At 39.4% G+C, this 245,866-nt stretch overlaps 6 protein-coding genes and 6 non-coding genes across 19 annotated transcripts; 5 read left to right on the top strand and 7 right to left on the bottom strand.

Annotated features, from left to right (window-relative positions):
- The first annotated feature begins 4,065 nt into the window (after nucleotides 1–4,065).
- On the top strand, nucleotides 4,066–65,185 carry rfx2 (regulatory factor X, 2 (influences HLA class II expression)). 5 transcript variants are annotated; one of them, XM_088349070.1, is made up of 18 exons: nucleotides 4,066–4,317; nucleotides 30,872–30,980; nucleotides 31,217–31,306; nucleotides 34,215–34,297; nucleotides 36,032–36,302; nucleotides 37,659–37,733; nucleotides 39,552–39,733; nucleotides 40,617–40,736; nucleotides 43,626–43,744; nucleotides 43,934–44,052; nucleotides 52,312–52,424; nucleotides 54,927–55,078; nucleotides 55,167–55,264; nucleotides 56,363–56,512; nucleotides 56,591–56,799; nucleotides 61,430–61,583; nucleotides 63,625–63,667; nucleotides 63,733–65,185. In XM_088349070.1, exons 2-18 carry the CDS (start codon nucleotides 30,873–30,875, stop codon nucleotides 63,846–63,848), a joined length of 2,202 nt encoding a protein of 733 aa, XP_088205196.1. In that variant the 5' UTR covers nucleotides 4,066–4,317; nucleotide 30,872; the 3' UTR covers nucleotides 63,849–65,185. The 5 variants fall into 5 exon arrangements, with proteins under 5 accessions (XP_088205196.1, XP_088205197.1, XP_088205200.1 ...); XM_088349071.1 differs by having other exon boundaries at nucleotides 30,869–30,980; XM_088349074.1 differs by lacking the exon at nucleotides 31,217–31,306.
- Nucleotides 65,186–67,460: 2,275 nt separating this feature from the next.
- On the bottom strand, nucleotides 67,461–113,055 carry fcho1 (FCH and mu domain containing endocytic adaptor 1). The gene is made up of 27 exons (XM_088349068.1): nucleotides 112,825–113,055; nucleotides 103,842–103,892; nucleotides 99,296–99,387; nucleotides 95,653–95,727; nucleotides 94,975–95,116; nucleotides 94,694–94,846; nucleotides 93,436–93,540; nucleotides 92,272–92,370; nucleotides 92,023–92,119; nucleotides 91,686–91,803; nucleotides 91,553–91,577; nucleotides 90,842–90,902; nucleotides 87,428–87,609; nucleotides 87,184–87,208; nucleotides 84,795–84,845; nucleotides 84,341–84,392; nucleotides 82,607–82,731; nucleotides 81,463–82,530; nucleotides 80,462–80,568; nucleotides 79,092–79,293; nucleotides 76,945–77,059; nucleotides 76,686–76,841; nucleotides 75,815–75,947; nucleotides 74,769–74,965; nucleotides 72,327–72,391; nucleotides 70,862–71,029; nucleotides 67,461–67,883 (listed from the first exon to the last, which is right to left on the bottom strand). Exons 2-27 carry the CDS (start codon nucleotides 103,866–103,868, stop codon nucleotides 67,855–67,857), a joined length of 3,669 nt encoding a protein of 1,222 aa, XP_088205194.1. The 5' UTR covers nucleotides 103,869–103,892; nucleotides 112,825–113,055; the 3' UTR covers nucleotides 67,461–67,854.
- Nucleotides 113,056–121,748: 8,693 nt separating this feature from the next.
- On the top strand, nucleotides 121,749–147,672 carry LOC148355296 (uncharacterized). Of its 4 annotated transcripts, XM_088350545.1 has the most exons (16): nucleotides 121,792–121,821; nucleotides 121,957–121,992; nucleotides 127,583–127,756; nucleotides 127,816–127,894; nucleotides 128,926–129,042; nucleotides 133,195–133,317; nucleotides 133,539–133,595; nucleotides 134,466–134,525; nucleotides 134,634–134,819; nucleotides 134,997–136,250; nucleotides 138,240–138,326; nucleotides 140,671–140,807; nucleotides 140,882–141,038; nucleotides 143,174–143,281; nucleotides 144,783–144,911; nucleotides 147,272–147,672. In XM_088350545.1, the coding sequence occupies exons 4-16, from the start codon at nucleotides 127,828–127,830 to the stop codon at nucleotides 147,376–147,378; spliced, it is 2,589 nt and encodes an 862-aa protein (XP_088206671.1). In that variant the 5' UTR covers nucleotides 121,792–121,821; nucleotides 121,957–121,992; nucleotides 127,583–127,756; nucleotides 127,816–127,827; the 3' UTR covers nucleotides 147,379–147,672. The 4 variants fall into 4 exon arrangements, with proteins under 4 accessions (XP_088206670.1, XP_088206673.1, XP_088206671.1 ...); XM_088350544.1 differs by lacking the exon at nucleotides 121,957–121,992 and having other exon boundaries at nucleotides 121,749–121,821; XM_088350547.1 differs by lacking the exons at nucleotides 121,957–121,992; nucleotides 133,195–133,317 and having other exon boundaries at nucleotides 121,749–121,821.
- tprb (translocated promoter region b, nuclear basket protein) lies at nucleotides 147,444–193,084 on the bottom strand. The gene is made up of 51 exons (XM_088350542.1): nucleotides 192,920–193,084; nucleotides 192,585–192,689; nucleotides 192,429–192,502; nucleotides 192,224–192,320; nucleotides 191,943–192,046; nucleotides 189,880–190,044; nucleotides 189,698–189,790; nucleotides 189,111–189,191; nucleotides 188,938–189,025; nucleotides 188,678–188,818; nucleotides 188,407–188,510; nucleotides 188,069–188,266; nucleotides 184,045–184,152; nucleotides 183,736–183,962; nucleotides 183,229–183,392; nucleotides 182,949–183,091; nucleotides 179,453–179,601; nucleotides 179,201–179,363; nucleotides 179,004–179,138; nucleotides 178,789–178,929; nucleotides 178,463–178,631; nucleotides 177,425–177,591; nucleotides 177,179–177,331; nucleotides 175,878–175,994; nucleotides 175,513–175,716; nucleotides 175,209–175,396; nucleotides 173,218–173,365; nucleotides 172,459–172,596; nucleotides 171,369–171,500; nucleotides 170,165–170,295; nucleotides 169,863–170,073; nucleotides 169,622–169,765; nucleotides 169,356–169,533; nucleotides 168,486–168,700; nucleotides 168,319–168,392; nucleotides 168,024–168,220; nucleotides 166,133–166,423; nucleotides 164,417–164,577; nucleotides 164,254–164,334; nucleotides 163,951–164,136; nucleotides 163,186–163,317; nucleotides 160,176–160,269; nucleotides 159,048–159,157; nucleotides 158,536–158,610; nucleotides 158,359–158,447; nucleotides 156,558–156,652; nucleotides 156,374–156,472; nucleotides 156,141–156,291; nucleotides 153,469–153,596; nucleotides 149,346–149,432; nucleotides 147,444–147,564 (listed from the first exon to the last, which is right to left on the bottom strand). The coding sequence occupies exons 1-51, from the start codon at nucleotides 193,068–193,070 to the stop codon at nucleotides 147,515–147,517; spliced, it is 7,026 nt and encodes a 2,341-aa protein (XP_088206668.1). The 5' UTR covers nucleotides 193,071–193,084; the 3' UTR covers nucleotides 147,444–147,514.
- Nucleotides 193,085–195,035: 1,951 nt separating this feature from the next.
- On the bottom strand, nucleotides 195,036–204,759 carry pdcb (phosducin b). The gene is made up of 4 exons (XM_088350037.1): nucleotides 204,612–204,759; nucleotides 202,990–203,036; nucleotides 201,207–201,355; nucleotides 195,036–196,610 (listed from the first exon to the last, which is right to left on the bottom strand). The coding sequence occupies exons 2-4, from the start codon at nucleotides 203,030–203,032 to the stop codon at nucleotides 196,095–196,097; spliced, it is 708 nt and encodes a 235-aa protein (XP_088206163.1). The 5' UTR covers nucleotides 203,033–203,036; nucleotides 204,612–204,759; the 3' UTR covers nucleotides 195,036–196,094.
- Nucleotides 204,760–213,677: 8,918 nt separating this feature from the next.
- LOC148355293 (U6 spliceosomal RNA) lies at nucleotides 213,678–213,783 on the bottom strand. Its single transcript, XR_015852370.1, has one exon. It is a non-coding gene; the product is annotated as a U6 spliceosomal RNA (small nuclear RNA).
- Nucleotides 213,784–216,821: 3,038 nt separating this feature from the next.
- Nucleotides 216,822–216,927, top strand: LOC148355292 (U6 spliceosomal RNA). Its single transcript, XR_015852323.1, has one exon. It is a non-coding gene; the product is annotated as a U6 spliceosomal RNA (small nuclear RNA).
- A 1,786-nt stretch (nucleotides 216,928–218,713) lies between these two features.
- LOC148355291 (U6 spliceosomal RNA) lies at nucleotides 218,714–218,819 on the bottom strand. The gene has a single exon (XR_015852374.1). It is a non-coding gene; the product is annotated as a U6 spliceosomal RNA (small nuclear RNA).
- Nucleotides 218,820–224,346: 5,527 nt separating this feature from the next.
- Nucleotides 224,347–224,452, bottom strand: LOC148355290 (U6 spliceosomal RNA). Its single transcript, XR_015852373.1, has one exon. It is a non-coding gene; the product is annotated as a U6 spliceosomal RNA (small nuclear RNA).
- Nucleotides 224,453–225,133: 681 nt separating this feature from the next.
- LOC148355289 (U2 spliceosomal RNA) lies at nucleotides 225,134–225,327 on the top strand. Its single transcript, XR_015852334.1, has one exon. It is a non-coding gene; the product is annotated as a U2 spliceosomal RNA (small nuclear RNA).
- Nucleotides 225,328–226,797: 1,470 nt separating this feature from the next.
- On the bottom strand, nucleotides 226,798–226,903 carry LOC148355288 (U6 spliceosomal RNA). The gene has a single exon (XR_015852372.1). It is a non-coding gene; the product is annotated as a U6 spliceosomal RNA (small nuclear RNA).
- Nucleotides 226,904–228,657: 1,754 nt separating this feature from the next.
- LOC148355287 (uncharacterized) lies at nucleotides 228,658–243,471 on the top strand. The gene is made up of 10 exons (XM_088349084.1): nucleotides 228,658–228,701; nucleotides 231,056–232,049; nucleotides 232,916–233,311; nucleotides 233,382–233,477; nucleotides 234,324–234,742; nucleotides 234,822–234,963; nucleotides 235,959–236,069; nucleotides 236,137–236,264; nucleotides 238,019–238,088; nucleotides 241,478–243,471. The coding sequence occupies exons 2-10, from the start codon at nucleotides 231,063–231,065 to the stop codon at nucleotides 241,751–241,753; spliced, it is 2,625 nt and encodes an 874-aa protein (XP_088205210.1). The 5' UTR covers nucleotides 228,658–228,701; nucleotides 231,056–231,062; the 3' UTR covers nucleotides 241,754–243,471.
- The last annotated feature ends 2,395 nt before the right edge of the window (nucleotides 243,472–245,866 follow it).

The raw sequence follows: 245,866 nt of genomic DNA, 5'->3' as shown, positions 1-245,866 counted from the left end.
TAAAGACAAGGACGCTCGTAACAGACGTTGCTGTCTTGCTGTCATCTAAATTGATGTTGAATTCTATCTATCTATCTATCTATCTATCTATCTATCTATCTATCTATCTATCTATCTATCTATCTATCTATCTATCTATCTATCTATCTATCTATCTATCTATCTATCTATCTATCTATCTATCTATCTGTCTATCTCTCTCTCTCTCTCTCTCTCTCTCTCTCTCTCTCTCTATCTATCTATCTATCTATCTACATCACTCCATCCATCCATCCATCCTGGTCATATCCCTCGAGAGGGGTGGCCGACAGCAAGACAAACACATACAAAAACAAATAAAATTAAAAAAGCGGAAAAGTAGCAAAAAGCACACACAAAAATTTTTGGACCATGGCCAACCCAAATGCCCAAACACCCAAACAAGTAAAGCACATCGGCACCAGAGTTGGGTAGGGTTACTTTAACTTGATTACTTTCAATTACTTTTGGATTACTCCCATACCAAATATGCTAATAAAAGACAAAATAAACTAAATATGAATAAAATTATGACTCACAACACGTGGTAAGCTTTCTCTCCTTGCTTTGATCTCCGGCAAAACTAACATAAAATTCGACAGATACAAAATGAAAATAAATCCAAACAGCTTGCCAACATCATTTTTGCCGTTCCATGTATTCCATTACTCCCCAAGCCTGCACAAAATTTAGTCATTGTATTCATATTTAGTTTCTTTTGTCTTTTATTAGCATATTTGGTATGGGAGTAATCCAAAAGTAATTGAAAGTACCGTAATCAAGTTAAAGTAACCCTACCCAACCCTGATCGGCACTCAGGTTGGTCATGCTTTCGTCCCAGAATAGAATAGAATAGAATAGAATAGAATAGAATTGAATTGAATTGAATTGAATTGAATTGAATTGAATATACCTTTATTATCATTGTTACAAAATGAGTTGAACATTGTGACAACAAAATTCAACGTGGCATTCCAGTTATACATTTAGACTGTATAAGATAAAAGATTAAAAGATAGAAAGATAAAAAATAATTTGGATATATATGAACACAAAATATTTACACAAAAAATGTGGACACGTAAAAGCAGAAGATATCTATAGTGGGTGGTCAGGGTGGGAAATGTCAGTCATGTTTATTTGTGTAGCCCTTTAAGCTTTTTATATTAAAAAGGGCTGCACAGACCACCATTAAAACATTCCCTAATCTGAAACCAACATGAGGGAAAGGAAAAACTCAAAACCTCAGAACGTTTTACAATAAATACTGTAATACTTACAGTATTAATTTAAGTAACTTAATACTTCAAGTTTAAAAAAAGATTTGTATTTAACATTGTTTTTATGTTATTCTAGATATTTATATTTCTTGACTACAGTCATTAATGTTGATTAGTAGCTCAGGAGGTAGAGCGCTCGTCTTGGGATCAAGGGATCCCAGTTCGAATCCCGACTCGTTCGTGTTACATGTCGAAGTGTCCTTGGGTAAGACACTGAACCCCTCATACCCCCAATAAGCAGGTTAGCGTCTCACATGGCTGCAATACAAGGCCGCTATTGGGAAATGTGGAGCACATTGTAAAGCGCTTTGGGAAGTAATTGACTTGAAAAGCGCTATATAAATGCAGATAATTTCATTTCATTTCATTTCATTAGGGCTGCCTTAATCAACATTAATGTCACAATTGACTTTTCTGTTTGGCTTTTATTCCTTTTACTCTTGTGAGTGATGGATGAAAGTGAAATAAACTAGCAGTTCCCACCTTCAGTGTTACTGCCCGAGTGTGTATGAATGTCACGATATGTATTTCTAAATGAGGTATTTTCTATATTGAATGAAATGAACAAAATATTCTAAATTATAGCACAATTTGCCTATGTATCCTTTCCCCTTTTAAGTCTTTGTACATGTTTATCCATGAAGGCCTTGTTTAACCTTTAAATGGAACCATCATTTCTTCTACTGCATGTTCAACAACAAAAAAGTAAACTACATTGTGACAAAATTTTATAACCCATTATCGAAGTTGTTATTTTGTTAGAAGTGTCTTCTTTTCACACAAATTGATGCCATCAAAATGCAATTTTGTATGTTGACGAGTATGATACAATAACAACAATAATGTTTTTTATGGGCTGTAGAAAACCAATATTTCGTGCCTTGGATGCAGGGGCAGTTTTAGGTTCAGAGCTTTTGAGATGCGGAGCATCCAATGTATGGCTGGTTACTTTTTTCATTTCACTTATTATCATTACTTATCCATATCAAAATACATTTTATTTTTTATTTTTTGAACATGATGCTTTTTTAAAGATAACACTGTGAATGTCCATGCTGGGGAGTCCAGTTTATTACCTGTTTACCTTTCTAGCTAACTATCAAACTACCTTTTTATCTATTTAGCAAGCTATCGGGCTAAGTTGCTATTTTAGAAATTCCTATCAAACTCTGTGCCCTTTGCACCATTAATAACAAAAAGCAGCTCTAAGCTTGAAAAAGGTTGGAGACTCGGCTGATCATTGTTGCATTCAATTCAATACAACTGAAATGAGAACTAATATCTGTTGATTCGAACAAAATAATGGTATTGGGTGGTAAAAATAGTTGTTCAACATAACCACTGTACAACATACTCTCGCCATAATACATCGGAGCCTCCACAGACTCCGCCGCTATGCCGCAAGTGACGCCGAGAGCAGTGCTAGGAATCAGATGGACGGAACAATTTCAAAGCAGTGGAGGATTACTGACATCCATCCTTCCATCCATTATCTGTACCGCTTATCCTCAGTAGGGTCGCGGGGGTGCTGGAGCCCATCCCAGCCATCCACGGGCAGTGGGCAGGGGACACTCTGAACTGGTTGCCAGCCAGTTGCAGGGCACACATGGACAGACAACTCACTCGCTCATTCACACCTAGGGACAATTTGAACCGGCCATGCATGATTTTGGAATATGGGAGGAAACCAGAGTGCCCGGAGGAAACCCACGCAAGCACGGGAAACTCCACACAGGAGGTTTGATCTCATGACCTCAAAACTGTGCCGCGCACGCGCTAACCACTGCGCCGCCGCTCCTAACATGTTGTTCACATTTTTTACTTCAAAATAAAAAATATTTAGCATTTTGAATCATATTTAAGCCTATCTTGACTTTTTTAAGGAAAATAGTTTTTAAAATGACATAAATTTTGGGGGTGCTTGGGTTGAATTTAATAACGGGCTAGGAACGTCCATGCTTGGATGTATGGTAGTTTCACTTATGAATTAAGATAGATAGATAGATAGATAGATAGATAGATAGATAGATAGATAGATAGATAGATAGATAGATAGATAGATAGATCGAATTCAACATTAATTTAGGTGACAGCAAGACAGTAACGTATTTTGGTTATTTGGTTATTTTGGAGAGATTGATCGATAGATATCCTTGTGTTGAAAATAAAACAATAATAAAGTAAAAGGAATTTAATGACACAAATACCCAATGTAACGTGACGTTAATTCCAATTTAAAAAAAACATGAACTTATAATGTGGACTATTGATGTTATATTTATAGTAATAGACAGGGTTGGGTAGGGTTACTTTAACTTGATTACTTTCAATTACTTTTGGATTACTCCAATACCAAATATGCTAATAAAAGACAAAATAAACTAAATATGAATCAAATTATGACTCACAACACGTGGTAAGCTTTCTCTCCTGGCTTTGTTCTCTTTGATCTCCGGCAAAACTAACATAAAATGCGACAGAAACAAAATGAAAATAAATCCAAACAGCTTGCCAACATCATTTTTGCCGTTCCATGTATTCCGTTACTCCCCAAGCCTGCACAAAATTTAGTCATTTTATTCATATTTAGTTTATTTTGTCTTTTATTAGCATATTTGGTATTGGAGTAATCCAAAAGTAATTGAAAGTAATCAAGTTAAAGTAACCCTACCCAACCCTGTAAAAACATGGGCGTTGATCGGTTTTGAGCGTGGGCGAATGGCGCGCAGCCGTTGTCGCCTCTTAGTGGCAGGGGTTAACACGACAGTTTAATGGTCCGTGGGTGGGATTTTCCGCGTTGGCCCGTCCCCCCGCGAAGAGTGGACTGTGACGTGTAAACTCAAGGCTAGCAACAGTTGCCTCGAGACCCCGTCGCGCCATAGTGACTGTAGCCGTGGAGACAGTTTCTTGCCAACGGGCGCAACACTCAGCAACAGCAGCCGCAGCAGCCGGAGCAGCATCTGGAGGTCTCCGAGAGAGTGACAAGAAAGACACGGGCACAACTTTTCCTCAGACTAAGGTGATTCTTTTTCAAAAGTGACTTTTGTTCCTCCCCCCCAAACTGCACGATTTTATGGCAGGCGCGCTTGATTATCAATCACACCACATCGGGCGAAGTTGAGTGGCTGGTTTCCGCGATGCCGTTTAACGAGTTGAGAAAGCCCTCGATGGAGGTCGACTCTCAAAATGTCGATTTATCCATTTACGTTCGCGTGTTTGTGAGTGGCGTCAGCGCTATCCCAACTTGGGAAGCTTTCGACATCACTTTCCCCCACTTGTTGCTATGTTGTGCGTAGACGCGAAAGCACTCTCGCTAGCTTTGTGAGAGGCTCCACGAAGGCTCCGGCTAACGTAGACCAACTCCCTTTTCGTTAGCTTACTTGGGCTATCGTAATTAGCTTATTTTTAGGGTTTTGAGGAGACTTCGTTTTGTTAAAAGGCATCTGTTGGTTTTCTTCACTTTTGATTTGGAGTGCAGTTACCCGAACTAGCGCTCTGGCAGGTGGCAGCGGAACCGGGTTAGCTTAGCAACGGCAGTACTACCCAACAGAGATTTTGGCTCAAGTAGTTACAAACTTTGTTTTTGCTGCCCCATCGGCAGTGTTGGCCAAGTCACTTTAAAAAAATAATAATTATAGTTACTCACAAGTACTTCCAAAAAAAACAGTAGTTGAGTTTGATAAAAGATTACTCTATAGTAAGATTAACTAGTTACCAAGGAAATAAACGATTTCCGTTACTTTACTCCAGGGCTCCTACTCTTACAAAATGTTGTATTTTCCCTTACAAAATATAAAATAATCTTACACCATTTTTTTTTCAACGTGTTTATTTATATATATTAACATGTTATATTGTACATGTGTTTCGTTATATCATATATATTGTTAATTAAATATTTTGTTGTGAGATCCTGAGTTGCTCGACATGAATGAGGTTTATTAAAAGAAAAGTTCAAAAATGAAGTAGCTTGGACGCTCACGGGAGAAGGAAAAAATACATGCAAATATGATTAAGTAGAATAATACATTTTCTTATTCAAATTATGAATTCATCTTCTGCATTAATTTATTGTTGGTAATATACTGATTAAAGGGATAACTACAAACCTGTCTTTTTTTCATTTTCTCCTATTATACCTCCTTTTTTTCTTAACTTCTTTATACAACATAATAATTCGTTATATAATGCATCAAAGCAAGTGAGCCGTTTGAGAACCGTCTCTCTTTAATGAGTTGAGCGGAAAAATCCGGTTATCTAAAAAGAGACAGACTTCTTTTCACTACACAACCACCACATGAAATCCGAGGCGACAGATGCATGTGCACAGTAGCATCAAACCGCTCGCTTAGTTTGTATAGGAAAAAAAGATACCGAGATAGAGGCTACCGCGGCGAACTCGTTTGACTTGATTGATTTGCCGTTTCGTCGTAGTCTGTGTATACCGAATGGTACCCATAATTGACAAATTTGCGTTTTTCCATACAGATTTTCTTGTACGTCATACACGTCTTAAAATAAATAATAAACGTACTTTGTATGGCAAAAATGTACAGGTTTAAATGTATGTTTACTACTGAGCAATATTTGGGTCAATTTAATCAAGTCAAGTAAAGTCACATTTAATTGTGACACCCTTAATGACAAGAGGTCTCAAAGGACTGCACAGGTTACAAATACACCATCCTCTGATCTTAAACCAACATGCTGGCAAGGAAAAACGCAAAACTTTAGCGTGAGGAAAAAAGGAATCTTGAGAAAGGGGCCTCACAAGTGGTATGCCCCCTCCCAGCATGACCAGGGTGCAATAGATTTAGCATTGTGTAACAGTACACACTCATAGTGAACATCAGGTAACATGTTGAAAAAGATAAGATCAGACAGGTAGTTGTAATATTTATTGCACCTTACCAGCAACAGATTTATCCTACACTTGAAGTAGCAACACATTTAATCACTAAATAATATAATAAAATAACAAAACAGCAGTAAACAATATAAAGTCTGTTTAATATATTAAATGCAAAAAACAAGAAGAAGAAAAGAAGAAAAATTCAAGAACACAATGAAAAAAGTGAGATAAAAGAAAACTATAAATTGTTATAAAAACACTTTAACACTGGAATAGCACCGGTTATCAAATGAAAATATTCATAAATCTACAAAAAAAGATAAAAGAAAAACAATGCCTTTTTTATGCTCAACAAATTCAAAGAACAACACAAAATTGTCCCCAAAATGCATATTGACCAATTATACAAGAAAAAAGGCGTTTCGGAGGTTACAATCTGTTGATTGCTGGGGGAGCCCGTTTCCCTGAGTTCACTTTCAAGAGCCGGCTCATAGAGACGTTTCGTTCCTGAACGACACGAGTTGGTTGCCGCGGCAACGACGACAGCGCATTTGCCTTTCTTTCGGTGCACTAGTAAATACTGTATTCGTAATCTCTATCCAACTATGTGGTTGTCGCTATTTTGAATGGTGACATGTTCCGAAAAGACATGATGTAAACAACTCGGAGGAGAGCCGAAAACCGCGCCGCTGAAAACAGGGTCAAGTTTGCGGGGGCACCGCTTTTGACCGTCTGTGACGGTAACGTCAGAGAAAGTAATTAGTTAGATGACCCCGTTACTGAAAAAATAACGCTGATACATAATGGCGTTATTTGTAAATGCGTTATTCCCAACACTGCCGATCAGTGCTCTCAACCTTGTTTTGTGATGTACTCCTTTCGGCATATCTTTTTAATTAGACAATTCTACTAGAATACATTCTATTTATGACTAAATAAAATGAGACATCAGGAAAGGGGTAATTCCCGACATCCTGAAAAATAAAGAAAACAACACACGTAGAGTACTACAAATTAGATGAAATAAATACAACCTACTCACTCCACCACTTCTTGGATCAATTTGAACTACATATCAGAGTCGTTTTGCACTAAGTTATATAGGGCCCTCCTACTTGGGGCCCACCAGGGTTCCCCCCAAAACAGCTGAGTTGATGAACATTTGTAACCCATTTTGGGGCATAGTGGTTTTAAGCGAACACATTTTTGGGGATTTAAACCAAAATTACACAATTTTACTGGTTGTTTAGAGACCTCATCTCATCTCATTAGCTGCACCGCTTATTCTCAGTAGGGTCGCGGGGGTGCTGGAGCCCATCCCAGCAATCATTGGGCAGTGGGCAGGGGACACCTTGAACTGGTTGCCAGCCAATCGCAGGGCACACAGGGACAGACAACTCGCTCGCTCATTCACGCCTAAGGACAATTTGGACCGGCCAATCCACCTGAAATGCATGTCTTTGGAATGTGGGAGGAAACCGGAGTGCCCGGAGGAAACCCACGCAAGCACGGGGAGAACATACAAACTCCGCACAGGAAGTCCGTTAGCTGGATTTGAACCCACACAGGAGGTTCCCAAGGCCTTGTAACTGTGCCGCACACGCGCTAACCACTGCTGCCCAGTTGTTGACATTTTATTTCATTTAGCATCTTTTAGTGCTGACAATTACTAATTAAAGGAATAATGTATATTATTTAGCGCCTCCTAGTGGTAAAAGAAAACCTTTCATTAAATACAATATTACAATGTTGGTTTAAATAATGGGAAAAACTACATTATCTATCATATAAACATGCATTTCTTTAAATACTCAAAGGTCAAGAAATCGTTATTTATTTTACATACCCAGAGGCTTAAACAGAGGGGACTGACATTATTTTTGGCCATCTTGCTGCTACGGGTACCCCAAAAACCTTGTGTAAGACTGGGCAAAAAATAAGTAGAAAAACTGTACTTTGCTTAGTAGCACTGTTTTTTGGTTGCACGACACAATACGGTAAAATCTAATGGACAAATAATACAAATTGTCCCTGAGAAAACAATATTGATTTTAATATTAAGCATTACATTAACTATCTTATAAACCTGCATTTTTTTGAAGTACTTGTAGGTTGAGAAAAAAAATACTATTTACTTTATATGAGCCTCACCTGAAGAAAATTTACATAATAATCCGCCATCTTGCAGCTACGGGTACCCAAAACATTCAAAAAGGCTGGGAAAAAAGATGTAAAGTAGTGCTGAAACAATTAATTGACAATCGATTAAAATCGATGAATAAAAACGTTGGCAACTAATTAGATAATCGATCCGTTGTATCACGTGATTTTTGAGCCATCAAGAATTTTAAATCAATGCAAAGTAGAATGCACACCATTTTGTTGGGACGCTGGGAATTGTAGTACCGCTTTAATCTGGCATAGGGTGCCAAGACAGTTTTATTTAAAAAAAAAACTCTTTTACATTTTGTATATACTGTATTACATTTTGAACATAGCATAATTTACAAACAAAATTGCCATGAAAGTTTCAACTTTGTATCGTTTGACTGTTTCATCATGAAACACAGTTAACCTTCAAGAGAACAGACATAACAGAAAATAAGTATGAAATAAATAAAGTATAAAGAAAAATAATAATAATGACATGTTGTACTCTACCCAAGGGGTCAAATTCTTGAGCATATATATGGCAATGTTTATCATGTTCCAAAATTTAACCTCCCAAAATGTGTTGACCACATTTTGAAAAGTAGGTTTGTTTAAATTTTTTTATTTTTTGTGGATACAAAAAATCTTCACAAATAGAAATGTATTGTTCTTTTCTTTTTTTGTATGATAAGTCCAAATTGAATATGATCTGTGGATACGGTGGTCGGAAAAGAGTATCTTACATATTTGCAAGTGTACAGCATACATTTCTATGCATTTTTTAAAATTATCAATTTAATTGACACTTATAATCGTCTAACTGTCCAAAACTTCAATATTTGAAGAAATAAGAGGGAAATTATAAATGTTATTCATCGATTAATCGGAAAAATAATCGACCGATTAATCGAGAACTAAATTAATCGTTAGTTGCAGCCCTGATGTGAAGTAAACTCGTGTGTATTGTTTACTGTGAGTCTCGGTAGTATTCTTCCTTGTGCTATGTAGCACACGTATTTGGTTGCACTACACCAGGGGTCTCCAACCTATTTCAAGCTTAGAGCTACGTTTTATTACTTATTAGCGCAAAGGGCATCCAGTGTGCAATGCATTTCTAAAATAACAACTTATGATGTTATTACTCTGTTAAGAAAAAGTTGATTTTTGGATGTATGGTTAAATAGACTCTGTCAACGACAAAAAAAAATATTTTCACTAGAAAATCACAATGACCCAGGACTAGTGATCTATTTTTAAAGCAGGCCTGTAGGCTCCTATATATAGATTTGTTTTTGAGGGGGGAGCCATAACACATATTGTAAGACAAATTTAATTTTGTTGCTCTGTGTGACGTTACATGATTTGATTAAAAAAAAAAAATGAAATAAGAATAATGCCAGGGCCTGTGTCACATATCAACAGGGTTGGGTAGGGTTACTTTAACTTGATTACTGTCAATTACTTTTGGATTACTCCAATACCAAATATGCTAATAAAAGACAAAAGAAACTAAATATGAATCAAATTATGACTCACAACACGTGGTAAGCTTTCTCTCCTGGCTTTGATCTCTATGATCTCCGGCAAAACTAACATAAAATGCGACAGAAACAAAATGAAAATAAATCCAAACAGCTTGCCAACATCATTTTTGCCGTTCCATGTATTCCGTTACTCCCCAAGCCTGCACAGAATTTAGTAATTTTATTCATATTTAGTTTCTTTTGTCTTTTATTAGCATATTTGGTATTGGAGTAATCCAAAAGTAATTGAAAGTAATCAAGTTAAAGTAACCCTACCCAACCCTGCATATCAACAAATAACCACTTTAAACTACTTAAGATAGTTTAACCTTATTTTTTTCATAATGGTTTTAAAACAAGGTTCGAGCAGAGTTCTTTTGTAAAAATGTTCTAAAATACTGCAAACAAGGATACTGACGTAATCACTTTCTGTGCAGCCGGCACTGGGTACCAGGAAGTGTGCCGTGTGCACAGCTCCGCCGACCCCTACCACTCTCCCAATTGAATTGCTCTGTGTGCTTGGCTGTCGTTTCTGGCTTCTTACAGTTTTTTGTGGGGTTTCATCATAATTTGTCTCAACAGTGAAGCTAAATTGTTTAATGAGCTTCCATATGAAGGGTTCCTTCGCGACGTACAGCCAAAATGAGTTGTGTTAATCTCACACCTTGACTGTAAACTGTAGTGGGGAGTATGCTCTTAACATACTGCACTGAACCATAAGCGTAATTAACGCTACGCCAGCTAAGTGAGCACTAGACTTCGACTCCACACTTATCTAAATTGGAACACTATAGATGAGATTTGCATGAGTTTAATTTTATCTCCAAGCCGTATGTACCCATAAAAAGAGCCATGGAACCCACCCCTGCTGTACAGTAGTAAGCTTTTATCAAAGACGCCAAATGCACAGCAGTTTGTGGCTATTTAGTTCATTTCAATTGTACAAACCAATGTTTGGGTATCACGGGATGGTGTCATGGTGGTAGAGCCTTTGAGACTCCTTATGATTAAGAGCTATACCAGTAAACTTGACCTGACTTGACTTAAATGCACACGTCAAATATGTACCTCGATGTGATTCACACAATGCGATAAGACACAATAATTTAACTACCAGCTTTCTTTACTGCATCCAAGTTTTTACCAAACACACCCAATACTACACAAAATATCTCTTCAATTAATTGGATACAAGAGAGATTGAAATAATATCTGAACAATAGCTTGTGTAATGATACATTTTAGATGACGAGAGTTGGAAAAAAACATTGATATATTGAATACCGTCAGTGAATGTTAACTGTGAATCTCTTTGTTGACACATGGGAACAAACTTTAAGAATCAAGTGCTCACAAACTCCCTCAGAATCAGACATTTCTTTTAATAAGTTGTGTATTGGAGCTATATTTTGTGTACCCACATTCTCCCGGGAGTCTGTTCTGTTTGTCTCCATAGGGACAGTGATTCTAATGACGGATCTTTTCAGAGACAGCTGTCAGGTGCTCGGTCATTTGTAATGCTGCTTACCGCTGAAGCATCAAGAAGAATCTTTGCAGCATGAGAGTGTATCTAATTAGGCCCCTCTCTTCAAAATCACTTGAGTCAAACTTTCACTAGAGTAGTTTATAGTGATGTACTAAAAGCCATACACTTTTTAAAGATTCTGTTTTAACAAGCTCAACACTAATCGACCACGGACAAATAATTTTATACCTCTAGTACAGGGGTTGAGATCCTTTTTGAACCAAAGAGCAATAAAAGCAATGTGTAAATATATATACGGGCCATGCTAGAACTTTTATATGCTTCTTACAGAGCCACTCCTTGGCTTTCCTGGCTGTGTGCCTTAGGCCATTGTCGTGTTGGAAGATCAGTGTCGACCCATCTTCAATGCCCTGACTGAGGGAAGGAGGTTTTTCCCCAGGGATGGTGTTCTTCGGATTGCACTATTCATTCTTTCTTCTCCAAACACACTTTGTGGAATTTTGACCCAAAAACTCTATTTTGGTCTCATCTGACCACAAAACTTTCTCCCATGACTCCTCTCTATTATCCAAATGGTCAGATGCAAACTTAAGACGGGCCTTGACATGTGCTGGTTTAAGCAGGGGAACCTTTCGTGCCACGCATGATTTGAAATCATGACGTCTTAGAGTATTATCTACAGTGACCATGGAAACTGTGGTCCCATCTCTTTTCAGGTCATTGACCAACTACTGTCGTGTAGTTCCGGGCTGATTCCTCACCTTTTTAAGGAATCATTGAGACCCCACAAGGTGATATCTTGCATGGGGCTTTCACTCCGATTGAGATTGACCGTCATGTTTAGCTTCTTTCATTTACTAATGATTGCTCCAACAGTGGACCTTTTTTCACCAAGCTGCTTGACAATCACTCCGTAGCCCTTTCCAGCCTTGTGGAGGTGTACAATTTTGTCTCTGGTGTCCTTTGACAGCTCTTTGGTCTTCGCCATGTTACAAGTTAAAGTCTTACTGATTGTATGGGGTGGACAGGTGTTTTTATGCAGCTTAGGCCCTCAAACAGGTGCATCTGATTCAGGATGATACATGGAGTGCAAGTGGACTTCTAATGGGCGGACTAACAGGTCTTTCAGGGTCAGAATTTTAGATAGTACACAGGTGTTCACAGGTGGATTCACTTTAGTTTATCTCTCTCGCAGTAGACATGCTCCTACGGTGAAAGTTTCAGACCCCCCCATGATTTCTAAATGGGAGAAATAGCAAAATAGCTGGGTGTTCAAATACTTATTTTCTTCACTGTATATATATATATATATATATATATATATATATATTCTCCAATGAGTGTAATTGATGTCTAATTAATTTCATACTTTGGGTATTGACATTGCATTTCTCTATTAACTGTCACTACTGCCACTTTCGGCATGGTTTGTGACATTCTTTTTCCTTGAAAAATATTGTGAAATTAAAAAATGATGGGGCCTTTTATGTACGCCAAATAACTCCCCCTTAAGGCGGGCTGCAAAGGAAGTCAGTTCCTCCTACCCCCAGTGTGTGAGTGACAATATTATGTTTACATGGCAACTTGACACACAAATACACCCAAGTCATGGAAAGAGAGAAGAACGCAAAATGTTATTCTTTTCAATGGTAGTGGTTTAATCACGTTATTTTCATCTTGCTGTGTGGTTAAAGTGCATACTTCTTGCTTGCAGAGACAGGCCATGAAGAAAAGGCGCCTGAATGGGGTAATTGAATTATGTGTAGATGTATTTCTTTTGACAATGGTCGGCAACCTTTTCTGTACCACGGACAGGTTTAATGTCTGACGATATATTCTCGCGGCCTAGCCAGTTAATAACATTAATAATAAAAACCAACAATAATAATAATGATAATAAGAATAATATTACTATTAATAAGCTCAAATCCATTGCGTAAATAGAACCCTAGGGATCAAGATGGCATAGGAAAAAGCATTCGATTTTATCACAACACCACACTAATTTTACTCACAGTACGACATTGTAAAGCATTGTTTTGTCTGAACTCTTTCCCATAATGCTCCATTACAACATTGTACAACGTGGCACCGTATAATTAGTGTTATGATGAAATTAAACCTCAGGCGGGTATACAACAATAAATATGTTAAAAATGTAAAAGCCTTTTTTTCCCTTCCGTTCGGTCTGGTACCAAGCGACCTACGGTGGTTGCAGACCACTGTCATAAACAGGGATCAGAATTTTCTGCGGATCCGCGGATTTCCGCTGTTTTTGAACCCCAAAGGCATTCCGACTTTTTCACTTTTTCTCTTGCGTAGCAAACAAATTCAAAATCCGACTGTCTCACTCTTTCCTTTATTGCTCTGGCGCACCCTGGCGGCCGTTAGAAAAATTGGCCGCATTGTTGGCCAAACTGCAGGGACTGAACTGCATTTGAACTTATCTTGCAGTATTTACAAAAAAATCAGTTATGTGGGCAAATTATTTTAATCTTCTAAAAATGTTACTTAAATGATAAATATAAGCATGGTTTTGGACAAGTAAATTGCCTACAACCCAGGAGCTTGGGGGGCGGGGGGCGGGGGGTGGTTGGGGGTTGGCTCCGCCCTGCTTTATTCCTGGACCCTGGCTATTTCAGCTGAAAATGAAAATCTCCACTCTGATCCCTGCATAAAATGTACATAATGCGCAGGGTTGTTATTTTCACAAAGAAACAATTTCTTTCTGACTAATTCACTTTAGAGTGGCATCAAGTGCAGGATTTGTGGCAGTATCATTGGCGCAGTGGTTAGCGCGTGTGCAGCACAGTTCTTGGGAACCTCCTGTGTGGGTTCAAATCCAGCTACCGGACTTCCTGTGCGGAGTTTGTATGTTCTCCCCGTGCTTGCTTTGGTTTCCTCCGGGCACTCTGGTTTCCTCCCACATTCCAAAGACATTTCAGGTGGATTGGCCGGTCCAAATTGTCCCTAAGTGTGAACGAGCGAGCGAGTTGTCTGTCCCTGTGTGCCCTGCGATTGGCTGGCAACCAGTTCAGGGTGTCCCCTGCCCACTGCCCGATGATTGCTGGGATGGGCTCCAGCACCCCCGCGACCCTACTGAGGATAAGCGGTGCAGTTAATGAGATGAGATTAAAATGTGCTTAACAGGGTTCCCGCAAATACTTGCTTGAAATCCCTGAAAATGCTTGAATTTTTATGTTGTGTTTTCAAGGTTTGACAAGTGCTTGAATTTTGGGTGAAGTGCTTTTGAATGGTTGAAAATGTAACCATTTCATGGCAGTCAGACTCGATAGACCACGCATTAAAGGAAGGGGGAAATACTGCTAAAAAGGACAATGTCACGCCTGCTCTGGTGCCTTAGATTTACCATTGCGTATCTTCTACCGTCGTGATTAACAGCAGCTGGCATAAGTTTGTATGAAATTGTCATGGGAAGTGTCATCGCCCCGTACAGGTGCATGATGTGTATCAAACCAACAGGTTGTGGTTTTAATAAAAATCGCATACTGTGTGTGAATCGCGGCTAAAGAGCCATTTCCGTGTTTGTAAACAAGTGTGACGTAGTCAACTTGCACGCACATTGTTGAAGCAGAACGGCAGAATTAATTTATACCACCCAATTGACAGAAAAAGATCGCATATAATAACTTTTCAAATAAACACAAAGTATGTGCATGCAGCAAGATAGTGATTTTATTTTAGCGATCATAGTCAAAAAAACAAAACAAAAAACTGTTCTTTTGATCAGTGCTACACAAAGATTGTGCGAGCCACTTTGTGAAGTTCTTGTGTGTGACTTTTTCGTTTCATATTCAACACTGGTCCCGATTGTGTAAGTGTCAAGTAAAACATCTTTTTATGCCAGCAAGTTACCGGTAAATGGAAGGAAATAGTGGCTCAGTTAACCAATTCTTCTTTACGGTTGCTTAGTTGACACACAAGTTAAACTTCAGAACAATTTACTTTCAATAGTGTTTGTTGGTGGGATCAATAATAATAATGATAATTATTATAACAAACAATATAATAATGGATTATTTCTTTTTGGAATGATACTGGAGAAATTTGAATATTGGCTTGGAAAATCCTTAAAATGAGCTTGAAATTGGATCCTTGAATAGTCTCAAAAGGCATTAAATTCATTATTTTAAAAAAAAGGCCTAAAATGGCATTGAAATGTTTTTTTTCAAAGATTATCAGATTCAAAGATTCAAATTTGTTTGAACTAAAACGATTTAGTAACATTTGATTTTTTGAAAATAATTCACCGATTTACTTTGGTGGTACCATCACATGACCGCAATAACGGAACCATCAAAACAGTCATGCGATCTCAGTCGGAGCCTTCCAGAGAAGACGTATGTCTTAGGTCTACCCACAATACACCTGGCAACTTCAGACAGAGACTTTTACTTTGGACCATTGGAAAGTGTCCATTTAATCAGAACGACAAACAAATATCGCCATGGCTAAAAGCTGTTCCAGTGTACCAGGCTCAATGTATTGTGTGCAATATTCTTAATTGTTTTTTTTTGTTTGTTTTGCTTGTCTCAATTGTGGGTTTTTTGTCGACTTGGTCTTTTGATTTCAAAAGGCAATAAACAGTCTTGAATTGAACTTGCCTTAAGCTGTTGGAACCCTGTTTGAACTTTTTCATTAAAAAAGTGTACGAACCCTGGTTATACATTTCGTGTTGGAAAAATATGTTGCACCTTCCTAGAGCCAGCATACTAATGCTATTTGGGCCCATGTGCATTGTATAGTGTAGCTCCCGAGGGGACAGCTGCAATGGTCTTTTGGACAGCGGGTGACCTGTCACTGCTTTTGATCACATGATCTGCCTTGTGTTTGCTCATGCTGTATTTAGCTGATCTTGATGAGGACCGCCGCAGCCTGTAAGGAGAATCACCGGCTCTTCTCCACTTAACCTACAGATATAGAGTCCGTGTCATTAGTGTCATTGCTGTGCAGTGTTGGGAGTAACGTGTCACGGAGAAATGGGATCCTGGAATGCAATTTATTTTCTTGGTAACGAGTACGGTTCCACATTATTTGTCACAGACCAGAAACAGACTCAGGACCCAATAGCGTTAGTTTGCTCAGTTTTTATTATTAAAGAGGGAGAGTCGTGCTTGCTTCCACGATCCGATAGTACGGACCTGGGTACCAGGTGGCAGGAGACGCGGAAGTGGCACTTCCGTGTCGAGCGAGGATGGTCGAAGATTGGCAAGAAATACAAGTCGTAGCCGGGACGGGAGAGCAAGGGCAGTGTCAAGTTCGGAAACAAGGTCGGCAACAGGTGTCAGGCAGGTAGCGGGGCGAAACAGGTCGGATATCGGGAAGGCAGAACAGGGCAGATTCAGGTCCGGAATCAGGTTGGCAACGGCTATCAGGCAGAGAAAAACAGGGCAGGAACAGAGTCTAAACGTGAGAGCTTGCCGAGCTGGGAGCAACGGTTAGCACACCGATCTGACAGGGATCTCTTGAAAGCCGGCGGTTTAAAAAGAGTCCATTAGCCAATCAGCTCTCAGGGCTGTTGGCACCATTTGAGCAGTCACAGGTTCTCTGAATCGGCAATCATAACAGTTGTTAATACAATTTTGTAACTCATCCGACGTTAAAGCACGTTGCTTTACTCCGCTATTTTTTAAAAACAGATCATGAATTACAACTTCATCCGACATTTGACAGAATTCTCCTGTGCTCACAGAGTAATATACAAAAAAACGATCTACAGGCAACACAACGCTAGCTAGCATGTTTATATCTACCTACAAAAAAACAAAATACAACCTATTACGCTCACTGTGTTGCTGTCTCAAGCCTGACGTACAAGGATGCGTCATTTCTCCCTATTAATAGTCTTATATTCTTTTTACCGTAATTACTCACATCTAAGTTGTTTTTACAACTATAAAATAAAATACTGTAATCAGGGGGTCAGTTTATATGTGCATATCTGGTTGTGTGTCACCGGAAACGATTAGCAGCATGTGGGGAAGGGGGGTGGCTTGTACAGAAAAAAACCAAAATCAATTGGGAAAACTTGAGTCTAGAATTTATGGTAATTTCGGGCTTTTCATTTGCAAAATTATTTTTGCAATACACCTTGCTTGGAGAAAAAAAGAAAAATATCTTGGACATTACCTAGAAATTAAGAAGGAAATGACAATGTGGATATGGGGTGGCTCATCTGTTTTGGTTTGCAAGATCGCAAGATTCCACAAACCAATAAATATCACGGGTTCACTGCTTCCACAATCTCGTTGTACATGTTTTCTTTTATTTCTGTTATAGGAAGTTCTAAGGGGTCGGTTTCAACTCAAGTATAGATGGTGATTTGTAACTAAATAGTTACTTTCAGAGATGCGTGCTACTTTGAGACTCTTCGTGATTTAGGGCTATACAAATAAAAATGACTTGACTTGACTTTTGGGTTTCAGTAGTCTGTGGGGTTACGCAATTACCTTTTAAATGAAGTATCTAGTAACTGTAACTAATTATAGTAAAACGCCCAATCTTGTTGCTGTGTGCGCTACTTGGGCATCTGAAATGTTTTTACACTGTTTGTTGTATTGTAGGAATTCTGTGTTGTGAATTTTCCCTTTAAGTGAAAAGCATATCCTGAAATCATACAGCAGAGAATGCCTCGTGGGGCTTATTACGTGGAAATCAAAATTACTGCTTGGACGTGTTAATGTGGCAGTTTCACCATAGGAAAGAGTTTTAATTAACGTGGCAGTATGTTTGAGTGCAACTAGTTGAGTCTGCAGGATTGGAGTCATTTTGCAAATCACTGTGGCTTTACGTTGCTAGGATACAAAATAACACATCTTGTCATTTGGGAATGAAACGTCGACACTGACTGGTACATAGACCGTGGCAACAAGTTGTAACTGGTTGTGAAATTAAATGTTTTTAAGTCTGTCTATGTGTGTTTCATCACGAGCATTCTTTACATTCCACCTGTTTGCACCGTGGCTACACAACTGCTAATTAAATTTCCTGCCACAAACAGCAGACAAGGCAGTGACATTTGCATCACAATAACCATTCCCTCCCTCTCCTTCTGGCAGGGATAACGGGAAATCCCCCCTCCCAACCCACCCCCTGTTCACTTTTCCTTTCTTCAATGGACTTAACTGCTTTGTTGAAAGATGTTTGTGCCGCTTCAAAACTTGCAACAAAATCATCCAAAGCTTGAGTGCTCTTGCCAAGACAAAGACTGTATTTTCAAATCAGGATCTTACAATTAGCTTTAAGGAAAACTCTTCCTCTGGAACTCTTATCGGGGTAATAACTTTACAACAATATAAGACCATTTCTTGAACGTCAACATCAGTTAATAGCAGGGATCTCCAAGCTTTTTTCAAGCTCATAGCTTGTTTTTGATCATGATTAGGAGTAAGGGCACTCAGTTTGATATGAATTTCTAAAATAGCAACTTACCTAGATGGACTTGCTAAATGGCTAAAAAGGTAGCTTGATAATTATCTAGAAAGGTAAACAGGTTAAAAAAAACGGGTGCTAGATAGCTAGCTAAAAGAGTAAAAAAGTCACAACAGGCAGATTGAAAGCTAAAGAGGAAGCTAGCTAGAATGGAGGCCAATATTTAGCTTGATAACTAAAAAAGCTAGCAAGATGGCTTACTAAATATCTAAAAAGGTTGGAAGATAATTATCTACAAAGCTAAAAAAGTACCCAGAGAGCTAGCGAAAAAAAATGGACATTTTGCATACAAATTGGAATTTATTTTGTTGTCCTGCGAAATAAATCAATAAAAAAGATGACTAAACAAATTTGTAAAATACATAAATACATTCTCATTCTACTCTTTTATTTAATTGCTTAAAAACATCAATACTTAAATCAATTTTATTTTATTCATGAAGCCCATGAACTGGAATTTATTGATTTGAATTTCCAAAACAACTTATTCTATTACTAGGTTGTTACTATGTTATTACCAGGTTAATTATCAAAAATAGGCTTGACTAGACTCAGTGAACAAGTAAAAAAATACTAGGAAATATCAATGACCTATTACTGGTGAGCTGCTTTTAAAACAAGTCTGTGAGCACCTTAACTGTCCTTAGGGGCACCATGTTGGAGACCCCTGGTTAATGATTGAATAGTGCTTGAATTCTGAAGAAAGTGCTTCTATGTGCTTGAAATTGTTGCCCTGTTTCTCAACATGTCTGTTTAAATATGACACAGACACTGGCTTAGCTTTACCTTTGCATTTCTTCTTTCCTCATAATTAACAGCAGCTGGCATTAGGTTGTATGGCTTTGGATTATAAAGCCCCATCACCCCTTTCAGGTTGCACCCAAGAGGGCAGGTGCATGCTACATCTAAACAGGGCACTGTGAAATGTGTATTAGTGCTGGGATTATGTATCTATTGTGGACATTTATTGAGGGCCTTCAAAAAATTAAGGTAGCGTAAATTGTAATGGGAACAACTTCCTGCAATTGAAAATGTAACCAGCATATTACCGTCAATTTTAACCATGGACAGATATTTATCTAAAAAATTACCCACGTATTGTTTAGATCTCCAAATATATTTGTGATTTACTCAAATTCTATAAAGCTTATGTCTTGATAAATGCACGCGCAAGATTGAAAATTGCAAATATATTTGTGAAACTGCAAAATATTTAGTCCACACTGGATTTCCTCTTTTAATGGTACTTGAGAAATTAGAAAATGCCGTTGAAAGTCCTTAAAAAGTGCTTGAATTTGGCCAGGAAATTATAAATCCTGAGTCAAACACTCTTTACAATGATATAATAATATAATAATAATTTCCTTGTATTGTCATTCTGTGTAACAATGTACACAGAACGAAATGTCGATTGCACCTGACCCGTTGTAGCGAGCCGATGCAGCCGCAGCCAACAGAGGGCGCCGCCGACCACTTTTTAAGTCTTAGGAATGACTCGGCCGAGGCGCGAACCCGAACCTCCCAGTCTCAAAGCGGGCGCCTTACCATCTAGGCTACTGAGCTGGTCATTCTGATTAAAATTGTATTATTGGAATATAAATAGTGCAGGACTATCAACCTGTTTTAAATTATATTCTTGATTGAATTAAATTTCCATTGCTAAGTGACCTTGTTAAATTTGTTTTGCTTATCTGATGTTTGCTGTATGGAAAATCAATGACTACACTTGAATGCAGTCAATGGGTATTTTTTCATAACAGGGTATCAATCAAGTACAGAATTCGTATGTTGGACCTATTCTGATAAATTGTTAACGTGACGAGTGACACATAAGCAACCTCATACTGTATACATAGCCCTATACAATCAGAATTGAGGGGGCGAAGCACGAGCACTGTCATTAAATAAATAGATGCCGTTTCCATTATTAACTTTTGACATTCTAAATAAGATTACAGTGTTTCATTTATGTCACTGACCTCAATCGTTGAAGTATCGAGCTTGTTTCCTCTTCGTTCCAAAAGTGTGCTCCTTTGCTACTACCCATGGCTTGCCCCCCCCTCAAAAAAAGAGAACTACACTATATAATGTATGGATACATCTTTGGTATTAACACTGTGGGGGCAGAAAATGAAATGGAAATCAAATAATCCACATGAGGCTTGTTTAGCTAGTTAGCCAGAGTTAGTGTGTACCATTCGTCTTTGTCATGACAGTTCTTTGCGGCACCAACGAAAAAAAAGGAAATATCACGGATGGAGAAACTTAGCGTTAGCAGTAATACCCACAAGGAGTTGGATCAGTCGTACGGGTATGCATGCACGAGTAATGAAAGGAGTAATTTGATTTTCTGTGTGCATTTACATGGTTTTAAATAAACGGTATATCGACGGTACTCTTATTAATCGTCTTAAGGACCTATGTAAATGTACCCACAGTTTGGTTTAAAATGAGAATTAACCCTTCGCATGACTTCTGACAAAATATAACCCTGTTTACATAGTTTATAGAAATAACCCAATTGGGAAGTGCAAAACACAAGCAACATCACTACACAAAGAGACGTTGTTTCTGCAATTTACATTTAGCACAATAACTCGATTACATAATTTTATACAATTTCCATGTCACTCACCACACAGTATTTAATACTGATAGATATATCCGGGGTTATGGGTTCAAATTCAGCTACCAGCCTTCCTGTGCGGAGTTAACATATTCTTGTTTGGGTTTCCCCCGGGCATTCCAGTTTCCTCCCACATCCCAAAAACATGCATGTCAGGTTAATTGGCCGGTCCAAATCGTCCCTAGGTGTGAATGAGCGAGTGAGTTGTCTGTCTATGAGTGAAAATTGTCCCAACTACTTTCTTAATAGCCCTGCCATAAATCATATAACTAAGCATTAAATATAACTTGTTCTGTTCCAAATCCATATGATTATTGAGGCCCAGTGTATAATCTGAGTATTAGAATAAATTAATAAATTATGTATTATTGAAATATTTTTTGATTCTTATGGCTTGGTCCTCTTTAGTCTTCTGGACCAAGCAGCATCATTTGTTTATAATTTTTTGTGAATTTAATATTAAATTCAATTTATTTGCTATTGATTACGATTAAATGACCATTTCATAGTAAGTTGAAAAGGATGTCATCAAACATTTGTGGGAGTAAATTTTAACAGACCTGGTTTAAAACAAGTTATTACACAATTTTTATTCAAGTTACGTGTGTGCCACTCTATTGTTTATCACAAAATGCATAGTAGTGAGATAGGTGGCTCGGGTGTCGTGGCTTTATAGGTGATACTTTTATTCTGTTTCTAGTATTGGACACCTACAAAGGAGATTCCATAGGATAGTAGTTTACTATTTTGACCATCATTGCATACAGTTGTTTGTTGTTTTCACTATTACATAAAGTTGCTGTTCTTTGATTTTCACGCCCTTGTGGCAGATCTGCTTTTGTAACCTGGATTCACATTTACAGATCCCCTAACTATCTTGACCATTCTGGCACAACTCCCTGGAAAGCCTGGTGGCGCCCATCCTTCTCCAGGCCGGTCTTTGGGTAGGGGTTCGCTCCTCCACATCGAATAGAAGTGGGTTCCATGGATACCAGTAGCAGGAGTAGCCTCCTGATCTGACTCAGATACAGCACATTCATCATTTGGTCGCCATTGCTGTTGGTGTGACCTCCGATTCTCCAAAGATCCTTAATCACTGCGGAAAAACTTTTTAGTAGGCCTGTTTTGTTCCCATTCACAGTGTACATCACACAATCACTAAGATATGTAATAGAAAAAGAGGAATTTGCGGCTGGAGGGGTGCTTAGTATGGGATGTAATTCCTTATCTGAAGGCTTCCCTCCCTGTCCTCCTTGCAAGTTCAAAATCCATTGTTGTCTTCTCTCTTTAATTTGAGTGTGTATGAAAGGTTAACACTGATGTTGCGTTAGGGTCTCCAGTGACCTGTTTTCAGGTTAGAAAATGTAATAACTGATGTGTCTCAGGGGACATGAAATCAAATTACAATTGGTATATATAGTTCTGGATATATAGAATTTTTGTTAGGATTTTGCATTGACTATATTGAGTGATACTTCTTCCTTTTTTGTGGTCAGGTTAGACCCCGGGTCAAAATTGACCCACTAACAATGATTAGCGGTCCCAAATATTAACAACATGAGGGTTAAACTTATCAATTGGGTAGTTCTACAAATTTAAAAAGGGTTGGGTGTGTTACAGCGTTGGGGGAGGAAGTTGCCTGCGTAGAGGTTGAGCAAACGTATTGTCGCCATAGCAACAATTTGATCTGGCTGTGACAGTCAGGCCTGTAATGTGCACGGCAATGAAGTGGACATGTTGCTTTGCTGATGACCTGAGGTAGAGAGTTGAGAGGAGAATATTTAGCATGGTGGTGGGGTGCTTAGACTCTCCTGCCATCTGCAACCGTGCAAGCCACTGCGATTGGATTAGCCATGAATTAATGAGTCGGCTTGAAGACCAGCCTCTGTTGTGGAAATCTCCATCATCTTAATGCAGGCCTTTGTGTAATGGCGGGCATGTGTCATTTCACGAAATCAAAGTGCTCACTCACAGGCCGTAGCTGTAATCTGCCGGGCAATGGAAGTTATTGATTGAACATGGAATTAAATCACTTTACCAGCAACCTGTTGCCTGTGTCCATTGCTATCTTACAAAACAGGACTACTGTCTTCATGCTCTCCCCCACCCCCTTGCCCCCTGAAGTCTGTTTTCAATTCAGAGATACGATCCTAAAGGTATTCCCAAACAAATTTTTTTTTCAGTCAGGCACAGAATGTATAGTGTTCCTCCCCACAATCATGCATATTTGTTGCAAAATATTACACTTCGTCTCAAAGTTCACCCAACTGTCTTGTTTGCAGTGGAGTTTTCATGTCATTGAATGAACGCAACACTTTTAAAATTGGGAATCTCATTACCACAATATATGAGGCCACTTCCAAAACAGATTGTAGTGATCAGCGATTGCATACCGCTCATTTCTGCTAGGAGAAATTGGAACTATGATTACCCTGTAGCTGAGGCCCTTGTAGGTGTTTGGTCTGAGTTGTGTGCTTCGACATCCAAAAGCTACGTGGGGTAAGTTTACCTGCCGTCGTTACAGCATGCGTTCCTTGTTTGCGTTTGCCTCCTATTGTGTAGGTGATTGTGGCTTTTTGTTTTTCGCCGCATGTGTTGCTGTTAGTATCATATTGTCCGGCTAGCCCCTCATTAGCGTCGGGGCTGCTAAGGGCTTTCCTGTTTTGTTTACTCCCAGTTGGCGCTCGTTGGCTGCCTGTCGTGTGTTGTTTGCTCGGTTCGCCTGGCGAAAGCGCCAATTTTGCCATGTACTTTGGTTTGTTTAGTCCCAACCGGCTTCACGTGTATTGCCATAGCCGTTGCTGCTTTTTGATCTTGGCTCCCTGTTAGCTTCTCACCGCGAGTTTTTTGATCGGCTAGCCTTGCCTTGGCGCCGGTTTTGCCATGTACTTTAGTTTGTTTATTCCTGGCCAGCTTCCCAGCCTGGCTGCTTGCTCACTGCCCGTTTTTTTGGTCAGTCGGGCCTGATATTGTCAATCATTACTTTCGGGTTGGGCAGGGCTTATTCCCCTGGAACTGTTTGTCTTTGTCTCTCTGCTCCTCTCTGTCTTAAAGTGTGCTAGATACTTTAGGACATGCTGTTGCTCTGGTTTATAGCCTAATTTTCAACCCACCTTAACATTTTCCTCTCTTTAAAAACCTGTAAATGATGTAAATTGTTGGTTAATATAACCTCTGCAGAGACAGAAATATAAAAGATGTAAATGTTTATACAGTTTTGTTCAACATAGATTTCATTAAAAAAAACAAGCTTTCATTTGTCATCATAAATCACCTCTCCTTCTGCCGAGTCCTCACAAATAAAATATAAAATTTCGGTTTTGCTTTGGGCTCGGCCATGCATATCAGGTTAATTGGTCGGGCTCGGGGTGTTTCTTGCTTGAATACCTGCAGGCCTGGGTCTGGTTAAGCTGGATTCTTTTAGCCAACCCTTATTTCAAATTCAACAAGTGTCCCTCCTTATTCAAACAAAAACAACTCCACGAACTGCTTGACTGTTCTCTGTTAGTACAAGTAACTTTGGAGAGATCAGACTTGGCTTTGGATAATTTTCAGTTGGCGTGAATGTAAAGCAGCTTTGAAGAATAGGCCGTTTTTCACTTGATGACTTCAACATTCCTCCTTCCTTCCTCTGACCAGCACAAAGTGTATAACAGCATAAAGTCTTCAAATTCTTCAATAATAGCGACACATAAATAGCTTTGTGTCTCTCAGGTTCTAAAATGAATAGCTTACATAGTGTTTATTGTTGTAAGTTTCTACTTAGTATGAGATAGACGGGTCAGGTGGGGGGATGGCATTGTTTGGTTTGGGAAGTATTCTGTCGGTCGCGTAGCAACAAGCTCCTGGAAACGGGAGTGGACCTTGTTGCCACTGGCAACGGTTGTTGCTCTGCAAACAATGTGAGTCTGTGCAAACACGAGCCAAGACTGTGAGCTCCTTCATTTAATTGAACATCTGTATGTATTTTTCCTCTGATTGAGTCGTGTTAAAAGTTTGAACTGTCAGAGGCACATGTTTAAATCTTCTCAACATCAGAGGCTGCAGAACTGCTGACTTTTTGTAAGCTTTTAAGAAGTCTTAGCGTTTTTTTGTTGTAGATTGTAAAAGACGTAAAATCCCGAAAGTCATTAAGGATCGGCATGAACAAGTTTCACAGATCTACCCAAAAAAACGTGTTTTGGCCGGAGGCACTGTGGCCTCGCCCCAAACAGCGGGCCAACCGCAAAAGAGTTTTGCAGTCATGTTCTCCATCTCCTGCAGTGTTGCACTTTCGACTGCGTAAAAGGTACTTGGGGGAAGTTTGTTTGACTTTTTACGTTTTTTTTTACCCCCTCCCCATTTGTTTAAGTTTCCCTTTTAAATGCAGCAGTTTTGGAGTCTGTAGATAAGAGCTACAAAAAAAATCGCACCTTTTGGGAGGGTAAAATTTAGGGCTGCAACAACTAATCAATTAAATCGATTACAATCGATTACTAAAGTTGGCGGCGACTAATAAGATCATTGATTTGTCGTATCACGTGATTTATGCACCACTAAATATGGTAAATCAATGCAAATAAGAGCGCACATAATTCCATTGTGACACTGACGGTACAGTACCTCTTTGGTCCAGCAGACCGAAAAAGTTCTTCATTTTTTCAATTTTGCAAAATGGCATGAAAATTTCAACTTTGTAGTGTTTGACTGTTTCATCATGGAGCAAAGTTAACAAGTTTGAAGGGAAGGGAAAGTGCTGCAGAAGTACAAAGAAAAATTTAGAGAATAAATAAATTAAATAAAACTAAAATAATAATAATAATAATGACATTACTCTACTCAAGGGCCAGATTATTAAGCATACTATATATAATTTTCAAATTGGGAGTGTTAATCATATTAAAGGATTCAACCCAAAAAAAAACAATTTTGTTGACAACATTTTGAAAAGTGGGTTACATTTTTGATATATATTTATTGTTGATAATAAGTGCTATTAACAAAATGAAATGTGTTGCATTTTTTATGATAAGTCCAAATATAAAATGATGATATCTTTGAAAATGGCAGTAGGAAAAGAGTATCTTAAATAATTGCAGTTGTCTGGCATAAATTTGTATGTATTTTTGTTTATTATCAAGTTAATTGAAAAACGTTTGGATTTGTTTTATTTTAATTGTTTTATAGAATATTCTAAAACGGGGGGCGGCAGTGGCTCAGGAGGTAGAGCGCTCGTCTTGGGATCAAGAGATCGCAGTTCAAATCCCGGCTCCTCCGTGTTACATGTCGAAGTGTCCTTGGGTAAGACACTGAACCCCTAATACCCCCAATAAGCAGGTTAGCCTCACATGGTTGCACGGCCGCTATTGTGAAGTGTGAAGCACAATGTAAAGCGCTTTGGGAAGTCATTGACTTGAAAAGCGCTATATAAATGAAGATCATTTAATTTCATTTCATTTTTTGCACTATTTTTCCTGTCTGTCCAAAACTTCAAAATTTAAATAAAAAGGAGGAAATTCAAAATGTTTTTAAGAAATCCGATTCATCAATAATCGACCGGTTCATCAATTATGTTAGTTGCAGTCCTAGTACTAAAATTGCTACTTTCTAAGCGTGTTTTTGTCTCAATAATAACACACATGCACACAGTCACACACGATCGCATTGGGACTTCAAAATACTCTCCCAGTCTGTTAGTCATGGCTTGTTCTTGCGGAAAAGCCAGTGGTGGCACACCCACACCATGTATTGTTTTCTGTCTTGAAGAAGACATACTTCCCCTCCACCCTCTGCTGATTCCTGACAGTTTCCAAGTGGTTTAAACAATTGTTTAAATTAAAAATCTTCTTAACTGTCCTAAGTAATTTAGATTTTTTTTTCTTTCATTTTGTTATTTTTTAAAATGAAATACAGACACTGCCCTACTTATGAGTGAGAGGTTCCGGACGATTGTTCATAAGTTGAATTTGTAAGTTGTTTCAGTGCTATATTTTCTATGGAATGTATGTTTAGGGTTTATTCAAGTATGATTAAATTAAGTTTAACTCAATTCTGGAAGATGAGCTTCAAGAGTTAGGCGACTTCCTCCTCCGTGGTAGAAAAAGCAATCCAACCATTTATTCAACCGCGTCAAGCTTTCTTATTTCTTTTTAATTGCACAAGAAACGGCTCACCTCTTCTTTACACTTCACACCAACCATATTGAATGGATGCACGAGATATTAAACAATAGAAAATGTCAACGTTCTTAGCACGCTAAAGATTACACGAACTAGGAAGAGTAAGCTGGATTTCTTCTTCGGGGGGGATGCTCGGTGACTTCTCACAGCGCCACACGGCAGTAGCTGCGGAAGGAAGCACTACAGTACGGTCCTGTACTCGGAAAAAGGCGCACGATACAAAACCTAACTTATTGCAAATTCCGGATATTTTTCGACATGCCGAAAAAATTGTTTTTATCTACCATTTTTCGTAAGTTGAATGTTCGTAAGTAGGGGAGCGTCTGTACTTCTCAGAGTATCTCTTTTAAATAAGTACATTGGGCATGTCACATTAAAGGCTTTAGTTAAATTTTAAATCTAATGTCAGGTATTAAAAAGTGACCAAACATTACACATTGCACACATACAATTTTTATATAGTTTCTGCCTCTCTTAAACAACAGGACAATGATCCTTGAGATACATCCAATTCTACCACTTGGTTGCAAATATTCTGGAGTGGCCATCACAATCACCAGTCTTAAATCCTGGGACATGAAAAAGGCAGTTAGTTGCAGCATGCAAGTCCCAAAAAAATGAGACATTTGCTCATGAGCAATTGGCATAGATAGCTGTGGATTGCTGCAAGCAACGAGTGTCAAGCTTTGCTTCACGTATAAAGGAAGGTATTTTTTGCAAAAGTACAAAAGTTATACATACGCACAGAAAAAACATTAATTGGTGTTTTATAATACATATTTGTTTTCTGGAATTACAGTTGTATTTGTATATTGGATATGTCAATAGTGAATATGGTTATAAGAAAGGTGTAAAATGAATGTTAAACTTGCCATAACACTTTGCAACCCCCCTACTTTCAACTTGAATCATTTTGAACATATTCGAATGGTTAATTTGTCTAATTGATTTTACGTTTACTGCTAGCACCAGCGCTATTTTTAAAATTAGTGTATTTTTTGACTAGTGAAGAACCACCAGGTAACCTCGGCTGAACTGAATTGAAATGAAATGCCTACCCTGACAATTATTTTTTTGTAACGATGTCTAAGCCAAAAAATAACGCTTTTGGTAATAAAAAATCAATTGAATTTTGTTTGTTTGGTCTGGCTATTATTTATTGGGCCTTGTGTGGTTATTGTTATTGTTCTTGGTTTAGGATGTTTACTCATTTTCAGAATTATACTGAAAACTGAATGTATTAGACATGTGTTTTAATTAATTAAAAAATATGTTTTGATCTGGTTAATAAGAAGCGTTTATGTTGCCCATCCCTAACTGACATGACACATATATTGTACCACTGTTTTTTTTTTCATGTTTAATAAAGCTCATTAAAAAAGTCGAGCCCTCCTGCCCTATGTATCTTCGTCGCTTTTCTCCCCCACTCAGCTCTTTGCAGTCACACTCCAAAGTTCTTGTGCAAGAAAGACGGAGGTTGGTTGGTGGGGGTAGGAGTTGAACAGGGAGGGAGGTGAGGTTTGAGTTAGGGGTGGTTGCCATGGTTTCTTCGCCATGGCAACCAAAATACGTTTGCAAAGCATTCAGGAATTTCCTCACATCAGCTGGTTTATTTGGGCCCTTAGAGAGTATACCTGGTTCTAAACAATCACTAGATATTAGTACCTTGAACAGTCCTGCGGATCTTTTGTCATTTTTATCCCTTTCATTACTATTTTTCAGCGGAGAAGTTTTTATTCCCTCGTGTCTTATGGATCATCTCATAGCCCCCAGTGCACATTATTAGCCAGAGGACAGTAGAGTGTGTCCTCTTGGTCTTGTCATTAGTTAGCAGCACTGACTTTTTTCCTTCTTTGAAGGAACTTTTATTGTATACAACCTGCTTAAGTGTCTAGTGTCGGCATTTTAAAAAAAAAGTCTATAATACAGGGTAGTTGGGCTACTAAAGCTTAGCCTCATTATATCAACTGAAAGTGGTAAACCACAAACTCCCCCCTTTTTTTTTTAGTAATGAATTACAATATGGGTTGATGAGGGGATTTTAATTTCTTTCAATAGGTTTTATCAACACGGTGAGACCAGATCAGTAGCCTAGATGGTAGGGCACCCGCTCCGAGACTGGGAGGTCGCTGGTTCAAGCCTCGGCCTAGTCATACCTAAGACTTACAACATTGGTACTCATTGCCTCCCTTCTTGGCGCTCGGCATTAAGGGTTTGGTCACCTAATGACTCCCAACACAGCAGTTGGGTCTAAAAACCCGGCGCCGATCGAAGGCGACGCGTCACGTCGAAAGTTTGGGTGTCAAATGATTTCCTGTAAATATCATGTTTATGGTTTATACTGGCTGAATAAGATAATAAATACAAATGCAATACAAGGGTGATAAGAGTGATATCATCACAGAATTTTGGTGATATGTCTATTTTGTATTATTTACTTCTTCCTAGCGGTAAAAACAAACTTAATTCATTACTTCATTCAGTGCTAAGAAGTATAAAAAACTTTATTTTTAAAAACGATTATAAAGCTTTTGGTGCAGTGGTATTTGTTGGCCTGGAGAGGGATGGGCGCCACCAGGCTGTACTTGCCCAAGACATACCACAGGAATTGTGACTCTAATGGTGAGGGGATCCTTTGGTTGCAATAACAGAAATCAAATGTTTATAAAAATTGGTTATGAGTCTTTCACAATGCTTTGGAGGACTTTTGGCCCAATCATATTTTTTTTATATGTCGTTTTGGAGGGTTTTAGGTGACCCCACAGCATCTCAATCAAATTTGAATCCTCACTTTGACTTGGCCAATTCAGAACCTTCATAGAGCCATTCGGAGGTGGACTTTGGATCGTTGTCCTGCTGCATAAGAGTGACTGAGTTTGAGGGCCTGAACCGTACGATCAGTCCAACCACTGGGTTGTGGCTTAGTTTTTTATTTTTAAGCTTTATAAATTAGGAAGTGGAAGTAAATGGTCATCATTGTGCTGTTTTAAGGCATCAAAACTATTTGTGGTGTAAAGGGAAGGCCACACATCATGTAAAAAGCATTGGATCCTTGTCTTGTTTTACAAGTACGTATTGTGAAATTAAACTTTTTGTGCATCATAACCCAGAAATCTGGTCAAATTCAGATAGCTAGCGAATAAGCCCTTTTGATCCACTTTAATTTTCATTCAAATGTTTAGGGATTGGCCCAACCCCGAAAGAATACAAACAGCAATGGACAGAATGAATGGTCATTTAAACTTCACTCTCAGATGTTTTTATTTCACATTATTTGTTAACTCCTTCTTTCTTTTTGCTTAATTCCAACCTCTATGCAAAGCAGCATGCAGAGCTCTGAGGGAGGCTCCGACACTTCGCCCAGCGTGGCGACGCTGCGGACGTCCTCATCAGCGCAGGCCCCCGTGGTACAGCCTGTCCCAGCTTCCCAACAGGTAGCTTGCTAACTCCGCTGCTGCAGATTACTTTGGATGCCAGACAAGTCCTTTCATCGTAGTAGATGATTTTAACAAGGGATTGGGAACCTTTTTGATTTAAAGAGCCATGAAAGCAAAATATTTTTATTTTATTTTATCTATTTTTTCTTGAGAACCATGGAATCTGTTAGATACAGTGTGTCATAATACAACATGCATATCTTTGTGATGGCGATTTGTCTTATTCTACACAGAGAGCGCTGGTACAACCAACAGGCTCAGTTCAGAAAGGAGGACAAGCACAGCAGCTTTCAGTATCCAGGGCTCAACATGTGCCTTCACAGGTACACAGTACTGTACCTACTAGGGGTGTCCCGTTTTAATATTGATATTGGTCCAATATCAGGCCCCAAACCAGATTCCGTAACCTAGATTTCATGGATTTCCTCTAAAATGTTCGATATTATTTCCAATCTTGGCATTTTCATACAGACAGTACATTCCAGATTCCCCGCATTGTTTTTTATTCAGCAGCGTCTTGATGTTGCATGCAGATCCTAGGTGATCAAAATAAGTTTGCCTGAATCAGTTAGCATTATGTGTAATAATGAGAATAATGCATTATATTATCCTGTATATTGGACATTGCTTGAAAACATCTATTAGGTAGTTTAGAAAAGTTGAATATCATCCCTTTTTTTTAAGAAAATGTAATAAAAGTAATATTCTGGTTTGATATGTGCTGTTGAAAAAACCCTTTTGTTTAATTTAGTGAAATTCATAAACAATAAAAAGTTAATACTATTTTGAAAAAAAGGTGCAAATAATTTTTTTTAGCCACTTGGCCAACTAAAATACTCCGGGCTACAAATTGTTGTATCGGGACATCCCTAGTACATATGTAAACAGTGCTGTGAACGTAGTCATACCTCCTTGATGTTTAAGCTTCTGAGTCTGAGCTTTACTTTCTGGAAAAGCAAGGTCGCAAGATATTTACGTGGGTGATTCTCTGTTTGGAGAAACATTTCATGTCCACATCCTTCTTTATTTTCACTTGCTACTTTGTTCAAATTATACAGTACCAGTGGTAGTTTTTCACCCTGTTAGAATATACTCAACTACAATTTCATCAAAGCCATTTGCAGGAAGTGACATAATTAGATTTTGGTAGGAGTTCAAGTCAGAAAAAAGAGGTAAACTTTAACTTTTACTCTCCTTACTTCTACTTTTTTTATTTTAAATGAGTTATACTTGTATGAGGCACTCCTAAAAGCCTACTCTGTTATGGCAAATTATGGAAAACATGTATTGAGTACATTTTTTTAAAACACATATTAGATTTAGTTATTAATGTTTTGTTAATCTGTTGAAAGTTAGCTGGCTAAAAGTCGACAAGCTAAAGAGCTACAGTTCGATTAGGTAAAATAAATTCCACCCCGTTAGATCCCACCCCACCCTATTAGGTCTGTGAACATAATTTGTTGGAGAAAGGACCTAAGAAAGGGTGGAATTAGGTCAGGGAGCAATTTTATAATAATAATAATAATAATCATAATATTTATAGTATTAATAGTATAACAATAATATTAACTTCATATAGTATTGCTCTATGTGTCTTTGTTGGTAAAATGTTTCTGAGGAAATAGCAGAGTGGAAAACTTTCAGAGACATTGTTTAAGAAAGCAAGCTATTATTAGAATTGTATCCATCCCATAGTTTGACCACTATGTATTTCTTAGTGTTAAACATATTAGTGTTGTATTAAAATTATAAAAACAGGAATTGTAGGATGGCAGTTTTTTTTTTCATTTAAAACATCATGACATCACATTGTTACTGCAAAAAAAGAATCACCCATATAGTATTTGTTTTTGGAGTCAGAATTTGCTCTCAGGTTATATAATACCTGACTTTTCTGCTAATGGCCTTGCTGTCCATCATTAACTGAAAGCTGCTGATTGAAAGTTGAATGCTTTGCTCACAATTGCCTTTCTCTGGTTGAGCCTGGCCCCACTGCCTGTGTTTTGCACTGCTCTTCCCTCGAAGTCCTCTCAAAGGTTCTCGGAAAATCAGTTGGGATATTTGTGTTATGACGAGGATCTTGGCATGCTGGCTGCACAATTTTATGGCTGTCAACTTTTTGGGGCCATACTATGTAACCTTCTGTGTACATTCGGCCTGGCCATTCATTTTCACACCTATTTGTGTAAAATTACCACTCCGAGTTTTTTTTTTTACTTTTGTTATTTGCTTTTCACACAACTGTGCCTCAATGTTTCCCAGCAGAACTACTTGCCTTGCCTTCTTAGCTTCATTGTCACTTCTTTTATGAGAAGACTTGTGTCTAAATCTAATTCAGGATTTACAGCCAGCTTCCATGTTTATTTGTTTTATTCATTTATTCATTGTATCCTTTTTTGTTTTTGCATTGCTGTTTGTAAATATCTTATTTTCTTATTATTTTAAAGTGTGAACTTAAAAAGTGGGGTATTTTGATTTGCAATTGCTTTTTAAATAATTCCCTTTTTTATGTGATGTTAGAATGTATGTTAAATCCTAAAAACATAGCATTTTTTTCTATAATTGACCAGTGCACATGCATCTCAATTTATTTTCATTTTTCAGGTTTGAAAACGTATTAACTATATATCTGTTGTTTTTTTATTTTTTTTCATTTGTTTTTGCTTTACCGATTCAAACTATAAAAGCACAAAATAACCCAAAAAACAAAAGAGCATGAAAAATAAATCAAAGTATACTAAATAAATACAAGCCACCCCCAGAGTTATAAGCTTTTTAAAACTTGATTGCGGACCCATTTGGGTCTTTCTAAATCTGTAATATATGTTTTAAAATTACTTAATATCATAACCAGCATGATTTTTGTTTGTAGTTGTTTCTCCAATGTGTATTAACTGATACACGAGCAAACCATTATGTTTTATCACTCACAAATGCTTTATAATGCAAGTGGGAATACATCTAAACATGTTTTTCCAGTCCAACCTCTTACTTCACATTTTCAGGTCTGTGCTACCTTCCTTTAATTTATGCAAGCAAACAAAAGTTCTTTTTTTATAACACAGAACAGATAGAAAAAAAATAAAATTAAAAATCACTTAAACAGTGCACTGAGCTGTCATTGGGTATTTGACACTTGCTTGAGTTTCTTGTTTATGGTTTTAGTTGGGGGGGAAAATAATTTACAAATGTAAAATAAGTGTTCTTTCAATGTATGTTCTCTCATTTTAGGTGCAGCAATCACAGCATGTATACCCATCCCAAGTGCACTATGTAGGGGAAAGTGGTGATGGTGTTTACACTAACGGGACAATGTAAGCTTGAATTCACATTTACAGCAATTGAATGGGTGGTTCAAACATGATGGCAAGCACTATCATAAGTCATTAGGTTCTCAGCATTTAAACTAAAGTTAATATGTTTACTTACATGTTACAGATTTTCCTAACTGAAAAAAATGCATTGTTTCAGTGCCCTCCAAGTACTTTTTTTATATATTGTCACATTTCACTCTTCAAACTTCAAACTTAAAAAAACTGAAATGTTTTTCTAAGAATCGACAACATGTGTGACACAATCAACTACATTTTTTCACTATTTTGTATTATATTAAATACAACAACATTAAAAAGTAGATGTCGCAAAAATATTGGCCCCCTGTTCTCTTAGCTCTGCCAACTAAATCCAGAAGTTCCCTGTTGACTTTTGAATAATCTGATGTTGACCTAAATGACTAAGAATGACACAGATTGTATCTGTGTGTCATTAAGTCTCAGTTAATATCAAAATAGAAAGAGCATAAAACCACTGCAAACATACCAAGACCTGGCCGTCCCTCTAAACTTTCCGCCCAAACAAGGAGAAACCAAAAGACCCAAGATCACATTGGATGACCTGCAGACTTACACAGCTGAGGTATGACAATCTGTGCATAAGACAACTTATAGTTGTACTCTGCATAAATCCACCCTTTATGTTAAAGTGGCAAGAAGAAAGCCTCTGGGAAGAGGTACTGCAGTGTGCGGTGCAGGACCACCAGGTTCCACAATAGTCTTGTCCCCCTGGCCATTAGACTGTTAAATGGTCAATCAAACACATAGTAAATCTACACTGCTGCTAATCTGTACATGTGTTGGTTTTGTTTGACTTTTTTGCACTACTGGCAGTTCTTTATAGCTAGCCACTCCTTGCACATCTGTTCTCCTCTGCACTATTGTACTACAGTGTTATTGTTACTGTTTACCTGACTTGTTTACCTGACTGCCCATTTTGCACATCTGGTTAGCTGCTCCTCTTGCACTCTTTGCACTACTGTAAAATACTATACATAGCCATAATTGTTTAGTATATTATTAGTACTCAATAGTCCAACTCAATACAACATTTTATTTATATTTATGTCTGTACGTTCAAGAAAACTGTGCGGGTCAGATGTATCGACATTTCGTTCTGTATACACGTGTACTAGAATGACAATAAAGTAGATCTGAATCTGAATTTCTGAAAGAATACCATAAAAAGGCCTGTTTGGTGTTTGCAAGAAGCCACATTGGAGACTCAAATAATATGTGGAATAAGATGCTCTGGTCAGATTAGAAAAATTGAACATTTTTGTCTGAATAAGAAACATTAACTTAGGTCTAAGAGTAACACCGCACATCACCTTCAAAACACCAACCCCAATGTAAAACATGGTGGTGGCGACATCATGCTTTGGGGTTTCTTTTCTTCAGTAGGGACTTTGAAAATTGTTAGAGTTACTGGGAAGTTGGATGGAGGCCAAATACAGGGCTCCATCTGTTGGCAAGAGACCTGAGAATGGGGCGCGGGGTATCTTTCAAACAGGACAACGACCCTAAACATAAAGCAAATTCTACAATTCTAACTAAAGTTTAGGCCCTCAAACCTAGAAAGCATTTGTGGAAAGATCTGAAGAATGCTGTGAACAAATTATCACATCAAACCATAAGGAACTTTTGCACAGCACTGTAGATTTATATTGTGAGTTGAAGTCTTGGGTGCATGCTAACTACAGTGATTCCTCCCAGTCGTACAGCAGCCTACTACAATCCTGAGGGTCAGTTGTACGGCCAGAGCAGCAGCGGCCCATACTTTGACTCGCAGGCTGGCGGAGGGCACGTAGCCACTGTGGTCTCTTCTACTAGCGGCGGGCTACCACCCCACAGCATGGTAGGAATCGCCATGGACGTAAGCAGCAGCCATATCATCTCCAGTGGCAGCACCTATTTGATCCACGGGGGGAACATGGAAGGAAGCCGCAACCATATCTCCCACTCGTCCCGCTCCTCTTCAGCCATGGTGAGCATCAGGGAACCACATTTCTGGTTGCATTTTTTTTTTTAGTTTGAGCAATATCTTGGGATGATCAAATACGTTATACCGGGGGTCAGGAACCAGCGGCTTTGAAGTCATATGTGGCTCTTTGGCGCTTCTTAGTGGCTTCCTGGCACTTTTCCAAAAAGTTTGATAATGGAAAGAGATTTGGTTTCTCCAGGAGGACAAATATGACACAAACATTCTTAATTTTTTGCAATAAATATAAATATATGTAGTAGAAGCAAAAAGCCCGGCCTTACTAGGCGGATTTGGCTGCTTGGAGTGGTCGGTGGTTGTTGGTCGGGAGCTGCATTACCCAATTTGGCCTCCAGAGGGCAGTAGAGACCCACAAAACACAACAACCGAAAGAAGATGTTTATCAATTTTGTTGGTGTGTATTAGATGTGCCTTGACACGAAACGCAGCTAAAGACACGAGTAGAGGCCTAAAATACAACTTCGTACATTTTCACGAAAAACGGTTCTGCCGTTGCGGAGCCTATAAGTCACATTGATATAGTCATTGCATAGATATTTTCTTTTAAATGTCTTTTAAGCAATACTCCATTAGGGTGGTAGACTTAAGCGCTGATTTTGGCTGTCCCGTACAGCCTGTAAATTTGGGGCACCGTCTTGAATAATTCAGTCGTGCCTTGTTTCAGAGGTTTTCACAGGCACTTGAGCGCCCTGCGAAACAAATCAACCCCTAGGGCTCATTACCATTTGGCCAGGAGCCCTCGGGGGCATTCTTAGGGCTTGGAACGATGCCTCTTCTTTTTATGTTTTCCCTCTTCTTCCCTGTCCCCAGTTGGCTGAAGGTGCACGTCCTTTTCTTTGGGACTTGATTTCTCCCTCCTTTTCAAATGATTGTCCCTATCACTTAACTAATCAAAGACAAAATCAGTTAATGCACTCTGTAAATAGCCCAATACAGTATGCGAGTGTAATTTTAACTCCTGCTTTTCCAGAGTTTTCCAAAGGTATTGTTTGGTAAGTTGTGGTACTTGGGGGTGGCACTGCTGACCCATTGTCTCTGAGCTTGAGTTGACCTGTGCCCCTACTTGTGGGTCTTATTTGCATACATTGGAGTTTCTGACTGCCAGCCAGACCAAACTAAACTTAAGATCCCTTGATTTGCATGCTTTTGTGTGTCAATAATGGTTTTGGCGGCAATTGACTGATTTGAATGGAAATGCAGAGATCTGGCTGCATGCTAACAGTCTTATTTCCTTATACCTTTTTTTGTGTTTAATGTACTTCTGCCCATTTTTCTTTCTCTTCTCTTTTGCCTCCCCCCCTCTTTTGTCCAACGCTGTTTGCATGCTCATCCTCTCTTTAGCTTGAAATGGCGATTGAAAACCTCCAAAAGTCTGAAGGAATTGCAAGTCACAAAAGCAGCCTGCTCAACAGCCATGTAAGTCAATCTGGAAGTTTCTTTGAAAAGGACCCGAGAACTTGTGAGAGGGGGTGAAATCTGTGGCTGATCCTGTGGGATGTGTGTTTTAACCCCTGTTTGTGAAACGTACCACACAACCTACTGCTTTTGCTTGACTGACACAGCACTTTTAAGGTCTGCGTTTTGCATTGAAAACTCTATTCTGCAACACTACACTCTATACTGTGTGTACTTATCCATTTAATATGTGTGCATTGTGTGGAAAAATGATAGATTCAATCTAAAAGCAAACAACTTTTTCTAATTACTTGAACACTTAAGCAAATCATTACCACTCTCCCTTACAGGTTTCCTTGAAAAAGTTACTTTTCTGATTACCCTCTTTTAGAAGTGACTAAGTATCATTATTGATTACAGGTACTGTGTTTTAACAGTTACATTACAAGTTACTTTTTCTATTACATTCTGCAGCTGTTGAGAACATCACCGTAACGCAAAATTCACAAAAAGTATTGCAAAGAAATAAAAGTTTAATGAAAAATATTGTATGATTCCTGTCATCTAATTAATTCTATATGAACATTTTTTAAAGGTAGGGTGCGTAGTTTGAGGTGTCCTTAAAAGGTTGAAAGTAGAACATTTTCTCCATTAAGTTTGTGTTAACAATGCCCGAATGAGTTCGAAGAGCCTTCATATTTCCTACAGTGTCTATCTGCGTTTATCTTACTTTTACCTTTGCTTTTCTCACGACACATTAGGTAGGAGGAAAAGGGGAGAGGTTGGAGGGTGACCTTATGCTTCTCATCAGTTAGTGTAGTAAGAAAATGGTAAAAGTAAGAAAAAGCCTGTTTCAAATACTGTCCAAGCACCATCCCAAACCCCCCAAAATATGAAAAAAGACGAGTTTATTCGAGAACATATAAGATATGCACAAACTCAGGAATGATCTGAGGCTACAATCAAAAAGTCACAAATTTTAAATTCCGGACAGTGCCTTTAAACATATAGAATACAAAATGAAAAAAAAATGAATATGTAAAGTTTATTTAAGTTAAATAGTCTTCAAAACTAGCTCTTTACAGATTCTAGGCTCTTTCTAGGATGTTTGAACGTACATAAATCAGAGGCAGTGTTTTTAAGACAACGTATAATTTTAACATTAAAGTAAACATAACGAAAGTCATTAAACCTGTGTGAAACATTTCACTATCTTCGAACTCTGAATGTTTTTTGGGGCGTTTTTGTGTGTGTTAGATTTTGTTTTTTTTTTGTATAATTTGATGGACTCAATATAATTATAATACTTCTAAATCAAGAATGCAAATCCTCATCATTCTTCCATTGTGGCGCAACAGAACATAGTGCAATTATGACATCACTTTCCTAAAGCGATGTGGGATTTAAATATGTTACTTTCGCGATTTCCCAAAAATGAGGTCCTAGCCGCTTGGGTTTGGAGTTGCAAGAGTCCAATTTTGTCTTCTGATTCCGTTTCACTATTGATAGCTCTGCGAGACAGTTTATAAAACACGTTGGTAAACTTGGATCTGTGTATTCATGACAGCGATGACCTCATCCCATATAATTATGTGGCTGATGGATAATGAAAATACAGTAATCCTTTAGTTATCGTGGTAATATTCCAATTGTATCCACTGTATTTTCCGTTATATAAGGCGCACATTGAAATTTCTGGCCAATATGGGGTTTTGGGATGCGCCTTATAGTCCCAAAACATACAGTAAATATTAGTTGTACATTTGTGTCTCGTCTACTCCGCTATGGCTCTTTACTTTCTCCAGCATTTGATTTCCATTTGTTTTTTTGTGTGTTTAGCTCCAGTGGCTACTGGACAACTACGAGACAGCAGAAGGCGTTAGCCTGCCCCGATGCTCCCTCTACAACCATTACTTGCGCCATTGCCAGGAGCAGAAACTGGATCCGGTCAACGCTGCCTCTTTTGGCAAACTGATTCGCTCCGTCTTCATGGGACTCAGGACCCGGCGCCTCGGAACCAGGTAGGACTTCATTTTAAGTTTGTACCTCACGCTGTGATGCAAGATCTTTTGATTCTGTTTGTGTTCCTCTAGAACCCAAGGTTCAGTTTTAGGGACAGTATTTTTAAATCTGTATAAGCTGTCCCTTGGGGATGTCATCAGAAGACACTGTGTCAGTTTCCATAGTTACGCAGACGACACCCAGCTGTACATTGCCGTGTCCTCTGGTAAAATGCATTTTAGATATTAAGTCGTGGATTGCAGAGAACTTCCTACAGCTCAACAAGGACAAAATAGAGGTCCTGAGATGTCAGATAAAGAAACTTTTACAAAAACTACAAGATTTTAGACCTTCAGATTGTGTTAAAATGTCGTAGTTCTTTTTTACTCTGAGCTTAATTTTATTCCACCTATCAAACATATAATTAAAATTGTATTTTATTATCTGAAGAATATAGCCAGAGTCAGCCCATATCTCCCTCAGGCACACACAGGTGTGCTGATGCCTCCTTTTATATCCTGCCGTTTTAGATTATTAAAATGCCCTGCTCTCCGGTCTTCTCCAAAACCTATCCATAATCATATTTTATTGTTATTATTATTTATTTTGTTGTAATTTAATTTGAAACATCGTGTGTCCGTTTATTAGGTGTTGTGTATTCGGGTTGTTGGGTGGGGATAAAAGTGGGGATTTAATTGTCTTATTGTACCCTGAATATTTTTATAAAGCACTTTGAGTTGCAATTTATTTCCTGAAAAGTGCTTTACAAATATATTTGATTTGATCACAGTAATAAGAAAGGGATTAGCCACGAAACTTGGATGATGGTGCTTATTGAGATTTGTGTCATTGTAATAACTGTGATTACTCTGATGACATCTTTTGCGTTTTGGAATCTTCCAGAGGCAACTCAAAATATCATTACTACGGCATCCGGGTAAAGCCAGACTCGCCGCTTAACCGTCTGCAAGAGGACACGCAGTACATGGCCATGAGGCAGCAGCCCGTCCACCAGAAACAAAGGTCTTTATATTTAACCTATCGGATACTTCTTCTGGTGAAATATGTCTTGAAAACGGTGACGTTAGGATGGCCCACCAAATCAGGGGCTTTTTCTGGAAACTAAGTACATTGTCGATGTGTAACCAATGATGGTTCTCTCTGTTCTTGAAGCAAATTGAAACGTAATTCTCCAAAATGTTCAATCTTACATCTGTAGCGTTCACCCAAACTACTTTAATGTTACCGTATTTTCCCCACTATAAGGCGCACCCAAAAGTCTTAATTTTTTTCAAAAGCTGACCATGCGCCTTATAATACAGTGCGCCTTATATATGGCTCAATATTAAGTCGCAAGGTCTCGCAACTTACGCAACAGCCGCCGACTCGATTTTCCCCCGAACGTGGAGTAGTCCGCGGTGTATGCTGGGATTTATATACCGGCGTTTCATTGGCTAACCAATGTGTCAATCATCATTTGAATCGATCGCTATTGGCTGAAGTTATTCGGAGCCTCGGATACGCTAGAGGGCCAAAACAAACCCTGCAATTGGCCAAAAAAGGTGTGTCAATCCTCAGTTAAATCGATCGCTATTGGCTGAAGTTATTCGGAGCCTCGGATAGGCTAGAGGGCCAAAACAAACCCTGCAATTGGCCGAAAAAGATGACTCTGAATAGCAAGCTTGCTAAAGTACGCCATAAAGAAACATGTTTCATTAGTCTGTATTTGTAAATATTTTACTCTCGTGGATTTACTTCACTCACCATGGTTGCATATCATTATTGAACGTGAGAACTTGAGCTATGCGGCTTTATATTTTCCCAGTATCTTGTTTTAGAACGATCTTGATCTTGATGTTGCTGTGATGAGTTGAGTGAATTAAACTCAATTCCAAGTGTTTATTGTCATATGCGCAGTAAAGTTGCGAGCGAAAAGGAAAATAGAAACTAAGGAATGGTTGGCATTTCTTGAATCCCAAGACTTTAACCTTCCGAATAATATTTGAAATTGTGCATTTGAGTGACATCGTACGGACACCGCATCCGCACGTGTCTACGACACATATTTGCTTCTTTGCAAGCTTTGGGAATGTTAAGGGGGTAATAAGTTTGACTGAATCATCTGACTGTTTTGTCGACGTTCCCATTGTAGCGCCTTATAATCCGGTGCGCCTTATCTATGGAAGATATAGGACCAAAACTAATTTTTGGGGGTACGCCCTATAACCCGGTACGGAAAATACGGTACTTTTTGTATCTACAAACCATACACATGGACATCCAATAAAACAAACAGATAATGTGTAAATAATAAAGACATTTCACAATATATTTGTTGCTAAAAATGTTTTATAATATTTTATCATGTTTAGTGGTTTATTTTAATCTCTTGTTTGAAGTTTCACTTCATAAAATTGATAAGTTTAAAGTTTAATAGACGCTCAAAATAAGGAGAGAAGACATCAATGGATTTGAACTTGCAAGGAGAACAGGAGAGAGCTTGGACTTCAGATAAGAAATTCCAAACTCTTCCAAAGCCCCCCCCCCCCTTTTTTTTCCCCTTAATTAAATCACCTAGGTTACAAAATTAACAACATAGTAGTCGAAACAACCAACTGGCATCCTATGCAATCTTTTTTGTAAGTCTGCAATATTTAAAACATAATAAAAATATATAATAACATGGCAGCCTGTTTCCCATATAAAAAAATAGCCCGGAAAGAGTTTATGTCCCTACAGCAGTCAAGTAAAATCTTAGTTTTGTGTAAATCATCAAATTGGTTTCAAGATGGGATAAGTATTTTTGTAAAAAGTACTCAAATATTTCATCCCCAAATATTAAAATATCAGAAAAGTTTACTAGTTGGGTGTAAGCCGTAATCAGCAATATCAATATAATTGGTAAATGGTGTGCATTTATATAGCGCTTTTCAAGTCAACAAAGACCTCTCAAAGCACTTTACAATGTGCTTCACACTTACCCATTCACACACACACATCAATAGGGAGTCAGCCATGCAAGGCGCCAACCTGCTTATTGGAGGCATTAGGGATTCAGTGTCTTGCCCAAGGACACTTCGACATATAACACAATATGATAAAATGTTTTAGGTAATTTGTAATAAAACGGTAATGTATGATTTTTTTTTTTTTGAGTGCACAGATCTAAAACATTTTTTTGTAAAATTAAAAACAAATTTAGCTTTTAACACGCTGAACATATTTAAAGTTGAACAACAGCACAAATCGCTGAAAACGCAAAACAATGAAATATTAATTAAAAATATTAACTCTAGACAGTTATAAATAAATGTTAAAATGCAAAATAAACTATTTACACTTCTATTTCAACCAATTTGGACGCAGATCCTCTGAAAAACACGCATATTTTAATATAAATCAAAATGAGTGAAACAAAAATCAAAAAATCAGCAGTCTCAATGTCATTAAAATTAGTCCAAATTTGGCTCATTTTTCTTTTTCTATACATACAGTACTTTTTCTTTTTTGTCTTCCATATTGAACTCAAATATTACCGCCTACAGAGCCCTTTCTGTGTTTGTAAACAAGTGTGATGTAGCCAAGTTGTGCATTGTTGAAGCAGAATGGCAGAATTTATGTCTGTTTATAGCAACCCATTGGCACAAAAGGATCATAGATCATAGATAGGTACAGCTCAAAATACCACAAATGATGTGCTAGCAACAAGATAGAGACTTTACTTTTGATAAATAAATAAAAAGCATTCTTTTTTAATCGGCGCTGGATTTCTTCCTTTGAAGGTACTGGAAAATTTAGGGGTAGATTGTTCTTGAAAAGTGCTTGCATTTGACCATGGAAAAGGTGTTCGAACCCTGCAGTATTTTTATGTAGGAGTTTCATTCGTATGAACTAGTCTCCTGCCTTGTTTAGATTCAAACCTCTGCAGAAGGTGGACGGAATGCCTGACAACCTGTGCGTGAACTCACATTGCAACAATACTCCGGAACAGTCTGTTGCAGCTCAGAGCCAACACCATCAACAGTACATAGGTCAGTGCTTGTCCCAATGCAACTTTTTCACTTCTAATAATGCTTTTGCAGCACAGAGCGTGATCCGATCCTGATATAAATCCGATGATATATACATTTACAAGATTCTATTGACACTCTCTCTGTAATGTGGACTTCTTCTGTCTCTTTGTAAACACACCTGTAACATACTGTACGTGCTTCACACAGACACAGCCCACAGCTTACCTGAGTTTCCTGCCCCCGATGTGGGAACTCAGCCTCTGCCAGACCGCATCACTGTAAATGACATCAAGAAGCTGCAGACCCTGTACAGAGACCACTGTGAGGTAGGTGGCGGTCTTGATCATTGGAGCAATTTGATCTAACAATTTATGACTTAAAATTGAATATATTTTGGGAAACTTTTAAACTCAACTAGCCATAAAAACAAAAACCCAAAAAATTTGGGGGGAGAGACAAATAAAATATTTAAGATAAAATTCAACAAAATCGCCAAACACGCTCTTGAGACAAAACCTAATCCTTCGGCACATTTCATTTTACTGTGTGACGTTTAATGATTTGATAAAATCTATGAAATGAAGATAATGCCTGGGCCTGTGTCCCATATCAACAAACATACTACTTTAAATTTGTCTTTTTCCCTTTGTTATTTAAGATAATTTTGTCTCATTTTGTCAGTTTTGTCGTGAATAATGGTTTTAAAACAAGGTGCGAGCAGAGTTCATTCATAAAAATGTGACAAAATACTGCAAACAAGAAGGATATAAATGTATTGTATGTATGGTAGTGCGTTATGTCTGCAGAGATAATCCCACCATTAACTGCTTTCCCAATCAAATTGCTCTGAGTGCTTGGCTGGCGTTTTCAGGCATTTACAGTTTGTTACGTGGGTTTTCATCATAAAGAGTCTCAACAGTGAACATACATTGCTTGTTGAGCGTCCATATTAGATACTCACAGCCAAAACAGGGTCGGTTGGTGTTACACCGTTATTGTTAACTGTAGTTGAAAAATTGTCCAATACATTTTGGACCAAATTTGTTCCTTTTCAGCTTTTGTTTCACATAGAGAGAAATTTCAAAGTTTCAGAGAATATTATTATGGCTTATTTTACCTCGGGCAGATAAACTCATGAAAAAAGCCATATGTTCCTGACCTCTGTATTATAAGATACTTCCACAGCTGCGTTAGGTCTGTGAACAATCCATCGGAAATAGATATATATAGTCACACACCAAGGACCATTTTTCTTTAAATTGTATAAACGGTGTCCTGCCTGATATCCACTAATACTTTATGTTTTGTAAAGCATTAAATATAAAAATATATGTATTGCTTACAGAACAGTCTCATGAATGAATCAAGGATTGTATGGGTGATTAAAATCCTTAAAATGCTTTAATTTTAATGTTGTGTTTTCAAGGATTAAAAGAGCTAGAATTTTGGGTGAGGTGCTTGTAAATGCTTGAAATGGTTGCCATGTTTCTGAATTTGCTGGTGGCTATGCTACTGCATTTCTTCTTCCCTCGTGATTTACTGCAGCTGGCATTAGTTTTTACGGCATTGTCCCATAAAGGGTAATTTCCCCATACAGGTCACTCCCAAGAGGACAGTTGCATGCTACTCCTAAACAGGGCATTATGAAATGTGTATTAGTGCAAAGATTACGTATCAATCATAAGGCCATGTAAAGATTAAAGCTATTAAAGGTATATTGTAATGGGAAAAAATTTCCTGCAACTGAAAATGTAAGCTACATATTACTGTCATTTACAGACGCTGCCATACTTACGTCCATTCGACTAGATGCGGTAGATAGGAACATTAAATTCGGGATGTCGATAAATATCAGGACATTGCTGTGAATTAGATTTTGTATTGTGTACACCTTTTTCTGAGTAGAGGACAGTGCTGTAGTGCTTCTTTCGACGTGTAGCGCTGTAAGAGGTCACCCAGCATTCATCCTTTACTTCCTGTTTCGTGTGTAATCATAACAACGTGTACTATATCGCTGGCGTGCTAAGAACTTTGACGTTTTTATTGCTTAATTTATTGTGCATCCATTTAATATGGTTAGTGTAAAGTGTGGGGTAGAGGCGAGCCGTTTCTTTTGTAACGAAAGTGGAATAAGAAAGCTTAATGCGGTTGAGAAGATGGAGGAGGACCTCTTGAAGCGTATCTCCCAAAAGTAAGTTAAACCTCACTTTATTTATCTTTATAGAGCATATTATTTTATGAAATGGTTATTTTTTAGTACAAAACAATACAGGTTACTTATACAAGCCTTACATACTTATATAAACCTTAAACATACAAAATATAGCACTGAAGCAACCTACGAACAAATTCAACTTACGAACGATCGTCCGTTACCTAACTCGTTCGTAGGGTTAGGGTTAGTATATTCACGATCATATGCCACGTACACGCGAGACTAAAAATTGCATATGTAAACCACAGATATATTTGTGGTTCCCCAAAATTGATTCATACCAATTTATTTCAATTGTACTGGAGAAATGATCAAATTGGCTTTGAAACCCCTCAAAGAGTGCTTGAATTTCGACGTGTAAAAGGTGTACAAAACCTGCTAAATATTTCAGCGCACTTTAAAAAGAATAGTTGCAAAAATACAACTAAAATGTTTTACATTTAGTAAGTAACGCCGTGGACTAAACATAGTAGTGTTCACAAAAAAATATATATTTCAACTAAATAAATCCATTGCAAAATCATTACAAAAGCTAAATGAACTTGTATTCACAAACGAGACTTTTGACTTAAATGTCAAGATTGAAGAAGCTATAACTATTATTTACTTTCAAAGGTTCAAATTGTATCAAAGTGACTCTTAAATAGCCCAGCAACCCAAGACCAGGTGCCTTCTCTGTTAGCTTTGTCAGGCGTCAGATGATTGCATAATTCACTCGAGGGCCTCCATCATGAATTTGCGAATTAGCTTCCACCGTACGATGAAAAGGGAAATAATAGGAAACATTACAATCAGGGGGCTTAACAGACAGCCGCTTGTGTGATTAAAGCAGCCAAGTGCTTTATCGCATTATCACCGGCCTCCCTGTCCGTCCTCCCCGTGCTTCTTTTGTTCCGGGCTCCTTTTCATCCACAAGCGGCTTTCAAGACATGCCAATTAACCTTTCGGCGTGCTGGCTGGACATCTTGGTGTCTTTGTGGAGGCCTCCCCGCGGGCTTTTGTGTGGCCTCGTCTGCGGACGGGCTCACGGCCTATCGCCTTTGTCTGCCACTCTGGCACTGTTCCTTGCCTGCGTGTGTTTAATGTTCACGCAGGGAACTTTCTTATTTTCACTAGGAGCTAAGCGTGACCTGTTATCTCATTAGCAGATCCTTTTTGTGTGCCTTTAAAGTTACCATATTTTCTGGATCATAAGGGGCACACTAAAACCCAAAACTGACCAGAAATTTGAACGTGCGCTTGATTAATGTGCGACAATCGGCTCCATATATATCAGAATATTAAGTAATTGCCCAAGTTCTATTTTATCTCCGAGCCATAAGTACTCGTGAAAAGAGCCATAGGTACCGGACCCCTGCTGTAATGGGTCAGTGATATCCTGGATTATATGTGTTGAATATGATGGACCCGTTATTTAAGTCTGAGATGTTGGGTGTGGGTACGTCGATGGTTTTAGCTTCTGTGAATATGATTTTTACATATTACCTCTGTTTTTTTATTGGTGTTTACTATGTTTTGTGTATATTACCCAATGCTAAATCTATTGCGCCCTGGTGATCCTGGAAGGGGGATTACCACAGGTGATCCCTTCTCAAGGTTTCTTATTTTCTTATTTATTTTTTATTTTTCCTTGCCCGCATGTTGGTTAAAGATCAGGGTATGGTGTAATTGTTCTGAGACATTTTGTGATTGACGACTATACAAATAAATGTGTCTTGACTTGATACATGTGAGTTTGGTTCGAAACAGAGAGCATATTGGAAAAAACAGGTTGAGCAGTACGGAAGGATGGGTTGAACAATCCTTTGGTACAAAATAATAGGAGGTGAGGTGCAACATGTTGTTGGCTCCTTTCAAATTGGAAATGTGTGAACATATTTTGCAATTATTGATCATTTAATGAATGTTATTGACCACAATTGCATAACAATACAGGCAACGGGGATTGTACCGTACAGCAATGGTAAGAGCACTGAATCCTAACCACCAGGCATCTAAGGACATGAACAGTTGTTCACAATTGCATAAGATTAGATGCAACGGGAATTGAACTCGGATTGCGGCGGGGTAAGCGTGGAATCCTATCCACTAGACCAGTTTTTTCCAACCTTTCTTGAGCCAGGGCACGTTTTTTTTACATTGGAAAAATTTCGCGGCACACTACTAACCAAAAATGTTATAAAATGACACTGAACAGTATGTTTAATTACATAATTTATAATACCCCCAGTATTTACAGCACAGACACTTGACAATGACATAATGTTTGCAGAAAATGATTCATAAATGTTTTATAAAATTGTAAATTTTAAAAAGCGACATTGGATAATTTCTCATGGCACACTCGCGTGCCGCGGCACAGTGGTCGAAAATTACTGCAATAGACCACTTGCAATACAGACGTGTGCAATACAGAATAAGTACGTTTTAGTCCTGGTACTCTGATATGGTGGCGAAATGAGAAAACAGAAAGTGATTAAAGTTCTGTGTAACATTTTGTTTCACTTTTTCTTAGCTCAAACTAAGCATTGTAAGTGCCAAACATTATAGATAGATCGATACCTTATTCATCCCTGCGGGGAATTTCACATTTTCAGCAGCATCCTTCCGCTGAGAACAATACAATAATAAAGCAAAAGGAATACAATATACAAATACCCAATGTGACATACTAATACCCACTGTAGCGTGTTGTATAGAGTATTTAAATAGTGCTACATAAAATACACACTGCATTAAAAGTACGGTAATATGCAATGTAGGGGGTGTGGTTTAATGTGGGCCTTTACTCCGCCGGGTGGAGTTAAAGAGCCTCATGGCATGAGGAAGAAAAGATCTCTTCAGTCTGTCCGTGGTACAAGACAGTGACAGCAGTCTGTCGCTGAAGCTGCTCTTCTGTCTGGATATAATGCTGTGTAGTGGATGTGATATGTTGAGCCATGCGTTTTTATCTCTTAGGATGACTGAAATAGTTCCCACAATGTCTATATTTTCATGTTCAGAACGACCAAATTACCTCCCACAATACCATTTTCTTCATTCATTTCAGAATCTCGTGCTGTTCATAAAGACTTTGCGAGTGGGTGATGCAATACTGTGTATCAGTGGTCCCCAACCTTTTCTGTACCACGGACCAGTTTAATGTCTGACAATATATTTGTGGCCCGGCCCAATAATAACTTCAACAATTTGGCACCGTGACTAAAAATAGTGTGATGATGAGTAAAGCCTGATGACTGTTTCGTTTGTATCCCTAGAGGTCGAGTGGATAGGAAGTGGTACGTTCCCTGCTTTGATCTGAGTTCTATTCCCGTTACATCTAATGTTATGCAATTGTGGTCAATTGATCAATCAATGCACAATGACAGTATCATTTTAGCCCTTAATGTTGTTCTATTTTCGTGTACTTTAAGCCTTTATTTATGAAAGATGATATTTTGGAGGTGAGCTTTATAGCCGGTGCACCTTATAGTGCGGAAAATACTACGCAATTAATGCTCATTTGCTATATCGACTGCAGGTTGGTTGCAGTCATGCCACAGGTTGTCTCTGTACACGATTTTGTCACATTCTCCTCAGTCGGATTTTCTCTATGCTGTTTTTCCTGTGGGACTACAAACCGCGCTTGTTCAAAGGGGGATGGGGAATTCTACTTTTTTGTTTTGGAGTTCCGTGTTTGACCTGTTGCCGGGGGCAACCATAAACAAGGTTGCCGTGGCGACGGCTAAGTCGACTTGAAAACATAGCCTGTGATCGAAGCCTACGCTGCTGTGTAAAAAGATCCAGCGGCAAGCGGGCGCACACACATAGACGCGAACACTCATTGTACTGTTGCCAATGTCTTACTACAAAATATGCTGGGCTACGTAATAGCTCAACAAAACATTGCTTTATCTCTTCCCCTTTAGCTCTTTGAGTGTCAGGCGTTTTCTGAAAAGAAGATCTGCTAATGCACGCCGATTTGGAGTTTTGACCGATTTTTTTAAGGCAAGGGTTGGACAACTATGAGTCACTGGCCGTACTGGGTTGAAAAATCTGGCCCAGGGGCAGGGGTAAAGAAATGACTGATTTTGAATTACCGTAAATTATGGACTGCGGAGTGCACCTGATTTGAAAACACATTCTCAAATTTAACTTTTTCAGTGCCAGACACTTCTCGCAAATCGAAGTGCCGGTTCTGGTGAATTTTTGCCATGTTGACTCATTTTTGAAGGCCTACAGAAACTTTTGCTCTGTAGCTATATAGGCATAGGACACATCCAAAGAAAGTTTGAACCCTCATCTTTCATTAGGAAAAAAAATGCTTTTAGCTTTTACCATTGTGTAGTAAACAACAGTTGAACATTGCTAAGTTACTTGCTAAGTAACATCTGAGAAAAATTGCTCTCTGTGAAAGGAAGCGCTTCAAGCAGAACTTTCACTTTTGGTATTTTTTTATATCCAGTATGTTTTTGATACCAAGCCAAAAACTATGATTCTTATAAACACAAGGGCATTTCCTTGCAAAATAACATTTTATTGCAAGAATACTAAACTTATGCATGAACTTTGCAAGAACTATTCTGGTGACGTGATCACATGATTCAAGTCATCATGGCGATCGCAGCGGTACAAGAAACGTCATCACTCTTTGTCCCGACGATTACGAATGCATTTCATCTTTTTCAGTAAGAATAAAGTTGTGAAGCGTTTACAGTCTGTACTTATATATTCGCTTTTATTACCACACTGCATACTCAGCATCAATGTCTACACACCGCTGTACAGTATAATACAGGACACAGGAGCGAGTCATTAATGGTTGACAAAAGATCTGATCAAAGCCACTCCTGCTATCCAGTGGAGATTTATTGTACTGATATAATTCCCAGAGGCTTTATACTAAGGGAAGGGCTGCACTCAAGCCTTTAGAAAAGTTTTTAAAAAACAAGAGAAAAATTGTTTTTGCACTCTGGGACAATGCTTCTAAAAACATATTTACATTTAACCAGCCCTAAGAATGATCTAATTCACCTCTTTTTTAGCTTAGCTGCAGAACGCCATAGTTGCTGTGCCCCCCGCACACCTGACGCCGTTTTCAGCTGCGTTATATTTAGTTTTGTTCTGGAGATTACAAAGACTTGCACATATTTACCACTGCATTAAAAGAAAATACAAATAAGTGTAGCATCGTGTAAAATGTGAGTCTTATATCCCCAGATGACAGTGCCAGGGCAACCATACTGCGGAGAGTAGTGCCAGATTGCAACAAAGATGTGTCTATTTTGGTTGTTGTCATTGGTGGTGTCTGTGAACCAAATTGCATTCCCTTGAGGATTAAAGGAAACTCCAGCGACCTGAAATTGATGCCGATGATAGGGAAAGAAAAATGTATTGTTTTGATCGATAACTTCCACCGCTCTTCACATCAGATATATAGCTTAAGGACTTGATTTGTGAGTGAAAAAGTTGAAATATCGTGAAAAAACTGTAAATATCAGTCATAAAGTACTGTCAAACCTCCTTTTTCCTCCTATTATATGAATAATGTTGGCAAAAACATGGACTAATATCTCTTAAAGTCATACATATTTTCCAGAAGACACGGTGGCTTAAAAAGTGCATGAATTTGGCCATCTAAACAGTGTGCTGTTATCATTGTTATTTGTAAAAAAGAAAAAGTAAATTGTTGATTCACATTTTTGTATTAAGGAAAGATGCTCTACGTAAGTGTGGACCATTTCATTTTCATTTCTGTGATTCACTAAAAGATTTTTGAGCAGGGTGGAATTTGCCCTCGGCCTGTAGTGCCCCTAGTATGGCAAACCCTTTGTGATTAAAAATAATATTATAGTGTAAATGTTCCTCAATCCATGTGCCCAGCATAGTGGTAGAAAATAATTCTCCATTTGCATTCAATAAAGAAAATATTTTGGTAGATAATTTATCCTATTTATTAATAATAATAATAATAATAATAATTTCCTTTGTATTGTCATTCTTTGTAACGTTGTTTCTATTTTTTTGTATATTTATTTTAAATTTAGTAATTGTATTCGTATTATGTTTGTTTGTGTATCATTATCACATTTGATATCGGAGTAATCCAAAAGTAATTCAAGGTAATAAAGTTGTATACTGCAAAATTACGTTACCATTTATAACAGATAACTAGCAACTGTATCGGTTCCCTCCAATACTCTGCCTTAATCTGAGCGACCTTTGGGGCAAAGCACCCGGGTAATTGAAGTCTTGCGTTCCCGTTGGCTCGCCTCGGAACCAACCGGGGGCCCACAGCTAGCTGGAGCTGCCTGCAGAATCTGTGTTGTGTATCTGGTTGCCATGGTTCAATTCCCCCTCCTTCTTCCCTTTTTCTCTCCCTCCCCTGCAGGCAACACTAGATGTGGTGATGAACCTCCAGTTCCAATACATCGAGAAACTCTGGCAGACCTTTTGGTGCTCAACAGTGACATCTAGTGACGGGAGCACCACCATTCCCAGCAGGTCAGTGTGCACTTGATGTACTTTCCCTGTTTAATGGTGATGCTTTTTATGAATATTTTTTTTATAATTCACCAAATTGCAACAACGATTATAAAGAAATTAAAACATATATCAAAACAAGTGAAAACAGCTTATTTTTATAGTAGAATTGTCTTGTACCATTGGCAGATGTTTTTTTACATTTTAAAGGGATATTGTGTATTATTTAGCACCAATTAATTAAAAAAGTTGCCGCCAAGGGTACTTTGTAAGACAAAAAAAACTTTGTGAAAGGTTGGGCAAAAAATTTGAAGAAATATGTTGCGGTTTGGTCACTTTGACGCTCTATAGTTTGTTTATCTTTGTGCTTTGTAGCTCTTGTTTTCTGTTGCACCACACAATACAGCGATTTGTAGTGGTCAAATATTACATAGTGTCCCTTTAAAGAACAAAAAAGGCTTTTTATGAATACTAGAGCTGCAACTAACAACCATTTTAGTAGGCGACCAGTCACCGACTATTGAAGATATTAATTAGTCAGATAATCTGCTAATGTTTTTTCTCGAATTTAGCATCAAGTTGATATGATTATGTGGCAAATGATGATAAAAACAAGAAACAGGGTTCAATGAAAATGCATCTTTTAAAGAACATAGTGCCGATTAGCACAAAACTTAAATAAAACCAATTGCACACGGTGCTCTGTCATACATAAACCTATATCCATTTTTAGGACCAGGCAAATTAATAATTAATTAAAATCAAGTACCTTATTTTTTTGGACTATAAAGCGCACTAGATTGTAAATTCGATTCCCCAAAATTAATGTTTTTTGATATATTTTTTTTCCATCTATAAGACGAGTAGATTTAAAACTACAGAAAGGCTTGAGGTTGCACTAGTAATAAATAAGTACCATATTTGTGCATTAATTGATCCGTCAAATGTAAGTGGTCTGCATTTATATAGCACTTTTCCAGTCAATGAAGACCTCCCAAAGCGCTTTACAAGATGCTTCACACTTACCCATTCACACACACTCACACACCGATAGCAGTGTCAGCCATGCAAGGCAACTACTTGCATTTCGGGGGCATTGGGGATTCAGTGACTTGCTCAAGGACACTTCGACATATAACACAGAAGAGCTGGAAATCGAACCTGCGACCTCTTGAGCCCAAGACAAGGGCTTTGCCTCCTGAGCTACTGCCGCCCAAAATATATCGCTGATGACAATTGCAAAAATTGGATTAGGCAGAAATCGAAACTGAATTGCTGGGGAGAGTGCCAAATCCTATCCTCTATTCTACTACGAATACGATCGACACATGAAAAGGCATTACATTTTTGTCGTCATCATCACACTATATTTTTAGTCACTGTGCCACGTTGTTGATGTTATTATTAAGCCGGCCCTCATAATATTGTCAGACATTAAACCAGTTTGTGGTAAAGAAAAGTTTGGGGACCACTGAATTATAGTATTGTATCGCTGACTTGCAAAGCACACGTGATTCTGACATGAACGAAAGAGAAAGACATTGTGGGAAGTAATTTGGCCGGTATGAAATCTATAAATAAACGCATTCAACTGCGTTTGTCACTTACAATGTTGAGCTACGATAAAGTGAAACAACATTTTTGACAGATTTGTTTTGTCTTTTTGTTTTCTCATTTCTCATTTTTATCTGGCACCGTGACTAGAAATAGTGTGAGAATGCCCTATTGATTTTCCTGCATAATATATGTCCTTAATGGCCTGTTGCTCAGGATGTGACGTTCTTATTGCCACTGTCCGGGTTCGATACCCACTGCCACCAGTTTTATACATTGGTTGTCAGCGACCGATCAATGATCGCACAAATATGATGATACACTGATACAAAAACAGGCTTTTTTTTAGCAGTTTTAGAACAGAAAATAAGTTATGTGAATTTTGTGAAGTATATTCAGTGGTCAACTGCAAAGTCTGTAACAAAAATATTTAACAATTCCTAACAGTTTGAAATCAAACAATTAACAACAGACGTTTGTTATTCGAACTGCATGCATTTAAAGTTCAGAAAAGTTCGTCAGGCACAGTCTGGCATAACGCTCAAGTTCTAGCTAAATATATGTGTATGAACTGTGAAAAGCATCTCATCGAAATTGTATTGGCTTGAATGTTACTTAAGTCTTACAGAGGCGAGTCAGACTCTGTTTCGTTCAACTATCCGTTTTCTCTCTCAATATTTGTCTTTTTATTCACTGCATCCAGGATAAAATCTTCCCAAACTTTAGAAGTTTTGGTACATGTATTTGATGTTGACGCTGTCATTTCTGTATGTTTATGTTACTGCTCGAGACAGACGTATTCAACAGAGATTTTATTTATGTAGATGTCTCACTCTGTTGGAAAAACGTGTCTGGCAAAAAGTCAACAATGCAATTAATAACCGATTCATGACAACATCAATGACTAATCTTCGCAGCCTTTCCGAATACAAAACAATGTTAAAACGATGTGCAAAATTCGATCTGCAGTGACGACGAACTAGAAGGTGTGCTGCCCGGAGAGAAGCTGGTAAATCTTTGTAAATACGAACCAGTGCGGCTATGGATGCGAAGCTGCGATCACATTCTCTACCAGTCCTTGGTGGAGATCCTCATCCCAGATGTGCTGCGCCCAGTTCCCAGTCAGTCATTAGTCAAAGTCATAAAGTTATTTGGGGCCAATACTGCTGTCTGTTGCAGATTCAGAACAGACCTGTTTTTTTTCTGCAGGTACTCTCACTCAGGCCATCAGGAACTTTGCCAAAAGTCTTGAGGGATGGCTGACCAACGCCATGACAAGCTTTCCTCAAGAAATCATTCGCACCAAGGTGACCGGAACAAAAGTGTCACATTTTCAAAACGTTATCATTGCGATTTTGAACCTGTTTCAATTACACTCATACTTGTCATTTTATATCGTTCTTTAGACATTTTGAAAGCAAAGAATAGAATAGAATAGAATAGAATATACCTCTATTATCATGGTTACAAAATGGGTTTGAACATATTGTGACAACGAAATTGGATGTGGCACTCCAATTTCACATTCAAGCAAAATATTTAGATGTTTCGATTTTGTTTTAGATCCACACCATATATTTTAAGACAAATTTCTACAAAACCACCAAACCCGTTCTCCAGACAAGAGCTAATATTTAGCACAAATTATTTCATTGTGTGACATTTGATGAGTTGATAAAATCTATGGAATAATATTAATGCCAGAGGCTGTGTCAACAGATATACGACATCAACATTATCGCCCCCCTGCAGTTACCTCAAATCTTTGAAGTTCATTTTGACCGTCATTTTTGTCTTTAATATTGGTTTCAAAACCAAGTGCAAGCAGAGTTCTTTAGTAAAAATGTCTCAAAATACTGCAAATTAACCAAATTGCAACAGAATTACAAATAAAACCACAATAAATAGCAAAATAAGTGAAATCAGCTTATTTCTACAGTATAATTGTCTTGTACCATTGGCAGATGTTTTTTTGGTTTTTTTTTCAATTTTAAAGGGATATTGTGTATTATTTAGCAACTCCTAGTGGTAAAACAAACATCAATTGATTAATAAAATTGCCGCCAAGGGTACATTGTAAGACAAAAAAACTTTGTGAAAGGTTGGGCAAAAATGTGAAGAAATATTTTGCTGTTTGGTCACTTTGACGCTCTATAGTTTGTTTATCTTTGTGCTTTGTAGCACTTGTTTTCTGTTGCACCACACAATACAGCGATTTGTAGTGGTCAAATATTACATAGTTTCCCTTTTAAGAACAAAAAAAACTTTTCTTTTCTGTCAACTCAGATTTAGGAAGTTTTATATCGTTTTAAAGAGCCAGGTAGTTAAAGGATCCGTTTATCTTGCCATAAATAGGTAGAAGATCCTCCTAATATTAAGTATAGCTTTCTTAATGTGCTCTGCAGGTAGCGGTGGTGAGTGCCTTTGCACAGACACTAAGACGTTACACCAGCCTGAACCACCTGGCCCAGGCAGCACGGGCCGTCCTCCAGAACACTTCACAGATCAATCAGATGCTCTCCGACCTCAACCGGGTGGACTTCGCTAACGTGCAGGTTGTGGCCAGATCCTGCCCTGGCATCGTCGGCAGTGCGCGACCCCCGTTAAACGCTCGCGTGCATCTTGGGTAACAGGAGCAGGCCTCGTGGGTGTGCCAGTGCGACGAGAGTGTGGTGCAGCGTCTGGAGCAGGACTTCAAAGTCACCCTGCAGCAGCAGAGTTCTCTGGACCAGTGGGCCACCTGGTTGGACAACGTGGTCACTCAGGTCCTCAAGCCCCATCAGGGCAGCCCCAGCTTCCCTAAGGCCGCGCGGCAGTTTCTACTCAAGTGGTCTTTCTACAGGTAATTTGAAATTTCTATTTGTCGCAACAAACATCACGTCACAGAAAAATACCGAAAAGAAAAAAGGGATGCCGGTGTAGCGTTTTTATTTTGTTTCCAGGAGGAAATAGTTCTAGGATTTCTAAATGCCATTTGCAGTTACTTCAATTTCCCAGAAGAGGCCACCAAATGTCTTCTCTATAAAATAACAATCAGCCTCTTAATTTCAAAGGAGGTACACTTGTATTTATTAATTGCAATTCATTGATTTGACATTGAACTATTACTTCAGTCAAAAACTTGACACATATTGATTGTTGAGACACAACCAAAATTTGTTTAGACTAAAGTCAATCGTCAAACATCTCAACAAGATAGATATTGGAATGAGATGGGTTTTCTGGAGAGTTTGAAGAAGTCAAGGGTATATTGTGGAAAGTGAAAATAGCAAATGAGCAGAGATATTCTGTGACGTGTTGGAAGTTTCAAACCCCAGCACCAAATCAGCACTTCTATTTTTTGTCCTGTTGTGTACAAGTACCTTATAAGAGAGAAAGATGTGTAGTTGTTTCTGTCATCCAGGTTGGAACTCTTGTCTCAGAGAGAGAGACAGAGAGCAAGACAGAGTTGCTTCGGCATGCTTAGGTCGAGAGAGCTAGGAGTGTGAGACCTGTCTTTGAGACGCGATTTTGGCCTATGTGGCATGAGCGTCTTTTCAGTCGTTTTCTCCAAACGCCAGTTCCTGTCTTTGAGTCGGATTTCAACACACATGACATGAGCGTGGATGTTTTCGGTCCTGGTGTCCCAGAGGCAACGCTTTCTGCCAGCTTTCAAACGGCCTTGTGCACGATTAGCCAAAATAAAAAAATATTGCGATGTGACGTAGTGCAATTGTGTAATCACAAGACACTGCGGTTTGAGCCTTGTGTGAGCATACAGCAACTATAAAAAAGCTCCCCAGAAGAGGGAGCTGTTTTCTTAAGGTTAACACATGTCAATATGATTAACCCTCGTGTTGTCTTTATTTAATGACCTTTTTTTTTTTTTTACTTTTTTGGGACCAATCTAGGAAAATTCATATCATTTAAAGTCAAATAAAATATCATTCAAAGGAAAACAGGAGGGTTTAGTGCTCACAAAAAAAACAAAACTAGCACAGAAAATACACCTCTTTTTTTTCAAATCGAAAATGATATTAATATTGCAAAAGTCGTCTGAAAAATCACAATTTTTTTTCCAAAATCATGCATCCCTATTATGTATTGATGTGTCCCAGTTGCAAGGGCATCACCCTGATATGGGTTGAAGCCAAAGGCCTATAAGCACCCACCCCCAAAATAACCTTGGACGCTTCTTGCAATCACATAAGCAAATTTTCATATCTTACATCATTATTACAATCATTTGTTCCCAAAGCCGGTGCCCCGTACTCTGTCCTGTCCTCTTGATGGCATTAAGTTGCAAGTTGCCTCAGTGCCAGTACCCGTCCCTCGGGTCAGACAGTACCAGTCCCTGCCGCAGTCCCACCCTTAGTCCATGCTTAGCCACAACCGGGTCACGGGCCAGACCCTCTCGGTGCCAACAAGGACCGGCCCCCCCTTGCAAAGCAAACCTCAGGCACCGGGCACGCAATACCTTCCCCGTGACTTCGGTGGGGGCTTCTTAGTCCCTGCTGTTGTGGCCAGGGTGTGTCACGCCTTCTGCCTCCTATGTTTGTACACTAGACTAGGTGAGAAATTGGTCTTAAATCTAATTGAAGATGGTCTTGAAAAGGTCTTTAGAACTCTTAAATTTGAATGGAAAAATCCTGGGAGAACCCTGGACCATAGTGTGGCTGGTAGGTGCGGCTGCCTAGACCGGCTGCCAAGGTCATGCCGCATCCCCTACGGGACATGACTGGTCACATATTGGATCCCTTGTCTAGTCTTGTCACAGGTGAAGTTGGGGACGTCAGCCTGTATCTGTGTCCAGTCCATCAGCGCTCAGCAGAGACCTGCCAGACCTACCACACAGAAAGTGTGTGTTATTTAATGCCTCTAAGTGGTGAAAAATATATTCATGGGCGTAACACGGCCATTTTTGGGGTTGCACCCCTAAATTCAGCCCAAGCACCGTCTAAAATATATGCATAAATATGATGAAAACCGCTAGATAAAAAGAAGAAAAAACAAAACCAAAATGTGAACAACGCAGCGTCGGAAATACTCATGGTTCACTCCATTTGATTCCTTGCACTGCTCTTGCCCCTCACTTGCGGCATAGCGGCGAAGTCTCTGTAGGCTCTGGTGTATTACAGTGAGACTATGTTATACTGTGGTTATGTTAAGCTACTATTTTGGCACTCAATGCCATGATTTAGGAATTGGCACCCAATGCCATGACTTAAGAATCATCAACAACTATCAGTCCTCATTTGAGCTGCATTGAATCGAATGAGCCAAGCTTAATGGTTGCGTGTATGTAAGCGATGTGTGTGGTTACAAAACACAAATAACTAGTTTTGAAGCAGGACGTATGTCGGACCCGCCCCAAAACATACTGGACTGTCTCAGAAAATTAGAATATTGTGATAAAGTTCTTTATTTTCTGTAATGCAATTAAAAAAACAAAAATGTCATACATTCTGGATTCATTACACATCAACTGAACTATTTCAAGCCTTTTATTATTTGAATATTGCTGAATTTGGCTTACAGCTTAAGAAAACTCAAAAATCCTATCTCAAAATATTAGAATATCATGAAAAAGTATACAAGTAGGCTATTCAACTAATCACCTGAATCATCTAATTAACTCGAAACACCTTGCGAGGGTTTCCTGAGCCTTAAAAACACTCAGCTTGGTTCAGTAAACTAAATCACAAGTATGGGGAAGACTGCTGATCTGTCTGCTGTCCAGAGGACCATCATTGATACCCTCCATCAGGAGGGTAAGACACAAAAATAAATTTCTCAAAGAGCAGGCTGTTCACAGAGTGCAGTTTCAAAGCATATCCACAAAAAGTCTGTTGGAAGGGAAAAATGTGGCCGGAAACGCTGCACAACCAAGAGAGATGACCGCAGCCTTAACAAAATTGTGAAAAAGAGCCACTTCCAGAATTTGGGGGAGCTTCAAAGACAGTGGGCTGAAGCTGGAGTCCAGGTATCAAAAGCCACAGTTCACAGACGTGTCCGGGAAATGGGCTACAATAGCCGTATTCCCATGGTCAAGCCACTTCTGAACTCAAGACAACGGAAGAAGCGTCTGACTTGGGCTATGGAGAAGAAGCACTGGACAGTTGCAGAGTGGTCCAAAGTCCTCTTTTCAGACGAAAGCAAGTTTTGCATTTCATTTGGAAGTCAAGGCGCCAGAGTCTGGAGAAAGGCTGGAGAGGAGCAAAATCCAAGTTGCTTGAAATCCAGTGTGAAGTTCCCACAGTCAGCAATGGTTTGGGGAGCCATGTCAGCTGCTGGTGTTGGTCCACTGTGTTTCATCAAGTCCAGAGTAAATGCAACTGTGTACCAAGAGATTTTAGAGCACTACATGCTTCCATCTGCTGAAAAGCTCTATGGAGATGAGGATTTCATTTTCCAGCATGATCTGGCACCTGCCCACAGTGCCAAAACCACCAGTAACTGGTGCACTGACCATGGCATCACTGTCCTTGATTGGCCTGCTAATTCCCCTGACCTGAACCCCATCGAGAATTTGTGGGGTATAGTTAAGAAGAAGATGAAAGACACCAGACCTACAAATGCAAATGAGCTGAAGGCCGCTATCGAAGCATCCTGGGCATCAATAACACCTCAGCAATGCCACAGGCTGATTGCCTCCATGCCACGCCGGATTGATGCAGTAATCCGTGCAAAAGGATTGCCAACCAAGTACTGAGTGCATTAATGGACATTTTCAAATGTTTGATTTAGTTTTGCTGTTATAAAATTATTTTTTGACTTGGTCTGAGGAAGTATTCTAATATTTTGAGATAGGATTTTTGAGTTTTTTTTCAGCTGTAAGCCAAAATCAGCAATATTCAAATAATAAAAGGCTTGAAATAGTTCAGTTGATGTGTAATGAATCCAGAATGTATGACATTTTTGTTTTTTTAATTGCATTACGGAAAATAAAGAACTTTATCACAATATTCTAATTTTCTGAGACAGTCCAGTATACAAGAGAGCAGAGAGAGTAGAAATGAGATGAGACACGTTGTTTATTTCATGTGTTCCAAAGTTTGTCTGGGCGACAGTGGCATTTATACTGTGTTCAGTCAGCGATGACATGTTGTTATTCTCTTGTCGGGCGCTTGATTCGAGTTGCCCTGACTCAGACAAATTCTTATCAGTTAAGCAAATAGTTGGAGACATCCTGAAGTCCTGTCAGTCACGTACCTTCCAAATGCTTCTTCTTTCCACAATACTCTGGATGGTAAGCACCGCCAAAGCTCTGAACCTAAAATCACACCTGATTGTATCGATTTTAACAACAAGTGAAACCAGACCGACCATCACACAAACGTGCATTATTCAAATACTCAAGAAATTTGTATTTATTTTACACAACATGGGCTTCACCTAGAGCAGGTTATGAAAATAAATTTACAGAGAAAAGGTCCAACATAAGCTTCTCCCACTTGATAGGATGTGTATTAACCTTTTGGTCCCGCCCACAGCTCCATGGTGATCCGAGACCTGACCCTGCGCAGCGCCGCCAGTTTCGGTTCCTTCCACCTGATCCGCCTTCTATACGACGAGTACATGTTCTACCTGGTGGAGCACCGCGTGGCTCAGGCCACCGGAGAGACGCCTATTGCCGTCATGGGGGAGGTAAGGAAACAGTTTCTGCAAAGTCAACTATTTTAAGCCCTGCGCACGACTGCCGCCACCCACCAGCGACGCCACTGAAGATCTGCGGCTTTCTTTTGTCGTCAAGGAAAGCGGCACGGTGTCCACGGCGTCTAGTATTAAACATGTTGGATCATTTTAAGGCTCCAAATTCCTCAAGTGTGTGCGGCACATAGAAATACGGCGAGCTACCCTTTCCCACGACGCTCTAAATACAAAACACCGCAGTGACTCTCGAAAACATTTCAGATGCCCTTCTAGAGGAGGTATTATCCATATAATACCTAACAGGAGCCAAACGGGCGGTTTGACAGTACTTTATTCAATATTCACTACATACTTTTTCACCCACAAATCTAGCAAAATCTTTAGTGTATGCATCCGAATTGAACAGCAGTGTAAGTCATCTATCAAAAACACCACAATCCTTCCATCTCATTTGCGTGAATGTAAAGTTGATGATGTTTCCTTTGTTCCTTGTGAAACGATGACAAGGGAATGCAATATGGTCCGGTACCACAGCAACCACCAAGGACAACACAAAAAAACAACTTCCATGTCTGTGTTGCAATCTTGCACTATTTTCAGTATGGTTGCCCTGGTTTCTTGTATTAACAGTAATCCCTCATTTTTTCCGGGGGTTATGTTCTGAAATGATCCTGTGAAAGGCAAAATCTGAAGTTGAAACCTTTGTTCTTTTACAATTGTTTCGCGATGAAATACTCTATTGTACGTCGGAACCAAGAAAACAAACCATTTTCACTGATTCAAGCATTTATTTCATAACAAATAACACATAGCATAATAATAATAACTTAGTAACAACATCGTAATGTGTTATTTGGGAAATGCATATCAAACCAGTAGCCTTTTGCGCCAATCAGTTACAAATACTGTTAGCTTCAAAATGGTTGGTAACCCCTGGTATAAGGAAACCTTGCCTGTAAATTGACCCGTAGAGATCTGTGGCAGATTAAACCACACAGGAACACACAGGAAGGGGAACTCTGGAACATGTTCTAAGTGCTGGGTCATTTGAGATGCACCTAGCAACACTACCCGGGGCTAAAACCGATCACAGAAAGCATCAGCAAAGGCATTTGCGATTCCAGCTAAACACAAAACACCAACTGGGCAAATGATTTTGTCAGAGCAGGAGCCCAGCCAAGAACAAGGTGCAAGAAGGCACCAGCAAGGAATCTTAGCAGTGGCCCAGGACTGGTAGCTCTCTGTAGACCTGGAGATGCAGCTGCGGTTCCCCCAGCACATTGTCAGCACCACCCTAAGGCCGGACAGCCTACTGGTCTCAGAGAGCACCAAGAACATCGTGTTGATGAAGTTGACTGTGCCATGGAAGGAAGCCTATGGGAGGAAAATGACCAAGTACCAACCACTGGCCATTGACTGTGGGCAGCAGGGCTGGTAGGCAAGATGTGTGCCCGTCAAAGTTGGCATCAGACGATTTGTGGGGTACTCACTCCACAAAGGTTCAAGTGCCTTGGCATTACAGGAACAGCAAGGAGCAAAGCCATAAAGAATACCACAGAATCAGCTGAAAAAGCCTGGAGATGGCTCTGGATCTAGAGAGGAGAACCATGGGGTCAGGCAATTGCCACCTGAAAGCAAGTCGCGGGGTTGATCACCAGCGGCGGGGTCACCTGGGCGAGAGTGAATACCCGAAACACCCTGTCAACCAAGGAAACATTACTGATGATGTGTTCAAGTGCATCAGTAGTGCTTTAGAAATCACTGAAGGGCTTTCAAAGCGCATTACAATGTACTTCACACTTACCCATTCTCACACTCACGCACCAATAGCGCTGTCAGCCATGCAAGGCCTACTTTCTTATTGGGGGCGTTAGGGGTTCAGTGTCTTGCCCAAGGACACTTTGACATTTAACTGTGAGGAGCCGGGAATGGAACTTGCAACCTCTTGGTTCCAAGAAGAGCGCTCTACATCCTGATGGTGTTGAATGTGCTTGGGGTTTTAGACTCACTGTTGCTTTTTTCTCTTCGATTACAGTTCAGTGACCTCAACTCTATGATGCCGTCCCTCCTGGAGAAAGGTGAAGAAGTAGAAATTGAAATAAATCACGTTTAAAATGTCCCGACTGACATGTTCCTCCATCAGACGTTTCCTTCTCGGACGAGATGAGCGACATGGGCAGCGACGCCGACATGTCGAGGGGCGAGCCGGCCGTCAAACGGGAGCGCATCGAAATGGGCCACGCTCTGCAGGACATGTGAGGCGGACCCCGCCCGCGCCTCACCCACCGCCCCTCCTCGTAGTCCGGCGGCCTTGATGTCAACCCTTTTTTCTCCTAGGAAGCAATCTGAAAATGTCCTTTTTCTGCTTTTGTGCAACTGTGAATGGGTTTGTGCAGTTCATTTGTTATGAGGAGTTTAACTTGGCAAGTGCGGTGCTGATGTGCTGTGTTTTTTGTTTTCTGTCGGAAATTCAGTTTGACTTAAATTAGCCGTGCCATGGTGTCATTCGAGTGCCTTAGATTGCTAACCGGGAACCCGTCAGTCCAGATGTCAGCCCGTCCCTGTGCCTCGACCGCACTACGAATGTATCGTCTGTAAAACTCATTCTCCGCAATTTCTGGTGCACACTGCTGGTAGACTCTGATCTAGAAACAATTGGGTCAAAAAAAATCATAGGAAAAATAACCCGATTAATTCAACCCATCTTCCGAAGTTGTTTTGCACAACTAAAAACATGTTCTGTTGAAAAATGGTTTAGTTTGTTTTAAAGCAGTGGTTCTCAACTGGTTTGACTTGAGGACCCACCATTCCACCCTAATGACGAGCTGCAAATTCATTGCATGAAAGGCTTGTGCAGTATGAAGTAGAGATAATAGAATATACTTATTTTTAAAATAAATTACTAGCAAAACCAAAAACTACTGTATTACTAGCATATAAGCCTTAAAATAGTCATATAATAAGAAAAGTTCTTACCCAAAGTAATAAGAAAATGTGTACGTAAACAATGATAATCACTTAAATGTAGATAATAAACGTCAATTTATCAATGGCCGACACGTGTAAATTCTTTTTGTATTCCGCAATAATTTCCTCTTCAATCTTTGTCCCTTTTTTCCCCCACTTTTCGTTTTCCTCATCACTGACTTTCTTGGCACCCATTATTATGGTAAGAAAAAGGAAATAAAACACACTAAATCACAATAAAATGTGATGTGGTCCCTCTGAAACGCGCCAATCAGAAGAGGATAAAGAGATCGAGCAGAGCATTATCGCCATCTACTGTTAAGGAGTGTAATTGACCTTCAGTTTTGTTTTCTTCTTAGCATGATGTTGTCAAGGCAAAGGCCACGCCCACTTTTTGGGTCCCGACCCAACAGCTAAGATTGTTGTGAGTACGCGATTATTTTTAAGTAATGAAATCAATGCAAGCAATGGACATCTCGCCATAACAACACAATCATGAGTGTGTGCAGTTACTTAAATTGTTAGCATGAAACTAAATCAGCCCAAAACAACTTACGATCGAACCTTATCTACTAGTGCTGTAAAACGGTGTTTCTCAACTGGTGGGGCAGGAGCCAAAAGTGGGTCACAGATCCGTTATCAATGAGTCACAAGCCTTTTTTTTGGTAAGATAACGCTAAGAAGGAAAAAAACAGGGTCAGTTACACTACTTAACCATAGATGGCGATAATGCCCTGCTCGATCTCTTCGACCTGTTCTGACAATTGGGACCACATTGCAATTTATTGTGATTTTGTTGGTTTTGATTCCTTTTTCTGCCCATAATTAAGGATCCCAAAAGAGTTAGTGACAGCAACGATCAAGTCGTATCAGAAAACGATTGGGAAATACAAAAATGGTGTAAACTACTGCTGGAAAGTGCATTAAATGGTTTAAAAAATGTATAATTCAAGCTTTTTATCAGTATATGAATCGTTATAAACTACATGATATATTAATCAAAGTTCAGTTGCACGGTTTGTCTAGACTATATTCTATACTCATTTCCGCCTGACCTCCAAAATTCTGTCAACCTTCAAATCCGGACTGAAAACTCACCTCTTCAGACTTGTCTGTTCTTGACCATATGCCTCAAACACTGCCCCTTTTTACTATAATATGATTTATTGGATATTTATTACTTGCTTGTTTTACTCTTCGTTTATTGTGTCCTACTCGTATGTACAGCGACCTTGGGTGTCCTGTAAGGCGCTTCAAAATACTATGTATTATTATATGGCTATTGTAATGTAGTTTTAGGGTTTTGCTTATATGCGATGTAGGCTCATATTCGGTGCTAGCAGTCCATATGGTTTTGCTGTTCATTTTGTTTGTTGAAAACAAAAATAAAAATAATCTATTCAGCTATCTCTGCTTTAAACTGCACAATCCTTTCATTGGTTAAATGTGAGAAGTCGACATTTTATCTTGGGTTTTGGGAAACAGCTAGTTATTAGGGCAGGGGTAGGGAACCTATGGCTCGGGAACCATATATGGCTCTTTTCATGAGTACATATGGCTCAGAAATAAAATGTAAAAGTCAAGTGATTTCATCCCGATTTTAGTCTATATAAAGCCGAACCAACTTAATGCAGAAGTTCCATAAATAAAAACGCTAGCAAACAACTTTGATTGGGTGAGCAGTACAGGTGGGCGGATCCCTGCCCACAGCGCAAGGCACTTCTCTCTCTCTCTCACTCAGTGCAGTCTACACCGAAAGTGAATATGACCATATGCTTATTGTTTGCAGTAATTTGTGACATTTTTCCAAAAGAACTTTGCATGCACATTGTTTTGAAACCGTTATTAAGGACACATTTCATGGGAAAAAATTGCCTCAACCCTCTTAACTGAAGGTGGAAGACAAATTGTAAATGGCATATTTACATTGATTTGGGACACAGGATTTGGCATTATTATCATTTCATACATTTGATTAAATCATCAAATGACACACAGTGAAATAAAATGTGTTGAAGAATTAGCTTTTGTCTAGAGAGCGTGTTTGGCAGTTTTTTCAATTTTGTCTGAAAATATATGATGTGCCTCTCTCAATTTCTTTTTAAAACATTTTTTGCTTTTATGGCTCTTTGGGTCAAAAAGGTTCCTGATCCCTGACTTAGGGTGCAACGGTGGGTCCTGAAATGAGATCAGTCGAGAATCCATTTGAATTGAATCGAGGATGGACAACTTCTAACAAGAGTAGTTCTGAATGCAGTTTTTGGTCCTCCTCACCTGGTTTACCTCACTACATTTTGGGCCAGGTTACCTTGGTTGCAGGTGATGTAAAGGAGGATTTTGTAAATAATTGTGTCCGGCCCACTGCAGACCCGTCGTAGCAAGCTAGCTCCCGAAGCGTGACTAATCACGCTACGATGACAGAGCGCCTCAGCAAAGGAGAACCTTTTGACTAAATGACATACTCGATATATCTTTCTATAAAGTGTGTTCTCTTTTGATTGTATCTCAACAAAAACGTGGTTTTGTCACTGATTAGAACTTGAGCGTGATTTGTGGGCTTTAGTTAGATCACGTATTCTTTTGCGGATTTTCGCCACTCTCCACTGACTTATTTAAGGTTTATTGAAATGTTTCCTGTCATTTCACTTCAAGTGCATTAAATAAAAGCTGTTTTCTGGGTTTTCTTTTTTGTTAGACTGTTTTAGATTTTTCGCCGATGCCTTTTTTTGGTTAAACTAGTTTTAGATTCTCATACGAGTATACTGAACCCTTATTTTGTGCATTATGAAACCGCCACTTCCTCTACGTGGTTGGTAAACAATTGAATTGTATTTTGTACTTTGTCAAATTGTGTTATGATAATAAACTGGTGTCAACCCAAAAACTTGCACAGGATTATTTCTTTTTCCAGTTCCAGCACATTTATTCAATGTAACAAATCCTCTTTTCGGAGAAAACAGAACATATACAAACCTGAATCTTTTTTTAAGGTAGAGAAGATATAACAATAACCCTGTTTACTCACTTGGAATATGCCAGTGATTCCCTACTTTTAGAATCACTTAAAACTGCTGCTTAGAATATGCTTAACACTCAGTAGTAACTTCCTTCACATATTTGTAACATTGAGCTTAATTTACAATCCAGTAGTACAAAGTCAGAAACGAGAAACTTTCCCCTAGGAAAGAATGGAGAAAAGGAAGAGTCTTGGTCCTCTTCTGCCTACTAAGTGCTCTTCGGATACTTCAGTACTCTTCAATAAGGATTTTGCCAACTTGTGAAAACCTCCAAAGCTGGGTCACAAGGTGCAGCCGGCCATGTACTTTCCTGTCAAAGAAAGAAAGCAGATCGAGAGTGGCAAATTATGGAAGACCGATCCTGCTATATGTAGAAATAAATGTATACAGATTATATATATATTGAAATTTGTTTTGATGTTTTGTCACAACAAAATGTTATTCAAATGAGGGCGTGGGACAAATTGACTGAGCTTTTCGCCTATTGGTTGATCAATGTAGGTAATATCAGACTAATTTCAACACTGATCAGTCTATGTGAAAACAAATATTTTGGAATAACCTTTTGTTATGACAAACTACAATCCAAACTACATGGCAAAACAACACAACAAAAACATGACAAGATACATTTTGAAATACACAACAAAATGCACCATGAAAGAAAAAACACAACAAACTATATGGCAAAAAACATGACAAAAGACACGATGCACTACACTTCAAACTACACGACGGAATACACAGCAAAAACACGCAGAAAACAGTGATGAACTACATGTCGAAATACACCATGAAAAACCACACGATGAAAAACAACAAAATACACAACTCAATCTACATGACAAAATACGCAACGAAATACATGGAGGAAAACAACAAAATACCCATCATTTAACATGACAAACGACAATATGAAATAAACCTCGAAAAACAACGAAGACAAACAAAAAACCCGATGAAACGAACTACGCAACGAAAAACACGACAGAATATACAATGAACAAAAGGACATACGACATGAAATACGACGCGAAATACAACATGAGAAACACGGAGAACTACATGACAAAATAAACGACAAAGTATGTGAAAAGTTACAAAATAAACTACGACGAAATATACAATGAAATTTATCACGTAATACACAATGAAAAACGACAAAACATGGCGAAATACACAACTAAAAGCACAACAAAATATACAAAAAATTAAATGACAAAATACATGACCAATACAAAATAAATATTAAAATAAATAATGACAAAAAGCATTGATCTATGAAAAAAATGGCATTGATGTCATATATTTAGGCGTTATGTGATTTACAGTGGGGCAAATATGTATTTAGTCAACCAATTATGCACGCTCTCCTACTTGAAAAGATTAGAGAGGCCTGTATTTGTCAACATGGGTAAACCTCAACCATGAGAGTAAAATGTGGGGTGGGGGCAGAAAATTACATTGTATGATTTTTACAGAATTTATTTCCAAATTACGGTGGAAAATAGATATTTGGTCACCTACAAACAACCAAGTTAACTGACTGTCAAAGAGGTCTAACAAGGGGGGACCTAGTGAATGACCTACAGAGAACTGAGACCACAGGGACAATGGCTACTATCAGTAACAAAATGCGCCGCCAGGGACTCAAATCCTGCACTGCCAGACGTGTCCCCCTTTCGAAGCCAGGCCCGTCTGCGATTCGCTCGAGAGCATTTGCACGATCCACAAGAGGACTGGGAGAACGCGTTATGGTATGATGAAACCAAAATAGAACTTTATAGTAGAAAACAAAACATGTCGTGTTTGGAGGAGAAAGAAGACTGAAGGTAAGGCATCACTGTATTTGAGGCAACATCTTGTAACTTTGCTGGAAAGAAGTTTCAAACATTAACATCTTTAACGTTAGGCTAACTTTAGCCAACGTTAGCTCTTGGCTGTGTTCACGTTACTTTCTTTAATGGGGGTTCAGTGGACTGTTTTTTGCTAGTTTTTGTCCTTTGCTAATCGTTCGTGATTCTTAGCTGTTGTTCAAAAGGCTCTAGTCATACTAATATTAACTTTTTGAGCTTGGCTTCGCTTCCCCCGCAGCTGGTCCACATAACAGAACAGAGCAGTAACCCGCTTCCATATGGATTAAATCCCAATGATATGTCAGATCAATGACATCCACCATGTTAGCATCTGAAAGGATATTTACCAAAGCATAGCATATCATTAAACTCTGCTAAGCGAACTAGTCTCCCACCTATTTCAATCATCAAGCTACTTTTATTCCTTAATAAAGCAAAGGGCACCCACTTTCATATGCATTTCTAAAATAGCAAATTAGCTAGATGGCTTGCTAAATAGCTAAAAAGGTAGCTTGAGAGTTAGCTAAAACGGTTAACAAGTAAACTAAAAAAAAGAGATAGCTAAAAGGGTAAAAAGCCATATAAATATCTAGATAAGAAAGCCAAAGACAAATCTAGACATCTAGAGAGAAAGTAGACCAAAGTTTAGCTTAATAAGTAGCAAACAATCTTAGTCAGATAGTATACAAAAATGTAAAAAGCTAGCTCGATAGCTTGCTAACTAGCTAAAAACGTAGGAAGATAGCTAGCTACGGAGCTAACAATGTATTGAGGGAGCAAGCTAAAAGAATAAATGAATAAAAACATGAATAAATATGTTTGTTTAGTACACAAATGGATTTTCATTCCACTCTTAAGTATTAATAATTATGTTTAAGCAACTGAGTCGTTTTTTTGTCAATGAAGCCCATGAACTGGAATTTATTTATTAGAATTTTTAAAGGTATGCTGGAGGCAGCATCAACATCCCCACTGTGAAGCATGCGGGTGGAAACAACATGCTTTGGGGCTGTTTTTCTGCAACGTAACCAGGACAACTGACCTGTGTAAAGGTAAGAATGAATGGGGGCATGTATCGAGAGATTTTGAGCAGAAAATCTCCTTCCATCAGCAAGGGTAACAAAGGAGTGGCTTTGTAAGAACAATTCCAAGGTCCAGGAGTGGGCTAGCCAGTCTCCAGATCTCAACCCCAAAGAAAATCTGTGGAGGGAGTTGAAAGTCTGTGTTGCCCAACAACAGTCTCATAACATCACTCCACTAAAGGAGATCTGTATGAAAGAATGGGCCTAAATACCAGCAACAGTGTGTTACAGAAAACGTTTGACCTGCCTTATTGCAAAGTGTACATCACAGTATTTATTTGCCCCACTGTATATACGAGATCATTCTAAGTCCGTAAAGTGACTGGCTATAATATTTAGTGTATGTTCACCTGTGGCAAATCTCTTTTTGACGAGCGACATTCGGTAGCGGCCGCCGACCAACTCCACGTCCATTCCCGACAGAGACGCCCCTGTGCCCAAGAACTGGACCGCCAGATTGGGTGGGGGGCCACGTGGCACCTCCAAACACTGCCAGCTGGCACAAAGGGTCCCTGAACCTGGCACACAAGTTAACAGAGTTGCAAAATATTAAAAATCAGATCCTGCTACTGGTAACTGTGAAAACCCCATGGGAGAACCCTACCCTTAAAACAACCTGGAAAGGGATGGCTGCCGCCACGCTGTATTTACCCAAGACCAATGTTGGAAATAAAGCAGTTTTATAAAACGCCATTACATAACGGTACCTTATTTTTCAGTAACTCATCCAACTCATTATTTTATCCGCCTTTACCGTTACTGGTTAAAAGCTATGCGTTACTTTGCCTAACGGCGATGTGCCTCCACAAACCTGACGGCGTGTCCAGGGGCACCTTTTTACGCTCTCCTCAGAGTTGTTGACGTCACGTCTTTCCTGATCGTGTCACCATTAGAAATAGCGACTTTCAATAGTTGGATGGGGATTATGAATATAGGATTTACTAATGCTCCGAAAGAAAAGGCAAATGAGGGCTGAGTTGACAGCACCCGACTGGTCTCGTTCGCAAAGGAAACATCTCTGAAAGCCAGCTCTTTGAAGTCAAAGAGGGGAGCCGGCTCACCACCCATCAACAGTGTTATATTTACGGTGGTCTTCAGTGTTGTTGTGTTTGTATGAAAGTGTAAAATGTATTCTCTTTTTCCTTTTGTGATTTTATTTTTCAATTTGTTCATTCTATTTTTGCCTTTTATTTTCTATTTTACCCCCTTTTTGAGTCATTCCGTGCATAATGTTACATAATAATTTGAATGATTGGCAATGAATGGATTAAAGCAACAAAAACAACCCGAAGAGCCGTTTGGAACCCGAAAGAGCCGGCTCTTTTTAGTGAGCCGAGACGGGAGAAAAAAACCTTCTCTAAAAATAGTTGAAAAGTCAATTTCAACAAGTAAACGTCAAATTTCAAATTTGCTCAGAAGATTTAAAATTCTTCGACATACTATATCTTTGTAAAGTAACGAAGATTACTAATCACTTTCCCTGGTAACTAGTTACTTTTATTACAAAGTAATTCAGTTTCTAACTCAGTTACTTTTTGGAAGAAGTATGGGGTAACTATCACCAATTACTTTTTTAACGTAACGTGCCAGACACTTCCCAAGACACACTACAGGAAGTGGGACTCCCATGACCCAGCAGGATTTGTGAACCGTGAATAAATAGAAGTGAACTTTGCCTGCTATCTCGTGGCATCCGTAGATAATTACCAAACTGTTCAGATAGGTGTCCAAACAAAGATACCACATCGTGCTAGCAATATTTACAAAACACTATGAGACTGTAATATTGTCAAGCCATTTCAATGAATTTCTGACCTTTGCTGTGGTTGGTGGGTGAGAGGTTGGCCAGCTTCCACAGCAGACGTCTTTCTTCTGCGTTCCTGCAAAGGCAAACAAACACAGGCTGACCTTCTCTCGCTCATCATCAAGACGGCACCGTATCATCTGCCAACGTTATTTTTAGCTCTTGGTTGGAGTCCTTAAACAAACGTCTTCTGTGGCTCGCTTGTCCACACGCTCGCACCAGAGGGTCAGCGTGTTGACGCTTGGCTTTGCCAGCTGGGACTCTGCCACATCCCCTCACTGGTTTTGCTCGAATACATCAACAGGAGTACACTAGTGAGTGGACCAGGGGTCTGGAAGGTATGGTTCGCGAGCCGGATATGGCTTTTTTCATGAGTACATGTGACTTGGATTTCAAATCAAATGACATAATCATATTCTCTGTGACTTGCAAAGCTGAAGCATCACTAAGTCGCTCCAAAATATATAGGACAAAGTTTCCACTACAGTTTACACTCATGGTATAGTGCGACACAGAGAGACCCGTTTTGGCTGTACTTCTCTAAAAAAATCCTTCATATGGAAACTCAATAAACAACCTACGTTCACTGATGAGAAACTTAATGGCAGGGGTTTTTAACCTTTTTCAAAATGAAAACTACTTTTTGATACTAATTAGCGCAAAGCGGCCCGCAGTATAATAAGCATTTCTAAAATAATAACTTGTTAGGTTATTATTATGTTGTTATCCGGTTAATTGTTGGAAGTAAATTTAAATAGACTCAGTCAACCATTAAAAAAATACTTTTACAAGAAAAACACAATGAGCCAGCATTGGTGAACTATTTTGAGAACAGGGTCGCAACTCACATGTACAAAAAAATGTATTTTTTAAAATGTATATATATATATATATATATATATATATATATATATATATATATATATACTTATATATATATATATATACAGTGAAGAAAATAAGTATTTGAACACCCTGCCATTTTGCTATTTTTCCCACTTAGATCATGGAGGAGTCTAAAATTTTCATCGTAGGTGCATGTCCACTGTGAGAAAGATAGACTATAAAGAAAAATCCCGAAATCACAATGCATGATTTTCTAACAATTTATTTGTGTGAGACAGCATCAAATAAGTATATAAACACCTGTGTATTATCTAGGATTCTGACCCTGAAAGACCTCTTAGTCCGCCCATTAGAAGTCCACCTGCACTCCATGCATCATCCTAAATCAGATGCACCTGTTTGAGGTAGTTAGCTGCACAAAGACTCCTGTCCACCCCATACAATCAGTAAGACTTTAACTTGTAACATGGCGAAAATTAAAGAGCTGTTCAAAGACACCAGAGACAAAATTGTTCACCTCACAAGGCTGGAAAGGGCTACGGAGCAATTTCCAAGCAGCTTGGTGAGAAGAGGTCCACTGTTGAAGCAATCATTAGAAAATGGAAGAAGCTAAACGTGAGGTCAATCTCCATCGGAGTAGAGCCCAATGCAAGATATTACGTCGTGGGGTATCAATGATTCTAAGAAAGGTGAGGAATCTCCCCGGAAATACATGACAGGAGTTGGTCAATGACCTGAAAAGAACTGGAGGTAATACACTGAGATGTTGTGATTTGAAATCATGCATAGCATTAAAGGCTTAAACCAGCACATGTCAAGTGTATGACCACTTGGATGATACAGAGGAGTCATGGTAGAAAGTTTTGTGGTCAGATGAGACCAAAATAGAACTTTTTGGTCATAATTCCACTAAGCGTGTTTGAAGGAAGAAGAATTAAGAGTACAATTTGAAGAACACCATCCCTACTGTAAAGGGTAGGCGTAGTCCCATCATGCTTTAGGGGTGTTTTTCTGCACATGGGACAGGACGAGTGCACTGCATTAAAGAGAGAATGATTGGGGCCGTCTTTTGTCAGATTTTGGGGAACAACCTCCTTTCCTCAGTCAGAGCATTGAAGATGGGTCGTGGCTGGGTCTTACAACACGACAACAACCCGAGGCACACAGCCAGGAAAATCAAAGAGTGGCTCTGTAGAAGCATATCAAGGTTCTAGTGGGCCAACCAAACACGATCCAACCATTTTCTCAACCGCATGAAGCCTTCTTATTACACTTTCATTTCAAAAGAAACGGCTCGCCTCTTTCTTACACCAACCATATTGAATGGATGCACGAGATATTAAATAAAAATGTCAAAGTTCTAAGTGCACTACAGATACAGTACAGTAAATACGTAGTATGTTTACACACGATCTAGGAAGACGAAGCGGATTATTTTTCTTCTGGGTGGATGCTTGGTGACCACTCACAGCATTACATATTTTTCGACATCCCCAAAAAAATGTTCATATCTACCGTTTTTCGCAAGTCGAATGCTCGTAAGTAGGGGAGCGACTGTACTGCTGAATTTGTCTGTCATTCATCAACCTCGAGCGATTCTGGCTCACCATGAGGCCGGCGGTTGACACTGCAGGTCGGCCGCAGTGTGGTCCAACGGCAGCAGAACCTGAACAGCCGTAAGCTGAGTGGACGGCGCCGTGACGGGACAGCAATGGTAGTCCAAAGACACCCTAGTCACGGTGCCGCTGCGCTGACACTCCGCCGACAGCAGAAGAGGAGCCCGGGCTGGATCCTGTGACGACAACTGCAAGCACATTCACAACATGACCATTTAGTGTAGGGGTAGGCAACCCAAAATGTTAAAAGAGCCACATTGGACCCAAAAAAAAAAATTGCCTGAGGCACGAAAAGGTAAAAGCCTTTTATTAGCCTTAAAATGAATGTACATATACATACAGTATGTGTCGCATTCATATATTAGCTATTTTAGCCTACTACTATATAAATGACTAAGTTGAATGTAGTGCATCCTCTGGACAATGATGCACCACGTGACAACTCTGATGTAGGATACTGCTCTAAGTTTAACCACAATACAACATTAATGAATTACAGTACGTTTCATTGCTTTGACAAAATTAAAGAAATTCAATAAATTATTATCACACCACCGTCACAGACAGTTGAGTATTCTGGCACTAAATCTTCTTGATTTGCTGTTTGTTGATGTTGCTTGACACATCACCGGCCTTTTCTTTCAGTGTCTTAGTGGAGAGAGGCATATCTTTGATTTTCTGCATAATTTTACTTTTGTTCTTGAAATCTGCAAATAGGTGTACTGATATCTTGACATAGTCACCATCTGTGAACGTTTTTCCCCGCTTTATTATTATATTATATTTATTATTATTTATAATTTTTATAGCATTGCAAAATGTTAAATGTGTCATGTTTTTCCTCCTCAATCTAACTTCAATGTGTAAATATTTTGGGAAAAGTGCCAGGGAGCCGCTCAGCAGCACTTAAAAGCTGCCTGTTGCCGACCCCCGATTTGGTGGAATAAGATCCCAAAATGCGATAAGATGTTTGATGAGAAGAACTTGGTGGCCAAATAGCATGCAGCACGACAAATTGGCATGGTGTTGCTAGTGACCTGATACTTGAGGAGTCCAACGTTGTAATAAGAGGCCTCGGGGTTGAGTTCAGCTTCCCGCTGCAAGCACACCTGCAGGGCCTGCATGTTGAACCAGAAATCTCTGGCGTCCGGATTGCTTTGAGACGTATCACTGTGTGCGGAAACATATTTATTGTTTGATCTGAGATGCATGCTATGAGAAAAAGCATTAGAAAGTATCATTTTGGAAAGACATTTTTCGTTATAATTATTTATCCATTTATTGGTGTCAATATTGACTGACATCATACTATTGAAAAAGTTGCCGCTTTTAATCCTGGGTGTTTAAATTGTTTTTTATATTTTTGATGAATGGATATTGTGTAAATATTAGACCACTCTCTCTCTCAGGCAAACACATTTATGCTTGCTTTTATATCCTTTGTATAAATTATTGTAATGCCCTGCTCTGCGGTCTTCCTAAAAAAGAACATTGCCAACTAACAACTACTACAGAATTCGGCAGCACGTGTGCTTGCGTGGGCCGGGAGAAGGATCACATTAGACCAATTCTAAAATCGCTGCATTGGCTCCCCGTGCGTGTCAGGATCAATTTTAAGATGCTTTTACTAGTTTGTAAAATGTTTTAACAGTCTTGGGCCATCCTATTGATCTGATTTGTTGTTATTATAACAGCCCTCTCGGTCTTTGAGGTCCTCTGGCAGCGGTTTGTTGACTGTCCCTTGGGTGAGGACAAAAACCTATGGTGAAGCAGCATTCAGCCACTTTGGTCCTCATCAATGGAACAGCCTGCCAGACCACATCAGGTCTGAAGGGACCCTTGATATTTTTAAGTGGAGGCTCAAGAAAAAAGACAGACAGACAGAAAGGAACAGGAACGTGAAATTACCTAAAGAGAAGCTTCTGATTAGGTAAGAAGTGGTCGATTCTGGATATGTTGACGAGTCGAAAGCTGAGCACAGGCACGTTGGGGTTTGCTGTAAAAACGCGAGTGATGCCGGCCGGGAAAGACATGGTCAGGTCACCTGTGATCTTCACAAGACACCTACAGAGACAATAACATGTGTTTTTCAGGGGCATTTCCAGATTTAACAGCAAGGGACCTTTTTGATCCACTTGATATCTAATGAAAGAGAAGTCAAGCTTACTGATTGTGTTGTCCGCCCTTGAAATACGCGTTGATGTACTCTGTGATGGCCGCGGCCACGGGCCAAGCCTCCTGTGTGCCGAGGGAAAGAGGACTGGGTCCTCGGGAAAGGTGCACTTGAAACAACGCAAATCAGCATCACATTTTGGGACATCAAGATAAAAAAATGTGTTAAATAAACTCTATGTGACATTAAACAAGAAGCACTTATCCCACTCAAATATGTTGTTATAGAATATCCCAAAATGAATATAAGTTAGTGGCATTTTGTTCCCATTTATTTTTAACTCATTCAGTGCCAGACATTTCTCTTAAATGGGAAGTGCCGGTGCCAGCCAATTTTGGCCATTTTGACTCATTTTTAAAGGCCTGCAGAAAATGTTGCTATGTAGCGATAGGACACACAAAAGCTTGAACCCTTTTTTGAAAATACTCGTTACAAAGAAAATATTGTATTTATAATTTTGATACCTCTAATATCCAAACAACTATTTCCATGAACTCAAGGGCACTTTGCTTGCAAAATAACATTTTATCGCAAGAACACTGAACCTATGCGTTAACGCATTGTAAGAACTTTTCAGCCACCGATGTTTCCGGTGACGTGATCACATGATTCGGGTCGCCATGGCGATCGAGGGCATCCAAGAGAGGTCTTGCCTCTCAGCCCGTCAATGTCAAAGGGACTTTGTCATCTTTTTTAGAAAGACATAAGCTTTCAAGCGCTACATTATCATTATATCTTGATTTATCTTACCACACTGCGAGTACATAACATATAGGCCGTCGATACACTGCCATACCGTGTCACACAGTGGACACAGGAAACAAAACAAGGGGCGAAGTGAGTTGACAAAGATCTGATCAAAACAACTCCTACCATCTAGTGATTTATTGTCTTGTAATAGCTTCCAGAGGCTTGATACTTGGTGATTAGCAGCACCAAAGCCTTTAGAATAGTTTAAAAATAAAAAACATATTTTTATGTTTTGGCACTCGGGGACAATGCTTCTGCAAATGTATTTATACGGCACTGAATGAGTTAAACTTTTCAATATGAAAACTACCATATGTATTCGTGTATAATGCACGCTTGAGTATAAAGCGCACGCCTAATTTATTTTATTTTATTAAAAATTGGTATAAAATGTCGTTTCACTTTCTCTGAGCTCAAACTATGCGGTTTGATGCAAAGATATGGAACCCAGGTCGCAGAGGTGAGAGCGCCAAAACTTAATCACTGAACCACTAGTTATATAGATGACATATGAAAAGGTATTACATTTAATCACTTTATTTTATTACACTATTTTTTTTTCAGGCTACCAGAGACAAATGTTAATTTTGTTGTGCATTCCACATGTTACAGTGACAATAAATTCCATTCAATTCTAAGCATTGTAAGAGAGATGTTATTGAATGCATGTTGCCATGATTAAAATTATTTTTTGACAACAAAAGTATGAACACAATCGCAACTTGAAATTTACAATGTATTTATTTAATGTCCTTTAAACTCTGATTCACCATCAGATAAACCAAAGTGTTGTTTCCCATATCATGATTTTCTTTGTGTTTATATATTTCAAGACAACTTTCTGTTTTCTTCATTCTCTAAAATTCGGCTCTGGTACCATGACTAAAAATAATGGAATGAAATAAAACACACTGCCTTTTCAATATTTATCTGTATTCTTTGTGATTTAGTGGTTACAATTCAGTGCTCACACCACTGCGACCTGTGTTAGCTTGTATCATTGTATCCAATGCAATTGTGGTCAGCGATATTTTACGACTGGTCATTCATTGCACAAATTGGTAAATCTCATGTACAACGCACATCCAAACTTTGACCTCTTTTTTAGGTGCAATATAATGCGCCTTATACACAAACAAATAAGGTAAATACAGATCTGAGTTGTCATCGGGACGCTTCATATGTCACCATTTGGTTATCCTAAATAGCTAGTGTTTTTTTTTTACTTGCACAATCATGTCACTCCTGGAGTCGTTCAAAAATGGACCATTTTAGAGGTAAAGGGTTTTATTTTTAAGCAAAACATAAGTCTGTCTTGATGCTGCCTGTTTGGTGACAAAAACATCCATTCACTCTGAAAGAACAGGCAGTGAGGGTCAATTCACACTTACTTTGTCTTGGTGGGTGGTTCTGCAGAGGGTATGGCAAAGGCGAGGAAGATTTTCCAACCCTAGCAGGGCTGGGGGCACGGTTCTGTCCTTCCCATTTAGCATCCTTGGTTTGAGGCCCCCATTCACTGGGGCTGGACGATGAAGATGAAGAGGTGAGGGAGGGACTAGGCTCCGGCAAAGGAGATGAGCATAGTGACCGGGACTGAGAGGAAAAAAAAAAAAAAACAAATTTGAAAAAAAGTCCTCTTTGTTTTTTATCTTTTTAGGGAATTTGGTTGGCGTTTGGACTTTACTTGAAACAGTACTTTCCCCATTTTCAAGCTACACTGAAAAAATAAAACTTTACCAAAAATATGGGGACAAGGATGTAGTCAATCCCCACCCCCTGTCCATCCAATTTCTCCTACCTAATGTGTTCCGCCCACAACAGCTATGCTAAAAATAAGACAAAAGTAGATCAACACGGTGGGGAAAAAATATAAGGGCTATTTGATCTCAGTTGGGCATTGTTGACACATACTTAATAAGGAAAATATTCTACTTTCATTTTAAGGACACCTTGAACAGCTCACCCGGCTCGTATGTGTATATTTTTTATAACAATGACAATGATGTGATTAATATCTCCATGTCTACATATAGATTCAACTTAGTGTCTTTATAACAGATTAATATAAGTTTACGTAAAGGTTTAAAGCAGCAGTCCGAACTATGTCATGGGGCCCATTTGCTGCATGCAGACTACACATTAAGGATTTTCCAACATATCCATTAATTTCTGTGTACTCACTGGGGTAAAAAATATATATATTTATGGGACTATATATTATTCTTTTCGCTGACAATATGAGCAATCTATCCCTTCAAAATTCTATGGAGTGGAGTCAGTTACATAAGGGGGGAAGGACCCATTCCACATTGGAAATCATTGGCTTGTAATGTCTGAAAGTGGGAATAATTTGGCATCAAAACTTGTGAGGCTTATCCTGTGTTATACTCAACAAATTACAGTGCTTTTATGGACGTTTCATATTATAATTAGGTAAAATCGAGTTGAGTGGGGCATCTGGCTGTATCTGGCTGAGAGGACACTGTGGTCTGGGGCATAAAGCACCAACGTACAACACAAATACTGCGTGCTGCATTCCGTGAAGCCACAGGCTAATGTGTCAATCAAGCAGATATCACACAATTTGTAGACATTCAAGCGAAGATAAAATCAAACATAATTCACTCCCAAAAAATTTTTCAAGGGAAACATGTGGACCTCATAAAATTGTCATATCCTGACCTTTTAGATGGGTCCCAATGTTGATGTCATAATAGTGGCCCTTCAATGTACATTACAAAGACATTTATTATGTACTTACTCTATCAGTTCCACTCAGTCGACTTGAGTTCCTTCTGGCCCTGTTGGCCCTGCAAATAGCAGCGGTGATCACATCAGCTGATTCGTGTTTAAAGTTGTGTTTGGTGCCTAACACACACAAAAGGATTTCATTTTTGTTTATGAATTGTTATGCTACAGACAATTCAATGGCAAAACCGAGCATGGCACCACAAGATTCATGTTGTGTTTGATTGCGGGGGTGCTCTTTTGTTTTCGCGCAGGTTGAAATAGGAGAAGAGGAGGTCCCAGCCAACAATACAAAGATAAAAACAAACTAACCAGATAACTATCTCCTCTGGTGAAGTTCTTTGGTGCTACATGTATCAATCCATTATCTGCACCCCTTATCTCCACTAGGGTTTTGCGGGGGTGGCAGAGCCCATCCCAGCCCTCTTTGGGCAGTGGGCAGGGGACACCCAGAACTGGTTGCCAGCCAGTGGCTGGGCACACAGAGACACTCTCTTATTCACTCCTATGGACAATTTGGATTGGCCAATTAACCTAATATGCAGGTTTTTGGAATGTGGTATGAAACCTGAGTGCCTGAAGGAAAGCCACACAAGCACAGGGGGGGGGACATGCACAGGAAGGCTGGTAGCTGGATTTGAAACCAAGATCTCAGAACTGGGCCACGGATGATCAAACCATTTAGTAGCAAACAACGCACGGAATTTTGTATTGCATCCACCTGTGTTGATCCGCAACGGGACGTAGATAGGTAACTATTGGCTTCAGTCTCAAGTGAAATGAAAAAGGTTTAATCATTTCAACTCTCCTGCTGCTTGTGTGATGGACAGAAAAATCCTGCACCGGGCAGCCATTTGTACTAGACCACATTGACTTTATTTTAAACACACCACCCCAAAACCACTGATCGTATTTAGTGCGTCGTTAGATGTATTCCTTCCATATAGTAAATAGTGTTTTTTTGCATAAACTGTCACGGGAGATGTTACATGATACAAGTCCAAAAATCCCTACCCCTGTGAGGGACGATGTTGCAAGGGAGTGGGCTGCTTATGTCCAGACAGTCTTCATCTTTGTCCGTGGAGAAACAAAGGTCCTCCTGCGGGCCGGAATGTCTTGTGAGAGGGGGCGCGTTTCGTCGGGGTTCGCTCTCTGACGCTCGCTGTTTTCTTCTTTCTCCTGCAGAATCACCCATTTCAACTCCTCCTTCATCTGGTTTGGATCGGCTCAGCAAATCTATGTGCCCAGAGGAGCCTTCGCTAAATGGGTTGAAGACAGAGTCCCAATGCACCAGTTCCTTCTTTGGCTGGGACTGATGAAAAGACCCCTGGTTGTTATTAAATGATATCCTAGTGTTGCTGGTGCGGCTGTCACTGCTATGTGGGACTATTCCTTCTGCTGCAGATAGAGAAGACTGGTGCGTGGGGCTGCCGATCATCGTTATGGCAAAGGGATCTTCAGAAGTAACAGGCGGTGGTAGACTCCGGTCACGTTTTCTGTCTCTGTTTTTACGAGTAGATAAGGTGGATGAAGAAGAGGAGGAAGAAGGGGGGCAAAGAGTCTTTGGGTCTGAGACAGGGATAAAGAACGGATCCCCTCTGTGCTCAGACCCTCGCCCATCCTTAGATGGGCATTGAGGCTGGGGCGGCCAGGCGTGAGACAGGTCTACCGTCTCCTGTGTGTTATTCCTGTCAAAAGCAGCAAAGAATGGATCTTCCGAGGGTTGTCGGCAGTTCCAAACCGTTGACACCATCTCAGATGAAGGGAGGGACTGCTGAAAGGCAGGGAAGCGTGTGGATGTGGAATCCATTTCTGAGGAACGGGAAGGGCCAACAGACCAAGTGGCCAAGGGGTCATCCTTTGGATGAGGACTTTGAGCAGGAGATGGGTCACGGAAGCCGGAGAGAAAAGGATCAGCAGGTCGACCTCGCGTCTGCCTCTGTTCCTTGCTTTTTGAAACAGAAGGCCATGCTGCCCAACCCACTTGCTCAGGGGAGGGGTCAACTGGCTGAAGGGAGGGCGAGTCCAGACCTGAGTCTTCAATGTTTTCCGGTGAGGAAGAGTCCGATGAAAAGGCAGCGTCTGATGCAAAAAAAAGAATAAATAAATAGGCTAATTGTCACAGTTAAAAAGTATATTTGTGTAGTGTTTCTCCTACATTCAGAGGCACCGAAGGAACTTTGCTTTCGGAGCTGCTCCTGACCACTAAAACTTTTAAATTTAAAGGCTCTTTCAAGAGGAGGTCCAAACAGGCTGTCAGTGCCAGAAGCTGTTGAATTCAACCTGCTAGAAAAAAAAAATCAATGACATTGGTTTTAAACATAAAGATTCAATGGCATATTTTCAATCTTATGGTTGTTACAAAAATAAATGTGACTTTCTGAGTGAACACTAATGGACCCAATTTGCATATATAATACAATGTTGATATATGTGTTTAAAAAATACATTACATAAAGTGTTTGCAGAAGAAATATGTGTCTTCACAAAAAAAATGTTTAACTCATACTCACTGTTTTTAAAGTTTGATAATGTTAAAGACAAATTTAAAGTTTAGATACATTTACTCAAAATGACATTTCAGATTTACAGACAAAGTCAGTTCTATAGTCTTACACCTAATGCACACTGTATCCAGAAAGACTGCGGTCCGGCGTCCATACACAACTAATAGAAAGCATTACGGCCGCTGTTTCAATGCACAATGCCTCTGGAACGGATGCAGTTTGTTGCGGTTACACTGCGGACCCCGCAAGCCTTAGGCAAGCTTTCCATTTCTTCCAAGCGACACACGCAGGCTTTTATGTAGCTAATGAAATTACAAGAGGCAGGCAGAAGTCATATGTCAAACGTATAGATATACAGAGACTCCTTGCTACTTCACAATTCACTTATCGCTGGTTCACTTCGCGGATTTTGAATTGAATTGACGTTATTGTCATCAATATCAATGTTTAGTCCATTGTGTTTGGAACTGCCAGCACAGTGAGCCCAGAGCAAATGTTATTACAGGGGCAGGTTAGGGAGGGTTTGTGTTTTGGGTGGGAGTGACTTTGTGCGCAACATATAGGCTGGTGTATGCTGTCAGTCAAACAACCGGGAGGGCGCATCAATTAAATCTGACTCAGAAAAGCACAAAAAAAATGGTACTCACCAGCGTGTGCCCTGTGGATTGTTATCGCGTCCAGGAATCGACTGAGGCGGCGTCGGGAGAGTAATCAATAACAAAGCTTCCGGTCCCGGCTTAATGCTACGACCAGGCTAACAATTTTCTTAAGCTACCCCTGCCGAGCTTGTGGCTCACCAATGCCAGATCCATTATGGATGAACTGGTTGACCTGGAGCTCAACTAGTGGGAAATCGCTAGAATTGTGACTCTTGTATCTTAATAATCGCGGAAACCTCACTGAAGTAGAGGTCACCCGATGCTAGCGTGCATCTAGTTAGGCACTCTCTCGCTTTTTTTACTCTGAAAGTAGAATCCCTCCAATTTCGTTGTACTTTTGCATAATGACAAAAAAAGGCCATTTAATAGACTGCATTTCTGTGTTCTGTATTTATTAGTAGTTCTTTAGTTGTTATTTTGTTGCAGGCATATACTGTCAGTTGGTAAGGACGTCATTTTGAGGTAAGTTTGCTCCTTTCGGACTTTTATAAAAGTGCAACGCTACTTTACGGATTTTCACTTTTGGAGTGTGGTTATGGTCCCCATAAACCGTGGCAACTGAGGGATCACTGAATGAATTTTTATTTCAGGCATTGTACCTACTTTACTCATTACTGTAATTTAAACGGTGTTCAAAGAGAATTAATCGGTGAGGGTTCAAGTACGTCAAAACAATTTAAAACAAACAAAGCAGAAGGAAACAATAGTGGTATCACATACTCTCACCTGCTATGTTCAGGAGTAGAAATTGACCTACGCAAGACTTCCTGGTCACCATCTAGAATGAAATACATAGCATAGTTCATCAGCAAATGTGTCCAGAATATTTTGGAGCTGTAGGAGGAGAAATCACATGAAAAGCAATGATGAATCACTGGCAACTAGCCCGCTCACTTACTTTAACCCAGAATACACAACTATGTGTTGTTATAAAAAAATGACCTCTTATGATCTCTTGATTTAAACAAATGTCTTGCTTCAATTCGAGAGCAGCAGCTTAATGAAATCCTTAACTAAAGCCAAAGCTGTTCACAGCAAGCAAAAATTGTTGCGTAGCAGTCAAATTTTCAAGGATTTCAAGCACCCGTACGAACCCCGAGGATGGTAGAAAAGGGAGAGGGAGAAATTTTCCAAGCAAGCAACAAAACACACAGACTAAAGAAACATACAAAAAACAAACCTTGATTGGAGGAGCCTTCATCATCTGTACGTCCAGATGTACTCGAGTTTCCTGTCAAGACAAACATTCGAAATAGTTTAACTTATCAAGGGTAACCGTTGACATATACACTGCACTACGTTTTAAGTATTGAAACAGTGAGGGTTTTCCCTTAATTTTGCAATCATCTGGTTCTTTAAAAGAAAAATATAAGAAAATATAATGTATTTCCTGGATTCTCAGAGTTAATCTCTTCTAGAACAATAAATATTCTAAGTGATTTTCCACAAAGTAGGATCGATCTCTAGCTCAGCTAAAATGCTATAGTCCGTATATAGTGGATGCAACAATTGTATTCATTCATATGTAGTGGAAGTCTATGCCTTTAGAAGGCCACATACAGCACACCTTGTAAACTGATAGGATGCAGAAATGGAGCAAGAGGAAATAAATACAGCAATTTTGATTTTGTAGAGTGACATTATTTTAACGTAATAAGTGTAATGCAAAAGGTTGTCCATTTACGTCATGACACGCTAATTCATAGATAAAGATAATTAGTCTGTCAATAGTCATATAAACGTTTCATTTGGATGGCTCACGATTGGTTTAAGTGTCCTGGCACTCTTAAAGTGACACAAATCTGCTGAATAGAAAACATTTGAAATGTACAGAGTACAAAATATTTGATATGTGATATGGCGATGTAACACTGTACTCATTTGTCAAATATTAGTGGAAGTATTTTCATTTGAAAACTAAATAAGACAGGTTTTTTGGTATGAACTACGGCCCAAAAAACTTTTTTATTGAATGCTTAACTACCGTTACTTTGGCATAACCTTAAAGGAGCTGTCTGGAATTTGAGACGTTGCTACTCTCTGCAGCCATCTCCTGACTTAAGTCAAGATGGCTGTTCATTCGTCAACTGCGTGCATTTCTTAGACGCGCTCCAATGAACTCTTCTTTTTTGGGGTTTGGGTCTACATTCGGACTGTATTTGAACAGGTCATGCTACAATAACAAAATTCTGTCACGATTGTGACATATTCATCTAATCGCGAATACTCATTTTGCACATTCGCGATTAACATCTTTTTTTCTCTCCCCCCTCTTTGTGACCACCCAACTGAAACGAATAGACATCAACATGCAGGGATGCAAACGCCGAAGCAGACAATACTGGCACTCTTTGGTTGGTCATCATGGCATGTCAATTTCTGGTATCAAAACCACGCCTCACATAAATATTTTGGACATATTTTGGGTTTAAACCGAGCAACAGTGGTAAGCCACAAAATACAGAGAAGCGGTCTGCAAACTTTGTCTCAAGAAGGTGCCAGTGAAAAGAGCAAACACAACCAACCTCCAGGCAAACAATCCAGGGGTCGCAGCTTGTCAATTGGTTTTAATAAAAGGAACCGCATGTTAAGTTATAATAATAATTTCTTGATTATTTCTTGACCAGTGAACTGATCTTCTCTGTTAAGGTGTACAGTATGTGTAATATTAGGTCTCATATTATTGTAGTAGCATATAATGCAAAGGGAAAAAAATTGACAATACATTTGTCAATTGTGATTATTTGTGTGAAAATCGTCTCCAGAAATCGTGACAGCCCTAATGACGAGAATAAAGTCAGTCTCGATACCCTACGTCCCACTTTCCATCTACCTAACGTGTTGCCTTTCCTGGAACAGCGAAAATGAAAGTAGGATAAAAGCAGATAGGCGCAGTGGGGGAAAAAAAACAATAAACACTCTTTGAACTCAGTTGGACATTGTTAACACATCCTTAATAGAGAAAATATGTTTTAATGAGACCTCAAACTACACACCCCACCTTGAAGACATTTAACCAAAACATTTAAATATAAAAAACTGAATGTCACTTAAAATACATGGTTGTTGTTTTTTATGTAACAAAAGACCTTGAAAGAGAAATTTTAAAAAAATTACAGCATATAACTGTAACAATCAAAAGGAAACTATTAATTTAGAATGTTATTTTTTGCAGACAGGAATGTTTGACTAAATGTTAAACATCTTTCTGTACAATAAAGTTTCTCACCTCAACATTACATTAATTATTCAATACTAGCAAAGCAAGATGTAAATTGTTGCCAAAAAAATTCTTAAGATGTTTGGGGGGGGGAAAGCCACTTATATTAAAAAAAAATATTCCGTTTTTTTCAGTAAATACAGGACACTGGTTGGCTGGTTGGATGCCTGAACAACTAGGGTTGTAGAAGCACCATTTCCTGTGGTGTGTCTTAGACAAATACAGCCTTGTGGTACATCCTTCTCCAGGGCAACATGTTTCCACCCGGTCTTGAACCGGGGACCTTTCGCGTGATAGGCGAATGTGCTAACCACTGCAATAACAAGAAAATTAAAAAAGGAAAACTTACTGGAAAAATGTCTTTTTGCATTTGCCTGAAAGAAAGAAAAGTACAAGTGTTAATTAAACTTGGCAAACAAAATAACATTTTCCTTTGCAGAGCATCTAGATGTATTTTTCAGATAAGAACCAAACAATTTTTAAACTTAATCACGGGTTTGTTCTTGAGGTCCATGTCTAATGTCGTATCAAACAATGTTCACTACGTTGCTATCAATAACGAAAAAACAATTCAATTCAAATTCATATTATACCCCTCTGTTGGATGGCAGGGTAAGAGTCCCAACAGTTGCTTTGAGCTCCTTCTCACAGGCAGAAGCAGCGTTGCGGTTGCTATTGACCACTGGTCTGATCTGGATTTGGAATTTCTTGGGCTCCTCATCATCAAAGTCTGAATCACTGGAGTAGAAGTTGGTGTCCTTCTCTTTAGAGCCACGTGAAAGGAGCAGTCAAGGAAACCCATGTTTACGCCAGCTGTGATGTTGTTTAATTGCTTATTTGTATATTAAACAATTGCAAAATAAGAATATAATAGGCAGTGATCACATAACATGACAAAAGACACCTTACAGCAGGTGTCAGTAATGTATGACTCGCGAGCCTGAATTAGAGGTAAGATCGGGCCCAAAAAAAGCACCCGAACCCGACGCAGGCCCGGGGGGTATTAAACCCGACCCGGACCCGGCCCGACTAATTAACTGGATTTGCTGGCCCGGCCCGAGGGGGCCCGAAATGACATATTTTATTTATAAGGAGGGGTGATTTATGATAACAAATTAAACTCTGCCTTTTGTTACAACATCTAGGCCTAAGTTAAATAAAACTGTATAAACATTTACATCTTTTATATTTCTGTGTCTGCACTGCAATCTGTCATTGACGGTTTTTTTTTTGAGGTAGCGAAAACATTTAAAGGCGTCCGTCATTTTGACGACTTGATCATTGGGCCATAATCCACAGCAGCAGTAGTCGTACGCCTTTAAGATTTTAGCGCAGCACTTTCATTGAGAGGGGATGTTGACGTGTTGTGCCGACTCCTATGCAAATTCATCCCCCCCTGATCGTATTCTATATAAAACGCTTATTAAAACAATAAAGCGAGCTAATTATAATCATTGGGAGATCCTAGTCTATATAACGCGTTTATTTAAACAATAAAGCGCGATCGTATTCTACAGATTGCGTTTTTTAACGCGGATGAAAATCTCACCAACGTCAATGTACGCTTCCGACAAAAGCGATCGTATTCTATATAATACGCTTTAAAACAAAATAAAGCGAGCTAATTATAATCATTGGGAGATCGCGTTTATTTAAACAATAAAGCGCGATCGTATTTTACAAAATGCGTTTTTTTAACGCGGATGGAAAAGTCACCAACGTCACTGTACGCTATGATTTCCGCAACCACAACTAATTGTACACAAATAATGTTTATTTGATTTACTATAATATCCGTATGTAATGTCTTTTTTATTGTGAATGAAACCCTGGTTGCATTGGATCCCGCGGTGTAAACAAATTGTTGTTTTTTTCATTTAAAATCGGAGGGGGGGGAGGAATTTCCATAGGAGTCGGAAAAATAGCGATTACAGCTCCTTCTCCGTTTTATCCAAATTATTTATTTTATAACAAGTATTCCTTGGTCTAGTATCCATACATGGTTTAAGTATATATTTTTAATGAACATTTAACACATTATTAATTAATTTAAAAAAAAAAAAAAAAAAAAAAAAAAAAAAAAAAAAAAAAAGCAGGACCGAACCCGACCCGACCCGACCGTATGACTGACATTTCAGGGCCCGACCCGGCCCGAAATTGCCTCGGGTTCGGGTTCGGGTTCGGGCTCGGGCCATAAATCTTACCTCTAGCCTGAATTGGCTCATTATATGGTACTCAAAAATAAAATGAAGACCACAATAATCTTCTATACGAATTTCCGATTTTAATATATGCAACACCAAAACGACATTTTATGCAGCCTGTTCAATACAAAATAGATTGTTGGTTTTTCATCGTTAGGGCAAAATTAAAGTTTACACAGACCTCGTTTTGGCTGTACGTCTCTAAGGAAACCTGTATACAGAAGATCATCGAACACTGGAGGGGTCAGGAACCTATGGCTGCAGAGCCTTATTTGGCTCTTATCATAAGTACATCAGGCTTGGAGATAAAATGGAACACTTACAATTGTTTTACTGCATCACGACATGCAGAATCGAATATAGCATGTGCAAAGCCAGGACAACAATGAATCGTCAAAACGTTCGGTCTAGTATATGTAGGGCAAGATAAAATTTATAAAAAAAATCAAAATGATTTGCTTTCACGGCTCTGAGTCAAAAAGGTTCCCGACCCCTGTGTTATAGGCTGTCGGTATAAAGGCCTTGGAGAGAATGAACAAATTAGATTCTCTGAAAATTTGATTAAATCATAACAAAGAGAAACTGGACGAATAGAGACAGGTCATAAGGCAGGCGCAGATGAGTCACAGAAGCAAAATTGCATCAGAGTGTGGTGGAGTGTTGTTTTTCCTTAAAGTACCAGCCACTTCCTGTATTTTTTTTGTACGTTGTCACATGAGGCCGTAATGTGTCCAACAAGAAAAGCCAACGGTTACAAAGACAGCAGTTATCTCAAGGCTGTCAGGACAAGGGAGTGTTAACATTGATAAATGGATGAAGACGCTGTCGCATTAGTCCCTTTAAGCATGTCAACCACACTGGTTCGTGACTGAAAATTTTCATGGGCATTTAATCAAGCTGATGTTAGTTTGACAGAAATATATCATTTGATTAAAAGTCTTATTTAAATGCAAATAAGGAATGTGGGAAGAAGCTAGAGAAGTCCAAAAACACTTATGACTACAGAAATATGTTCAACAAAATTATTTATAAATACAAATTTGTGATAAATTGGTTAAAAAGTATTATAATATGAAAGGCTAAAATAATGCAACTTTAGGAATGTGTGGGGTCAAACCTTTTGCCTAAATGACCATCATAGATATCTGTAAGTATGTAATGATTAGCCTATTAGTAGTTAACGTGCAATTTGGTAATGCAATTCAGATTAAATTGAGGATGCAAATGTCCTAGCAAATTAAAAAAGAAAATTGTAGCTTGATATTCTTTATACAGGTACTGCAACTTGTTAATGTAACTAGTTTGCCAACTTTCATGGACTTGGAAAAATTGAATACAAATTAAAGAAACAAATCCTAAACACTGTAAAAAAAAATCTGAAGAAATTACATGGAAATTTACAAAACCCTGGACGTTTTTAAGACTGGGTTTAAGAACAATGGGCCTGCAGGGCTCCATTTCTTACTGTATCTGGGAACATATTTCCCCACAGGCAGTGGATTAACCTTATAACATTATATATTTATATTTCTTTATTTTCCTTACAATCATTATTAGTAATAGCATCTTTATTATCATTATTAAGACAATTGTCTGGACTGAATTCATCTTTGACCTATACAAATAGATAAAGATGACAATAGTTGAATTGGTCACATTTGAATTGCTTCCGCAAAAATGAACGTTGCCTTAGCAAGAATTCACAAATGTATCAAGTATTTCTCAGCCTTATAAAATGTCATCTGTTATCGTCAGTTAATGTACAACCAAATAGATCATGCAAATTTTGCAGCAAAAGGATATCATTCTGTGTGCTGTCCCCTCGGATAACAAATCCTTCTTCATCTATATCAAAAGGTGAATTCTGCAAAAAAATCAAATTAATTTACCCTGAAGAACAACAGCTTGAAAATCAGGCACATCTGACTACCATATTGGGAATAATATAACGAGTCTGTTTATTTTAAATGGAAATAATGGGGTGAAATGAATGGATTACAAGAAGCAACATCCAACGAAACATATGTGTTTGTAGGCGGACCCCTATTCATCTGTCGGCATTATCGTGTGTTTTGGAATATATGTTTTACATGGTTGGATTTTATGAATTATCCTTGATATAGCAAAGCCATTTTTGATAACATTCAGGGAAGAAAAGACAGCCAGAGGAAGTAATGGTAAGTTACACTGGCTTCATAGTTTATAATAATAATAATACATTGTACTTCGAAGCGCCTTTCAGGACATTCAAGGTCGCTGTGCATATAGTAACAGATAACAATAAAGCAAGAATAAAACTAGAGTAAAACAAGCATGTAATAAAACACAAATAAAACATAGTAGAGTTAAAATGGGCGGTATGTAAGGCAGATGGTAAAAAGAAAGGCAAGTCTGAAGAGGTGAGTTTTGATAAAAGGCCTGTATCAGTGAGAATATCAGTCAAGTAACTCAAATCAAAATAAGAAACGTTACAGGAGTCAGACAAGACAGATTGTGTACGAGTTGAATCCTGACCGGTATTTCTGTCACTGCGGAATCCCTGCAAAACAAACACACTGGAATCAATTAGTTTTATTTATGCATAACTGTACAACAAATAGAAAAAGTAAAAAAACTGAATTGGCAGACTAAGTGTGTATGTACTCACGTAGAGTCAGGCTCCTTGTCCCTCTTGCCCAGTCCAGGGATCCTGAAGGCTTTGGCCCGACTCTTCTTACCACCGTCGGATGCTATTGTCGTTATGTACTCTTCAAAGCCAACTACAGCTGAAGCACACATAAGCACATCCTAAATAACACAATATTTTGGTGATTTCAAAAAATGTTGACAAAGTAACACTCCTTAAATCCTTCTTGTATATAATACACAGCAGCTGAGTATGGATTTACCCCTACTTTAATTGTTCTCCTAAGAATTATTCTGAAATATTCTTCTTCTCTTGAAAACTGAATTTGTATGCATATCATTTGGCTGAATTTAAATACCTGGCCTCTCTTTGCCTGTTCCCTTCAGCTCAGCAAATTTCTGAATGAGAGTATTGATGCCAATGTTTTCAACATTTTGTTTGAATTCCTCATGGACCTGCAATCGAACAAAAAAAGGGATTAGTATATATTGATATAAACCCCCAAAATTGATGTCAAATTCATGTTATATCAGAAATTTCACCAGTGATGGAGTCGAACATAATGCTAAATTAATAAATATATCATGAATTAAATTGTCAAACATACCTGTCCAACTTGGACATGGGTATCTTCTATGGAGTGGGAATAACCTTTGATTAACATTTTCATCTGTTGTAAATGGGCCTCCTCAATCTCTTGAAACCTCTACACAAACAAATGTTCCAAAACACACACAAATAGTCATTTCTCTACTTATTTATAAGGTTCTCCTGATTTTCTCTATAGTGTTACAACTCATATTTAAAAAAGCTGTGGAAGGTAGCAAAGGTAAATGGAAAAGTTAATTGCACTTCAACCAAGAGGTGATAGACCAATTATTAATCTCAGTAAGTGATCAATTGGGAAAAATGATCTAGTATAAAAAAAAAGCTTCCGAGACTGCCAATTTTTCTCGAGAAAAAAAGTTAACGAATTGAGGATCACTAATTACACTAATGTTAAGCTAAAACTAAGCAGAACAATCTCAGAAATTGGCAAGCGCAAAACCTCATCCATAGTTATCTATAAACAATACATGAATGCCATAAGAATAATCACAGAATGTGCACAGCAATAATAAATACATAATAAGAAGGGTGGACACCTCACAGAGGTGAAAATGGCCTTGTCGCAACTTTATTGACACAATGAGTTTTGAAATCGATTGAGTTCTTATTCACCATATGAATGGTGTCCTAACCTTTTGTGAATATATTTTTTGTAGTTTACGGTTCATAGCAAAATGGGAAACCGTTTTTCCCAGGGAAACAGTGATTTATCAAAGAACATAGCCATGTGTTAAGGGACTACCATGGTACCAGATTATAAAATTCACAAAATTAATGGTTTTCCCACAATGATATTACCTCATACAGTTTATATTATAACCAATTTCTGTAAGTAGAAGACAATATTCAACAATCAACTTTGAAAATGCTCAGGTGCTTGTTATATGAAAATATTTGAAATCCCAGAGTTGGAATCAGTCATTAGTTTACTGATTATCTCCATTAATATAACAGAAGTGTGGATAGACACTTCAGTTATACCAAGTGTTCAACATTTATGAATATATGGGTTTATATTCAGAGTATTTGAAGTTGATTAATGTGGTCCTGAGGGGCAGGTTATAACAATCGGGAGGTAAAGAGTTTGGTCAAAACATAATACCCTAATAAACTGAAAAAGTTAATTGGCAGACATCTCCCCAAAAAATGACAAAGGGCTGACCTGAGCTGACTCGGTCATCTTCTTTTCAAATTCTACACCAACCCGATTGTGCTTTTCAATACACAGTGTAAAAGATTCTGCAGCCTTCTTAGACTTCAGCTCGGCCTAATGAAAGAAAAGACAGAAACATAACGTCGATGTTATTGGTAAAGGGAAAATAGATCAAATGTCCACCAAGAAAATTAGGGAAAACAAATATTTAAAAAATATTAAAGTAATGTTATAGTATTAAAAATAATTAAACAAAATAATAAAATAAAGTGGGTGGCGCAGTGGTTAGCACGTGTGCGGCACAGTTCCGAGGTCATGAGATCACACCTCCTGTGTGGAGTTTGCATGTTTTCCCCGTGCTTGCCTGGGTTTCATACGGGCACTCCGGTTTCCTCCCACATTCCAAAAACATGCATGTTAGGTTAATTGGCTGGTCCAAATTGTCCCTAGGTGAGAATGAGCGAGTAAGTTGTCTGTCCCTACGTGCCCTGCGACTGTCTGGCAACCAGTTCACAGTGTCCCCTGCCCACTACCCGAAGATAACTAGGATGGGCTCCAGCACCCCTTTGACCCTACTGAGGATAAGCGGTGCAGATAATGGATGGATCGAATAAAATAAAATAATACTTATTTTTACCAAGAAAAAAAACTTAAAACAACAGTATTTTATGGGTAGTGGTTGAATGTTACTGTACTCATTTTATTGTATAGAGAAAAAAAATACTTAAAGAGAGCAAAATGAATTGCCATTATAACAATTGTTTTGTTGCAGTATGGCTTGTCTTTTTTTGTTTGTTTTAACAATAATCAATCCATTATCTGCACTGCTTATCCTTAGTGGGGATTCTGGGGTGCTGGAGCCCATCCCAGCCATCTTCAGGCAGTGGCCAGCAGACACCCTGAACTGGTTGCCATGCAGTCGCAGGGCACTCAGAGACAGAAAACTCACTCGCTCATCCACACTAGGGACAAATTGGACCGGCCAATTAACCTGACACGCATGTTTTTGGAATGTGGGAGGAAACCGAAGTGCCTGGAGAAAACCCACACAAGCACGGGGAGAACATGCATACTCCGCACAGGAAGGCTGGTAGCTGTATTAGAACCCATGACCTCGGATATGTGCCGTGGACGCACTAACCACTCAGCTGCCGTGCCAGAGTTTTAACAATGATACAAATTCAAAAAGCATAATGTTATGAATTGTAATTTAAAAAACGTACTCTACATGAATGAAGATTGCTTGTAAAAATATGTGGTAGCCAACCTTTTCCTGCTCTTTCTGTGGTGCTCCCTCCTTCCGAAGCCTCTCCAGCTCCAAACATTTGGCATGGTAAACCTCTTTGGACTTCTGAAAGTGGCTACTCTGAACTTGCAGTGCCTGCACTGCCTCTACAGTTCCCACCATGTCTTCTTTTGTCTGAAAAACACACACACACACAATCTAGTTATTAAAACAAACTTACAAAAATAAAAATAGTAACAACAATAAAGAAATTACGAGAGAGAGCAAGATTGAAAGACTGAGAGAATGTTCTCAAAGTATACCTTGCGGTGGATTTTTACTTGCTCATCACCATACTTGTTAATGTCTCGAATTAGATCATTCATTTTCCTCATGAGCTCTAGATGACAAAGAGCCAGTTTGTCAGAAGACACCCTGAATACATCCCACATAGGTGCAAATGTCCTGGAGGGAAAGAAACAAGCACAAATTTCTGCTGCTGAAAGCTTTCCATGAAATTCAAGTATTTCTTGTCACTAACAAAAACCTTTAACAAGAAAAGCTTGATTGTAACATTGTCATGTCCCTTTTTTTACTTTTAATCACCAAATGAATGTCAATTTTTAGGGATAAATGCTCGTTAGGTGCATGTAAATAAAATCCATCCGCTTGATTTCCTGTGCTAATATATAGCCACACATATCACAATTTAACCCAAAGAAAACCAAATAAAGAAGAAAAAACACAATTATCTATTAAAGGGTGGCCAAATTATTGGCTGCACAGAAAAATATATACAGCATCATACATCTATAGATAAAAAAGTATCAGTGTGATGATTACTTAAAAACTGCGGAGAATATGACTTATTTAAACACAAACATTTGGTTGTGCAGATGGTGCTCATTCATATCTTATGCACAACCATGGCACTATTAATATAATAAAGGCTCAAAACCAATGTTGAAGAATTTGACAGTTATTGAATTGCTCCCACTCACCCCTGTGGGCTTCCATTGCTGGCCATTTTAGCCAGTTTACCCATTGATTTAGAGTAGGTCTCTTCTATGGCCGCTCTGGAAAAATAAAAAGTGACAGAATACAACAAAGAGACTCCTATTTATAAGAATGCATGGAAACCTGAACAATGAAACACATGTTGGTCTGTAATTACCGTATTTTCCGCACTATAGGGCGCACCGGGTTATAGGGCGCACCCCCAAAAAATAGTTTGTGGTCCTATATCTTCCATACATAAGGCGCATCGGATTATAAGGCGCTACAATGGGAACGTCGACAAAACAGTCAGATAGTTCAGTCAAACTTATTACCCCCTTAACATTCCGAAAGCTTGCAAAGAAGCAAATACGTGTCTCAGACATATATGGAAACAGTGTCTGTACGATGTCACTCAAATGCATCGTTCCAAATTTTATTCGGAAGGTTAAAGTCTTGGGATTCAAGAAATGCCAACCATTGCTTAGTTTTTATTTTCTTTTTCGCTCGCAACTTTACTGTGCATATGACAATAAACACTTGGAATTGAGTTTAATTTAAAAAAAGACCCATCACAGAAACATCGATATCACTCTCAAACAAGATACCGGGAAAATATATAGCCGGAGTAGCTCACCGAAGTCGTTGTGTTCAATAATAATGTGCAACCATGGTCCTCTTATATCCGTGAGTGTAGTAAATCCAGGAGAGTAAAATATTTACAAATACAGTACAGAATAGTAAAATACTGTTTTCTCTATGCCGTCAACCCAACATGCTATTCACATTCTTTTTTTTCGGCCAATTGCAGGCTTTGTTTTGCCCCTTTAGCCTATGCTAGCCTGTAAATGATAAAAAGGATCCGCCCCCTTTAACGCCGAATAACTTAAGCCAATAGTGATCGATTCAACTGATGATTGACACATCTTTTTCGGCCAATTGCAGGGTTTGTTTTGCCCCTTTAGCCTATGCGAGCCTGTAAATGATAAAAAGGATCCGCCCCCTTTACCTTCGAATAACTTTAGCCAATAGTGATCGATTCAAATGATGATTGACACATTGGTTAGCCACTGAAACGCCGGTATATAAATCCCAACATACACCACGGACTACTTCGCGTTCGGGGGAAAATCTAGTCTGCGGCTGCTTTGCATTAGTTGCAAGACTTTGCGACTTAATATTGATCCACATATAAGGCGCACTGTATTATAAGGCGCATGGTCAGCTTTTGAAAAAAATTAAGACTTTTAGGTGCGCCTTATAGTGCGGAAAATACGGTAGTTAAATGTTGATATATTGCACATTTGAAATGCAAAGATGCAAGAAAAAGAGAATTGGTAAATCAGATCACCTTTATTTTGTTATCAATATGTGTGATTTACTGAACTCAAAATGCAACTTTGTGAGTCAACAAAATTGCCTTATATTCTATCTGAGGTTCAGAAAATTCATAATCACAGAATATCACTGCTAAGTAAAATATGATAAATATTTACTAGACCATCTTATCAATCACTTTTAGATTTTCAAAAATGTATCAACACACTTCATGAAGAAATAAAATTGAAATATTTATCCAATCATTCAAAGGGTGAATATACAGCAACTTAATTCTAAGGACGGTGTCGAATACAAATATACTTATGGTGCTGTTCAGCATAAAGACCCAGAGTATGATGAAGTTCTGTGTTCGTGTGGGTAATGCTACATTACTTTAAAGTGATGTAAATTTGCTTATGTCTGGTGGACCCAGAATGCATTCTAAAATCATGGAGAAAAAGATGCCTCCTTCTCCTTACTGTTGGGAGTTTGAGTAAAATTATTCTATGCTGTATTTATGTGTCAGTTATTTATATTATAAACCAAAATGTTTCAAATGTAATGCTGCATCACGATCATTATTAGGTATTCTCATATGCACGCCGTCCAATTAGTTAACGCTTTTGGGACTGTATAAACACAAAGATGGATGTGTTTTATTGCTCATTTCGTGGGACTCAATTCTCGACAGTTGGCTAGTTGTGTTGTCTCAGCAAATACATTTCCCCTTGCAAGGATCGTTTACAGAGCAGACCTTTGATTTACTGCGGTGATGGAAAGCATTCATACCACTTTAACTGTTTCACTCTGTAACTGTAGCCATGTCAAAATTTAAAATAAAAGGTTTTATTTAACATTAAGCTATACTTACCACTCAATATTGACAGAAAAAAACGCAAATGAAGAAATTTTGGCATTACTCATACAGGGACTGAATACTACGGCTTAGACTGTCCGGTACCCCAAAGGGCTCTTTGAGGAATATGGTCGTATGCATTCTAATGGTCCACAAAACACATGTAGACTGGATAGGCCAACTCCCATGCACCCTTGAGGACACATCAGAGGGTGTAGAGCTGGTCCACTGCTCTACCGCCTGGACGAAACAAAACACTGCTACTCCTTAATCAGAGATTCAAATTCCTGACAGACACTCCTCTCCGGTGCCCGCAAATAGTACCAGGGAGGGTGAAAAGTTTGATTCCCCTGTAGTTGGACCACATTCTCCGGTCTCCCTTCTTAAAAAGTGGGACCACCGGCCCAGAGGTACTGTCCCGTTGTCCTTGCAATTTTTCCAGTGGCGTGTCATGGTTGACCTCCTGAGCATTAATGAACTAATGAATCTTATCTCTCACCTCTGGGGCCTTGCTGCCAAGGAGATTTTTAACCACCTCAATGACTCCAATAACAGAGATAGAAGATCCCTCCATGGAGTCTTCAGACTCAGATTCCTCAATTGAGGAGTTGCCAACCGTTTCACAATGTCCCAGGTCAAGGCCAGCAGCGCCCCATCTGCTTTATACACAGTGTTAATGGCGCACTACTTGCTGTCAGGAAATCGCCTTCCATGGCCTCGCCATACTCCTCCCATGACCGAGTTTTTGCCTCAGTGACCGAGTTGCCAAGTGATACCTGACAGCTGCGTCTGGAGACCCACAGTCCAGAACGGCCAGATAAGACTCCTTCAGCTTGACGGCATCCCTTACTGCGGGTGTCCAGCAAAAGGTCTGAGAGTGGCCGCCACGACAGAAGCTGACCAAGCATCATGGTGAGTTCCTTTGCCCTCATGATTCTCATTTGCTGAAATGCATAGTTAGTTGTAAGTTCTGTGCCGTTTCCTAATCAAGTCCCATCAGCTTAAGTAAACACAATGGAATAAGGGTGCAATGACAAAAGAGTGAAACCTGTCATGGGTCCTGTATACGATCCATACCTTCGGTGTGTCAAGATTATATAACTTGCAATGGGAAAGAATTATATCTGTTATTAATGGTGTCAAGTTAATAACAGCTAACTGATAATTGGCATAGGTTCAAATAGAGATACTTCAAGTGTATCTTCACCTCTGATTGAATTTTCTTTCACAGAAAAACAGTACACAATAATGAACTACAACTGTCACCGTCACTTTTTTTTAAAACCTCATTGTAATGTAAAACCTAAATACTTTAGTCCTCCCTGAACCAGGTTATTAATTTGTTTTGATGTCAAAAGTGTGTTTGTCTTTATTGCTTGACAAAACAGGGTCCCTAAAGTAACAAACAAATTGCAAAGATAAAAGTGTGAATACCAAGTACATATATTTTCACAATTATATACAAATTGTACCTCTCACGAACAAATTCAGACAATTCCTTGGTTGCCAGCTGGCCATGTTTCATGTTGTGGTAAAGCACATCAAAGCCTGCATTCTTCTCCCCCTGCAAAGACACACAGAAAGCTATCTTATTGCAAACAGCAAATCACACATCCACTCACCCACCCATTTTCACAACTGCATAATATCACAAGGGTCGTGCAGGTGCTAGTGCCGATCACAGTTGTCTTTCGGCAGTAGGCTCAGTAGGAGTGCAAACTGACGTGGTTTCCGGCAACTCACAGGTTTCGCAGAATTGCACAACCAGCAAAACAGTTTTACGCTTTAATATAATTACTTTACGTAAATAAGATAGCAATCGCCTTACATCCAACAGTATCAACGTCGCTAATTTACACTGTTTCATTTCGAAGCATTAATACAATTGGATTGTACCGTTGCAACATGACCCTCCAAACAGACAGGTGAGCAGCCACAAGAACTTAGAAATATATACTCATTCTACAGCACGTGTTCATTGCTCCCGGCAAAGGAGTAACTGTCAACTGCACATTCAGAATTATTATTATCAAGGAAAATATTTGAAAAGAAATATGAGCACCTATGGTAATAGTAACACAGCAGAATATTTGCAAAGGCAAAGTTATTCAAATATTAACTAAAGGTGTTGCTTTGCTATTAATGAAAACACCCTCTTAGCAGTAAATGGTTGACGTGGGGGAGAAAGGATTTTTCCTGTATTTTGTACGCCCGTGTCCAGTTGGAGCGTAAGACCATAGATGTACAAACAACATACTTTACTAGTCAACGCTCAAATGAAGGCGGGATGAGCTTAATAGAAATATTAAACTTATCTCTTCAGATAACAAATCAATCAATTATCATCTACTAAAATAATTGATAAACCCCAATGTTTGCTCCTATTGGTTAGGCCAGGGGTCGGGAACCTTTTTGACTCAAAGAGCCATAAAAGCAAAAAATATTAATTTTATTTTGGGAAAGAGCCACACCATATATTATGAGACAAATTTACTAAATTGCTAAACCAGCGCCCCAGACAAAAGCTTAGTCTTCAGCACATTTATTTTTGATGATTTGATCAAAATTATGAAAAGAGAATAATGCCAGAGCCCCTGTCCCAAATTCAACAAACAGACCACTTTAAACTTGTCTCTTTCTTGCAATTACTCAAGATCGGTTAAACTCCTTTTGACCCTTTTTTTCATACATATTGGTTTCAAAACCAGATGCAAGCATTTATTTTGTAAAAACGTCACAACATTCTGAGAATAGGGAGCCTTATGTGCTTACCTTTGGCGAGAGATGGGAGGGAATGCTTGTACTTTTTGCATAGCTCCACCCATCCCTCCCACTCACCCAATCAAATGACTAAGTTCTCTTCCGGTGTTTTGGCGTATTTACAGTTCTGTGGATTCATCATAAAGTATCTGAACACTGAACACAGATTATATAGTGAACTTTTAAATAAAGGATTCTTTAGCGTTGTACAGCCAAATCGAGTTTTTTTTCCCCCCTTTTTTGTGTGACACCTTGACTGTAAATTGTAGTGAAAAACGTGCCCTATATATACTGCGAAGTGTTACCTTTGCATCTAGCTCTGTTTGGCTTTACGTGTACCTGAATAGGATTGACAACTCCGGTTTTGAACAAGATGGAGAAATTTTGCATGCAATCAAATTGGTCTCTGAGCCACAGATACTCTTAGAAAGAGCCATATATGGCTCGCGAGCCATAGGTTCCCGACCCCTGGGTTAGGCTATTCTCCTCCATTAAGGAATACTCAGGTTCACTTTAATTTCAAACAACCATGTAAAAAGATAAGTCAAGTCAAATTCATCTTTGACAATACAGTAATGCGTTTGAATTACTCTGAGAAAAGTCAAAATAATTTAGCATTTGTGGAACATGAATTAAGCACTAGCAGCAAAATCCAGTAATCGACTCATTTACATTGATCTCAGGGAATTGCTTACTTTTCCTGTCGAATAAAACTGACAACCTTTTTAAGGGCTTGGGCAACCACAGTCTGAGTGTCCCCGCTTTCTTGGTTTGCTCATGTCATGTCTCAACTTGAGGTATGCAGCACTGCGATGTCCTCTTTATTAAGGAAAATACAATTGTCAAAACAAGAGATGAAGATATTGAAATCCCAGCGTTAAAATAAAGTGGAATGGCTCAGAATTGTATGGCAGACAAAAACAATATCAGAGAGGCCTGCAATTGTCAACATGAGTGACCCTCAACCGTGAGTAACAAAATGTGGGGGAAAAAAGAACAACGTGACATTGTTTGATTTTTAAAGAATTCATGGTGGAAAAAAAGTTTTGGGTCGATACAAAAAGTTAATCTCAATACTTTGTTATGTACCCATTGTTGGCAATAACGATGGCCAAATGATTTTCCTAAACTTTTCACACATTGTGGCCAGTATTTTGGCCCATTCCTACATGCAGATCTCCTTTTGAGCAGTGATGTTTTGGGGCTGTCATTAGGCAACACTGATTTTGTTGCCCAGGCTGTGTGTTTGGAATCATTGTCAAGACGAAAGACCCGGCCACGTCTCATCTTCAATGGCTTTGCTGATAAGAAGATTTTCACTCATAATCTCTTGATACATGGGCCCTTTCCTTTTTTCCTTTACACAGATCAGCTGTCCTGTTCCCTTGGCAGAAAAACAGCCCCAAAACATGATGTTTCCAACCCATAGTTTACAGTACGTATGTTGTTCTTCAGATGCAATTCAGTATTCTTTCTCCTGTAAACAAAATAACCTGTGTTTTTACAAAAAAGTTAGATTTTAGTTTTATCTGACCGTAACACATTCTCCCAGGGTGAGATCTTGCATGTAGAACCTGATCGGAGGAGATTATCAGTAGTCTTGTAAATCTTGCATCTCCTAAAAACAGTTTTACCTATTGCAGATTAATTCTTCGCAACCTGGTGCAGGTCTTTAATTTTGTCTCTTGTGTCCTTCGACAGCTCTTTTGTCTTGGCCATAGTAGAGTTTGGAGTGTGATTAGCTGGGGTTGTGGACAGGTAATTGTCTTTTATACTGCTAACGAATTAAAACAAGTGCCATTAATAAAGGTAACACGTACAGCTTCGTTAGAAGTTGTACCTCTTTGACGGCCAGATTTTTTTCTTGTTTGTATTTGACCAAATACTTATAATCCACTCTAATTTGGAAATAATCCTTAAAAATCAAACAATGGATTTTTTTTTGTCTCTCTTGGTTTACCCATGTTGACCATTAAAGGCCTCTCAAATATTTTCAAAAATGAGATCTTGGTGGTTGGCTGAATACTTAGTTGCCCCACTGTAAAATATCAGAATTGCATTTGAAAATATGATTTTTTTTTTATAAATATTCCCATTAAAATCAATTTATGAGCATACCCAGAAAAAAAACTATCATCCACAGTAAAAGCATCCAAATATACCAAGAAGCACAATATATGAGACCCAGAACCCAAATTTCTTAAATTGCTCAAACGCAATACTTGACTCTAAAGATATTTCTTCACATGGACGAACTCTTATCCACCAATGTAACTGCCCGTTTGGGTTACTCAAAATGTACCTTGATTCTCTCATTAATAGTTACTGCAAATAAGACTTTGGTCTAACGGGTCAAGCGTGATGGTAAGTAGCACTGATATATTAGTAGGTAAGGCTCTAGATCACCTGGTGGAAATAAGCAGTGGATGGGCGTACTTCAATGGCTTAAGAATTTCAGTATCCAGTTAGTACTATTGTCAGGACTCTAATGCCCGTTCTTCACGACACGGTTGTGGCCTTCCTCGCCTCGCCCAGCCTTTTTTTTTGTTTTCTTTTATGAAAAAGTAACCGGTTCCTATACGCCAGACCGGGGACTTAAAACATAACGTGCGTCACTCCCGACCACTGATTGGTGCGCTACCTTGGGGCGCAGTCTCATCTTGCGGCGTTGTGTTGCCGCTTCACTTCCCGCAACAGTAAACTTGTTGCAAACGCCTTTTGCCTTGCTGCTTACAAATTAATACGCCTTTCATGTCTCTTTACAAAAAATAGCCACACAAAGACTACCAAGTACATAAACAGCTCCGCTGCCCGTTCATCCATTGTTGCTTGTCAGAGTATGAGTGGGCTTGCGGTTTGCGCCGAAAATTTGAGCCGAATATGATGCTGACGTGATGTCAAGGCGCAGCACCGATTTATAAAAGAAAAGGTGAGACCGGGTGAGGCGAGGAAGGCCAGAACCGTGTAGTGGAAAAGGGGCTTGTGAATGCATCATACACATGATTAGTCTAATCAACTCAAAAGGAATGTTTTCATTACTATAGCGTTCTTGCGCCCACAATTTTCGTGGGGCACTGAAATTATAATTCATCATAACATTATTTTTTTGTGCTGCTTTTATTTAATCAAATTGTGTGCACACACACACACACACACACACACAAACACACACACACACACACATGCCTGTATTTGGAATATTGAGCCCCAAACAGTATACATATACTTTAGGAAAACTGTAGTTAACAAGACACTTACCCAGAAGTTGTTCTGAAAGCAAGCCATCCTTACTCAACAGTGATTCACACCCTGTAATGGAAGCAGAGTGGATGCGTATTTGTTAGAACTTGAGTCACTCGCTTGCCGACCAATCCCATTTGTTTTTCCTTTTTATATTATATGAAAACAGTCCTTTAATACTTCATATTTGCCATCTGACATCCAACCATCCAACACCTGCACCGCTTGTCCTCAGTAGGGTCGCAGAGGAGCTGGAGCCCATCCCAGCCTTCTTTGGGCAGTGGGCCGGGGACACCCTGAACTGGTTGCCAGCCAGTCGCAGGGGACACAGAGACAGGCAACTCACTCAAGGACAATTTGGACCGGCCAATTAACCTGACATGAATGTTTTTTGGAGTATGGGAGGAAACTGTAGTGCTCAGAGGAAACCCACGCAAGCACGGAGAGAACACGCAAACTGGCACAGGAAGGCTGGTAGCTGGTTTTGATCCCATAACCTCAGAACTGTGCTGCGACCACACTAACCACTCAGCTGCCGTACCGCCCCTGCCATCTGAGAATTAGGTATAAAAAAATCAAATTGACTTGTTTAATAAAAATGTGTTATTCATTCAGTTTTCAGAGAATACTAAGGCCACGAAAAAAAAAGTATTTGGTTGATTTCGGAGACATTCCTAAATGCCCAAAAAATGGCAGCATCAACCTGACTAACTGGTGGGTAGACGTTCGGATCATGTGCAAATGACAACTTGTTTTTTTGTATACTGCATTGCAGAGGAGCTATGAAATAGATACAGCACTTTTATAAAAAAATAGAGAGCCTTTTCTTAAAACGTCTGAGCGACGAATGCAGCAAAAAATTAAAATGGAACTGTTCTACAATCATGGTTTGTCATAAGACTGCTATCAATTTCCATGGGTTTTTTGTCATTTGCACGAGCATTGTTTCAAGACTCATTGTGAGCAGCAGTTCTTCCATAGCTTCTTGTCAGTAAAGTTATGATCTGAACAAAAAAAATATCAGGCTGAGTACCGCAGTTGTGTTGTTTAGTGTAGGAAGGATGCTCCAGCGGGATAACAGATTTAGAAAAGACTTGAAAAGAAAATCTCAGAGGAAGAGGTGAGCGGAGGACTGATTGGAATGATTTATAAGTAGAAGACCCATCAAAGTGTGAGTAATTGTTGCGTGGGTAGTTACTAAACGTATGTGGTTCAAACTTGTACAATCAAAGGAAATGAAAATTAACTATCTTGACTTATTCATTATTTAGTCATTTGTTTATTTACTGGTGACCATTAAAATTTCTGATTCTTGTAATAAATTTACACAGTTGGGGTTTACTTTCGGGACCAGCTGAAGTCACAATGCCTAAGGGTAAAGGTTTTTTTTCCTCCTTTTGGCATTTTGCAACAATACAAACTAGTGCATATGCGCACTTTTGCGAGGAACTAAGGATTGATGCATTCCACACACATACAATTGGAGTGCCTCCCCTTATTTCATTACAAGTTCTGGCCAGTCAAGGAGGCAAAAACAAAACTTGAAAAAGCATGTGAAGGCATTGACTCAAATAGTTGTGCATATTAGACTGATGGGCATGTTTTCTTTAACAGGAAAAGTTACATACCTTGAAATTTGAATTTCAGAATGTCTAAAAAGAGTTGAATAGATTCCGTTTCCGGGTCTACAATTCAATTCATGATCTTAATTTACTTTCATTGACATTGACTTTTGTTTTAATTCACGGATATTGAAATAATATTCATCATATACTGTTGTCTTTATTAAACAGATAAGTGTATTTTTAAACACCAGTTAATTTTTTGTTGAGTGCCTTTTTCAGGAACTGTCTGCGTTTCTTCTTTTTTATTCATAAAAAAAAATCATTTTTTGGACTTTGATTCTGAATCATGGTGAATGTGAATCGAGGTCCTGTGAAGTGGTGTTTTGGTACCTATACATTAGGCTCTGGAAACTGGATGATTTCTGCAAAAATGCAATAACTCAGTCAGTCAAAAAGCTACTCGTCTTTCAGAGCACAGCCAAATGTGGACCGTCTAACAGCACACAGATTGCCACCAAGAAAAACAAATTCAGGGACAGATGGTTGAATAAATGAAAAAAAAATGTACAATCAAACACATTAGAACACAAATCACATGGAGCATCTTCTTATCAACCCACGACGAACATGTTTTACTTCACACGCATGAGCCTTTAAAATCACAGATGTCCTCGGATAAAACAAAAAGTTCAAAATAAACTCAACGCTATGAACTCCTGTACTGTTTTTATGTAAAAAAAAAAAAAAAAAAAAAAAAAAAAAAAAAAAAAAAAAAAAAAAAACCTCAGAAATTAATTTTTGTTTGTTCATTATCTAAATCAGCATTCAATAGTTGTATAAGTGTTTTTCTGTTGTTGTACGGACATGTGACTTTTACACCATTTATTGCACATGTTTGAAGCAAAATAGATTTGCACTTTTAGAGCGCGTCAATTTGTACTTGTAGAGAAGTGGGTTGTTTTCTGGGTTTTACATGGACAAACTATTCATTCCGGAGACATATATTTTATATAAGCAAATATATTCTTGGCTACAACTACAACCATAGATTTTACTTTTGCATTATAATCATCCCATACTCCTTCCATGTTATTTTGGCTATATTGTTTGACCACTGTGAATCCTAGAGTCCTGATGTTGAAATAGTTTAGGATAAAACACAAAATTGCGTTAAATAATATCTTATTGCAGAGCTAATTCTGTTACAACATAGGTTTAAAACGACAACAAAAATGTGAAATAAGAACTTACTACTTAAAGCAAAAAACTGTATTGTTAAATCTCAATAACTCTTCAAGATTGTGGAGAGGAAGTTTTAACTGCTGTCATTTTGAAAATCCATATTTAGAGCATTTTAAACTTGAATGTCACATTTGTTTATCGGTTATCCTTTTTATTGAAGAACCAGTACTTTCTAACCAAACAGTATGGTGGCTGCTTTCTGGGAGGATTTTGCGTTCTTAAGTGTTGTCAGACATGAAAAAGAACTAAAGAAAAACACTGTAAGAATAAAGGTTAAGTGGTATCATTACTGTGCATTGACTCCTCTGTCATTCAGATTGGCAACACATTGAGACAAGAGTTATAGTTTCAAGACTTATTTTCTCAGTTAACTAATATTTCCAACCTGAGTACACTTGTAAGAGATACGAGCTTGTGCTACATTAGAACAGCCTTACACTATGAGCCTTCAAACAGGGTTCTAGTGAAAAGCTCGGCCCTCTATTAACACCATAAAATCCAATTCTACTTCTTTCAAACTTGAAAAACTGACTGACTTGATTGGGCTGAATTTAAGGATAAATAAAATAAGGTGATTTAATGTGCTTGCATTCAAGTTCCTGCAGTTCAATACATTGGGATAGCAAAAATAATTGCATAAGTAAAATATATTAATTATTTATAATGGAAAGCCAAAATGTACAGCAGTATAAGAAAAATGATTAAAAGCTTTAAAAAGAAGAGTAAGAAAAAAAATAGAACTTGAATTTTACAGGCCAGGGGAGGAACTATGGGAAAAATCAGTGATCAACATAGGTCAGTCCCTTTTGTCCTAGACTGAATGAGGTTTTGTTAATGCAGCATTACGGAAGTCTGTGGACATGAGCCAGGCACGAGGCATTTGCTTGTATTCGTTGCAGCATGAGATTACACCACCATGCCACAGAAAATACTCTTCACAATCAAAGACGGGGTGCACATCACCTCACAGTGAAATAATACTGTTAACACTAGTAGACTTATGGTCAAAGTGGAACTAAAGTTGTAAGAATTTCTACCATCAATATGTTGTATGGGCCTTCAAAAGTCTAAACACGACAATTTCATTAATAATGCATTTTTAGGACACAAGTTGAGAAGCAAAAGCCGCCCGTTTTCATCCATATCTGGTTTCAAAAATGATGAATAAAATGACGTTTGTGAGTCCTCGCTGAAAACTTTTAGTCCTCAGCAGCAATAGTGCAGACATGAAAAATAATTATGTTCCAGTAGTTTTTGGAATAAACTAGAAAGCAGAATAGTTTCTGTCCAAGAAGCATCGAGTCAAATTCATTAACACTAATATTTGTCATTCTCAGCAATGAATGATAATGTTGACATTTGAAATGTCATTCGTGTAATTTAATATATTTGTATTTTTAGTACAGCTGGAAGAATAAATTACTGCAGGACGGTAAAAGTGTCCGCACTATAATTTAAATCAATCATCTATCCATTCATCCTTACTAGGGTCGCGGAGGGGCTGGAGCCCATCCCAGCCATCGTCAGGCAGTGGGCAGGGGATTCCCTGAGCTGGTTGACAGCCAGTCGCAGGGAACACAAAGACAGACAAGTCACTCGCTCATCCACACCGAGGGACAATTTAGACCGGCCAATTAACCTGATTTGCATGTTCTTGAAATGTGGGAGGAAACCGGAGTGCCCGGAGGAAACCCACACAGGCACGGGGAGAAATAAATATAAGAGCACTTTTTCTTTATTTGGATTTTTTTTAATATTATCACTGTTGATAACTGTACACAACAAGGCAGTAAATGAACTACTAACCCAGAAACAGAGCCAGGACCAGTTTGCCCGAGGAGCCTTCCATCTGTGGAAAATAGGCACCTTGGCTCGACACAATCACAGCCTCAAGCGCAGATTATGGCCTGCTAAAATAAAGGGCCAACACTGTATTTTTTTTATTTAGCAAGACTGTTTATACACTAACATATGCATGTCAATAAGGTTGACCTCAATTGCCACTTAACGTGGGGGACCGAGATGCAAAATCAGAGAGCATTCCTTTCATTTTACTCTAGGAATTGGTGGCACTAAGAGCACAAAATCGGCTGCATTCAATCCTGACGCTGACAATGTGGTGTTCAAAATAAAACTCATATTGAACACCAGAAAACCCCAGGAAGTCACGCAGGATGTCAGGAGGAAAAGCATGAACCCAGCTCAACTAATGATGTGTGTTGGGTGACTGTGTGTGCACTACTGTATTAGGCTGCTGTATGCTGTCGGTAAAAGAGCGGGGCGGGCGCACAAGTCAATGAGTCCACCCAAAACAACAGCTAGTATTTTAGAGACTTGTTACATTGAAAATAAAATAATCAATTAAATTGGACACTGAGGAAAGTCAGAAAGGTGCAAAGAAATGCTGATAGTCACCAGGTCCTGCATGGACTCTTTTAGGGTTGGGAAGAGACTGAGGCAGTCGTGGCGCCGCAGGTCTCGCCTACTGCAGTTAGGCTATGTAACAACTCTAACAAGCTATCCTTGCCCAATCCTTTATCCCCGCAAGGCCAGATCCATTATCCATGAAACAGATGACCGGGAGTTACAACTCGTGGTAAACCCCTACATTTGTATTTTAATCATCACAGGTACCTGGCTCATTCTAAGGATACCCAAACTAGCGTTTAGCTGCGCTCTAACTCACTTTCTCAGAGTAAAGGAGAAGCCCCCCAATTTCGTTGTAGTTTTGTTTAATGACAATGAAGACCCATTTCTTCAACTACAGTTCTGTGTTCTGCCTTTTATTTGTTGATTTACAGTTGTTATTTTGTTGCAGTACTCCTAATCGGTAAGGACATCATCTCAGAGTAAGTTTGACCTTCAGGGGCTTTTATGAATGAGCATCGCAGCTCCGAAGATTTTCACGTTTCACAGGGGGTTCTGGTCCCCATTAACTGCAATAACCGACATCAGTTGAATGGTTTATTTTGACCACTGATGACAGTTCCCGGCAAAGTTGGCAGCTGTCCATTACTTGATGTTGTCAGCACAGTTATTTTTCTATCTGGCTCACCTCCTACCCCTCTGGACTGTGCCCTGGAGAACTATTTTGGCCAGTCCTGATAAACTTGTGACGTGACCAAACCACCGTAGTTTCCCTTTCCCCCAATTGACGACATATCTTTGTAGGGTCCTCTGATGGTGTTGCGCACTGTTTTGTTTGTCACACAGGCTAAGTAGTTGATGCCTATAGGTTTTCTGTAGCATCACATCTTAATATCTTGGATTTTCCTTTTCAGCTCTGCTGTGAAAATCCACAACTCACAAGTAACAGTCGCTTGTATAGGTCTGATTTTTTTAGTTCACTGCAATGTTCTTGTCTCGCCAGGTGAGTTTTAGTCTGCCGAGTGCAGCTGTGGTTTGAGCTATTTTGGCTATGATTACCGGTCCTGACCCCTCTTCTGATTAGACAGTTCCAAGATACTTACATTTAGAGAAAAGTTCAAGCAAGGCAGGAAAATGGGTCAGGGCTCAAGAGGGAGAGTAGGCTGTGTAGGAAACACCGTATTTATTTGTGTATAACACACACACCTAATTTTAAGCCAAAAATAGACTTTTACTCAGCTCAAACTAAGGACTTGCGGTAAAAAAAAAAAATTAAACTATGAACACAATACAAACATTAAATTTACAATGTATTTATTTCATGTCCTTCAAAGTCCGATTCATCTCGGGACACACCAAAGAGTTGTTTCCCTCGTGCATTTTTGCATTTACTTATATTTTTCAGGACGACTTTGAGTTGTCTCCTTTCTCTAACGTTCAACGCTTGTACCATGAATAAAAGTAGTGTGATCATGAGACTTTTTAGAATAAGCGTCATACACGCATAAACACAGTAATACCCGCGTAAGCTACACTGATCTGAAATTAAACACACCACCTCAAACGCTCCAAATAACTTGTGGAAATCTCACAGAAACCCCCCCTTCTCCATCTCAAACTATTTTTCCTCAGATCTACACAATTCACGTCAGTCATCCTTTTTGACTTCAAATTGGTGAATTTTTCCTTACGATGGGAAATTTTCATGCCTGTCAAGCTCTTGGTTGTTAATAGTGTAAGACAGCATTTATAAGCTACAAAGCCGTCAAAGTACTCTAAATTCAATTCAGGAACAGGAGCAAATATTTCTCAATTATACTTCAATGACATCCTAGTAACAAACCCACAACCTAAGCACACTTCATCACACACACGTACATTTATTGGACCTTCCATGAAGATGTGATTTGCAACTGAACATCCTTTGGAGAGTGGAGTTCAACAAACTCGTTTATCCCTGTATTATCATTAGCAAGTACCATTTAAAAGTTTTGTACACCTTTTTTCGTTCACAAATTTAAACACTTTTTGAAAGACTCAAAGCCAATTTTTCAATTTCTCCAGTACCAATAAAATAGGAAATCGTGTGTGCATCATTCATTTTGCAGATCCATAAATCCATCCATCCATTATCTGGACCACTTATCCTCAGTAGGGTCACGAGGGTGCTGGAGCCCATCCCAGCTATCTTTGGGCAGTGGGTAGGGGACACTCCAAACTGGTTGCCAGCCAGTCGCAGGGCACACAGGGACAGACAATTTGCTTGCTCATTCACATCTAGGGACAATTTGGACTGTCCAATTAACCTGACATGCATGTTTTTGGAATGTGGGAGGAAACAGAGTGCCCGGAGGAAACCCACACAAGCACAGGGAGAACATGCAAACTCCACACAGGTTCGATCTCATGACCTCAGAACTGTGCACCACACGCGCTAGACAGATCCATAAATATATCTGCGATTTACAAATGCAAATTTTTAATCTGACGTGGCATTAATCAAGACATATAATTTTAAATCATAAGTAAATTGCAGATAAATTTGTGGATCTGAACAATACGTGTGTAAATATTTTTAAGACAAATCTCTCACCACATAGGAGTTGGGTAAATGACAGTAATTTGTATCTTATATTTTTCAGTTGCAGGAAGTTCTTTCCATAAAATTTACCATTGGGAAACGCGACCTTCATTTATTGCTTGGCCTATAATAAATATCCATAAATGACACAAAATTATTGCAAAAATATACATTTCATAGTGACCCGTTTCGGTTTAGAATGCACCCGTCGGGGTGATGACACTTCATAAGACAATGCCATACAAATTAATGTCAGCTGCTGTCGCAATACAGTCAGTGCAATGAATGTCATAGCCAAATCAACAGAGTCTGCATCATTTTTTAAGTACACTTTTAGTAAAACATAGCTAAAATTTTAAGAATTTACAAGCACTTCACCCAAAAAAATGAAAAAGGATTTCAAGCAACCCTGCAGAGAAGAAATTCAAACCAGAAGGAGTATAACTAACTGCAACTATCCATCCATCCATTATCTGCACCGCTTATCCTCAGTAGGGTCACTGGGCTGCTGGAGCCCATCCCAGCCATCCTCGGGCAGTGGAGGGGACACCCTGAACTGGTTGCCGGCCAGTTGCAGGGCACACAGGGACTTACAACTCACTCGCTCATTCACACCCAGGGACAATTTGGACCAGCCAATTAACCTGATAATGCATGTTTTTGGAATGTGGGAGGAAACTGGAGTGCCCGGAGGAAACCCACGCAAGCACAGGGAGAACATGAAAACTCCAGAAAGGAAGGCTGGTAGCTGGATTTAAACCATGACCTCAGAACTGTGCTGCACACGCACAAACCACTGCTCCGCCGTGCTGCCCCAACTGCAACCAATACAAAACATTTATTTGCTGTGAAAATTTAGGAATTCAAATCACGAGATGTTAGTTTTAAATAGCTGCCTTCAAACTAGCCAGGGAGAAGAAAAATACACGAGTCACACTCAGTAGTGTAACCCTTTAAAATTAGCATTATGTTTTTCAAATATTGTAACGACACCCTAATTGATTAACATAACCCTAAATTAAATATAATATGTACGTGAAAGATAACTAAAACGGCACCCATAAATACACAAAGAATTTCTAAAACTAATAGTCAAGTTTTTAAGGGGAGCTTTTCTGGGCTAGCTTATGTCAAACAACGGCGTCACCTAGGCTGCTGTCACACCAAGAACGACGCCTTTACAGATAAAACGAGTTATCCACGGGTTTTAAACTGACATAAAATGAAATAAAAGACCATTTATGACCTGTTTAGATTCCTCCGGAGACGTTTATATAGCATAATCCTGCCCCGGTGTTTCAGTCGCCTCCATCTGACGGTCTCGTAGGTAACCAGCTGTGTGTTTGCCGTAGTAGAAATAAACGAAGCTTTCCAATGCACACTCCCGCTCACACCCTGTACTGCTACAATTGGCTATCCAAGCTGTCACTCAACAAAAACAGTGAAGTGGGCATAGCAACCGTATAAAGGCGTGTTCGGGAGTCTATAGTAGTATATGATTGGTTGATTAAATACCCAGGAAACCTACCGTCAACCCTCCCCCACCTACTATACTAAAAACAATTACAGTAAATAACATTGTCGGTGAAGGTGTTTCCTTGGATAACGTCAAATGCACCGTGCTATAAATTTTCTATTCGGCTACTGCATTTTGGGTTTAACTAAAAATGTGTGTTATTTATTTGGCTTTTCAACCATGGGCGCAACCAGCCCCTTTATGGTAGTGCTCAATCACCCCCATACTCAACCCAAGCACCTAAGACAGTTTTTTCTATAATAAATATCAGGATGGGATTAAGTGTGATGACGATTGCAAGATTAAAAAAAAATTAAAAAGGAAAACAAAACAAAAATGTAAACAATGCAGCGTCAAAAATACTCCTCTGCCTTGAAATGGTTCAGTCCATTTCGTTCCTTGCAAAAATCGTTGGTTTTTAACTTATTCTACTTTATTTACTCAAGTAAAAAACAAAAAACAAAAAAAAACAAAGCTCTCCTCCTTGATCTGCTACCTTATCGTGGTGGAGGAGTTTGTGTGTCCCAATGCTCCTAGGAGCTATGTTGTTGGGGGCTTTAAGCCCCTGGTAGGGTCACCCATGGCAAACAGGTTCTAGGTGAGGGCCAGACAAAACGCAGATCAGAAGACCCCTTACGATGAGACAAAACGTTGGTCCTCAATATCCCTCGCCCAGACGCGGGTTACCGGGGCCCCCTTCTGGAGCCAGGCCTGGAGGTGGGGTCCGCTGGCGAGCGCCTGGTGGACGGACTACCCACGGGGGCCGGCCGGGTACAGCCCGAAGGGACGACGTGGGACCCTCTTCCCATGGGCTCACCACCTGTAGGAGGGGCCAAAGGGATCGGGTGCGCAGAGAGCTGGGTAGCGGCCAAGGGAGGGGTCCTTGGCGCGACGATCCCTGGCTACAGAAACTGGCTTTTGGGACATGGAACGTTACCTCTCTGGCAGGGAAGGAGCCAGAGTTGGTGCGTGAGGTTGAGAAATTCTGACTAGATATAGTCGGACTCACCTCCACGCACGGCTTGGGCTCTGGCACCAGTCCTCTCGAGAGGGGTTGGACTCTCTTCCACTCTGGAGTTGACCGTGGTGAGAGGCGCAGAGCCGGTGTGGGCATAGTAGTTGCTCCACGGCTCGGCGCCTGTACGTTGGGGTTCACCCCAGTAGACGAGAGGATAGCCTCCCTCTGCCTTCGGGTGGGGGGACAGGTCCTGACTGTTGTTTGTGCTTATGCACCAAATAGCAGTTCGGAGTACCCACCCTTCTTGGAGTCCTTAGAGGGTGTGCTTGAGAGCGCGCCCCCTGGGGACTCCCTCGTACTGCTGGGAGACTTCAACGCTCACGTGGGCAATGACAGTGAGACCTGGAGGGGCGTGATTGGGAAGAACGGCCCCCCTGACCTGAACCCGAGTGGTGTTTCGTTATTGGACTTCTGTGCCCGTCATGGTTTGTCCAGAATGAACACCATGTTCAGACATAAGTCAACCTGAAGAATGAGTCTTATTGGGCCTTCCTGGCCTGTGGGACTCTGGAAGCAGCTGGCAGGTTTCCGCTGGCAAAGCGGAATGCGGCTTCGGCGGTTGCCGAGGCAAAAACTTGGGCATGGGAGGAATTCTGGCGAGGCAATGGAAGCCGACTTCCGAACGGCTTCGAGGAAATTCTGGTCCACCATCCGGCGTCTTAGGGGAGGGAAGCGGTGTGCCATCGACACTGTATAGTGCCGATAGGGCGCTGCTGACCTCGACCCGGGACGTTGTGAATTGGTGGGCGGTGTACTTCAAAGACCTCCTCAATCCCACTGACACGTCTTCCTCTGGGGAAGCAGAGCCTGAGGACTCTGGGTTGGGCTCTCGTATCACTGGGGTTGAAGTCACCGAGGTGGTCAAAAAACTCCTCGGTGGCAGGGCCCCAGGGGTCAATGAGATCCGCCCGGAGTTCATTAGGGCTCTGGATGTTGTGGGCGTGTCATGGTTGACACGCCTCTGGAACATCGCGTGGACATCGGGGACAGTGCCTCTGGACTGGTAGACTGGGGTCTTTAAGAAGGGGGACCGGAGAGTGTGTTCCAACTACAGGGGAATCACACTTCTCAGCCTCCATGGTAAGGTCTATTCAGGGGTACTGGAGAGGAAGGTCCGCCAGGAAGTCGAATCTCGGATTCAGGAGGAACAGTGTGGTTTTCGTCCTGGCCGTGGAACACTGGACCAGCTCTGTACACTCGCACAAATAAAAGAGAATCGTTGTTTAATATTTACCAGTATGCACAGCGCACTTCTTCTTCTACGCGAAAAATTGAGTCGGTGGCTGCTTCTCTTAGTTGCGAGACCTTGCAATTCAATATTGATCCATATATAAGGCGCACCGGATTATAATGCGCATAGTCAACTTTTTTAAAAAAAAATCAGATTTTATGTGTACCTTACAATGCGGAAAATACGGTAATTATATTTGCATGTATTTTTTCCTTCTACAGTGAACGTCCAAGCTACTTGATTTATATTTTGTAAGGGAAAATACAACATTTTGTAAGGGCATGGAGCCCTGGAGGTTGACAGGTATGGTATTTTATCCCTTCACGCCAATGATGTTATGATTTTTTCTTGAAGAAACTCCATTCCCATCGTGACTGTTTTTTAGGGTTTTTTTCTCCATCTTCGACCTTCTGCCTTCCGTGCATGAGACTCGTGTGAGGCTCTTGTAACTTGCTGTCAGTTCTGCTCTTCATTTTGTGGGGACATTTGACCTTCACTTTCTTTTCCTCGTTTCCTAAGTAGTGTTCAACACATTTGTCTTTTTGCTCCCCGGTTCCTTTGTCATGCTCAACCTTTGTATCTTCTACACACCGCGTTTCCTTGATGTGTTCTAAGGGTTGGCCTGGACCAGTTTGGACTTCATCCTTCGTCGTGGCGAAGGATCCGAGGGAGGCGAACGAGCTGAATGTGGAATTTTGGGGCAGATTTTTACGTTTCTCCAATTCCTTTTGCGCCTGGGTCATTGTAACCTGCTCCATGATCATCCGACGCATATTGGAGGCCTTGCGTTGTTGAAGCTTAAAATCCAAATCTCTTTTCCGTTGTTCCATCAGTTGTTGGAAATAGTGGTCTCTGGAGGCAATGTCCCTGAATGTCTGTGTGTATGGAGTTGTAAGCAATGCAGGTATCCTGCTAATTTCGGACAATCCAGTTATTATTTTCGTACAATCTGGTGTCATATGGCTCTCTTTTGTTTGAGGATGAACGGTTTCTGGTTCAGAAACCGATGCTGAGGTGTCCTCATTGTCCTCCATTTGTGGTTCTTTTTTCTCATTTTCTATCATCCGCCGTGGCGTTTCATCGTAGCTCAACCCTTCTTGATCACTATTTGATTCTTCTTCAGAGGATGCAGATATGGTGTCCTCATACTGCATTTCCCCAAGAGGGTATGTGGTACTGGTTGCCTCCTCAGTTTCCCCCTCCTCTAAAGCTGTAGGACTCACATTGAGCTCCATATTTCCTGCAGACATCTCGCAAAGGTGCGCTTTGCAACTCAGCAATCTGCAGTAACAGGCTGTTTTTGCCTGCACGGGCCATGAAAAGTCTACGTAGTGATGTGTCATTTAAAAACGAATTGGCTCTAAAAGCCAACTCTTGGAGTTGAGTGACGAGAGGCGGCTCTCTGCCAATCAAGAGCCCTTGCAGACTATTTTTTCTAATGATTGGTCAATATGCATTTTATTTTCATGGATTCTGTGCTGTTGTCTGAAATTTCGTTGAGTATATAAAGGTTCAAATTCGATCTGCAACCGCAGTAGAAATGTTCAAATCTAGGCTTAAAACACACTTCTATTATATAGCTTATGAATGACCAAAATTTCATGTAGACAATATCTGTGTATTATTTGTTATTGGAACATCCGTTTTTGGCCTGGTCATCCTCGAAGGGGGATTACCTCATGTGCGGTCCTTTTTCAAGGTTTCATCATTTTCCTCATGTTGAGGTTTTTCCTTGCCCTCGTGTAGGTTTTAGATCAGGGGATAGTGTAATAATAGTTTGTGGTTTGCAATAATCTGTGGTCTGTGCAGCCCTGTGAGACTCTTTGTTATTAGGGTGAAAAAATACATGCTATTATAATTTAATAGAATAGGGGGAATAGAAAATATATATATTTTATGTAAATTCATACATATAGAAATATTTTTGTGCATGATGTTAAATTATTATTGGTAATATACCAAATAAAGGAATCCAAAACATGTCTTTTTAAAAAAAAAAAACAAGCACATAATTCTTCTCCTTTTTCTTTTTATCTGTTTTTCTTTCTCTTTTTCCTTTTTTTTTACTTTTTTAATCATGAAGTTTCTTAATTATTTTTTCTTGCTTTTTTCTTCTCTTTTTTCTCTTTTTTTCTTCTTTTGCATTTTCTCCCTAGCTATTTATTTTTTTCTTGCTATTTCTCCTTTTTTAAAATTATTTTTCTGTCTTCTATTCTTTTTTTCCAGCTTTGTTTCTTCTTTTTGTCTTTTTTCACCTTTTCCTTTATTTTTCCACTTTTGTGAGTCATTTTGTGCATATTTTTACTCGATAATTGCTGATGGATGGATAAAGCAACAAAACCAATCCGAAGAGCCATTTGGGAGCCGAAAAAGCCATGTTTTCTAAATTGAGCCGAGCTGAAAGAGCCGGTTCTCGGAAAAGAGCTGGAATTTCCATCACTACAAGGTGGACCAACTTTCTCACGTAAACGGGATGAATCACGTCTTTTATTTAGTCTGTGTCCTACTGCGTTGAATGACATCATAAACACAAAAGCACGTCTGCGACCTGGACCCTTGAAGTTCAACAAAAAGGTTGACGAAGGTGAATGGTGCACGCTCACAAATCAGCCGGTTTTCTGAAAGACTCCCCGGGTAGCAAAGACAAGGAAGGTGCAAAAATGCCAGGTTAGCACTAAGTAATGTCACATAAAATAAACCATTCGCTAACAACTAAGCTAAAAGACTCCACTGAACCGCCACATGGAATTTGCACACAAGTGAAAAGGTGACTAAGTACCTGCTACATTAGTAGAAAACATGCTTCAGGACTTTTGAAAAATAGGGAAAAAATTCGAGTGTTCATTGACCACCATCAGAATAGGATATAATAATAATAATAATAATAATTTCCTTTGTATTGTCATTCTTTGTAACAATGTACACAGAACGAAATGTCGATACACCTGACCCGTTGTAGCGAGTCGATGCAGCCGCAGCCAGAGGGCGCCGCCATTATACCAATTAGGTATGTCTCGGTCGAGGCGCGAACCAGCGACCTCCCAGTCTCAAAGCGGGCACACTACCATCTAGGCTACTGAGCTGGTAATATACAGTAATCCCTCGGTTATTGCGGTTAATGGGGCCCAAAACCACCCGCTAAAAGTGAAAATCCGGAAAGTAGCGACCCCCCTTCAAAAATGCTTAAAAAAAAAAAATTTTTTTTTGTTTTGTTTATTATTATTAGTTTTTAGACCTGCAAAGCTCTGAACCACAAAGTAGCAACGCCCCTTCAAAAATGCTTTTAAAAAAATAAATAAATAAATATATATATATATATATATATATATATATATATATATATATATATATATATATATATATATATATATATAATTTTTTTTTTTTTTAATTATTTCATTTTACTATTATTATTTTTAAGACCTGCAAAGCTCTGAACCCACGAATGTGGAACCATGAATTAGCGACGCCCCTTCAAAAATGCTTTAAAAAATTTTAAAAATATATATTTTTTAATTATTTTATTTTATTACTATTATTATTTAGACCCGCAAAGCTCTGAACCCGCGAACGTTGAACCGCGAAGTAGCGAGGTCCCACTGTATATAAAAGATGGTGGTGGGCTGCCGGGCCTGCAAGGACTTTTGTGATGGTCCAAAGATATCAAAATAATGTGATGTTAACTATATTTTGTCCATGAATACTTATTAAATCGTCAAGTCAAGTCATGTTTATTTGTATAGTCCTCATTCACTTAGTCTGAAAGGGCTACACAGATCAAAGACTATTCCAAACTAGACTATTACGACACCATCCCCTTATATTAGTCAACATAAAATATAGGTTATTCATATGCCATACAATAGAATTGTGTTTTAAGCTTAGATTTAAACATTTCAAATGAGGTTGCAGATCGAATCTCAGGGGGAAGAGGATTCCACAGCAGCGGGGCCCGGATGGAGAACGCTCTCAAACCTGCGGATCTCTTCTTGGCTCTTGGGATCACTAGTAGACAAGCATTTTCAGAGCAAAGACTCCAGGCCGGATCATAGGGGTGAATTAAATCTGAAAGATATGAGGGAGCAAGTCCATGCATGATTTTGTATACTACCAACAGAACCATAAAATCACATCTTAAGCTAACGGAGCCAATGCAGGTTAGCTAAAATTGGGGTAATAAATAATTCCCTGGTTGCACTGATTCGAAATGTGTGATTTCATATTTAACTCATTCAGTAAATAACGTTTTCAGGAGCACTCTCCCTGTGTGCCAAAACATAAAAATATGTTGTTGTTTTTTTAAAAAACTATTTTAAAGGTTTCGACGCTGCATAAGTTTCAAGCCTCCGTGAATTATATCAGTATGATAAATCACCTCTAGATGGCAGGAGTGGCTTTGATCAGATCTTTGTCAACACTTAGTGCCTAGTATCCACTGTGTTACAACATATGGCAGTGTGTAACCTAACCCTAACCCATATGGATAGTACTCGCAGTGTGGTGATAAAGGCGAAGATATAAGTACAGTCTGTTAACGCTTCGAAGCTTTATTCTTTCTAAAGATGATAAAGTGCCTTTGTAATTGTGGGGACGGAGAGGGATGATGTTTCGTGCACCTCATGTGATCCAACACTGAAAACATCGGGGCTTAAATGTTCTTGCATAACTTTAGTGTTCTTGCAATAAAATGTTACTTTGCAAGCAAAGTGCCCTTGTGCTTATGGAAAACAGTATATATTGTAGGTATCAAAAATATACATAAAAAGTACCAAAGTGAAAGTTCTGCTTGAAACACAACCTTTCGCAAAGAGCTGTTTTTCTCAGTTTTCTTGGAACCGAGTATTTTCAAGAAACTACTGTTGTCTACTACACAATGGTAAAATATAGAAGTGTACTTTTTGTCAAATTTGAGGGTTTGAGATTTCTTTTGTGTCCTATAACTATATACATATGTCACAAAAATGAGTTCACCCCTCACATTTCTGCAAAGATTTCATCATAATGTTCAATTGAACAGCACTTTGACACAATGAAAGGTAATCTGTGTAAAGTTTATAAAGCATTGTAAATGTATTTTTCCCCTAAATAATATAGCCATTGGTTGCTAAACCCCTGGTAACAAAAGTGAGTACACCCTTAAGTAAAAGTTTCTGAAGTTCAATATTTTGTGTGGCCACCATGATTTTGCAGAACCATTTAATCCTCCTGGCCATGGATATTCTACCAGAGCCTCACAAATTGCCAATGGAATGCTCTTCCACTCCTCCATGACAACATAACTGAGATGGGGGATATTCAAGATCTTGTGCTTCTCCACCTTCCGCTTGAGGATGCCCTAAAGATGTTCTATTGGGTTTAGATCTGGAGACATGCTTCGCTAGTCAACTGCCTTTACCTTTAGTCCCTTTAGAAAAGCCTTGGTCATCTTAGAAATGTATTTGAGGTCATTGTCAGGCTGCCTTGCGACTCAGTTTCTGAAGGGAGGGCATCATTCTCAGTTCCAGTATTTCACAGTACATCTTTGAGTTTGTGTTTGCCTTAAACAAATGCAACTCGCCAACTCCAGTTGCACTCATGCGGCCCCAAACCATGACATTCCCAACACCATGCTTAACTTTGGGAACAACACAAACATGTTTGTACTCCTCACCTGGTTGCCGCCACACATGCTTCACACCATCTGAGCCATATGAATTAATCTTTGGCTCATCAGACTACAGGGCATCTTCCCAGTAAGCCACGGCCTTTGTTGACAGATTTCTTATCATTGTGTCAAGGCCACATTTCTTCAATAATGTTCTATTAAACATCATAATAAAATCTCATTTTTGTGACTTAATGGAGCCACAGAGCTAAATTTTCTGTAGGCCTTCAAAATGTAGTCAATGTGGCCTCTTTGACCTGTTGCCCTCTAAAAGGCTCACAGACAGCTTCTTCCCAAGGGCCATCACCACACTAAACAACCGCACAAAACTATGAAAGTAAATACCTTGCTACCTATTTGCACTATGATTATAACTTAGGCCAGTTTTTAAGCTCTACATTTTTCTCCTTGTTTTAATCTTTGAAGTCTTTATTATATGTTTACCCTGGAGTGCCATATCTAATATTGTTGCATATACCGGTAATGTTTTCAAAATGTTGTTATCAATGACAATAAGGACAAAACAATATTTGCATTCATGTTATTGAGTTTGCTGTCTTCGATCATAATTAGAATCACTATGGGAATTCCAATTATGTGACGCCTAAAAATATCTTTGTTAATGGTCATTAGTTTGAATTTCCTTTTTTTGTGTCGTTTGTATGGGAAAAAGCTAATTTGCTGGGGTGGAGAGTGCAGGTTTCAAATATGACCGCTAGAGGGAGTACGTTGCATGTGAATGGTATGCTGCTTTATGTTCCCTTCAAACAATTATCAGCTGCCATTGAGAACTTAAGACATGACTCTGATCTCTTCTTTACCCTGTAAAAACAGGTTAGTACAGTGTTTTTACACTACCACAATCCAGTCATAAGGAATACTAAATAATTTACTCAATGTACGAATCAAGTTTTGATTGTGAAAATTGCGGGGTAAAGTCTAAAATAAAATTATGTTCGTTTTTTGTAGAAAACACAAAATGGCGGTCTGGACCATCTACGTTTTGTAAGGCTCCTGGGCATTTATTTTGACTTGGTCAAATTGTCAACAAGTTGGGTCAAAGTACTATATAACTTGTGTTTTTTATCTAATGTTTAATAAGTACAGAGTTTTAAAACCACTTTGACACGGTTTCGGTTGTTTGTTTGTGTGTGTGAATGTGTTTCAGGCTGGCAATATTATTACAAAGTAGGTAAAAAGGACATCTTATGTCAGGGGTGTTAAACTCGTTTTAGCTGGGGGCCACATGATAAAAAATAAAAACTCACGGGGGCCAGTTTAGATTATAAAGAGATAAAGAAAAGAAAAGAAAGAGAGCAAGATAAAAGAGATAGTGAGAGAGAGAGAAACAATTAGAGTGGAGAGAACAAGAGAAAAGGAGAGAAAGAAAGAGAGCGAATGGATAGAGATAACAAGAGAGAGAGAAAAGAGAAAGAGGAAAAAAGAAGGAGCGAGAAAAGGGGGAGAGAGAGAGGGGGGGGAAAGATGAGAGAAACGGGATAGAGAGAGATAAAAGAAGAGAGAGAAAAAGAAGAGGGAGTGAAAAAAGAAAAGAGAAAAGGGAGGGAGAGAAAAAATAAGAGAGATAAAAAGGAGATCAAGAGACAAACTGAAGAGAGAGAGAGAATTAAGATAGAGAAAAATAAAAGAGAAAGAGTGAGAGCGCTGCAGTTGCTTTGCAAGCGGCACCCTGCTTTAGTGACATCAAGTAAATGATCTGCATTTATATAGGGCTTTTAAAGTCAATGAAGACCTCCCAAAGCGCTTTACAATGTGCTTCACACTTACCCATTCACACACACACTCACACACCAATAGCAGCCATGCATCCATGCAAGGCGCCGACCTGCCTATTGGGGGCATTAGGGTTTCACTGTCTTGCCCAAGGACACTTCGACATATAACACAGAGGACCCTGCGATCTCTTGATCCCAAGACGAGCACTCTACCTCCTGAGCTAATCACGCCCTAAAGTCCAAGTGGACATACTGTATTTAAATCTGCGCATCATTTTTCTCTTGCACTTCTCTCAGCATTGTCTCGCGGGCTGTATACAATCTGTCGACGGTGGGCCATATGTTTGAAACCTGTGTCCTATGTGAACAAAAGCACATCTAGAACGTTATCATTCTCGTTAAAAAGAGTGGGAAAATAACTGATTGTATTTATTTTAATCCTTTGTTGTGAATTTAATTAAGTTACTTGACTTTTGGAATGTATATAGTGAACATATTTCAAGTTAATTCAGAGAAGACCTTTTAGTAAACAAGGGAAAATGTGATATTCTGTAAAATATAAAAACAATTATCAGCTGCCATTGAGAACTTAATCCTGTTGTAAACAATATTCACTACGTTGTTGGCAATGACAAAAAAGACAATTCTAATTGTAAATCTAATTCAATGGTATTATCCAGTGTTTCTCAACTGTTGGGTTTAAAGGATTTTATACATTTGACTATAAAGAATTTTATACGATTGACTACTTGCTGCTTGCCATTAAAATTTATCAATTTTCCTCATATATGTAAAACATTTTGTCATTAACAAGACTCTAATGTGACTTCAAGCAGACTGATTGGTCAAAAGGGCAGGCCATACAAATTAGACAGTATTTCACCTGCCCAAAGCCCATGGTGGTTTGCTCGTCACCTTGTTAAAATCATATGGGAAGAACAATTGTACTAGAGTCTATCGTAGTCCTGATATGACAAAGAATATGGAAAATCCAATGTTTCCTGTGACTATATGTTTCAGAAATATTACAGCCCCTACAGTGCCACTGATAGGACAAGTTTACGGCGCCAAGGCCACTAGTTCGAGGGGTAACTACTCCCATGAACTCTTCTTGCATTTTAGATGTAATGAACAACACCAGACCCAAAACTGATTGCCAAAATAATGATTAGCTCGACCCCATCATTTCAAAGATAAAAGCAAAACCTGTATTTCACAAAAAGATGAAAGAACATTCAGGTATAGATTCGGAAATGTTGTCAGGATGGTAGAATGTCTTTGGTAAATGGAAAGGTCTTATGAGCTCTATATTAATCTCAGTGGCAGTATATACAGCTATTTTGGTGCTTTGCGGATGTTGTTGTATACCTTGTATCAGATCTCTTACAGTTAAAACCCTCGAGCGCACCTTGGGCCCGCTGCCATCTGGTGGCCAGTGCATGATGATCACCGTGTCGGACCCAAAGCCAGTTCCTCTGGCGGCAGGTCCATGGGGTTCAGCGGAGTGTGTGGTGATGGCCTCAGTGAACTGAGGCCATGAGAGGGATTAAATGATTTTATACATTAGACGATGAAGGATTTTATACGATTGACTACAAAGAACATGTACTCAGTTTAATGCAGTAGAGATATTCACTGATTGTTTTTATTCAAGGTACATTAGAAGGTTAGGCTGTGTGGAATGAATCAGACGTATTTCTGATAACAGAATTCCTGTGAGTGCTGACGGAGAAGGCCAGACGCACAAGGGCAGACGTCGGGGCGCCTCTGATATGCGAAGATTGTGGAGCCCAGCCGACAAGCCCTCATGCGGGGTGAAGACCAATAAGAGAAAGCTAACGTTAACAACAGATGACACATAGCACACAGCCAATGGGAGGTCTTTTCTTTGTTTGTGAAATGTATAAATGATCCGGGGCAACTGGGAGGGGTATCAACGCAGTCTCCTGTTGATACACTTAGGTCTTCATCCACCCCCGTGTGATCCTTCTGGTCATTTCTCTCTCAAAAAACGAGCGTGCATAATTGTTGGATGAATGTGGGTTGTGTTTGGTTAATGGAGTCAGATAACTAATTCGAACAATTTGGTAAACAATACATTTTGATAGATATATTCCCAACAGGTTGTAACCCAAAGGTGGTTGCCAACCTGTTTTCAGTGGGACGCGGGGGTTTACCCTGGCAAAATAATGCCAAGAAGAAGAAAAAAAGTTTAATTTCATAGTAGATGACTATAATGCCTTGCTCTTGTTGTCCCAATTGGCTGTGAGAGGGACCACCTGCCATTTTATTGTGTTTTTTGTTGTTTTATTTCCTTATTCTACCCATATTAATGGGTCCCAAGAAAGTTAGTTAAGTAAGTTAAGGAGGGAAATGATTGCAAACTCAAAATATTGCACAAGTGTCTGCAATTGAAGTGCTGCTTGAAACGTACAGTAAATGGTTTAGAAATGTTATAATTCTAGCTTCTTTACCAGTATATTGATCTTCATTATCTACACAATTAAGTAATTATTGTTGTTTAAGTAAATGTTTTATTAATATTTAGGGTAATAATTTCTTTGAGTAATGTTATTTTAAAGTAGTTTTAGGGGGTTGCTTACAGTATATGCCATGTAGACTATGCGGTCGAGGCTGAAGTCATTTTGGTTTGGCTCGTCTTATGTTTTTGTTTATTAAAAGGTGAATAAACTATACTATTGCTGTTTAAACTGCACAATCCTTTCACTCAATACATTTGTAAAATGGAAACGTTTGCCATTAGGGTGGAATGTTGGGTCCTCAAGTCAGACCAGTTGAGAAACACTGCTTTAATCATTATTTTGTTGATGCAAATTGGCAGAAATTGCAACATGACGTTTTAAGCATGGTGTGCTTTACTGTCAGGATCATATTTTTCCTGTTTTGTGTCAAATTCCAATGCCTATTTGATTTTGGAATGTGACTGTAATTTAAACTAGAATGGCTCTGCACCAGCAGCACGGCGGTGCAGTGGTTAGCGCGTGTGCGGCACAGTTCATGTCTTGGGAACCTCCTGCGTCAAATCCATCTCCGGACTTCCTGTGCGGAGTTTGTATGTTCTCCCCGTGCTTGCGTGGGTTTCCTCCGGGCACTCCGGTTTCCTCCCACATTCCAAAAACATGCATTTCAGGTGAATTGGCCGGTCCAAATTGTCCCTAGGTGTGAATGAGCGAGTGAGTTGTCTGTCCTTGTGTGCCCTGCGATTGGCTGGCAACCAGTTCAGGGTGTCCCCTGCCCACTGCCCGATGATTGCTGGGATGGGCTCCAGCACCCCCGCGACCCTACTGAGGATAAGCGGTGTAGCTAATGAGATGAGATAAGGCTCTGCACCATTAGAGATCCACCCCTGTTGAGCAAAAACGTTTTGGCTAGAATTTCCCTTTTTGGCAGGGTCACAAAATACTTGAGTCAACTAAACCAAAAGTGCCGAGTCATCTTTTTTGGCATTTTCCACATAGAGAGTAACATACTTGACTGCCTGTAAAAGATGGTGTTGAAATTGTATGTCCTTCTGAGAGAGTGAAATGTCTTTCTGGAGAAAATGAGTCAACAAAACCAAAAGTGCGGGCATTGTTCACATCCAGGATAACATAACTGACCCCCTGTGAAAGATGGGTTTCATTCGCCCTTTTTTTTTTGGGTGGCTGAGTCAACAAAACCAAAAGTGCTGAGTCAGCTTTTTTTGTCATTTTTGACTGCCTGTGAAATATGGTGTTGGTGTTTAATGTAGTTTTGGCTTGGGAGAGTGTAATGTCTTTCTGCTAAGAAAATGGTGAGTCAGCAAAACTAGAAGTGCTTTTTCTCACATCTAGAGTAACCCACCTGTTAAAGATGGTCTTCATATCTAAACTCCTGGAAAGACACACAGGCAAAAAGATGTATATTAATGTTGGGAATAATGCCGTTGGGAATAATGCCGTTATAAATAATGCAATTTCGTACAAGGTTATTTTTTCAGTAACGGTTAATCTAATTATTTCTTCCACTGTTACCGTTATTAATTGTCAAAAGCGGTGCTCTGAGATGCCTTTTTTCTCTTCTGATAGGTTAATATGCATCTTTTGACTGATTCCTGTGTTGTTGGCTTTAAATCTGTTGAGCGTCAAAAAAATGGTTTTATCTTTTTTTGTAGATGTATAAATATTTTAATTACATTTCCTGTGTTTCTCAGAGTTAATGTGTTGAAATAAAGTGTAAAGTATATATTTTTTATTTTTTTCTCTTTTTCTTGTTTCTTTTTCTCCATTTATGTATTTTATTTTTCTCTCATTTTAAGTCATTCCTTGCTTGATGTTACATAATAATTGGTAATGTAGGGATTAAAAAAACATAAACAACCTGAAAAGCCATTTGGGACCGGAAAGAGTGGGCCCTTTCATAGAGCCTAGCCGTAAAAAACAGTTTTCTAAAAATAGTCGGGATTCCCATCTCTTCATCTCACCTATTCTGGTCAAAGACGTCACCGCTGTGTTTTGTATTTGCTCAGAAAAATTTAAATTCTTTGACACATAACTTATTTTTAAGTGACGGAAATAGTTATTTTCCCTGTAAACTGGTTACTTTTACCGTAGAGTAACTCAGTTCCTATCTCAGTTACGTTTTGGAAGAAGTAGTGAGTAAATATAACGAATTACTTTTTTAAAGTAACGTGCCGAACACCGATGTATATGCTTAGATCCAAAATGAAAACATTATCACCACCCTCGCTTTGCTCATGGGTGATAAACATGGAAATAGTCATTGTAGACATTACGGAATGTAACGCACGTGTGGGGCACATGACAAATCAATGTTTTCAAAAGTCCGCCTGGCACAGAAGAGTGTCGGCGTACTTCCAGGTGTTTGCGAGGAAACGCGCCGTCTGAACAAGAAGACCCTCCCTGCGGCTTGTGAGCTCATTCCAACTTCAGAAGCAATCTGCCAATTATGACCGAGTCAACCCGGCCTCTCTCAACCTTTAAAAGCACTACAACTCCAAAGTGAAGCAAGATTCAAACAGAGGCTTACGATTGGTAAGTATCTTGCATTCAAAAAAGAAGGACAAATCATGAATTTATGTGCTTCCTTTTAGGGATACAAGAGAATGTTTTCAAATCCTCTTTGTTCACTTTTTCTGCTGGCTTGTGCCTTGACTACAATTTTCAGCCAAAGTGAGTATGATTATTTATTGATTTTGTGACTTTTGGCTCAGTTTTCTGATAAACCAGGGATGTCATACTCAGTTTGGGTCTGGGATCGAATCCAGACTTTCTGTTCTCAGGCGGGCCGGTGTTCTGCCGAAATGTCCTACCCTGTCAAGACAACCTAGCATAACTGATGTGTTTTGTTTTCTTTATAATCAAGAAAAAAACAGCAACACTGAAACTGAGAATATTGCAAACAGATCTTTTACTGATGATATAAAATAAGGGTTGGCATGGAAACATACCTTGCATGATTACCGTTGTCAAAAAACAACATGTTAAAAATGTACCATGGAATCACACACTTAAAAGCTAAATCAGCAAAAAGTATTTTGAAGCAGGGCCAGCGTCAAATTAGACTAAATAAAAACAAAAATCATAAGTACTCATCGCTTTCAAAGGCACATAGGATAGGTAGGATGAAAACCTGCTCGTTTCCCAGATGCGTGCACATTCGTACTGTACATTGTTTGGACGTCTCTGTTGTGTACAAAGGAATATCATAACACCGGATCAGTAACAGAATGTCACCTTAAAATTTTTACCTTACCATACTTTTTTAGTATTAGATTTTATCTCTCAGCCTACATTTGAAACCTATCCTACAAATTATAATCACAGATGATAATGGATATTTTCTAAGCACAACACATTTATTCTCAAACGATGGGGGAAAAAATGTTTGTCATTTAATACGTGACGTCAACTCTTTGACACATTTACTGCACTTTAGAAGCAGGAAGGATCATTTAGTTAGTATTTATTCCCAAAAAATCATATTTCTTAAAAGAAATAAGCTAGAGACTTGCTTTTTTTGGGGCGTACTCAGAAATTTGCGACAGTTAGGATTAAATCATCTAACGGGCTTTATGTTTGACATGACTGGACTAAACAAGTCACCATTTTTTGTACTCGTTCTTATTTACCGTGGTGGCAATTATTTACCCGACAGAAGTCCTGCCGGTTTTCCCGTAATCTGATTCTCTTCTTCTAAACAGACAGTTGCAGGGGACGATGTGGCAACGAGTACTTCAGAGGTTACCTGTGCCAGTGTGATTATAACTGCATGGTCTATGCTGAATGCTGCCTCGACTTTGAATCTGAATGCACCACACGTGAGTGAATTGTCGATCTTCTGTGATATTATAATCGTTAAATATATTTTTGCTGAGAGGCGGGGTTGGTGGATTTTTGATAACACTCTCAAGACTGGATAGATTATTTGCATAGCTATACAGGAAAAAACAAAAACAACATTTTGCTAAACTATTTCATAAGAGCGACCATACTTATTAGGCATCCTGGATTTTTAAAATCTGATTGTGTAGTTAAAGCTGTGGTGCGCTACATCAGTGTTCCCATACCTTTTTTGGGCCAAGGCACAACATCTTGAGGCACACTGTCCGGTTAAAAAATTAAGTTGTTTTTTTCAAGCTTTAACTGAATTGACAGTATAAAGTTTGTCTTACTATTTGTGCTCACCATGGTTTAGGAGGCACGAATTATTCAATTTGGTCAATAATTTTGTTGTCATTTAGAGTTTTATTCTATATTATATATATATATCATCTCATCTCATCAGCTGTACCGCTTATCCTTATTAGGGTCGCAGGGGGGCTGGAGCCCATCCCAACCATCTCCGGGCAGTGGGCCGGGGACACCCTGAACTGGTTGCCAGCCAATCGCAGGGCACACGGGGACAGACAACTCACTCGCTCAGTCACACCTAGAGACAATTTGGACCGGCCAATTCACCTGAAATGCATGTCTTTGGAATGTGGGAGGAAACCGGAGTGCTCGGAGGAAACCCACGCAAGCACGGGGAGAACATACAAACTCCACACAGTAAGGCCGGTAGCTGGATTTGAACCCACGCAGGAGGTTCCCACGACCTCAGAACTGTGCCGCACACGCGCTAACCACTGCGCCGCCGTGCTGCCCATATATATATATATATATATATATATATATATAACCTGTTTGTCAAGGTCTATTTTTTGTCTTGCTTTTCTAGAAAGATAACAAAACTAATACCGTATTTTCCGCACTATAAGGTGCACCTAAAAGCCTGACCATGCGCCTTATAATACAGTGCGCCTTATTTAGGGATCAACATTAAGTTTTCCAACTAACTTGCAGCCGCCGACTAGATTTTCCCCCGAACGCTAAGTAGTACGCGGTGTATGCTGGGATTTATTTACCGGCGTTTCATTGGCTAACCAATGTGTCAATCATCATTTGAATCGATCACTATTGGCTAAAGTTATTCGGAGGTCAAGGGGCGGATCCTTTTTATCATTTACAGGCTGGCATTGGCTTAAACAGCAAAACAAAGGCTGCAATTGGCTGAAAAAGATGTGTCAATCATCAGTTGAATCGATCACTATTGGCTAAAGTTATTCAGAGGTCAAGAGGCGGATCATTTTTATCATTTACAGGCTGGCATTGGCTTAAACGCTAAAACAAAGCCTGCAATTGGCCGAAAAAGATGAATGCGTATAGCACGTGGCTGACGGCACACAGAAAGCATTTTTTTCTATTCTGTATTTGTAATTATTTTATTCTCCCTGGATTTACTGCACTCATAAGAGGACATTGGCTGCACATTATTATGAACACAACGACTTCGGTGAGCTACTCCGGGTTTTATATTGTCCCTGTATCTTGCTTCAGACTGAACTCGATGTTTCTGTGATAAGCGGTGCAGATAATGGATGGAATGGAGTGTCTATTTTTAAATTCAACTCAATTCCAAGTGTTTATTGTCATATGCACAGTAAAGTCGCGAGCGAAAAAGAAAATAGAAACTAAGGAATGTGTGGCATTTCTTGAATCCCAAGACTTTAACCTTCCGAATGATGGAACGATGCATTTGAGTGACATCGTACGGACACCGCATCCGCACGTGTTCTCGACACGTATTTGCGTCTTTGCAAGCTTTGGGAATGTTAAGGGGGTAATAAGTTGGACTGAACTATCTGACTGTTTTGTCGACGTTCCCATTGTAGCGCCTTATAATCCGGTGCGTCTTATGTATGTCAAAAATAGGACCAAAAACTATTTTTTCGGGGTGCGCCCTATAACCCGGTGCGCCTTATAGTGCGGAAAATACGGTACTTAAAAATTTGCAAAAATGGTGTGCCGTTGGAATATTCAAGTCCCATTCATTTGTATAGCCCTTAATCACAAAAATGTCTCAAAGGACTGCACAGGATTACAATTACACCGTTGCCTGATCTTAAACCAACAAGAAAACTTATATGCAATGTTTTTACTTTATTTGTTAGTTTTGTTCGTTTTTGGCGTGTAATCTAAAACAGCTTCATAAAACTATATATTGTTAACACGTTTTTTGAATGAGCAAAAAGTGCCGGCAAAACATTTTTACTACATAATTACTTACCTCTTTTTTCGTAAAATAAGAAAAATATTAAAATCAGCAAAATTAAATGCACATTTTTCACTTCATTTGATTGATTTTTTTTAATTTGATCTTAAATGGTTTCATCAAACAAAATAATTTATTAAATACATTTCCCAGTTCTACCTCATAAGCAGTTAATTAGTGTATAAGAATAATCTGCTATCACCTATAAATATGGATGAATGTTAAAGTTAATCTGCTGATCACTGGAAGGAGGCAAATATGCTGAACAATGTCGTACTTTTTTGGGGATAAATAAAGTTGGGAAATTTCCTGAGGCACACCAGACAAGGTCGCACGGCAAACTAGTGTGCCCGTGTCTTACAGGTCTACATACCTGCTGAAGCAGGCTACAGTACACGATTGTTACTGGAGAATATATCTAAATCTGTTGTTTTACAATTAGCCTATTTAATATGTATGTAATCGCCTAATGCTCCCTTTCAAGGATGGGGTTTTAATAGTTTAATAGTCTATTCTGCTCACAATAATTACAACCTAGTAAAAACTTAATAAAACATTGCAATACCGTGATCGTACAGTTGTTTCACATATGGATATTGAACTGGTACATCTTAAGACCAATAAAGATTCAACCACAATTGAACCCCAACACTGACAAAATTATAGCATTTTCAAAACTCTGTTTTCCTGAATAAAGTACAGAATAGGCCTAAAGGGAAAGTGTGTAATATTTAGTGCCTCCTAGTGGTACAAAGAACTTTCACTCAGTAATAACAACAACATTAATTTAAATACCACGTAGGAATACCTGAACCTATCATACCAATGTTAATTATATATATACATATCAATATATATATATATATATATATATATATATATATATATATATATATATATGTTTTTCCTTTTACATAGCTCCATTTGTTTTTCTGTCTGCCCCTTTTTCGCCTTCTGTTATGTCAACTGTCTATCAAAGCTGTCAATTTGCAATGTATTGTAACCTTGTATATGATGACCAGTGGAAAAAAAATAAAACATTAAATAATAGTGGAATCCCTACTAAGGTCTTTACCATGTTTTTCTGGCAACTTGCTCCTACATTGTGCTCTGTGGGACTGGTTTCTGTTCGCACTTAACAATACAGTCCCTTCTAGAGGTCAAATGTTAAACACTGGGACTTTAAATATGATGAAAAAACGCTAGATGAAAAATAAAAAAGTAAAACCAAACAAAAATGTGAACAACACAGCGTCGGAAATAGTCCACTGCCATGCAATGGTTTAGTTTATTTGATTCCTAGCACGCCTCCCGCCCTCCTCCCGGCTCTTCTCTCACTTGGCTAGTGTCACTTGCGGCATAGCGGCCTGAGTCTGTAGAGGCTCTGGTGTATTCCAGTGAGAGTATGTAATACAGTGGTTATATTGCAAAACTATTTTACCACTCAATACCTTGGCTTACGCGACACAAATTAATCCGTGTAGGGTAGAATTTTAAAGTGTTGAATAGTTTTATTAAGTTTTTTATTAAGTTTTATTCTGTGTAAAAAAACTAAATGAGTAAAAATGGGCAAAAATGGGCATGGCGTAACAATAGTGTTACTTCAACAAAAAGTAATGTGATGTTCACAAATAGGAATTTTCACTCCTGAACATTGTTGAATCATCCTAAATCACTTTAAGTTAAATATTTTTTTTTGACCAGCCGGACACTCTGGGTGCTCAGAACCCCCAACGCTCTGAACCCAAAATCGCCCCTGCTATTTAAGTTACAAAGAATTAGCTGACCCTTGCTAAAAGCATATGCACTTATTCAAATCTCCCTATTCATTGCTCTAGCTCCGTTTACAAGTGTGTCATGTTGCATTGATCTGCTGCAGAAAACTCCTGTCGAGGTCGATGTGGGGAATCATTCAAGAGAGGCCAACTGTGTAGCTGTGACTCGGATTGTTTTAAATTCAGGCAGTGTTGTCGTGATTACCAGATCTACTGTCCTGCAGAAGGCAAGCTCTGTTCAGCATTTTCAGCATGTGCAGGGAAATGCCGCAGAAAATACAATTAGTTTGCATGAAAATCAACAAAGAGGTAGGATAGGTAAAAGTAGTCCTGTAGTTCTCAGCAAAGTCCTGCATGAAATGCATGTAGCCATCCAATAGGAACACATATCACATGTTACGTAAATACTGCAGATTTTTCTAATATTTTCTCAACAATTTTTCAACAGATGAATCACTAATTGAAGCAGAACAGCCGTCAGAGGCACCTAGTGGAGGAAACAAAGGTAAGTGTTTAAATATGGCAGTATAGTTTTCAGCGCACAGTTTACCATGTAAAGTTCATATTTTCTTCCTTGTTTGGGTTTTTGGGCAATACATCTTTCTTATGCATAAAGAAAAAACATTCATGCTTTAATCAGGGATGTTCGTGTCTGATTTTTGGTTCTATTGCTGTGCTTTGGTCCAAGAAGAACAAGCTTGAGCGGCCAAAAGTAACACAAGAAAGCAGAGCTGTCATAGTGTGGGAGGCTCGTGCCCAAGAAAAGAAACAGGACCTATATGGACAAAAGTATTGCAACACATCCCACAATTTGATCATTAGGAGTTAACCAATCAGGGTTGAGTTAGACCACAAACTCTTCCCGGATCCTCAGACGGATAAATGAAGCCGATTTTCCACGGGCGTGAATCAAATCAATATGTATAACTTTTCATGGATATAATTAGGTAGTCTTTCATCGAAATGTATTTAGAAAGTAAACATTTTTTGTATTGGTGTGAAGACATAGGTGCATGGTATTTCTTATTTTTCATGACATACTGATTTATTCTGTTTGGTTTTCTTTTTAACATTGGACACCTGCAAAATAGATTGCAGAGGATGCCAGTTTGTTGTTTTGACTATTATGCACTGTTTAAATAATAGTCACTATTTGACACTAATGTTGCTGTTCCTAGATATCCACACCTTTTATGGTGAATCTGCTCTTTGTAACCTATGAGATGTAATAAACAGAAGAAGGATCAGTGAGGGCTTTTAGAACAGATTTGGAATTTTTGCATTGTGAGGAGTTTTGTTCACCTTGGAAGTTCAAAATGCATCGATGTCTTCTCCCCTTATTTTGAATGTCTACTAAACTATAAGCTTTTCACAGACAATGATGAAGTTCCGCTGGTTACTCCAACATTATTTCCACAAAACAATAACAATGATGGTGAGTTATTTTATGGGAAGCATGTGACATTCCTCACTAGTAAGATTTCACAATGACATTGAAGTGTGTCTGTGTCTTGACATTATAACAATGTGGGGTATACCAAAGCCATTACAATTGATGAGCAGTCCTACACTGTGGATCTGGAGGGAAGTCAGACGGCATCTGCGATGGCTTCAGACTCTACTCAAGCCACCTTGATTACAGGCACCCCAAAGGCGAGCACAGTGACGGTTCCTTCAACTTCAGACAATGATTCATCCACAATTAGAGGGACTTCCACTGATGGGGCAGGTCTGTAAAGATTACAATGTAAACTGAGGTCCAATCTGCAACTGAATAGTAGATCTTTAGCAACACGTTTAAAAATTACCACAAGACCCTTCCACATAATATTAAAAACAACAAAAATATTCTTCCAGATTTTCTGCATGCCACCAGAACCTTCACAAGATTTTTTTACATTTTCAGTGCCATCCCAAGAACCCTCACAAGAGACTTTCACATCTTCTTTACCACCAATACAACAATCTTCTTCAACTTCATACTCAACACCAGAACCCTCAAAAGAGCCTTCCACATCTTCAGTCTCAGCCCCAGAACCACAAGATTCCCCAGTCACATCTACAATTCCACCTCCAGAACCCTCAGAAGAGTCTTCCACATCTTTAGTGACAACACTAGAACCTTCACAAGAGTCCTCCACATCTCTTCTACCAACATCACAACCCTCACAAGAGTCTTCCACATCTTCAGTGCCAACAATTGAACCATCGCAAGAGTCTTCTACATCTTCAGTGACAACACTAGAACCTTCGCAAGAGTCTTATACATCTTCAGTGACAACACTAGAACCTTCTCAAGAGTCTTCCACATCTTCTCTACCAACATCAGAACAATCACAAGAGTCTTCAACGTCTTTGTTGACAACACTAGAACCTTCACAAGAGTCTTCCACATCTTCTTTACCAACATCAGAAAAATCACAAGAGTCTTCAACGTCTTTGTTGACAACGCTCGAACCTTCACAAGAGTCTTCCACATCTTCTTTACCAACATCAGAACAATCACAAGAGTCTTCAACGTCTTTGTTGACAACACTAGAACCTTCACAAGAGTCTTCCACATCTTTAGTGACAACACTAGAACCTTCACATGAGTCTTCCAGATCTACTGTACCGACATCAGGGCCCTCACAAGAGTCATCCACATCTTCAGTGACAACGCTAAAACCTTCACCAGAGTCCTCCACATCTTTTAGTCAAACACCAGGACCTTCACAAGAATCTTTTACATTTTTAGTCTCAACAACAGAACCTTCACAAACGTCTTCCACATCTCCTGTACAAACATCAGGACCCTCACAAGTGTCAACAACTGCAGGCCCAGCATCAATCCAAACTACTTCAGTTGTTACAACAGGCCGCACTTCCTCTCCACCAGACACTATTACAAATTCCGCCGCGAGTGTTTCTCCGTCAGGATCCGACCCCGACAACACGATTACTGTCAATCCTTCCCGCTTAAATCCATCGCAAGAGGGTGAGGTTACAGCGGTAGGACCTACAACCAAACCACCTGAATCCAGCTCAAAAACTCAGGATAAGCCAAATCCTTCCAGTTCACTGACGACAATGGCTCCTGTGAATAAACCTGCTTTCAGACCTGGTACCAAACCAGTGAATGCCGTGCTGACCGTGGGTGGCTCCAGAGACGTCCTGGCAGGTACTATTATTATTACTACCTCATTTCTTAACTTATCCAGTCATGTCACTCAACACATACTATATAAACATCTCAATTCAAAGACATTGAATCTATTACGCTCATTAACTCTCAAACCCCGTGCCCGTGAGCCATACAATACTGTTGGTATTACCACACCTTCATACAATCCTTGCTTTGCATGCATTAGGAGATCTCTACATTTGAGCAATTCGTTTAGCACACCCATTGCCTTAAACCCTTTACCCACCCTCTTCTTAACATCCTTCTCTAAACCACCACCTGCTGCAACATATGAACATAGCTACTTAAAACCATCTTCCGCTTGCAATTTACAACGATCAACACAATCTTTAATCCATCTACCCTACCATCTCTTGTCTGCATTCATCTTTATCTTCCTTCTCTTACACACTCTAATAAACTCAACTACCAAAGCTCTCAGTGCTGCTGCAGAATCATCCACCAAACAGTGTCATCTGTAAACAACAACTGACTTACCTGCAACCCATCACCACACACTATACCCTGCTCCTACTTGCAGCTCACGCACCACTCCATCCATATACAAATTGAACAGCCAAGGTGACATGATACACCCTTTTATCAAACCCACTCTAACCGGAAACCACTTGCTCACTTCACTCCCTACTTTCACACAAGCCCTACTATCCTCATACAAGCTTTGACAGCACGCAGCAACATGCCACCCACCCTATATATCCTCAACACTTGCCACAATGCCTTCTATCCTGTGAGAGGCTTTCTTTAAATTCAGAAATGCCCAATAAACCTCTCTTCCTTTCGCTATAAACATATCACACAACTGCCTCACTCCAAAAATATTATCTGTACATCCCCTTCCTTTTCTAAACCAACACTATTTCTCCCCAAGTACTCCTTTTATCTTTTCCCTTATTCCTCCAATCAAAATCCTGCCATAATGCTTTCCCACCACACTCAACAAACTTATACCGCTCTAATTACAGGCCTGTCACCTTTCCTTCTGTACAAAGTGTACAAAGGAAACCACACATGCACTACGTCAGTCCTCTGGTACAACTCCTAGGCCGAAACATATATTCAACAACCTTGCAAACCACACCATCACAATATCACCACCTCTCCTGATATGCTCTACCGTGCATCCATCCAACCCAGCAGCCTTCCCTTCATTTACTCACAATCTCCCGCTTCATTCAATGCACCAAACAGAGGCATTTGTCCACCAACCACAGGCACAATACAGGCACAAAAAATAGAGTATACTATATTAATCAAAACGCTTTAGATGAGTGGTGGCCTACATAAAATATTATTGTTGAGAAATCCTTGGGCTCGACAGCACTAAAGAGGAAATGGGAAAAAAAGAGAAAAAGAGAGAGAAAAAGAAGGAAATATAGAGAAAGAGAGAAAAAGGAAAAGAAAGAAAGAACCAAAAGCAAAGAGAAAGAAAATAAATAGACAGGGAGGGGGGAGGACAAGAAATAGAGAAAGAAGAGAGAAAACTACAGAAAGAAATAGAAAGAAATAAGGCTTTGGTTACTTTGTGAGTGGCGCCTGGCTTTGGTAAATCCAGTGGACAAAGTTCAAACTGCAAGTCATTTTTCTCTTGTTCTTCTCTCAGCAATGAATTAATACCTGGAATAAAGCCCTTGGCAGGCCTGATCCGACCCGCCAGCCGCATGTTCGACACCCTTGTACTAGATATTTGTAGTGATAGCAAGTGTGTGTGGTGAGCAGTCTTGCATAAGAACCACTTTCGACTTGAGAATCAAAAAATTCCCTTTATACATTCTGAAATACGATTTTTAATGTTTGGCAGCTCTGCAGTTCATTGGAAAACAAAATGTTGAGCCCCATTCCAAAAAACAAAAACCTACATCAGTTGAATGCCTATTACCACCAATTTAAAGATTGACTTGTGGTAATATTTCTTTTTCTTTTTCCCCACAGTGATGTTTTTATTAAAGATGTCTTTATTTCTAGATGACAGCAATGACACAAACTTGTGCAACGGGCGTCCCGCCAATGCAGTCACCACCCTGCGGAACGGCACCATAGCAGTTTTTAGAGGTCAGTGCCAGAAATCATTTTACTGAGAAAAACATTCAAAGCACATGTTAGTTATGTCACTGCGGTTTTACTAATAACATTTATTGTGACAATGTTTTTTCTGCAATTACGTTCATATTTTTTGAAGTCTTCTTGATTCCAGGAACTTTTTGTCATGTTGCCACATTTCAGGATTCAAACTTAAACCAAGAATCAACAACATGTGAAACACAATCATGCCAAATCTTTTCAACATTTTATATTATATTTACGACAAACAAACTGAAAAGTAAGTGTTGCAAAAACATTGCTCCCCTGTTCTCTCAGGTCAGTCAACTAACTCCAGAAGTTCCCTGGGGAGTTCTGACTTATCCAATGTCCCCTTAAATGACAAACAATGATAAACAGCGTGCGCCTACCCGTGATTGTCTTTTTATATACTAACAAGCATAATGGCCCTGGGTTGCCAGGTATTCTACTTTGGGAGAGGGGATTTATGAAAAAGGCCCAGGAAGCCATTAGGGAGCGCCAAAGAGCAGCATGCAGTTCAGAGTCACTTGTACACAAAAGCAGATTTTTGTGGATTTGGTTGGCTAAAAACACTTGCGGAGGCCTAAAGCTCAACACTATCGATTTTCACAAAAATTGGTTTAGACATTTCAGAGCCTATAAGGCACACACAAACACACGTGCACTCAAATCAGGATTCATAAATGGGTTTGGATTATCTGCTCATAAGATAGTCCAAGGAAAAATATTCAATAACGTATTTAGTTAGATGAAGCTGTTTTAATGTTGCACTGCAAAAATAATAACCAAGTAAAAATCTTTTTTTAGATTCTTCTAAAAGATTAGGAAGAATGTGGATGAAACAAGATTAAAAAAAAATAGAAAGCCTTGAAAAACTGGTCCAAAATATAATCTTAAATTACAATAAAGTTATTAACCAAAATGAATAACCTGTCATACGTCCTGAGCCACTGTGACCAAAACTAATGAAAACAACTTGTAACTGTTAGTTTAGTCTATGATTTAAACTTGAAAAAATTAACAAATAAATAAACAAATAAATGAAAGAAACAGGTGCCAGGAATTAATGTTTAAACATTTTCAATGGATGTGTTGCCTTGATTTTTTTTAATGAAAAAAAAAGCGCCTTGGGTCACAAAAAACTGGGAAACACTAGTTATTTGAATAAAATAGAGCATAGTATATTTTGTTTATGTCATGGAACAGGAGGAGGACCCAGATGCGTGACGGTTCTCACACAAGCTTCATTTTACGGGAAATTGGGCAGTCATGCACGTTAACCCAAACGCCAGTGATTCGGCGATAGTTGGGCGGAAGACGTAAGACCGCAGTCTGGCGTGGAATGACAGGGAGCCAGAGGCTGACGAGATTGATACCAATTGCACGAGCAGATATCGGACAGATGAGGTAGATACCGGACAGGACGGGACAGACAGGATTGATATCAGGCACCGGAGACTGGAGTCCGATAACAAGCAAGACGAGATAGACGGAAACGATACTGGAGATCGAAATTAAACAGGACAAACTAGACAGGAGCGAAACTGGAGATCGATATTAAACAGGACTAAATAGACGGGAACAATACCAGACAGGAAACACAAGCAGGGAACCGGACAGAGTCAAAACCCACGTCTTGCGGGTGCAGAGGTTCGTTGACGGACTGACAAAGGGTGAGTGAGAGTACTGAGTTTAAATAGGAGGGAAGCCAATCAGGCAACGAGCCGCAGCTGGTGCCAAACGGGCGGGGTCAATTGGGCACCACGGGCAACCGTGACAGTTTATGGTTACCTTACGTAGGCTATAAGTTTATAGTTTATTGGACACTCAAATCTAGCAGAGAAGACATCAATGGGTTTTGAACTTGCAAGAAGAACAGGAGAGGACTGGAAAAAAAATCTCAGATAAGAAATTCCCACCTGTTCTGAAAGTCCTATTCTGAGCCCTTTTTTTAATTGAATCTCCTAGGATACAAAAAGCAGCTTTAAGTGGTGTGGAAATTGCAGAATAACAACATATCGATAATGACAATGGTGTTAGCAGCACATAATAGTCAAAATAATGAACAACAGTGCAAAATGACAGTCAAAACAACCAACAGTAAGCAAAAATAACAACTGTGTGCAATACTCAAAATAACATACAACCCTGGCATCCTCAGCAAGGTTCATTGAGGTTGTCTAAGAGTAAAAAACAGAATAAATGATTGACTTATCATTTTATACCACAGAAACAAAGAAATCATGAGCAGTTTGTACTGTCCAAAAAAAGAATAAAAAACCATAAATTAACTTAAAATAAGTTTTATCAGTTTTATGTTTTTTTTTTCCCACAGGTCAATACTTTTGGTTTTTGGACAGAAACCGAGTGCCAGGTCCAGCCCGTGACATCACACTAACTTGGGGTGTTCCGGCCCCTATAGACACCGTCTTCACCCGTTGTAATTGTCAAGGGAAAACATACATCTTCAAGGTCATTAGCGTGACTTCAGCTCAATAGATACGAATAAAACATTGTTTGATGCGGGGCTTCCATTTGGTTTTCAGGGAAACCAGTATTGGAGATTTGAAAACAATCGTTTGGACTCGGGATATCCGAAGGTTGTGGAGACGGGCTTCGACGGACTTCGAGGTCAAATCACAGCTGCTCTGTCTGTACCTCAGTATCGCAGGAGGAGAGAATCCGTCTATTTCTTTAAGACAGGTGATGTCAACACTCAAATACAGCATGTCATTACATTAAAGTCACATTTTGTACCTATAGTTGTAAAAAAAAAACGTAATTTATTAAAAAAAACAATTTAGTTGTGAATAATAAGAAAAAACTCATCTACTATCATGAAAACAAGGTTGAGAAATATTTATTTTACATACAGTAACATGAGGCTCACTTAGAGCAGCGGTTTCAACTGGTCTGAGTTGAGGACCCACCATTGCACCCTAATTTCAAGCTGCGAGCCAAATCCAGAAAAAAAAAAACACTTTTAAAATGTATCCAATGAAAGGATTGTGCAGCTTGAAGCAGAGATCGTAAAATACATTCACCTTTTTTTTAAGTAACAAAATGAGTTTAAAAACCATAACGGCTTCAAGTACCGTAAATACTGCGAGTATAAGCCTACATCGCATATAAGCGACTCCCTAAAATTGCTTTGAAATAGCCACATAATAAGAGGGGAATGAAATAAAACCATCAAAATCATAATAAAATGAGATGTGGTCCCCCTCAAGCGCACCGATTGCCCTTACATGAAAAAAAAAATTGAGCAGGGGATCTGCTGTAATTAACTTGCCGTTTTTTTCTGCTTCTTAGCATTATTGTGCCAAGGCAAAGACCCACAATCCTTTGCTGCTCAGAGTACCCCCAAAATAACAAAAACGTTGTTAAAGGCTGGGCAGAAAAAAGAGAAGGAAAATGGTGCAGTTTGGTCACTTTGGGCCTCTCTAGTTTGTTTTCTTCATTGTGCTTTTTAGTTGCAATACATCACATTCGTCGTATTTGGAATCATATTTGTTTTGATTCTCTTTTTGCTACAAATCAGCGCAAAGGGCACCCAGGTTTGTATGCATTTCTAAAATAGGAGCCTAGCTAGATGGCTTTCAAATAACTAAAAGTTAGCCTGATAGTTGGCTAGAAAGGTAAACACGGAAAAAAGTAACAGGGAGATAGATAGATAGCTAAATAGTAAAAGCCAACTAAATAGCTAGAAAGAAAGAAAAGAAAAGTTGGATACTTAGTTATAAAAAAGGCTAAAATTTAGCTTCAGAACTACAAAAAAGTGAAAATATTAGCTATATAGAATGCAGAATAAGTAAAAGGATAGCTAGGGAGCTAGCTAAATAGCTTAAAAGATTGGAAGATAGCTATCTAAAATAGGTAGCCTGATAGCTAACTAAAAATGGCCACTTTTTTTCTCATGGGCTTTACAAAACCCAAAATTTGGAATTTAGTTTGTTGTATTTCGTGTTAAACTAGATCAATAAAAAGTTGAATATATAAATGTGTGGGCAGCACGGCAGCGCAGTGGTTAGCGCATGTGCGACACAGTTCTGAGGTCATGAGATTGAACCTCCTGTGTGGAGTTTGCATGGTCTCCCCGTGCTTACTCCGGTTTCCTCCGGGTACTCCGGTTTCCTCCCACATTCCAAAAACATGCATGTCGGGTTAATCGTCCGGTCCAAATTCTCCCTAGGTGTGAATGAGCGAGTGAGTTGTCTGTCTCCGTGTGCCCTGCGACTGGCTGGCAACCAGTTCAGGGGGTCCCCTGCCCACTGCCCAAGGACAGCTGGGATGGGCTCCAGCGCCCCCGCGACCCTACTGAGGATGAGTGGCCCAAAAAAAATGGATGGATGGATAGAAATGTGTTTAACACAAAAATGGATTCTCATTCTGCTCTCTTAATTAATTGCTTACAAATAATCACCAATACTTGAATCCTTTTTTTTGTCCATGAAGCCCATGAACTGGATTTGTTTTATTTAAATTTCTAAAATAACAACTTATCATTTTATTACTATGTTGCTACTATGTTATTACCAGGTTAATGAGTAAAAATCGGGTAAATCGATTCATTCAACCTCTAAAAATATCATTTTACTAGAAAATCCCAATGACCTAACACTTGCGGGCACCTCAACTGTCCTTAGGGGGCACCCTAATGCCCACGGGCACCACTTTGGATACTCCTGGACTCGACTATGTGTCACTCAAAATGTTCAACGTTCGATCAGCCCTGGGCTCGTTGATAAGCGTTTTTTTTTTTTTGGGTCCTTTCATCACATATTACACACTGTCCCTTGAATGAGCTAACTCATAGTAAATGTTGGCTTTATTTCTAGGTGGAGTGGTGCAGAAATACTCATACCAGTTCGGTACCAGTCCCACATGTAACAGGAAACCCACTTTTGCCATTTACGCGATACGCAATCGAGTGGCACGACACACAGGTAAGGACTATTGCAAACTACAGACTATTATGACACCATCCCCTGATCTAAAATCTACATGAGGGCAAATGATACACATATTATCAACATAAAGTATAGGTTATTTAAATGCTATACAGTAGAAGTGTGTTTTAAGCTTAGATTTAAACATTGCACTGAGGTTGCAGATCGAATCCCAGGGGGAAGAGCATTCCACAGCACCGGGGCCCGGATGGAGAACGCTCTCGAAACTGTGGATCTCTTCTTGGCTCTTGGGATCACTAGTAGACCAGCGTTTTCAGAGCGAAGGCTTCGGACCGGAACATAGGGGGAAATTCAATCTGAAAGATATGAGGGAGCAAGTCCATACATGATTTTGTATACTACCAACAAAACCTTAAAATCACATCTTAAGCTAACAGGGAGCCAATGCAGGTTAGCTAAAATAAGGGTAATGTGTTTAAACTTTCTTGTCTTAGTTAAAAGCCTCGCTGCAGTATTTTGTACCAGCTGAAGGCTCTTGATTTTGGACTTCGGGAGACCGGAGAGTAGTGCATTACAGTAATCGAGACGGGAAGTAACAAACGCGTGAATTATAATCTCCGCATCTGACTCCTGGATGGAAGAAAGCTGTTCTAGTAATTTTCTTCACGTGTGTTTGCAAGGACAGATCGGGGTCAAATATGACACCTACATTTTTAACTGAGTAACTCTGGGTGATATGACATTTGTCAATGTTCAGAGCCGTTTTTGAGAACAAGTCACGACATTTAGATGGACCAATAACTAACATTTCGGTCTTTTCAGAGTTAAGGCGCAAGAAATTGAGTGACATCCACTCTTTTATCTCAATGAGTTAAGCCTCCAAATTTCCACAATTTAGTGTGGCAGAATCCTCGGAAGATATAGTTGTCATCTGTGTAGCAATGGAAACTGATATTATACTTGCGAATAATATCACCTAATGGAAGCATGTAAATGCTGAAAAGAAGGGGGCCAAGTACCGAACCCTGCGGAACACCACAGGTAACACTAAAGGGACTTGGCCTTTTCTGCATCTATATTGATCAAAATCACACCTGTGCCAGTGTTATGTATTCTGTCAATATTCATAGTGCGCCTTATCATGCCAAGTCTAAGAGTGTAACGAAGTTAAGTCTTCAGGACTTGTATTAGTGACCCGCCTACAGGCATACTACCCTGAGAAGGTACAATCTCATCTGACCCGGGAAGCTAAGTGAGATCGGACCTGGTTTATACTTGGATGATGTGGAGAATTCCGTCTGTTTTGACTGAAATCACGTAGTAAATGTCACGGAGGGTTTGAGCAGAACAATAACACTCTGTGAACTCACAGCAGGCTGCTTTTCGATTTCAACATAGCGCTCTGGAAAATGAGTCATGCATTAATAGCCGAGAAGGACAACCTGATCCTCCGAGACTCGACGCACGGGAAAGGCGGCGTTTACGAGAAAGCTGAAATGTTAAGGAGTTGTTTTTGACTGATCTCATGTCTTCCCAGCCTCACTTTTGGGACCCACGATAAACATTCGGACGACCTGGCGAGGATTCCCCACCGTCGTCACCTCGGCCGTTTCTGTCCCCAGTTACAGCGAACCGGAGGGCTACAAATACTTCGTCTTCTCCAAAAGTAAGTCATGGTAAAGTCCAGCGTCACCTTAAAAACACATGCGAGTCTGGAGAAGGGGCCATGTGTCTTGCAGACAGAGTAGGTGTGTTCCCAAGTTTATGACAGTCTTGACCGCAGTCAAAGTTCCATTGCAGTGCCGCCCAGAAGTTGGAATGTTAACTTGCAACTTACCTTACAGTGATTCTCAAATAGTGGGGTGAGCCCCCAAGGCTGCGTTTCAGGGGAACATTTTTTCTTCAACCTTCTAAGAATAAAGAGCAAGTACACCTCCACTTCACTAGGCCGTCGGAACGTTTTCATTTAGACTCCACGGAGTTCATGTAGCATAGACATACCTGTCAAGCTCCAGAGCTCCATGCCCTTACAAACTGTCGTATTTTCCCTTACAAAATACAAAACATTTTTACTCCATATTTTTTTTCAAACGTGTTTGTTTATGTAGTTTAACATGTTATCTTGTACATGTGTTTCGTTATATCATATATATTTTAACACATATTTATATATATATATATATATATATATATATATATATATGTTACAATATATGATACATTTTGTTGTGATAACTGAGTTGCTCGACATGAATGAGGTTTATTATAAAAAAAAAAAATCAAAAATGAAGTAGCTTGGACATTCACTGTAGAAGGAAAAAAATTGATGAAATATAATTAAGTAGAATAATTCATTTTCATATTCAAATTATGAATTCATTTTCTGCATTAAATTATTGTTGGTAATACACTGATTTAAGGGATAACCACCAACCTTTCATTTTCTCCTTTTATACTTCTTTTTCTTAACTTCTTTATACAACATAATAATTCGTGATATAATGCATCAAAGCAAGTGAGCTGTTTGAGAGCCGGCTCTCTTTAATGAGTTGAGCTGAAAAAGCAGGTTCTCTAAAAAGAGACGGACTTCCTTTCACTACACAACTACGACATGAAATCCAAGGCAGCAGACGCATGCGTACAGTAGCATCAAACAGTTCGCTTCGTTTGCAACGAAAAAAAAGGTACTGAGATAGAGGCTATCGCGGCGAATTCATTTGACTTGATTGATTTGCCGTTTCATGATAGTCTGTGTATACTGGATGGTACCCATCATTGGCAAATTTGCGTTTTTCCGTACAGATTTTCTTGTACGTCGAACATGTCTTAAAATGCATAATAAACGTACTTTGTACGGCAAAAACGTACAGGTTGACAGGTATGCATAGAGTATAAGCATTGAGTGAAGAGTGTAGACACAAAGTAGAAGAGACCCTCAAGTGACCCCATTAAAAAAGAACACGGATGTTTAGACAGGTGAAGAGAGACGGGTTAAAGAGACAAACATAAGTCTCATATCAATACTAAGACTGGGAGGATTGAAGAGTCGTACGTAGCTGTGACCGCAGAGGTAAACGAGCAAAGACCGGTGGGCTTGCTATGTTAAAAATGTTGGCAGCGGACAGCACGAAGCCAAATAAATTAAGCTGTTACTTCACAAAATAAAAACTCAATAAAGCTATTAAAACACCAAGTTGGGTTTTTCTCTGCAAAAATGTGCTCAAAGGCGTAGATTTGGCAAGGATAGATATTCTGTAGGGAAATTCACAAAATTCGGACCACCAATATCAATCTAAGAGAACAATATCAATAAATATCATCTGATCACTAAAAGATAGATCTTGGGAGGCGCGAGAGGATTTCTTCTGAGGGGTTGTGACAGAAAATTCAGGCTTATGAGCAGCACTGCCTTAAAGCAGGGGTAGTCTCACTTTTCTCAATGAGTTACTTACAAAATCATCTACACGTCGAGAAAACGGAAATTAAAGAGTAGCTAGACTACATATTTAAAAAGAAAAAAAAGGATATTGATTGCACGTCTAAATAAATGAAAATCGGTTCCATCAAAATAAAAGTATTATAATTCAATTATTATATTATTGTGACTCATGGTCATGGAATTTATGTATTTGAATTTCTAAGATACTAGTTACTATGTTATAACCATGTTATTAAAGGTTATTTATATTCAAACAATTAAATCATTTTACTAGAAAATCTCAATGATCCAGCACTGGTGAGCTATCTTCAGACTTGGTCTGCAGGCATCTTAACTGTCCTTAGCGGGCACCATGTTGGAGACCCCTGCACTACACAATACAGCAACATCTAGTGGTCAAGTAATACACACTGTGCCTTTGATATTTCCAATAAATCAGATTTTTACAGGAATAAAAGTATTATGAGGACATGTACTGCCAATTGAAAATATTTCTAGCAAAAGAAGGGAAAAAAAACACCAAAAGAGAGCAGACAGATTCGACATTTTTTGCAGCGCAACGACGTTCTGGCTTTTGTGTGTTCCAGCTAAATCCTACAACGTTCGCATGGACAGCGATAGGCCGGTTGTGGCTTCCCTGAGAGAAAACCCTTCGGCTCAGAACAACTTCATAAAATGCCCCAAAATGCTCTGAGCACCATCTTCGAGAACGCTCGAAAACCACCACACCACCTTCATCTTTCAGAAAGCACACGAAACTTCGGCTACACTTTATTTGTAAGAAACATTAAAACCAAAAAAAGACTGAAGGAGCCCGTCCGGTCGGTTCTTCATCTGGCGATGCGTCTGCCGTGGATTCCTCTGGAAGGAAACGCTTGTCCTGTTGGAACACAGTGCACGTGTGACATGCTCATTAACGGCTTCTTTTTAGACTCGTGGCACTCTTTGTAACCGTGTATTTAATATGCAATAAAAATGGTGACTTAGACTAATGTGTTTTTTCTTGAACTAAAATCCCAATTCCGAGGTAAATTGAATGCTGTTCTTGGACTGTTTTGGTCTCTTTTGGAAGGTAAGTCTCTAAAGTTTTGTCCTAAACTGAAATAATCACTGCAAGTATTACTAAAATTGAGTCATCTAAGTTGGATCACACAGAAATAGCTTTTTATTCTCGACTGAATTTCTTTTGCATTTGTAGGCATGGAAAAGAGTAGCACAGGCTAGAAGCTTTACCTGGTCCCTTGTCAAATTTGATTACAATGTGAAAAACTAAGGATTGTATTTTACACAGTTTTCTAGAGATATGTCAAAGCGTTTCCAAAAGAGGCAATTTGGAGACAAACCAGTTTACAGCACTAAAACCTCTACAACTGTGTATTCTACTTTGGGCAATCTTTTAAACGTTCTGAAAGAGTTGTAACCGTTTGACTTTGTGTTCCGGAAGTCGATCGATAATTGTGCACACTTGTGCGTAATTATGGGCCTTAAAACTAAATCACAAAAGGCTTTACGCACATTTAGAAAGAGAGAAATGGAAAAGGGAGAGAAAGAGGCAAAGAGAGAGAAGAGAAAAATATATGGGAAAAGAGAGAAAGTAGTTTGCAATAATCTGCGGTCTGTGCAGCCCTTTGAGACTCCTTGTGATAAAGGACTATACAAAAAACATGATTTGATTTGAATCCACTGTGCACATCTGAGTGTTAATCATTTCGGAATTTCATTGGCTGACCAACGTGGCAATCATCATTTGAATCTCACTATCGGCCAAATATATTCAAAGCTATAGGAGGCAATGCCCATTTTATCAATTCAGGCTTATGCGGGCTGTGCACCGTGAAAAAATGCCTGCAATTGGCCGAGAGTGGTGTCAATCAAAAGGTCACACGCTTGCCTTTAGGCGGATTTTAAAAAAATCTGTTTGCATTATCGTGCGTTTTGGAGTAAATTGGATTCGCTGGACGGTCTTAGATGTGACAAGGCAATGTTTGCGGACAATCAACTGATTTGATGACTGCCATATTTGGTGAGTTTCGCCAGCTTTATAGATTTCGGGTATCTTGTATCTGGCAAGACATATTTCAGTGACTGGTGACATGGTACAGACACATTTGCTTCTCATATGTCCAACAGTAGCACGGTGGCGCAGTTCTAAAGTCTTGGGAACCTCCTATGTGGGTTCAAATCCAGCTACCGGATTTCCTGTGCGGAGTTTGTATGTTCTCCCCATGCTTGCGTGGGTTTCCTCCGGGCACTCCGGTTTCCTCCCACATTCCAAAGACATGCATTTCGTATGGATTGGCCGGTCCTAATTGTCCCTAGGTGTAAATGAGCGAGTGAGTTGTCTTTCTTTGTGTGCCCTGCGATTGGCTGGCAACCAGTTCAGGGTGTCCCCTGCCCACTGCTCAAAGACAGCTGGGATAGGCTCCAGCACCCCCGCGACCCTACTGAGGATAAGCGGTGCAGCTGATGAGATGAGATGTCCAACAGTGGGCCATCGGAAAGTTAAGGTGTTATAAGGTGCTCATGATAGGTTTTGGCCCCTTAATATTCCTAGGGATCACCAGTGGGATGTCTGTACGATGTCACCAGTCACTGAAACAGGGCATGCCACTTATCATTGGAAAGCTTCAACCCTCGTGACTCAAGACATGATGACGTTACCTCCTCTCCTTGGTCGCCCACCACGGCTTCCCGGCCAACGCTGTAGCTGCCTGCTGGGCGCAGCCCTGGTTGGAGCGCTGCTGGTATCTGCCACGCAATCATCGAAATGAAACGTTTAAGTCACACATTGACAGTCAGGCAGGGTTCGAACACCTTTGGCATGGCCAAATTTGAGCACTTTAAAGGGATTTTCAAAGCCAATTTTCCAATTTCATACCTGTCAAGCTCCAGGGCGCCATGCCCTTACAAACTGTCGTATTTTCCCTTACAAAATACAAAATTATCTTACATCATATTTTTTTTCCCAAACGTGTTTATTTATGTAGTTTAACATGTTATATTGTAAATGTGTTTCGTTATATCATATACAGGACTGTCTCAGAAAATTAGAATATTGTGATAAAGTTCTTTATTTTCTGTAATGCAATTAAAAAAACAAATGTCATACATTCTGGATTCATTACACATCAACTGAACTATTTCAAGCCTTTTATTATTTGAATATTGCTGAATTTGGCTTACAGCTGAAAAAAACTCAAAAATCCTATCTCAAAATATTAGAATACTTCCTCAGACCAAGTAAAAAAATAATTTTATAACAGCAAAACTAAATCAAACATTTGAAAATGTCCATTGATGCACTCAGTACTTGGTTGGGAATCCTTTTGCACGGATTACTGCATCAATCCGGCGTGGCATGGAGGCAATCAGCCTGTGGCATTGCTGAGGTGTTATTGATGCCCAGGATGCTTCGATAGCGGCCTTCAGCTCATTTGCATTTGTAGGTCTGGTGTCTTTCATCTTCTTCTTAACTATAACCCACAAATTCTCGATGGGGTTCAGGTCAGGGGAATTAGCAGGCCAATCAAGGACAGTGATGCCATGGTCAGTGCACCAGTTACTGGTGGTTTTGGCACTGTGGGCAGGTGCCAGATCATGCTGGAAAATGAAATACTCATCTCCATAGAGCTTTTCAGCAGATGGAAGCAATCTCTTGGTACACAGTTGCATTTACTCTGGACTTGATGAAACACAGTGGACCAACACCAGCAGCTGACATGGCTCCCCAAACCATTGCTGATTGTGGGAACTTCACACTGGATTTCAAGCAACTTGGATTTTGCTCCTCTCCAGCCTTTCTCCAGACTCTGGCGCCTTGACTTCCAAATGAAATGCAAAACTTGCTTTCGTCTGAAAAGAGGACTTTGGACCACTCTGCAACTGTCCAGTGCTTCTTCTCCATAGCCCAAGTCAGACGCTTCTTCTGTTGTCTTGAGTTCAGAAGTGGCTTGACCATGGGAATACGGCTATTGTAGCCCATTTCCCGGACACGTCTGTGAACTGTGGCTTTTGATACCTGGACTCCAGCTTCAGCCCACTGTCTTTGAAGCTCCCCCAAATTCTGGAAGCGGATCTTCTTCACAATTTTGTTAAGGCCGCGGTCATCTCTCTTGGTTGTGCAGCGTTTCCGGCCACATTTTTCCCTTCCAACAGACTTTTTGTGGATATGCTTTGAAACTGCACTCTGTGAACAGCCTGCTCTTTGAGAAATTTATTTTTGTGTCTTACCCTCCTGATGGAGGGTATCAATAATGGTCCTCTGGACAGCAGACAGATCAGCAGTCTTCCCCATACTTGTGATTTAGTTTACTGAACCAAGCTGAGTGTTTTTAAGGCTCAGGAAACCCTCGCAAGGTGTTTCGAGTTAATTAGATGATTCAGGTGATTAGTTGAATAGCATACTTGTATACTTTTTCATGATATTCTAATATTTTGAGATAGGATTTTTGAGTTTTCTTAAGCTGTGAGCCAAATTCAGCAATATTAAAATAATAAAAGGCTTGAAATAGTTCAGTTGATGTGTAATGAATCCAGAATGTATGACATTTTTGTTTTTTAATTGCATTACAGAAAATAAAGAACTTTATCACAATATTCTAATTTTCTGAGACAGTCCTGTATGTTGTTAATTAAAATTTTGTTGTGAGATACTGAGTTGCTCGACATGAATGAGGTTTATCATAAAACAAGTTCAAAAATCAATTGGACGTTCACTGTAGAAGAAATACATGCAAATATAATTAAGTAGAATAATACATATTCTTATTCAAATTATGAATTCATTGTATGCATTAAACTATTGTTGGTAATATACTGATTAAAGGGATAACCTCAAACCTGTCTTTTTCAATTTCTCCTTTTATACTTCCTTTTTTTCTTAACTTCTTTATACAACATCATAATTTGGAATATAATGCATCAAAGCAAGTGAGCTGCTTGAGAGCCGGCTCTCTTTAATGAGTTGAGCCAAAAAAGCCGGTTCTCTAAAAAGAGACAGACTTCCTTTCACTACATGGCTATCACATGAAATCCGAGGCAGCAGACGCATGCGCACTGTGGCATCAAACTGCTCGCTTCGTTTGCAACGGGAAAAAAAACGTTACTGAGATAGAGGCTACCGCGGCAAACTCGTTTGACTTGATTGATTTGCCATTTTGTGATAGTCGGTGTATACCGGATGGTACCCATTATTGACAAATTTGCGTTTTTCGGTGCAGATTTTCTTGTACGTCTAAACGTCTTAAAATGCATAATAAACGTACTTTGTACGGCAAAAACGTACAGGTTGACAGGTATGCAATTTCTCCAGTACCGTTAAAGAAACAAGATGATGTGAATCATGTTTTAAGCAGAACCAAAAATATATCATCTGTTTACATAGGTGATTTTTATCCTTGCCTGTCAATTTATCATAACAGGATTTTTTAGATCTTGAGTAATTTATTTTTACGACCATAGGGCGCACAGTGTGATGCTGGTTTGAGTTCTGTGTTTAACACAAAAACAGGGCGCACCGCCCAATAGTGCGCGGGTGCTCTCTGCTGTGACAGTCTTACAACAACAAAGTCAAGCGTACAAGTTTTCGTATTTAAAAATATAGTAGGAACAAAACAAGATCGTGGTTTTGGTTTATTTAAGTATTGATTAAAAAGTAAAACACACTGATAAAAACTTGTCAGCGTTTTTTTTTTTCAGCCTTCTTCACTCGCAAACCATCGATTCATTAATCTTGAATTCACTCGCGGCTGCTTGGTTTGAATGTTACTCCGGTTAGCATTGAAATCAACACACCATGGCTGATGAAAAAGGAAACATGTAATGGGGTGAAAGTGAGGTTTTGGATGTAATTCATATTTAGGGGGACAACTCTCTCTAGCCTCCTGTAGCACAATAACTTTCAAATTGCTAGATACGCTACAGGGTTTGCATCCATGATTACTTCGGTAAATAACAGACGTATTGCGTATGACGTCACGTGACATGTCCTTCTGCGCATACGGGACACTTTTCACATTCACAGCATAGAAGTCACAGCAAATCGCATACAAGTCTCATTTAGTTGGAAATGTGAACCATCTCCAAAACCTTGTATTTCACCCGAAAATCAAAATTGAGCATTAAGTTCTGCAGTGTGAACGGCAGCCTCTTTGTGCCCTCAGCTACGTCCTCCACTTAACATCACGGGGCCCGCCGCACAGTTTGAAGAAAATCAAAGACTTTGATGTGCCCCTTGTGGTTGTGAAAATACGGTATATCGGGAATATATTCACTTTTGAGACAGATTTCTCCCCATATAGTTGTTGGGTAAAAAGGACAATAATATGTAGCTTTCATTTCGAGTTGCCGGAAGTGCTTCACATTCCAATTAACTACTGGGAAACACTACCTTCATTCTTTTTACATGACCCATAATAAATGTCCATAATTGATATGTAATCCTTGCACTCACACACACTTAATCATTTCATAGCCCCTTTATGTTGTAGCATGTAGCAAACAGCAAATTAAAAAAAAAAATCATCTGTAATAGTGTGGCCGCCAGAGCAGGCGTGTTGGGGTCATTTTTAAGCAGACTATTAAAATTTATTTTTTATATATTAAATGTGAGGTCAGATTGTGGAGAAACATGGTGACAATTTACAGCATTTAAAAACACTTCAGCCAAAATTCAAGCACATTTGAAATCTTGAAAACACAAGATTAAAATGTAAGCATGTTTAAGGATGTCAAGCACCCGCACGAACCATGGTCAGATGAAGATTTTTTTGGCCAGCGAGCGTACCTGCAGAGCTGGATGAAGGCTCCTGGCTGGTAGACGGCAGACTGGTCGTGTCGGAAGGCTGACTGGGCTCCACCAAATCATCTTGAGATACCACAACATCCACTGAACTCTCTGCACTGGGCCTGGAACTATCAATTAAACATTCCTATTTTTTAATTATCATGCAAGCGATTCATTTACGGTACTAGAATCAAGGGTCATATGGCTTTATGACATTCAAGCACTTCCTTCTAAATATTTTTGTCTACCTATTCCGACATTCTTTTCATCTCATTTTTCTCTCTTAAGTCTTTATTTTATTTTTATCTAAGTACCAGACTCTTATCCAGTTGAAAACAATGTTCATTGTTTTGTTTTTGATGACAAGAAAGACAGTTCTGATTCTAATCGCCAAATGAACTTACCCGTACTGTGTTGAAAAATAAAAGTGCAAAAGATTCAAATATGTTGCCCATTTTACATTCTTTACTTGAAACATTTTAGTATGCTGTCAATTTTGTAATATACACTATAAGTCAAATAGATATGAAATGATTTCCTTTTACCTAATATTTAACATAAACTGACATTTGAAAAGGGTCTGTAGACTACTTGTAATACGCTTTTTTGACATTACAAAAGCCTCCTATTTTAACAAGTCAAGTCAAGTCTCAAAAAGCTTAACAGACCACAGATTATTGCAAACCACAGACTTTTATGACACCATCCCCTGATCTAAAACCTACATGAGGGCAGGGAAAAGCTCAAAAACCTCAACATGAGGAAAATGGAGAAACCTAGTGAAGGGACCGCACATGAGGTAATCTCCCTTCCAGGAAGACCAGGCTGGAATAGATGTTGCATTAACAAATAATACACAGACACAATGTCCCTTTAAGGTCTGTAACGTTAGTTCGGAATTTTACAGAAATTTTCTTAGGAAAATTATAAATCTAATTGCATCTTGAAAAAGGTGTATACAGTGGCTTGCCAAACTATTTGGCCCCCTTGAACTTGGTGACCTTTTGCCACATTTCAGACATCAAACATCAAAATATAAAACTGTAATTTCTTGTGAAGCATCAACAATAAGTGGGACACAATCATGAAGTGGAACACACTTTATTGGATATTTCTAACTTTTTTTAACGAATAAAAATAAAAAAGTGGGTGTGCAAAATTATTCAGCCCCATTGAGTTAATACTTTGTAGCGCCACCTTTTGCTGCGATTACAGCTGCAAGGCGCTTGGGGTATGTCTCTATCCGTTTTGCACATCGAGAAACTAATATTTGTGCCCATTCATTTGTGCAAAACAGCTCGAGCTCAGTGAGGTTGGATGGAAAGCGTTTGTGAACAGCAGTTTTCAGTTCTTTCCACAGATTCTCAATTGGATTGAGGTCTGGACTTTGACTTGGCCATTCTAACACCTTGATAAGTTTTTTGGTGAACCATTCCATTGTAGCTTTTGCTTTATGTTTTGGATCATTGTCTTGTTGGAAGACAAATCTCCATCCCAGTCTCAGGTCTTTTGCAGACTCCATAAGGTTTTCTTCCAGAATAGTCCTGTATTTGGCTCTATCCATCTTCCCATCAATTTTAACCATCTTCCCTGTCCCTGCTGAAGAAAATCAGGCCCAAACCATGATGCTGCCACCACCATGTTTGACTGTGGGGATGGTGTGTTGAGCTGTGCTGCTTTTACGCCAATCATAACGTCTTGCATTGTTGCCAAAAAGTTTGATTTTGGTCTCATCTGACCAGACCACCTTCTTCCACATGTTTGGTATGTCTCTCAGGTGGCTTGTGGCAAACTTTAAATGACACTTTTTATGGATATCTTTAAGAAATGGCTTCCTTCTTGCCACTCTTCCATAAAGGCCAGATTTGTGCGGTATACGACTGATTGTTGTCAAATGGACAGATTCTCCCACTTCAGCTGTAGACCTCTGCAGTTCATCCAGAGTGCTCATGGGCCTCTTGGCTGCATCTCTGATCAGTTTTCTCCGTGTATGAGTTGAAAGTTTAGGGGGACGGCCCAATCTTGGTAGATTTGCAGTGGTCTTATACTCCTTCCATTTCAATATTATTGTACAGTGCTCCTTGGGATGTTTAAAGCTTGGGAAATCTTGTATCCAAATCCAGCTTTAAACTTCTCCACAACGGTATCTCGGACCTGCCTGGTGTGTTCCCCGTTCTTCATGATGCTCTCTGCGCTTTAAACAGACATCTGAGACCATCACGGTGCAGGTGCATTTATACAGAGACTTGATTACACATAGGTGGATTCCATTTATCATCGTTATTCATTTAGATCAACATTGAATCATTCAGAGATCCTCACTGAACTTCTGGATAGCGTTTGCTGCACTGAAACTAAAGGGGCTGAATAATTTTGCACATACACTTTTTCGTTTTTGTATATGTTAAAAAAATATCCAGTGTGTTCCACTTCATGATTGTGTCCCACTTACTGTTGATGCTTCACAAGAAATTACAGTTTTATATCTTGATGTTTGAAGTCTGAAATGTGGCAAAAAGTAACAAAGTTCAAGGGGGCCAAATAATTTCGCAAGCCACTGTATATAGTGTATGCTACACCATCTGCTGAACTACACTCCCTGTCCTAGCTGATTAAAAAACAAATTAATAATTCCTTGACACAGACAAAAGGCAGCAATAGCAGAGTCTTACTTATCGGGGTCTGACTCCAAGAAGACATCATCTCTCTCTTCACTAGTACTGGCTGTGCCTGGCGCAAGGAGGCCGGGAGTGGACGTGCTGACCGTAGGAACTGACTGAGAAGCCTGCTCTACTACATCTGATGGAACCACCTCAGAGAAGACTGAATTTGGAGATAGGTGAGCGTATATGCACTGATTTTAAGAGAAAGTACACTAAGTTTTTTTTTTGTATTGCAATGATACCTGGGCCAGATACTTGTAGTGGTGTGTTAGGAACACTTCGTCCACAGGATTCTTCTTCATGAGATGTGAGGAACAAAGGGCTGTCGAACATGACTAGACCTGAAGAGAGTCACAGTCAAAATTGGTGTGTTGCTGGGTCCACAAAGATAAATGGGTAGAAGACAAGTTGCTGGTGGTGGCGTACCTCCTTGAGCTGCGAGCTGACCAAGATCTGAACTGGTCTGCGGCACTTCGTCTGATTGGCCGAAACGGAAAGTCCTTGCTGCCACGTGGGGTGAACTGCCAAAGGAAACACTTTAGTTACTAGAGAGACAGTTTGTGACCAAGGCATGAAATGGATCAAAGCTCAATGAACTCATGTAAATCATAATATAAATTCAGGTAGAGAAGGATCGCAGCCACACTCAAGCCCACACAACACCAGATAAAAAAGCCCATCAACCCCGACCCCCACGGTGCTCTCATTCTGTAGAGGCACCATCGACAGCATTCTGAACAGCTGCATCAAAGTTTGGTAAGGCGCCTCCACCGTGTCCTGCTGATAGACTGCATCGTATCGTCAGAACAGCGAAAAAGGATATTGGTGTCCCCCTCACGCCCCTCCTTGACATCTACAACTCCCAGCTCACCCGCAAAGCCACCATCATTGTAGGTGACCCCACCCATCAATCTTACAGCCTCTTCTTCTTACTACAGCCAAGGATAAGACAGCAGAGTCTCAGTGCCAGAACCAGCAGGCTATAGGACAGCTTCGTCCACCAGGCTGTCAGGACTCTGAACTCTGTCCCAGCCGTACCCCAGCCTTACCCACTCACACCACTCTGCATAATAGATGAAAAACTGCAATATTTAGATTCCGGTTTAGGCTTTGCACATTTTTTTAATTCAAACCTATATGCAAGGATTTTCTTTTTTTTACCTTGCTGTTGCTTGTTATTTGTATCATGCCTTATCTATTGCATGTTTGCATGTGAGGGAGAGGAAGCAATTTCATCAACATACAGCCCATTTCAGTTTGGTGGTAAAAGGTTAAGAACTGAAAATGTATGTACGTGAGTGAATACACACTGAAAATGACTAGTCAATCTAAAAAAAAGGACTATAAATGCTCCTACAAAATCTCACTAATTACTGTAATCCCATTGCTGTATCGCGGTTTAAATACTTAGCGGGCTTTAGCATGCATGGTGTTTTGCATTCTGATTGGTTAAACTGTTGGCGCGCCCCATTTTTGCTTGTCGTTGTGCGCATACCTAGAACAGCTAAACGAACCTACATTATGTGTTCCCCCAAATTTTTATTTTCTAAAACCCATGTCAACAAGTGCTCTCGACCCAAAAACGCATCTGTTGCGGAACCAAAAGAAGCATAGGAAGATTGCACAAATTTCTTGACATGGTAAATATGCTATGGAGCCACATACGGGTGTTAGGGTGCTCCTTAGTGGCAACCTGGCCCTTTTCAAAAAAAAAAAAAAAAAAAAGGTTTCTGTAGGGCAAAACAGGACTCATTCTTAATGTTTTCCAATGAATATAGATAGCTGTGTTTCCTTTCTTATAAGGCTTATATGAGGCTTTTAGTTGTTTTGCGGGGTCCAATATGAGGTTTTTGGGTTCTCGACCAGAAGGTCAATGCAGTTTTCCGTAACATCCTTACAACATACTATCATGTGAAGTGGATCTTGTCCTTAATACAGTTGATCAATGAAACGGAAAGATTATTTTCAAAATTAGCATTTGATAGTAAAGACAACCGATATTTTTTGTGAAAGAAAAATGTATATTATATAGTACAGCACTTTTATTTGTTAAGCAAATATTGTTTGTTTTCTTGAGTTAAATTTTTTTTTTTTTTAAATAAAGGTTTTTAGTTTGCGGGTTTTGAATATCGCGGGACTTTTGGATTGCAACGCACATGGAAAACGAGGGATTACTGTATCTATTGAAAACTTCTCAATTTCCAAAAGTACAAGGTGTGACACTTACTGGACAGCCTGGTCAAAACTATCAGAGCGGTGCGGAACCACCAACGTGGGTGCACTCGGCACCATTCGGTCCTCTTCGTCAATGAGGTGCTGATGCAAACAAGAAAAGGGTCGTTTAATTTCTTCCTGTTAAGATTCTTAATGCAACTTTTGACTGTAAATTACAAATATGACTTACGGCACTGCTTGGGACCGCAGAAAGCTGAGGGACCCTGCCGACCGACTGCCGACGAGTTGGAATGCGCTGGGCCATCTAATTGAAAAATAGAGCTATATTTAAAAATGTGAGATTATTGAAGTATGGAACAGATTTATTTGTCTTTTGAAACACTGTGTAGTATTGTTAATGCAGGGTGCACCAACCTTTATATAGCTAAGGACAACTTATAAGTGATTTATGCCAAGGATTACCAGTTTAGTATGCATTTCAAAAATAACTTACTTAACTACTGTGCTGTTACTATGTTAGTTTTGTATTACCAAGTCATTATTAGGACTATGACTAAAAAGGGTGCATTAACTAAAAAAACATGGTGCATGATAAAGGGCACTGGGTTGTTAGATATGTACTTAAAAAATATGTAGAAAACTCAATTTTCCAATAATTGATAGCTTAGGTTATTTTCTAAAAAGTTGAGCAGCATTTTCTGCAAGTGTAACTTGTCAGATGATCTAGACATTGGTACATACCTGAGTGGTGGGTAGTGGATGTGTTGGTCTCCTTGGTGATTGAGGCATACGTATACCAGAGCTGGTAATGGGTTGTTCCGTGGAGAAGGCCTCCATTGTTGTGGCCTCAACTAAAACATTAGGAGACATCAGTCATTGGGGCGGGAATGTCCTACAGTGCATTATATTACAGTACCGTAAATCTCAGACTACAAGTCTCTACTTTTCTTCTACATACACTGCAGCTATAAATACGGTGGAGCTTCTTTTTTTTATGCAAAGTAGATGGTCGCTGGGGTATGTGGGGACTGCGGACACATTACCTGTGCCCCTCAGGGCCCTGGCACTGAGCAGCGGACTTAAAACTGGTGCGTTCCAGGTGAATACGATCCTTTTATAAAATCAAAGACACGTGATCTCTGCCAAGTGCTCTGAATGTCAAAGTGAAGGAATTAACTGAAGCGCCTGTAAACGGTGCGAGTAACTATGATAAATGCCTCATCATCTAATTAGTGACGAGCATTAATGGGTGAACGAGATGCCCATTGTCCCTATGGAAAAATATCGCAATCTGTTATAGTTTTCGGCCTGATAGGAAAAATATATAGGCAATAATTAGTCACCTGCTGCCATATTAAAATATTTAATCAGCTGAAAATACTTTTTAGAAACATTAAAAGTATTTGTTTTGTAATGAATTTTGTCGCACTTTGGCGTACATGTTAATGCCAATCCAATTGATATCGACTGCTGCGCTAGTTGACTAGGATTGGAAAATGTCCGCAAAGGAGTGTTTTAATCGTGAAACAATGTGTTATTATTCATGATTTTCCTTTTTAAAATGTGAGAAACTGAGTTGAATGAGGTCATTTTGTGACCAGGTTTTTTTTTTACTCGTGCGGCTTATAATTAGGTGTAGTCCAGAATTTAAGGTAGTCTTATCTGCTAAAAAGCTCTTTACAAAGGTAGTTGAGATTTTCTAATAGGATTGTAATGAAAAAGGATTAAAGACAGGCAACAAAATTACTATTCTTCAAGCCAAAGTCAGGCATCCGATAATTAATTAGGTGACGGTACAGGTTGTGAGAACATTGGGTGGGCCCGGGGTGGAGCGACACGTATGCATTAATAAGATTTCCTGTTTCTTACAGCTGGCTGTCTGGGAATCCGCAGGCCTTTGGGTGGAGTCAGACGCCCCCAAACTCTCCTCTGTCTCTGTCCCTGGGTCGGTTACGTCAGCTCCCTGAGAAGAGGAAAAGAGCGGGAAAACGCTGTTGTAAGCGGAAAGATCCATCAGCACAAACACATTCCCATATTTCTGTTTTAGAGACGCAAAGGAGAGAAAAAAAACTGATATGGTTGGAGAAGTACTAGAAACAGGGATTACTTTAACAATATAATACAATAAAGTTACTAACTACCTGTTGAAAAATGTTATCAGTAACGTTATACGAAAACTATAATGTTAAAGTAATGCAACTCGAGAACATTCGATTACATTTGGATTACTCCAATAGCGAATATGCTAAAAAATACTAAATAAACTAAATAGAAATACATTACTAAATGTAGTTTAACACAAATGAAAAATGTAAACTTGAAAAAGAAATGGAGGAAACCAAGATCAGGTAGTTGCTTGTAGTCTAACAAAAAAGTGCTCACATTTTAACCCCATAAAGTAGCCTATTGAGCACAAATAAAACTTTCTCTTTCACATCGCAAGTAGGATATGCTTTGTTATGGTTCATATTAAGAACAGATCAAGAACCCAATATTGTTTTATACACACAGTGTTAACCTGAGTGTACTTCTGTGTGAATGAGACCGCAGAGAGAAAGGTGCGAACGAAGGTTAATTCGGAAAAAATAAAATAAAAAGAGTTAAAACTAATGCACACCAGAGTTCAATATTGTCCCATGTGGTGTGCAACATAAAAATGCTTTTAAATAAAATTGTAATCCTGCAAAGTAATCCTTATTTTAACTAAACTTACCTGTAATTTGTCTTTTTTATGTAACTGTAACGGAATACAATTACTGTATTTTCCCAGACACAAGGCGCACATAAAAGTCTCAGATTTTCTAAATGCGACATGTGTGCACTCTCCTTTGACTTCTCCCGTATGAACCCACAAATCCCCACAAGAAGAGGACACACGACGTCACACGCAATGCATTGTTTGTGGAAGCACTCAAAGATGCTAACGCCGTAGCGTATCTAGAAATGTTAAAGTTGATATCCTCTTGAAAAAAAAATGTTGTTTGTTCATTATCTAAATTCTCCTTCAATGGTTTATTAAAAAAAACTTATTTAAAAGGTAATCTCAAATTTGTAAACATGCAAAAGTTGAGAAAATAGTACATGGTTTTTGCACAAAATCTTTATATATTTTCAATGTGTTCCAATTATTGTCCAAGATAATGCATTTTCATATTTGACTTCCTGAGCTGTGAAATCTTGTGAAGAACACCAGCACCAGAGCAAACAACTCACCATATTAATCTATGTGTTAATTAATCGAAGAGGTTACGAGTGTATGAAGCAATGTTTTAGTAGTTTTCGAGAATGCCTTAGCGTTGTGTCGCAGGTGGATGCAGTTATGATATAGCAAAGGGCGAGCAGCCATTAACAGGCTAACTGGCCAAAAAACGCACGGAGAACCGCCAATGAGGGGCTAAATGGGACCGATCGACAAAAGGTGGCCAACCAAAAAACAAGCAGTGAGCAGCCAGGCTAACTGGGAGCCCATAATGAAAAGCAGCAACAGCTACGGCGACAAATGCGAAGCTGGCCGGGAATAAACAAACCAAGCAAAACAGCAGAACAGGCGCTAAAGCCAGGCTAGCCCATCAAAAAACACACAGTGGGCAGTCAGGCTAAGCGAGAAACTAACTAACCAACCAACCAACCAAGAAGTAGCAGCTACGTTGATAGAGCTGAGGGCAGGAATAAACCAACGGACATGGAAAAAAACAGTGAAAAACCGACTAATTGTTTCAAAAATGTGTCTATAATGTATTGTTGCTTCCAATCAAAGAACACAAAATCTTACAAACGCTTATTTTTGGGGGGAATTCTCAGGTTTTTTAATTATCCTGATAAAAAAAAAATTGGGGACATTTTTTTACTTCACAGCAACAATAAATTACCAATTAAATTATATATTATATATAATAGAAAACATATTTTCTGTAATAATTTAGGCTGTAAAAAAGCAGTTATGGCACTATCAGTAGGGAGAAAATAACTAATCAATGGCTTAAATGAAATAAGCTGTTTTAATTAGTGATCAGTGCCAGTGATGCAAATTTTAGCGACTAGCAATATTGACGCTGGCATTAACAATTCATTAAGTACAAACTCAACTGTGCCCATATGGTGAACACCTAAACATGAAACACATTAGGTTGCAAATTATGAAATGAAACATGCTTTTTTTTTTGTCCCTTCTATTTATAACGTTTCTTTTAAAGATGTAATACAGAAATTACCCTGTGAAAGCACTATAAACCTTTAATACCATTTACCATTAAGTTATATTTTTTTTAATAGTAACCTGCCCTATTAAGTCGGTGTGTCATTTTTACATAACCTCCCTTTAAATAGGGGAAAATAGTCAACAGATTTTTTGTGGGGAAAAAAAGACGATTGTACATCTGGGCAAAGTTGACCAGCTACAGCCACCAGATGGACGACCAGTGTTAAAACCCTCCTTTTTTAGTCGGAAACCCCCCAACCAACTAAATTAACTCACACAAAAGCACCAGAATGTTTGGTCGAAACCAACCTTTGTGCCAGTGGCAGTCATTTAGCTCCAATTGGAAAGGGTTTTTTTCTTTCCAGCAAAGGTTGTTACCAGTCAAACGTCTATTACATAACCCCCAAGTTACACAAAAACCACATGGGTATAGCAGTTTTCGAATAATAAGGCTACTTTCGCTGCAGCAGATTAAAGATGACAACTAAGTGGCTCTGTGCAGACTCTGACTCATTGTGAAAACTGGACGGGAGATGCAAGTAAATAGTGACGTGATATAAGCACACTTAGAGCAAACTTATGACTGATGCAAAATTGGACTGGAGAAAGATTGAGAAAGTCAAACAAATAAAGTGCGTAGGTGTAACTGCAGATACATAATGGCACGTGTTCCAATCAAACCTCTGTGTCATCTCCTTCATAGGCTTCATTGCCGTCTCTGATCCCCTCGTTACTCTCGTCTCCATCTTCTACCATCCCGTCGTCTTCGTCCTCCTCTTCCTCCTCCTCCTCCTCATCTTCCTCCTCGTAATCCTACAAGATAAATGTCAACCAAGCTTGATGAGCCGATTCGGAATTGAGATTTAAAGTACTGATCACAAGTCAATTACATGATTGACAAAGCTTACACATTAAATGCCGAATGTTTTTCTAATATTGGGTTTTTAGTAATTTTCTTCTCACACATATTGCCAGCCAAATTTAGGCATTTTGACTCATTTTTGATGGCCTACAGAAAATGTAGTTTTGTGGATATATAGGAATAAGTGATCTATCAAGGCGTCAAAAAGTTCGGGTATCTTGTTTTCAGACTGATCGTGATGTTTCTGTGACATGTTGAACCCCAAGAGTTTAAGCTTTCCAATGATATGTTGTATGGCGTATTTCAGTGACTGGTTGACGTCATACAGACATGCAATTGTTTATCAACAGTCCGAGCCCACCGTTAAGGGATTAATACTTACCAATGAGCAGTGCTAAACCCTTTTAAAAAGTTTTTCAAAATAAAACGAGAAAAACATCATTTTAAGTTTTGGCACTCTGGGTCAATGCTACTGAAAACATATTTATACGTTAAGGCATGGAATGAGTTCAACAAGAGATTCACTATCAGGAACCAGTAATGCTAACTACTGATGAGTTTCCTGCTTCTGTTTTTGACATTACCTGCTCCTCATCCTCTTCTTCCTCATCTTCTGCGTTATCTTCACTCTCAGTATCAGTGACAATCACTATTACTTCCAGCTGCTGCTCAGGAGTCTCACTCTGTGCATGAGCGACTTCTTGCTGCATGGTAGTCGATTGAGAGGCTACACTTTCATCAACTTCATCAAGCCTGACGAGCTCCTCAATCTAGGAGGCAAAACAACCGTTTACGACATTAAAACCATTCCTTTAAAGTAAGCTATGCTATTAAGTAATGTCGACAACATGACAAGCTCAGCATGGATTGTTTGTATGCCTGCATACCTGACCGGCTTCCATACTGTCCTGACTTTCTGTTGGTACCACCCCTTCAGCCTCAGCACTGTCATCGGCCATAATTTCCTCCTGAGAGAACCAAACAACACAGGTCTTTCATCCAATTTCCAACCGTAAAAATAAATATTATCAAACTGTGCAAACCACTCACCTCTGGGCCAACTCTATGAATAATTCGCAGTTTTTTGGCAATAGGAGCCCTGGTTGTGTCCTCCTGAAGAGCCTCAGTGTCCGTGACCACAGAGGTGAAACTTTCGTCTTCTTCTCGGGGCCTTTTGGACATTGAGGAAGAAGATCCCGGTGTCGCTGAAACTAGACAGAAGGGGCAAAAAAAAAAAGCAGGTATGATAAACATTAGTTGGGATAACCTAATTGCACCACCGGCTTCATAATAAAATTTCAAATGAACTCAACTGAGGGGAAAAAAAAATTCTGAGACTGAAATGTTGGTCGTTTCTATGATACAATATTTGTGTCTGGTGCAAGAGGAATTTGTAACCAAATATTCACACTAATAAAATGCTGTGGATTTGCTTCAGAACCAAAACATTTATTTGATTTTGTGTGAATTGGTAGCGACACTAACTTGTAAATCAAAGGGATTGTTCATATGCAGAGACTAGTCTGAGACAAAATGCAGGTTTACAGACAAAACTGAATTATCTATTTACATGGCAAGAGTTAACCTTTATACAAGGTGCTTGGGAGTAACAAGATTGAAAAAGGCCAAGTGGCGTGACGTCTATTAAAAAATACATGTTGTTCCAGCATTAGACTTTCAACAGTGAATAAAAGACCAATCCATTTAAGTATCTCGCCACATCAATAAAATACCACAATTCCGCTAGTACATAACTCGCCAAAAGCATGGACTTACACAACATATGTATAGAGATACAACTGTGGCCTTTTCGACATAGTGACTGAAAGCATGAGAAAGTGGAGAAATCAACAGATTAACCTAATTCTTGTTTAGACAGTGTATATAATTTGTTTTTGTACTACAAGACCAAGCAACACGGCGCAGTGGTTAGCGGGTGTGCGGCACAGTTCTGAGGTCATAAGATCGAACCCTCCTGTATGGAGTGTGCAAGATCTCTTGTGCTTGCGTGGGTTTAATCTGGGCACTCCGGTTTCCTCCCACATTCCAAAAATATGCATGTCAGGTTAATTGACCGGTCCAAATTGTCCCTGGGTGTGAATGAGCGAGTGAGTTGTCTGTCTCTGTATGCCCTGCGACTGGTTGGCAACCAGTTCAGGGTGTCCCCTGCCCACTGCCCGAAGAAAGCTAGGATGGGCTCTAGCACCCCCACGACCCTACTGAGGATAAGCGGTGGAGATAATGGGTGGATTGATGGACTACAAGACCTTGGTTGGACGCAACATCAACAAGAAGGCATTAACAAAAGGCATCAGATACACCGAATGGGTTTACATTCATGACTATTACAGGTATGAAAAAGTAACTCGGTCTTCTTTTTCAGACTTTTAGCAGTCTGTCTTAAGTTTACAGGGCATTAAGAAAAATGAAGACTGGCAATTCTTAAACAGAATACTGGCCACATATAATTGTACGTAGTAACATTGGACTGTACAGATCAAATATTAAAACACCCTAAATCAATGCTTCAATTCAGAATTTAAAGCTTAGTGTTTTTGTTTGGTTTATTAAATTTTTGCCGCAGATCATACATTTTGATTTTTGGTTCTATTTCACTTAGATATTCAGATCATGGTAAAAACAAAAACAATCAAAAACAAGACCAACACAACACTAAAAACCTCAAAATAATGAAACACATTGAGCAGCGCTAAATTAAGAGTGCTTTTACACTAATCAAAGTATTTTTAATAATTTTCTTCTCACCCATTCCGAATACAGAAGAAGTGGAAGATGTTGAGGGCCATTCCACCTGTGAACTTGGTGTTGCCTCAATTATTACAGGAGGCAGCTCTTGACTGACCGGCTCTGCATGGGTGAGATTCTGCTGTTGCGTCGGCTGGACAAAAGCTGTGGCCTGTGTCTGGGTTTGCTGCACAGTAAGCATTGGGCTGGCTAGGGTGGTCTGGATGTTGGGGCTTGCTGAGCGCACGGAACCACTGGCACTCCCGTAGACGGTCACATGCTCCACTTGCGGACCCTCCGTCACCTGCATAGCTGCAGAGCAAGTGTAATTATTGCCGGGCAAAGACTGAATCAAGCATAACTACTGTATTTGCCGCACATGAACTTTATAATCCATTGTGCTTTATATGCTGATAAAATTGAAAATATGTTACAGTATTTGTGCAATTATTGATCAGTCAATAAATGTTGTTGCTGAGCGCAATTGCATAAAAATTATGGAAACAGGGATCGAACTGGACGGCAGTGTCAAGAGCACCGAATCCTAACTAACAAGCGCTAGGGACATGGATGATGGTTCGCAACTGCATAACATTGAATACAACAGGAATCGAACTCTGATTGTGACAGGGAGCGTGCCGGATCCTATCCACTTACCCACTAGGGATACCGAAGATACATGAAAGGGCATTAGGTCTTATCTCATTATCACATTGTGGTCACTTATATTAAAGAGAATGTTTCATTTTTTCTCAGCTCAAACTAGGAATTTTAAGTGATAAACGTTTTGACTATGTAAGGCCATTACTTTATGTCTTTCAGGACGACCAAATCACTTCCCACAACGCTGTTCTTTTTATCTGGTTCAAAACGACCAAATTAGTACCTACAATACCTTTGTCGCCATTCAGTTCAGAATCTTGCACACTTTGTTAAGACTTTTGAGAGTCGGCTGTACCACAGACCAGTATAATGTCTGTCAATATTCTCACAGCCCAGCCCAATTCTAACACGAACAATTTGGTACTGTGAATAACAATAGTGTGGTTATGAGACAAGACTTAATCACTTCTTATGTGTCATCTGTATCTCAGTGGTCTAGTGGATAGGATCCGGTGCATGTCTCCGCTGAATACAACATTATGCAATTGTGATCAGTGATATACGCCGACTGATCAATCAATGCGCAAATACGGCACTTTTATTAGTTTTTGTGCACATCACTGTAGTTTTAATTCCATGCACCTTACGGTCCAGTATGCCTTATCCAAGAAAAAAAAAAGAACACAATGGACTATATTTCGGGGGGTACACCTCATAATCTGGTGAGCCATATAGTGCGTGACACACAGTTCCTTAAGACTCAACAACATTAGTCAAAAGTAATAGGAAGTCATTTTACTGCCTATATCCCCCTGACCAGAGTAGTTCGTCCTACATTTCTAGACCTAAATATCTCCCACCCAGTGCATACAGTAGTGTTAAGCCCTTATGTATTAGAGTAACAATTTGGCGGAATCAATGATCATAAATCAGTTTAACAAATATAGAAACTCCATCAAGCTGGTCAATAATCTTGGTGTTTCAGAAGAAAAAAACAAGTGTTTTCTTGTAAAGCAATGATGGACAGTTATGTCTATGTTGAATACTTTGTCAAGTTGACTTCCTGATATTTTTGTTGGACTAACAATGAAGTTCTGTTTCCCTTGTACTGGGCTCTGATGTCCACTGTAGAGAGTACATTATAGCTTTAAAACAACGAACTTTTAAAAAGTCTTATGTAGTATTTCAAAGACTTCACATAGATTGGGGAATTTCAAAATAAATGGAATTGGACAACATTTTCTTCCCTGATAGTCAGGAGAATATTTTTAGAATGATTAATTTTCTACCAACTATCGTTAAAACTCACCTTCCTGGGTCTCAACCTGTGTTGTGGGCATGACTGTTGCAGTAGGGGTGGGAGTAGGGACAGGAGCGGGGGTGATCATGGGCCTGATGCTTGCTCTCGGAGTAGGTTTGTTCCCTGGGTTGACGGCTTGCTTGTTGGCTGAGGCTACTACAGGTGTTGGCTTTATGTTGGCTGTTGGCGGTTCCGAAGTACTAGCGCTGGAAGCAAAAGCAGGCACACAGTCACTTCACACCTGGGTGACCTTGTTGGACCGCATCAATGTTTCATTGGAAAGTGTTTTAAGTTTGCATCATACCTGCCCCTGTCGGTAGCTGGGGTTGACTTGAGACTGATCTGTCTCTGCTCTGTGCTTCTCTGCTGCTCCTGAGGCTGGAAACGGAAAAACAGTCACATTGTTATTCGATTTATTTTTCCACAACACAAAAATTGTCTACACAAAACTAAATTGTAAAGGAGCCTCACTTTGCTTGGACCTGCCTCAACAGGCTCATCTCTTTGTTCTTGCCTCTCTTGTTGACCTCGCAGCTCTCTCAGTTCTCTTTCCTGCCGATTAAACCGTCCCTCGTACTGGGACTTTATCGCACTTACACGCACCTCCAATTCATCGTTTAGCTGCTTCTGCTCTTCAAATCGCTGCTTTAGAAGTTCGTTTTCCTTTAGCAGCTCTTCTTTGGCACCTGAACATAATGCATTAGTTTAAGTTTAAAATGACTACTAAACAGTGATTAAAGAACATGTGTCTGGATGAAGATTCTTGAATTTACTGTGCTTTTACATTGCATCTGTCTTATAAAATGTAACCCATGTGGCATTCATTAAAAATGGGTTTTTACTCATTTTTAAGATGCGTTTCATTTGGAGGGATGAAAACATGACCAACTAGAGTGCAGAGGTGCTTAATTTGTTTGGGTGTTTTGGGCATTTGGATTGGCCATGGTCAATTCTTTTGTGTTTTTTTTTGGGGGGGTATTTTTTCCTTTTTTCTTTTCTTTTTTTGTGTCATGTGTCTGTCTTGCTGTAGGTCATCCTTCTCGAGGGATATGATCAGGGTAGTTAGATAGATAAAAAGAAGATGTGAAGAATTTAGTTAAACACACAAATATGCATAGATGGAAAGGAGATGATAACAGCCGTGCGTAATCTCCATTCTATAAATCAGCTGCATCGATGGCATACTTAAGAAAGATGTTCACCGTTGTTTTTTATTGTATAGACTTAAAATTGGGAAATAAAAGTTTTAAGTTGTAAATGTCAAAATTGTCAAACAAAGTTGATTTTTGGCGGCACCTTAAAAACATTTATGATTCTAAGTTTTTGAGAAGGTTTTCTTACTTGTGAGCTGGCTCATCTTTTGCTTGGCAGAAACAAGAGCCTTTCTGGTCTTTTCCACCTGCTGTTTTTGTGTGTCCTCTTTCTCCTGCTGCTCCTGCATTTTTCTGTCCAGCTCTGTCTGAAGCTTAGATGACTGTTCTTGAGAATTGCGCACCTCAACTTCACGCTCTGCAGCCACCTTTATAAAGGGGAAAATAAAAGAAGTTACCTTTTAAAATGCATTATTTTGTTATACCATTAAGACCTAGAAGTAATTGTTGGTTCACCTTGTTGCTGTTCTCTAACTGTCCTTCCAGGACTTTAATTCTGATTTCAGCTTGGCTCAGGGAGTCTCTTAGTCCCTGCAGTTCCTGAATTGAGGCTTGACGGGCCTCATCATTTTTGGATGTGCCAGCATTTTCTGCTATCATCTAGTAGTAGTAGTAGTAGTAGTAGTAGTAGCAAAGCAAAACAAAATTTAATAAGGGTATGAATCACAACAACAGTGGGCAAGTTGGGTGCACTTACCTTTTCGTGTTGCATCTGGAGTTCATCATACTGAGCCTTGTAACGACGTCCGAGTTTTTTGACCTGTGTAATGGTTTTTATCTTCTCCTGCATTTCAAGATTTTTTGCAGCAAACTCTTCTTTGAGTGTATTCCTCTCATCTGTTACCTTACTCAAATTGTTTAACAAGTTCTGTATTTGGCTTTGCTGGGATGTTGTAAGATTGTTGGCCCTAAACACAGATTTTTGCAGAACATTATAGTAATGAAACCTCATCCAAAATAAGGAGGAACGGAGAAAAAACATGGCAAATTCACACTCACCTGGAAATCTCTGCTTTGATCCTGTTGTTCTCTTCACTAAGCTGCTGGATCCTTTTAAGGTGTAGTTCTTTGTCTGAATGCAATCGCTTATACTCATCTGGATCAAAATCTTTCTGCTGACTCACCAAATGCTAAACAAAATACATATTGTAAAGCAGGGGCATTAGTCAAGGTAAATTCACTTGTGAGTGCAGACTAATGCATGGCACACCAAGATACAGTATGCATACACTATGTGGCACACGCCCCTCCTAGACATCTACAACTCCTGCCTCACTTGCAAAGATAGATAGATAGATAGATAGATAGATAGATAGATAGATAGATAGATAGATAGATACTTTGTTCATCCCCGAAGGGAAATTCACATTTCCAGCAGCATCCCTGAGCTGAGAAAAAGCAACCAGGATTGCAGGTGACCCCAACAGCTATCTCTCAGCCTCTTCAACTGGCTAGTCAGGTAAAAGAGCCAGAACCAGCAAGCTTAAGGACAGCATCTTCCATCGGGATATGAAGAATCTGAACTCTCCCTGTCCTACCCAGCTCTCTGCCTTCAGCCAAGTCAATGAAAAACTGCTCAAGTTAAATTTCTGCTATACTTTGCACATTTTCGTTTTGAAACCTTCTATATTTTCATATGCATACTTTTTTACTTTTTGACCTTGCTGCTATATATTATTTGTATTGTGCAATATCTATTGAATGTTCGCACACATGGAAAAGTAATTTCATCTTTTCTTTAAGTTGTGCACATAGCATTTTTGAAATTACAGTTAAAGTTGACTTGTGTTTACAGCCCTCAAGGGTAAATATAATATTTTTGGGGCAAAAACCTCCACAATAAAATGTGATTTTGTCTATTTTTGACTCAAACTCAAAATCCAAATATTGTAAGGTGGGACACTAGACAGAGAAGGTCCTACGTGGATCGCAGATCATCTGTATTGGTTATTCTGTAACTGCGTAAAATGGAAATCTCTTGCTGAGTATTGCCTTGTTATTGCAGTGGTTATGGTGCAATTTCAATATGTTAACATGGAACATGAGTTAGGGTACAACTAAAAATAAAAAAAGGGAAAAATGGATCTGAATTGCAAACAAAATAGGCTGCACTTTAACAGATAAATATATCTATTTTTTACCTTTGCCTTTTTTGTACATGCCACCATTGAGGTGATGTTGGTTGGCTGAGCTTCCCACTAACCTGTGTCCGTGCCTTCCAGCGTTTGATCTCTTCATCCATGATCCTTTTCTCCATTTGTAGCATTCCACTCTTCTCACTCAACTCAGTGTTTGCCTGTTTTAGTGGCAAAATGTCTGACTCCAAATTTTTAATCTGGAAAAACAAATAAGGAGTATTGTGTTCCCAGACTTATCAATGTTCTTGGTAGTCTGTCTTTACCCCACTTCGAACAGCTGAGCACTGCAAATCCTTATTCTTGATCTAACATGGTTTAAAATATTCTATATTATATAACATATATATATTTTACACACACAAACACCTTATTTCACCTCTACGTTAAATTACCTTTTCCATTTGTCCAGTATCATATAGAAGTATTCAGCCTTTTTTTCCGAAATTTTTTAAAATTTCAGAAAAGTTGGTGCACTTTCTATATTTTGTTAATAACTGCAAATTATGGTTATTTATTTCTCTATTTTATATTTACAGAATTGTCTTTACATTGGCTCTATTTTTTTAAATAATTTCTATTTACCATTTATGTATTGCACTGGCCATGAGCTTGAAAAAGAAGCTGCTTCCCCCCACCCAATTTTTTTTAACGAGCAAAAGACATAAAAACTAGGTCGAACAAAGTTACAAATGCAAAATGTGCAGCTGAAGTTTGGACAGTGTTAATAGCTCTGAATACTTTAACAGTATGTATAAATTGTTTCTTATTTTTGTATGTGTGTTCTCATAATACATTTGCAAAAATCTCCAATTACAATTTGTTTTTTTTATGGGGTTTTATGTGGAATTATGAGGAAATGGGGTAATTAAAGCATTTTGGAAGAATGCTGGAGAATAAACAAATTTTTAAAATTACTAAATAATTTGTAGAAGCACTGTAAATAGATAATATGTTTTCATAATATTATTAAGTATTAATATGAATTAAGTGTGTAAAATTTTAAAAGGTTTAGCAAACTTCTTGTAATGGCATGGGAGATGGTGTTATAATAATAACATGACAGTTATGAAAACTACCTTAAAGCAAGAGCTAGACTGTGTGTTTTTTCAGGAAATTCCAGTAACACATAGAAATACACACACTTAAATAACTTACCTTCGCAAGAGATTGCTGCAGCTCTTTCTCCAAAGTTTCCTTCTCCTCGCGCAACATCTTGTTTGTCTCCATTAGAATGCTCATAGTTTCCGTCTTCTTCATAAGCTCCTCATGATGGGCTAAGGTCTTTGCCGTCACCTGACATACAACAACATTTCAAGTCAATTACTTCAACGCATTTGTTAGAGATGCAGTAAAATGACACTTATGGGACAAAATCTAAATTTAAAAAATTACACTTTTCAAAGACTTGCTAAAAAGGCATAATAAAAATGGTACATTACTGGCATATTACTAGCTACCGATTTAATAATCATATTTTCCACACTATAAGGTCTATAGGATTATTAGGCAAACCCCCCCAAAAAAATGTCTCTTGTGCAGGGTATAGTCTGGAAAATAAGATATTAAAATTCTAATTTATAAAAAGAAAAAAACGGAACGGTATTTAAGTGCTTTTTTAGGGGGGGACAACTGTTAAACAAAAAAGGGCAACATATAAGGTTATACAGCTATATAAATAAAATGAAAATTAAAAAAAAAAGAAAAATAATTCTTTATTAGTACTTACGGTGTATATATAAAGTGGCTAGTTATATGAAAAAAAACAAGCTTGTAGTATATACCCCTTTTTTAATAAGTACATATGTTTATTCATTTGTTGAAATGTTTGGGTAACTCCATTTATCTATGGATTATTGCAGGCAGATAACTTCAATTAGCATGATTTTAATTTTTTTGTTTGGATTTCAAACTTACCTGCATCTTCCCTTGAGCAACACTCAGACCGTCATGAACCTCTTTTAGCTCTTGTTCGAGGTGTTCAACCCTGAGACGGTATCTCAATGATTCTCCTTGAGCAAAATCAACACGGGACTCTGCTATCTCCTTTTCACGACGCACAAACCTATGACGCATCATGACAAAAAGTTGTACAGTACCGTAACATGATCTCATCATTCATACCTGCTTGTTGTTTAAATTAGTTAATGATTGTGCATGCAGTTCTGGAACGTTTTATCAGGCTTATTGAGACATGTCTCAATTAACATCTAAACATTGAGACAAATCTCAATGAAAATTATTATTTCGTTTATAGATACCTTTTATAGTTGACACCAAATGCAGTCTCATTTAGCTCCCACTGTCACTTAATTGAGATGAGACTTAAGATATTGTCCGCCATTTGAAACTTTGTTACTCCCTGCTGCCATTTCCTGACTTCACAGCTCTTTCATCATGTAATGTGGTACCCCGGTCCTCAACCGCGGTGTTCGACCAAAAAAAGTGCGCAAAACTGTTTCGACGCTCGACCCGAAATTCGGTGCCCAATCAAAAAAAGCAGAGTAAAAATAGCCGAATCGAATGAGACTTGGCGCGTTACGAGTGGATGCACTCGGTGGCGCGAGTTAGCCTAGCTTTAACGCCACTTCTATCCGGACAGTCAATGGGTGAAGGAGTACGTCATTTTCTGAGTTCTTTGCGTTGCTTTTGAACATGGGTCCCAAGAACAACAGCGATAAAGGGAAGGATAAGAGAAAAACAGTGATACAAACTATTGGACTGAAAAAGGAAATAATCACTAAGTATAAAAATGTTTTTTGAGTGTCTAATCTCGCCTTGCAATATGGCATTGCAAGAGGATGTTTCGGGTGCAGCGGTGAACAAGATGTGTGTGAAGTGGAATGAGCTGCAGGCTTTTGTTGAAAAATATCACCTGGATACAGCTGTAGCAAACCATGCAGTGAACATTTTCAATGACGATGGCATTTCGCACTTTGGAAAATTAATACAAAAGAGGAAGAAGCAGCTAGACAGGTTTCTTATTAAAAAAGAAGAGGAAGGCTAAGCAGATACAAAATCATGTATATGTCTTCTTTTTTATGTTCATTATATATTATGTACACATTTATGGTCTTTAATGTTGTTTAGATATGTTTTTTTAATATTTTAGTTTTTTTTTTTGTATGGATGTAACGGATTAAAATACTTACCAGTGTTTCCTATGGGGAAAAAAAATCTGTACTCAACCAAATCTTCACTCAACCAACAACCAGGAACGCATTATGGTTGAGGACCGAGGTACCACTGTTCGTACCTTTCTTAGACGCGCTCCCTTGAACTGTTCTTTTTTTCCCATCTTTTTGGGGGAGTTGGGTTGGCGTTTGGGCTCTATTTGAATCATCATTTTCTTAATTTAACTATATTTAGGCTACACTGACAGAAAACTGCATGAAAAAGCATGAACTCACCCTGCTCCACCAGTTCCCCACCTCCCATACACATACTTAATATCGAAAACATTCCGCTTTCAACGTTTTAAGGACACCCCAGACAACGCACCAAACGAAGTCAATGTTAAGCACGATTATTTTTCCGATTAAAAACTGCAGTTCTGCTTTGTTTGAAAAAAAAATTAAAAAAAAAATTACTGAACCACCAACTACTTCAGTTTAGAAAATATTGCCGTTTACAACATAATCCCCCCAGTGGGACATTGCAAAATACCAAATAAATACTTTTGAGTTTCACTGAAAAACGCTATCTTCATTATTCAAGGACATAATTATGACAGTCACTTCTAAAAGCAATTGAGTGACAGGCTAGATTATAGTCAGATTCTGTCTGAGTGTAGTTCTAACCGCTAGAACTACACTCAGACAACATCACAGAATTTATCCTAATAAGAATTTTAAAGGGAAACATATTGGGCAATGTATGCAAAAATGTTTCCTATGTAAAAATACTACCTTATAATCTCAAGTAATTGTTCTTGAGATTTGCCTTCTTCAGTCAGAGAGATGTTAAGCGAACTCTCACTTGCAGCACGCTGCAAATTCTCAGCCATCTTACTACTCATTGTCTGGATCTGTTCATGCAAGAGAACATTCTGCTTCTGCAACTCTTCACAGCGGTTTTCTATCTTGGACATCTCTTCCTGTGAGATGAGAAAACATCAAAATCAAATACATGAGAACAGCACCTACAGTAGCGAACACGTCACACGTTTATAATGTTGTCTGTCCTATGACGTGGATATATCGTAAAACCAACCTTGAGAATCTTTTCCTGCTCCCCCCAGGAAACACTGGCCTCCACTAGTTCGGCACTGGTTCGTTGGGCTCTCTCCTCGAGCTGATGTTTGAGCTCAACTGCTTGCAGGGCCTGTGCCTTGGCATCCTGCATAGCCTTTATGTCTGCAGCATGTAGCATCATCTCCTGCTCATACTTGTGTTGTGCTTCTGCAGTCAATTTAGACTAAAAATTGATCCAAAAAATTTAGATTTAGATTTTTCTATTTTTTTAAAACAAACATCCTATGCAACATTTACAGCAACAATTGTGGGAAAAAAACTGCAGGTAAATGGCAATCATTAAGGCAGTCATTTTTATAGATTGGAAACATGGTGGCTATTTACCTGCTCTTGGCAGTCTTGTAAAGCTTGCCTTTGCTGGGATTCAGCATCTGACAAGCGTTGTAGAGCAAGGTGGTGTTCAGCCTGGATGCTGCTCAGATTCCTTCTGAGGTCATCCATCTAATAATAAGGTTAGGAAGAGGGCTGTAAGGATTATTTAATATTGTCAACAAAAATCGATAATAAACATGAGAGGCAGCTCTATATGAATATGATATATCTCTGCCGAGAGTCGCACATGCGAAATAGCAAATAGCCTCTCTGTAGGAGCGTTAACATAAACCTATAGAAAAGGTGCCGTCAACATAAACTATGCTGACATAATCTTGTAAAGTTTGGCAGCATTTAAGCCTGGATATGGCTGATATAAAGACTACTTGCAATAACGGCAGTGCATATCAAGGCAGTACATTAGTGACTGGTTTGAACAAATTTATTGACACTAATAGCAGCAAACAAACAATGTGAGGTTTGAACAACCCTTCTCGACTTCTTAACAGCAATCAAGCATATTTACAATTTCGTTAGTGACGCATTTAAAAATCACGTTGGACATTTAAAATAAACGGAGACTGACTTGCCTCAGTAAAATTCAAGTAACGGTAAAGCCAATATAGTTTTGGTGAAATAGTTTTTAACATTTTACACGTGTGCTATAAAAGAGAGCTTGAGCGTTATGCGAGACTATGCCTGACAAACATATTTAAAATTTCAAACCATGCAGTCTGAAGAACAAATGTCAGTGGTTAAAACTGTTTATTTCCTACTATTGAGATTTGTTAAGAACTTTATTTACAGACTTTGCGTTTGACAACTAAGTGTACTTCAAAAAATGGACATCATATTTGTTTTATTTACTGTTCTACTGCTGCTAAGGTGCTTCTGAATGGTTTATAGGGATAATAAAAATGATTTTTATCCTTTTTTTATTTGTCTGCCACAAAAAAAATGGACAGAGGTTTATTCATGTATGTGTCTCTGCTGACCGAACACAGTTGTTTGAGAAGCATTTTTATATAATTTTTGTACAAATCCGGAGTATGTTCAATAAAATCATTGTACCCTTTAATCTTGTAATTACTATAGTATGACTCATAATCAAATCAACTTCATGCCCAATTTAAGAAAAAAATACTGATAAGCTGATTATTCAACTAATTGTTTCAATAGTCGGTGACTAGTGGACTATTAAAATGGTCGTTAGCTGCCGCCATAGTGAGTAGTAAACCCCTTTTTTTTCAAATCCATGTTTTAGGCGGGTGCATTTAAAAGTGTACCACATGTTTAAATATAAAATGGCTTACCTGCTTATTGAGGGAGGCTAAAGCCTTCATATTTTGTTCTTCTATGGTCTGTTTCTCTTTCTCTGCCTCCAGAAGCTTCTCCTCAAGAATGTTGTGCCGCTCCTCAGCCTGCTTCACACGGCTTTCAATGGAGGAACGGGTCTGCTCTGTTACCTGACCATTAGAAATATGATCAAAGACAACAATTTACAACAAATTCAACACACCTAGGGTTAGTCTGAGGAATGTTTTTAAAGAGTATCCCACCTGTTTCTCTTTGTCTAGCGATTCCTCCAAACTCCGAGCCATGGCTCGGTATTGCTCCATGCTGGAAGTGGCAGCTTTTAGGCTTTCTTCCAGCTGCTCTGCCCGTGTTTCAGCCTGCAACAAGCGCCCCCTAAGATCTTCCCGATCTTGATTTGAAACTTGGAAGACTGATTAAAAGAAAAAAAAAAAAAATACACCAATAACTTAACATAGTTTTATCACAGGGTTCCTACAGCTTAAGACAGGTTTAATTCAATACTTCTAAGACTTTTTAATGCCTTTTGAAATAAAATCTTAGGCCAAGTCGACCAAAAAAATAATAAAATAAAAAAAAAACCCTACAATTGAAACACACAAAACAAAAAAACACCAACAGTTCTTGCACACAATACACCGCACCTCAAACACATTACTTGGCACAACTTTTAGCCATAGCAAAAAAGAGTCACTTTTCATTAAATTAAACGTCACTGTCCAAAGTTGCTATGTGTATTGTGCGTAGACCTAAGACATGAGTCTGTTCTGAAAGACCTGACAGAGACCACATCACCGATTTGATAGTTCCCTTATTGTGGTCACACAATGTTTCCACGGAAGTAAATTGGTGAATTATTAAAAAAGACAATTGATAAATGTTCCTAAATCTTTTTATGTCAAACAAATATAAGTCTTATGAATCTATTCACATTTTTAAGACTTTCAAAAATTGGATTTAAGATATTTTAAGCCCAATTAAGGCCTTATGTTTAGAATAATGAATTTAATGCTTTTCAGGACCTTTCAATGATCTGCAGGAACCTTGAATTAGTACTCCTATTTGGATTTGGGTCTGATGTTACAGTTAACACAAGAACATCACAAATCCAATAAATGCTTTTTAAGCTAGTCACTAGAATATTTGGTATAATAAGTCAGACAGACCTTAAAAAACATTTTTTGATTTGATATCAAATATAGTGGATCCTTTTACACGACAACAAGCCCTTGGTTCAACACATTCAATTTTATGAGTATGTGCGCATGTTTCAATGTTCGAACCTCTAGTTTTAGGCGTGGATGGAGAGAGCAGGATAGGACCATCCCTGCCGCTATCTTGCTGACCCCGAAGTGAGTCTATCTCCACCTCAGCAGCCTTCAGCAGATCTTTAGTTGTTTGGTGTAAAGCAACCTGCGTCTCCAGTTGCCGATTAGCTTCCATTACTTGAATCTTAGAAAAGGAAAGAATCATTTTCAGGAAGTTTTTTTTTACAATTGAGTTATGAGGCAAAAACAATGCTTATAATGGACAAGAGTAGACTAGCTACTTCTCATTAAGTTTATGTAAATGAGAGAACAACAATGACAAATATGTGAAATTGATTTACTTCGTGGTTTCTGCTCATCAAATACCGCTGTTCCACCTCTTGCTCCAACCTTTTCAGGAGCTGAGAAATCTCTCGCTCTTGCTTCTCTATATGGCCGTTAAGACGCTGACGTGTATCAGCATCTGAACGCTCAAGTGTAACCTATAAAGCAAAAAATAATGTTTTAAACCAATATTTATGTGTGAATTGCTGAGAGGGGGGGCAAAAATCATCACCTGAATAGCCTGGAGGTTGGTCAACAGAAGGTTCTGACTCTGTTGTTGGCTAGTATTCATATCTTTCTCTTGGGTCAACCTACACTCAACCAATTTCAACATGTCTCGCTCTTTACGCAGGCTTTCAGAAAGACCCTAAGAAGGAAGAATATTCTTTAATATTCTTGACCGATGACGTAGTGACGTATTATAAGTACCTCTGCCATTGAAAGTTTTTCCTGTGCAGCCCGTAGTTCCTCATTCAATGTGTTGATGGTCTGCTCGTGCTTCTGTATGGCAGATGACATTTTCTGCTCCTTGTCTCTTAGAGAAGCAATGTCTTTCCTGTATCCCTCAACATTGTCCTGTAACATCTCATACCTACAAATGGCAAAATTGAGATTTCGACCTAAATATTTCATTAGAAATATGCCTTACAGCAAATTATAGCATTTCAAGATTGAACAGACCTCTTGGACGCAAACTCCAACTGTGTTGTCGTTTTGGTGTTCTGGGAACGGAGGTCTGAAAGCTGTTCTAGAAGTTTGTCATTCTGCTCAGTTAGCGCCTTGTCACTCTCCACTCGCTCCTTCTTGTAAGAAGAAAACACCTCCTGCAACTGCATAAACAAGACAAAACATTTATATTCTACAGTATCTCTAAAACGTTTGCATGTAGCTCTGCTCAGCACAATAAAAGAAAAATTTCTCTACAACTTAAATGACAGGACCAAATAGTGTCGCGTCAACAAAAATTGGAATAAACAATTACCGTATTTTCACGAACATGAGGGACACATAAGTCTCAGATTTTCTTCAAATTGTGTGACGGGCCCTGACGTGTGGTGCACCCTTTGTGTGATGTAAGGCGGAGGATGTAGCTGAGGAGGACATGAATTTGGGCGTCCAAACTAAAGCCTGGGGTGCGGGCATGCATGCAAGGCTAGGTTCACACTGCAGAGCTTAATTCTCAATTCCAATTTCTGGGTGAAATCCAATGTTTTTGTCAGATCGTTCTCATTTCCTACTAAATGGGACTTGTATGCGATCTCCAGTGTCTAAGCATTTCCAGTGGAAACCTGTTAAGTTCCACACTTGTGCAGAAAAGGACAAGTGACGTCACATGCAATGCATCCATTACGGAAGTACTCATGGATGCTAATGCTGTAGCGTATCTAGCAAATTGAAAGTTATTATGCTATTGGACGCAAGACAGAGTTGCCCCCCTAAATATTAATTACCGTATTTTCCGCACTATATGGCGCACCATGTTATAAGGCGCACCTTCAATGAATGATATATTTTAAAACTTATGCCATACATAAGACGCACCCCATTATAAGGCGCTATAAGTGCATGCTGGTTTAAGATCAGGTAATTGTGCAATTTTGTAATTGTAATCCTGTGCAGTCCTTCGAGACATTTTTGGGATTAAGGGCTATTTACGGTAAATAAATGTGACGACTTGACTACAGTAGAGAATGTAGTTACTTTATGCAACCTCTAGATGTTGCCACGCTCAAGGGAATGTCAACAAAATATTCAAAAAGGTCAAACTTTATTAACAAACAAGCTTTCCACAACTCCATTCACTCCCAAAATAAATAAACAGCCGTTTTATTATTTTCTCTGAGGTAAAGCATTTTCGTGACACATCTTTGAACAACATCGACATATCATTTTATTTTTTGTCCATTTAGTCAACACGCAAAGAAAAAAACGTCTGATACTGTTATTTTAAATGAAACGTTAGTGCAATCGCAATAAAGTGACACTCGTAATGTGCAAAAACAACGAGTGCAAAGCAATAACATAATAACTGTAAAATGTAAAACGTAAACACACAAAAGAAAAACAAAGATCACTCTATAAGCTCCTCATCGACGAATCCCTCGAATTCTTCTTCTGCTGTGTTCGAATTGACCATATCTCAGTGAATGGGCCATCCAACACGTCCGGTGTTTTTGTGCCAGCGCTGTTGCCTTCATACGTATAGTTATCGTACTGACACTTCTGCTTGCCGCTCTTTGTTGAACAACCCACTGTTCAAGTGTCTCCTCTAACTCTGGCCATCTTGCTTTATTGCCACGGAAACTTTGTTGAGTTTTCCTTACTTGGCGGAGCTTATCTTCATCCTTTCTCCACTTCCGTACCATCGATTCATTTAAGTTTAACTCTCTCGCTGCCGCTCTATTGCCGTGTTGTGCTGCGTGACTGATCGCTTTGAGTTTAAACTCGGCGTTGTACGCGTGTCTCTTAACAGGAGCCATTTTCTTATACAAATGCACGTATGAAAGAGAATCTCGCTCTCTCTCTCTCTCGCTCTCTCTCTCTCTCAAACGTGACATTCTGAATAATTCTGCGTTTGTTTAAGGTAAATTGTGCTTTACATCTTCACCAGTCATAACCCTGGATTCAGACAAATACTGTATTTGTTGAATATGAATTAAGCAGTTTAATGGGGTAGCCATTTTGCCACTTAGTAAACAAATACAACACGAGCCCCGGCAACTACCAATCGTTTAATATTTCCCAGTATGCACAGCGCGAAAAATTGAGTCGGCGGCTGTTTCTCGTAGTTGCGAGACCTTGCGAATTTAATATTGAGCCATATATAAGGCGCACTGTGTTATAAGGCGCATGGTCAGCTTTTGAAAAAAAACAAGACTTTTAGGTGCGCCTTATAGTGCGGAAAATACGGTAAATCCAAAACCTCAATTTCCCTCCATTAAAGGCTATCCGTGTCTTCGTCCTTCATGGTGTGTTGATTTTTACACTACGCAGAAGAACATAGAAAAAGACAAGCGCGAGAAAAATTGAAAATTACTTAATCGATTCACAAGTGGAGAAGGCTGAAGAACAAACTCTGACAAGTTTTTATCCGTGTGTTTTACTTTGTAATAAATACTTAAATAAACCACAACCAAATTCAGTTTTGCTAACGCTGTGTTTTTAAATACGCACACGCGTATGCTTGTCTGTGATGTTGTAAGACGGCCAAAGAAGAGGGCACCTGCGCCCTACTGTGCCCTGTGTATGTGTTAAATACAGGTATAGAACCATCTAATGAGACTGTCCCATTTAACACAGTGCTCTCTATGATCTTTAAAATACGGCACTTATAAAATAAAAATATAAGAATAACAATGCATAATTGTAATATATGAAACTCTACAATGAAACAAAAAACAAACTAAATTGGCAGTAATATTTTCATTTCATATAATACAGAGTAAGGGCGGCACGGCGGCGCAGTGGTTAGCGCGTGTGCGGCACAGTTCAGAGGTCATGGGTTCAAATCCAGCTACCTATGCGGAGTTTGTATGTTCTCCCTGTGCTTGCGTGGGTTTTCTCCGGGTGCTCCGGTTTGCTCCCACATTCGAAAAACATGCATTTCAGGTGAATTAGCCAGTCCAAATTGTCCCTAAGTGTGAATGAGCGAGCGAGTTGTCTGTCCTTGTGTGCCCTGCGATAGGCTGGCAACCAGTTCAGGGTGTCCCCTGCCCACAGCCCGGAGATAGCTGGGATGGGCTCCCAGCACCCCCGCAACCCTACTGAGGATAAGCGGTGCAGATAATGGATGGATGGATAATACAGAGTCATGTTTTGCTACTTTAATACAGATATTTTTAAATCAATGTACTTTTTTAAACATTATATTTTCGAATGGTTTAGATTCACTTAATTTTTTAAATCAAACATAAATTTGATTTTTTACTTTATATTCTATGCACATTTGAAGGTGTGATTTTTCATTTTCCCATCATTTTTAAAAATGGTTCTGTTGGCAATAAATGTTAGCCTTACAGTTTTCAAATTTGTCATTTATCTTTGCTATTACCTCATATTTGCATACCTTTACTTGCTGAATCAAATTTAGAGCACTTAAATGAGAATAGGACCAAACTAAAAATCTTCCAACATAGGCTCCAGTTGTGCAGGAAAAAATTTAAAATAATTGAGGTACCTGTCGCAAGGCTGCCTTGGCTTCCAATGCTTCAGCAGAGTCAGTGGCCATTGATACGAGTGCACTGGGCGTTGCAGTTGTGGGATTGACTGAAGGTGAACGCCGTGGGGGTGACATAAGAGTGGGATCCTCTGGTGATGTACCTTGAAGAAAAAAATCAAGCCAATCTATATAGGAACCTTAACACTTTGTTTCTACTTTTATGTGTTTAGAATTTTTATATATATTTTTTTTCTTGCACAATTATTATAATTGTTATACTTTGCAATGTCTGTGGTACCTTGCTGGGGGAAGCTCACTCCTGTTGCCTGAGCAAACAGAGCACGGAACATGTCCCTTTGCCTAGTGATAACCTCGGTCATTTTTACATGCTGGCCGCGTTGCTCCCTCAGAGACTCTACCTCAGCAAGTGTCGTCTCCAAACTCCGCTCCACTTCACTGAGCCTATGATATCACATCAATGATTAACCAAATTAATTACATCATATAGTGTAGATTTTGTTTAAATTCTTTAGTTTTATGTGCAGGTGGTACAATTTCAACCTGTTTGAAGAAGTCATTATACAATAGTTTTATTATATATATTATATATATATATATATATATATATATCCCCTGCCCACTGCTTGCTGGGATGGGCTCAGCACACCCGCGACCCTACTGAGGATAAGCGGTGCAGCTAATGAGATGAGATTATATATATATATATATATATATATATAACTAAAGGTAAAATGAAGCTAGCACAGAATGAATCAACCATAAAGAATAAGCCACATAAGCATACTTGCAGCTAGAAGCTTCTAGTTCTTCTTTTTCTTGGGCATCACTGAGATCCCTGATGGCTATAAGAAGACGCTGATTCTGCTTCTGTAGCTCTACCACACTGCGGAAGGTCACCAAGTGTTGACTTATCACTTCTGAAGTACTGCTGACATTTGGAGATCTTAACTCCTCATCATGTACTACATGGTTTCCTCTGGCCTCCTCAAGCTCAATAAGAAGAATGCGCACCTTTACAATAAAATTTAAAAAAGAGGGGAGGGGGGGATCACTAGTTTGAAAAAACACAAGTTTGCAGATCAAAAGAACTTACCTGCTGAGCCATGTCGGCAAGCTGAAGTTCAAACCTTTGATTGTCCCTTTCTGCAACAGAAGAACGTTTGTTTGCTTCATCTGCCTCATTCTGCAGGCGGTACACTTCCTGGAAAACAAAAATAAGTAAACAATTAAAGCGGTCATTACATCAAAATGGTAAAATGCTGTGCACCTTAAAAGAAAGATGTAAAGCAGGGTTCTCTATTATAGTCAATACTGATTATGTGCAGCCTCGATATTGTTTTGGATATTCTGAATGTTAAAGTTATGCCTAGTGTTAGCATTTATCGTTGCAGCAGAAACCCCAGGACTTAAGCACGGTACAAACACCTGTACCTAATGCATGCCATTATCTGGAGGCAACTGCATCGCCCGGCTGATTGAGATGGGAAGCTTTGTCGTTGCCATCTTGGATTTATTTTTGCAAAATTTAAGTTTTATTTCTTACGTGCACCAGAATTAAATCCCATTGAATATCTGGTGGGACTTGAAGGCAGTTACAGCATGCAAGCAAAACAATGTTAATGAACAGAGGAGCAATGGGGAAACATATAAGCAGATCACTGAAAGAAATCCGTGTCACGCTATACATCACGACTAAAGGATTTTACTGTTGCAAAAGGATGTTGCACAAGGTAATAAAGCTATACAGGACTGTCTCAGAAAATTAGAATATTGTGATAAAGTTCTTTATTTTCTGTAATGCAATTAAAAAAACAAAAATGTCATACATTCTGGATTCATTACACATCAACTGAACTATTTCAAGCCTTTTATTATTTTAATATTGCTGAATTTGGCTTACAGCTTAAGAAAACTCAAAAATCCTATCTCAAAATATTAGAATATCATGAAAAAGTATACAAGTAGGCTATTCAACTAATCACCTGAATCATCTAATTAACTCGAAACACCTTGCGAGGGTTTCCTGAGCCTTAAAAACACTCAGCTTGGTTCAGTAAACTAAATCACAAGTATGGGGAAGACTACTGATCTGACTGCTGTCCAGAGGACTATCATTGATACCCTCCTGATGGAGGGTAAGACACAAAAAGAAATTTCTCAAAGAGCAGGCTGTTCACAGAGTGCAGTTTCAAAGCGTATCCACAAAAAGTCTGTTGGAAGGGAAAAATGTGGCCGGAAACGCTGCACAACCAAGAGAGATGACCGCAGCCTTAACAAAATTGTGAAGAAGAGCCGCTTCCAGAATTTGGGGGAGCTTCAAAGACAATGGGCTGAAGCTGGAGTCCAGGTATCAAAAGCCACAGTTCACAGACGTGTCCGGGAAATGGGCTACAATAGCCGTATTCCCATGGTCAAGCCACTTCTGAACTCAAGACAACGAAAGAAGCGTCTGACTTGAGCTATGGAGAAGAAGCACTGGACAGTTGCAGAGTGGTCCAAAGTCCTCTTTTCAGACGAAAGCAAGTTTTGCATTTCATTTGGAAGTCAAGGCGCCAGAGTCTGGAGAAAGGCTGGAGAGGAGCAAAATCCAAGTTGCTTGAAATCCAGTGTGAAGTTCCCACAGTCAGCAATGGTTTGGGGAGCCATGTCAGCTGCTGGTGTTGGTCCACTGTGTTTCATCAAGTCCAGAGTAAATGCAACTGTGTACCAAGGGATTTTAGAGCACTACATGCTTCCATCTGCTGAAAAGCTCTATGGAGATGAGGATTTAATTTTCCAGCATGATCTGGCACCTGCCCACAGTGCCAAAACCACCAGTAACTGGTGCACTGACCATGGCATCACGGTCCTTGATTGGCCTGCTAATTCCCCTGACCTGAACCCCATCGAGAATTTGTGGGGTATAGTTAAGAGGAAGATGAAAGACACCAGACCTACAAATGCAAATGAGCTGAAGGCCGCTATCGAAGCATCCTGGGCATCAATAACACCTCAGCAATGCCACAGGCTGATTGCCTCCACGCCACGCCGGATTGATGCAGTAATCCGTGCAAAAGGATTCCCAACCAAGTACTGAGTGCATCAATGGACATTTTCAAATGTTTGATTTAGTTTTGCTGTTATACATTTTTTTACTTGGTCTGAGGAAGTATTCTAATATTTTGAGATAGGATTTTTGAGTTTTTTCAGCTGTAAGCCAAAATCAGCAATATTCAAATAATAAAAGGCTTGAAATAGTTCAGTTGATGTGTAATGAATCCAGAATGTATGACATTTTTGTTTTTTTAATTGCATTACAGAAAATAAAGAACTTTATCACAATATTCTAATTTTCTGAGACAGTCCTGTGTGTACATAAGTGGTGGTATCATTTTGACAAAGTCCTAACAGAAAGGCCATCAATTTACAAGCATTTTTATTTAATTTATATTTGTCTAATAGCTGTCTTTTAATGTAATATAAACAAAAGTAAAAATAAATGTCAAACTTGCAAAGACACGTTTCTATTTTGAAGAGCTTGGGGAAACTAACTCAGAGAGACTGGTGCCATCCAGGAATCTGGTGATCAGCTGGAAATGTGGCTCACCAAGGTGTACCTGTCCACCTTGACTGGTAGATTTAAAGCCTGGATTTACCAGCACCCATTTTACCCAGAGTCTTGTGGCCTCTCCTGGTCTATGCAGTCCCACTATCATCTATGGAGTTTATTGAAAGTGAGATCAGTGGCTTTCTTCGGAAGTGGCTGGGACTTCCCCACAGCCTCACCAGCGCTGCCCTGTACTGGATACCCAGATACCCTCCAGTGGGCTCAATGAGGAGTCCAAGGTGAAACGTACTAGAAAGGCTCTGCAGTATAAAGATTTAAAGGACAGCAAGGTGATATCAGCTGCCGTGAAAGTGAGAACCGGAAGGAGGTGGATAGCTATAAGGAAGTGGAGGTGGCAGACTCATGCCTAAGGCAGAAGACACTGGTTAGGGTCATGGAAACTGGGAGCGCAGAGGTGGGCTTTTCCCTAAGAGCCAAGTGAGCCAGCCCAGGGAAAGGGGAGACACCATCTTCTCCAGAAGCAGGTGTCCAAGCAGGTGTGGAGGAAGAGCGGGTGAGCAAGGCAGTTGGATTCCGGAAGCATGGAGAATGGACAAGGTGGGAGAACAAATTACAGCGCAAGGTGACCTGGTCAAAAAACATACAGACAGACTTCCAGCGTGTCCGGGTTCCTTGTGCAGGCAGTTTAAGACGTCCTACCAAGCTCAGCGGACCTTTGTGTGGGGCAGGTGCGTTACACCCTCATGCCCCCCTTGCTCTGAAAGAGGCTCCTTGGATCACTTTCTCAGCAGCTGCCCAAAGTCGCTATTGCTGGTGCCATGACCAGGTTCTGAAAGCAGTTGTTGAGAGCATCACCCTGACAATCAGCACGGGCAAATCCCATAAAGCACTGGGCCAGGTAGTCCCTTTCATCGAGGCAGGAGATAACCACAGGCATTTGCACAAACAACAACAGGACTCCTCCACACTGCCTCTGATTGGCAGTTAAGACATCGACCTTGGAAAACAACTAAGGTTCCGCTAGCAAAGCTGCAGAAAAAGCCACTGGGTGGCCATGGCTCAAAAGGGCAGCTCCGTGGGCTGCTACTAAGACGCAAGTTGAGGCGTGATCAACCTCGCCTGGGTCACCTGGCCATTAGTGTCTGATGGTGCGAGACCCAAAACATGCAATGAACCCAGGATACATCACTGACACTGCGTCCCAGTTGCATCCAGATGTTTCTTTCAAGGTATAGAAAGGTTGGAATCATTTTGTAAAAGTATTTGGAAAGGCCCTCATTTTACAAGCATTTTTAAGATTAAGTTTCAGTCATATTTATCTTATTGTTGTCATTTAATGCGATTACAAACAAAATGAAAAATAAATGTCAAACTTGCAAAAGCACTCTACTTTGTGGTATGAATAATTTTGAGCTCAGCTTTCTTAGTTTGAAATTTTGGTCAAATATATCTATACATTTTAAGCATAAATGTAAATATTAAAGTATCTGTGCCCTATTACATGAAATTTAAGAATCCATTTTTTCCTCAAGGACGTTAGGAGCAAAGGACCATGCATACAACCACCTACCTTCAGAGCTTGCTCCAACTTGGCTGAGAGACTGGCCACTGACTTCTGCAGACGCTCACACTCATCCCTCTGCTTTTTGAGAATGGGAGCCTTTGCCTCCACTTCTTGCACTATATCATCAAGATATTTGTTGACACGCTTGTTCTCCAGGCGCTCCAACTGAAGTTGCTCCTGGCTCTCTAAATAGGCAGTGTACAACTGGAAACAAGAAAAAAACATGTGCTTTAGAATTGTGTGGTCATAAAATGCTAAAACGCAAACTAGCTTTTTTTTCCCAGTAAAACGTTGCAAGCTTCCAATGTGCAAACATTGGTGATTTGAAATCTCATTTTGCACACCTCAGTCAGCTTCATTCCAGGTTTAATCTTTGCCACAGCAGCAGCTGTTGGTGACACAGTTATCATTTCCGCCTCAGTAAGCATAGAAGTTGCACCAACTGGACCTAGACACACAGAATAGGTGAAACCGGCATACAATGAATGAATAACAAGAGAAGATTGGGTTTGAGAGCAGGTTTGTATTTGGTGGTCTGCTAATAGTTTGTAAGATGAAAGGTGCATTATTATACAATAACATCATACATTAAATTGAAAACGGTTGAATTATTACCTCTTAGTTTAGAGCTGGAAAAGAGCTTATTGGCATTGTCCAGTTCTTTCTCAAGCACCTGGATCCTGTCCTTTAGCTCCGAAACTGTTGTATCCGAAGCAGCTTTGGCCACTTGCAAATTCTCTTCAAGAGCTTTGTTAGCTGTATTAAGTTAAAATAATATTTTAACAACAGACTCTATTACGGTATTTATAACGTAGTCAAAAACATTGTTTCCCTCTTGAACAAATGTGACATAATTTTAGGTTCTGGGCTCATACCTTTCCCTGCTTCTTGAAGCAATTTATGCAACTCTTCAACTGCTTGACTCAGCTCTTCACTTTTGGCCTCAGAGTCTGCTGCTGCTCCCTGCAACGACAGCAACAAATTAGAATTTACCTAGCTTCCATTCAAATCATTCGAGATATAAATGTTGATGTTTCACATAACATACCTTGTACAAATTTGAGAGCTTTATGTTGGCATTTAGCTCATTTCTGAACTTTTCCTCGATCGTACACTGCTGCTCCTTGGCCTTAGAAGAATATAGAGAAAACAAAATAAGAACCCCAAGTCATATACAAGCAAAATCAATTTCAATCAGCGGCTCTTAATGACAGAATCATGTCTGCAAACACAACCAAAAACATGACAATTGGCCCTATTTTTGGGGCAAGAAATGTACGGAGAAAAACAAATGACTGTCAATGTGTTTCTGTAGTGAAGTGGTTAGCAGATTCGCCTGCACCCGAAAGGTCCCCAGTTCGAGAGCAGTTCGAAACATATTTTGGCCTGGAGAGGGATGGGCGCCACCAGGCTGTACTTGCCCAAGACACAGCACAGGAAATGGTACCCTTACAATTCTAGTGGTTAAGGGATCCAACCAACCAATTAGAAACTGGAGAAATGGCAAACCAGAGCTAGTATGTGGGCAACAAAATCAACAATTGGCATTTAGCGCAAGTTCCGTTTTGTTTCCCACTTAACATGTATAATTTAATTTCTTAAATAAACCAAAAACATCAGGTAGATTACACATACTTCTTTCAGTTTGTGGATGAGATCATCAGTCTGTTTTTGGTGGTTCTCATTCGATGTTTTCAGACTGGTCACGTGTTCCTTGACTCTGTTTAACTAAAAAATAAACAGATCATAAACACAATTAACGCCACATACGTGATATAATTAGATAAATAACATGACAAGGAAGAAAAGAAACATGCCTCGTCCATTTTATTTTCCAGGCTACATTTGAGTTCCAGGATTTCTTTGCCCTTCTGTCTTGACAGGTTCAAAAGTTCTTCACTCTTAGCCTTCAAATCAGCATTTAGCCAAGACATTTGTTCATGCAGCAGCTCTTTTTCCTGTTCCAAACGCTTCTCCTTGTACTAGAATGATAAACCATCAAAAGCAATGTCAGTTTATTGTTTGAAAAAAAAAATGTTATATTTTACAACTCCATTCAAAAAATATAACGTAAGCCCTGGGAAAAAAAAGGAATTTAATTGAGTCAAGCTGTTGACGCGTTTTACAATTCGACCATAGGATTTTATTTAGATCTGATGACTTATTTTTTTAAAGGCATTCAATTATAGATAACGCCATGTTTCAATAATGCAAATAATATGTTTTGTTAAATGCAGACTGAACCTTTAATCTTCATCCAGTTTAGTTAATCCTATTGAAAAATACTTATATGTAGTACATTTTTGTGGTGGTTTGATCCTTTTGACTCGGTTTGTAAATAATTTGCATGCTGAAACAGTGTGAGCACCAATGATGTAAAGGTTGGTGATATGAAACCTGGCAGTTCAGACAGTAGTCACATTACAAAATATCAGGTACTTGTCCGATGGAGGACCACATAAGAATAAACTGTAATTTAAAAAATCCTGGTGCAAGTTCATAGAGACTTAAGTCAGATAAAGATAGTATTGGACAAAGGTATCATATATCAGTCCCATTTGCCTGCATTGTGAGCACAGCCTTATTTCCTCTATACGAAGTAAATAATGTTTACTTCTCACAATTACTATTGTTTTGCAAAAGCATCATAACTGCTTAGAGGCTTCACGTGACTTTTATGCAACCGCCATATTGGATTACGAGCAAAATGGAAGATAAAACTACAAATCAATCAGTGTACTTTAAAGGTTCAGGTGGGATTTTGACGAATAGAATAGTTAAGGATAGTTAACTAAATAGATACGATTGGTATTGTATCAGTATTCTAAACAAATCTGATCCGTATTCAATGAAAAACGACAAGTACTAACAACATTGTAAAATACCGAATGAACCAAGCAAGCCTCTAGACTCTCGACAATGTATGTCTCAAACAAGACAGGCCACAATTGTTAGCTGATAACAGTACTGGAAAAATAGTCAAAGAGTCCAATGTAAGGCACACACAAAATAAGTAAACAACAAGAACCAACTACAATGAAAATAAGATCACGACCAGATGTTGTCTTCTTGCTGTCTGTTTAGCCCCATAAAATTCTTTTCTCTCCGACATAGGCGAACCTAACTTGTGGTTCAAATCTTTTTCGGCCAATTGCAAGCTTTGTTTTACCCTGCGTAAGCCTATACAAGCCTGTAAATGCTAAAAAGGACACACCTTCTTTACCTCTAAAAACCTTTAGCCAATAGTGACCAATTCAAATGATGATTGACACATTGGTTAGGAAATGAATTGCTGTAGTCAGGCATGCACCGCGCAATACTTCTACGGCGGGAGTCAGCGACTGCTTACTGCAGTTGCTGAGACCTGTTGCGACTCAATATTGATCCATAAATAAGGTGCACCATATAATCAGGCGCATGGTCACTTTTTGAAAAAAGGCTTTCGGTGCGACTTATAGTGTAGAAAATACTGTAATTAAGATCATTGAGCTTATTTTGACCTTTATTTTTTAGTAAATACTGGTTTTAAAACAAGGTGCAAGCAGACTTCCTTTGTAAAAATGTCACAAAAAATGCAAACAAAAGATTTATATTTGTATTTCTCTTTAGCGCAGCGGGCACGTGTGAGAGGGAGGAGTGTGCATAGCTCTGCTGACCCCTACCACCCACACAATTGCTGAGAGGCCAGAACACCAATGATGAAGTAAGATAAAAACAGATAGGCCTGATGAAAAAATATACACAACGGCTCCTCGAACAAAGTTGGGTATTGTTAACACATACATAATAGAGAAAATATTCAATTTTGAACTTCATAAGAACACCTTACACTACAGACCCCACGTTTAACAATTTATGATAAGTCTGAACCTCAACTCACCTTAATGTTGACTTCTGCTGCTTCAAGATCCTCAACCCTCAGCTGCTGAGATATTTTGGCAGAACTAAGCTCCACAAACTTATCATTCAGTTGCTTCAGGTCATCTGTGAGTTTGGTAAACATTGAATTATAACTTGGTAATATTTTGGGGGAAACAGACGATTGGAAAAATTATTGTGATGAGCGCACAGCCTGGAAAGATCGCATCTTACCTATGACCTTACTATAGACAAACCAGTTTAAAAGAAAGAAATATAAATGAACTGAGTCAGGTAGCATACCATTTAAATTCTCTATTTCCAAGCTTCTCCTCTCAAGAGTCTGCATCAGTTCAAGTTTTTGTGCTTCTAGTTCTTCGTTAGCTTTTGAAAGCTTATTCTGAGTAGGGGGGAAATGCATAAGATTAAACCGTTATATTGTGTACTGTCGACGTACAGAAAGTTATGCATGGGAGTAAGAAACTAACTTATCGACTTCATGATTTACCTGTTCTGAAAGGGACTTCTCTTGAGCATTTTCATGCTGTTGGTTCTTCTCTCTGACGCTTTTAAGCTCATCCGCTAGGCAACAACGCAAATACATATGCATAGTTAGCAAAGGATCGTGGTCAGTAAATAGATCAGATCGTTAAGTTGAAGTTACCGAGTTTTTCCAATTCCTCTTTAAGTTTACTTTGCTGTTGTTTTTCTCTCAGTAAGTCTTCCTGACACTGAGAAAGCTGGTTTACTTTGTCAAAGAAATGTTGTTCTGGGAAAAAAAGGTACAGCATTTGTTTACATCCTTGCTAGCTAAGCACATTAAAAAGCAGGCAATGTGAAGAATACCAAACTATATCTTAATGAATTACTATAAAAAGCGTACTTTAAAGAACCCAAAAGATAATTTAAAAACAAATTGTTCACACGAAATACTGAATTTCGAGCATTGTGAGCGAAGAACATTTTGACACAATTAGCTAGAGACGACCGATATCTTACCACTGTCAACTCGAAATTGCTCCCTTTGGGCTTTAAGTGTATCTATTTCATAAAGATGATCAGAGAGAATCCTCTCGAGTTTGTCAATTGTAGATTTGGACAATTTAGACAGCTCGGAATTATCCAACTCTTGCAGCACGAGTGCCGCCATTTTTCCGAAGTTCAAACGCGCATGCGCGAAGTGTAACTTGTGTTTGAACTGGTGCATTGTGGGACATGTTTTCGACAAGTAAAGCGCCTGAGTTTTGGTCAAATTTTGGGATAGTTTAACATTGAAGTCAAGTCAAGTCATTTTGATTTTATAGCCCTGAATCACAAAGAGTCTCAAAGCGCTGCACGGGTTATTGCACAGACTATTTTTACAGACTATTATTACACCATCCCCTGATCTGAAACCAACATTAGGCCAAGGAAAAACTCAAAAACCTCAACATGAGGAAAATGATGAAATCTTGAGAAGGGACCGCACATGTGGTAATCCCCCTTTCAAGGATGACCAGGCTGCAATGGATGTTGACAGATCATTGAACGAAAATTCTACGTAATTTATACCTGTCAACCTCCACGGCTCCATGTCCTTGCAAATTGTCGTATTTTCCCTTACAAAATACAAAAAAATCCTACACCATATTTTTTTTCAAACGTGTTTATTTATGTAGTTTAACGTGTTATATTGTACATGTGTTTCGTTACGTCATATATGTTGTTAATTAACATTTTGTTGTGAGATACTGAGTTGCTCGACATGAATGAGGTTTATTATAGAAAAAAAATCCAAAAATTAAGTAGTCTGGACGTTCACCGTAAAAGGAAAAAATACATGCAAATATAATTAAGTAGAATAATACATTTTCTTATTCAAATTATTAATTCATTTTCTGCATTAAATTATTGTTGGTAATATACTGATTAAAGGGATAACCACAAACCTGTCTTTTTTCATTTTCTCCTTTTATACTTCCTTTTTTTCTTAACTTCTTTATACAACATAGTAATTTGTAATATAATGCATCAAAGCAAGTGAGCCGTATGAGAGCCGGCTCTCTTTAATGAGTTGAGCCGAAAAAGCCAGTTCTCCAAAAAGAGACGGACTTCCTTTCACTACATAACTACCAAGTGAAATCCGAGGCGGCAGATTCATGCGCACAGTAGCATCAAAGCGCTCGCTTCGTTTGCATCGGAAAAAAACGAGATAGAGGCTACCACGGTGAACTGGTTTGACTTGATTGATTTACCGTTTCGTGATGGTCGGTGTATACCATGAAACTGGAACTCGGCCGGTGTTGTGCCCAAATCCGACTCCTGTGCAAAGTCCTCCCGCCCTCGCGTGAACGCGCATTCTGCTGCGCTTCCAACAAAAGCAATCGTATTCTATATAAAACGCATATTGAAGCAATAAAGCGAGCTAATTAAAACAATTAAGCGATCGTTGTCTATATAATGCGTTTATTTAAAAAATAAAGCGCGATCGTATTCTACAAAATGCGTTTGTTAACGCGGATGAAAAAGTCACCAACGTCAATGCACGCTGCGATTTCCGCAATCACAACTAATTGTACACAAATGGGCACAACACCGTACGCGGTGCGCGTTATGTGCGTTTGCAGGTCTGCAGCCCTGTTTGTCCATAAGTGTGAATGGGTGAGTTAATTTTCTGTCTCTGTGTGCCTTGCGACTGGCTGGCGACCAGTTGAGGGTGTTCCCTGCCTACTACCTGAAGATAGCACCCCTGCAACCCTACTGAGGATAAGCGGTGCAGAAATTGGATGGATGAAAGTAAATCAATGAGTCAAAACAGCCTTTTGTGCCGCTGGTTCCTTGAGACTGGACTGAATAAATCAACATGGGTTTTTCATAATACTTTATTGTTTTAAATTATTGTTAGATCATATTTTCCACATATATTCTTGACTTATTTACAAAATCAAATAATGACAGAGATTATTTTGTTCTTTTAAAGAATAATGAACTATGAATCTGTAATGCTGTATGTTGTACTTGATTCACTCCTCATTCATTGTGATGTCTTCAATACTGTTTCCATATTCACTCTCTATTTATAGCTAAAAATACAGTCAAAGCAGACTTCAAAACATCTTTAAAGGGGGACAGAGTGTATTATTTGATCATTAGATGTCACTTTATTGTGTCATACAAGGGAAAACAAGTTCAAAAAAGCACAAGGAAGAACACAAACTAAAGGGACACAAAGTGTCCAAATCGCACAGGTTTTCTTCCAGTTTCTTTTGGGGTACCTGTGGCAGTACGACAATGATGTCTGCTTCCTTTATGTGAGGCTTATGATATTTCAAATACACTTCTTGACCTGCAAATATTTAAAAAAAATGCACATTTATATGTTAGTTTATGTATTTTTGCATATCATTTAAAGCAATACAGTTTTTTTAATGAATGGTGTTTTTTAACACTAGGAGCGCCTCCAAATAATACACACGCTCCCTTTAAAGCTTTAACCAAATAGTCAAAGCTGTTTAAAAGCGGGTTTAACATGAGTTAACACAGCTTTGAAGCTTTAGATAAAGAGTTAAAGCAATTTATAAACCTTTAGTTAAACCTTTAAAATAATAACTGTGAGAGACTTAGCAGCTGTCAGATTTTTTAAATTATATTTATATAAATGCAATACTTATTTGCACTATTTTTTGCCTTATGAACATTTCCATTAAATATATCATACATTTAAAAATATTAAAGAAAAATGTTATGTTATTATAATGTTAGATTGACATTAAATGGTTTTGGCTTATGGTTCAAAACAGTTACTAAAGTGAAGATTCTTTCCATTTCGGAATTTCATTTTGGGACTTAGCAGGAACCCAATTACTTGTTGAATTAAAGATAGAAATTAGAAACCTCTTGAGCGGCTCGGTATTCATTAATCATTTCTAATGCTCATTTATTAAGTGTAACTAGTGTTTCACTTTTTGATTCTCTTAATACAGGTAGGTTTGGAATGTATCAACAGCAAAAAGTGAGGGAACAATGTATACATTAAAAACTTAATCTGGGTCTTAACTGTTTTGAGGAACCTTTGCTAATAGGAATTGGAAAGCCTCGGAACTAATTCCAGTTATTTTAGGAAATGACAAAAAAAAAAGAAACAAAAACTTCAACTACCCCATTTTTTTGCACCTCATCATCATTAAACAATTCTTTACTCCACATCATTCTCCTCTTCATCATCCACCATCGGCATTTCTTTCTCCGGTAGCAAGCCATAGCTGTTGAGAAAGGTTTCCACATCTGTCGCGTAAAACTCCTCATTTAGGTGCTGTGTGCAGGCCAAGAAGTTCCCGAGCAGTTCCCCTGCCTTGTAAACCAAGAGCGTAGGCAGCACCTCGTCTGAGAATTTCTCGGCAGCCCCTGAGGAAACGGCATCAATCCTGCAAAACTTAACGGTCGGATACTCTGCTGCAAGACAGTCGAGGCAGTTGTTGATCTCTTCACAGCCTTTGACTCCCATCTTGTAGATGTGGACTACGACCACCGTGCTGTGATGTTCCTTTTCTATGACTTCAAGGAACGCTTCCCCACTGTCCAGGTCGTGCACACCTTCGAACTTTGGCCCAAAACTGAGCTTGTCGTGCATCTCCTGCATGCAACGCTTTCTGTATTTCTTAAGACAACCTTCATCCTCCTCCTTGAGCAGTTCATACTCTTGTACACTCATCTGAAATGAATTGAAATCAAATTAGTAAGTCACTGAGAAGTAGGTACAAGTATGAATGTAAACCAGGGGTCCCCAAATGTTTTCCTGTGAGGCCCACATAACTTTTCCCTCCTCTGATGAGGGGCCGGGGTCAGTTTGTAACAGAAAAGGTGTGTAAAATGCACGAGTGCCTAAATGTGAAAATGTATTATCACAATCAAAAAACGCTTGGGGATTTTTTACGGAACAAAAATCTGAAAATACATCATAACGCTATTTAGGATATAAATAATAACCAAATAACACTCACAGAAATAAATCCATGGAACAGAAATTTTAAGGTCTGCCCCACCGAATCTTAACAGATCAAGATCTGCATGGTTGTCAGAGCACTGGGCCATTAGTGGTATAGATAACTTGTAAAAATGCAGTAGATTTTTTTTCACTATCACAGTATTTCAAGTCACAGTACCAGAAACAAATGTTAATTTCATAGTACATTTCACATGTTACAATGAAAATTAAGTGACTAATGTATTATTTATATGTGGTTTGTTTTAGAGTTACCCCAAAATTATGTCATTCTGTAAAGTGGGTTGTATTTATTTGTATATGATGCACACTTTTCTATATTGTGCACACAAAGATTTTTATTTAATATTGGTACAAATTTGTATTTGACTTTTTCTCAGTTCAATCTTTGTGATTGAATGCAACAGGTATCAAACCCAAAGTGCGTCCGTGAGAGTGCCTCATCCTAAGCCATGTACTACCACTGTTATAGATGGCATATGAAAAGGCAGTATATTTTAAGTCATTATCACACTTTTTAGTCTGCACCAGAGACAAATGTAAATTTTGCTGTGCATTTCAGATTTCACATTCAATTTTGTTCTATTCTTCTATTCTAAGCATTGTAAGTGACAAAGTTGTTGTCATTGTAACGTATGAAGTGCACAACGAAATTTGTCTCTTGTATCATAATTAATGAGTGTAATAATCAGATAAAAGCTAATGCCTTTTCAACTTCACCTTTATAACTGCTAGTCCAGCAGTAAGAGTTTGGCATTCTCACTCTTGCATACAGAGTTCAAATCTTGTTATACCCGAAAACACCCACCTAGGCTTTCTTATATGTTTTTGTTTTTCTTTCAATTGAAAAAAATTGCACGTCAAAAATGATCAGAACTTATTCGGAGGCGGGCAGCACTCAGCCTGCAGGCTGTAGTTGGGGACCACAGAAAAGCTATCATATAAAAATCTTTCAAATAAATCATAAAATGATGTATTTATTTTGAGAAAACAGGAGAAAAATCTAAGAGAAGAGTTATTATGGAGAAAAGAATGGCATGCTCTCCTCAGGTCGGGGATGAGATCTTGCCTCAATTAAAGGAGGTCAAGTATTTTGGGGGTATTGTTCACAGTTAAGGGCTAGTTTGCAGGCTGGGGGCGTCGTTGCTGTCATGCACTTTCCGGACCAATTTTCAACATGTTACCTAGTGTTTATTATATTTGTGTATTGTAATTCTAAGTCTCGACAATCCGTCAAACAACGGATCGAAGATTCACGTCTTGTCATTCCCTCCTTCCAATAAAAACCAAGAAACGAGTGCAAGTGATCTCAGTTTTCCTTCCGTCCCGCCTGACAGTAACCTTGAAAATGGAATAATAAGAGGGTGCTCAGAGGAGGGCTTGAGGAAGGGATGGAATTTTCTCATTTGAGAGCCTTTCTCTCTGACCCCCTTGCAAGTTCAAAATCTATTGATATCTTTTCACATTATTTTGAGTGTCTACCAAAGTGTATACAGTACTTAACAGAGATGCAGGACATGCTGGAGAGACTATTCTGTCAGCATGCCTGGGAATTATTTAACTGGATGAGGTTTCTTGGGACAGTAAGGTCTGTCTTGGCTTCCCTGTTAATGCTGCTCCCAGATTTGAATAGATTGACGGTATATGAGAACAATTTAAATTATACTCCTGCCATGTACTTGGCTGGCAAGGTGCCCAAGGTGTCACCTGCTCCCAGCTAGAAGTCAGCTGGGATGGGATTCAGAATCACTGCGACCCTAGTGAGGTTGAGCAGCTGGAAAATAAATCGATTAATAAATGAATGGACAACATTATATTTAAAAGGAACAATTGAAAGTATTGTTTCTATACTCTTTTAAACTATTTTTAAGATTAAATAAGAACATTTTACTGAAAATATGAAATTTTGATTAAAGCAGATAAGATAGTTTTCCTCATATCAAACATATATATACATTTTTACTCTGACAATATACCAAGCATTGTTGATGATGAAGGTGCTGTATCTGAGTCAGATAAGGAGGCTTCTCCTGCTCCTGGGAACTAAGTAAATCAGTCATATCTGTTTAATGCGAAGGAGCAAGCCTCAACCTAAAAAAATGGCTTGGAGAGGGATGGGCGATACCATGCTGTACTTGCCCAAAACACGCCACAGAAATTGGTGCTCTAACGACCCAGGTGGTTAAGAGATCCATCCATCCATCTATTATCTGCACCGCTTTTCCTCAGTAGGGTCGCGGGGGTGCTGGAGCCCATCCCAGCCATCCTCGGCCAGTGGGCAGAGGACACCCTGAACTGGTTGCCAGCCAGTCGCAGGGCACAGAGGGACAGAAAACTCACTCGCTCATCCACACTAGGGACATTTTCGACCGGCCAATAAACCTGACATGCATGTTTTGGAATGTGGGAGGAAACCAGAGGAACAGGCAAACTCCACACAGGAGGTGTGATCTAATGACCTCAGAACTGTGCCGCACATGAACTAACCACTGCGCCGCAGTGCTGCCTGATTAAGAGATTCATAAACATTTTTCAATTGCTCAAACAGGCCAGAGTGTTACATCGCTCCCCGGGTAGAAAATGGCTATGAAGCTTTGACACAGTAGTTTGCCAGCTTCTTATTATGGATACGGTTCCCATTTATTATGACAATGTCATCTTTCAGTTTTTGCATAGATTTGCAAAAAATAATTCTACATTTTAGTCTTTTTTTTGGTCAACGTGGGTTTCTAATTGTACATTAATGAGAATCAAAATCAAAATTTTTGACTTTGCCAAACGACTACCAAAGACAGAGTGTGAAAATTTCAGAGTCTGTATAAAGTACTTTCCTTACAGAGTGTATTCTAAAATATTATTTTACAATAAACCATATCAACCATACAATATATACAAAACATACTTTAACTTTGATTTAACATATTTGATAAACTTTGACTGACTAGCAACCAATCCAGGGAATCCCCTTCCCACTTCTTAAGACAGCTGAGATGGGCTCCACCACCTTTGCGACATATGTAACAACAGCGGCTAGAAATGAATGGACATATTTGATTTATTTTAGCATGCATTGAGAAATATTGTTAGACTTCAAGAACACGAATTAGGGTATTTTCTTTTGAATGTAAGACTACTCTTGATTTTGTATTTTCTATGCGTTGGGAAAATCATTTCTAAGTAGCTCACATGCTGAAAATGTGAGGGTACCCCTCCTCTACAGTGTTAAATAAATGAGTTGTTCACTGTAAAAGACAAAAAAGTAACAATGAAGGGTGTGCGGCACAGCGGGCTGAGTTGTTAGCGCGTGTGCGGCACAGTTCTGAGGTCATCAGATCGAACCTCTTGTGTGGAGTTTGCATGTTCTCCCCGTGCTTGCGTGGGTTTCCTCCGGGCTCTCCGGTTTCCTCCCACATTCCAAAAACATGCATGCCAGGTTAATTGGCTGGTCCAAATTGTCCCTGGGTCTGAATGAGTGAGTGAGTTGTCTGTCTCTGTGTGCCCTGCACCTGGCCGGCAACCAGTTCAGGGTGTCCTGAAGTTGGCTGGAATGGGCTCCAGCCCCCCCGCGACCTTATTGAGGATAAGCGGTGCAGATGATGGATGGATGGATAGATGGGTGTGAATTCATATAATCTGTTTCATATTGATATAATTCCAGCAAATTAAGTGCACATCCAACATAATATTGAGAACAATTTGGGATTGCTTTTCATATATTGTGTTTCTTTTCATCCATTTTTAAAAATCGACCTATTGTCTACTGGCAGTGTGGGATCTATATCGATCTTTTACATGTGGGAGAACTATTTTAAAGTTGGCTGATCACTAAAAAAGATACACCTGGCATTTTGACGTTTTATTACAACTGCCAGTTGGAGAGCGGGAGGAGCCAGAAGAGGAGGACTTACGTCCATCTCCTTGGTTGCGCTCCCAACTCTGCCCCCCCCCCCAAAATGCATTTATTTAAGCAGAACAAAGACAGAGAAAGAAAGAAACGCCCCTTTGGGCGGTACCAATATTTGAAACAGAAACGTGATACCATCTGGTTTAGAGATACACACTTTTTGTGGGACTAGTTTAAGTCCACTTTACAGTAGTCCCACAATATTTCATCCATCCATTTTTTGCACCACTTATTCTCAGTAGGGCCGTGGGAGTGTTGAAGCCCATCCCAGCCATCTTCGGGCAGTGGGCAGGGACACCCTGAACCGGTTGACAGCCAGTCCGATCAATGTTTCTAGCTTTAAAATGAAAAATGAGCAACAATATTTTCCTTGACACTCTTGAAGCAAACATATACAGTACCTTGCGATTTAGATTTGCCCGTGAGTCATCTTTTTTTCGATGTGGGGATGACATTTGTCTGAGAAGTTCTCGTTTTGCTGGTGGTAGATTTTCTTGCTCCATGCTCTCCAACTTAAACCTCCTCCAGTCATTGATCACACCCTTGGGACCTTTCGACAAATTGACAAAGTTTTTGTGTACTATATTGCTTAAGAAATTAAAATTTTATATCCAACTCAACAAAGCTGATTTGTTGTAATTACACTGAAAGAAGTTATGATATTCTAACAACACGATAACCTCGAGCGAAAATATGTTACATTATCATTTTATTACAATGACAGCCCTAAAATGTCTTTTTTTGCCAATGTTTCAGTAAGAGAAAAACACAATTTACAAAAATGTATTTGAGTTTTAACAAAACATAGGATACTAATTAAGAATCAAGTTGTAATTTCAATAAATGTTGGCATTCTTTCATTGGAAGTCATGCCGTGGGCAGAGTTGATGATTTCCACTATTTTTAGTTATTTTATTAATATTTGGAATATTTCTGATGCACGGATGTATCTATGAATTTAGATGTTGTGTGAGCTACTGCATAACAAAAAATAGTTTTCTTTCTATCTCTTCTTTTTTTCCTCCCGTCTCCTTTCTCTTCCTTCTTTTATCCTTCCCTCTCCTTCTGACTCTTTCCTTCTTTCTTTCTTTCTTTCTGTCTTTCTTTCTTTCTTTTTTTCTTTCTGTCTTTCTTTCTTTTTTTCTTTCTTTCTTTCGAGAGCGTTCTCCATTTGGGCCCCGGTGCTGTGGATTGCTCTTCCCCCTGAGATTCGATCTGCAACCTCAGTGGAAATGTTTAAATCCAAACTTAAAACACACTTCTATTCTATAGCATATGAATAACCTATATTTTATGTTGACAATATCTGTGTATTATTTGTTATTGCAACATCCATTGCAGTCTGGTCATCTTGGAAGGGGGATGACTTCATGTATGGTCCCTTCTCAAGGTTTCTTCATTTTCCTCATGTTGAGGTTTTTTAGTTTTTCCTTGCCATCATGTCCCTCGTGTCGGTTTTAGATCAGGGGGTGGTGTAATAATAGTCTGTAGTTTGCAATTATCTGTGGACTGTGTTTGAGACTCCTTGTGATTAAGGGCTATACAAATAAACATGACTTGACTTTCTTTCTTTCTTTCTTTCTTTCTTTCTTTCTTTCTTTCTTTCTTTCTCTCTCTTCCTTTTTTATCCTTTCCTCTCCTTCTTACTCTTTCCTTCCTTCCTTCCTTCCTTCCTTCCTTCCTTCCTTCCTTCCTTCCTTCCTTCCTTGCTTACCTGCTTCCTTCCTTCCTTGCTTCCTTCCTTCCTTCCTTCCTTCCTTCCTTCCTTCCTTCCTTCCTTCCTTCCTTCCTGCCTGCCTTCCTTCCTTCCTTCCTTCCTTCCTTCCTTCCTTCCTTCCTTCCTTCCTTCTTTCCTTCCTTCCTTCCTTCCTACCTACCTACTTTCCTTCCTTCCTTCTTTCCGTTCTCTTTGTTTCTTTTCCTCCCTTTCTCTTTCTCTCTTTCTCTATTTCTCTGCTCTCACCCTTCTCATATGCAGTTGAAGTCATGTGCGTGCACTAGTTGTAGATAAATTAACAAGTTAATCGAAAGCTTTTAACCTCATGAAAGTTGTAGAGCCTCTATTTACTGGGCCACACAAGCATTTATTAGGTCACGTTCTCCAAAATCATCAGAACCTGTTAATAGATGATGCCTACTCACTTCATAAAGAACAACATTACAGTTGGCTACAGTTTCACTCACCCGTGTGGGTTGCGGTTTCTTCCAGGTCAATCTGGTCACACATTTTTCTGTGTAAAGCAGATGCGGAAAACCAACAGTGATATTTCCATTATATGGGAATGACTACTAATGTATTCATATTTGTATGCAGAAGATTGATTAGATTGTTGGTAAAACCGGATTTGTTGACATAGTGGCTCGCTCGCATGATATTTAATTCAATTAAAGTTGTCTAATAAGATTAGTTCATTATTGCTGGTCTCTCAATGGCTTTGTTAGTCCTTTTAGATAATGTTTAGAAATAATAATATCCAGTGAGTTCAATTTTAAACAAATGAAACAAATATATATTACTTATATTCATATTTTCTTTTTTATTCTTCTCTTTTTAATGTTGCAGCTAATATAATTGCAAAATTTGTTGATTAAGGTACAATTTAGGCCAGTCTGCAACCACTATCTTGTAAATATTACATCGCTATCCTTATTATATTTTAAGTGTTTAATTCAATGAAAAATACTGGAGTGCCACAATGTCCACGATGTTGTAATCAATGACAATAAAGATGCTTTCTATTCATTGTTTTGACCAGTCAATTATTGAACGGGGTTAGGTTTGCCCAGTAATAGTTTTAGGTATTGCAGCTACAGTTTATCACTTCCGCATGAACCAATTCCTGTTGTAACCAGCCATGTTGGAAGCAGTCTATGTGTTTTTTCAGTTGTATTAACCTTGGAGTGGAACCAACTTTTTACTATTCTGTCCTGGAAAATACGTCTGGGGTATTGACGACAGATAGCAAACAACTCATTAAGAGCAGAAGATTTCAGTAAAGCTTTTAACCTGGAATAAAGCCTCCGTCTTCGTTGTTGTTCGCTATCTGTCGTCAATACCCCAGACGTTTTATCCAGGACAGAATAATCCATATAAATGTATGTCGAGCAAGGCATTTTGTTATATTAGATAAGAATTTGACCAACTGTTTGTTTTTCTTGATAAAATCCTCGCTTGATTAAAATGTCAAGGATCACTACTTCGATTAATATCATCTTCCTTTTTGGGTGCAGCCATAAAGCTGATGGTAGTTGTCAACGAGGGAGATTTGTTTCCATTATCTTTGGCCGGAACACGTGCCCCAGTTGCATGGTATGAATGTTTTAATTGTTTAATTTTCTGATATGCACCGGATAAAGAACGGTAGACATTGAGTTCTTTGAGGACAAATGGACTCATGACACTGTGGCAAAATAAACTGCTCTTTGTTATTGAATTTGTCTATGACGGTACTTTTGATTTAATCTCAAACGTTTGTTGGTTATTTAAAAATCTGTATGATATTCCACTAGGGTCTACTTTGATTTCTTTAATTTGAATTTGGTTGAATAAATGACAGGTAAAAAACATAAACGACCCTCCTTCCTTATGAATGAATCAACATGTTAATGTAAATGTAAATGGTCTACATTCATATAGCGCTTTTCAAGTCATTGAAGACCTCCCAAAGCGCTTTACAATGTGCTTCACACCTACCCATTCACACACACATGTCCAACAATAAATTTAAATTGCTAAATACAAACAAATTTGAAATATAATGAGCCATGCAATATTTTTATAAATTGTGTTGAAATTTAATTCTTACCTTTCACAAAATTTTGACTCTCAGCAAGAAGTATCTTCACACAGATCTGCCTCTTGATTTGCTTGAGAGTATAGCAGCTTGGTGTGTCTTTACGTGTGCAAGCAAGACTTTTATCTAGCCAATCAGCGAGGTCTAATGCAGATTTCCAAAGACGCTATAGACCTAACAGAAATAGATCCTAAGAGGATTTAACTTCAGGAATTAGAAGCCTCTTGATACAGGCCCGGCTAACCAACATGAAGCGAGAGAGTAAGTGATAGAGAAAGAGAGAAGCAGAGATTCATTAATGAAATCCTCAATACTGCTGTTGAGTTGATGTAGCCTTTTAGTCCTCTGTTCTTGACGTCCCAAACAGAACAAATCACCGTTATTCAGTGAAGCAAAAAATACATCACTTCAAATGTGAAATGAATGACTCGTTTGTTGAAATGGAAATGTCTCCTAGGCATTTGTGCACAAAAGAAGCACATGAGTGATCTTATAATACGCGATGCACCTCTGGCTCGGGATTCTTCATCACGCGGCTTGTCAACATAAAAATAACACTGTTGTCCTGGAGCTGTGTGAAGAGGGTCGATATAGCTCCCGTTATGATGTAGTACAACGCTATATCACAAACCTTGCAGTAACACATTTGCAAAGGTTGACTAATCAAATTAATTTGTTGATTTGCAAGTTTTCACAATAGTGCGGGTACGTGGGTATTTGTTTTCACCTGATATTGTTCATTTATTAATCATTTTTCACAGGGATTGTTTTTCAAAGAACTCAATGACTTGATAAATCATCGCAAGTTTTCTGATTTCGGCTGAGGAATCGTTTGACTTCCATGTGCCGTCTTTCTGCCCTTTTGTGTCCTGTATTTATTGGCTTAAAGGATTAGCAGACTTTTTCAATCCCGGCACACAGAAGGGGCAGTGCATGTCAGGTGGGGTTTTCATCATCTCATTTCCCACTAAGCGCTCAATGCTTAAAATGGAATACAAAGCAGTAGATTATTTGGAAGAGTATGTTCCAAGGCATGGCAATTAATAAGGTTTGCAATTTGTCAAAAAAATCAAAAACTTGGGAAAAGAAGATAGAAATTTTGTAAAATTTGCATGTACTTGTAACAAGGACAAGTGTTTAAAGTAAAAAAAGGAGCACATGTATAACCCAGGAAATTCCAAGATAGTCTGCCTAATTCAGGTTCAAACAACCCCACTTTGACTGTGGAGCTAAAAATCAGCAAAATAACTCAACCTCTTGAAAGCTCAGAAAAATGGAGTTATAGTAACGTGCAAACAGAACATAAAATTTGTGGAATCCTGAAGGTGCGATATCTCAATTAGTAGACGAACATTCAATTGATAAAAACCTTTTGAAATAAAAAACATTCAGTTAAATAACGGACAATTATATAAAATTACCGTAATATTCATTTATAAAATAAGCATCTTATTAGTATGAAATATGTACTGTGCTCAAAGGTGGTGTCCGCAACCTGAAATGTTGCTACTCTCTGCCGCCATCTCCTGGCTTAAAGTCATGATCACAGTCTCAGTCAGCTCATTCCTCAAGTACTAATACTCATGTTTTTTTTTCTTTTGGGGAGTATTTGTTGGCATTTGGATTGTATTTGAAGCGGGCCTTTTCTTTATTTTACCATTTTCAGGCTACACCAACAAAAACCCGGGAACGAGCATGAAATCACTCTCCACCACTGCTTCCCCCTTTCCTGCTTCCAAATGTGTTGCGAGTTCCGTAACAGCGGTGCTAAAATTAAGCAAAATGCAGATTGGCGCAGTGGGAAAAAAATATAAAAGTTTTTTTCACGCACTTTGGCATTGTTAACACATATTTAATAGACAAAATATTCTACTTTTAACTTTTTAAGGACACCTCAGAAGACGCTCCCTACCTTCAACAAGTTTTTTTAAAAAAACCTTTATCATAATCAAATTTTCAGTAGTTGATAAATTTGAGAACAGCATACATTTTATAATACTGTACAGCAGGGGTAGCCAATCATTTGGAAAATAGCACCTTATGTCATTACTCAGTTGTTACAATGTTATTACTATGTTATTACTGGCTTGTCTTTATGTGTATGGTTAAAATAAGCACAGCCAACCACTAGAACATTTTTTATAGACACTTATCATGTTAATTATTTCTCCTTCAGTTATAATTCGTGTTGTTTTTTTTTCAAAACCTCTACAACTCATCAGCTTTTTTCAGAACAAGTCTGTGACCCACTCAGGTGCTGTAAGGAGGCTCTTTGGAGACCATTGATGTTCAATAATCCCTTGTTTATTGCGAAGGTTACATTCCAAAAAGAACCAATTTTAGGCAAAATCTGTGAAGTAGAAACCTTTATTGTTTGCCAGATTATTATACAATTAAATACACTGAAACCAAATGAAGGTGAGATGGGCTCCAGCACCCCCGCGACCCTACTGAAAATAAGCGGTGTAGATAATGGATGGATGGATGGATGGATGGATGGATGGATGGATGGAGAGATGGACCCAATTAATACACCCTTTTTTTCCTGACTCAAGCATTTGTTTAACAAATAAAAGTACAGTACTGTATGGATGTTTTTAACCCCTCTTTTTTTTATACAAATAACTACTGTACAAATAATCATGAGTATTAATGTAGTTTATTCAAACTTTTTACCAAAGTCTGTTGTTTATCTAAGACGTCCTTTCCCACAATATCCTTTTATTTCAAAATACTGAAACCTTTTTTCAAAGAATCACTCGTGCTGTCAATCAAAACGCAGGAGGCGGGGCTAAAATACAATCGACTGATTCCTCTATACATGCCTAGCAGACGTCGTAATGCCGTAATTTCCGCTAATACGTGCCTGCGAAGGAAACAAAAAACAAACGTCCGGGGGACAAAATAATATTTTCGAAGTCCTTCGAAAGGTATACAGTTGTGTAGCAAGACCAAACAGGCCTTTAGTAGAAGAGGTGATTTATCCAGCCGTGTGGTAAATTAAGGCAGGGCCTAGAAGTTTCAATCCAGATGTGGAAAGAAACGTTGAAAATCGAGTACAAGGTAAGCAAACATACACATTAAAATGCACCATTTTGCGTATGAATGGTCAATATAGTAGGATTATCCATGTTTATGCTATGGGTGACTTCCCGCAAAGCATAGGACAAGTTGTAAGGGTAAGTGCTAATGGCCCCATTTTTAAGTAAGCTAGGTGTGCCTTATATCATGACACAAATACTCCCAAAATACGACTGCGGGAATACTAAAAGCATACTAAAAAGACACTGCTATGGAAATACTTAAAAAATACCTCTACGATACTACACTACAGAAACAATATGATGTAAATTAGTACTAAAATAATACAACAGTAATACTGTACAAATCTACAGCTTTACTACAAAAAAATTCTACTATGGAAATACTACAAAAGTACTACAGAAATGCTACAAAAATACTGCTGCAGAAATACTACAAAATACTACAAAAATAAAACTAGGTAATACTGCGTTAATACTAGAGAATTACTACAAAATTCTGACTGCAGAAATACTCCAAAAATACTAAACAATTCCAACCATAGTAATATTGGTCGGTTGGTTGATTGGATCCATTCACCACTAGGGTCGTAAGGGCTCCATTTCCTATGGTGTGTCTTGGGGAAGTACAACTTGGTGGCACTCATCCCTCTCCAGGCCAACATGTTTCCACCCAGTCTTGAACCAGGTATTACGCATGTTAGGCGAATGTGCGAACCAAATATCAAATGTAGTGCCTAAAACATGGATCTAATGTGTTATTTTGGTTTAATTGTAAGTTTTTCAAAACCACTTTGGTGAAACTAATCTATTTACAAACAAATATAAATAAATTTGGAATAGAATAGTCTTTATTGTCATTTAAATCAACCTTGTGAAACAATGTATGCAACGAGATTAGACATTGCATTCCAGGGTACAGACTTCAAAGAGAAAAAAGAGAAAAGACAATCAGGATAAATAGGTAAAATAGAAAAAACAACAGGGTCTGAAAAGTATTTTACTGTTGTGATGTTGCCCGATGATCCACTGCTTGACTCATTTCCGCGGAAGCTGAGCTGCGTTTTCTTTACTTTGTTCATTTTACAGCTTCCTTCACTTGCCAACCATCGATTCAGTAATCTTCAATTTCCTCGCGGCTGTTCGGTTACCATGTTCTTCCGCTTAGCGTAGAAGTCAACACACCATGGCGCACAAAAACCCAGAAAGCATTCAATGGAGGGAAAGTGAGGATATGGATTTGATTAACATTTTGGGGGACAACTCTGTTCAGCCTCCGGTAGCACAATAACTTTTAAATTGCTAGTTACGCTACGATGCATTTCATGTGGCGTCACGTGTCCTCTTCTACGCATGTGGGACATTTGTGGGGTTTAAATTTAGTCTCCGACCCCTGGTCTAGACCAGCACCTTTTAAACCAGCACTGATTGTCATGATTCCTGATTAGCATCACCTGTGCCCGCTCATTTAGCGCCAGCTGCTGCGGGCTATCTGTCCCTTTTTAAGCTCAGTCCTTTCACTCTCCAGTTGTCAGTCTGTCAGCAAACCTCTGTTTTTCCACCCGTCCGTTCCTGATCTCCCCGTTTGTCTCCGGCTCCGACCTGTTTTTGATCCTGACCACGTTTGCTCTCCCGTCCCGGCTTACAACCCTTTTTTGATCCTGACCACGTTTATGCTCTCCTGTCCCGGCTATCGACCTGTTTTTCTGTCCATTACACCACCATCTCACGCTTCAGAAGATCCACTTCCATATTCGGATCACGAACCGATAGCGTGAACGGCTTGCTTCCCGCGTCCAGCGAGCACCGGATCATGGGCGCTGCCCTTCCTCTTTCTATCAATAAACTTAACGCTACACATTTGAGTCCTGATTCCGTTCATGTCATGACATTGTTGGCCAAAGACTTTGATACCTTTATTTAGTTTTTGTCAGGGAACTTTGTGGGTTTATCAGAATGTTTAGCAGTTATGAAATGTGCTAAATTAGGATTGATGTGTTGTGTGCATGTAATATTTCAACATGTTTATAAACAAAAGTTCACACTAGAAAACATTCTTACTAATGTTTGCCATTGACGTCAATAATTCAACACAGTCAACTTTTAAAAAAATGAATTCATGCCGCGGCACAGTTTTCAGCACAAACCGGTAATTTAGAAAAACAACCGAGAAGACTGAAGACTGCATGAAATGGCACCAAAAAAAAATGTATATTCTGCAGTTTACCAGTTGCAAATAGTGTCCTGAGAGTTTGCCACTAGAGTGTGGGTTAGAGTTCGAGTTGTTGTGTGTTCAAAAAACTAGTGCCGACTGTGTCGCTCTCCAATGAAGCCAAATGTGTTCTATGCATTTTTCTACACCGAGGAGTGAACCAATTCCCAAAACAACTCAGTACACTTGGCGGAAGGAGGAAGCCGCACATAGCTACCGTGACCCTGAGGATGAAGATTTGATTGGATTTAGGGATTTGGAGTCAAACTGATAGTTTCTTAATCATGTTCTTTATGTTTGAGTTATCTGAATAAATGTTACATCGTTACTGGTATTAAGAAGTAATCATGTAACGTAACATTCGTATGCCGTACAAACTTATTCAGCGCGTTGCTCTCTTTTATTTTAAATTGCCTTTTAAGATGACATGTACGTTTTTGGTTTTGACTTTTATCAAATAAATAACCCCAACCCTAAATTGTTTGGTTTCCTTTTGTTAACAAAATTTAAAGTGTACAAATTGACTGCCATTTTCCATTTTTCTTAACAGGTTCTAAAACAACAACAACAACAAAAAAGCAATATTTTTTTCCAATTTCTGGATGACAATGCTCTTGACACAATAAAATGAGGTTTGCAGTTCCGGAAATTACTTTCACATTTTGGTCTTTTTTTGTTTTTGGATTTTTGTTATTTTGTCCATGAGAGAGTCAGAAATCATGTTATGAGTGATTACTTTTTGCCCTTTTTTAAAATAAAAAACAAAACTTTCAAATATCTGGCAATATGTCCCATTACTATGTGTTTAGAAATTGTACTAACAGTTAAAAAACAAAAAAGAGAGAGACATGTGTTAGTCTTGAAGGAAGGTACATTGAAATAATAACAATAATAATGTACATCAAATACAAACATATCAGTGGATAAAAATGTAGAATAGATAACAAATACATGACCAACCAACTCATTGCCCATTTGACAATCAAAACTAATAAAGTAATGTTCGAAGGATCCAAGTGTTGTTGTTGTTTTTTTCATTATTGATATTATGGTTACAGACAACAAAAAAATGCTTAAGAAAAAGCAGTATTTTATGCAGACAAACTTCCTTCTTCTAACCCTCTCCTACCAATGCCCCAGATAATCCTTTGTGGGAAGTTGCTGCCATCTTGTGGGTGTTTTAGAAAACGACTTTGATTTCATTTCATTGAAATGAAGGGTTTTAAGTCCGTGTTCTCTTCTTTCATGGAACCGTTTGAATTTCCTCTTCTAGCCCAACGGTTTGGGAGTTATGGTAATAGAAATGGCATTTGTCAAACGGGGATGCCGGTGCTCCCATGGTAATTAAAGGGATAAGAAGACAGTATGGTCGTTTCTCAATTCCTGTACTCATGGACTGCATCGGACGAGACCAGTTTGTTGGTAACCGCTTTCATTTTGCTTTTGTACTTATTTTCTGAGGAATCTGTAACTACGAAAATTGTGAATAACATGAAGAATATGTTCAAATACTCAATTTTTCGTGAAGTTTGTTCTGGATATTTGGATATTTCATGTGGTGTCGCCCAGGGGTCAGTGTTGGGCCCGAAATTGTTGCACAGTAAGGATTATTCATCAAGTCAATGATTTGGAACACATTTTTTATACAATCAAAACTTTAAAAATTAGCTGCAAAGCGGCACACAGCTTTGCAGCTAATTTTCTATTTATTACTGTTTATTTGTCTTATTTTGCTTTCTCATGAGTGTCTTTAACACAATTACTGTGATGTGTAATAACAACCGACATCCAAGAAACAACTTGGCTGAACGGGGACATCTTGTGGCAATTACTACATAGACTTCAGCTAAGTTAAAAGACCCAGCTCAGCTGACGCTTGGTCTTTTAAATATTAGATTGCTTGCTCCTAAAGCTTTATTTGGTAATGATCATAAACTGATTGGTCCGTGTGAAACTTAGTTGAGACCTGCTAAATGAGACAGCCCTGGTTAAGGTAACCAATGACCTTCTACTGCCAATGGACTCTGATGCTTCATCACTGTTGCTGCTGCCAGACCTTAGTTCTGCCTTTGACACTGTGGACCATAATATCTTAATAGATTGGCTGGAAAATGGATTGGTCTCTCAGGAACTGTCCTCTCATGGTTCAGATCCTATCTCTGAGATAGGACGCATTGTGTTATATATGGTGAAATGACACCTGAGCCCTTTAGTGTTAGTTAATCTTGTGCCTTAACTCTGAAGAGACCGAAATGTTAGTTATTGGTCCATCTAAATACCATGACTTGTTCTCAAAAATTTCTCTGAACATTGACAAATGTAATATCATCCAGAGTGACTCAGTCAAAAATGTAGGTGTCATATTTGACCCCAATCTGTCCTTTCAAACACATGTTAAGAATATTACTAGAACAGTTTTTTTTCCATCTTCGCAACATTGCAAAAATTCATCCTATGCTGTCTCATTCGCATTATAATTCATGCGTTTGTTACCTTCCGTCTCCAGTACTGAAATGCACTACTCTCCGGTCTCCCGAAGTCCAAAATCAAGAGCCTGCAGCTGGTGCAAAATGCTGCAACGAGGCTTTTAACCAAGACAAGAAAGTTTGATCACATTACCCTTATTTTAGCTAACCTGCATTGGCAATTATCTTAAGATGTGATTTTAAAATTCTGTTGGTATTACACAAAATCATGAATGGACTTGCTCCCTCATATCTTTCAGATTTAATTTCCTCCTATGTGCCGGTCCGGAGCCTTTTGCTCTGAAAATGCTGGTCCACCACTGATCCCAAGAGCCAAGAAGAGATCCGCAGGTTCGAGAGCGTTCTCCATTCGGGCCCCGGTGCTGTGGAATGCTCTTCCCCCTGAGATTCGATCTGAAACCTCAGTCTAAATCTAGGCTTGAAACACACTTCTATTCTATAGTATATGAGTATATGAATAATCTATATTTTATGTTGACTATATGTGTATTATTTGTTATTGCAACATCCACTGCAGCCTGGTCATTCTGGAAGGGGGATTACCTCATGTGCAGTCCCTTTTCAAGCTTTCATCATTTTCCTCCTGTTGAGGTTTTTGAGTTTTTCCTTGCCCTCATGTATGTTTTAGATCAGGGGATGGTGTAATAATAGTCTGTGGTTTGCAATAAACTGTGGTCTGTGCAGCCCTTTGAGACTCTTTATGATCAAGGGCTATGCAAATAAACATGACTTGACTTGTGGCGTTCCGGAGGGTTTAGTACTTGGCCTCTTTCTTTTTACCATTTACATGCTTCTATTAGGCGATATTATTCATAAGTATAATATCAGTTTCCATTGCTACGCAAATGACACTCAACTTCTTTCAGATTTAATTTCCCCTTATGTTCCGGTCTGTAGCCTCACTCTAGATTTCACAGTGAGGAGATGATAGGCTGACATATTTTATACTGAATATTTTCCACTAAATGTAAAATATGTCACTTGATTGAAATATTGGGCAGTCAGTCTGGCATTGGACCAATTTTCATTTCTTTTTTTTTCTCTATTTCTTCGGGCCAACATTAACCTCTCCATTCAGTTTTAAAGACCTTACCCTGGGATAAGATTATGGTTGGTGCAGAAGAAGGAAAGGCAGGAAAAGCATTCCTACTATGTCAATTGTAACCTCTCCATTCATTTAAAAATATGCAACTTTCAGGATAAAGAAAATGAGGAACGCTTCACGAATTTGCGTGTAAGATTATGGTTGGTGCAGAAGAAGGAAAGGCAGGAAAAGCATTCCTACTATGTCAATTGTAACCTCTCCATTCATTTAAAAATATGCAACTTTCAGGATAAAGAAAATGAGGAACGCTTCACGAATTTGCGTGTCATCCTTGCGCAGGGGCCATGCTAATCTTCTCTGTATCGTTCCAATTTTAGTATATGCGAAGCCGAAGCGACGCAATGGAGAAGAGTTTCCGTGCCGTATATATAGAGTGCAGCTTACACTACGGTTCAGAGTCACGGTGTTATACCGACACATCCCGTTTTCGCTGTAATTCAATATAGAATCATTTTATGGAAGCTGGCTGAAAAATAAATATCCACTGTTGAGACATTTTATGAGTAAAACCCACAAAATAACTTGTAAACATTCTAAAACGCCAGCCTAAATCCTCGGGCAATTTGATTGGTTGAGCAGTAGGGGTGGGCGGATCTCTGTACACATAGCACTCCTCCCTCTGCTACTCCGCGTGAGTGGGTCAGGCACACTTACTGTATATTCATGCGTTTGTTACCGCCTGTCTCATTTACTGTAATGTACTACTCTCGGGTCTCCCGAATTCCAGCACCAAGAGCCTGCATCTGAAACAAAATGCTGCAGCTAGGCTTTTACTTCATCACATTACTCCGATTTTAGCTAACCTGCATTGGCTTCCTGTCAGTTTCAGATGTGATTTTAAGGTTCTTTCGGTATCATACAAAATCATGCGTGGAAATATTCACATTATTGTGTTTAGAGACTTTCCCAATTTCTAATAATATCAATGAAAATGAGTGCAATAAGATCAGCAGCAACAAACGAGTTTGAACATTTTTTATTGACACTTTTAACAGCAATTAAACATATCCACAACTTCATTATATCATATTCTAACAATATGAGGTTTGAACAATTTTTATCGACGCCTTCAACAGCAATTAAACACAAATGTCATATTGAAATATAATATTGTGAATGTGCTTGATTGCTGTTGAGATTGACAAGTTTGTTTTCTGTTAATAGTGTCAATGAATTTGTTCAAACCATTAATTGCTGTTAAAAATGTTGAAAAAATTGTTAAAATGTCATATTGTCAGATATAACGAAATTGTGAATATGCTTAATTGCTGCTAAAATTATCGAGAAAAATTGTTCAAGCCTCACATTGTTTGTTTGCTGTTAATAGTGTCAATAAAATTGTTCAAACCAAAAAATATCATATTCTAACAATATGGATCATTATGGAAATGGGATTGTTGGAAAATAAAAAAAGCCAATGTGTACAGGGTAATACTATTGTGCAGGGGCACAGCTCTGTCTTCTCAAGTGGGATTTCTTCCCACCCTCCCAAGCAACATCCTCCAGTCCTCTGCCTGGGATGCTCGGGTGAGTCCTCTCCCTTCTTGTTCCCACCTTCGACAACCACCCGAAGAGCCAGGCCGTTGCTGCCGGGACCCTCACAGTGGAGCTCCGGTTCCCTCCTCCAGGTGGACGCAGACGACTCTTCTTTATGGCATGTCCTAGGCTTGCCGCTCGCAGATTGTATGGTATTTGCAGCAACAAATATTCCCAAAGACATCGTTTTTTTGGTTTGAACAATTTTATTGACACTATTAACAGCAAATAAACAATGTGAGGTTTGAACAATTTTTCTCGACAATTTTAACAGCAAATAAACATATTCACAATTTCTTTATACAGTGGAACCTCGGTTTTCGAACGCTTCTCAGTTCGAACAAATCGGTGTTCGACCCAAAATTTCAGGAAATTCTTGCTTCGCTGTTCGGTCAAAAAAATCGGAGTTCGAACGCCGGTAATGCCTGAGTGCGTACGCTAGAGTGCGATGCTGAGCGGTGTATGGGTGTAGATCGCCCCCACCCCTCGTGACCAACTGTTATCACGTGCGCACTTGCCTCTTTTTGCTTTCGCTTTTAATATCAGTTGAACTGAGTGTTTTAGCCCCTAACTATGCCTCTGAAGAAGGTCGGTGCAAGCAGGACAGGTGAAAAAAGAAAAGTTGTTTGTACAACTATTGCCTTTAAGAAAGACATAATAGAGTTTCCGATCTTGCTAGGGAATACAGCATGAGCCTTCTGCTGACCACCACAAAGGTAAGAAATCCTAATCATAATTCTTTTCTTTATCCTTTTTTTTTTTACACGTTCGTGTTTGCGTAATCTTTCGTACGGAAGATTACGATAACGCGAACGTACGATTAGCCTGGGTTAGCTTTATGATTCGAAGTAAACATTCAGGGTGTTGGAACTGAGCCCAAAATTCAGGGTGTTGGAACGTAGCCCCATTTCCGATGAAGCGCTAGCCACTTGTGGTGCTAAATGACTTCTAAACGACCTGATTTTTTTTTTTTCACACGTTCATGTTAGCGTAATCGTTCGTACGGAAGATTACGCTGACGCGAACGTATGATTAGCCTGGGTTAGCTTCATGTTTACGTTAAACATTCATGGTAAACATTCAGGGTGTTGGAACGGATTAAAACGATTTACATAATTTTTAATGGGAAAATCGATTTCGGAGATTGAACAAATCGGTTCTCGAACAGGGTTCTGGAACGGATTGTGGTCGAGAACCGAGGTTCCACTGTATCTGACAATATGACGTTTTAACAATTTTTCTGACATTGTTAACAGCAATTAAACATACAATTTCATTATATCATATCCCAACCGTATGAGTTTTTATCGACACTTTTAACAGCAATTAAATACATTCACAATTTCATTATACCATATTCTAACAATATGAGGTTTGAACAATTTTTATCGACACTTTTAACAGCAGTTAACCAATGTGTAAAGGGCAATACTATTGTGCAAGGGCATAGCTCTGTCTTCTCAAGTGGGATTCATTCCCAAAGACATCGTCTGTGATTAGTGCAAGTGGCTAAGGAGTAGGAGGGGATACAAGTGTGCCTGTTTCACTCACGCAGAGTAGCAGAGGGAGGTGTGCTATTTGTATAGAGATACGCCCACCCTTACTGCTCACCCAATCAAATTGCTCTAAAATCTTGGCTGGCGTTTTAGAATGTTTACAGATTATTCAGTAGGTTTTACTCATAAAATGTCTCAACAGTGGATATTTGTTTTTTAGCCAGCTTCCATAAAATGATTCTATATCGAATTAGAGCGAAAACGGGATGTGTCGGTATAACACCGTGACTCTGAACCGTAATGTAGGCTATACTCTATATATACGGCACGGAAACACTTCTCCGTTGCGTCGCTTCGGCTTCGCATATACTAAAATTGGAACGATACAGAGAAGATTAACATGGCCCCTGCGCAAGGATGACACGCAAATTCGTGAAGCGTTCCTCATTTTCTTGACCCTAACCTGAAAGTTACATCTTTTTAAATGAATTGAAAGCTGGAATAAGAGCTTGCTCTGTCCACTCCACGCATTGGCCCGGTATTGCAGTACCTCCGGGAACAGTGCATTAGCAATGATCGCAGCAAGGCTTTAGGGCTAGGACCTTAGCTTGGCCTTTTGGCTGAGAGTAAGTGTCCCAGCTCCTAGGCTTTGTAGCGTATTATGAACTGACCGATAACGGATAATGGATAATGAATAACGAAGATAGAACAATAACCCTTAAAAACCCCAAAACCCCACAATTGATAATATTGGAAAGCTTTTCCAACTTCTCATTCTTAAACACTCCAAAACCTCAACATGGGGAAAATGAAGAAACCTTGAGAAGGGACCGCACCTTAGGTGATCCCCCTTCCAGGATGACATATATTATACTGAATATTTTTCACCCAGCATAAAATATGTCACTTGATTAAAATACTGGGCAGTCGTTCTGACATTTGACCATTTCTGACACATGTTCGAGTTGCAGAGCAGTCTATGCTAAGGCGTTTCCAATTTACTCCAAGTGGGACAGTGCTTTCTATTTGTTGGGACATAGTGCCATCTAGCGGTCATATCCTCTATAACAACAATGACGCCAAATAACATATCAGGGGGTTAAGGGTTATTGTTCTGTCTTCTTTATTCATTATCCATTATCTGTTATCGGTCATATCATAATACGCTACAAAGCCAAGGGGCCGAGTCAAGGTCTTAGCCACAGAGCCATGCAGCGATCAGTCCGAATGCCTTTCTTTTTTTGGTTTGAACAAATTTATTGACACTAAAAACAGAAAACAATCATGACAATCTCAACAGCAATTAAGCACATTCACAATATTATATTCCAATATTACGTTTTTAACAGCAAACACAAAGTGAGGTTTGAACAAACCTTCTCGAAAATCAAACATATTCACAATTTCATTATTCTTCCCCGGAAAGCGGTCATCCTAGGACTAAGATGTTGCATGTTTGATTCCTGGCTCCTTCAGGTTAAATGCATGGTATGCCTGACGTCGCTATCGGTTTGTAAGCGAATGGGTTGGTGTTAAGCACATTGTAAAGCGCGTTGGGAGGTCTTCAGTGACTTGAAAAATGATGAATAAATACAGACAATTTATACTTAAATTATTTTACATTTTATTAGTATTTTAACTGTTTGTCAATGCAATATCCGCTGCAGCCTAGTCATCCTGGAAGAAGGATTACCTCATGTGCGATCCCTTCTTAAGGTTTCTTCATTTTTCTCATGGTGATGTTTTGAGTTGTTTTTCTTTGAGTTTTTCCTTTCCCTGATGTTTTAATTGTAAATGGTCAGCATTTTTATAGCGCTTTTCAAGTGACTGAAGACCTCCCAAAGCGCTTTACAATGTGCTCCACACTTTCCCTTTTTACACACACTAACTAACCGACAGCCATGCAAGGCAACTACTTGCTCATCAGGGGCATTAGGGATTCAGTGTCTTGTCGTTTTTGATCAGATGCTGTCATAATAGTCTATAGTTTGCAATAATTTCGTTGTCACAATATGTTATCCCATTTTGTAACAATGACAATAAAGGTATATTCTATTCTATTAGTAAGGGCGTCACAAATAAAGATTACTTGACACTAGACTCTCCATTCAGTTTTGAAGACCTAACTCTTGGAGGAGATCATGGTTGGCACAGAAGAAGAAATTGCAGGAAAAGCATTCCTACTTTGTGGATTGTAAGCTTTCCATTCATTTAAAAAGATGTAACTTTCAGGTTCAAGAAAATGAGGAACGCTTCACGAATTTGCGTGTCATCCTTGCGCAGGGGCCATGCTAATCTTCTCTGTATCGTTCCAATTTTAGTATATGCGAAGCCGAAGCGACGCAACGGTGAAGAGCTTCCGTGCGGTATATAGAGAGTAGAGCTTCTACTACGGTTCAGAATCACGGTTTTATACCAACACATATTAATTTCGCTATGGAATAATTTAATGGAAGCTGGCTAAAAAATGAATATCCACTGTTGAGACATTTTATGAGTAAAACCCACAGAATAATCTGTAAACATTCTAAAACTCCAGCCAAGATTCCAGAGTAATTTGATTGGTTGAGCAGTAGGGGTGGGTGGATCTCTGTACACATCGCACTCCTCCCCCTGCTACCCTGCGTGAGTGAGTCAGGCACACTTGTATCCCCCCTTCTTAACCACTTGCACAAATCACACAAGATGTATTTGGGAATATGTATTGCTGCTCATTTTATTGCACGCATTTTCATTGCACTATTTTTAGAAATTGGGAATATTTCTATGTGCAATATTGTGAATATTTTTGCCTTCATAGTCTGATCCTCTGAACTTATTTTCTCTTAATAGTCTATAATAGTCATGTCAAGTCAAGTTATGTTTATTTTTATAACCCTTAGTCCAGGGGTGGGCAAACCTTTAGACTAGAGGGCCACAATGAGTTCTAAAATTTGACAGAGGCGCCGAGCCAAGAACAGATGAAATGAAATGAAATGATCTGCATTTTATATAGCGCTTTTCAAGTCAATGACTTCCCAAAGAGCTTTACAATGTGCTCCACATTTCCCAACAGCGGCCTTGCAGCCATGTAAGGCGCTAACCTGCTTATTGGGGGTATAAGGGGTTCAGTGTCTTACCCAAGGACACTTCGACATGTAACACGGATGAGCTGGGATTCGAACTGGAATCCCTTGATCCCAAGATGAGCGCTCTACCTCCTGAGCTACTGCTGCCCCGATGGATTCAGTGTTATATAAACTACATACAGGATTTGACCTATTAATGATTAATTTAATTACATTTCAGTTGAATAAACACAACAGGAAAACTCACCATCAGTTTCAGTGGGAACAGTGTTGTTGATCTCCCTGTTTTGTCAGGGCATCAAAGTCTGGAGTAAGTTTTGTTGTGGCGATTCACAGGATAGATCTGAAGTGTTGGTCAGTTATCTTGGATTTGTGACGGGCTTTGTTCATGTTCACAACACTGAATGTCTGTTCACATACAAAAGTCGAGCCAAACAAGGCCAGCATCTTCTGTGCTGTCCTCCATAGGTTTGGAAAGGAGGCTTCGTTCAGTGAAGCATAAAAGTCGTTAAGTTTAAAAGTGTTGAAGTGGCGTCAGACTGAAGATCGATCAGTTCCAAATGCACCTCATGTGGTACTGTTTCAGGGTCTTGTGAGAAGGGACAAGACACGAGCTGAAGTGACTCATCAATGTTTTCAAAATCAGAGAACCGGCGACTGAATTCTCTGTGCAGGTCATCCAGTGATTTGCTGTACAGTGGAACCTCGGTTCTCGACCATAATCCGTTCAATTTCTTTGTACGGAAACAGATTTGCACGATCACCGAAGTCGTTTTTTCCCATTAAAAGTAATGTAAAATTGTTTTAATCCGTTCCAACACCCTAAATGTTTACCGCGAAAGTAAACATGAAGCTAACCCAGGCTAATCTTACGTTCGCGTTAGCGTAATCTTCCGTACGAAAGATTGCGCTAAAATGAACGTGTAAAAATAAAAAAATCAGGTCGTTTACACGTCATTTAGCACCCGAGTCTCCACAACAAGTGGTGAGCTGTTAAAGGATAAAGAAAATAATTATGAGTAGGATTTCTAATCCTTGGCGGTTGTCTGCAGAAGCCATGCTGTATTCCTGAAAGAAGGGAAACTCGCACACCTTCTTCATATTTTGCTATTATTTATTTCTTAAATGCAATAGTTGTACGCACTACTCTTTTTTCACCTATAGCAACTTTGCTGCTTGCACCAACCTTCTTCCGAGGCATAATTAGGAGTTAAAACACTCCCTTCACCGCTTTTGAAAAACGAAAGCAGAGAAGGAGTGCGCGTTGCCGTGACAACAGTTCTTCATGAGGGGTGGGGGCAATCTACACTCGTACGCCGCTCAGCATCGCCCCTAGTGTACCGGCATTCAAACTCCGATTTTTTGAACGAAAAGCGAAGCAAGAATTTCTCTAAATTTTTGGTCGAGAACCAATTTGTTCGAACTGAGAGGCGTTCAAAAACCGAGGTTCCACTGTATTTCTTTGCATACCGCGTCGCCTCCTTCTGAGTGTCAAGTGTGGGGAAATGAGTGAAGGATGTGTTCGCAACTTGCCTGGAGAATAAAATGAGCTTAGATTTGAACGTTGTAACATGTTTGTACATGTCGTGGACAAACTGATCACATTCAGCTCATTCAAATGTGAAAATATGTCCACAGCAAACATAAAATCACAAAGCCAGTTCTGGTCTCGTAGCTCAGGAAATTTGTCAGATTTCTCATTGCACTCTAAAAATCCTAAAAATCATTCAGGTCCCAAATGCGTTGAAACACTTTGCCCAAACTTAACCATCAGACATGAGAATGGTAAAGTAAGTCCCGATGATCCGCATCAATTTCCTCCTGGAACGTGATGAACTAACGATGCTGGAGTCCCCTGCGTGTATAAAGTTCACAAGTTTTACAACTGGATTCACAACATGGTTAAGCTGTAATACAGACTTGCAAAGTGATTCTGATGGATGATACAGTGAAGGAAAATAACATCCTTTTCAGGGTTTTCCTCTTTTACTCTATCCTGGATTCGTTTCAGCAGCCCAACGTTTTTTCCTGTTAAATTTTGTGATCCATCCGTCGTGACATTGGCAAGTTTACTCCAAGGTAGTTTATGTTTCTCGATTGCAGCAGACACCTTGTCATACAAATACTCTCTCCGCGTTGTTCCCTTCAGGGACTCCATGGTCAAAAACTCCTCCGTTATTTCAAAGCTGTCATTTATTCCTCGGATAAAATTTAGGAGCTGCGCTGTGTCTTTCATGTCATTACTTTCAGTTAATGCTACATCCATTGCAACCTGGTCATCCTTTTTATCTTATCTTTCATTTTTATTTCACAATGTACTTTAAAAATGTGACATGTTGACAATGTCTGTGTATTGGATGTCAATGCCACATTAATTGCACACCTGGTCATCCTATTTATTTTATATTTTATATTATACTTTCATATTTTATTGGTATTTCAATTGTCCTCCCAATGCTTTTGTCAATCAGTTTAATTTTTATGCCTAAAAGAAACGTGCTGTTACAAATGGACCGAGCCATCTTTCGCTTTGTCTGGGGCTCAAAGTGGAAAAGGATAAAAAGAGATACAATGAAAAAGAAAAAGGAAAAAGGGGGGAAAGGAGTGCCTGACCTCCAGCTTTTCCTGGGAAGCAAATATGTCTCTCTCCACTTCCAAAACGCTGTGGGCCCACCCAACAACCCGAAAAGTCAAGCAATGACCCGTTTTTGGATGGGCTCATATTTGCGGAAGCTAAAGCTTGTACCAGACAATCGTTTGATTCCAGTTTCGTTTAACTTGCCACCAACACATCTCTTTATTCGGGCTTTTTTGAAGAAGTTTGATTTGGAAACACAAGAATGTCACACTTTACAAAACCACAGGGCCCTTATTGCTATTGTGCAAGAGCGAGCTACAGTAAGCCCTGTGCGGGGGCTTGCGTTTGGCGAATCCACAACGGTTTGGAGCAACGTCAATCATCCTGCCCTCCCAAACAGACTACGAGACTTGTCATGGATGGTGGCTCATGAAGTTCTCCCAGTCAGAGCTGTAATGCACCACCGAGGAATGTCAGCGACTTCGACGTGCCCTCGACCTGGCTGTGGCGCCCAGGAGTCGGTGAGGCACCTTTTTTGTGAGTGCAGCGCTGCCAAGGTCTTGTGGACAATGGCCGAACAACTAGGAAAGTTCCCGGACTTGCCAGCAGGAGAGGTCCCTGATGCACAGTACGTGCTTTACGGGGTGAGTCGGTCGAGGAGGCATCGGAACGACTTTGCCAGGGACTGGCTCACTCTCGCCGCCATTAAGGACGCCATCTGGACCTCCAGAAACCTGCTGGTATGGAGGTGCAGGCAGATCCCCCCCGTGGCTGTGCTCCAAATGGCTGCAGATACCATACAATCTGCGAGCGGCGGGCCTAGGACGCAGCCATAAAGAAGACTCGTCTGTACCCACCCGGAGGGGGGAGCCGGAGCTACGCTGTGGGAGTCCCGGCAGCAACGGCCTGGGTTGTGGAACCCAGAAGGGAGAGGACCCACGCAGAAGGGAAAGGACCCACACAGAGGACTGGAAGAATGCTGCTTGGGAGGGTGGGATGGCAGAGCTATGCCCTTGCACAATAGTATTGCCTTTTACACGCTGGTTAACTACTGTTAAAAGAAAATAACTCTGAAATTGTTTAATTGATGTTGGAAATGTCAGGAAAAAATGTTAAAACGTCATATCGTCACGTCATATTGTCAAATATAAAAAAATTGTGAATATGCTTGATGGCTGTGTTTTGCTGCTGTTGGTGTCAGTGGATTTGTTCAGACCGAGGACAATCGACTTTGGCCTGGACGGATCTATTGACACTAACAAAGATGTTATATAATGAAATTATGAATATGTTTGATTTTCGAGAAGGTTTGTTCAAACCTCACTTTGTGTTTGCTGTTAAAAACGTAATATTGGAATATAATATTGTGAATGTGCTTAATTGCTGTTGAGATTGTCATGATTGTTTTCTGTTTTTAGTGTCAATAAATTTGTTCAAACCAAAAAATTTCAATTGTTAGTCATTCTGGAAGGGGGATTACTCATGTGCGGTCCCTACTCAAGGTTTCTTCATTTTCCTCATGTTGAGGTTTTTGAGTGTTTCATCTGGAGGGACGAAAGCTTGACCAACTTGGGTACCGAGGTGCTTCACTCGTTTGGGTCTTTGGGCATTTGGGTTGGCCATGATCCCAAAAATGTTGTGTGTTTTTTTTTTGTTACTTTTTCCCCTTTTATTTTCTTTGTTTTTTTGTATGTGTTTGTCTTGGTGTCTGTCACCCCTCTCGAGGGATAGACAAGAATGAAAAGTGGGAAAAGCATTCCTGTTCTGTGAATTGTAACCTCTCCATTAATTTATTATTATTATTATTATTATTATGGGCAGCACGGCAGCGCAGTGGTTAGCGCTTGTGCGGCACAGTTCATGTCATGGGAACCTGTCGTGGGTTCAAATCCAGCTCCAGACTTCCTGTGCGGAGTTTGTATGTTCTCCCCGTGCTTGCGTGGGTTTCCTCCGGGCACTCCGGTTTCCTCCCACATTCCAAAAACATGCATTTCAGGTGGATTGGCCGGTCCAAATTGTCCCTAGGTGTGAATGAGCGAATGAGTTGTCTGTCCCTGTGTGCCCTGCAATTGGCTGGCAACCAGTTCAGGGTGTCCCCTGCCCATTGCCCGGAGATGGCTGGGATGAGCTCCAGCCCCCCCGCGACCCTAATGAGGATAAGCGGTACGGATGATGAGATGAGATTATTATTATTTAAAAGGATGTACCTTTCAGGTTCGGGTCAAGAAAATGAGGAACGCTTCACGAATTTGCGTGTCATCCTTGCGCAGGGGCCATGCTAATCTTCTCTGTATCGTTCCAATTTTAGTATATGCGAAGCCGAAGCGACGCAGTAGAATGATGTTTCCGTGCCGTATATATAGAGTGTAGCCTACATTACGGTTCAGAGTCACGGTGTTGTACCGACACATCCCGTTTTCGCTGTAATTCGATATAGAACAATTTTATGGAAGCTCCCTAAAAAGTGAATATCCACTGTTGAGACACTTTATGAGCAAAACCTGCAGAATAGTTTGTAAAAAATCTATAACGCCAGCCAAGATTACAGAGCATTTTGATTGGTTGAGCGGTAGGGGTGGGCGGATCTCTGTAAACATAACACACTTCCCTCTGCTACTCTGCGTGAGTGAGTCAGTATCCACTCCTCCTTTGCCACTTGCAGTTATTTGGCAATATTTGTTGATGCAAATCTTATTGCACGAATTTTCATTACACTATTATTAGAAATTGGGAAAATCTATAAGCATAATATTGTCAAGTCAAGTCAAGTCCAGTAATTTTTATTTGTATAGCCCTTAATCACAAAGAGTCTCAAAGGGCTGCACAGGTTATTGCATAGACTATTATTTCAGACTATTATTACACTATCCCCTGATCTGAAACCATCATGAGGGCAAGGAAAAACTCAAAAACCTCAACATGAGGAATTCTGATCCTCTTAATTTATTTTATCTTAAGATGAGATAAGATAATTCTTTATTCATCCCACAATGGGTTTGAACAATTTTATTGACACTTTTAACAGCAATTAAACACATCAAGTGTAGTATCTGTTCTTATCGCCTTTTGGCTAAGATCAAAGTTAATCAGCATTAGTATCTATTCATGGATTGATTTTTGTAACGGTGAGATGGAATAGGAGCTTGCTCCATCCACTCCACACATCGGCCCGGTATTGCACTACCCCCGGGAATGGTGCTTTCGCACTGATCGCTTCTTGGCCTTTTGGCTAGGATCTTGGCTTAGCCTCTTGGCTAGGATCAAGTGTCTCGGCCTGCTGGCTGTGAGGTGTATCATGATTTGACTGATAGCTCAGTAGCCTAGATGGTAGTGTGCCCGCTTTGAGACTGGGAGGTCGCTGGTTCGTGCCTCGGCCGAGACATACCTAAATGGTATAATGGCGGCGCCCTCTGGCTGCGGCTGCATCGACTCGCTACAACGGGTCAGGTGTATCGACATTTCGTTCTGTGTACATTGTTACAAAGAATGACAATACAAAGGAAATTATTATTATTATTAATTATTATAATGGATAATGGATAATCTACAATGGATAATGGACAATGACACACATTCACAATTTCATTATATCATATTCTAACAATATGAGGTTTGAACAATTTTTATTGACACTATAGACAGCAATTAAATACACTCACAATTTCATTATATCATAATCTAACAAGATGAGGTTTGAACAATTTTTATCGACACTTTTAACAGCAGTTAACCAATGTGTACAGGGCAATACTATTGTGCAGGAGCACAGCTCTGTCTTCTCAAGTGGGATTTCTTCCCACCCTCCCAAACAGCTTGGAAAATTTCCTTTGTTACAGCAGTAAGATAATGAGCAATGAATATCGAATATTAGCTAAGAATCGTCAAGTCAAGTCATGTTTATTTGTATAGCCTTTAGTCACAAGTAGTCTCAAAGGTAGTCTCATCTCCGCAACATTGCTAAGATTCGCTCCATGCTGTCAGAGTTTGATACGACGATTATAATTCATGCGTTTGTTACCGCTCGTCTCGATTACCGTAATGCACTACTCTCCAGTCTCCCGACGTCCAAAATCAAGTGCCTTCAGCTGGTACCAAATGCTGCAAAGAAGCTTTTAACTAAGACAAGAAAGTTTGATCACATTACCCCGATGTTAGCTAACCTGCATTGGTTCCCTGTCAGCTTAAGATGTGATTTTAAGGTTCTCTTGGTATTATACAAAATCATGCAAGGACTTGCTCCCTCATATCTTTCAGATTTAATCCCCCCCTACGTTCCAGTCCGTAGCCTTCGCTCTGAAAATGCGGGTCTACTATAAAGGCAGCACAATTTTGGGAAAAAAAAAAAGAATTTTCAGATCAGTATTGCAATTTCGATGCGATTTTACAAGAAAAGTGCAGTTTCTGTTCTTGTTTTGTCTATTTAAACCTGGTCATCCATTTTATTTTATATTGTACTGCAATTATGATATTTTACTTGTATTTGCATTGTTTTTATTGCAACATCTATTGCAGCCCAGTATTCCGGGAGGGATCACCTCATGTGCCTCCCCATCATCAAAATGTCTTCATTTTCCTCATGTTGAGGGTTTTGAGTGTTGAAGAAATGTGGGAAAAGCATTCCTAACCTGTCAATTGAAAGGTCTCCATTCATTTAAAAAGATGTAACTTTCACGTAAGAAAATGAGGAACGCTTCACGAATTTGCGTGTCATCCTTGCGCAGGGGCCATGCTAATCTTCTCTGTATCGTTCCAATTTTAGTATATGCGAAGCCGAAGCGACGCAATGAGGAATAGTTTCCGTGCCGTATATATAGAGTACAGCCTACATTACGGTTCAGAGTCACGGTGTTATACCGACACATCCCGTTTTCGCTCTAATTCGATATAGAATCATTTTATGGATACTTCTTAAGAAACTAATATTTAATTTTGTGACACCTTATGAGTAAAACCCACAGAATAAATGGTAAACATTCTAAAACGCCAGCCAAAGTCCCAGAGTAATTTCATTGGTTGAGCAGTACTGGTGGGCGGATCCCTGTACACATAACACATGCTACTCTGCGTGAGTGGGTCCTGTGTTATGCCGAGAAATGCATCCCTGCCGAGATTTGCATCCCCTCGCTACTATAACCACGTTTACCTCGTTTTATCTCACTTTTATATCACTTTTTGGGAATGTAATAGCGAACATATAACCAAAACCACTTCGTCTTGCATTTGTTGGGAATGTAATACAACTTAAACCATTCCATCTTTGTATTTGTTGTGAATGTAATCGAACGGTAAAGCACACCGTTTTGTAGTTTGAACAAATTTACGGACACTATTAAAAGCAAATAAACAATGTGAGGTTTGAACAAATTTTCTCGACAATTTTAACAGCAACTAAGCATAATCACAATTTCGTTATGTCTGACAATATGACGTTTTAACAATTTTTTCCCCGACATTTTTAACAGCAATTAAACACACAATTTCACTATATCATATCCCAACAATATGAGTTTTTATCGACACTTTTAACAGCAACTAAATACACTCACAATTTCATTATATCATATTCTAACAATATGAGGTTTGAACAATTTTTATAGACACTCTTAACAGCAGTATATACATCACTTTTGAGAACTGTTATGCACTCTACCGTAAAGCTTATTATGCCAAAATAAGCTTTACGGTAGAGTGCATAACAGCTTCAATACGAGCGATTTGAATAGAAAAAGGCAAAATAAACATGTTACCTGCTCAAAAGTGGTTTATATACGGCTTCTTTCTCGCCGTTTTTTTTTACTCTCAGTCATGAAGGACATCATCTCGAGGTAAGTTTGACAACTTGGAGCTTTTGTGAAGGTGTATCGCCACCTTGCACATTTTCACTTTTTCGTGGGGGGTTCTGGTCCCCATTTACCGCAATTACCAAGGGACCACTGTATGTGAATGAAAAAGTGATTACCAAGGGTTCTAGCAGCTCAACAAAACAACAGCATTTCATGTGCTCTTGGGTTCTGTTTCAGTGTGAAAATAAGAGCTTTTGTGGGAACATTTGCTCTCTGGAAAACGGCCTTGCTCTCACCCGTTTGGTGCATTCACAACCAGATTTAATAATAGGCACTTTTGTCTAGCCTTAAGCTCGTATCGGGGCAGATAAGACCATCCGGTAAAGGCCTTTGAGGCACGGAGCTTCAATGACTATCTTTATTTGCCACTTTGCTTTGAACACAAAGGTGGTTCTGCTGATCAGTGGAAACGCAGATTGATGTCTTTTGAGCTTGGACTTGTGAGCTACACTTTCACATTCAGAAACGTGCTGTTGTTTGCATCTTAACCTGTTGCCACTCCCACCCACTTTCATGCATTTGCATAGAAACCCTTTACCAGGCCCAGCTGCCCTTTTACTTTACACACTCTGAATTTTAAACATTATTTTCAAAGGAGAGCGTCTCCAAAGTACCATGATCAAGTGTGCGCGCAAGAGCAAGTGCCCATCCTCCCTCGCATCTTCTTAACACTTTGCTTTTAGATCACTCCGGAGCAGGGACACTTTACTACTCTGCAGCCAAATACTTAAAAAACGGTAAGGATATTTTTGTCTTTTGAGGATTGTTTGCGAATACGGGAATTCCAAATAAGAGCAGTTTTCAGATGACTTGGCTACTTAAAGTTGACGCTGTTATGTGGTAATACAGTAATTGTGCAAAGAATGAGTGTGTATACTATATAAATTAATATATAAATTAACCTAATAATTTCAGAGGAATTTGCATAAAGAGCGACACAATTATTAGATGACAGTAGTTCTCAACTGTGGGGCATGTCAAATTTGAATATACATTTTAAAAAGTAGCATCAGTGGAAAAAGCACAATATTTTGTACTTATATAAGTTCTTAGGCTACATTATGCCCATTCTAACCATTTATTATTATTCTACATTTCATTAAATAATTCACTTTAAACTTAGGGCAGTTACCAAGCACAACCTTGTAAATATTTCTGCCTATTTATACTAACAATCGTTTTAAAGTCACAACTATGTGTTTATCTTGGAATGTTCATTAAAAATCACTGTTGTTTGAAAATGTTTTACAAGTAATTCCTTGCACCACTTTCATGTGTTTTCTTTTTAATAAACCTTGAATTCTAATGTTTCCTAAACTGAGAGTATAACGTTGTTTTAATGTTCTGTGGTCACTGTGGCTCATGAGGTTATACTGATTATGCATTTTGGTAAACTATGTTGCTGTAATTTTGGATTTTAAAATATTGTAAAAGTTGTTGAAGTTGTGCTTTGTTTTTTTCTAAAAAAATTACAATACAGAAACAATTCTTAAAAATACCCAAATTTATCTACTTGTGGTACAAAACGTTCCAACTTTTTCCAATGGTCATGATTGCCCATTGCCCTCACCTGTGCTCGCTCGTTTGGCGCCAGCTGCTGCTCGTTGCCTGATTGGATACCCTCCTATTTAAACTCAGTGCTCTCATTCACCCCTTGTCAGTCCGTCAACGAACCTCCGCGCTTGCAAGGCAAGCATTTTGACTCTTAATCCGGTCTGTCCTGTATACTGTATCCGGTATCAATCCCTGATCCAAGCCTCGTCATCCCGTATCCGGTATCAATCCCGTCTGTCCCGTCCTGTCCGGTATCCTGCTCGTTATCGATCCCGTCTGTCCCATATCCTGTATCCTGTATCGATCCCTGATCCAAGCCCCGCTATCCTGTATCCGGTATCGATCCCGTCCGTCCCGTATCCTGTATCGATCAATGATCCAAGCCTCGTTATCTTGTATCCGGTATCGATCCCGTCTGTCCCGTCCTGTCAGGTATTCTGCTCGTTATTGATCCCGTCTGTCCCGTATCCTGTATCCTGTATCCTGTATCGATCCCTGATCCTATCCTCGTTATCCTGTATCCAGTATCAATCCCGTCTGTCTCGTCCTTTCCGGAATGCAGCTCGTCTGCCCCTGGCTCCTGATTTCCCTCACCTGACTTCTCTGCCCCGTTTCTTCTGCCCAGCGAGCGCCGAATTCCTGGCGTTTGTGTTCCCGCGCATGACTGCTCCGCTTCCATAAATAAAGCTTGGAAAACGTTACGCGTTTGGATCTACCGTCTGTTCGGGTTCTGTCACTGAGTATTTTTTTGTAAAAAGATAATTAAAATTGGCAAAATTATGTGCAACCTATATACTTGACAAATCTACTTCCCTCTACTACCTCAGTAGCAGATAACTATAATTTGTGTATAAAAAGATAGAAAATAAATAATTTCTTGCCATCTGATATGGATGAATGTGACAGTTATTAGGCTGATCACTGAAGGAAAACAAAGACACTGAAGAATGGCATGTTTTTTTCAAAGATAAAATTGGCCAATTTACTGCGGTACACTAGTCAGAGTCTCGCAGTATGGCCCAGAACACTGGTTGAAAAACACTGGGATATTGTAATAGAACAACTTTCAGCAAACGACTGTTTGCATTACTTAGTGCATGCAATATGCATGGCAAATAGTGATGTTTCATTCACAAATGAAACGTTTCTATGTACCAGCTCTTTAAAGTCAACAGCGGGACCCGGCTCCTGAACAATCTGGAGCCAGCTCCCTCCGAGACACTTCTTTACTCCCTCTCGCTCTTTCTTATTTTTCCTTTTGAAGGCGCACGTAATTGGTCAATATGCGTGATGACTTATCAGACTCTCAAAGTCTGTAATTGGTCGTTTTATCAATTACATTTATGTGCCCTTAGGCTTCCATAATGATTTATGGAGGCCTAAGGGCAGAGGGTGTAGGAAAAAGAGCCTATGTACACATAAAGTACACACTCAGGTAGCACAGAAACGGTTATAGAGGGGAGAGACGGTACTGAAGAAGTAAGATAGAATATAAAAAAAGAAATAAACAGCATCAACTGTGTTATTGTATTTGCAGAGACACCATGAGGTTAATTCTGGTCAAACCCACCAATGCAACCCGACGCCTCGACACAACGGGTCAAGGTCTCCGTAATGATGACCAAGAAGTTTGCACCTCATCAGGTCAGTCACACCCTGGCAGAAATCCAGAAGGAATGCTTGGGCGGGGGACGAACCTCTGTTGTGCTCCTTCAGCGCCACACCAAACTCCCAATGGCGTCGTTCCGTCCCCCAAAGTTCCTGCCCACATGTTACCGCTGCAGACTGAAGACGTGACCATATCCCAGTTGAGGAATCAGGAGTGGCTGCTTCTTTGTGGCCAAGTTAGCGGGGAAGGAGGTGATCCATCCTCTGGACCAGAACGAGCAGCCTATTTAGAACGGCCAAACAACGACTCATGTGTTTGTTCTTGTCCTGGTGCACAGCAGCAACATTCATTTCAAGGTTGTCTTCTGCACAAACTAAACCTATCATCGCCATCACACTCACGTATTTTCTCCACCACCCCCTATATTCCTGATGATTGCCAAAACTTCCCGCACGGAACAAACCAAAGAAATCTTTTAAAACCCGCCAACAAGTTTTCATGTGATGGCTTCACACCTCAGCATAGCAACCAACAAACTTGCAATCATTTCAAAGACACTAATTCAAATTTGAACATCCCTCTATGCACGAAGGAATGTCCTGAGAAAAACAGGAAACTCATCCAACATTCTCAGCCTGCCGTGAGCGGGGAGCCCAAGTGGAGAAAGACGTCTCAGGATCGGGAAAAGCAACACACGCGGTACTCGGTCAGTGGCGGAGAAACCTGGAAGTCCCACGGTGATCCCGCCTTCATCCTCAAGTGTCAACATCTCGCGTCCAATAACATGACCAGGACAGCCAACGTGAAGAGATCTTCCACACCAACCAGGAACCACAGTGTGCAGTCCTTCTCCACCAGCCAGTATAGTTCACTCGACCCACAAGATTTAGCTGCAGAGTCATCGAGGACAAGATATTGTCAGGTACAAGCTGCGCCTCATTGACAGATTGGCTTTACATCTTTTTAAGCTAAGTATTCTCACTCTTTGTTTGTCAGTCCGTCAACGAACCTCTGCCCCGCAAGACGTGGGTTTTGCCTCGGTGTTGTCTTCTGTTGGTATTCCCTGTCCGGTATTGTTCCCGTTTATTTTTGTCCTGTTTAATATCGGTTTCCAGTTTCGTTCCCGTTTATTTTTGCCCTGTTTATTCTCTCCAGTTTTCGTTCCGGTGTAGTTTGTCCCGTTTATTTTAGATATCCTGTTTCATTATCTATTCTGTCTGTCCCGTCTTGTCTGGTATCGACCCAGTCTGTCCGATATAAACTGGGGCAATTGGTATCAATCTCGTCGGCCTCTGGCTTCCTATCATTACATGCCAGACTGCTGCCCAACGTGCATGACTCCCCATTTCCCGTAAAACAAAAGGCTTGTGTGAATAACGTCACGCGTTTGGATCCTGATCCGGTTCTGGTTCTTGACAATATTTAGTTATTTAACCAGTTCAGGGTTCCTCATACTTATTAATGCAAAGGGATAGAAGTCTACTATACACATGATATCTTGCGTAAAACACATTCAATAATGATCAAGAAGAGATTGATCTACTATAGTACAGGGATGTCAAACTTGGCTCTGGGCCAAGATCCAGGCTCTCTGTTTTGAGCCAAGCCGGATTAGTAAAATGCTAACTTTTTAAACTTTGTTTTTATAGGATTATGCTTTATCATTGAGCCTACATTAGTAACTATCATAATCATGGAAAATATGGGATGTATTCTAAACATTACAGATTTATTCATAAACAATGGGTGAAAAAAAATCACTTTTGGCAACTGAATCTTCTTTCACAGACCAACGCCAAACATCCAAGTGGATTCGAACCCTCGCCTTTAAACTGCATCACTCCCTCCGAAGTCACAGGGAGCGGTGTCCTTGGCAATGGCAACGCCGCGGGGTCCCGGGCTAGCCGTGAAAACCAATCGGGCCAGCAGCTTCTCCACAGCACCCTCTTGGAGGACGCCTTCTCTAAGGTCATCAGAGAAGATTCAAGTAAGACCGTTTGTGATAACGCCGGCGGTGAAGAAGGTACCGTACCGCAGAGGAAGGACATCAGTTTCCGATTGGGCCAACGTCGGGCACTTTTCGGGAAACGCAAACAGCTGAGTGACTACTCTTTGCTCTGTGGGATGTTTGGCATTGTTGTCATGGTGATTGAGACTGAGCTGTCAAGGGGATTTTACAGCAAGGTAGTTACATCTGAATCTGAATGGAATCGATGTGATTTGGACATAAATGACCCCCCTTCTTCTTTTACAGGAGTCTACTTATTCGTATGTACTAAAAGGCCTTATCAGTGTTTCTACTGCTGTTTTACTTGGTATCATTCTCATGTACCACGCGAGAGAAATCCAGGTAATTCAATGGATGTAAATACATCATCACCCGTCAAACTAACAACTTTTTTTTGCAGCAAAACATTCTTAGGGAAAAAATTCCCAAATTTAGATTAAATAAAGTAGGTGCGTTCATCGTAAATTTGTCATGATTACCGATGTGAATCACCTGTGCACTCTCATTTGGCGCCAACCGCTGCAGGCTCTGATTGGCTCCCTGTCACTTTTTAAACCCAATCCTTTCAATCCCCTGTGGTCAGTCCGTCTGCGAACATCTGTTGATACAAGGCAAGCCTTTTTTTTTACCCTGACTCTCGCCTGTCCCGTTTTTGCTCCCGTTTGTCTCCGGCTACGACCCGTTTTGATCCCAACCACGTCTGCTCTGCTCTCCCGTCCCAGCTTACGACCCGTTTTTGATCCTGATCACGTCTGCTCTCCTGTCCCGTCTATCGACCTGTTTTCCGTCCCTGACACCGCCATCATCAACAATGTTGTCATATAGATCATATGGATCAGCTGAAGTTTATGGAAGGACTTTATGGAGGGACTTTTGAGATAGACCGTAGAGGAGGGAATTGCAGTAGTCAAGGTTTGAGGTGTCAAGGCTATGGATGGGGATGGTGGTGGTGTAGGTGGTGAGGGAGGGGCTAAGACACCCAGACTCTTAGACTAAGGGGAGGGAAAACTAAGGAAATGTCAATGGAAAGAGAGAAAATGTCAACTTCAGACGGTCTAAGGCCAGGAGAAAGTGGCATTTTTCAAATCCCACACCCACCTTTAAAATTTCTACTATGAGCAACATTTTCCTACGTTTTCTTAAAACAATTCACAAATCAAAGCGCTAACAAGCTGTTTTTCCCTTCAGCTATTCATGGTGGATAATGGAGCAGACGACTGGAGGATTGCCATGACCTTGGAGCGAGTCCTCTTCATAGTATTGGAGCTCTTTGTGTGTGCCATCCATCCCATCCCGGGCCGATACGTCTTCAGCTGGTCTTCTCGGCTAGCGTTCAACTACACCACACTGGTGGCAGATGCTGACATAGACATTATCCTTTCTGTGCCCATGTTCCTTCGCCTCTACTTGATTGGCCGAGTCATGCTGCTCCACAGCAAGCTGTTTACCGACGCTTCTTCTCGCAGTATCGGGGCGCTAAACAAGATCAGTTTTGACACGCGTTTTGTCATGAAAACGCTGATGACCATCTGCCCAGGCACTGTTCTACTTGTGTTCAGCGTCTCTTGTTGGATTATCGCAGCATGGACCGTGCGCATTTGTGAGCGGTATCAAAAATGTCCTGTTTTCTTTCCCAACATTGCAAATTTTGCACTTTACTAAAGAGGTGGTATTATGTTTCAAAAGGTATCACGACGCCCAGGAGGTGACCAGTACCTTCCTTGGAGCAATGTGGCTGATCTCCATAACCTTCTTGTCCATTGGCTATGGTGACATGGTACCTCACACTTACTGTGGAAAAGGAGTGTGCTTGTTAACGGGCATTATGGTAGGATTCATTAAGGTTATTCAACAGAAGCATACATTTTTGGTACTCTGTTAATCAAACTCATTTTAGCTCGAGGGCCGGACTATTAAATTAGAAAAGAAAAATAGAAAGGGAAAAAGAAAAACAGAAAGAGAGGGGGGAGATAAAGACAAAAAAGACAGGGGTAGGAACAAAAAGGAAAAGAAAAAGAAAGTGAAAGACGAGGAAAGCAAAAAGGAAATAAATAGAGCTAGAAAGAAAAAGACAATGAGAAAAAAGGGGGGAGAGAAAGTGAGAGAAAGAAAGAATGATGAAAATAAGGAAGAAAGAAAGACAAATGAAAGGAAGACACACGGTGAGAAGGAAAGATACAAAGGGGGAAATGGAGTGAAAGAGAAACAAAGAGTGAAAAACTAAGTCGAAAAAATAATGAAAGAGAGAGGGGGGAGAGAGAGACGGGAGTGAGAGAGAGAGAGACGGGAGTAAGACAGAGAGATGGGAGTGGGAGAGATGGAAGTGAGAGAGAGAGAGAGAGAGAGAGAGGGAGATGGGAGTTACAAAGAGGGGGAGAGAGATATACAGGCAGAAGACAGAAAGAGAGAAAAAAGAGTAAGAAAAAAGAAACAATTAAAGAGAAAGAGGGAGACAAATATGGAGAAAGCAAGATGTAGACAAAGAAAATGAGAAAGATGGATAAAGGGGTAGAGAAAAAGAGGGAGAAAACAAAAGAGAATAAAAAAAGAGATAAATACAAATAAAGAGAAAGGAAGAAAGCAAGAGAAAGAAAGACGTGGAGAAAGACAGAAATACTGAGGGTGGACGTTAGAAATGAACTGTTTTGGAGTGAACAAAGCCAACATGCTTGTCTTGCTCGCTGGAGGGTGTTTGTTCAAAATAACAATAAAAAGGGGAAAAAAAACTCTTGTAGATCATATGAAATATCCAAATCAATTTAGAAAATGAATCCATCATGGATTGTGAGTCCTAATGAAATGATTTACTGCTCCTGTCTACAGGGAGCCGGCTGCACAGCTCTGGTGGTCGCTGTGGTTGCGAGGAAGTCCGAGCTCACCAGAGCTGAAAAGCATGTCCATAACTTCATGATGGATACTCAGCTTTATAAGAAGGTCTGTTGTGTCAGTATGCAAATATCAACTATCAAAAATCTTCAAGACAACCTATTGTTGCCCTCAGGTAAAGAATACTGCAGCCAATGTGTTGAGAGAGACATGGCTGATTTACAAACACACCAAGTTAGTGAAGAAAGTTGATCGTGCGACGGTGCGACACCATCAGCGAAAATTCCTGCAAGCGATCCACCAGTGGGTAACCGTATCGAAACACAGATTCTAATGTTCAATTCATGCAATGCTTCTCAGTTAGATTCTTCCGCGCACCCCCTGGAAAAAGAAATTTCCAAAACTAACACCCGACGGGTTCGGGGGAAAACTTTTGCTTGTCTCCTTACTCCGTCTATTTCGCCTGTCCACTTGTCTGTGTTAGATACAGTATTTGTTTATGGAGTAACTTTAGTGCCCACTCCACTTCTATTTTACACTTAATACTGAATGCCCTTACTCTGTGATACACTGGAGATCAAAATAAGAGAACAACTTAGAAAAAAATTAACAATTTTGAAATAATACAGACGCTGCCCTGCTTACGTTCGCAAGTTGAATTTGTTCTTAAGTTGCTTCAGTGCTATATTTTGTATGTTTATGGTTTATATAAGTATGTTTAAGGCTTGTATAAGTAACCTGTATTGTTTGTACTAAAAAATAAATAATTCATAAAATAATATGCTCTTTAAAGATAAATACATTTGAGTTTAACTTACTTTTGGAAGATGCACTTCAAGAGTTAGGCGACTTCCTCCTCCGTGGTAAAAAGTGGTTGAAAAAAAAGCGGTCCAACCATTTTCTCAACTGCATCAACCTTTCTTATTCCACTTTCATTTCAAATGAAACGGCTTGCCTCTTCTTTACACTTTACACCAAGCATATTGAATGGACCCCACGACCCTACTGAGGATAAGCGGTGCAGCTAATGAGATGAGATATTGAATGGATCCACGAGATATTAAACAATAAAAAGTCTTAGCACGCTGGAGATAATATAGACATAGACAGTATTATAACCTTATCTTCTTTGTTCCTTTATCTTCTTTGTTTTCTTTTATCCTCACTGTCAAATGTGACACTGGAGTGCCACGCCCAATTTTTTTGTCACAATATGTTCAACCCATTTTGTAACAATGACAATGAATATATATTCTGTTCTATTCTATTCTATTCTATTCTATTCTATAGAATGTTTACCCACGAACTAGGAAGAGGAAGCAGATTTTTTTTACTCCCGGGTAGATCCTGGGTCACTACTCACAGCGCCACACACTGGTAGCGAAAGGGATAATCTTATCAGCCAAAGCTGTCATGATTGCCGATTCAGAGCACCTGCAACTGCTTAATTGGCGCCAACAGCCCGGACAGCTGATTGGCTGATGTACTCCTTTTAAACCGCCGACTTCCAAGAGATCCCCGTCAGACCGTTATGCGAACCGTTGCTCCCAGCTCGGTAAGCTCTTACGTCAGACTCAGTTCCTGCCATGCTTTTCTCGGCCTGATCCTCGTTGCCAACCAGTTTCCGGACCTGACTCTGCCCCGTTCTGCCTGCCCGTTATCCGATCTGTTTTGCCCCGTTACCTGCCTGCCTCCTGTTGCCGACCTCGTTTCCGAACTTGACACCGCCCTTGCTCTCCAGTCCCAGCTAACGTCTTGTAATTCCCGCCTGTCTTCGACCCTCCACAGTACTGAATAAAAGGATACTTTGAAACATCAAGTGAATACAGCAAGTAAATACTTCATTCAAATATGTGGATGAACATAAAGTGCATTTATAACAGCTCAATAATTAACGTGATTATCAAAGTAATGATGTGATGATTAAATTGTAAAAATAATAAAGTTGGGAAACGTATGCAATAGTGACATATTCAGTGATTTTAATCATCTAACAGTATGCAAGAGTTTTAATGACAACAATGATATATATTCAAGTGTTTTTTTTTCCATTTTAGACTGCGCAAAGTGAAAATGGAGCAGAGGAAACTAACTGACCAGGCCAACACTATTGCTGATCTTGCAAAGGTACTCGGTGCTCACACAGATGAAGTGCTTTATTTAATTCAATTCAATTAATAAAAATGCCACAATTTACTGTTTTAACTAAAAGATCTAAAGGAATTAAGATTTTGTGTTGTTTTTCTGCAAGCTTAAGCGATGCCCATGTGTCTTAAAGGTATTCCCAAACATATCTTTTTCAATTAGGCATAGAACGTGTGGGGTTCCCCCCCACAATTAGGCAAATATGTTGCAAAATATTCCATGCTCCGGGGGACTCGAACAATTTAAAGTTGACTCATTTGCCTCATATCTTGTAGATCTCATCTCATCAGCCGTACCGCTTATCCTCATCAGGGTCGCGGGGGGGCTGGAGCCCATCCCAGCCATCTCCGGGCAGTGGGCAGGGGACACCCTGAACTGGTTGCCAGCCAATCGCAGGGCACACAGGGACAGACAACTCATTCGCTCATTCACACCTAGGGACAATTTGGACCGGCCAATTCACCTGAAATGCATGTTTTTGGAACGTGGGAGGAAACCGGAGTGCCCGGAGGAAACCCACGCAAGCACGGGGAGAACATACAAACTCCGCACAGGAAGTCTGGAGCTGGATTTGAACCCACAACAGGTTCCCATGACATGAACTGTGCCGCACAAGCGCTAACCACTGCGCCGCCGTGCTGCCCATATCTTGTAGATGTGTGACATTATTGAAGGAACACAACGCTATAGAAATTGCCAATCCATGTGAGGTAGCTCTGAAAACGAAAGCGGTTGTGGTGAGCAGCGATTGTATAGTGCTCATTTCTGCTTGTATAAATTGGAAATTTGGTTACCCTCTCGCTGTAGGCCTGACTGTTTTGTTGGTGTTTGACCTCCAAATGTTGCGTGGGGTAAGCGTTAAAGCGTGAGCTCCTTGTTTTTCCCCCTTTTAGGAAGTTGATTGAGACTTTTGTGTTTTTCACTGCGTGTGTCGTGGTTGGTATGATTTTGTCCGGCTAGCTCCCCATTAACGTTTGGGCTGCCCAGGGCTTTCCTGTTTTGTTTACTTTCGGTTGCAGACCGTGTGTTGTTTGGCCGACTAGCCTAGCGTTATGCCACGTTCCTTGGTTTATTCACGGCTGGCTTCGCATTTGTGGCCGTAGCCCTTTTCCGTTGTTGGTTCCCGGTTAGCCTGGCTGCTCACTGCATGCTTTTTAGTCGGCAAACATTGCATTTTTACGCAGAGGCTGCTGCCGCCTTTCATTAAACGGTCCCTGGTTACCCAACGTTAGCTTTCCGTGTGTCGTATTTGCCAGTTTCCATTACTTTATGCACCTGCAACACAACGCCAAGGTTATCTACACAAAAACTGGAATAAGAAAAAAAAACTGGGAATACCTTTAATGACATATACACATAACCATAAAGAAAAGGGGCGGAGCTCTGCCTTGATTTATGAAATCTAAACAGCAATAAACTGTGATGTCTAACCAAGCCTTACCAAGACAGTGGAAACTGGATTCTAATTTGCTCAGAAGCCAGCTAATTATTACCCGTAAATTAATTTTGGTGGCTCTCTCAGCTAAGCCACCACTTGATAATTTATGCATTTGATTTCCAACTATGTGTTCATAATAAAATGGTTATTTTTCATAATGTAAAGTTAACCGTAAGTAAGGTGAGATGGCACAACATTCATTTGGACAGGTAACTTAAAATTAGTTTTACCTGGTTATATCAGTATCAGAAATTATTTTCCCCCCATTTTATTAACACTCCACTTATTGAAACATGAATATTTTGTTTGTTTGTTTGTACATGATTCAATTGTTTGTTTGTTTGTACATGATTCAAATTGAATCTTTTCTTCCGGCGCCGTCACGAATGGCAGCCACTCCAGCAGCTCCCGTGTTATTTTCGATTGTTCTCGATTGTTCTCAGCTCAGGGATGCTGCTGGAAATGTGAATTTCCCTTCGGGGATGAACAAAGTATCTATCTATCTATCTATCTATTTCCTGAAAACCATATGTTGTATGGTACCCTACTTATCAGGGGCGGCAGTAGCTCAGGAGGTAGAGCGCTCGTCTTGGGATCAAGGGATCCCAGTTCGAATCCCTGCTCGTCCGTGTTACATGTCAAAGTGTCCTTGGGTAAGACACTGAACCCCTAATACCCCCAATAAGTAGGTTAGCGCCTTACATGACTGCAAGGCCGCTATTGGGAAATGTGGAGCACATTGTAAAGCTCTTTGGGAAGTCATTGACCTGAAAAGCGCTATATAAATGCAGGTGATTTCATTTCATTTCATGTAAACACAGTATTTTGATTTATATTGTGTTTGCAGGATTTCATTCAAAGGGAAAGTGTACATTATTTAACCACTAAATGTCACTCAATTGTGTATTTCACTGAAAATGCTAAAAAGCACAAGGAAGAATACACACTACGATGCCTCAAAGCAACCAAACAGCATCATTTTTATTCTCATTTTATATTACGTTTTTTGGGGGGGGTTACCTGTACCAGCAAGATAGCGGACAATTATTTCAGCTCCCTCTAGTCGAGGCTCATGTTATGTAAAAAACATACACATTTCTCTACCTACAGTCTTTAAAATGCATGTTTGTAAGATAGTTTATGTATTTTTGCTTATTACTTAATTCAGAGAAGAAAAAAAAATAGCCTCTGTTCTTGCACATGTATGAAAAATTCTTAGATGCACTCGAATAAAATCTTCATTAAATCTTCGCTTTTATTGGCTAGTGCCGTTAAAACTTACCTCTGATTGTCCGGCGCCGTTAAAACCCATACTGTGATGAAAATGCAGTGTGCTGGGATTACACAATCGCACTACATCACTTTGAAATATCCATGATCCATCCATCCATTATCTGCACCGCTTATCCTCAGTAGGGCCGCGGGGGTGCTGGAGCCCATTCCAGCTATCTTCGGGCAGTGGGCAGGGGACACCCTGAACTGGTTGCCAGCCAGTCACAGGGCACACAGAGACAGACAACTCGCTCGCTCATTCACACCTAGGGACCATTGGGACAGTCGAATTAAGTGAGCATGAATGTTTTTGGAATGTGGGAGGAAAATAGAGTGAAACCCACGCAAGCACACGGAGAACATGCAAACCCCTCACAGGAAGGCTGGTAGCTGGATTTGGTCCCATGACCTCCGAACTGTGCAGCGAACGTGCTAACTACTTAGCTGCCGTGCCGCGCGCAATGTCCATTGGATTTCTAATAAACGTGCAGCCCTGATGAACAAAATTTGGCTCGTCTCCTATTTTGCCAACACAAAATAAAACATTTAGATTAAAATACAACATAACATTGTAGGGAACTCTTTATGCATGATTTTAGTTGTAAAACTGGCATCTTAGCCAGTAAATGCTTACGTTTTTACTTCTTTTCACACTGTCCAGACTCAAAACATGATGTACGATCTGGTGTCGGATCTTCAGCATCGAAGTGAGGAGCTGGATAGGAGAATTTTGGCCCTTGAAGACAAACTGGACCTAATGCTCCTCAACATGCAGTCCCTGCCTGATGTTCTCTCTCAAGCAATAACAAAGATACAAAAAGATTTTCTGGACGACCTGGCCTGCCACGTCCACTTCCTGTCATCTTCCCTGAGCTCTGATTGCTGCTCTGTTCCGGTCTACCAAGACCCCACGACATCACAGATGCCATACGGTTGATTGTCCTTGATTGTGGTTTCTAAACACAAGAGCGGGACTTTAAATACGCAGCCTTTTTTACATTTTGCTGTTTTGCTATTTGTTCTCATCTCATTAGCCGTACCGCTTATCCTCATTAGGGTCGCGGGGGGGCTGGAGCCCATCCCAGCCATCTCCGGGCAGTGGGCAGGGGACACCCCGAACTGGTTGCCAGCCAATCGCAGGGCACACGGGGACAGACAACTCACTCGCTCATTCAAACCTAGGGACAATTTGGACTGGCCAATTCACCTGAAATGCATGTTTTTGGAATGTAGGAGGAAACTGGAGTGCCCGAAGGAAACCCACGCAAGCACGGGGAGAACATACAAACTCCGCACAGGAAGTCTGGAGCTGGATTTGAACCCACGCAGGAGGTTCCCATGACATGAACTGTGCCGCACAAGCACTAACCACTGCGCCGCCGTGCTGCCTTGCTATTTGTTGTTGTTACAAAACCTTTCTTAGATAACACAAAAACAATTTTTAGCGTTTAGATCAGGCGTGGGAAAACAATGGACAGCGGGCCAAGACTTTTCCATCTGGCCTGCGAGATGAAAATGGTCAAAGTATAATGACAATATATATGATAGTAAATCAATTACTACTAGTAATGGGGCGGCAGTAGCTCCAGGAGGTAAAGCACTCATTTTGGGATCAAGAGGTTCGAGGTTTGATTCCCGGCTCCTATTCGTTATTGTCAAGACACTGAATCCCTAATGCCCCCTGTTAGCGGGGAGTTGCCTTGCTTGGCTGACGCTGCTATCAGTGTGTGAATGTGTAAGTGTGAAGCAAATTGTAGGGCGCCATCACTCACTACAAAATTGAAAAAAATCGCAGTGCTTTGCGATTTCACAACTGCACTACATTGAAATTTCTGACTTTGACTTTGGACTGCCGCCCCCTACCGCCCCCATACCACCCCCCTACCACCTTGTTCTTCCTGCCCACTTTGGTAACCACTGTTTTAAAGCCTCAGTGTGTAATATTTGACCACTAAATGGCACTGTTGTCTAATTGGGATTAAAACCAGGGACACAGAGCAAAGCGTAGCAGCAAGATCCCAGACAAACATGCCGGTGACCTCTATGAAGGGATTCCACGTTGAAAATAAATACAATTTTTAAAAATGAAAATTAACATTTGTATTATAGTTCATGTATTTTGCCTATTATTTCATGAAAAATGTATTTACTGAAAGAAAGTTTTTTGTAACATTAGGAGGCACTAAATATTACACACTGTGATATTAACTTACAAATGAAGTGTATGCACTGCTCCCTTTAAAGAAAAGCGAGATAAAAAAAAACAAGAAAAAAATTACTGGATGGCTTGACGTGCTGTTAGCTTGCTAATGCTATCACTAATTCTATTGTTTTGGGCTGATGTGTGCACCAAATCAGAATCCTTGATCTCAATATCGCCATCTGCCATGAGGCAATGGAATTACATGCCTCACTCTGCAATTGCAGAGCCTTAGCATAGTAATACTTTACATACTAATTGTACTCAAATTTTCGAAATCTAATGTGAAAATTCCGTCATTTTAAAAAAGAAATTCCCAAAATTGTACACTTTACTGAGAAAGAACTTTAACACTGAATAAATATAAATATTTAGCGTATTTTTAATGTTTTATTTTCATGAGCTACAAACTTGTTTTCTTACTAGCAGCCTATAAGGGGTAAAACATTTACATTTTTCGTATTCCAGCTTTTTACTAATTTTCAGAAGGTATTGTCATTTCAATTTGTATTTTTGTAAACAGTTTCAATGCCTTCCTAAAATTGCAGTGGTGGGCCAGGAATTTGACACTTGGGCCTTCACTCCCGTCTGATTGTGTCGTTCACGAAAAGAACCTGCTTATTGATTTTTTAGGGATTCTGTGTTGTTGACTTTATATATGCTAAGTATAAAATGCTGTTACATGTGTGAAGCAAAAACCAAAACTCAAAAACCAACGGTGCGCTCTCCTTAACTTTAGCCTGCACCCCATTTCATCCAGAAGACATGACAGCTGCACCGCGGCCACAACTTTACCCAGACATTCATTTTTCACCGAAAATTGGATTACAACACCTGCGTTGTCATTGGCTCCCTTCTCACAGGTAACATTTTCAAATCAGACCAAGCCCTCCTTGACACTGTCCGCATCCCTGTCAACCTGTACGTTTTTTAGCATACAAAGTATATTTATTATGCATTTTAAGACGTTGTCGACGTACAAGATGTGTACAATGATGTGCACCATCCCGTACACACCGACTACAGTATTACGAATCGGCAAATCAATTAAGTCAAACCAGTTCGCCGCGGTAGCCTCTATCTCGGTATCGTTTTTTTTCGTTGTAAACAAGCGAGCGGTTCGATGCTACTATGCGCATGCGTCTGCCGCCTGGGGATATCCCATCATGCATCTTTTCGAAAAAAAAAATGGTGTCAGATTATTTTCTATTTTCTAAGGGAAAATACGACAGTTTGTTCGAGCATGGAGCCCTGGAGCTTGACAGGTATGCTGTCCGTGACGTAAGGCATAAGCGAACTAAGTGGCTGCTTAGGGCTTCACTAGGGGGCCCCAAAGAGCGGTTAACCTTTGTGGTGCCAACTTTGTCCCCAATGACACTTTCGTGCGTCTACAAGAAAAAACCTTTCACAGAAATACTCCATAAGCACTACAAAACTAAATATCAAATAAAGCAGGGGGACAGGGAACTTGTATGATATTTTGCTTTCTTTCGGAAAAAAATAGTGTTGAAATACTACAAAAATACTACTACAGCTATACTATCATACAAAATACTACTACAAAAATATTACCCCAGACTTACAAAAAATATATACAACTACAATAATATAAAAAAAACACTAAAGAAATATGACCAAAACAATACTATGGGAATACAGTACTAAAAAAAATTACAAAAATATTACTAAACTACTGCTTTGGATATACATCAAAAGTACGTCTAAAGACATACTACAAAATACTACTTCATATTACTATAATACAAAACACTACCAGAAGAATATTACTACAAAAAATACTACTACAGAAGTACTAAAACAGAAATACTGCAAATACTGCATGTAAATACTACAAAATCCAACACAAACAGTGCAAAAATACGGAAAAAAATAATAATAGAGTATTACTACAAAAACACCAAAATCAATAAAGAGCCCTTAACAATGCTCTCTCTCTCGCTCTCTTTCTTTTCTCTCCCTCTCTCCTATCTCTCTTTCTAAACCTTTTTATCGTTCTCTTTTTTTCATTTTTGCATCTTTTTCCTTTCTATCACTTTTTCTTTCTTAATCTCTCATTCTGTCATTTTCTCTTTCTCTGTTTGTCTGTCTCCTCATTTCTTTCTTTATGTCACTCTCTTTTCTCCCATTCACTCCCTCTTTCAGTCTTTACCCTTTCTCTATTTTTCGTCCCAACGTTCCTCTCTTTTTCTGTCCCTGTCTCTGTCCCTCGATTTAACTCTCTTTCTATCTCCAACTATTTCATTCTTTCTTTTTATTTCACACTTTCTTTCTATCTTTCTCCTTTTTATTTTTCTGTCTTTCTCTCTCTTCTACTCCACTTTCTTTCATTATAACTTGTTCTGTCTTTCTCTATTTCCCTCCTTCTCCCTCTCTCTATCACTTCTTCTCTCTCCCTTTCTTTCTCAGTCTTTCTTCTCTCTTTCTCCCATTCCCTCCCCTGTCACTCCTTTTGCGCTCTCTTTCTCTAATGATCTCCCTCTTTCTCTCTATTTCACTCCATCTCCCTTAATCATTTTTATGTCCTCTCTCTTTTTCTTTCACGGTTTAATAACAATAATAATAATAATAATAATAATAATACATTGTATTTTGAAGTGTCTTCCAGGACAGCCAAAGTCGCTGTACACATGAGTACGAAACAACATTTTTCTTTAAATCTTGTCCTCTCTTTTTTCTGTATCTTACACTCTCACTCACTATTTCTTGTTCTCTCCCTTTCTTCCTCTCTTTTCTCTCTCCATCTATCTTTCTCTCTTTTGCGTTTCTTTTATCTTTCTATAACTTTCTCTTATTTTTCTCTCTCTATCTTTCTCTCTTTTTATTTCACTG

Source organism: Urocampus carinirostris, chromosome 12 (genome assembly GCF_059441175.1).
Source record: "Urocampus carinirostris isolate Australia breed hairy pipefish chromosome 12, RoL_Ucar_1.0, whole genome shotgun sequence".
Taxonomy (NCBI): domain Eukaryota; kingdom Metazoa; phylum Chordata; class Actinopteri; order Syngnathiformes; family Syngnathidae; genus Urocampus; species Urocampus carinirostris.
The sequence above is the reverse complement of the archived record's forward strand: the minus strand, read 5'-3'. Positions and strand labels throughout refer to the sequence as shown.

Coding starts and splice junctions, on each gene's coding strand:
- rfx2 (XM_088349070.1), top strand. CDS start 30,873: ATGCAGAGCTCTGAGGGAGGCTCCGACACTTCGCCCAGCGTGGCGACG. Junction 43,745..43,933: donor ACACCATCAACAGTACATAG/GTCAGTGCTTGT, acceptor TGCTTCACACAG/ACACAGCCCACAGCTTACCT. Junction 61,584..63,624: donor CTATTGCCGTCATGGGGGAG/GTAAGGAAACAG, acceptor CTTCGATTACAG/TTCAGTGACCTCAACTCTAT.
- fcho1 (XM_088349068.1), bottom strand. CDS start 103,868: ATGGCTTGCTTTCAGAACAACTTCTGG. Junction 92,371..93,435: donor AGATGACCGAGTCAGCTCAG/GTCAGCCCTTTG, acceptor TTGTTTGTGTAG/AGGTTTCAAGAGATTGAGGA. Junction 82,531..82,606: donor TTCCTTCGGTGCCTCTGAAT/GTAGGAGAAACA, acceptor TTTTTGCATCAG/ACGCTGCCTTTTCATCGGAC.
- LOC148355296 (XM_088350544.1), top strand. CDS start 127,828: ATGTTTTCAAATCCTCTTTGTTCACTTTTTCTGCTGGCTTGTGCCTTG. Junction 134,526..134,633: donor ACAAAACAATAACAATGATG/GTGAGTTATTTT, acceptor GGTATACCAAAG/CCATTACAATTGATGAGCAG. Junction 134,820..134,996: donor GACTTCCACTGATGGGGCAG/GTCTGTAAAGAT, acceptor TTACATTTTCAG/TGCCATCCCAAGAACCCTCA.
- tprb (XM_088350542.1), bottom strand. CDS start 193,070: ATGGCGGCACTCGTGCTGCAAGAGTTGGATAATTCCGAGCTGTCTAAA. Junction 192,321..192,428: donor AGAAGTCCCTTTCAGAACAG/GTAAATCATGAA, acceptor CCCCCTACTCAG/AATAAGCTTTCAAAAGCTAA. Junction 168,701..169,355: donor AAAGATGAGCCAGCTCACAA/GTAAGAAAACCT, acceptor CATTATGTTCAG/GTGCCAAAGAAGAGCTGCTA.
- pdcb (XM_088350037.1), bottom strand. CDS start 203,032: ATGTGTGACCAGATTGACCTGGAAGAAACCGCAACCCACACGG. Junction 201,356..202,989: donor AGAAACCGCAACCCACACGG/GTGAGTGAAACT, acceptor ATTTGTCGAAAG/GTCCCAAGGGTGTGATCAAT. Junction 196,611..201,206: donor GGGCAAATCTAAATCGCAAG/GTACTGTATATG, acceptor AATTCATTTCAG/ATGAGTGTACAAGAGTATGA.
- LOC148355287 (XM_088349084.1), top strand. CDS start 231,063: ATGAGGTTAATTCTGGTCAAACCCACCAATGCAACCCGACGCCTCGAC. Junction 233,478..234,323: donor ACCACGCGAGAGAAATCCAG/GTAATTCAATGG, acceptor TTTTCCCTTCAG/CTATTCATGGTGGATAATGG. Junction 238,089..241,477: donor CTATTGCTGATCTTGCAAAG/GTACTCGGTGCT, acceptor CACACTGTCCAG/ACTCAAAACATGATGTACGA.